At 42.7% G+C, this 243,793-nt stretch overlaps 1 protein-coding gene and 1 long non-coding RNA gene across 6 annotated transcripts; both read left to right on the top strand.

Annotated features, from left to right (window-relative positions):
* The first annotated feature begins 770 nt into the window (after positions 1–770).
* HACE1 (HECT domain and ankyrin repeat containing E3 ubiquitin protein ligase 1) lies at positions 771–52,067 on the top strand. Of its 2 annotated transcripts, XM_029047228.2 has the most exons (24): positions 771–936; positions 5,875–5,929; positions 7,095–7,184; positions 9,807–9,911; positions 12,034–12,109; positions 13,912–14,043; positions 18,866–18,948; positions 23,376–23,472; positions 24,041–24,142; positions 24,827–24,933; positions 27,996–28,146; positions 31,582–31,916; positions 32,319–32,387; positions 32,850–32,937; positions 34,474–34,585; positions 34,683–34,780; positions 34,954–35,041; positions 35,938–36,087; positions 37,381–37,577; positions 43,297–43,428; positions 44,940–45,038; positions 45,331–45,401; positions 50,458–50,571; positions 51,159–52,067. In XM_029047228.2, exons 1-24 carry the CDS (start codon positions 861–863, stop codon positions 51,259–51,261), a joined length of 2,730 nt encoding a protein of 909 aa, XP_028903061.1. In that variant the 5' UTR covers positions 771–860; the 3' UTR covers positions 51,262–52,067. The 2 variants fall into 2 exon arrangements, with proteins under 2 accessions (XP_028903061.1, XP_028903062.1); XM_029047229.2 differs by lacking the exon at positions 13,912–14,043.
* Positions 52,068–69,766: 17,699 nt separating this feature from the next.
* Positions 69,767–139,086, top strand: LOC120639016. 4 transcript variants are annotated; one of them, XR_005661118.1, is made up of 6 exons: positions 72,398–72,500; positions 73,486–73,535; positions 81,000–81,098; positions 111,969–112,035; positions 123,478–123,575; positions 138,150–139,086. It is a non-coding gene; the product is annotated as an uncharacterized LOC120639016 (long non-coding RNA). The 4 variants fall into 4 exon arrangements; XR_005661117.1 differs by lacking the exons at positions 72,398–72,500; positions 73,486–73,535 and adding an exon at positions 69,767–70,028; XR_005661120.1 differs by lacking the exons at positions 72,398–72,500; positions 73,486–73,535 and adding an exon at positions 70,076–70,153.
* The last annotated feature ends 104,707 nt before the right edge of the window (positions 139,087–243,793 follow it).

The raw sequence follows: 243,793 nt of genomic DNA, 5'->3' as shown, positions 1-243,793 counted from the left end.
TTCATTCTAAGCGCTTAGTACTGTGCTCTGCACATTGTAAGCGCTCAATAAATACTATTGAATGAATGAATGAACATAGTAAGCGCTTAACAAATACCAACATCATTATTATTATTATTATTAACAAATCCCAACATCATTATTATTATTATTATTATTAACAAATCCCAACATCATCATCATCATTATTATTATTATTATTATTAACAAATCCCAACATCATCATTATTATTAACAAATCCCAACATCACCATCATCATCATTATTATTATTATTAACAAATCCCAACATCATTATTATTATTATTATTAACAAATCCCAACATCATCATCATCATTATTATTATTATTATTAACAAATCCCATCATCATCATTATTATTATTATTAACAAATCCCAACATCACCATCATCATTATTATTATTATTATTATTATAAGCGCTCAATACTATTATTAAGGCAGGGACTGTCTCTATCTGTTACCGATTTGTCCATTCCCAGCGCTGAGTCCAGTGCCCTGCACGTAATAAGCGCTCAAGAAATACTAGGGAATGAATGAATGAATACGGTGGGATGAATGAATGGGACGGGGGCGCCTTAGGGCGCCTGCGCGGGGACGGCGGGCCCGGAGGGAGAACTACAATTCCCAGCAGGCAGTGCGGGGCGAGGCGGCGGGGAAGCGGAAGTGGAGGCGGGGGCCGCCCGGTTGTCAGGAACGACAGCGGCCCCCCCCCCCCTCCCCGCCCCTGTTGCCCGGGGGGCGAAGGAGAAGGGGGAAGGACCGGCCGCCGCCATCATCATCATCATGCTGCCGGGCTGAGGCTGCGGGGCCGGAGGGGGCGGGCCTTTGGGCCCCCGAGGATGGAGAGGGCGATGGAGCAGCTCAACCGCCTGACCCGCTCGCTGCGGCGCGCCCGCACCGTGGAGCTGCCCGACGGTAAGCTGCCCGGCCAACCCGGAGGGGAGGAGGGGGGGCCTCGGGTCTGCGTCCCCCACCTCCCCCCGGAGGCCCTCCGCGATTGACAGTCGGACAGGGTGTCCGTCCCCCGCTTCGAGGGTATCCGGGGAGCGCCTCCTGGGTGCAGAGCACCGGGCGAAGCGCGTGGAAGGGGGGGAAGGCGAGGCCCTGTCCGCCACCAGCCGCCCCCCGGGGGCGCGGAGGCAGGGGGACACCTGCCATTTGTCCCAGGGGGCTGGGATGGACCTCCTGTTCCCGGGAGGGGAGGACGATCTGTCCGAGGAGGCCGGGATGGACCTCCTATTCCCGGGATGGGAGGATGCTCTGGCCAAGGAGGCTGGGATGCACCCTCTATTCCCGGGAGGGGAGGATGCTCTGGCCGAGGAGGCCGGGATGGACCCCCTATTCCCGGGAGAGTAGGATGCTCTATCCAACGAGGCCGGGATGGACCCCCTATTCCCGGGAGGGGAGGATGCTCTGTCCGAGGAGGCCGGGTTGGACCCCCTATTCCCGGGAGAGTAGGATGCTCTATCCAACGAGGCCGGGATGGACCCCCTATTCCCGGGAGGGGAGGATGCTCTATCCAACGAGGCCGGGATGGACCCCCTATTCCCGGGAGGGGAGGATGCTCTGTCCGAGGAGGCCGGGTTGGACCCCCTATTCCCGGGAGGGGAGGATGCTCTGGCCAAGGAGGCCGGGATGCACCTCCTATTCCCGGGAGGGGAGGATGCTGTGCCCAAGGAGGTCGGGATGGACCCCCTATTCCCGGGATGAGAGGGTGATTTGTCCAAGGAGGCTTGGCTGGACCTCCCATTCCCGGGAGGGGGGATGCTCTGTCCGAGGAGGCTGGGATGGGCCCCCTATTCCCAGGAAGGGAGTATGCTCTGCCCAAGGAGGCCCGGATGGACCTCCTATTCGCAGGAGGGGATGATGCTCTGTCCAAGGAGGCTGGGATGGACCCCCCCCTATTCCCGGGAGGGGAGGATGTTCTGCCCAAGGAGGCCGGGATGGACCCCCTGTTCCCGGGAGGGGAGGATGTTCTATCCAAGGAGGCCGGGATGGACCCTCTATTCCCGGGATGGGAGGTTGCTGTGTCCAAGGAGGCCGGAATGGACCTCCTATTCCCGGGATGGGAGCATGCTGTGTCCAAGGAGGCCAGGATGGACCTCCTATTCCTGGGAGGGGAAGATGCTCTGCCCAAGGAGGCCAGGATGGACCCCCCCTATTCCCGGAAGAGGAGAATGCTCTATCCAAGGAGGTCGGGATGGACCTCCTATTCCCGGGATGGGAGGATGCTCTGACCAAGGAGGCCCGGATGGACCTCTTATTCCCGGGAGGGGATGATGCTCTGTCCGAGGAGGCTGGGATGGACCCCCTAATCCCGAGAGAGGAGGATGTTCTGCCCGAGGAGGCCCGGAGGGCCCAACCCTTGGGAGGGAAGGATGATCTGTCCAAGGAGGCCAGAATAGATCTCCCGTTCCCGGGAGGGGAGGATGCTCTGCCCAAGGAGCCCCGAGTTGGCCTCCTGTTCCCAGGAGGGGAGGATGCTCTTCCCGAGGAGGCCCGGAGGACCCGCCCCCACGGGGGAGGGTGGGGGAGGATGCTGTGACCTCAGAGGCCAGGATGGACCTCCCATTCCCGGGAGGGGAGGATGCTCTGCCCAAGGAGGCCAGGAGGTCCTGCCTCCCTGAGAGGGATTTCCCAGATCCCTCAAGAAGGAGCTGGGAAGTGAGGGGTTGGTTCAAAACCCAGTGTGTGGGCAGGGCTCCGCCACAACCCCCTCGACCCTCACAGGTTGCTCATGACTTGTACATTCCAAGCGCTTAGTACAGTGCTCTGCACATAGTAAGCGCTCAATAAATACTATTGAATGAAAAGTCCCAAGAACTCCTGCAGAAACTGGGTTTCCGCGGGCTTCAGTTTACACACGCACTGAACCTCCTTAAAAACGCCCAGCAATGACAAGTTCATCGTCTGCAGGCTACATTCAGACCCTCTCTCTGGGAACGCTGGACTGTGTAGATACAGCGCAGCCAGGTACTGGGAGAAACGCCTCCGTGCACGTATGGGGTGCATGCTACAACACGAGCTTTCCTTAATACGGGGTTCTGCAAGTATCACGTTAGGGGAGTGCTATTTTGCATTGCAGAGGGTTGGGAAGAACAGAAGGGATACCCGCAAATGGGAGAGGCTATTTCTGTACTTTGGATTCGAAGTGACATCCCAATCCTTTCATTGACCAACTCAGTAACACCTAAGATACAAAATAAGCATCGTGACAGAGTGGGCCCTCACAGGCTTGCTGGGGGAACTGGGAATAACTGCAGTTATTTTCTTGGTACAAGTCGTTTCTTCTTTACTTGATTTGAGGGGAAGAAAAATCACAAACCCTAAATTAAAATGCATAGGCTGGGATTGGGGAGGCTCCCTTCACCTCTGATGAGTTGTTGAAATTCCCTTGGCTCTCTCTGTTGGTACTGTAAGTGATTCATTCACTTATTTTGGGCAAAAGTCTGACTGCAGGTAGGTGCGAAAAGTAGAGACAGTCTGCAAGAGTAAAGCTCTGTAGCTAGAAATTTATTCTTAGAGAACTGTTCTATTTTAAAGCTTTCTCCTTTTAGTCACAGGCTATACCCTCTGCTTCGAGTCCTTAGATTTCCATTCTTCTCTGTGATTATGCTCTCCTGGCTTCTTCCTCCTCATTTCTTTTCCTTTCTTGGGTTTCAGTGACTTCCCTTGCAGCCAGAGAGGAAAGTTGTTCTTTGAGTTTCCACTGTAATAATTAATAATAATAATAATTGTATTCATTAAGCACTTACTGTGTTCCAGACACTATACTAAGCTCTGGGGGTAGATACAAGCAAATCGGGTAATACACAGTCCCTGTCCCAAGTGGAGCTCGCAGTCTCGATCCCTATTTTACAGATGAGGTAACTGAGGCCCAGAGAAATGAAGTGACTTGCCCAAGGTCACACAGCAGACAAATGGTGGAATGGGGATTAGTACCCAGGTCCTTCTGAAATCCCAGGCCTGTGCTCTGTCCACTAGGCCGGGCAGATTTTCATATTCAGTTTATCTCAGATTTGAAGTATCTTTGAAAAGATAAAGAATAGGAGTGTCTAATGAGGAACAGCAAACTCTTTACCACACCAGTATATTGGTCACATTAATATTAACTATGTTCCCAGTATTGTAATGGAATCATGGAACAAAATACAGTGGCCTCCTTAGAGAGAGCTGCCTCCTGTCTGACCCGCCTTGGACGTGGTAGAGAATTTCTCTCCCTGGTGTTGATTTTCTCAAACTTTATCTCGACCTGAAACTTCAGGGTTCAGTATCATAGTGGAAAGAGATCATAGTGGAAAGAGCACAGGATTGGGAGTCAGGAAATCTGTGTTTGAGTGCCAGTTCTGCCATTGATGTGCTTTGTGACTTTGGATAAGTCACTTAGCCTTCTGGGCCTCTGGTTCCACATCTGTATAATGGGGACAAAATATCTGCTCCTCCTCCTCCTCCTTATCCTGTGAGCCCTCTGTAAGGCAGGGCATAGAGTGCCCTTGTGGCACCCGGGGCCAAGTGGGGTCTGGCAGGTCTGCTTGCTGTATGGACCGGGTGGGACCAGATCCTCTGATCCTGGCCCTTCTATTCATCCCCGTTCCAAAGAGTCATGGACCAGGTGCCCAGTTCCATGGGCACAGTGGTCCCCATCACCTTCCCTCCCACTGCCACCCCGGAGCAGACCCCGGGTGATGCACCCGGAACCTCACTCCATGCTGCCCACGATTTAGACTCAATCAGATATGTATTGAGCGCTGTCCTGAGTGCTTGGGAGAGTACAACGTAGCAGAGTTGGTACCCGTGTTCCCTGGCCATAAGGAGCTCACAGTCTCAACTCAGTTATATAGCCATCCTGTCCTGGGGGATAGTGCCCTGGAGGGGCCCAGGGACTCCCCTGGTTCCCTAGATGTATGTCTTGGGACAGCGGCCTAGTTCCACCCCCGGGACACTCCCTGCTGACAATCCCGTAGAGCCAGGTGTTCACGTGGGTAGCGGTTGACCTCGGGTACAAGGTCAAGTTCTTCTAAGGTGTGTACAATCCAAAGGCTAAAGAATGAGGCTTTGTAAAAGCTTCCTTGAATGTGTTACACTGGATGAGCTTTAAAGTGGTAGTCAACCACAACTCTTCATTGCCCATTGGGTGTAGAGGATTGTGCACCTTGACAGAAAGTTTGGCCACTTTTCTTGTGGGCCAGTAAAATCACCTGCTTTTTGAGGGGCTTTTCCTTTAGCATTTCTGTACTCAAAAGTAGCAGAGAACCAAGTGGTGCCTTTTTTCCTTTAAACCCAAGAAGGGTTACCTTATACTACATATGTCATATATGCAATTCTTTTTGTGTTCTTTTTTAAAAAGAAAATCTTCCCCTTACAAAATTAAGAAAAATTACTTAGTAACTATTATTCTAACAGCATCAGTTAATAGAATAACTAACTTGCACTGAGAAAAACTCAACACCTCGGATACATATGGAAAACAGATAGGTACCCAAAATATAAAATATACGTTCCTCCCAAGATTGGAGGGGAATGAATGTAATGCAGCTTCTATCATGGTATCGATCACTTAGTGGTCTCAAATATGTCTGGCTCTTTAGCTCTTTGAGAGAAGGTACTTTTCCAGCTGTGGTGATGGCATTTTAATTAACAGATAGGTCAATTCATTTTGCCGTTGTGCAAAGAGCAAATGTCATGAATATAATGAACGCTGCTCTCCGCTCTGGAAGCACAGGGGCACCGACTCTTTTCTGTCCACTTCTTTCTGCCCGGTAGAGAAACTCATCCCGGCCCACTCTCCCCCCAGAGGAGACCAGATCCAAGCCAATGTGTCGTATTAAAATCCTTTTCTAATTTCCTAAACAGATAACGAAACTGCTGTCTACACACTAATGCCAATGGTAATGGCGGATCAGCACAGGTAAGTGCATAGCTCATGGGTGGGGGAACGGGGGATGGTTATCCGAAGGAGTGGAAATATAAATCAATTTCTGGACCTCACTGGAATACTCCAATATAGGTCTTATTATTAAATAATTAAAATTGTCTTGAGTCGCTGACCTTTCAGTCCTCAGTGTGGCTGTCGATATAGCTACCATATGTCTCCAAGTGCCCTTACTAGCATTATCTCCAAAAAGAAGCTCAGTGCCCTGGCTGTTTGGCACTGAGCCACTACATTGCCCTGGGAAGTGTAGACCAATGGTATTGGCAATCCCAAGAGTAAATCTTGGCTCCCGATATTTAATTCCCAAGGGGAAAATGACCCTCAGAATTGTTTTTAATATTTGCTCAAGCACCTGGCAGCTTCGTTCTTAGGAACCAGCCATTGCCCAGTTCTTCTGGGATGTCAAAAATAGCTCCCGAGTGACTGGCAGATGGCGTGGGCAGATAGCCACATGCAGGGCATCGGATGAGGCCAAGGTAGGTGGTGGTGGTGGGCCCTGCTTAGGGAGTTTCTTCAGAGTGCTGCTGAGTCTTGCCATCTGCCCATAGCCAGGCCTATGCAAAAGAACGCAGTACGTTTATGTGGTTTGTTTAAGCTTTGGGGACTCACAGTTCAGTAACAAATTGAGTTTGTTACGATGCTCTGCACGCAGTAAGCACTCAATAAATACCATCGATTGATCAATAGAAAGAGGAAGAAGAGGAGAAAAGGGGGAGAAAGTGAACATGCAGCACTTTATACAGTCCCTGTCATTAATGCTCAATAAATATTGTTGATTGAGAGCGAACAGGAGATGAGCCAGTCCACTGGGTTTGAGCTGGGGTGTAAGTACAATCTTAATATCTTCAACTGAATAATAGCCAAGAAATCTGTAAATCATTTTTGAGGACTCTACTGTATAAAGGGAATCGTGTCAGTTTTCCCATTACTTAGAACTGCTGGATGCCTAGCAGGATTGTGAATAGAAGACCATTTCAAAAGCTTTCAACTTAGCGATAAGAGTTTGGGTTAATCATATCAACCTTAAGAATTGAGTTCTTCTAAGACAGGTTATTTGATAGAAGAAGAAGAATGTAGAATTTTTACCTACTGTAACTCTGAGAACCTTCTCCCTAACCTTTTAATTTTATTTTTGTCCAAGGTCTGTTTCAGAACTACTGTCAAATTCAAAGTTTGATGTCAATTATGCTTTTGGACGTGTAAAGAGAAGCTTGCTTCATATTGCGGCAAAGTAAGGCTTGAAATTGTTCTTTTGGGTTTGCTTTGGGTTCTGGAATTCAGGACTCTAATAAGTGATTTGGCCTTCATTTAGTAGTAGTAATGATATTTATTAAGCATTCTATGTGGGAAGCTTCCTAAGCCTAGGGAAATCACTGAGTAAACAGATTAGACTCAGTCCTCCATATCTAAATGCAGGTAAACAGACACATGGAAAGATAACAGTAAATTCCAAATAACAATTACTTACAGAGTCAACAATAAAAGATGACAAAGTAGTTAAACCCAGTTCTCACCCTCCCAGCTTCAGGCCTGGTCTGTAACTCCAAACCACAGGTAAACAAATACTTAAAAAGATAATAGTAAAATGCAAAATAACAGTAAATTACAGAATCAACAATGAAAGGTAAAGTAGCCAAACCTAGTTCTCACACTCCCAGCCTCAAGCCCAGTCTGTGATTCCAAATATGGTGGTCATAGTGGCTTTGTGTTGAGAGTTTGCCCAGAGGGGCTCCGGCCAGAGGCTGTTTAGCCTTGTACAAAAACCGGGACTCTTGGGCACCTGGTCTGAGCCTTCTATTGCTTGTTGGTGTGGCCAGCTGCCTAGTGAGTGAGTGAAAGGGCTAGTCATCACCCTGCTGCTTGCCCGAGCCTGGTTCATGCCAGGCTCCTGCAACCATCAAGGTGTGGAAAACTGCAAGCCCTTGGCTGAGACCAGTGACATGCCAGGGTTGGGAATTAACAGTCCCTGCCACCATCTGACCGGACATGCCATCTCCAAGCTTGGTTTAGAGAATCCAGACTAGTCTCTCAGTTGGTGCTTTGGAGATGTGGAAAAGGCACTCATGCTCTAGAGTCATGTAGAGGTTGGTTTAGAAATGGACGTGTAGCTGTACTATGATTTTTCTCTCTTCCTCCCCCACCCCAAACAATGTAGGAATATTTTCAAACATTCAGTCCTCAGAGGTCCATGGGGAATGTGTCTTGGCTGATATTACAGATAGAGAATTCTCCCCACGCTTCAGTACCCCACAGTGGTTCATTAGGGACCTGGGGCTGTTGCATCTGTTTAGGGTATGTTTATTGCTGATGTGTGACCTTGGAGAAGTCACTTCTTTTTTTTTCAGTTTTCCCAACTGTAAAATGATGGTAAAATAGCTGATCTCCATTTTGGACTGTGAGCACCAGGTGGAACTGGGGCTCTGTCTTAGCTATTGATCTTGTATCTACCCCAGTGCTTAGAACACTGCTTGGCCCATATTTTAGAGCACTGCTTGACTCGTAATAAATATTTAATAAATACCATCCAAAAAAAAGTTGAATTGGAACTTGCATTAGAGGAGAGGAGTTGGTGGTCATTAAAAATGGCCATAAATATTTTTCTGTCTTTTAAAAAAAATTACATAATGCTTCCTATAGAACAGGTTGCTCATTTCAGAGTTCTCAAACTCTTTATTGGTTCCCTTGCGTCCACTTGCATATTGTTTTCATCAAAGAGAGGTTTGGTGTTGGGAACTGTTTGCCCGTGCTTGTGGCAGCACAGGATTTCTGGCAAGAACCTTTCCTTTAGGTTGTGTTACTTTGAAATCGGCGGAAAGCTCTTAGAAACCTAGAATCACAGTGATCCCTGTCGCTGCCACCAGGGCCTCACATGACTCTTAACAATCAGATGTCCCAAGGAGAAAGACAAAATGGTATCTTTAGCTCCTCCAAGAGGCCTTCCCCTTATAAGCCTTCAGTTCTCCTATTTCCTTTCTGTTCTGCATCACGCTTGCACTTGAATTTGTACCCTTTATTCATCCCACCCTCAGACCTACAGCACTTATGTACATATCCATAATTTACTTGAAGTCTGTCTCCCCTTCTTATCTGCAGGGAACATGTCTACCAACTCTTCCCTATAGTACTATCTCAAGTACTTAGTACAAGTACTTAGCTCTGCACCCAGTAAGTACTCAATAAATACAGCTGATTGATTAGACTAAACCACCAGTGTGCTTTTCAGTTTGTCCTTCTCTCCCCTGACCCCCACATCTGCCAACCATAGCTTTGAGGGTTCACCTCTTATGTTCCCTATCTTGGCTGCTGCTGAATGGAGTTGGGAGTAACTGTGGTTTTTGTGGTCATCCATCAACAGGCCACCTGCCCTTTCAAGCCATCCACTCTCATTGGTGTCGCATACCCTCCCCCTGTTCCCCATGTCACGAAGAGCCTTGTCCCATTAAGATATAGCTGCAGGGCCCTGCATTTTTCTCCCACTTCCCTTCTGTACATTTGATTGAGTGAGGAGTTTGTGGAGAGGGCACAAACTGGAAAACAAACGAGTTGTTGTGTCATCTGGCACATGGAAAGCACAACTTCTGGTAGGAGGCATCTTTGTGCTGCGTCCACCTTGGGAACCATCGACAAGCGTGAGACACCTTGGAAGGTCTGAAGCAGAGGGCAACCCTAAACCTCTGTTTTTCCCAGAGACATGGTTTACCAACTTCAGGGAGTTCTAGCAATCCTCATCCAAGCAGCTATCAGGGGAATAAGTGTCTATCTGGGTAGTGTTCTCCATAGGTACAGTTATTGTTTACAGCCACTGTGCTTGCCAGAAATGCCTAAACCCCATTGTCCTCTGATTCTGTTTCAGTTGTGGGTCAGTTGAATGCCTGGTCCTCCTGTTGAAAAAGGGAGCAAATCCTAATTACCAGGATATTTCTGGGTGCACACCACTTCATTTGGCAGCTAGAAATGGGTAAGAAAGGTGCCGTCTTAAGGGTCGGGCTAAAATGATTAACCAATGACCAACAAGGTTTGTTGAACTCTAGTCCTCTTTACTGGATAAAGTTTACATTTTTCCTTAGTGAAAATGTAATTACCATTTTTATTTGTGTCTTCCATGCAGTTGTTCTTGATTGTATTTACCTTTTACTTAGAGACTTCAAACCTGTTTTAGTTCAGTGATTCATGTTCTTTAGAATATAGAAATTCTTGACTGTTTCCTTCCTGGTGAGTTGTTTGGACCTACTGGTCTGGTTCATAGTGTAGTGCCAGTGTACCAATGACTTCCTTTTCCTTGGTTTTGATTTTTTCTTTTTTTCCTGAACCTTTGTCTTATTTGCATTGTGGCTTAATTCCACATAGGTATAGAACAATATTTTATACTGTACCATAAACAGCTAATGCCACACACTGTAAAGAAGTGTGTGTGTGTGTGTGTGTGTGTGTATGTGTGTGTGTGAGAGAGAGAGAGAGAGAGAGAGAGAGAAAGAAAGAGAAAAAGAGAGAAAGAGAATTGGAACCCACCTGCCTCCATCTATTCAGCCACAAACCCACCATTGGGTGAACTTAGCTGTCAGTGCTGGCTTCTCCATCTTATATTTTACTCTTCCAAGCACTTAGTACACTTCTCTGCATACAGTAAGTGTTAAATAAATACCACTGACTGATTACTAGTGCCCGAAGGGCAGAGCAAGTACCACTCTGACCCACATCCCTCCCCTAACCAACTACTTTGACCTGGCTAATGGTCCACAGTTGCAGTAGATAAAACATTAGCTTTATCGATGAGATTGTCATGCTTAAGCTTGTCAGATGTGTCCCACCTAAAGCCTACAGAGTAGACCACGCCCTAGCGAGTTCATCCAGAGGTCCTACCTATGCTGCCAGCGGAGAGGAAATAGCTGAGCTGTCCGGAAGTGGGCTCCGGTAACTGAACCTGTATCGATGTCAGTAGACCAGGACATTCACACAGATGACTGAGGGAAGGAGTGACAGTAGGCTTGTCCTGGAATGCAGGGTGTTTCCTGGGTTGGGCAAAAAGAACAAGCCTTTCTGGGCTACTGCTTAGAAATGGGAGCTCTAATAATAGCTTGGAGAGAAGGAATCCTTTTAGTCATTTGGTCTCGTCGGATAATTTCTCAGTGAGGACAACTACAAAGGACGCACTAACCTAGAAACACAGGGGCAGTTGAATCAGATCTATCTGTCCAGTCCTCTTAGTAAGTCCTGCTGTGGTGCTACTGCAAGCTTTGTGTGTATTGGGACCACATTCTCCTTGAATGTAGATACTGATGTGCTCTGACAGAGCACTTTAAGAGGATTTCAGACTCACCGTGAGCAGAAAGCTCTGTATTAGGCACCTGGGGAATAGCCAATAGGAGTGAAAGATATAGTCCCTGCCCCTGAGCCTCTCTGTTTTGGCCATGAAATATACATTTCTTCAATACCAAGTTGGAAGTTTACTCTGTTTCCCAAAATGCACCATTGAAGAAGCCAGGCAGATAACCACTTCAGTGCGCAGTGTCCAGTGTTCCCTCCTACTGCCAAATGACTAACTTGGTCTGGGTGGGTGAGCTGCTCTCCTCAGCTTTCAAGCCTCCCTCCACATCAAGGAGCCCATCTCCCAGGATTTCTTGGGTCAAGAAGACTTCCACTCTTATCTGAATCTGGCAAAATGTCTGCGCTGACCATGGGCTCTTCCCTTCCTGCTGCCTGTTCCCATTTCTTGCAGTTCCCTGAGTAATTTTTCCAGTGTTGGGTTATGAGCCGGGGGTCAGAAGGTCTAGAGACCAGGGCTGTCATTCACCGGAGGGCACCGACCTCTCAGTTCCCTGGGGCCTGGAGAACCCCTCTCTCCTGAAGCAGCCCATTTTTGTGGGGTAGATGTGGGAGAAGACCCTGACCTCTGCTCTTCACTCCTTGTTAATTTCCCGGCCCATGGCTGTGTCACCAGGACTAGGACAGCAGCCAGAAAAATCGGCCCCCCTCGGCTACGTGCTGTTGTGAAATGAAGTGTGATTTCACGAGGAGCTAGATAGGCAGTTAAAGATTTGCCCAACTTGCTTTTATAAGTCTCTTTTTTTTTTAAATTCTAGTCAGAAGAAATGCATGAGCAAATTATTGGAATACAGCGCAGATGTCAACATTTGTAATAACGAAGGCTTGACTGCAGTAAGTGCCCAAAACTCCATGTGAAGCACCACAGACCCAAATGCTTCACAGATGGTGCTGTAGCTTAGCTGAGAGTGTTTCTAGCAGGATCCTGCTAAATGCCTTACCTCTTTGCAGCAACCAAAATGGTAGTTGGACAGATGTAGATTTCAGTGCACTGAACTATCAAGTCATTCTGATCGTTTAATTTACGATCAGTAACGTTCTTTAGTCAAGTTTATTTTGTCTAAGTTTAGGACTGTTTTCTGGTAAATGCTTTTTAAGGTGGTGGTTTAAAGTGGGGATTTAAGAAAAAGGATGAAAACTGGATACAAATTCAGTACTTGACATATGAAACTTTTTTATTCTTTCACTTCCTTGGCTTTGGAATGTCTGACATGAGTAGCAGCATGGTCTAATAGATAGAGCATGGGCCTGGCAGACAGAAGAACCTGGGTACTAATCCCGGCTCTGCCACCTGTCTGCTGTATGACCTTGGGCAAATCACTTCAATTCTCTGGGTCTCAGTTACCTTATCTGTAAAATGGGGATTAAGACTGCAATCCCTATGTGAGACATGGACTCTGTCTAACCTGATTAACTTGTACTTACCTCAGCTCTTAGTATAGTGCCTGTCGCATAATCGCTTAAGAAATACCATAAAAAAAATTAAGGCATCAGAATACTTTTTTCTTGGTTGCTTATTTCTGTTTTGGATTTTTCTTTTGTAAAAAAAAAATTAATGAAAAGATCTTATTTATCGGTTTGCCAGAAACCTCTGGTCTACCTTTCTAGGTGCATGCAGTCAGGGTCATGCCTCTCCTATGGCAGAATTGTCTTCCTTCTGTCCCTTCCTCTTCCCCAGTCTATCGTGACAGGCTTCTGAAGTGGGCATTGTCCATGATGGGACAGATGCAGACCGGAGTAGGGATTTGTCCGCTTGCATCTCCCTCATCCTTTGCCATTGCCATTGTGTGGTGAGGGTGGGGGCCTGCCTTTCTCAGTAATGGGTTGGGGAACTGTGAAGGACCCCTCACTTTTGCCATGACTCTTTTTCCCACAGCCCATAACATTATTTTGATCACTAACGTGTGTTTACTATATGCTGAGTGCTGTTGTTGTTAATCAAATCGGGTCTAGTCTCTGACCCCCTTAGGGCTCTCAGTGTATTCCCATTTTACAGGAGGAAACAGGCACAGAGAGTAAGTGATTCACCCAGGGTGTTACAGCAGAGCAGTGGCTGAGCTGAAACTAGAACCAGGGCCTTCTGGCACTCAGTCCTGTGCCCTTCCCATTAGGCCACACTGCCGCCTTACAGCCTCATCCTAACTTCTCTGGACCTTACATGCGAGCCATGCTGAGAACCACACACTCTCTCATGTTGACTCCTAATCCTGTATCATCTCTTCTTCTTCCTGCTCCTCCAATTTTCGTCCACTCCCTCCCTACCATTTGAAGTCAGTGCAGTCTTTACTGCATGTAAAAGTTCTGGGTGACCAGAGATGACAATTTAAGAATCCTAATCCAAATTAGGTCAGCATTTTAAGGCACCCTGGTGGGGCTGCGTAAAGAACCAGTGATAAAATGAATCACACGCCTCCCAGCCACAGAGGTGCTTCCCCATAGCAGGAATTAAGGCCACCCCCGCCCACGTGGCAGCACGGATCGTGGGGGCGGAATTAGCCCGCGGGAGCACACGGGTTAGTGCGGCTGTGGTGAAACGGACAAATAGCTGAGTATCCCAACCTGTGTTTGCATTCAGATATCCCCGGTAAAGTCCTTGACACAAATCTGAACTGACCCAGATTGGTGGTTTGCCCTAGATCCACTGGCTGGCCGTGAACGGCCGCACGGAGCTGCTTCACGATCTCGTGCAGCACGTCAGCAACGTAGACGTGGAGGACGCGATGGGACAGACGGCACTGCACGTGGCATGTCAGAACGGCCATAAAACGGTAGGCCCCAGGCCCAGGCCCAGTAGCCACCATTCCTCTCGTGGCTCTCATGGTCGTTTGGGCTTTCCCTGGGTTAAGTGCTTTTGTCATCAAGATTGCTGAACAGATGAGCTCAAGGAGAGAAGTTAAACCTCCAGCTGACGGTCCATTTAAAATAATCCCAGGGGTTCATTCAGTCATATTTATTGAGCACTTAGTGTGTGCAATGCACTGCACTAAGTGTTTGGGAGAGTACAATATAACAGACACATTCCTGCCCACAGTGGTTGGTTTAAATATTCCACTGAGTGCCAGATCTAGCCCTTAGATTGAGTGCTACTTGAGGACAGTGATCACATCTTGTCTTCTTTTATTTTTCTCAGGTTCCCCAAGTGTCTAGTGCAGAGCTCCTCATACTGCAGGCACTTAATAAGTATTCTGAATGCTGGAACTGTACTTCGGCGGGGCTTAGCGGGAATCAATCAATCAGTGCTATTTATTGAGCACTTACTAAGTGCAAAGCTCAGTACTATGTGCTTGGGAGAGTACAATACGACCAAGTTGGCAGACATGTTCCTTTTCATCAATGAGTTTACGGTCTAGAGGGGGAGACAGACATTGATGTAAATAGATACTATATAATATATATTTAGCAAGTTATGTATTTATATGGAAAAGGATGACAGGCTTTTTCTTCCCTCGCCTCTACTCCCTTATTCCAAGTAAAAATAGTAATAATAGTTGGTATTTGATAAAGGTCTTCCTATGTGACAAGTACTATAGGACTAAGTCCCAAGCACTATACTAAATGCTGGGGTAGGTACAAGATAATCAGGTCGGACACAGTCCTTATCCCACGTGGGTCTAAGTAGGAAGGAGAATAGGTATTGAATCCCCAATTTACAGATGAGAAAATGGAGGCACAGAGCAGGTAAGTGACTTACCCAAGGTCACCCAGCAGGCAAGGGGCAGAGAACCCTCTGACTCTCAGGCCTGTGCTCTTTCCACCAGGCCACACAACTCCTCCCATTTCCAGTTAATTGGCTGGGGTGGGTGCAGCTCCCGGTAAGGGTGGCTGTCGTAGGCCCAAGAATCTCTGCAAGACGAGCCCTATCCCATATTGTATAATGCAGTAGGTGTTTCCCTCAAGTGTGCTCCCTTTTCCACTTCACTGCCCTCACCCTAGAGTGAGACTGGACACAGCTGGTTGCGGTCGTGGCATGAGCCCCACACGGATGGGGTTTGCCTGGGTCAGGCCCCAGGAAGCAGAATGACTGATCCCTTTCCCTTGGGGAAGTGGCACACCCACAACAATTGTTATCAGAATTGCAGGATGTTAGCAGCACTGTAAGGTGTAGTGACATAAACACAGTCCTGTTAATGCCACTAAAACCTAGGGATTCTTAATTTGTGTTCTGGCATCCAGACTATGGTTGGGCAAGAAGACTGTTTTTTGATTTAGAGTGAACTGTAATTTCCTGGAATATGAAAATCAATCCATCCGTAATATTTACTGAGCAACTACTGTGGGCAGAACACTGTATTCAGCGCTTGGGAAAGTAAAATGGAGGAAGAAGACCCAATCCCTAACCTCAAGAGGCATACACTCTGACAAATACGATAAACAGATTCACGGTCATCCATTACTTTGGAACTTTTCTGAAGCTTTCTACACGTTCAGTCAATCAGTGATGTTTATTGAGCGCTTACTATGTGCTGAGGACTCTAATCACTTGGGAGAGTATAATACAAGAGAATTAGCAGACAGATAGCAGACAGACAATTTGACCACCAAATCAGAGTTATTAGAACAAATCGGTCTGAAAGATCGTCAGGCATCCTAGTACCAAATTAGGTGACTAAATTGGATGTAGAATCGAAATGGTTTGGATGTAGCTTTTCCTGGAAGTGCCTGTGACCTTTGCCTAAAACTCTTGTCTGTTTGTTAATGGTATTTAAGTGCTTACTATGTGCCAGGCACTGTACTAAGTGCTGGGGTAGATACAAGTTAATCAAGTTGGACACAGTCCGTGCCCCACATGGAGCTCACAGTCTTAATCCCCATTTTACAGTTGAGGAAACTGAGGCACAGAAGTGAAGTATCTTGCCTTAGGTCACACAGCAGGCAAGTGGCAGAGCTGGGGCAATAACCCAGGTTCTTCTGATTTCAAGGCCCGTGCTCTATCCTAATCTCTTTTAAAGTAAACTACATGAATCCCCAGTGCATATATGCACACAGACATTTGCTAGGTTGCTTATGAGACAAGACTTTAATACTCTTAAAATTTGAAGCCCTTTGATAGTTAACCCTCCTCCAAGCCTCCCAGCAGTTGTGCTCATATATTCCTGTAATTTATTTTAATGTGTGTCTCCTGTAGTCTGTAAGCTCCTTAGAGGCAGGGATCATGTATATTTAGTCTTTTGTATTGCCTCCCAAGTGCTTAGTACACTGCTCTAAACACAGTATAAGTGCTCAATAAATACCACTGATTGTTGGATTGATTTATTAAAATAGGACCCGTAGTTTGAAACATTGAAGAAGAGTAACGTGGCCTAATGGAAAGATCCCAGGCTTGGGAGTCAGAGGGTCTGGGTTCTAATTCTGAAACCACCACCAGTCTGCTGTGTGACCTTGAGAAAATCACTGAACTTCTGAATGCCTCAGTTTCCTCATCTATAAAATGGGTATTTTCCTCCTTGAACTGTGAGCCCCATGTGAGACAGAGTCTGTGACCAACTTGATTATCTTGTATTTACCCCAGCAGAGAGTAAGACTTAAATATGTCATTATTATTTTTCTTATCATTCTTAGTGGTTTGCTGAAGAGACAAGGTCAGAAATCTGTCCTCATACTGATGCCATACTCTTTCCTCTTTCACCTTGCTAATGTTGGCAGTCACTTTGGGGACTGTTCCCTTCGATCAGCAGTTGCCCCACGTTGTTTACAGTTCACCACCAAGATTATGATGGGACTTTAGGTCATGACGTCATGCACCATGGACTTGTAAGAGCCCCAGAGAAAAGGGCTTTAGCCTTGACTGCCATTGATTAACTGGATAAACATGGGCAAGTTCCCTAATGTCTCTGGTGTGTTTTCTCCAGAAGAAAAGCAATAAAAAATCCTGTCCTAACCGACCCTGGCTCTCACTGGATAGCACGAGGAGAGTTGAGAAAGCAGGCGGGAGAGTATCATGATCTTTTCAGAAAAATAGCAGATACCACATGATATCTGATATTGATCAATCAGTAGTTTTGAGTGCCTTCTGTGTGCAGAGCCCTTGTATTGGGTGCCTGGGAGAGTCAGTAGAGTGAGTAAACAGGATTCCTGCCCCTGAGGAGCTTACAGTCCAGTGGGATTGGTGTGATTGTCTGGCATGCAGTGGGGAAGAGGAGGAAGGTTTGGACTTTTAAAGTTATTTAGCTCTATTCAGCTAGTTGGGCTTTTTTTGAGAAGTTTGCCAAGATTCAGCAACCAGTCCATGTTGGTATGGATGGGCCAACTAATGTTTCGTGTTAATAAGGTGCTATATGGATGAAAGTTTTTGAAGAGAGAAAATTATTTCTGGTGTCAAATCCTAAAAAGGTAATACAAATATGGGCTTTCCCCCAAAGGGTATATTCTTCTGCTCGTGGAAGCCAGAAACTACACTAGACAAAAACTACACAAAAATTACAACCCAAAACTGCACTTTAAAAGAAAAAAAGCCATTTGTTAAGCACTTACTATATGCCAGGCACTGTACTAAGTGTTGGGTGTATACAAGGTAGTCAGGTTGGACATAGTTCATGTTCCACATGGGGCTCAAATTCTTAATCCCCATTTTACAGATAGGGTACCTGAAGCACTGAGAAGTGAAGTGACTTGCCCAAAGTCACACAGCAGACAAGTGGTGGGGTCGGGATTAGAACCCAGGTCCTTCTGATAGCCAGGCCTATGCTCACCCCATGTCTCCGTCATGAAGGAGGGCTTTTGAGAAGGTGGGGTTCCTCCTTCTCCTCCAAATCTGGAGAAACCAATGTTGTTTCTGCAGAGCCCTGCTGCCCCTTTCCCATGGCCCCAGGTAAATTTATGAAAGGCATTTGGGAGCTCTGGAGGGGGTTGCCTGTTGTCGGCATCAGTGACACCGTACATCCTTTTGTGTTCTATGGTACTGCTTGCCCATCCCTGAAGAGATTTTTTTAGAAAATTGGGTTTACTTTGGTAAAACTGCTCTAGAACTTTTGGTTCTTATTCCAGTGGGGATAAGTGTTAATAAATCCTCCAAATAGGAAATTACTTGTCTGGAGTTGTTCTCGGAATATTGTGATGATGATGATTTTTTATAAGCTTGTTAGGGTGCTTCTTGGAGGAGGCTAATATTCCGCATTTGCTTCCCTTCACGCTTCCCTCCTTACTCCCCGGCCCTGGTTTCATTGCTTTTGAACTCTGAAATAAGTACTTTAGAGCCACAAGCCAAGGAATGTTCTAAGGAATATTTCTTTTGATGGTAAGAATCATGAGTAATGCTCTTAGTTTTAATATTATTTTAGGACTAATGTAAATGTATAACTTCAGGCTACGGAGTCCTTAAAAAATCAGACTCTGGAGCCCCACCTACTGGAACTTCTGTCTCCCAAAGAATATCGTCTCTTTGATGGTTGTATAATTTTAGGCTAACCCAAATGTATTCCTTTGGGTTAATTTTATTCTTGGATTTTAATTCGGTTCCTTTGTGGTGTTAATGAGCAGTTCATCTGGGTGTGTTCTTGTGATCATATGGAATTTTACTGTACTGTTTTGCTGTCTTTTACCTGTCTTGGACTTTATCATAACTGTTTTTTATTTTCTTAATCTCTTCTGCAGACAGTGCAGTGCTTACTAGATAGCGGTGCTGACATCAACAGGCCTAATGTGTCAGGAGCTACTCCGCTGTATTTTGCTTGCAGGTATGGTATCATTTCTATTGAAGTGCTTTTAAGAAAAACATAAAGCAACACCAAAAGTGTCTGACAATTTAGGAAAACACACTGCAGGTTCAAGGCTAGATAGCGTGTCTCGTTTTCTGTGGAATATTCCACTGCCCAGATCCACTTTCTAAAATGGCACTGGGCACATGCATCCACCCTTTCCTCAGAATCCCTCAATGGCTACACATTTCTTTAGGCTTTCTTACTCTAAGGCCAGAGCACATAACAGTGCTCACAGAGGCCCTTAGATAACCCCTTTCAGTTCCAACTGCATGTGGTCTTTCAGTCCTGTGCTGGATTGGAGTCCTCTACCCAGCAGGCAGTGCCAGGTCACTGGATTGGTTCTGAAGGCCCAGTGGAGGGGGTAGAGGTAGATTTTGAGAGCAGATGGGAGACCCCCTCTTGAGAGACAGCTGGGAAGAAGGAGGAAATTGAATGGGTGAAGGTGAGACTCGAGGAAGTTCATGCCTGAAGAGTTCTATTTTACATACAAAGTAGGTGGTGAAATGATCAGGGGGAGAAGATTGGGGCATTAAGGACTTTTAGGAAGCAGAGAAGAGCACTCATTTCAGTGCTCTGCACCCAGTAAGCCCTCAATAAATACGATTGAATGAATGAATCTGAAATGATCAATGGGAGCTATGGGTCTGGGAGCCTAAAAGGGAGGAATTTGCAGAAAGGGAGGAATTTGCAATGTGGCTGAGCAGAGGAAAGGGTTGAGTTCCAGCAGGTGAGAGTGGACTGGAAATGGCAGATGTTGGCCTGGATTTTTTGGGAAGAGGTCAACTTTGGAATATTCATCCATGTGGCCATTGAAGTCCCTGAGCATCAGTATTGGTGATGAGAATGAGAGTAGGAAGAAGAGACAGGCATCAGGGCCCTTGTGAGTGGCAGGGGTGGAACTGCAGAGCAGGAGGTGAAGGTACCTAGTAGTTGTAGCCACTGGTGAGGTGGATGATGTGGACTTCGAATGAAGGGAAGGTGAGAGCTGGAGAGGGTCTGATAGGGCAGAAGCGGCACTGGGGGTAAGGAGCAGACCAACTTCTCCACCTGGGATAGGAAGAAGCTGGCAGGAGATAGGGCAAGGTCCTTGTTCTGCCCTTCTCTTTTGTGTCCCTAACATTGAGTTCAACTCATATGAACAAAGGTAGCCAAATAAGTTGAACAGAAGCCAAAGACTGAATTTATCATTCTAAGAGGATGAGAGAAATGAGGCATCGATTTCATGCATACTCAATCTTCAACAGTGTCCAGGGCTCAGGAAAGCAGTATTAAGAAGATAAATTCCTCCCAATGCATTGTCTTTGAAAAATCAAAGGGAGTGGAGAGTAGTTAAATCTGAAGACAAATTATAGGATTCTTAAGAGGAAAGGTCTGAATGGATGGTAACTCATTGAGAGGTGAGATGCAATTCAAGACTACTAGATAAGTCATCCACTAGTTTGAGCAAGAGTCTTGCTGGTGAATGCTGGAACTTTTCTTCAAGTGCAGTTGCTCTTACACATTTTGTAACTTGTCTAAACAATTGCATATTATCCTTGACTTTGAACTTTCTGTCTCTGTATACAAAACTTCTTCGCCCACTCTTCCATCATGTAACTTTCTGCAGTACAACAACTTCTGTCCGGTGGATGATGTCACCTTCCTTCGCCTCCTCGAGGAAAGTTATGCTACACCAGTGGCAGGTTGCAGTAGTTAGGGGGCTCTCTATGCTAATCACTCCATTGTCCCCCTGCTTCCACCTTGCATTCAGTATTGTCCTCCCAAAATACTTGGCTTTTGGTTTTGGCCAACCTGATTGGCCTTTTCTCTCATTTTGCGTTGTCCGATCAATGGATGTTAACCACTGGATCATAATTAGTGTACTAATTCAATGTCACCCTGCTTTAGGGCACTTTTGCCTATGTTGGCCCACATTTTGACTGCTTCAGCCCTTATTTCCTGAAATTTGAAGCAGCATAACCCATTCAAAAGAGTATGGGCGTGGGAGTCAGAGGACCTGGGTTCTAATCCTGGCCCTGCCACTGGCCTGCTATGTAACCTTGGGCAAGTCACTTAACATCTCTGTGCCTCGGTTTCCTCATCTGTAAAATGGAGATTCAATTCCTGTCCTTCTTTCCCTTTAGACTACGACCTCCATGAGGAGCGGGCATGTGTCCAGACTGATTATTTTGCATCTACCCCAGTGCTTAGTATGGTTCTTGGCTCATAGAAAACACTTAAACAAACCTTACTTAAAAATCACCTCCTCCAAGAGGCCTTCCCAGACTGAGCTCCTCTTCCCCCTCTACTCCCTCTGCCATCCCCCCTTTACCTCTCCGCAGCTAAAGCCTCATTTTCCCCTTTTCCCTCTGCTCCTCCACCTCTCCCTTCCCATCCCCACAGCACTGTACCTGTCCGCTCAACTGTATATATTTTCGTTACCCTATTTATTTTGTTAATGAATTGTACATCGCCTTGATTCTATTTAGTTGCCATTGTTTTATGAGATGTTCTTCCCCTTGACGCTGTTTAGTGCCATTGTTCTTGTCTGTCCGTCTCCCCCGATTAGACTGTAAGCCCGTCAAACGGCAGGGACTGTCTCTATCTGTTGCTGACTTGTTCATCCCAAGCGCTTAGTACAGTGCTCTGCACATAGTAAGCGCTCAATAAATACTATTGAATGAATGAATGAATGAACTTAAACAAAATGTCATCATCATCATCATCATTTGAAGCATCTGAAAATATTTCCTGGCTTTTAGCTGAATTTAATGCATCTTGGGTAGATTGAGTGGTCACCAGCATAGTCACAGTTGTTTGAAAGTCTATTTTCCTTTATACCTTCATGTTTCAACGTTCTCTGGAGAGATTCCCCTTACTAATTCTATTTTCTGACTCCTTTGTTCCTTCAAAAGTTTTTCATTTGTGCTTTGCACTTAGTGCATTCATTTTCCATGCAGATGTATTGGAGTTATTCTTTGAAACCACTACAGGTTAGCAAGGCAAACCTTGTGGACTGCATAGGCCAGTCATATTGTGATTTTTAAAGATGAGAAAGATGATAGTTCAATTTCAGAGAATGCCTGGAGAATCTTAGTGGAGGGGATGGATTTAGAACTTCAACAATTTTGTATTGTATCTACTCCAGTACTTAGTACAGGGCTTGCCACATAGCAAGAGCTTAACAAATATTATTATTATTATCATTATTGTTGTTGTTGAAGCATTCTGATCAATAGTTGTCTAGGGTTATAGTCATAGTAGTATTTTTATTGAGTTGCCCACTTGGTACAGTATGGTGTAGCAAGTGCTTCACAAGTACAGAACACTTAAATGATGCATTCCCATCCCACAAGGGATTCCCTCTCTATTGTCTGTATTTTAGAGAAGACTTGAAGAAACCTTGAGGTTTTCTGGGCCGCACCCTGCTTTTAGCTGGCTAGAATGAAGAAGAGAAAACAACGGAAATGGGAAGAAGCAGCTCTTTAGAAATGGAACTTTCTCCTCCAAATGTTCTGAACACCAAATTACCCTCAAGTCGTCTGCCCTTTCCACACCCTAGCTGGCATTAAGGAGGAGTGTAGGGAGAGTCCTCAATGCATCAGCTATGTCCTAAGCAGTGTTGTTGATGGCAGGTGTACAGCCAGTACCAAAGGGCACTGAAATTCTCTAGGGTGAGGTAGGCTCTCCCCATGTCTACCCGCTTCAGTCCCCTCCGCCATTATTTTCAGCCTCTTTACAGAACATTACAGTCATTCAGTCAGTGGTATTTATTGAGCACTTATTGGGTGCCAAGCACTATAATAAGGGCTTCGGAGAGTATAGTGTAACAGAATTGTTAGGTGCATTCCCTGTCCACAAGGCGCTTGTAGTTTAGAGGAGGAGTTTCACATTCAGCCATCGTCACACCTGGCCAAGTTCTTGATCATCATTCCACTCTGCTTGGAACTTCGCTTTCTCTCCCGGGTGCCATTACTCCTCTGTTTTCCCCTCGACTTGTTCCAGTGACCCTTGCATTGGCTAGTTGGCTCAGCCTAAGCTGTCTTCTGTTTGGAATGTCCTGCCTGTGCCACCTCAGCAACCTCTCTCCCTCTGTTCCAACAGTCAGTACCTGGAATCCCACCTGTTCCATGGAAGAGTCATGGAGAATTTCCTATGGTTCCTCTGTGTCTACATGTAGAACTTCCATGCTTCCCCTTCAGCTCTTTCTTCCAGCCCTTGCCTGTACTAGTTCAGTTTCTGTCTCCTCATCTTCTTTACATGGCTGCCTATCACAGCCGTAGAGTGTAAGTTATGGAAGACGTTGTCTGGGTCAGTACAGTTCTTTGTAAGAAATGATTCCTGATTTAGTATAAGATTGCCCATAAAACATACTCCTCCCCCTTTAACTACTAATTTTAACATTAGTTCTCTATCTCATTAAGTCATGGTCAGAGAGACACAGCACAAATTCTTCTGTTACGAGGAGCAAAGTATCTTCCTGATAAAAATGGAGTTACCCCACTGGATCTTTGTGTACAGGTATAGTTTTTTGTGAAACCCTCACTCCCCTTTTCCACTTTGTAACTTAATGACAGAGTTCTGATCTTCTAAGTGTTGGGGGTTGGAAGGGGAAGAAGACTAAAGACCTGGTTGGGGAAGGAGGCTGGTCTAGTGGAAAATATCTAGAAATGGGAGCTGGGAGATCTGGATTCTAGTCCTGAGACTGCCCCTGGACTGCTTTATAACCACAAACAAGTCATTGAGCCTCTCTGGGCTTTAGTTTCGTCACCTGTAAAATGATGCTAATAATACCTGCCTCTTCCCACCTCACAGAGATGTTGAGTGGGTAAAATGAGGAAGCTGATTGGAAAGTGCTTTAACAAAATAAAAGTGCCTCTCCAGAAACAGAGGTGGCATTATCATTACTATCAATCAATTGCATTTATTGAGCACTTACTGAGTGCAGAGCGCTGTACTAAGTGCTTATGAGAGTACAACACAGCAATACTAGTATTGTTACTATAATCAGTATCTTTATGCATTAAAGGGTATGAGCTGTAAAAGGAAATTCATTTCTAAAGACTGTTTCTTGTTAACTGCTTTGTAGGGTGGGTATGGAGAAACTTGTGAAGTATTAATTCAGCATCACTCTAGGCTGTTCCAGACAATTATTCAAATGACGCAGAATGAAGACCTTCGCGAGAACATGGTAACATAACTTTCTCCCAGAAGTGTGCATGTGAGTGCGAGTGCACACATTTCTACATTCAAATTTAATTGTGTGGAAACTTTTATAGTTTAACCGGAGTGTGGTCAGGGAGTCCAGCAATCTCAGAGTCTAGTTGTTGTCCCCCAGGTCCCAAGACATGTATCGATCAGATCCTAATGAGTGAATTGCACTGTTCTAGCATGGCTCCTTCATTCAGCACAGGGACTGCAGGAAAAGAAATAGACTGGCAATACTGTAGGCCAATGCTCACTCAGCTTGATACCTACAATGTTAAAAGGCAGAGCTTCAAATTATTCTCTTTAACTAATCAAGAACATTGCTTGAGCACTTTTGTGAGTTGAGCATTGTACTAAGCCCTTGGCAGGAGCAGTTTCCTTAATATTGTCTCCTTAATAGCCTGCTAGGACTGCGTAACTTTGCATTGTATTCTTCTAGCTGTGTTGAAATATCTAGAAGTTCAAGATTTCAGTTGAGGCAGTGATTATCTGCCTGAGCTAGAGCCGGATTTAACTAGTTGGGTAAGAGTTGTGAAGGTGTTTGTTTTTCAATGACTGACTAAATCTTCTGATGTAACCGAGTCCTTCACCCTCAAACCCACAGTCTACAGTCCCCTAATGGAATGTAAAATTGATTTCCTTTTTTGAAATTTCTACAAACATTCAGTTGCGGCAAGTTCTGGAGCACTTATCTCAGCAGAGTGAAAGCCAGTACTTAAAGATTCTAACAAGCCTTGCTGATGTTGCCACCACAAATGGTCATAAATTGCTTAGGTAAGTGCTCAAAAACATACACAAATTGATGAATCAAGATTTGTTGGTTTAGTCTGCTTTTGCCTTATTTCTTTTAGGAACAGTTCCACTCATCTGTTATATTATCAGCACTTTCTGTCCAAATGCTAGTGGTTGGCATGATACCAGTTCATAGGATAATAAAACACCATTTAAAAGCAGCAGGCTTCATACCTGTACCTTGCTTTTGACTCTCTTGCCTCTGTCCCCTTGCCCTCATGTTTTCCCTGTAGCTTGGAGTACCTTCCTCCCCCTTGTCAGATGGGCCACTGCTTCTCTTACATTCAGAGCCTTCCAAGAATCCCACTTGCTCCAACAGGTCTTCCCTGATTCATTTTCTAACATCCTGAATCATATCTTCCCTTCACTCAACTCTAACACATAAGAATTACTACCACCTTCCTTACCATTTATTGATATATGTATTTAATTATTTTTCACTTTTATCACTTTTTTTCTCCCCCCCATAGAGTGTAAGATTCTTGTGGGCAGGGAACGTCACTGTTTTTCTATATTTCCAAGCACCTTAGTGAAGTGCACCTCACCTAGTGGGTTCAGAATAAATGCTGTTTCTACTACTGCTACTACTCCTGCTACAGTTCAGCATTTTGTAATTCCCATTGGAACGTTAAGAGATTGACAAGAGTAGAGAATGTTTTGTTCGTCCCAAGATTGAAACTGTTACTCAGTACACACAGGACAATTGCTAGCCTCTGGTTCATTGCATTGTGGTTCAGGGTGAGGAGAGTGATTTGCCAAGGTAGTGTGAGGTAGTCACCTGGATAAATGGGCAGCTTAAAAATGCTTATTCATGTCAGTTGTGTTTTTTTTTGAGAAAGGGCGTTGGGCTGCACATTTATTTTCAAAGAAGCTGGTAGTTTGTAAAGTAGTCAATTTTAAAAAATTGAGTTTGAACTGTGTTGGGTAAATCCACATTGCAAAATTGTAAGATTCTCTGAGACCTTCATGATTCTCCTCAGGTCACAGCCCAGTTGCATACAGGTCAGGATAAGTCTCTGAGATGTATTCATTTTCCTTTTTAATAAATTGCACGTTGATATTACATTTTTCCCTCTCTCAGGGCCCTCCATTTTCAGACCACTGTAATCAAAAGGAATGATGACAGTTTTGGTTGGGGGAGGACAGACAACCTCAGGATGGTTTGATGGTGTGGGGGAAACTGGAAGTTCCATTTTTCCGTTCCATTTCTAAAAGACTTGGTGAAGGACCCCATAGACTGATCACCATTTTTCCTACAGGAAAGATACACATTTAAATCACACCACCTTGAATTTCTAGAGTGCCTTTCATCTGAAGCACAGGAAACTCCCCTACCTTCTTAGCAGATCAAGTAATGATTAGCTTCCTGCTGTGCTGAAATGCTGAAAGGATGAATTCACCAAGAACATGTACTGCTGCCCTTTGACCTCTGTCTGTGCAAACTTGGCAACTCCCTCTGCTAAGCTCTTGGTGTGAGATGGGGTCAAAGTCTAAATGAAGGGCATGGCTACTTAATGATCAATTTCTGCAGCTTGGAGACATTTGGGGGCTGTATGTGCCGACGCAGCACTTAAATAGAAAATAACATTAGTAGAACTTTATATAGCTTGGAGCTAGCCGGCAGAGTGCCATTTGATGGGCTGGAAATTGTATAAACCCACAATTGGGAAATTTCTCTTTGACTTTTGAAGACACTTTCCCTCAATTTCCTCTGCTCCATTACGACCTGAGAGAGCTTTCATAATGCTTGGCGTGTTACAGCTGTGTCTTATTTTCCCTCCAAATGCTTTTAAGGGAATGTGTGGAGTTGTGACCTTTTTTGGGCCATTTACTAATGCTTTTTTCCTCTTGGAATTGTCAACTAGAAATTGCTATTAATGAGAAACTCTAAATTAATGTTTCCAACTTAAATATTGCGTTAGGTAGTCGATCTGTATTTGGGTGCTCCCAGATTGTTGCTAAAGGCAATAAAGACCAAGGAATGGATTATTATTATTTATGGCACTTGCTGAAGTCCAAGTACTGTACTGTATACTGGGGAAATTTCAAAGAAAGCAATTCAGATTAGATCCCTTCCCGACAAGGGGCTTCCACTCGAGGTGTGGGAGGCAGGCACACAGAAAAATTGGAGTGAGGTACAACAATACTGATATACCCTCCCCCTCTCCCTTCCCATCCCCTCAGCACTGTACTCGTCTGCTCAACTGTATATATTTTCATTACCCTATTTATTTTGTTAATGAAATGTACATCGCCTTGATTCTATTTAGTTGCCATTGTTTTTACGAGATGTTCTTCCCCTTGACTCTATTTATTGCCTTTGTTCTTGTCTGTCTGTCTCCCCTGATTAGTCTGTAAGCCCGTCAAACGGCAGGGCCTGCGGCAGGGACTGTCTCTTTCTGTTGCCGACTTGTTCATTCCAAGCGTTTAGTACAGTGCTCTGCACATAGTAAGCGCTCAATAAATACTATTGAATGAATGAATAAAACAGGTCAAGGAGGGGCCAGTCTTCTTAGGCCCTTCTCCTCTTCCAGGCAGAAGCCTCTGCTGGGAAACAGTTGCCGCCTCCTGGATATTCTAAAAGGTGGGAAGGCAGGGGTGGTGCCTTGGGCATGGGGCAGGAGGAGATCTGGCTTTTGAGCAAGTGCTTGGGAACCTGGAGCTACCAGTGCTACAGAGATCCTGTCCACAGGGATCCCGGTCCCTGCCCACCCCCTGCTTGGCCGGTTGGTCAATCGGAGGTATTTATTGAATGTCTCTTGACCACTAGGCACTGTAGTAGATGCCTGGGAGGATAGGGCAGCAGCAACACACACACTCCCTGCCCTCAAGAGGTGTGCAATCCTCATTTATCCTCTAGTTTGGATTCCTTATTTAGATACACCATATCTCCTCTGATGCTGGGGGTTTGTGTTCTTTTGTGTATTTGGATCCAATGACACAGGATTAGATTACCTCTAGACCATGCTTTGCTGGTGTTTTTTGAGTTTGCCCTCTTAGAATGTTGTATCTGAAACTAACATCTCACCCTTTTCTTCTTTCAGCCTGTCTAGCAATTACGATGCTCAAATGAAGAGTCTCTTAAGGATCGTGAGGATATTTTGCCATGTTTTTCGCATCGGCCCATCCTCTCCGAATAACGGCATTGATATGGGCTACAATGGGAATAAGACTCCAAGAAGTCAGGTGTTCAAGGTCAGAGAAGTGTATGACATTGTTAGGAGGGATAGTTGATAGAGAGATTCATTCAATAGTATTTACTGAGCGCTTACTATGTGCAGAGCACTGTACTAAGTGCTTGGAGTGTACAATTCGGTAACAGATGAGAGATGAGAGATGAGGTTCACATCATTCATTAATTAATTCATTTGACATTCATTAATCAGAAACCTCAGGCCCAGGACAGATGCGCGGCTCACATTTGTTTTTAAGTTAGGGATACTCTTTCTCTAATTTTCCTCTATCATCTGTCAAGCTTTGTTGGTGAGTACTCTTTCTGTCTGTCTCTGTGTCTCTCTCACTTGCTCCCTTCTCATTTTTTCCCTCACCCTTTCTCTCCTCTCACCAATTTTTTTAAGAATTGTTGTGTCTTTAGAATTAAGCTCGTTTATTGTTTATAAAGGGAATTTAAGCTCAAAATTGGGAAATAGATTTAGTTCACTTTGGTTTGTCTGTTGGGGTTTTTCTGTCTCTGAATTAAAAGAAAAGTATCTTCAGTCTACCTATTTGGCACTTAGGCGTCTTTTCATTATTTTTAAAGTTATTCTCTTATTTTGGAATTTGGTTTAATGGTTCAGTGGTTTTCCTGTTTAATGGTCATTTTGGGATATTTCATTTTTCTTAGCTGCTAGTTGCAAGGAATTGGAAACAATGATGTATTATCAGTATTTATTTTTAAAGGTTTTAAGAGTATGACAGTTAGAACTGTGCATTTCATTAATAAGAAATGCTCAAGGATTTTAAGCACTGAGTGGTTTGTGTATAAGTCCAGTTCACCTTAGGGACTTATACACAAGTCCCTAATTCATTCTCTAATGAAGAGAAAAGTGAAGTGTTCTCTTCATTATAACTATGATATGTGAGATTTAGACTTTTTTTTTGTTCACAAAGCTTTTAATGTATGTGGGTTAAGACATTGAGGCTTTCAGAATGAATGAATGAAGTTGCCTGTGATTACAGTTGTTGAAATCAGTAGGAATTTTATACTTTTGTAATGGGAATAAGTAAAATCAGAAACTTTAGAATCTAAGCCATTATAGGATTATTTTTTTTTTGCTATACTATGCCCTCTGCTGGAAATAGAGGGCAACCCAAGCAATTTTAGGTCATTTTTTAAAGTGTGCTTAATAACCTTTTAAGGTGATTTTTAAAATGATGTGTTCCTCCCTAGGAACCAAAAACTCTAAATGGTGCAGCCATTCTGTTCGTGAAGTTCGAGGTCAACTCTCGATCACAATTTATTTGCAGCAAATCTCCTCCAGCAGTCCATTTACAGTCTAAGCTGAAACTAAAGACACTTTTTATTTAGTTGATTTTGTCCATTAAAAAAACCGAACTAGTTGGGCAATTATTCTTAACTCCCTGTTTACTTAGACCATTCAGAGGTCCACAATTTTTTTCTACTGGAGGTGGGGGCTGTCCCACAGTGCACCTAGGCAGGGTCTTAGAAATGTTTCTGTTTAATATTGGTGTTAGATTTTTCATGTTCCTTTGGTTATGCAGTTTAAATGATCAAAATTGCTGGCAGAGCTATGTGAAGTGTACAGGCCTCTCCCTTTTTTGCCTGGTAGAGATGGCAGTATTTTCTCCCCTTATCTTTTCTTCTTATGTATTTTCTTCTTCTATTTGTATTGCTGGTCTTTATCTTGTTATGCAATAACTGTTTTTTGCTTGCACTCTGCAGCAACTGTAGCTTCTGTACTGACACCCAAGCTGTGGCTTGGGTCTCTGACTGCTCTCCCAACAGCTCTGGTTTCCTGCTGCTTGTTTTGGCCTTTTCTGTTGGTGAAATGATGTCTATCACTGCCAACTATTCCTCTGATGAGAGATGAACTAATCTTAGGTCATCAAATGTGTGTTTGTGTGTGTGTGTGTGTTTCTGTCTATCTCTCTCTCTGTCTTATATAAAAGAATCAACTGTTTTATAAACCATTTGCCCCAAGCAGAGTTTTGGGCAGAGTGAGTCAGTGCTTCTTTCCAAGGTGGGCAGGGATCTGGCTTGGAGAAGCTGTAGAGGAAAAGATGGGAGAGTCACAAGTAATGCTTGGTTGGGCTTGCAGAAGGGGAGCAAAGAGTGTGAGCTGGGCTGTAGAAGAGTAGTAAATTAAGAAGGATGTAGGTAACAGAAAGCCTTGGAGCCAATAGTTAGACGTTCTTGTTGTGCATAGGTAGGCTTTGGGGAGTTTTGGAGACAGTAGTCAAGCACACCAATTGTTTTAGAAAGAAGATAAAAGAGGGGAGATGCCAGAATTAGGGAATCCATAAGAAAGTTGTTACAGTAATCCAGCCGGTTGAACCAAGGTGTGGTGATTAAGAATCAAGAGGAAGGAGCGGGCATATGAAGTTATAGAGTAAGGGCAGGCAAGATTTTGAAAGTGGGTGTGGGACATTAAATGACAGCAGTCAAAGCTTGTGTATCAGGGAGGTTAATGATCTGGTTGACCACAAGAGGAGGCAGTTTGGAGGGACTATGAGGAGTTCAGTTTTGGACATAGGAAGTTTAAGAGGTTGATGGGTCATGCAGGTGGAGATACGCCTGAGGCTGGAGGATCCATAAGCTGCTCCTCAGTTAAAAGGCCATTGTGAAGTTGTAGAAACTGAGAGTCATACAAGCAGTAGTTGAAACCACATGAGTGGATGAGCTCCCCAAGAAAAGGAGTGTAGAGTGAGAAGAGTAGGGGACCCAGAATGGAGCCTCGTGGGTCACTATGGATCATGAGGAGAGGAAGAAGAGCCAGCAAAGGAAACTGAGAAGGAAGGACCAGAGAGGTAGTATGAGGGTCAGGAGAGTAACTCCTCCTTTCTCTGTGTTGTCCATGCACACAAACAGGATTTTAGCTTTGGAAATAGTTCACCTGGGCTGCTTTCTTGCTCCACACCTAGAAGGATGGTGACTCACCCATTCCCTTGAAATGCAAAAAGTGTTGAGGCCTCTTTAAAATGAGGAAGGTTGTGCATGTAAATAATAGATTAATGACCCATCTTTCATTTAATGTTCATATGAGACACTTGCTCAACCGATTTGTTTGTTGAGTACACGTCTTCTCTACCCTGGAAGTTAGGGATCTGTGAATTGGCAAAGTCTGTAGATGGAATGGTGTACTAACCAACTACTTTTTGGTTCATAGGACTTTTTTCCTTTCAGTATTACTTTAAAGTAAATAAAGCAAATTCAAGCTTTCCCATGAGTGAAGAACCAGTGTGAAAGGTACCCACATGCTTGCCCTTTGCTGCTTATCTAAGAATAGCTCTGCCACATCACTTGAAGAGTAGTATTAGTAATAGTGCCTACCAAGTGCTTATCATGTGCAGCAGAGCACTGTTCTAAGTGCTTTAGTTGCCCTTTTTTTTCTGCTTTGTGCATATACATTATCCCTAGGTGCAGATATCATTTCCTTCCTGTTTTGGCAGCCGCTGGAATTGCTGTGGCACTCCCTGGATGAATGGCTAGTTTTAATAGCCACAGAGCTGATGAAAAACAAAAGGGACTCTGCCGACATCACTTCCCTCTTCCTGAAACAAAAAGGATCAGACCACCCAGAGGCGGCTTCCATTCCTCCCTTCGACCCCAGAAGTGGGAGCAGAGAAAATCTATCCATCGACAGCAGAGACCTTAGCCCAGATAAAACTGCAGGGAAGCAGGAAGCTAGTGGAGACTGTCAGGATGTTATCTCAATGACCGCCAACCGGCTCAGCGCAGTTATCCAAGCCTTTTACATGTGCTGTTCAAGTCAGATGCCTCTGGGGTAAGAAGGATTGTACATATTACCTTCCTACAATTATTTCTTGCTAAACTGCTAAGATTTTGCTTTATTTTGGGCTAATTCATTCTGGTACTATCTGGAGAACATAGAATGCACATTTTATCACCCTTCCCCAGTAGTAGGTGCCAAAGCAGCATACTAAAGTATTGGGTTTGGTGCATGGTCATCAGCGCAGTTGTAGTTCCATCTAGAGACGAGGAAATAGAAACGGAGTAGATTAGTGACTGTGGCATCGAAAATTGATGAAAGAGCTGGGGTTAGAAATCCAATCTGGAGCCCCTCCCCGATGCTTTTGAATTGAGCAACGTAGATTGCTTTTCTCAAGATTTTACCATTTGTGCTTCCTGAGCATGCTGTGGCTTTACTTTTGTTTTTTCCACACAGGATGACATCACCTCGTTTTATAGAATTTGTGTGCAAACACGATGAAGTTCTTAAATGCTTTGTTAACCGGTGAGTCTTTTAAGTATTCCAGAATCCATCTTAGCTTTTGTTAGGTTCAACTGAGAACTTAGAGATCTATCAATCGATCAGTCTTATTTATTGAATGCCTACTGTGTGCAGAGCACTGTACCAAGGGCTTGGGAGAGTATAATATAGCAGAGTTGGTAGCCATGTTCCCTGCCCACAAGGGACTTAACAGTCTAGAGGAGGGGAGACTGTCCTTTCCTCCCTATGGTTTTCAGATATTTGGTCTAAGGTCAGATAAATTAGATTTTTCCCAAAAAAGAAAATTCGTGTTGCTTTTTCAAATGTACATTTTTAATTTCTTATTTGAAGAGGCCCAAGGTGAGAAAGCAAATGGAGTAATGTTTGAATATTTTTCCAATGGGCATCTTTGCTCCCTCACCTTGAATGTACAGCTCACTAGATTATATAACTTGCTGACTGCTTGCCAAAATGCTTTTCTTTCAGAAACCCCAAGATCATCTTTGACCACTTTCACTTCCTTCTTGAATGTCCTGAGCTGATGTCCAGATTTATGCATATCATCAAAGCCCAGGTAAGAGGCTTTGCCACCACTCACTGTTATATCTAGGCATGAACAAAAGGTTAAGAGGAAATGGTATGGATGTATGAATATCGAGTTTGGACTCAAATTTTTGGAAAAAATATCTGTGGCCGCCTCTTTCAGGCTTCGGCCCTTTAACGTGAAAGTAGAGTGAGTCTGTGGTGTTGGGTGCAGGTCCAGGAGTGTAAAAGAGGGGCACGAGTGAATCCCAGGGCTAATATGAGATCGTTTTTAGATGTCTTCTTCTTCTCTACCTCTCTTCCCCCTTTATCATAAGTAGGGGCACAGTGCAACCTCTGGATTAAGGGAAAAAACAAAGCAAATGAATCTCCTGAAAAGAGCTCTCTGTTGAGAGATTATTCAGGAGATTTGGGCTGCCTCAGTTTGCCACTGGCTAGCTGAGCAACCCTGGTAAACCACTGTGTTTTAGTTTTCCCTTTGGAAGCCAAGTGTGGCTGGCACTATGAAGCCCAGTAAACTTCTGGAAGACCGACCCACCTATGAACTATAGACGGATGTTTCAGAGGCTTTTGCATTTCCACCTTGGTGCTCATAGTGTGTTCCCAAGTCCATTTTACAATTGCTTCTTGCCCAGACTAGGGTTCAAGAGACATTACAATGCACAAATGACCTCAGTTTATTCATTCCCTCTGCCTGACTTTGACTGGCCCATGCTTTTTTTCCACTGTTTTGGTGAAGAGAGGCCTGGTGAAAAACTACATGGTATTATTATCATTATTATATCTGTTAAGCTCTTACTATGTGTCAAGTGCTATGATGAGTGCTGGGGTAGGTAAAATATAAGCAGGTCAGATGCAGTCCCTGTCCTACATAAGGTTTATAATCTGAGGGGGAGAACAGGTGTTTAATCCCCATTTCATAGATAAGGAAGCTGAAGCATGGAGAAGTTAAGTGACTTGGCCAGGGTCACACAGCAGGGAAGTGGTTGAGCCATAAATGGTACCCATGTCCCCTAACTTGTGAGCCTCTGCTTTTGTCACTAGGCCATCGTGCTTACTTTTCTAGGTAGTCTAGATAAAGTGTGTTTTTATTCATTTATCCAGGAGAGTTTATTGAGGGCCTAAAGTGTGTTGCTCAGAGTATTGGAAACTTGGGAAACTACAGTGAAGATAAGAGGCAGGCCCTATGCATTAGGGGCTTACAGTCTAATGTAGGAGTCAGGCCAGATTAATTGTATATATGCAGTGGGAACAGAAGTAAAATGAGAGTTACACCTGGCAATAAGGAAGAGAATGGAAAATCCTTGAATCAAGGAATGGGATATGTGAATAAATAACTGTTAAGGATGACTCTGGACAGTAATCTGCTTTAATGAATTGTTTGTGCATTATCTACTGGACTTAGGTATCCTTAAGGATCTTAGAATAGGATTTCTAGTCTAAGCGTATTTAGCTTAATGTCACGTAAGCTGAACTGATAAAGAACAGGTATATATTTTGCATTTAACAGGTATATATTTTGTATATTGCATTTTGCATTGGTGTGTCTGATTGTGTCTTTTGGTAGCCCTTTAAAGATCGCTGTGAATGGTTCTATGAACACTTACATTCAGGGCAGCCTGATTCGGACATGGTGCACAGGCCAGTGAGCGAAAATGACATCCTGTTGGTTCACAGAGGTATGTGTGACAGAGGTAGAATGCTTCGGGGAGGCACAAGACTCATTTAGGGATGACAAGTTTTCAGATGTACAGTTAATCACTGCCACATGTTTAGATTCTATTTTCAGAAGTAGCTGCGAAGTTGTGTCGAAAGCGAGTTGCGCCAAATTAAAGCAGGGGATTGCTGTACGTTTCCATGGTGAAGAAGGCATGGTGGGTGCCGAGATACAGGACGGGCAGATCACAGTGCATAAGTTTTAAATGTCTAAATATAACTCTTAGTATCAGTTTTCTAGACTCGTAATTTCATTAGAACCTTGGAGAATATTATCATTTTGTCCATTTTAGGTGGTTTTTTTTTGAGATTTTTTTTCCCTTCTACCCAGGGTCAAGGTGTGGTGCGGGAATGGTTTGATATTTTATCTAATGAGATTGTCAACCCTGACTATGCCCTGTTTACCCAGTCTGCTGATGGTAAGTGATGTGGTCTCTGATCAATCAATCAATCAGATGTATTTATTGAGCGCTTTTACTATATGTGGGACATTGTACTAAGCACTTGGGAAAGTACAACACAACAATGTAACAGAGACATTCCCTACCCACAGTGAGCTTACAGTCTAGAGGGGGAGACAGATAATATAAATAAATTACAGATATGTACATAATTGCTGTAGGGCTAGGGGCAGGGGTGGTGAATAAAGGGAGCAAGTCAGGATGATGCAGAAGAGAGTGGAAAAGAGGAAATGAGGGCTTAGTCAGGGACAGACTTTTGGATAAGTTGTGACTTCAATAAGGCTTTGAGGTGGGGAGAGTAATTGGATGTAAGATATGAAAAGGTAGGGCATTCCAGACCAAAGGTAAGAAGTAGTTGAGAGGTCGGCGAGTAGACTAATTTAAGGTACTGTTAGTAGGTTGGCATTAGGAGTGAACTGTGCATACTGGGTTGTAGCAGGAGAGTAACGAGATGAGTAGAAGTGGGCAGGTGATTGAGTGCTTTAAAGCCTATAGTAAGGAGTTTCTGTTTGGCCTCTTTGAGTATGAAGAACTTCTCTCTCTCTCTCTCTCTCTCTTTCTTTCTGCAATTATGTGTCCAACCCAATTTGCTTGTATCCATTCTAGTGCTTAGTGCCTGCCACACAGTAAGTGCTTAACAGATATTGTAATTGTTATTATTATGTAATTGAGGTCCTCAAATCTGGCTTGGTGCTTTTTTATTTTACACACATTCCCTTTGCTAGAAAAAGGGAAACATCAAAAATTAAATGCAAAAAGATTTCATTTTGAATCAAATTCAAAATGATGATATCGCTGTCATTACAGAGAGCGAAGTATAAAATATCTAAATGCACCCATTTTGTTTTCAAAAGGGACAACGTTTCAGCCAAACAGCAACTCCTATGTCAATCCTGATCATCTGAACTACTTCCGGTTTGCTGGGCAAATCCTGGGTTTAGCTCTGAACCACAGGCAGCTGGTCAACATCTACTTCACAAGGTCCTTCTACAAGCACATCCTAGGTATGCTTCTTTTGGGGCCGAGGCTCAAAGTTTGCTCAGGCAAGGCTTTCCTCACAGTAACAATTTATTTTTGTTCACACCCCTTATTTGGAATGCCCAAGTGGATAAACAGTTGGGTAGTTAGATTGTAAGCTCCTTGAGGACAGGGATCATGCATACTTAACTCTAATGTAGAACCCCAATTGTCTAGTAGAGTGCTTTGCATAGAGTAACTGGTCAAGAGATACTATCGATTGATAGTAGGAATGGTATTTATCAAGCATCCTACTGAGTGCAGTGCAGTGTATTAATCAATCATTAGTATTTATTGAGCTAATTACTATGTGTAGAGCACTGTATTAAGCTCTTAGGATAATACAGTTCATGAGAGTCAGCAGAGGCATTCCCTGCCCATAGTGAGTTTACAGTCTGGAGGGGGAGGTAGACATTAATTTAAACAAATTATTAAGTTCTTAGGAAGTACTCCCTCCAGAAGCACAAGACTTGTCACTAATATAGTAGCAGGATGGGAATAGGATTCTCCTTAAATGTCCAGACTGTTACTTAGCTCCCTTAATAATGATGTATGATAGTCAGTATTAAGGTGTCTGTCTGCCAGGCAGTCCAGGGAAGGATGTGGTTGCTGCCCAGGAATGAAAAACTTTGCCTTCATTTAAAGCTCAGTTTAAAAATTACAAAAATAGCAACCCCCGCCCCCCGGCGAGTTCAGTAGGTCCTGACTGGTTTTCTGTAAAACTATATTCATTCTACTTACTTGAAATTCACAAGCATTTTGAAGCTCAATCTAATCTTTTTAATTGTATATTTTGTAAGGGACATTTACCTAAAATCCTATAGCTGGAGATGACACAGCATTCTGGACAAGACTGAGAAGTTGAGAATTTACTTCTTTTGTATCGGTTTAATTTTTGACCCTTTTCATTGTATTTCCCAATCAATGATGAATTGTTCAGAATTTAAATATTGCTGTAAGCAATTTCTTAAGAGAAGCCAGACTAGAGAAAAAGATGCACCTGGGAGCATGAATATTCTTTTCAATAAAAAAGTAAATAAAAAATTTCCCAAATTGTTGAATGCATTGTCATATTTTTGGATTATCTGTAGTTTAGTTGGATTTGCATCTAAAAGTAGCAGATTGGTGTAGAAATTTAGGCTCATTTTTTTTTTAAATATTTGTTTAGTAATCTTCTGATATACCTGCAGAGGGCAATATTATACCAAAAAACTGGGCAGGAAAAGGCAGGAAAAAAATGGAAAGCCTGAATGTTGTATTTTTTTTTTAATTAATTTTAGGTATTCCTGTAAGTTATCAAGATGTGGCGTCTATTGATCCAGAGTATGCAAAAAACCTGCAGTGGATTTTGGATAATGATATTAGTGACTTGGGTCTGGAATTGACGTTTTCTGTGGAGACCGATGTCTTTGGAGCAATGGAAGAAGTGCCTTTGAAACCTGGAGGTGCCAGTATACTTGTAACACAAGATAACAAAGTGAGTATTTAATTTTTCACCATAACTTTGGGAGCCAAAACATTGGCCCCCGCATTCTTTCAGGCACCCACATCGTCACGGTTTAAGGTACAAGCAAGTGTCAGAGTGGGCAACATTAGTTTCATTAGTTTAAGTAATGAATTTCTTTAAGAACATTTCAGACTTTGTCCCACATTGGGTAGGTGTTGGTTTAGATTCTTAAGAAAAGTAAAAAGTCTGGAGTGCAATTTGACAGAATCCTGGGTGAACCCCAAAATGTAGGGGGAGTAATAGTTGTCTGATGTTACTTGAAAAGCTAAACAGTTCAATATTAATGGATCTGATGGTCCAGACGCTGAATGGATTTTTCTTTTTCAAATGTATGATGATCAGATATTCTAGTCCATTAGTTCTAGTGCCACATCGTAATCTTGTGTACTTGCAAAATATCCTGATTGTCAAAGTATTTTATTTTCAGAAGCATTAAATACCCTGAAGAGAAATGCCATTTGGATAAAATCATAATATCAGTAATAATAATAATAATAATACATAGTCTAATGTATGTTCATTGAAGCAGTGTGTTGTTTTAAAAAGTAAATAAATCCAAAGGCAGTCCACTGTCAACAGAAAGTTCTTAGCCGGAGGAATGAAAGGGGGAAAATCATTATTGGATAACCTGTTCACTTTCTTCAACTTCAAAAAGCCTAAATTCTTAACCGAATAATGAAGTGTACAATTTACTTATAGGAAAACCCCTATGATTTAAGCACTTTCCAAACCACTGGAAGTTTATTTCTTATAGACTCGATTTAGATTTGCGCATTAAGAAGGAATTGATCTAGCTTTAAATCATTATTTTGGCTGTCAGTATAGGGACCTGCTAAAATCAGCTCTTTTGGTGTGAGAATCTATATTTCCTTTTTAATCTACTGTTTTATTCATTATTTTATAATCAACTGCAAGTCTAGATGCCATGCCATTTCTTTTTAAGTAGTATAAGAGTGTAAAACAGCCATCCGTTTCAGATTTTTTTGGACATTTGGCCAGTCCAGGGAGATGTCTAAATGTCAGCTCACAGGTAAAAAGAGATAAACTCTCTGAAATGTAAATATATAGTAAGCATTTTGTCTCTGAGAGCTTTAGCGGGGCAGGAAAATCCTTTGAAAAGACTACTGTCTGCTGTAGGTAATGAGAAATAACAAAACGTGACCCAGGTGTGCTGGCAGGTAAGCCTAGCTCTAGGAACCACCAACTTGAAGAACATCAGGGAACCCACCAACTTGTTTCAAGAGGGCCCCTTTTCAAAGTTAACTTCTGACCCCCTACGCATAGGGGTTAGCTTCTGACCCTTCTGCCACAACCTGGCTTTTCACCACATATTGAGGGTGGAACCCCGTTCTGGAATCAGGGAGCGCCTGGTCTGCTGGCATCCCCTGTGGGCCCATGGGGCTCGGTGTGCCACGTTATTGGAAGAGACTGCTTGGACACACGCGCAGGGTGGAGGTCAGCATGAGCTGAGCATTATGGAGCAAGTTTTCCTTAACCTGGGGTTGCACCAGAATGCTAAGGGGACCGGAGATTGCTTGTCCACTGCAGTGAAGAAGATTGGCTGGTCGGCATCTGCTCTTCAGACCATCCTGCCTACAGCATCCCCTTCAGCGGGAGTGTTGTCGCCCGGGGCAGTCACTTTCCCACTGATCCTTCGCTGCCCAAGGCATCCGGCCCATCCTGCTTGGTCAGGCAAGAAAGTTGCCCAGGAGCCAGCTGGTGTTGGTGGGTGATGTGGCTGGAGGCTGGCTGTTTACAGGACCATTCACTAACTTCCCCTTTTGCCCCGTGCGTCCACTCAAACACGCACACGACCTTGTCTGAAGATCTGCTGGCGTCAAATCAGGGTTATTTATGCCACTCATCCATGTTGTCTTCCATTCCCTTTTGTGCAACACGGCGTTTACCTTGAGCCTTTTGCACAATGACCTGTTCGGGTCAGGATTGGGGTTGATGGGGGAGGCTGTTCTGTGAGTCATTGGCCGCTGGGTGGAGTCATCTGTCCCTGTATTTGCTCAGAGGCCATCCCTGATTGCTGCAACCAAGCGTGGCAAGTTGGGAAACACCTTCTGCATAAAAGCAACTCATTTATCACCGACAACAGGAAAGGGTGCTTCAGTTCTTTTTCGTGTTACATTTAAATACTGTCCTTCCCACGATTTTCTGGTTCTAGAAATGTTGGGTTTTGTCACTTTTTGGTTTTAAAAACGGAAAAACAAGGCCTTAGCATTTAGAAGTTTGAAATACCCCAATTACTGGAAGCTTGTCAATGATTTCCAAACCTTAGTATGATGTGGTCTCTCCTTTCAAATTACACAATCAGTTCTTGACTCTGACGTGAACCAGATCGATTTCAGAATTTTTAGGTCTTTATTCCCGAAGAGCAGGTTTTCACGTGTTTGGACCATTTCTTAATATTTTATAGATGCATTATTTGGTATGTTTTAAGCAAACTACGGGTATTGGGAATATTGAATATAGGCTCCCTATCTTCAAGGCCCAACTCAAATCACACCTGCCTTAAGGGGCCTTCACTTACTCCTATTTCCCCTCCCGTCTGTGTCACCGATACATTTGGGTCTGTGTAGCCTTCAAGCACTTTGGTTTTCACCTCACCTTCAAATCATTTCTGTATAATCTTCATCTGTGATTTAGTTTAATGTCTGTCTCTGCATCTAGTCTGTAAGCTCCTTGTGGCAGAGAGATCATGTCTACCAACTTTCAGCGCTTAGAACAGTGTTTAACACATAGTAAGCACTTAACAAATATAATAAAATGCAAAACAAACAAAAAACCTCCTCTATTATACTTTCCCAAGTACTTAGTATGGTGCTGTGCACACAATAAGTGCTCTGTAATACCATTGATAGACTGAATGTTTTTCTGACATTTGTTACAATTCTTAGAATGAGCATCCTTTTGGGGCAAGTTTATATGTTTACAAAGTGAGGGGGACCATCAATACAGCATGGTGCATTTTGGAGTGAACTAATTTATCACTGCTTTAAGTTGCTTTGCACAAAACTGAGGAAAATCCTAGACTGCGGGGGAGTACTATGTGTTTAATGCATCTGGGCAGAATAGCTGAGAGAAAAATGGTGCTGGAACTGGACATGCAACTGCCTCACAATGTTCCTAATGACATTTCACATTCTTCCTCTTCTTAGGTTTACTTTCCCTCACGTGTTCTTTTCAGTTTACTGTCCTGCATCAATTGTTGGTCCAGAAGTTTAAACCGACAAGAACTGCAGAAACTTGTCATTGTCCTCTTCTCTGCCCTCCCTTTCAAGTGTACCCGCCTCTGTGTTTTGACCTAATTATTCCATCAACCAATTGAGAAACTTCAAACAGATAAGCTGGGGGCCCCGATTGGAAGCTGTGTTATTTGATTTTCAAGGTTTACTGAAAGTTCTCTGGGTGCATTTCAGGTTGCCAGGGTAAATTGACTTTCTGTGCTCCCTGTCTCAGTGGAGAGTTCATTCCTACAGAAGAGAAGCACTGTGGCCTAGGGGATAAAAAATCCTGGGTTTTGGAGACAGGGGACCTGGGTCCTAATCCCAGCTGTGCTACTTGTCTGCTGTGTGACCTCGGGCAAGTCACTTAACTTCTGTGTGCCTCAGTTTACCTCATCTGTAAAGTGGGGACTAAGACTGAGAGCCCCATGTAGGACATGGACTGTTTCAATACCATGTATTTACCCCAGTGCCTGGCACATAGTAAGCACTTAAAAAATACCATTAAAATTTAAAAAAATAAGCCACATAAGACTTGTGTACATGGGACGTGTTTACTTGACTTTTTAAGTATTTGCATATCTCCTTCTCTATTTATGCTTTCTCTCTTCTCTGAAAATTATTTTCTGTCTGTCGTCCCCCTCTAGACTGTAAGTTCCTGAGGGCAGTGGGCCATGTCTGCTGACTATTGTACTCTCCCAAAGTCTTAGAGCTCAGTAAATAGTATTGATGGATTAATTGACTTACTAGGCCTCCTGGTTCTAAATTAGGTTGTTGTTTATATTTGTTTTAGTGATTCTCTAGGTAGGTTCTTGACGATGGTTGGAGTTGGGTATTCTCGACTAAATGAAAACTTTTAATGGTTTAAATACTTTTATACTTAAACCAAAAATAACACCTTTGGTATTTGAGTGATTAGTGTATGTCAGATAATTAGCATTGGTATTTATTGTGCACTGAGAGTACTGTACGACAGAGTTCCCTGCCCACAGGAGCTAAAGTCGGTTCTAAGTGCTGGCGTAAATATAATAAAATCAGAGCCGATTCAGACTCTATCCCATGTGGGGCCCACATTTGAAGGGGAAAAAAGTATCTAGCTTGAGCTATAGGTTTTAGAATGATCTCATCTTTCAGATGACCTTTTCCCACAGATGGACTTGCTCCAAGTGTCCAAGAAATGTCTTGTAGTTTAAAGTGTATCTTGAATAAGCCCTTGACAGGTGGTGACAACTTATATAGTTCTTTGAAGAGGATGGATTTGTGGCAGGATCATATCTGCTCGTGGATCTTGATTCAAACAGTCAGATCCCATGGGGGAAAAAGGAAGATGAAGGAGTTTAGGGTTGCCAAAACAGTGTTCTGTTCATTCAGGACAGGCCTCCCTCACTCCACTTTCTCCTGAGATTCCAGAGTTGGAACTTTAGTGCCACTGAAGCGGTCACTTGTCTCGTTGTTATATTCCTTTGAATCACCACGGGTACATGCTCAGTTGCACAGTGGAACACGATTCAAAGAAACTTGCGCTTAGAAAACATTTTTAGGGTTTCTTGCTGTATATCCAGTGTATTCTAGGTTTTAAAAGCTTATTGTTTGGGGATGCTGGTGTGAAACTTTTTATTTCTAGTATTTTCATATAATAATAATAATGATATTTGTTAAGCGCTTACTATGTGCAAAGCACTGTTCTAAGCGCTGGGGGGGGATACAAGGTGATCAGGTTGTCCCATGTGGGTCTCCCATCTTATGCCTTTCCAAGTTTAGGTGGAAGGGAAAGAAGGGAAAGCAGTAGAGCAGAAGAAGAGGGTTAGAAAAGGTTGATGAGTATAGCGTGGTTAGAAATGGCATTTTAATGCTGCGGAAAATAAATGTGTGCTGTGTTTATTCAAATGAGAAAATATTTTTTGGGCAGTTGTAGTAAGAATAGATCAATCAGGGAGAGGGATTCAGGAAAATGAGGGGAAATGGGAAAATTGTCTCTGCCATATTATTGGGGGTGGCTTGGAGGTAAAAGGGGAGAGAAGCCATGGGTATGTGGGTCTGTTTTGGAAATTTGGAAATGCCTACTTCTCCTTTAGATTAAACTCCTTGAAGATAGAGCCCTGTCTATCACATCCCAAGCTCTTAGTACAGCGTGACTCAGTGGAAAAGAGCCCAGGCTTGGGAATCAGAGGTCATGGGTTCTAATCCCATCTCCACTGCTTGTCAGCTGTGTGATCTAGGGCAAGTCACTTAACTTCTCTGTGCCTCAGTTACCTCATCTTTAAAATGGGGATTAAGACTGTGAGCCCCACGTGGGGCAACCTGATCACCTTGTATCCCCCTAGTGCTTAGAACAGTGCTTTGCACATAGCGCTTAACAAATGCCATCATTATTATTATTATTATTACACTGTTCTATGAGCTCAACAAATGCCTCTGATTTTTTTTTTAACCTTTATATACATCTTTTATTTCAGGCCGAATATGTACAACTTGTTACTGAACTTCGAATGACAAGAGCCATTCAACCTCAGATCAATGCGTTTTTACAGGGCTTTCATATGTTTATTCCACCTTCTCTTATACAACTTTTTGATGAGTATGAACTGGTAAGATGGAATACATGTCCCCTTATTGTTATTAGCATTCATCCCTTCAGGCTAATGTTATATGTAATTATTCAGAAAAGTTTTGCCTTTTGAGGGTAATGTTGGCAGAAATAGTTTCAGTCTTAGATTTTGATTCATCTTCTTCTCTTTACACTTACACCTTAGCAATTCTGTCCCAGCTGTGCCACTTGTCTGCTGTGGGACCCTGGGCAAGCCACTTTACTTCTCTGGGCCTCAGTTAACTGATCTGTAAAATAGGGATTAAAAGTGTGAGTCTGCAGTGGGACAGGGACTGTGCCCAACCCAATTTGCTGTATTCCCCTCCAGAGCTTTGTACGGTGCTTGGCACACAGTAAGCGCTTAACAAATGCCATAATAATAATAATAATAATTATTATTATTTTTAGCATGAGTAGAGCAAAGTGAAAGCAAAAACAGATCCAGAATTGCTATCCAGAAAAGCTTTTGGGACTAACCCACCTCCTATCAATTCTATTTTAAAGTTTTTGCAAATTAATTCTTCCAAATATTGTCATTGTAAATGGTAATGGTAACATTCCAAATTATTGTATTATTATCAATAATAATAGTAGCGTAGTCTGGTGAAAAGAGCATAGGACAGGGAGTCATGAATCCTGAGTTTTAATAATGGCTCTGCCAGTGGTCTACTAAGTGACCTTGGGTAAGTCACTTAACTTCTTCATGCCAGTTTTTTCTCTGTAAAATATGAAGCCCTGAGAGCACTGCGTTCTTGGGAAATTACAAAGCAAAGAAGTGACATATCCCCTTCCCATAGAGGAGTTACACTGAAAAGATTTTAAGCTTCTTGAGGGCAGGGATTGGGTCTGCTTACTCTGTTGTACTCTTCCAATCACTGATACAGGGCTCTGCACACAGAAAGTGCTCCATAAATGCCATTGATTGATTGCTTGATTGAGTGATGGTGCCTTCATCTTCATCACACACAAGGAGGAAATCCTTTGGAGATGGCATCACCACTTTGATTATCTCTTGAACCTACTATCTGGTATCACAGACAAAGTCCTACAAAGCATAGGGAATATATGTGAACATTACTTTCTGTCCATTATTGAAGAAGTCATCACCACAGTCAGAACCATGTAAAATGCCCAGGCCTTGGACTAGCATGGTGACTGTGATCTACAAGCGTGGAAGAGACACAGTGCTTGACCAATTAGACCAACTTTTCTTTCACATATGGGTCACTGAAGAGTGCTCTGGGTGTTCATAGGCCCCCAACATCATCCCCATCTTAGAGAAGAAAGGTGAAAGATGAGATTATGGTATGATATTTAAGATGAAAAATATTTGTTAGGCTTTGATTTACCCCAAATTTCATGACTGCTATGTTGATGATAAGTGGAAATTGTTCAAGAAAAACATTTGTTTTCCTGAGAATCTGTTTCTAAAGGCAGGTTTACTATTTAAATGTAGTATCTTTTATTTTCCAAAATGACTAACCCACTTCTCTCTTTTCTTTCTCCCCACAGGAGCTGCTGCTTTCTGGTCTGCCAGAAATTGATGTGAATGATTGGATAAAAAACACAGAGTACACAAGTGGCTATGAAAGAGAAGATCCAGTTATTCAGGTAAAAATCTCTCCTGAGCCCTGAATGAAGCTGAATTTTAAAGTTTAGTCCTCTGTGTTTCTCATGGCTACTGGGTAAAAACTTATGTCAGTTAACCAAAGGAAAATATTACTCTCAACTGTTCTTAAGGGAATGTTGCCTAAGGAAGGTGTGTGATGTCATTCTTGATGAATGAATTCCATAATATAAGATGTGATTTTCTTCAGGTTGCACATTTTCTGTTCTGGAAAAAAATTTACATCTCCTGTGATATGTGAACCATGTTTTCGTTGTTTGTTTCTTTTTTTCATAGTGGTTCTGGGAAGTTGTGGAAGATATAACTCAAGAAGAGAGAGTTCTGCTTCTGCAGTTTGTTACTGGCAGGTGAGAAATATTCTGCTGTGAAGTTGGTCTTTATCGAAAAAGATTTTATTTCTATTGGAATTCTAATAAAATACTTACTCACATAGTTAACTAGCACTGCTCAAATTCTGTATTTCTTCCCATTACTCTATGGTTTATTTAAAAAAAAATATTGAAAGACTGTTCTTTATGGACATACACATAACTATATGGTTCCGTGACCTGTCTTCAAAATCAAAACAAAAGATAACAAGTACTATATTAAAAAAAATCAAACCATCGAATCATCCAATATTCCTGAAAAATATTTAGGAAAGATCAAGTAAGACTTTGCCCCATGTGGCTCGACTGTGGCTGGCTTTTCAGTCAGGCCTGTTTCAATTCTGAGTTTTCAAGGCTTTCAGTTTTTTAAATACTTAATCTTTTTAGTGTTCTTATTTTGATGATTTTCAGAGGTGGATGTCACATTAGACCTGACTGTTCTTTACTTTTGCCATTCAGCATGTTTGGGTTCAGAGCCAGCAGTGTGTCTTCCAAACTGGCAGTTTACTGCTCAACACCTCCTCCGTTTCTCATTGCTAGTGTTAGCCACAGTTGGCTCCTAAACATAGTCCAGAAGACATTTTTGGTTGCTTTGGCTTTCAAATAGGGGTAAAGATAGTAGATATTCAGTAGGCATTTGTTCAAGATAAGGTGACCCTCAGCATTTTTAGGTAAAATATTTTGTCTCCATTTTCATATTGCATGTGTATGTGTGTTTCATTCAATAGTATGTATTGAGTGTCTTCTGTATGTGGAACATTATACTGAGCACTGAGAAAGAGTATAGTGAAGGATGAACAGGATTTGGTCCTTTGCCCAGAGATTTGGTGTGGGGTTGGGAGTTCGGTGATAGTCATATGAGGGAATCCAAAAAACCCAATGTGAACAACAACACACAAACACAACACCAAACATAGTAAAGCTCCAGAACTTTGTGGTCTATGTCTGTGCCTGTATATAAGAAGAGTTGCCCGGTCTCTCTCTAAGGTTAGGAAGAAACAGTCTGAGGAAGACCTAGAGCCATAAAGGGTGGAGAGACACAGATATACTGGTGCAAATTCAGGAACCGCTATTATAGTCTCCCCAGGGCTTAGTACAGTGCCCTGGACCCACAGTAGGCACTTATTTAAAATGATTGATTGAATGAGAGCAAAGACCTTTTAATTGTGCTCTCCCAAACACTTAGCAGAGTGCTCTATCCAGTGCAGGTGCTCAATAAATACTGTTGATTGCTGAGAAGCGGTCGTGAGCTAAGTGTGTGCACTCTCGTCCCCTGCCCATTCCCATGACTTGGCACATGTTCTTAGTGCACTGGGGCCGACCCAGAGAGATGACGACTCCTGAGTAAAAATCAGAGATGTACTTTGATGGCCCCTCTTTGCATTTTTCTTAATCTTAATCATCCCAAGATGCTGCATTTCTGGCATAGCCTCTCCAGTCAGATTTGGAATGTGACTCTCTCCCCTTGTTCTAGTCAGCGTATCTACCTTTAGTGCCACTTCATTGAAAAATCAAATAGTTTCCAACCACTGACCATAAAATTAATTCAATGGATCTAGTAAAACAAATACATTTATGATCGTGGCTCTAATGTTTTGCCAGAATCTTTAAGCATATCTTAAATGTCTCTCTCCCTTGCAGTTTCACCTTCTCTTAGGAGTAATGAAAATCTGGCGCTTGATGATTTCAATGTGTATAAAACAGTACGATCCTGTGTACACTAAATCACTTTTATTCGTGGTAGCTTTTCCCTCTGACCCGTGAGTCCCATAAACTGTACAGATGTATTCAACCAAGAGCCTTGGGTTGTGAATGTTCCATCCAGTGATTCATTGGCACAAGCCAGCCTCGGTTGACTGTTCAGCCCTAATGACCCAGGAGCTGGGTAGCTCTGGGCTGAGAGAGAGAGAGATGGGGCAGTTTCTCAGGAAGAAGTCACCTTTGGACACTTCAAGTCATTTGCCCGGCTAAAATTGTGGAGGCTTCTGAATTGGTAATAGTCAAGTAGGTCTTAGCTCATGAAGATTTGCAGAAGCTTTGTATACTGAGGTTTCTTTTTGCCTGTGATTCTTTTTTTCCCTGCACTAGAATGCTTTAAAAGAAGAGCAGATATAATGATCCTGGAAATTTAGATTCATTTTTACTTTACCAGTGTGCTACAAGCAGGAACAGTGCAGATTTCCCAGATCTACCCTCAGGGGTCAGGGAGATTTCAGTCTTTGGTTTTCAAATTTTAGTTTATAAGGAGCCTTGGTTTCAGTGACATCAAACTGAAATGCTTATATTGGAATCTTACATTCTTTGTCAATACACACCTGCATGTATTTTATTTTAGTAAGCTAACTGCCTACTGTGTCTGTTGTAATGTTTTATGTGGGAAAATTTTCCATGGGGCAAAAATAAGGAATTCTTGTTACAGGCTTCAATCACCTGACCAAGACAAAGTGGTCATTTTATAGGTAAAGCACACTACCTCTCCCATCCTTTTGTAGGAAACATGTGTGGCACTTATTGAGGATTTTTCCCTGGAAATTTTTGATAATCCCCTCTATGTTTCTGCATCCTGTGATTCTTTCAAGAAAGTGCTCTGTATTTTATTTTAAATCAAATTATTATTTTACAAGGTCATAGTTTTTTGTGTTTTTTTATGGGACAGTCCCTGTCCCATGTAAGCCTCACAGTCTCAATCCCCATTTTAGAAAAGGGGTAACTGAGGCACAGAGAAGGGAAGTGAGTTGCCCAAGGTGACACAGAAGACATGTGGAGGTGCCTGAATTAGAACCCATGACCTTCTGACTCTCAGGCCCATGCTCTATCCACTGTGCAAGCACTTACTATGTGCCAGGCACTGTACTAAGTGCTGGGATAGATGCAAGCTAATCAGGTTGGACACAGTCCATGTCCCACATGGGACTCACAGTTTTAATCCCATTTTACAGATAAGATAGATGAGGTACAGAGAAATTAAATGGTGTGCCCAAGTTCACTCAGAAGATAATTGGTGAAGCTGGGATTAGAACCAAGGTCCTTCTGACTCCCAGGCCCTTGCTCTATCCATTAGGCCTTACTGTTTCCTAGCTATGCTTATGAGTTAGAGTATGAATATATTGTGGAAAAAATAATTCAGCTAAGCACAACATTTCAATGAAAAATTTCTTGAGGTGTGCAACCTTTTCCCACTACCATCTTGGCTTAACTGAACATGACTAAAATGTCCCATCTTAAAAAGCAACAAAGAATTAAGAACATTTTTCTATAATTCCAAGTAACGCGGAGGTAAGTTTGAAGTTTTGGATGTCTTAAGCTAAATAATTGGATGCACTGAATGAAGCTCATTGCATTTGATTTCTCCTGTGTGAGAGATTCTGTTTGGCCCCACAGGTTTGAGCAAAACCTTAGCATTCAATGGCCACTGTTAAAATTGGATTAAGTGACTGCCCTTTCCCCCTTTTCTTTGTGCTCCATATTTGCCGTGCAAGATTTCCTCTCCCCATCAATCCCAATAACTCACCCCAGAGACAATCGAATGTTATATTTGAAATAGTTCTTCCGATCCCCTCCCTATTGAAGCTGTTTCCTGTGGCTTTTAAAATACGTCCCTCAGGGTACTTTGACTAGACTAAGTTTGGGCTGTCTTTGTGGTCTCCTGTTGCATGTGAAAGCCTGGAATGCTCTGGGGTCAGAGATAGGTTTGCTCTTCCTGAACCAGCCAGGGGTCATTGTTGACCACTGTCCTTTGGTGCTGGGCTGCTGGGTAGTCAGGATCCTCTGCAGTGACTCGCTGCTGAGCCACCTTATTCAGGTACCAAGTCGACTCCTGAATCCTAGGCCGTAGGACGGGTGGTCAGTCAGTCGTATTTATTGAGTACTTGCTTTGTGCAGAACATTGTACTAAGTGCTTAGGAGAGCACAATATAACAAAAAACAGACATTCCCTGCCTTTAACGAGCTTACAGTCTAGAGGGGGAGACAGATATTAATATAAATAAATAAATTTCAGCTATGTATATGTGATGTGGGATAGGAGGGGCCAGTACTCCCACAAACTTAAGAACCCCCTTCTGCTTTTGCTCGAAGTTTTCCAGCATCCAGCATAGCTCAGAAACAAGGGATGAACCACCTTCATATTGCTGGGTCTCAGTTGCTCTGGAATTGTGGATTTTAGTGCCTGTTAAAATAATAATAATAATGATGATAATAATAATAATATAATAATAGTAATAATTATAACAACAACAGTATTTGTTCAGTGCTTACTATGTGCCTTTTAGACTGTGAGCACCTTGTTGATCAGGGATTGTCTCTATCTATTGCTGAATTGTATATTCCAAGTGCTTAGTATAGTGCTCTGTACACAGTAAGCGTTCAATAAATACGATTGAATGAAATATTATTGAATGAATGCCAGCACTGTTTTGAATGCTGGGGTAAATACAGGATAATTAAGTCGGACACAGTCCCTATCCCACAGGGGACTCACAGTCTAAGCAGAAGGGAGAACAGGTATTGAATCCCCATTTTTCATATGAGGCAACAAGGAACTAGAGAAGAGAAGTGACTTGCTCAAGATCGTGCAGCAGGCAAGTGGCAGATGTGGGTTTAGAACCCAGGTCCTCAGACCCCCCAGGTCTATACTCTTTCCTCTAGGCCATGCTGCTTCTCACCTGAGGAGAGCATGTTCCTTTGCTCAGAACCGAAGGCCTTTGCATAATTGTCAAGACATATATTGAAAGTTCTCATTGCGGGCTAAGCACCCGGGTAAATGCAGTTTATTTGGTAGGGAACAGTTGCTGTCCCATACGAAGCTCACAGCCTATCTCATCCTCATTTTCCAGATAAAGAAATGGAGGTTCAGTGAGGTTAAGTGCCTGGCTCCAGGTTATCTTGCAGGCCAGGGGAGGAGCTGGATCTAGAAGCCCATGTCTCCCGACTCCCAGCCTTGGCGTCTTCCCTGGGCCAAACTGCCTCATAGACCGCACACAAACTGAAGCCTCTCTCTTCAAACCGTTCTGAAGTAACACAGCGACTCGTTTAGTTCTAGGGTGCCTCATGGCGGCTTTGCGAACATCATGGGTGGCAGCGGACTGCAGAACTTCACCATTGCAGCTGTGCCATACACTCCTAATTTGCTTCCTACGTCAAGTACTTGGTAAGTCCAGTGGATTGATTTAAACACTTTAAGAAACCTTCAAGGTGTCTTTATTGTCTTTTGCTCTTCGCACTTAAGATATGAGGTTGCATTATTCTCTCCCTGTCTTCCCACCCCTCCCCTTCTCCTCAGTTTGTCCTGGAAGCCTTCTGGTCACCTGGGACTATGTCTTCCACCACACACCAACTGGCTCGCTGAAACAGGAAGGATTTGATAGATGCCTAATAATTTTTCCACCGTCAGCCTGGTGGTCAGGGCAGCCCCGAGGATCTGTGCCGTGTCGCAGAAGGTGCCTTGCAATCGCCAACGAACACTTGAAGCAAAATAGCAAATTGGCTGTGCTGTTTTTTATTTTAAACCAAAGGGAACGTATTTTCTTGCAGAGCATTTGGATGCTGAAGGGCACTGCAATGCAGCAGTGGGCTCTCCCCTCCCCCGCATAAATCTGACATCTTCAGGGTTTTCCAATTTGAATGCAAATTTGAGAGGACAGTTTCACGTTAATTATCTCATACCGTTCTCAGCGCCAGACAAAACAATAAGAAATTTGGTAGATTTTCTATTTAATGGTGGTTTTTCTTTTTTAGCATCAACATGCTCAAGTTGCCTGAATACCCAAGTAAGGAAATCCTTAAGGATAGGCTTCTTGTGGCGCTACACTGTGGAAGCTATGGGTACACAATGGCATAATGAAGCCTCAAACTCATCTGACTACTGATGCGCAATTGAGAGTGGCAGAAGCAATTTAAGGAACTGTCAACGCAGAAGGAGCCCAAATGCAGCCTGTAGGCGGGGCTGACGTTTAAAACCCGTAAAGAATTGGTTTCCCCACCCCACCTCCCTCTCCCTTGACGTGTTGTCTGTCTGTGGTACTCTTCCACAAATGAAAAAATTGCAGCACACTTCATTTTTTAAAAAACGATAGTTTTGTATTGAAAGCAGCTACTCTTCCTCTCTTCATGTTGCCTTAAATCCTAACCAAATGTGTTTCTGTCAATCCCGTTCTACATTCCATTCAGGGAGCAATGTGTAACCAGTCTGGATGGAAGGGTGTTTGGTCTTATTTTCCCTGGAATTTGAAACGTACCTACACACCCAGCCTTGTGTGTTTTGTTGCATGTAAAGTACCATTTATTTTTTGGAAAGAACACTGTACAGAAAGGATGGATTTAGATTGTGTACAGAGCCACAAATCTGTATTTTTTCACATTGTAGCTATACTACAATGTTTTTTTTTAACTTTTTAATATTTTAATATATATATATATATATATGTAAAGTTTAGGACAGGGTCACTTAAAAAACAACAGCTGATGCAATGACATGTCTAATTTATATATTCAAGTTTACACTCTGTTGTATTTGTCTCAATGGCTATTTGCAGTTTAAAATTTGTACATACTCTGTTACGTCTGTGATCTCTGATCTTTTCCAAATGCCTTATATAGCTAAGACTATATTAAAGGTCAAATTAAAATTTTAATATTTTACCATAATTAGTTTCATCAGTTTTGTTTTATATCTGTAAGCTTGGAGTAATTCTGAACATGTATTTTCATTTTGTATGAACTATCTTTTAAGGTACTTTCTAAAAATGCTCAGTCCTCAGTTTAGCTTGACTTGTGAGACCAAGTTGAATTCCTGATTACTATGTACAAACTTAAGGGCTCTGAAATGCTGGTTACTTCTGGAGGGGAAAAAAATCAAGTCTCTCAAGTTGCTTCGCATGGAGGCAGGAGAAGTTAAGAGGAAAGTGATTGGGTGTGAGACTAGACTGAGACTGTGCTGAAAGGTGAACTGAAAAAAATTTGAAATTGTTGGGAACCCTCTGTGTGTGGGACTGAATAAAGAAAACATTCTAATGCTTGGTGACACTTTCCAGGAAGCCTCGCTTAAACCGAAAAGAGCCCTCTGCACGCACTCAGAGTCTTTTGTCACTTATAATGAGGAATGGAGACATAGGTTGGTAGCAGGACAAGCAGAGCAGATCTGTCTAGATTTTATTCTTGAAAATGATCTTGAAACCAGTATAGAAACAGAAAGCTGTCACAGATCACAAAGCCTCCTGGTGTCCAGCTATTCTTTCTCTTGTTTCCACAATGTTAAATGAAAACAAATCAGCAGAAACTGTTTTGCTAACACACTTCAAAGAATCCGAGAATTGTGAACTGCCACCATTTCCTCAGACTGAAATATAATAATTATAATGGACTTTGTTAAGCACTTATTATGTGTCAAGCACTGTTCTAAAGTCCTGGGGTAGATACATGTTAATCAGGTCAGACATAGTCTCTGTTTGTCCCACATCCTCTATACTGTAAGCTCGTTATGGGAACAGAACGTGTCTGTTAATTCTGTTATATAATACTTTCCCAAGTGCGCAGTACAGTGCTCTACACATAGTAAGCACTCAATAAATACCATTGATTGACTGGGGTAACAGTCTAAGTAAAATGTAAGATATTTTATTTAGAAGTATACTTAGAAGTGTCCATGTAGGACAGGGACTGGGTCCAACTTGATTAAATTTGATCTGCCTCAGCACTTAGTACAGCGCCTGGCACATAGTAAGCACTTAACAAATGCCATAACAAAGAAAGGGCTTACACTTTAACAGGGCAACACATATTCAAATAAAGTGTTCTGCACACAGTAAGTGCTCAATAAATACCATTGATTGGTTGTTTGGAAACAGTAATCAAAATAAATACCATACTTTTGAACAAATGTATGTTACTAAGTGCTGAATATCTAATTGTGCTTCTTATGATAGATCCTAACCTGATTTTTAAAACTGGTCACTTTTGCAAGTGCGAGAGGTATGGAAGTAATGCTGACAAGGGCCTTGAGCCAGAGGTCCTGTGAAACATGGAGGGTAGATTGAATTTTCATAAATTCAGAGTGGAGGTAGCAAATGATCTCTGTAGGTTCTGTTCCTTTCAACTAACAGGTTTGTGCTGTACTGTATTTTTTTAACCAAAAAATACCGGGCAATTGCAGTGAAAAAGTTTTATTTAATGGAGGAGCCACTTTGAAAATATAGCCTGCATGGGCCCTTTAAATAATTGATTTTATGAATATACTACTCTTTCTGTAGATTGCAGATGGGTGACTAAATTGTATGTGAGTTATTTATCAAAAATTAAAGAGTGTAATTTTTTTTAATGTTGGAGAGAATTATTTTTCTCCTTAGATGTAGAAGAATATTCACAAGTGCGCTTCTTAAGGGCAGGGGTCATATCTGGCTACTCTATTGTGCACTCCCAAGGGCCTAGTACAGTGCTCTGTACACAGTAAATGCTGCATAAATATTATTGATTGACAGACATTATAGTAGGAAAAAGAGAAATGAATTAAAGCCCTTTGCTGGAGAAATATGAAAGTAAAATGTTGAAGAACGCAGAGCTTGAAGGTAAGAGAGGTAGAAAATCATTTGATCCAAGAAACAGAAGCTGGGAGAATGGAGTCTCAACACCTCTTTCTACTCAAGGATCAGATAGTGAAGTCAGAGTTTAGAAGTGCAAATCCCAAGTATGAGGGAAATGCAGGTGGTTTGGATAGTTGCGGTTAGAGTATCAATTGATCAATGAATAGTATTTATTGAGCACTTACTATGAGCCCAACTCTGCCCTACGCACCACTTTGGAGAGTACAATAGAGTTTAACAGATATGATCTCTACACTCAAGGAGCATTCAATCTAGTTGGGGAAGATGGACACTAAAATAATTTACAGATAGGAGAGTGAAGGAAAAAGGAATATGGGTGAGGGTTAGTGTTTAATAGGGTGTGTCAGTTCGGTGTGTACAGAAGAGCTATGGGAAGTTGTGAGTATCCAAGAGTGTAATGAGCACAGAATGGCCAAAGTGATAGTAGGAGAGAAATTATGTCATCTAAAACTCATCTTCTCACTAAGGGATGCTCTTCAAATATTAAAAAAAATTACTTGCATTTGTTTCTAAAACTGAGATCCCTTTCTGTTGATTTGTTCCCATTCAAAAGACAAATGTGTTTATAAAATTTCAGATACTCTAGGTTCTCCATAGGAAGACTGCTTTGCACGGTCACTTGCCCTCCACAGAGATTAGGTCACTGTGGATATATACTGAGGTGGTGGGTTACTTTTCCAAATTGTAACTGATCCTCAGTTTAAAGTGCAGTAATTGCACAAAAATTTGATATCTGGAAATTTGCTTATAGATCAAATCTGGTCTGTTATGTCTGTGTCCTATTCAGTAATGGTGCTACTGTGTACAAAGCGTTGTATTATTCACAGTTTTCACTTAGCTGGAGCTGACTGTGTAGTTAAAGAGGGATGTCCTAATTACATGAAAAAGATCTTTTTTGAAAACACCTCAGCCTACTGACAGGCACGTAGGATAAGCCTGTTGAGAAACTCTGCCTTAGTATGGATTTTAGTTTAGAGTGATTAATTGGATTATATTTGCTCTCTCTCAATGGGCCTCAAACCATCAGGGTGGGTGTTTGATCATTTCAGAAAGATAAGAACAGATGTCTTGTCAGATCAGAGATACTCATTAACTTTTATCATCTTTATGGAAGTGTTCACTCCTAAGCAGAGTTGATACTTAGAAATACACTGAGGCTGTACAGCCAGAAAACAATTAAAACAAACTGTGAGAGCTTAATGTAGCTGTCGCAGTGACACTGTGGAAGGCTGAAATGATAGGAGTGAATGGCCCTCCCTCTTGGGTGGGCTGAAATGGGAGGTGGTAGAGTGAATGGGTGCTGGTGAGTCAAGCTCCGTTAAGAAGGTAGGTCAGGACAAGTTCAAACCAAACTTCTCTCTGGATCCAGTGAGCTAGAAGTTGAAATGGAAGATAGGTATTGATGGCAAAATTAACTGCTCTGGCTGCCCGGCTCATAGTGAATGTAGAAGGGATGTTTGTAAGAGCGGGTGGATAAACCATAGCTGACTTTTCCCCTGAATTGTTACAGTGAGGGTGCTCGGTGCCTGTCGAAGAGGGTTACCTGTCCCATTTTGAGATCTGAGACAGAAATCCATGATCCCATTTTCCCGGCATATTCTGAAATTTTTAAACTGTTCCTAATCTGACTTGAACCTATATCAGAATTGATTATTATCGATTGTTCAGAAAGTACTAGGGTTTGTCAGCGGCCCTGTTAGTTTACAGAGTAAATATTAGCCCCAAACAGGGAATAGGGCAGGACAATGAACCCTTTTAAGCAATCTGAACTTCACCCTGGAGGTGTTAACAGTAGTGTACCCTAGCAGAAAGGACCTGGGACTGGGAATCAGGAGACCTGGGTTCTGGTCCTGGCACTGCTAATGGCCTGGTGTGTGGTCATGGGAAGTCACTTAACCTCCCTAGGCCTCAGTATCCTCACCTGTAAAGTGAGGATGAGATGCTTGCTCTTTGTCCCTTTTAGAGTGTGAGCCCCATGTGGGACAGGGACTCTATAAGATCTAATTATCTGTACTTAGCACAATCCTCAACACCCAGCAAATGTTTAATATATACCATAGTAGGAGTCAGAGCTGGGCTTTTTTGGAACCCTTTGGAGAGCTTGACATTTAATTTTATTAATATTTATTAGCTAAGTAAAACCAAAAAAACCCAAGAACTTCACTAATAATTCTTGTGGTTTTTCTTAAGCATGTACTATTGTACCATGCACTGTACTAAGCACTGGGGTAGATACACTATAAGCAGATGGGACACAGGTCCTGCCCCACACGGGTCTTACAGTCTAAGAGTGTGGGAGAAAGTATTTTATCCCCATTTTATAGATGAGGGGACTGAGGCACAGAAGTGACTTACCCATGATCAAACTACCTTTGTATAAAAAGCAAAGATTTGATTGTTTCCTTCACGTGGCCAAGGCTCCCCTGCTTTTTCTCCCATCTTCCTTTTACCTGAAGTAGTTTAGATTTACAGCCAGAAGAGATGTACATCTGGTTTCTGTTTCCAGAGAGATCCCTGTTACTGCCTCTGTTTTTAATTCCCCATTTGGTCTGTGTGGGAAAAGCCGCATAACTTCCATATGACCTTTGGCCAACACACACACGTGGGCAGTTTACTCCACTTTCCATGCACACTGACACAATGAACTGTGGGACAGTTTGACTGAACTGATTATTTGACCAGAAGAAACACATAATCCAATTGGTTTCCTTTAGAATTGAGGCATGCTAGAAAGCAAATTTCCTAAATCAAATGAAGACCTCTCTGGCTGCATAGAAATAACCAGATGAATAACTGCAAGCAGCTGTGTTGGATTGGAACATAGAGTCCTTTAATAACCTGCCTTAAGCCTTTAGAGCTCCTTAGTTAGATGCAGGTTACATGCACATCTACTATCAATAATTTCTTTTTCACTTTGCTTGAGAGTCAATGAATAGCATTTATTGAGCATCAACTGTGTGCAGAGAACTACATTAAGCACTTTGGAAAATATAATAGAGGTAGATGATGAGTTCTTTTCCCTGAAGCAGTTTACAGCCCCAAATCCCCCATACTTATCCTTACATTCTCCCTCTCCCTCAGCCTGTGAGCCCAGGTGGGACAGGGACTAGGTCTGACCTGATTTATCTTGAACCTACCCCAGTGCTTAATAATAATGCTTGGCATATAATGAGCACTTAACAAATACCACATTTATTATTATTGCTATTAATAACAAACACTATAGTTTATTAGAAAAGGTGGCTGGGACCTAAAGAAGTGGGTCCTTGGGTTGGTGAGGGGAACCATCTGAGTATTACACTGTTGTGAGGAAGTGGGGATTTTTCGGACACCCCCCGCCCCCGCCCCCCCAACACCGAATTGCCGGCTGAGTTCTCTGCTCTTGTATGGAGGTAATGAGGTAGGAGGAAAGGAAGTGGGAGGGGGTAGTGGGGTCTAGTTCCACTCAGAGTCACGGTGCTCACCCACCTGTCCCGGTGTCTTGATGTTGGCTTGCCGTATTGACAGAAGGGTTGGGGTCAGACTCACCCAACCTCAGCCCTTGTCTCATTCTTTGCTGCCACCCAAGGGAGCTCTGAAAACACCATGGTCCCCTGAGAAAATCAATAGCTCGCCCCTGCTCATAGTTCCTAGAGGAGGAGGGCTACAGTTGGGACACAGCTGCAGGTGATAGCTCAACCTGGCAAGCAGCAATGAGAAAGAGGATGAGGGGCATGGAACAGAGAGCCAGGGAAAATCAGTACTCTACCTGACCCTACCTGCAACACACTGAGGAGCAGCATGGCCTATTGGGAAGGTCACAGGACTGGGAGTCAGAAGACCTGAGTTCTAATCCCCACTCTGCTGCTCATCTGTTGTGTCACCTTGGGTGAGTCATCTAACTTCTCCATGGTTCAGTTTTCCCACCGGCAAAATGGGGATTGAATTCCTATTCTCCCCCCACCTTAGATTGGGTCTGGTCTGTTTGTGTTGTATCTACCCTAGCTCTCAGCACAGTGTTTGATACGGAGTAAGTGCCTAACAAACCGTCAGACATGTCTTGGCCTTATGAGGCACACAGATACTAGAACACACAACATGCACACACTTGTTCAGGAAAGGACACATGGTATGCAGCTCAGGGCTGTGTCCTTGGGGGCTTGGCAGCAGAGTGGTGAAGTTAGGAGGCATGAGGATGTTAGCCAGGATTTTCTGGGGCTCAGCCCTACTGAGAACTCCTCTGGGTCCATAAAATTCGTCTGGGGTCCTTGTGCACCCAAGTGCTGTGGGTAGCTGGGGGCACAGCTCCCAAGAGAGTGGGTTCATCTTCCCCTTGTCCTGGCTGTGAGCCAAGGGGGACTGCCAGTCCAAGAGTCATACTCCCCACTGAAAAGGGGAGAATATCAATCTGATTGTCTCAGAGCCCAGCTGATTGCCTCACAGGATTTAGCATGGAAGCTCCTTGAGGGCAGGAAATGTAAGACTCGTGTTCCCATTCAATTTGCCTAACACCAGAGCTTAGGGGTCCTGTGCAGAAACACCACACAACTGTAGGTCCTCAGTCCATGAAGTGCTTGTGACATCCCACTCAGAGTCTAATTTCTGAGTTCTGAACTGAGCTACGTGATTCACTGGGATTACTGAGACTCTCAGGGATGAGTTCCCCACACTGATGGCCTTGGACAGATCAGTTTGCTTAGATTAAAAAGCAATTGCAACTGTCTGGTCAAATTCAGGCACTGTGGCAAGAGAGAACCAAACTCCAGGACTGTCCAGGGACAGAACACCCAGGCGGGAAGATACATTGTGTGTGGAGAGAAAGTGTGGAGGGTGGACTTGTGGGTGCTGTTGGAATGAGCGTGAAGGAGGCAAACGGGTTCCTGGTCAACGTGTGAGAGCCCACTATTTCCAGGTTTGGGCACCCCGAAGTGCAGCTCTTGTGCCCACTTCCAGGAAGGGCTAGCAGCCTCCAGCCATCTGATCAGAGGGAGCTGGAAAGGAATGTAGGTCGAAGGCCGGCATTGAACCTGGCCCCCTTTTTCCTCTTTCCTGGTTGGTCTCAGAAGGAAAAGAGCTGTTTCTCTGCCCCCTTGCCCGAGTAAGAATGCTCCAAATGATCAGGAGATCAGAGACTTCAGAGGGAAGGCTTGGGCAGCCTTCATACCCTACTGTCTTCCTCAGGACAGTATTTGGTGGTGAAAAGCAGATTCAGTTTATAGCTGGGAGGACAACGACACGAGAGCTCAGAATTACAGCTCTAATTCATTTAAGTCAGGCCGATTGATCGCTTCTCTTCTCCAGAGCATCGTTATGTAGGTAGTTACATGATTTAAAACTCCATATGTTTATTCCAGTGGATACTAGTCTGAAAAAGGAAGCATTGGCATTGGCCACTATTAGCAATGGATATGGGGTTTGGAAATTCATGAGTGATTCACGAAGGCACCCTATGTGAGCACTGAGCTTCAATTAGTGCCCGGCTGCTTCAGTGATTGGTGGTTGCTGTAGAAGGGGAGGTGGATTGGATCCGCTGAGGAAGAAGTTCTTTGTGAAAGTAATTTTCTAGGGGACACAGAGAGACCTGCTGCAGAAGGAAAAGACTAGGTTACCCAAGTCAGTAAATCTTTTGACCTCAGCCCAGAAAAGGCCTATGTTTTATAGACCCTGGGGTACTGCACGGCCTAGTACAGAGGATGTGGCCTGCAATCAAGAAGACCTGGGAAACCTAAGCAAGTCACTTATCCTCTTTAGGCCTCAGTTATCTGATCTGTAAAGTGGTAATTAGATGGATCAGTAATTCAGCTAAGATCATTGTACTGAGCTGGTGGGAGGGTACAATATTATAGAGTTGGCAGACATAATCCCTGCCCAGGAGGAGTTTACAATCTAGAGGGAAGATCCCTATTCTCCCTCCCTCTTACACTGTGAAGCCCACATGGGATAGGACTGTTTCCGAACTAATTACCTTGTACCAACCTCAGTGCTTAGCATAGTGCTTAACACAATGCAAAGGCTTAATAGATATTATGATAAAACAACAATTATTATTATTTTAAACTCTATTCCCACTCAAGGATGAAGTGGCTTTGTTGCAGGTGGCTGTCCTTTGTAATTCTTTCCTAACAAAATCAAGCCGTGGGCATTATTTTCCAGTAAGTTTCTCTCCACTCGGATTCCCTCCTGGAGGATCCGTTTTGGTGACCAGGGCTGACTGCAAGCTGGGACATCTGTAGAGTAAAAGCATGCATGCCGAGGATCAATAAATGTTTTATTAGCACCCACAGATTCATTGGATTGATTCTTCTTCACCCTCATGGGCAATTGCTAGAAAACGGTAAATTAAAAAGTTAGCCATCTGCTCTCTCACTTTTCCTGGAAAGCCCTTGATTTGATTCCTCTTTTCCAGGCAATCAATGCTTTCCATTCTCTCTTATCATCCTGGCTCTTGGACACAAGTGGCTTGAATTTACAGCTTTTATTTATGTAAAGTCTTCGTCAGAGTCCCGGGCTTTATGCATATCCATTAGCGGTTGGGAAAATATTTCTTACTACACTGAAACAGAACAAAATTCAATTTAGAAATATAATTTCCTGCCACTGAGGTACTTGATAATGTAGGGGAGATTAATGGAGTCCTGCGGCAGAAACTTGATTTAAAGCAGGAGATTAATATGGCTTTATCACTCCCTGCTGCGAGGGAAGGGCCCCCAAACCTGTTTGAAGTTGCTGACTTGACGGCTTGTCTAGTAGAAAAGGGTACCTGGACTTTTGTTGCATTCCTGCTGACATGTTGCTGCTTCCTGTTGCCACTACTGCGGGGGTCAATGGAGTTTTTGGCTGTGACACCATCAATCAATCAGTCATTCATTCAATCATATTTACTGAGCGCTTACTGTGTGCAGAGCACTGTACTAAGCCTTTGGGAGAGTACAATTCAACAATAAACATACACATTCCCTGCCCACAATGAAATCAATTGTATTTATTGAGCACTTACTGTGTGTTGAGCACTACAGTACTAAGCACTTGGAAGAATGCAGTACCACAGAGTTGATAGACACACTCCCTGCCCACAATGAGCATACAGTCTACAGGGGGGAAGCACTGGACAGCAATGACATGTGATTTAGAGATCCAACTTGATTGCTTCTGAAACCTGCTTCTTTAGGACAGAGATCTGATTGTGGCCAGTACCACAACACTGACCGGATGGCCTATCAGTGGTAGGTATTAGACTCCTACTATGTGCAGGGCACTGTACTAAGTGCTTGACTTGCTGTTCTGCAAGAATACAGAGTTCTGCTCTACTGCAGATGCTAACCATCACAACTCAACAATAGGATCTGAAGTGAGAAAAACCCAGTTTGTTCACTACTCTATATGTTAATTCCTTGCTTTGTGCCTTGTATTAAGTTAAATCCAAGTTAGATCAGACACAGAGATCTAAAAGAGTGGGAGAGGCAGGGTTTATTATCCCCATTTTAGAGGTAAGAGAATAGATCCCCAGAGATGTTCAAAGAACTGCCCAAAGTCACCTAGCTGGGTGGCAGAGCTGGGACCAGAATCCCCTTCTAACTCCTAGTCCCGTGCTCTCTCTCCACTAGGCTACACTACCACCTTTCCTGCCTCTCCACAGACGCAAAGTGTTAATTTTGTTCCAGTGTAATTTAACATCCTTTTCAAATGATCAAAATCCAGCAGGAAGCCAGACCAGCAGAACATATTTTAATTTAAGCTGCGCTCTTATTCTCTCCCTCCCACATGCCTTTGGACCACAAGTCACTTCAGAAAATTCATCCCTTTGACCTTTCCCAAATCCTGAAGTTGCCCTCCATTCTGCTTTTTCTCTTTTGCACTTCCTCTCCTAGATGGCCTCACTTTGGGCACTCATTCTAAATTGTGCAGATACTGCCTTAAAACATCACTGCTCGGGTCTGCCGGGCTAATCCTTCCCAGTCCGAAGAAACCCGGCGTGGTGGGAAGAGGTAATAAAGCTAAGTAGAAACAGCTGACGGGCCGTGTGTCTCGAGGAGGATGAATGGGAACCGGAGCGGCTGGTCCCCAGACTTAAGTGGTCCCTGAATTTCAGGGAGAGGGTTCAGAAAGGGCATTTCCCAGAGCTTCTGGTATTTTCAAAGGCTAAGGAAAAGAATGTTTCATTTTTCTTAATCTTGAAACACTGTTCGAAGGAGTTTCACTTTAGATTTTTTTTTCCATCCTCTCCCTTCTACCCCTTTCCAGTGCTTCAAACCACCAAACTTAGTCCTTTTCACCCCTGGCCATCTGAAAAGTTTAAAGTTTACTGCTATTTGCTATAAAAGTCACTTCCATCAGTGGTATTTATTGAGTGCTCACTGTATGCAGAGCACTATACTAATTGCTTGGGAAAATACAGTAGAGGTGAACTATCCATATTTTAGTTTTGTGCTTTTATTTTTCCAAAGTGCTTTCATTTTTCAGTGATATCATTTTGATTCTCACATCAAAGAGACAGGCATTCTCTCCCCATTTTATAGATGAGAAAATAGAGACAAGTTGTTGATAGCGCACTGCAGTGGCAGTGTGTAATTGGTGTTTGTCTTCAAGTTTTTTCACCGCTATCATGAAGTCCAGTGCCTTCTACAAGTCTTCAATTTATTTTCCATATTTGTGAGGAATCTTCAAGTGAGCAGTGTGATGAAAAACCTCATGTTCCTGTAAGGACTGCCTCAGAATCCCCAGCCTCTTACCCTTGAAATAACAATGTCCTCAAGCAAAATGTGACATCCTTTTATGCTTAGAGGCAGAGTATTTTTGCTTTATTGTGAAGACAAGACTTGCAGCTAAAGCAGTGAAAAAGTCGTGTAGCCAAAAATTAAAATTTGAGTAAAAGTACTTTTGGAAAGTGGAAATTTTTTAAAAACTGTTGGTGCCTTCTCCTTTCAACAGTAATATTTTGCTGCAGGAGAACTGACGTTAGGAACTTTTGTTCCATTTGGTGGTCCTTGGGAGTTTGTGTGTACTAGAAAGGTTTCTATGAAAGGTGTCTGATCTGCCCTAGGGAAGAAGTTGAGCTTCTCCCCACATCTCTCTGGCAAAGTGAGAGTCTAGGAGGCCCTGGGTGTATGAGGGAGTGTGTGTGTGTGTGTTTTCACATGTGTATGTGAGAGTGAGAGAGAGTGTGTCAGTGGGTTGTTGCATAAGTGTTGAGGCCAGAAACTGATAAAAATGTTTCATGGTTCTAGTGAGGACTGGTTTTTGGAGAGTTGCTTTGGTTGACTGACTTCTGATATGACAGAGAACCATCAGATGGGGCACTCTGAGACACAAACACACACACACACACACACACAAATACTACTTATCTCAACCCAGATAAAAGTGTTCTTTTAATTGCCCTCCTATATATATTTTGATCTGTTTTGAAAAGCTTTCTTCATTGAACTCAATTAACTGTCATCCTATTTCCCACTTGAAGAAGCTATTTTTATTACGTCATTTGAAAGAACAGGTTGAATAAATGACAACACTGCCCAGACCTTGAAATGTTGTAGCTGAGATGCCAATCTTTCCTCTGGACTGGGTCCTTTTAGATAACACAAAAGCAATTTATTTTCAGTGAATGGAATAAGAGTGTATATGTGTGTTGTGCTTCTTTTTTCTTTATGGATATTTTATGCTTTATGTGGGTTGGCATATTCTAAGAATGGGAAGGCTTTATACCCAAATGGAATTATAACAAAACAATCTTAGATTTATTTGTTCAACAACACTTATTTTTAATTGATGCTGTCAGTCCCTAGGTTGCTCATGGCAAAATGAATTTTGCAGGATTGTTGTTAAATGTTTGGAGGGTGTTTCATGGAGTCGAGAGAACGTTACAAATCCCACATCTGTGTTTGAGGAAGGGACTGGGGCTTTTGGAGCCACAGGCAGGGACAAATCCAGGTGGCTGCTTTTATTTCATTTGCTGAATGGGACTTCCTGGGAACTGGAAAAATAATGGGTTCTCACCATAGCTCTGAGAAGAATGGCAAAATTAACTATTTGCCATCCCACTAGATTCAGAGAAAAGGCCATCCAGTGCTCATGGTAGAAGACTTATCATGACTGACAAACACACTGCTGCTGTCCCCTCTGGGAGCCAACAGTGGGTTCCATGAAAACAGCAAAAGAACTCTAAAAGCCTACCTCTTCTCTAACCTCTAACTGTATTTTCATGTAAAGTACATTATTGCATTTCTAAGATCCTAAAAATTGACCAAAACAATATAAAGGCATTAAGAACATTGGCAAAAATTTATACAGTTATATGCTCAAATAACAACATACATATATAGCAAATGAAATACTTTGAATTTTATTTTGGTGTAATATATATATGCATGTAAATATGTATATGTATATATATAAGTGCATACATATGGAGAGAGAGACATATAAATGCACACTTCTGTAAATATTTAATTTCTAGTTTTCTTTCATAGGCTCTTTAGCAAAAAGGCTCCCCCTACTAACAGAGCGGCCTGCTGTTATCCTAATGCTAAATTGATATTGGTTTTAATCATGCTATTCAAATCAGTTAAAATTTTTCAGACAGGGGAAAGGAAATGCTGAAGCTAACATAAACTTTTCAGCATTATCTTGAAGTAACGGAAGTGCTGTATGAACTATTGGCATTAAAATTCAATAGTGCTATAGTGCTATCATGAAAGAGACTAATAATAAAAATTGTGGTATTCTTTAAGTGCTTACTATATCCCAAGCACTGAAGTAGATACAAGATAATCAGGTCGGACACAACCCTCTTGGAGCTCACACTCCGCCACGTGTCAGCTGTGTGACCTTGCATAAGTCACTGAACTTCTCTTTGCCTTTACCTCACCTGTAAATTGGGGATTTGGATTGTGAGCCCCACATGGGACAGAGACTATGTCCAACCTGACTAGCTCATATCTACCCCAGTGCTTAGAACAGTGCTTACTACTGGCACATAGTAAGCACTTGACAAATACCATAAAAAAAATTCTGTATCCCTCTGCACCTGCCATCTCATTCTTGTGGCTGTTATTTGTGGACCTGTATCTGTGCATGGGTTTATATCTATTTATTAAGCTGCAAACTCCTTGAGGGCAGGGACCCTGCCTATTCCCTAGCTTGGATTTCAAGTGCCTAGAGGAACACTAAGCTTCCTGAGGATGCTCATAAACATTCGTTTACAGTGACGGTATTCCAGTCAGAGAGATCAAGGAGGGCAGCCATCACATCAAAGATGATTAAAGAGAATCATTAAAATGCCCAATCATTACAGGCGATTTTTGCCAAATTCCTTATTTTATCCTCTTTTGGTTTTTCCACTTCCTGTCTACCCTTTCAGGCAAGACTTTGCTCTCACTTTATTCCTTCACACCTTCACTTCTCGCTGGAGTGTGTTGGAAAGGGTACACAGGGAATTCCTTGCAAATGCTAGCTTTTTAGATTCTCATGGAGTGGGGGTGGGAGGGGTTGGGGGGAGAAGACATTCTCTACAGAGATTTTCTACGATCATTGCTTAAGGGTTTCTACTTTCTACTTCGGGAGTCCCAGGAGATTCAGTGTTTTGAGAGTTAAAATGATTTCTCCTGGCTTTGTGTATCTGGTGGATAGCATACATATTTATCTGCAGCAAAGCACAAGGAGAATGAAACATAGACTCACTGAATTTCACTCACTGGCTTGAAATTCGGGCTTTTCTGCACTAAAGTGGGGGTTTAGGTTAGGAAGTTCTTTCAGGGAGCTTGTTTTTTCTTATTTGGTAAGATCACAGAGCTCATGAACAAGTCAACAAAGAATCGAGGCAGGGTGGCCTAATGGAAAGAGCATGGACCTGTTGGAGACCTAATCCCAGCTCTGCCACTGATCTGCTGTGTAACCTGAAGCAAGTCAATTAGCCTCTCTGGCCTTCATTTTTCAGTTTATTAGGGACAAGGAAAGTGACTGCTAGTTCTGTTGAATTGTATTCTCCCAAGCACTTAGTACAGTGCTCTACAAATAATAAGTGCTCAGTAAGTATGATCGACTGATTGTAAAATAAGAATGATAATATCTGCTTCTTTCTATATCACAGGTTTGTTGTGGGGACTGAGGAGAGGTAGATAGGACAAATAGCATATATCAGAGGTAGGGAGAGGCAGGAATCTAGGACTTCTACCCAGGAAAGACATGGCTCATCTGAGGTTCCCGATGGGCAAGTCCATCCTCAAAGATGGACGGGAGTGTTTCAGGCAGTGGTACCTAGAGCCTGTTGGAGTTGAGAATTGGGGAGGGAGTAGAAAAAAACTCTTTCCTTTCTGATATCCTGGGATAACTGCCTTTAACCACCTGAGGAATCTGGAGTCCAGTGAAGAAGAATCAGTTCTGTTTATGGTTCACTCCTAGTTAGTTTTAACCTGTGCCAGTTGATCAATCAATTGTATTGATTAAGTGTCTACTGATGATGATGGTATTTGTTAAGCACTTACTATGTGCCAAGCACTGATCTAAGCGCTGGGGTAGATACAAGGTAATCAGGTTGTCCCTTGTGGGGCTCACAGTCTTAATACCCATTTTACAGATGAGGTAATTGAGTCACAGAGAAGTTAAGTGGCTTGCCCAAAGTCACACAGCTGACAAATGGTAGAGGAACCAGAATTAGAACCCATGACTTATGACTCTCAAGCCTGTGCTCTTTCCACTGAGCCACGTACTATGATCAGTTAATAGTACTAATTCTATTACATTTTACCCTCCCAAGGGACTAGTACAGTGCTCTGTACATGATAAGTGTTTTCCAGTCGGAAAACACACTTGGTCCTGCATGATACAACTTCAAGAAATAATGACAATCTAAACCAGATTGACCAGTGACAGAGAATTCTGTGCTTTGTTCTTTCTGGGCATGCTCCCTTAAAACCTTCAGATTTCCTCCTTGGCTCTCAGCTAGCACATAGAAGATAATGCCCTCCAAAGGTGTGAACAGCTGCAAAATAAACTCTCCGGTTACTTGTGACTTCCTCCAGAAAGTTGGCAGTTATCCTCCTGCCACTGGTAGGAAGGAAACAATCTGTGACCTTTGCCCCCAAACTTCCAAATGTCCCCCATGCTGTCCACCGACAATCCCCAAGAGTTCTCAGAAAGCGTTATAACCACTGCTTAACCCACAGCCGCTGAAGTGAGTTGACATTTGTTGAAATTTCTTGGAATTGAGGCTGATGTTGTAAAAGCCATTTGGGTCTCCAGACTTGGCAGATAAATGGTGTTTGGGGAAAAAGTTCAGGTTTTCAGTCAATTCTTTCAGATCAGTAATGCAAGGAGACAGGAACTTCTTTTAAAACTCTCCCCAGGTTTGGACCACAAAGAATGTAGTACTGCCATCCTTATAAAGAGATGCCCCTAAAGCTTATAGTCCTATATTCAAGGTCATTGGCTTTCTAGTGTCAGCTGCTGCTCACCCACTCTCCGGATAGGGTGTTCTGAAGCCAAAAGAGCACATAAGAAGGGCTCTGTGGGTAATCTAACCTTAGGAAGGAGTCCTCTACATCATCCCCAGTGCATTAGAGAAGGAGGAAACAAAGATCAGGATCCCAGAATGTTATGGCCCCAATCACTCTTTTCTACTTTCTACTTTACAGTGATCAGGGAAAGATTACAACAGCAGGGTGGAGAAGGAAATTTCATGTGATCCCATTGATGCAGAGTGAGAAAGGGACAGGTACAGGGTAGCAGGAGACCTGGCAGGAGAAGGTGGGTAATGCCATTTTTATTTTAAACAGCTAAAATGATCAGGGTATGCTTTTCCAGGGGATCAACACTAGTGGTACTGTGGTAAATTCTAACTTAGAAATTGAGTTCTAGAGGAATCTGGGAAATTTTCTTACAAACTGCTCTTTCCATGGCTAATGTTTTTGTGTGGCAGTGTAATCTGTTAGCCTAAAGAACCATGTAGCTAAAGGAAGAAATGGAGATAAGCTACAATTTCAGAAAATGAAGTCATTCCTAATTAGCTATTTTTCATATTGTTCTCGTTATCCCTTCATAGGTTATCCTCAGTCTTTGGTGACGTTACCTAAGTAATGTGACACACCTGAGAGTCTCCTTTAATAAGGCTTTCCGTAAACAGTTTCAAAATGGAGGTGGGTTCCCTCAAATGGCCAAGCATACAAAATGGAGGTGAGCCTTCAAGAACAGCCAAGCATACAAAGTGGAAATGAGCTTTCTAGAATGGACAACAGACTAAAATGATGGTAAACTCTCTAGAATGGCCAGCTATCATCCAATCCATATCCCAAAGCCCTCTTCTACCTATGGAGCTCTTAGGATTCCCTTGTTTGATTCTTGTGATGCTTTGAGAAAACTGGTCAATTAGGACTGTTGGAGGAGGAACTGGGGGAAAGACTGTATGAAGGACTATGTGTCAAACATTGTTGTAAGTGCTGGGGTAGATACAAGTTGATCAGAAGGGACACAGGACCTGTCCCACATGGGGCTTGTAGTCAAACTAGCAGAGAGAAGAGGTACTGAATTCCTACTTACAGAGAAGTAAAGTTACTGGCCCAAGGTCACACAGCATGCAAATGATAGTCACCATTAGAACCCAAGTCGTCTGCTTCTCAGGCCTATGCTTTATCCACTAGGCCACACTTCTTTCCAGATAACTCTACATCCACAGCTTAACCCCACAGCCACTCTGATGTATTGTGTTTTCCCAAGTGCTTAGTACAGTGCTTTGTATGTAGTAAACACTCAAATACCTTTAACTGCCTGACTAGTGCTTCTCCAGGCCTTCTCAAAGAGTCTTAAATACAGGAATGTAATAATGCCAGTATGTCTTTCATTAGAATAGTATTTATCAAGCCCTTACTATATAATAATGTTGGTATTTGTTAAGCGCTTACTATGTGCAAAGCACTGTTCTAAGCCCTGAGGGTTACAAGGTGATCAGGTTGTCCCATGTGGGGCTCACAGTTTTCATCCCCCTTTTACAGATGAGGTAACTGAGGCACAGGGAAATTAAGTGACTTGCCCAAAGTCACACAGCTGACAAATGACAGAGACAGGATTCAAACTCATGACTTCTGACTCCCAAACCCGGGCTCTTTCCACTGAGACATGCTGCTTCCCTATGATAAGCACTGGAGAATATACTAAGTATTCATATCAGACACAGCGCTCATGATCTAAGAGGAAAGAGAGCAGGTAGTTTCTACCCATTTTACAGATAGAGACTATAAAAACCCTTTTCTACCCAAAGCCTTATTGAATATATATTTCCTCTAAGAGGCCGTCCCTGATTAAGCTCTTGTTTCCTTTTCTCCCACTCCCTTATGGTTGCCCTGATTTGCTGCCTTTATTTGCCTCCCCTGCCTCTGTCCCACAGCACTTATGTACATATCCATAATTGATTTATATTAATGTCTGTCTCCCCCTTTAGAGTCTAAGCTTGTTGTGGGCAGAAAATGTATCTGCTATATTATTACATTGTACATTCCCAAGCACTTACTACAATGCTCTGCACACAGTAAGCACTCAATAAGTATGATTAATTGTTTCACCTCAAAATTCTTCCCTTTCCTTATTTACACAAACTTCAGTGAATTTCCTGAGAGGCAGAACTTATTCCGTCTCCAAATCTACAGGCCCCACTGTGGAGGGGGCTGATGGCATCTCATGTTTGGGAAGAGGGAGAGAGAAAACAGGTGTGTAATCTCCTAATTTTAGAAGCTCTCCCTGTTTTACTGATTGAGCTCTTCCTCAACCCCCATTGGTTGTTTCATCTCATCACAAGGGTTTCTAATCTTCCAGAGACTGCTGGGAAATGTAGTTACCAGGGAGAAGTATGCTACAGTTTTACCTCCTGACTAGTTCAATAACTTCCTTTGCTCTCCACCCTCCTATCCAGGTGGTTGTTAGCACTAATTGGCTGCCCCTGTGTGTAGCCTATTCTGTAGTGGAAACACAGGAGGTGAAAAATGTGGTTTCTCTGGGAGAGCCTTTAATTATCTACTGCTTTCCTGCTCTCCTGGCAAGCATACAGGTCAGTGTTCCAATTGGATTCAGCAACTGTTCTGTGGTGTGATTTTTGTGGCAAACCTAGTGGGCCCATGTCAGTGGGGAAGCTATTGTGAGCTTTTTGGTGAGATCTCTGTGTGCCTGAGTGAGGTATGGATATGTGGACTTTGACTCGTTCATCTCAGGTTGTTGCTTGATGCCATTTCATTGGTTGTTCTGCTGAGGAATTTATTTGTGTAGCTTGTTTACTTGCTTTATACATGTAACAATCTCGATTACCTTGAGTGATTTGGGTTGCCTCTAAATGCTGTTTCCAGTCTGGCCTCTCTGGTCTGGCACAGCCTATGCTTGTTTTTTAGCGGCTGGTGAAACAGTCTGTGGTTTATTCAGCCTTCTGGCTTCTGATCTTGCTTCCTACCCATTCATTGTCTTAACCCCACTGACCTGAGCAGGGGACAATAGGGAGAGGAACCTGTTATCTGTTCACGTGGCTGACTTCAAATAATTTTACTACTTAAGTGCTTACTAAATACCAAACTCTAGAGTAGCCATAAAATAATCTGGAGGGATATAGTCCCTGTCCCACCTGGGGCTCATAGTCTAAAGTAAGGGCTAAACAGTAGTCTGGAGACTGAGGCTCTGCACTGAGGCTTTTGGAAGGTCTGGGGGCTTCCATTCCCCCTGGATTCCAATTACATAGGCATAAGGGATTTGGTGGGTACTCAGGGGTGAAGAAATGGAATGGGCATTCTGGCTGCTCCCCAGTTGAAGTAAGTTACCACGGGATATTCATCTAGACCCAAATGCAAAACCAAAACCCTCTATTGCCGCAGCCACCTTAAAATGAATCAGATAATGGCAATTCTCAAGTGCTTGTTATTTACTGAACGATGTGACTGAATATGAGATTATTAGCTCAAGCCTGCTCCCTGTCTCACCTGGGATGTTGAATATGTTGGGGAAGAGCTACAGAGAACAGTAAGAAAGAAGTTAACCAAATTGTTGGATTGAACAAACCAAGATCGGTTGTTACAGTTAGTATTTATTAAGCATCTACTCTGTGTGGAACACTGTACTAAATGGGAGAGCGTGTTTTCTGTGATTGATACATGTACTGTTCCTCTAGTGCCTTATTTCTCTTCTTGTAGGATAGAGGGGAAACTCTTGAGCAGGTAAGGTGGCCTGGTGAATGGTGAGCAAGCAGGCAGGCATGGGACAAAAAGTCAGCTCCAAAAAAGAGTGTTTCCAACCTGAAGACTCACTGCCAAAAACTTAACTTGGGTGAATTGCAGTGCTTATTGGAGGGCTTCCTGCACCTGCCCCGCCATTAGCATAATATTCTAATTAAGAAATCAAAACAGAACTTGCATTTTATACTTTTTCAAGATCCATCAGTTGGGCAGTGGTCCACCAGCTGGTGGCTCTTCAAATAAATTTGCAGACACTTACTGGTCCAATCAACCAGTCAATGGTATTTATTGAGCACTTACTGTGTGTAGTGTACTGCACTAAGCACTCAGAGGAGGATAATGCATTAGAGCATTCCATTCTTAAAAGTCTTATGGTCCATATAGCTTATAAATCCAGTTTATAATCATTTAATTTATCAATTATATTTGAGTGCTTCCTGTGTGCATGGTGTGCAACTCTACTGGGCAGCAATAAAGACACTTAATGCCTTGCAGTTTCTAAAGCCGATTTTGAGCAGTGTTTATGGGTAAGGGCTAAGAGAGCTGTACCCAACTGGGGACCCAGTAAGGCTATAAATACTATCCTTCTTGAGAAGTTGCTAAGACCATTTGTACATAGTGACAGCGCTGAAATGTTGAAAGTTTTAAACGTCTTTGAGATTAATTTGGGGAATTATGTACCGCGATAGTTTTCAATGCTTGTCTAAATAATGCATGGGGAAATGGTGTGATCTATTGGGTATCGTAAATCGTCCCACCCATTTGCCAAGTGACCAGATCCTTTAATTTAAGTGATCAGGAAAAAAAAAATGCCCCAGTGCTGCGGGAGAGCATGATGGGTCATGGAAGAGGTGGGGAAGAGGGGGAGCTGGGACCACTGCTCACTCCTCCCTTACTCTCCTACTTATGATGGTGTACATAGTGATGGTTGTGAAGTGTATGGGAGATCGTTGGTAGGTTATGATTGTGAATCTTCCCATCTTCTTCTGCACAACAGAGATGTCATTAAGTGTAAAGAGCTCACAGGCAAAATGGGCAGGATCAGAGTGGTGATTGAAGTTATACCCGAGTCTGAAATGCAGTTTGGATAAATTCCTATTAGTACTTTGCAGTGTAGTTTGAAACACATGCTGGGATGCAAACTTTAATGCCTCTGTGTTCTGAAATGTATTTGTGTCATGTATTTATAGTCCTACCTTGAACTTTACATTTATTCCTGAGGAAACACTTATTTGCATTGGGTATTTTATTGATCCTTAGATGAAGTTTACTGACCCTGAAAAACTGAAGTCAAAGTCAGTCTCAAGGTAAGAGTATAGGTTAGAAGATGCAAATCCAAAAATAAAATCAAGATAATTACCAATGGAGAACCACTGCTTGTATTTGATTGGAGAGGATCTTCTAGGGGCTCTTCCAGTATATTTGAACATGTTCCTTCATCCTGCAGGAACTCTGAGGGTGAGTGTTTAACACCCTCAGATAAAGAACAGACTTTGAGGGGATTTTGCTTCTTCCAGGAAACCTAAGGATGGGGAAGAAAGCACACCCATCCAATCAAAATCATTTTATCAATGATTTTCTGGTTCCTGGAACCTATTTCCATTTTGGGACTGATTTGTTCTGGGTTGCCATTTGTGGATAATGTTTGGCTCCAGATTGTGGACTAAGAAGCCACTGGTCCCAGAATGGAAATATCCCTGTTTGCATAGAGAAGTGTTAAGTCACATATAGGGTATTTGCAATATGAAAACACCATGACTGCTCAAATCCACCCCCACCTTGGAGGCCCAACCAGAAGACTTCATTTAAGCAACAGAGTGGATTCTCGGTTTTCTTGGAAAATTGTAAACTCTTCTGAGTTAAGGCACCATCTTAAAAAATAGCCTTAAAGAACAGCTATTTTGGGCATTAAATAATTAAATCCTTAACCTGTGGTGGTCAGCATTCACTGAAAGATTTGTTACAGTATGGTGAGGTGGAAAGAGCCCCTGGAAACTGAAGGTGGTGTGTTTGGATCCCTGGTCTGCCTCTGGAATCTTGGGCAAGTCACTTGATGATAATAATGATAATTATGGTATTAATCTTTTTAGGCTTCAGTTTTGTCATCTGCAAAATGGGCGTGTTTGTTTTTCCCTACCACAGCAAAGATGTTGTGAGGACAAAAATGAGATAAGGGGTGTGAGATCACTGTGAGCATAAAAGTGCCACATAAAATCAGAGTAAAAGATCAAAGATAGGGAATGGATTATACACACTCCAAAATTTTCACAATCTATTTCTGAAAAATTCCAGACTGGTGGCAGGAATTGCAACTCAGAGAAGGGGAGAGAAAGTGTCTAGTGGTAAGTGATGCATTTGTTTATGAGATAATAATGATAATAGTGATTCTCCAAATTCAGTTAAAATAGAGAGCACTCGAATTATTATAGACCAGAAAAATGGGAACCTTTCTCCCTATCCCTTTGATTTTCAGTGGCACCCCTGGACTGCAATGCAGTTTCCTAATAATGTGCCAGAATTCCTTCATAGAGTTACAGGCTCATTTACAGCACAGTCAGAGTGTAGAATGTGAGGTCATCTTGGCTCTGTGTCCAAGTTTTTCAGAGCTGCTTTTGATAAGGGGAATCCAGACACATTTATGTTTGCTACTGTGACTATAAGAAAAAAATGAAGACTTTAGGGCTGTATTTTCAGCCCCAGAATGTGGGTACAATGAAAAGGCTCATCTTTCTCCAGTCCTATTATCTGGATAGTCAATCTTACTAAGTGCTTGGGAGAGTACAGTACAACAGAGTTGGTAGATCCGTTCCCTGTGTAATGTAGTGAAAACTGTCCACCCCCTTAGATAACTAATGAGCTCACCATCTTTCCCTTTTGTCCTTTAATCAGTCATATTTATTGAGCACATACGGTGTGCAGAGCATTGTACTAAGCACTTGGGAGAGTGCTCTATAACAGATAAATCCGCTGCCCACACTTTACAATCTGGAATTGATGTTTGGAATTCAAGAAAACAGAAGTCTAATCAATAGTGACCTCTCTGCTGCCTTTGACACTGTCGACCATCTCCTCCTCCTCCATACCTTATCTCACCTTGGCTTCACGGACTCTGTCCTCTCCTGGTTCTCCTCTTACCTCTCTGGCCGATCATTCTCGGTCTCCTACGCTGGAGCCTCCTCCCCCTCCCATCCTTTAACTGTTGGAGTTCCTCAAGGGTCAGTTCTTGGCCCTCTTCTGTTCTCCATTTACACTCACTCCCTCGGTGAACTCATCCGCTCTCACGGCTTTGACTACCATCTCTACGCAGATGACACGCAGATCTACATCTCCGCCCCGTCCTCTCCCCCTCCCTTCAGGCTCGCATCTCCTCCTGCCTCCGGGACGTCTCCACCTGGATGTCGGCCCGCCACCTAAAACTCAACATGAGCAAGACTGAGCTCCTCATCTTCCCTCCCAAACCCGGTCCGCTCCCAGACTTCTCTATCACCGTGGATGGCACGACCATCCTTCCCGTCTCTCAGGTCCGCAATCTCGGTGTCATCCTTGACTCGCCCCTCTCGTTCACCCCACACATCCTATCCATTACCAAGACCTGCCGGTTTCACCTCTACAGTATCGCCAAGATCCGCCCTTTCCTCTCCACCCAAACGGCTACCTTACTATTACGGGCTCTCGTTATATCCCGGCTAGACTACTGTGTCAGCCTTCTCTCTGACCTCCCTTCCTCCTCTCTCGCCCCGCTCCGGTCTATTCTTCACTCCGCTGCCCGGCTCATCTTCCTGCAGAAACGATCTGGGCATGTCACTCCCCTTCTTAAACAACTCCAGTGGTTGCCTATCGACCTCCGCTCCAAACAAAAACTCCTCACTCTAGGCTTCAAGGCTCTCCATCACCTTGCCCCTTCCTACCTCTCCTCCCTTCTCTCTTTCTACCGCCCACCCCGCACGCTCCGCTCCTCTGCCGCCCACCTCCTCGCCGTCCCTCGGTCTCGCCTATCCCGCCGTCGACCCCTGGGTCACGTCCTCCCGCGGTCCCGGAACGCCCTCCCTCCTCACCTCCGCCAAACTGATTCTCTTTCCCTCTTCAAAACCTTACTTAAAAATCACCTCCTCCAAGAGGCGTTCCCAGACTGAGCTCCTCTTCCCCCTCTACTCCCTCTGCCATCCCCCCTTTACCTCTCCGCAGCTAAAGCCTCATTTTCCCCTTTTCCCTCTGCTCCTCCACCTCTCCCTTCCCATCCCCACAGCACTGTACTCGTCCGCTCAACTGTATATATTTTCGTTACCCTATTTATTTTGTTAATGAATTGTACATCGCCTTGATTCTATTTAGTTGCCATTGTTTTTACAAGATGTTCTTCCCCTTGACGCTGTTTAGTGCCATTGTTCTTGTCTGTCCGTCTCCCCCGATTAGACTGTAAGCCCGTCAAACGGCAGGGACTGTCTCTATCTGTTGCCGACTTGTTCATCCCAAGCGCTTAGTACAGTGCTCTGCACATAGTAAGCACTCAATAAATACTATTGAATGAATGAATGAATAGTGCTTCCTCAATGCCTACTGTGTGCAGAGCTAAGCATCTGGGAGAGAAGCAAAGTGGCCTAGTGGAAAGATCACGAGTCTTGGAGTCAGAGGACCTGTATTCTAATCCTGACTCTCACTTGTCTGCTGTGTCACTTAATTTTTTTTGTACCTCAGTTTCTTCAACTGTAAAATGGGGATTCAATACCTGTTCTTCCTCCTACTTAGACTATGAACCCCACATGAGACAGGGATTGCATCTGACCTGATTACCCCAACTCTTAGAACAGTACTTGACACATGGTGAGCACTTTACAAATACAGTAATAGTAATAAGTTATTGAAGGCTGATTGGGAAAGCCTTCCTTGGGGAGCAGCGATTTTAGGAGGTCTTTAGAGATGGAGAGGGCTGTGGTCTGGCAGACTTGAAGAAAGGGCAAGTGTGACTTTGTAGGAATCTGCCAGACCTAAGTTCTCCCCTTCTTTGAAGTGCTCCTAAATCCTACCTTTTCCAGGAGAATTTCCTTGATTTAAGCTCCATGTCACACACATTGAACAGCCACCCTTTGTATTTGGGAACTCCTTGACTTAGGAGTCCATGTCTTATTAAATAAATACTATTGAATTATTCCATTGTACTCTTCCAAGCACTTAATATAGTGCTGTGCACACAGCTCTTCCATTTAGGATTGGTTAGGAAGTGATGTCCCTCTCAGGGTCACACCTGGAGAGTTTCCAGTGCTCCACCAGTCTCCACTATGGGAGGGAGAGTCAAGCAGAGCATACCCATTCCCTTCCTAGTTTGGGCAGTGGCTAGCAAGTGGAAGTCAATCTGCTACAAGCCAAAACTCATCTGTGCTGGGCAGCAGTGGCATGGGAGAGAATCAAGAGTGGAGACTCAAGTTAACTGCATGTAAGGAAACAATGGTAAACCACTTCTGTATTTTTACCAAGAAAACTCTATGGGTACACTACTAGAATGATTTCAGATGGAGGTGGGGTGTTCTGGGAGAGATGTGTCCATGGCGTCTCTGTGGGTTGGAGATGACTGAACAGCATAAGACAAGACAGGGAAGTGAGAACTGGGAAGAAGGGGTCTGGCTTTTCTCTGCAATCCACTTCTTGAGACTTGGGGTCTGTACCTAGTTCCAAAATTATCTGAATGAGATGATGGTAGTAAGGCTTTTTGATCAATCCGTAGTATTTATTGAGCATTTCCTTTCTGTGCAGAACACTGTACTAGAGCCTTCAAGTGCTTACTATGTGCTAGGCACACGTACGAAGTAGTGGGGTAAATAGCAAGGTAATCAAGTTGGTCACAGTCCCTTCCCACACAAGGCTCACAGTCTAAGCTGGAGGGAGGAGGATTTAATCCCTATTTTACAGATGAGGAAGTGAGGCCAAGGACACACAGCAGACAAGTGGTGGAGCCAGGATAGAAATGTGGCACTTTGACTCTGAGGCTTGTGCTCTTTCCAGTGAGCCATAGCTGCTTCCCCACACTGCTTGGGAGAGTGCAGTAGAGTTAGTAGACACGATGCCTCTTCTCAAGGAGCTTATAGTGCTAAGTGTTTGAAAACACTGTGCTCAGCGCTTGGGAGGGTACAATAGACAGAAGATTTGATCCTTGCTCTCAAGGAGTTTAAATCTGGCTAGCTCTGAGGGCAGATGTTTTCCCAAATTCTGGAAAGCACAATTTGGGGGTCACCCAGGGATTCAACAGGGTGTTTCTTTTGAAGGGGAGTAGGAATACAAATAGGGCATTGTAGAACAAGGAGCCTTGGCCCTGGACTGATGGTGAATCCAGTATCTCAGTTCCGCTCTTCCTGCAAACTAGTTTGCCCACCGATCCGGATGCCTGTTTTCAGAAGACGGGTAAATGACAGCTTGAGTGTTGCAGATGAGAAGAAAATGACACTAATGGTCATTTGGCTTGAAAATGTGCTCAAGCATTTCAGCTGTCTTGTCTAATGGCGTGGAAAGAATGGATTATTCTTTCAATAAGCCTGTTTCCCCTAACATTAAAAAATGTAATATATGTTGATGTTAATAAAATAGGTGTAAATTTTAGGAAGCAGAGAATGTGATGGAATGTATAGTTCCCCACTTGGCAAAGGTGAGGGAATGGAAGGTTTAACCCTTTTGTATTTGTTTCTCCATGTGTAAAATTGGAATAATAATTCTGGACCTCTGTGGAAACTTGGGATAATAATTCTGGACCTCTGTGGGAACTGAGGGCTCAGTAAAGTAAAAGATGTTCTTCCCCTTGACTCTATTTATTGCCATTGTTCTTGTCTGTCCGTCTCCCCCGATTAGATTGTAAGCCCGTCAAACGGCAGGGCCTGTCTCTATCTGTTGCCGACTTGTTCATTCCAAGCGCTTAGTACAGTGCTCTGCACATAGTAAGCGCTCAATAAATACTATTGAATGAATGAATACAGTAGATAAAGTACTTGGAGAGGGTAGATGAAAGGGGACTTGGGGAGAAGCAGCGTGGCCTAGTGGGAGTCTTTCATTCAGTTTTATGTATCGAGCACTACTGAGCACTGTACTAAGTGCTTGGGAGAGTGTAATATAACAATAAACAGACACATTCCCTGCCCATAGCGAGTTTACAGTCTAGAGGAGTCAGAAGACCTGGGTTCTAATTCCACTTCTGCCACTTGTATGCTGTCACCTTGGGTAAATTACTTCACTTCTCTCTCTGTGTCAGTTTCTTTTTCCATTAAATGGGAAATAAATACTCATTTGTTTTCTTCCTCCTTGGACTTAAGTCCCATGTGAGACAGGGAGTATGTCTGATCTGCTTATTTTGTATCTACCCCAGGACTTCATATGGACCTTGATACTTAGTAGGTGCTTAACAAACACCACACTTATTCTGATTAGTAGTAGTTTGGAGTGAATGGCATTCCCTGAGGAGAACAGGTATTTCCTCTCCATTTTACAGAAGAGGAAACTGAGGCACAGAGAAATTAAGTGACTTAACCAAGGTCACATGCCAGGTATGTGTCAGAGCCAGGATTAGAGCCTAGGTCTTCTGCTTGCCAGCTTTTTAATTTCTTTTTTATTCCCCCCTCCCCCCCACCCTTAGGCCATGCTGATTCTAAAGAAAGGTTGATATGTGAATTAATTTTCATCCTGGATGGATATGCTTTGGAATTAAAACATTTTGTTTAATCAGCCAGTCCCCTTTTGTGACTATTCAGACTAATGACAGAGAATGCAGGGAAAGGCAGCAAAGTCTTCCAGTGCTGAAATTCCTGTCTCCTCTATTGGGAACTTGTCCACAGAGCAAAGATGCCTCTTCAGACTCACCAAGGGTTATATCCCTATGGTTGCTGTGGTCAAGAAGACCTTCTTTGCAGAGTTTAGCTGCTGACATCGAGCGACAGACACTGTTTAGGAGCTGTCTCTTTTGATCAGAATTATGTTTACCTAGAGATTATGATAGCCTTTTGCAGTGTTCTAGTGAAGTGTCTAAGCATGCCAAGAATCAGGGTTGGGGAAATGGCAAAACTGATTTAGGTCTGACAGTCTTTACTCTGAGGATCATTTTTCTATAACATCATTTTGCACACGTCTCCCCCAGTCCTCAGAAATCTCCATAGAGTGCCCATTCCTCCCCAGATCAGCAGAAACTTCATATCATCAGCTTCAAGGCAAGGTTTCTTCCACACTTCTTTTTCCTGTCCCTCTCCCTCTACATCCCAGTTTACACAACTCACTCCTCTGAAGCCAACCTATTCACTGTGCTTTATTCTCATCTCTCATCACCAACCTATTGCTATTCCTTTTTTGCCTGGAACTCTCTTTTCAAGACCTTTCTAAAATCACATCTCCTCCAAGAGGTTTCCCTGATGCATTTCTCACCTTCTACACCCTATCCTTTCCTGACTGCCACTTAGGCATTTCTTCATCACCCAGCACCTAAGCACCCATTTCACTTAGATATATATCTTTATATTCTATTCCATCCCCCTTATTTTAGTGTCCATTTTCCCAGCTAGATTGTAAGCTCCTTGAGGGCACATTTCATATAGAACTAACTCTGTTATACTTATAACTCTATTATACTTCTATACAGAGCAAGTACTTTTTAAATATAATTTACTGATCAACCAGAGTACCACTATGGTGGTACTATTTCTTGAGCACCCGCTTGAACATTTCATTATATTAGGTGCTTGAGAAATACAGAATAAGGAAGTGACATGTTTCCTGCTCACAAGGAGTTTTCCCCCTAAAAGAGGAGACAAATACAGATTTTTTACTGTAAGCTTTTGGTGTAAGACTGACACTCTAGTGAGCCCTGGTAGTATAATTTAAGAAGGATATATTTCCAAAGAACAATTTGAAGTACAACTACAGCATCTCTTTCCTCAAGCCTTGGCTGCCCTGGACAATTCCCACGTGATGCCAGCAGGGAGTAGTAGGGAGAGCCACAGGGGTGCAAAGGCAACGTTGATGAGGGCTTCTGGGAGCCAGGAGGAGCAGCTGCAATAAATCAGTAGTGTTTATTGAGTGCCTTGCAGATGCTGGGTGCAGTTTTGGGGCAGCCTCAAGGGTGCTGTTGAGGCCATGAAAGTGGCCACAGTCATCATAGTCCTGAAATCTTGAAAAACCTAACTGTGCACCAGATGAAACATTGTGATATTTGTTGAGCACCTACTTTGTGCAGAGTACTGCACTAAGCTCATGAGTACAATACAATAGAGTTGGTAGGCTCATTTCCTGCTCCCAAGGACCATACAGTCTAGAGGGACAAACAAATATTGAATCTTTATGTGCCTATGATTAATAGTAATAATTATGGTATTTAAGCAGTTACTATGTACCAGGCACTGTACTAAGTGCTGGTCTTAATCCCCATTTTAGAGATTTGGTAACTGAGACACAAAAAAGTGAAGTGACTTACCTAAGGTCACTCAGCTAAGGGGAACATGGCAGCAGGAGGGCTGTAGCTAAATTCTCTGCCCATATGTACAGAAACCCCTGGTTAGAAGCTTCAAAACATCTTTTGGAAAAGGAGGATCTTATGAATGATTTCCCCTTTCCTGCGGAGTGACTTGCTGCAATAATGATGACAGTATTTAAGTGCTGATTTATGTGTCAAAGCACTCTACTAAGTGCTGGAGAAGACAAGGATAATCAGATCATCATCATGATCATTCCTGTCCCCATAGGTCTCGTGGTCTGAGAGGGAGAGAGGTTAAGTGACTTGTCCAAGGTTACACAGCAGGCTAGTGGCTGAGCTCCTGACTCCTGCTCCTATGCTCTCCCATCAGGTCACACTACTTCTCATGGTAACGGTCCATCCCGTGGAAATTCAGAAGGCGTGAGTCCTTCTCCTGACCTGTCGACTGAGTTTGCTGATTGAGATACAGGTAAGGAGTTCCAGGAAAAACCCTTCAAGTATGCCTGAGGGAATCATTTCGTTTTTGTAAGGCAGTTGGCCAGTTTTCCTGAGTGCCCGCTGTGTGCAGAGCACACTGGGCTGGGGGGCGGGGAGCTGGTCTCCGAAGGAGGTTGAAGAAAAAGTGTCTCGTAGGCTCTCATAATGGATGGCCCCTGCAGGGAGGAGTGATTGCAGTGTCTTGTGGAAATTCTTCTGTAACAATCTAGGCAGCTTGAAAGTGATAAAAGGGGGAAAGGAATCCTAAGCATTCTGCTAACTCCAGGGAAACCAAGAAGCTCTAGTTCAGGTCCAAATCAGTGAGGAGGGCTTGACTGGGGTCCCCGCTGTGACATTTTAGACAGTTTGTAATTTTTCTCTAGATGTCTCTTTGACTCTCTCTGGCAAGGTGCCCTTCGGTCCAAACTGGAGCAAGATCTGGTCAGTGCCTGTGGGAGGTCCCTCTGGCCTATCACCCTGTTTCCTCTCCACAGCTGCAGAGCAGACTGAAGGTTTTCGGGATTTCTTCCAAATAATTCCCCAGAGCTCTTTCTAAGTTAGTATAGTGTAACTCATTTCCACTAAGCAGATAGTCCTCCCTTTTATTCTTTGCTCCCCGACTCATAATTCTGTGCTTATCTGAATTGAACTTCATTTGCATTTATTAGCTGTGTGGGTACTTGAAACACCTAAAACCCTTTTTATCTGCCTGCATTGTTTCTCATTATTTGCTGTCTCTCCCGATTTAGTATTAACAGCAGAATTGAAATGTTTCTTCCCGAGGCCATTGTTCCATCTCTTTGCAGGACAAAATGGGATCCAGTATTGATCTCTGCAGAACCCCAGCTGGTAATAGTTTTCCAACTTCAAGTTCCACTCAAATGTCACTTCTCCAGTTGGTCTGTTTTGAGTTCTGGGTACCAACCTTGCACATCTCTTATTAAATCAGTGCCTCCAGTCTGTGGAAGGTGGCTGAGGTGATTGGATTAATTTGCCCAGTGCTGCCAAGTGCCGATTTTGCTTCTGACCTTTGGACTGGACCAGAGTTAGGAAAGCAGTCGTGAAAATACTTTTCTTCATGCCTTCTTTTCATTCTGAATTCCTGGGTCTGTGACAAATACATGAAGAGGGTGAGGGTGTGGGAGTGTGCTTGTGTGCCTTGGCCTTGTGGGATGAGGATGATGAAGTTATGATGCTTTAACGCTGCTGTTGAAGGCCAAATAGGGAGCATAACAGCCCAGAACCATGTGGAGTCCCAATAATAATAATAATTGATATAATAATAATTGTGGTATTTAAGTGACAGGCACTATTCTAAGAGCTGGGGTAGATACAAGGTAATGAGGTTGGACATAGTCCCTGTCTCACATGGGGCTAACAGTCTTAATCCCCATTTTACAGATGAGGTAACAGGCACAGAGAAGAGAAGCGACTTGCCCAAGTTCACACAGCAGACATGTGATGGAGCCGGGGTTAGAACCCACGTCCTCTGACTCCCAATTCCATGCACTTTCCACTAGGCCATGCTGTTTCCCAGTATAGAGAGCTCTCATTCCAAGGCTAAGAAACTCTCCCTCAATAGAATTGTCCCCTGTGAAGAACCCATTATAAAGTGCTCTCTCTTTTTTCCCTTTGATAAAGTATCAGTAAATGTGATTTCTGTAATCAGTTAATCAGTGGTATTTGGTGCTTACTGTGTATAGAGCATTATACAGATTAATAATAATAATAATGTTGGTATAGGTTAAGCGCTTACTATGTGCCGAGCACTGTTCTAAGCGCTGGAGTAGACACAGGGGAATCAGGTTGTCCCACGTGGGGCTCACAGTCTTCATCCCCATTTTACAGATGAGGGAACTGAGGCACAGAGAAGTTAAGTGACTTGTCCACAGTCACACAGCTGACAAGTGGCAGAGCTGAGATTCGAACTCATGACCTCTGACTCCAAAGCCCGTGCTCTTTCCACTGAGCCATGCTGCTTCTCTATCTATTATCTATCCCATCCTTTAGTACAGTACTTGGCACATAGTGAACTCTTAAATATTAGTATTCTTTTTTTGTGGAGGGAATAAAGGAGCTACATATTTTTGTAATGGAATTTCAATTCTTACTGTTTGCCATGCACTGCGCTAGGCACTGCAGTAGGTGCAAAACAGATTGGACACAGTCCATGTCCCACGTGAGTCTCACGGTCTTATTCCCCATTTTACAGATTAGACACAGAGAAGTTAAAGGATTTGCCCAAGGTCACACAGCAGACAAGCAGCGGAGCCAGGTTTAGAACCCAGGTTCTCTGACTACCAGACTCGTGGTCTTTCCACTAGGCATTGTTGCATCTGGTTATAACAAGTACATAAAGATGGATGTGTATTAATGAGTGCTTAAACAGTAAGGTTAAAAGCTGTGTATGCCAAAGAGTGGCAGGTCACCGTGACTGCATAAGGAGTGGATTGAGAGAGTTCATTAATCCAATCATATTTATTGAGCACTTACTGTGTACAGACCATTATACTAAGGGCTTGGAAAGTACATTTCAGCAATAAAGAGAGTCAATCCCTGCCCAAAATGGGCTAAGAGGGAGACAGACATCAATACAAGTAAACAGGCATCAACACAAAGTGGCAAGAGCACAGGCTTGGAAGTCAGAGGTTGTGGGTTCTAGTCCCTGCTCTACCACTTGTCAGCTGTGTGACTCTGGGCAAGGCTCTTCTTCTCTGTGCCTCTGTTACCTCATCTGTAAAATGGGGATTAAGACTGTGAGCCCCACGTGGGACAACCTGATTACCTTGTATCTACCCCAAAGCGTAGAACAGTGCTTGGCACATAGTAAGTGCTTAACAATTACCACCATCATCATATATACATAAGTACTGTGGGCGGGGAGGGGGGTGAAGAGCAAAGGGAGCGAGTCATGGTGATGCGGAAGGGAGTGGGAACTGAGGAAAAGTTCCTGGGGAGAAGAAAATCAATCAGGGAGGACCTCACAGAGGAGAAGATCATGTTATCAGCAGATCATGTTGGGTGTCTAAGTCCAACCCTATACTTGTAAATTATTGGTACACTTGAGGCCAAGTGCAATTCTTCCAGAGTCCAGACAACAGGAGTTTGGGCTGGGAAGCCACTGGTTCTAGCTTCTGCATTATTTTGGTGGGTAGCTCAGGCCAGGCCGGACTACAGGTGTAGAGGCTCGTATTCTGGCCTTCAGAAAAGCAGTGGGAGAAATGTCCCCTTGGCCATTTTCTAATGCTGTCCAATGGGAGAGGGCAAGGTAGGATTATTTCTTTAAGAAAAAATTATAAAGGAAGAGAGCCATCAGGAAAAGGAAGAAGACAGGCTGAAATTTGAATGTAAAAGGTAGGGGTGGTGGTTATACAGCCAACTGGGAATAGCAGAAATGTGGCAGTGGGAATTAAAAATCCAGAAAAATAGATACCACAGTTATTTCTGCAAAGACATGGATGAGATGACTTTATGTGGCTATAACCATGGGCAGGTTTTTTGAGGGGACACAGTGAATGAATTCCAATTTTGAAAGAATAGGTGCAGAGCACAACTATCTCATTGGAATAGTTATGTGTCTGGTATTAATTCCACATGGCAAAGAACAGGGACTCAAGGTCTCAGCTCCTTCCATATCAATCACAATAGGTAGAGTGAATTGCAAGCCACAGTGAAGCTGAAATGAAATAGTCACCTACTAGTCCTCTTGTACTGGAATATCTTTAATGAGGTCTTGGGGTGAATATTCCACATTTTGACCAAAGAGCCATGCGGGAGGCTTTTAGAGAATGACAGAGGCTGCAGTCCAATTGTGCTACCTTCCCCTGACAGAGTATCTTCACTCTGGAGTTTTCAAAGCATTTCATCATCATCCTTCTTTTCATCAATTGCAGGGGAGGCAGTGTGGTTCAAAGGCTGAGCAAGCAGCCAGAAACTCTTCTTCCTGGTCTGCATTCCCCTCTATTTTTCTCTTTGACCTTGGCAATTCTCTTCACCTCTCCATGCCTGAGTTCCTTCACTGTGGAAACAGGTGTAGATAGCCCACTTCACTACGCTTTGGAGGATAAAAATGATGGAAAAGTGTTTCCCAAAAAACCAGGGCCTTAGAAATGCTTAATCGTAGAACAGTAACACTTTGTGAGGAGAACACTAATGCACTTCTCTCTGCTCATGCCCCACCTCCTGTCCCAATCTTGTGGTGAAATGATTTACTGCTGGTGAAACTCCAGGATATTAGGAGAGAAGAAGAAAGTGGCCCTCTTCATTAGCAAGGGCTCAGGTAAGGCTAATGGGGGGAAAAAAAGGCCCATTGTTCTGTTTCAAATTTATACATAAGCTTCCAGATATGAAGATGTGGGCTGTGGGTGTGGTGAGGCATGCTGGGAGGTACTTAGGGCAATTGACTCTCCAAACTCATTTCATCAGGGAAGGAAATCTTCCACTGGAGGAAATGAGCTGAAAACTGTGCTCTTCATAGACCAAGGATCTCACCAGGCATTTCTAGTTCGTTCGCCCCAGTGGATCTGACTACTCAGTTCGTATGCAAACTGTTCCTCTGAGTGGGAAAGGAGAAAGAGGGAATCTGGCCTTAGTTATTTGTGTCCTGTTTACACCTGAACATGTGGTCAAATGGGGTAGTGGGCTGGGTGCCCAGGGAGTGAGATTCTAATAGAGGAGCATCAGGATTAGGCCTAGTTGCCCATGCCCATAGAGTTTCTTTAAAAAAGAAAATAAACACAGGGTTGCCAGTTCAATTGTAATTTCATTCCAATGCATGTTGTTTATGGGGTTTTTTTTTATTGTATTTAAGTGCTTACTATGTTCCAGGCACTGTTCTAACCTCTTGGGTAGATACAAGATAATCAGGTTGGACACAGTTCCTGTCCCACATGGGGCACACAATCTCAATTCCCATTTTACAGATGGGAGAACCAAGGCACAGAGAAGTGAAATGACTTGCTCAAGGTCACACAGCAGAGAAGTGGTGGATCCAGCATTAGAACCAGGTCCTTCTAACTCCCAGGCCTATGCTCTATCCACTAGGCCACGTTGCTCCTCTTGTGTTGAATTGAAGAATACGGTAAAACTATACATGCTGAGATGAACAGTGTGGCCTAGTGGGTAAAGGATGGGCCTGGGCACCAGAGGACCTGGATTTTAGTTCTACTCTGCCACTAGCTTATTTTGTGACTTTGGGCAAGTCACATAACCTCTCTGTACCTCAGTTTCCTCAACTGTTAAATGGGAATTCCATATCTGTTCTTCCTCCTATCTGACTTTGAGCCCCATGTGGGACAAAGACTGCATCTGACCTGATTAACTTGGAGCTACCCCAGTGCTTGGAGCTGTGCTTGACATGCTAAAAAAATAATGTTGGTATTTGTTAAGCGCTTCTTATGTGCAGAGCACTGTTCTAAGTGCTGGGGTAGATACAGGGTAATCAGGTTGTCCCATCTGAGGCTCTCAGTTAATCCCCATTTTACAGATGAGGTAACTGAGGCACAGAGAAGTTAAGTGACTTGTCCACAGTCACAAAGCTGACAAGTGGCAGAGCAGGGACTAGAACCATGACCTCTGACTCCCAAGCCCAACAAAAGAAACACCACCATCACCAAAAAAAACAAAACTAGGACTAATCACAAATCATTGCTATAGTACTAACTTCCTTTAGCGTTTCATATTTCAACAGAAATGTCCTATTGAGCACTTCCATATCCATTTCAGCATTATATTTCCATTCAATTTACTATTAATGTTTCTCAAAAAGCTATTGTATACCAATAGCCATAGTGCAGTATAAATTTTTCATCCCAACTCTAAAGCAATCCATTTCTCATTTGTTGGCCCAAACTGATGAAGCACATATTAAAAATTAATAAATAACCTACCAGATGATATGTATTACTGTTCCCTTGAAAATTGGTTTATAGACAACCTTTGAAGTTAATGATATTCTTTACCTGCACCATCTACACAAGTTACTTCTAGAGTTTCATAATCCAATTTAAACCACTTAAAGATGAACAGGACTTTCTACTCTCTAGAAATGCAGAATTCCCAGGAACAGGGTTCTAGTAACTTTGATAATACTACCACACAAAATAATACAATTAATACTTATTATTCTCTTATTTGTTAAGGGCTTACTATTTGCTGTGCGTGCAGTATAACCTTGGGCAAGTAACGTCATTTCTCTGTGCCTCAGTTTCCTCATCTGAAAAATAGAGATTCAATGCTGTTCTCCCTCCTACTTAGATTTTGTGCCCCATGAGAGACAGCGACTGTGTCTGACCTGATTAACTTGTGTCTACCTCAGTACCTAGAACAGTGTTTGGCATATAGTAAGTGCTTAACAAATATAATAAAAATTATTATTATTTCAAGCATAAGTGACTGGCACACAGTAAGCATTTAACAACTACAATAGAAAAGTGCATTTGTAAGCAACGGGGTAGATCCAAGTTTATCAGGTTGTATATAGTCCCTAAAGCTCACATGAGGCTCACTGTCTAAGTAGGAGGGAGAAGAGTTGTTCCATGAGGAAGATCATAAGGGCAAATGGATGCTGGGTAAAAATCAGGGAAGGATGGGACAGGAAATTTAAATCTGGGTTAAGGAACGGTAAGTGAAGGGAAGAGGGATTTAAAGATTTTCGAGCCTCTCAGCAGCGCTCTTCTGGATGTAATTTGAGAGTCTTCTCCTCCTCCCTTCAGTTACTCAGACCCAGAAACCTCAAGGTTTGGAACCTCTTTTGAGAAGCTCTGGGAAAATACCTTAAGGGGATTTGACAGGTGACCTTTGGACAGATTTTTTACACATGAATCTGAGAACTATTCAGTGTTCTTGAATTGCACTTGGTTTGCACCCTTTTTTCACCTCTGTCCCACAACACTTATGTACATATCTGTAATTAATTTATATTATTTACATATGAATGTCTATCTCACCCTCTTGACTGTGAGCTTCCTGTAGGCAGGGAACATGTCTACCAGCTCTGTTATGTAACTCTGTTGAGTAAGCACTCAATATATACCCCTGATTGATTGTTGGTTTTGACAGGTTTCTCTTGTGACTGTGAAGGTTATTTAGGAAGAGCCTGATTTAATTTGCTAAGAAGGGTTTTACAAGCTTTAACCCCATTTTAACCCTCCATCTTTTAAACCTTTTCTTTATCTAGATTTTAACCAGAAACCACCATATCCATAATTCTAGAGAGTTGGTTTTTGTTTTTTTTAAATCTTCCAGTCAGGTAAATGACAGAGATTTGATCAATAGTAGACTATAGAGATGCTATGATTTTTATCTCATACTCAATTGTTTTCCCCTACTGTGATTAATTTTAGGAACAGTCTTCCCTTAAGACTAATAATTATTTGTTTGTACATGCTCAAGCACTCATTAAAGTGCGGTACATTGAGTGTGCACTCGATGAATACTATCAATAGACTTACCTTAAGGCCTCTGCAAAGGATAAATATATTATCTCTTCACCTTTGAAATTATTCCCTGTTGTCTGACTAAATTTTGGGATTCTGTTGTTTTATTCCTTTCCCGTTTTATCCCACTTATGACTTTAATGGTTGTTAATTTTAGGAAAATATGCATATTTGATTTAGAAATGTATGTATCTCTGTTTAAAAAACCCATCAACTTATAACACAAATGTGAGTAGCAATTATATACTACCAACCTAACATATGAATTTGAAATTGGAATAATTTTAATACTGATACTTGTAAATGGTGCCCAATAGGTAATGCGGCACCATTTACAAGTATCAGTATTAAAATTATTCCAATTTCAAATTCATATGTTAGGTTGGTAGTACACGTAGTGTTAGCTATTCTTCTCAAAAAGTAGGTAGTAGTGATTTTTCTTGTGTTATTTGTATGATTGAACATCATAGACAAATTTAATTTTCAGAGGGCATAAAGGGATTAAAAGAAAAGGTAAATAGACTATTGCCCCAGCATGAGCCAATTTTCTGAGTACACAAAACTAGTTATGTTTTGCTTCAATGCAAAAAGGAGAGATTAATCTACTGATCCGCCCCAAAGCATGCTCTTTTGGAAACATTACCCTAGATTTAAGAGGAAGGGGTTTAGAGTTCCTCATGCCAATAATTTTATATTTATGATTTTTTCAGTGCATATTATGTGACATGTACTGTTTAAGCACTGGGTTAGTTTTCAAGTTCATCAGTTCGTCAGAGTCCCTGCCCCAGCTGGGGTTAACAGTCTAAGAAGGAGGGAGTATTGATTCCCCATTTTACAACTGAGGGAATTTGGGGCACAGAGAAGTGAAGTGACTTGCCCGGGGTCACACATCAAGCAAATGGCAGAGCCACAATTAGAACCTGACTCTCAGGCTCATGTTTTTTCCACTAGGCCATGCTGCTTTCCAATGATAAAAGAATATCCAATCAATAATATTAAATAGGTAAATATCTCAGTTCTGCCAGAAGGTGTATTTTCACTATACTTTTTCGCCAGAATTTGGGATTGTTCATCCGGGAGAGTGAACCTGTGTGCATATAGCATGCTGCTGCATTGTTGGAAGAAATAATTTGAGTTCATGGCATTGATCAATGTTCTACCACCAGAATTTTCCTCCAAGTGAGGTTTTGTGAGAGTGTGCGATTTCAAATGAATGGAATGGCAAATATGACTCCTCTTAAAAGCCATGGTCACTCTCCTCCTGGGAACCTTCAGTGAATTAGCTTTTCCCGAACTGAGAGGAGTTTTCTCTATACCATCTGCAACATATTGCCCAAGAATAAGTTCACTGCAGGTCTGTGACTACTAAAGCCTATCAAATCTCATTTGCATTTAGTTTAACATATCTATAAAAGCAGATGATTGTTTTGTAAAGACTATTAGCAAATATAAGGACATGGGGAAAACTTAAAAATGAACTTTATAACTCATTATTGTCTGATATTTTCATTATGGATGCCTTGATGATGCATATTTCCTTCTTATCTCCTTCAGCTCTGTGATTAAATATTCAGCAAATATGCAAGCGAGTTACTGGCTTGTCAGTTAGCACAAAGTGCAAGCAATTAACTTCCCCAGGCATCTCTACCCTTGTGCGAAAAATAGGTTCTATAAATTTATACCATGTCACATTGGATGACAGAAACCCTCTATCCGAGGATTTTAAATAAGCTGTTAGGAACAGGTTGAGTTTCTTGACAAATGAAACCTAGATTTGACACTTCCATAAGACCAGTTCTTTATGTAACAGTGATGACTCATTTTGAATTCAATGAAAAACAGTGGAAGTCTCAAGAGAACTGACTTAGGTCCTGTTTTGTAGCTTTGGCATTGCCATGAAGGAATCTGGGAAACTCTGTTTTTCAGTGATCTGGAATGGACTCCTGGAAATTTCAGGATGAGAGGATGTCTATTTCTCTGTTTTTGTAAGAACTACATAGGAAAGAGAAAAATCGTGTCACTCAAATGAAATATTTGATGCCTCCATACCCTTAGGAAAAGAAAGATAATTGTCCCATGACTTCCTACTCCTTAGACTAAATGTGTGTGGGGCAGAGGCTGTCAAATTTGATTATCTTGGATCTTCTCCAGTGCTTAGCACAGTATTTGGCAGCTAATAAGCACTTAATAAATACTACTATTATTATTATCTCTTTTTTGTGCTCCATTTACAGAAGTGATATCTCTGCCAAAGAATGAAATTAGGGCTCTTTGCCTTTGTAGTGCCATTCTGTCTCCTCAAGGCAAATGGCAACATTATTATTATTATTATTTTAAGAGCTTACTAAGTGTCAAGCACTACTCTAAGCTCTGGGGTAGCTACAAGGTAATAAGGTTGGACACAGTCCCTGTCCTACATGGGGCTCACAGTACATGAGGGAGTAGGATTAAATCTCCATTTTACAGGAGGTAACTGTGGCACAGTGAAGTGACTTGCCCAAGGTCACGTAGACAAGTGGAAGAACTAGGATCACAATCTGGGCCCTTTCACTCCCAGAATTGAGCTCTTCTGACTAGGCCATACATCTCCATAAAACTCATTTAAATTCATAATTGATATGGTTCTGGCGTGATGACTGATAAACAGATGACCTTTTTGAGAAGCAGAGGAAGTTGGGGAATTTCTCTGAAAGATTCCCCTGTTCCAGTGCAAGGTCTTTTTTTAAAGGTTCAGTCTGAGGTTATTTGAGTGACTTGTACGAAAACTTGAGTGTTTTCCAAAAAAGCCCTGCAGCTGATCCAAACAGCTGCCAGAACCTTCAACTCTGTCTGGATGGTGAAGTTCATTCCTTCCTCAATCAATTCAATCAATCCCATCAATTCAATCAATTGATTGTTGTAGTAGTAGTAATAGTGTTAATTAAATGCTTACTATGCACAAAGAACTGAGCTAAGCTCTGGAAAAATTTACTGGTGGGAATTAGACATAGGCCTTGTACCTCTAAGGGCTCATAATCTATAAATGTGGGTGAGAGGAGTAGGGAGAAGACTGGAGACAGTCTGTAAGCTTGTTGTGGGCAGGGAATATGTCTATTGTTGTACTCACCCAACTGCTTAGTACAGTGTTCTGCACACAGTAAGTGCTCAGTAAATATGCTTGAATGAAACACTGGGAGCACTGAAACACTAAAACAGTGTAAGAGACAAGGACAAATATTTAATACACAAAGTAGAGAGTTGTGGCTAGAGGAGCAGAGATTCTACTCCTGATTCAAAGTCCACAGCAATGGTTACTGGAACCACTAACTTTCCCCAAGTTGTGTGAGGTCTCACGTTGCAGGTGCTGCTCTTAGTCCCAGAGGAATGGGGAAAAGTGTGAAGAGATGGAGGTAAGGTCCAAGAAACCCAGCAGCCCCTTTTATTCCCAGCCCGGGTAGCCTGGAGGATGCTGGGCACAGATGGAGAGTTCCTCAGCCATTGAGGGAGGGCCAAGGGCACGCAGGGTATGCATTTCATTCATCTGTGATTGAGTGCCTTGGGAGAGTAGAACAGAGTTCATAGACATGATCCCTGCCTTAAAGGAGCTTGCAGTCTACTGTGGGCAAAGGGATGTACTAGGGCTTTGGAGAAACCAATCGTGTTAGTACCCTCGGTTTCTCCCCTCAAGAAGCTTACAATCTAGTGGAAGAATAATGGTTTCTGGGCATATTTCCCATGAGTTTCAAGGCTGCCTTAAATGCTAATATGTCTGCATGACGAACCAGATGATTATTATTCTGGGTCACTATTCTATAGAATTAAACTTCCTGAAACGGCACTGAACATATTCAGCTAGACGCAAAAGTAAGCTGAATTTCCATTTGGTTTGCTCCTTGCTGAGCCTTCAAATTATAAAGTGAAGCAAAGCTAAAAGATTAATACAATGAAAACAAAGATTGGGAAATTAAATGACACGATGCAATTTTCTACCTCATTGGGCTGGCACCAATAATATGCAAAGGGAAGCCTGCTTAGTCCTGGTGAGCTGCTGTAGAAATACAGGACAATCAGTCTTCTCCTCAAGGGAGGCTATTTGCTGGAATCATATAGCCATTGACTCTTCCAATTACGAGAGCCCCCATGCACAGTTTGAAGCCTCTATTTTTTTCCTACTGCTCAACTCTGCCACATCATCATCATCGTTATTGTTATTATTATTATTATCATTAGATCTTACCCAGGTCCATGTCTCCCCATCTCAAATATTTCTCCAATTGCCCAGGGCAGATATAAAAATATGGAGATCATTGCCATCTTCATAGTTAATAATAATATTTTAGAAAATGGTGCTTTATAGGTAGTGAAAGACTACAACAGGCTAACCTTAAATCATTGTCCTTGGTGGCAATGTGCTAATGTATGTGCCTCTGATCCTGGCTGCTGTTCACATCTCTCTGGTAATGTATCATGGATGATCACTGTCAAGGCTTTTTCAGAAGGAAAGAGGAGATCAGGAGTTTTGTAATATTACCTTCCACAGTATGTGAAATCATGTATGCTCCCAAGAGATTATTTCAGGCCTATAACTATGTGAGTGAATTTATCCAGATTGTTGATTGGCTTCCCTGAGAATTTTGCCCATCTTTCATTAATCAGTTGGAGAATTCATTTAGGGGATATTATGGACACAGGAGGCAGAGGTACCCCTCTGAGTTTTCAGCAGACAGCTGACACCAGGAAGGAGGGAGAGGAGGCAGCTTGGACTAAGTGCTTGGGAGAGTACAAGTGAAAGAGATCCTTTATACCTACCCTCAAGGAGTTTACAATCTGCTGCAGGGAGACAGACCCATAAAAATGATTTGCAAACATGGGAGCACAGAGAAGAGTTGTGTCTGCCAAGAGCAAGACTTTGGCACCTTGTAGTGCCCTGGGTAGGTTTTTGTCTAGTCTTTCTTAATAGAGTTTTACTCTATTTTTGTGGGGCAAGGGAGCTTCATGAGCTGCATGAAGCCACAAGGGTTTTCTTAACTTTTACCATGGCTTGCTTATTTTTATCAGGGTATGACATGGAGTGCTAGAATATTGATTGAGATCAATTAAGAAAACTCAATTCAGAAAATAAAAGGTTAATAGTATGAAGTCATTGACTAATTCTTATCGATCAGCAGTGTTCTGAGACTGCTAATGGCATATTCTATTATCTTGGAACCTTCATCTTCAAAGTGGAAGAGAAAAGAGTGATCAGAATTCACCAACACACAATACCAACATTATTATTATTAATAGAGTAGGTAGTCAGGATCCATAATAATTTTGTTAAGCACTTACTGTGTGCCAAGTACTATTCTAAGTGATGTTAGGTACAAGGTAATCAGCTTGGACACAGTCTCTGTCCCACATGAGCTTCACTCTCTTAATCCCCATTTTACAGATGAGGTAACTGAGGCACAGAGAAGTTAAGTGACTTGCCCAAGGTGACACAGCAGACAAGTGGCAGAGCAGGGATTAGAACACACGACTTATGACTTCCAAGCCCATGCCCTTGCCACTAGGTCACGCTGCTTCCCATGGGCTATGCTGCTTCCCAGCATGGACTATACAGAGGAGTGATTCGGAGGTTCTGATTGACAATGTAGCTAGGGCACGCACACACACACACACACACACACGGTTTTGATTGACGATGATGTTGAACTATTCACACATACCCACACAAAGGACCAGGGTTATGATTGATGATATACTTAAGATATATAAACACACAGGATCAGAGTTCTGATTAATGATGTAGTAATGATGTAGCTGAGGCACACACACACACACATACAAAGCCACTCATTCAATTGCATTTATTGAGCACTTACTGTGTGCAAAGCACTGTACTAAGTGCTTGGACAACCAGTCTTCTTATTGATGACATAGACATTGTGTTGCGTTCAACCCTCTCCTCTGCTTGAGACAGTATTCTTCAAGGTCCTTATAAGACTGCAGTTTTACCCTCATGTGCAGTTTATAGCTTGGGCCCATATCAGCCAATAGCCACCTCTAGTACATCAGTGTTTATTTACATCTACCTCCAGCATTTGTGTATATATGCGTAATTGATTATGCACTCAATTATTCTGCTCACTCTATTTGTAAACAATTGTAGCTCTCCCCCATTAGAGTGTAAACTCCCTAAAGGCAGGAACATCTGCTTTTTCGGTACTTCCTAAGAGCTCAGTACCATGCAGAGCACCCAGTGGGCCCTCAATAAGTGCCTTCACTACTACTTAATAATAATCAAGGTATTTAAGCGCTTACTATTTGCCAAGCACTGTTCTAAGCACTGGGGCAGATACAAGGTAAGCAGATTGTTCCATGTGGGGCTCACAGTCTTAATCCCCATTTTACAGATGAGGTAACGGAGGCACAAAGAAGTTAAGTGTCATTGTCATATAGTCCAAAGTCACATAGACAAGTGGCAGAGCCGGGATTAAAACCCACAACCTCTGACTCTCTAGCCCAGGCTCTTTCAATGAAGCCATGCTGCTTCTCGCTGCACTTCTGTGCAGATAGCATGCCTCCCCTCCCCTGCAGACATGCACTTACACACATCCCTAGATTAATACCCATATCCATACAAACAAGCATGTATAGAAGTTCTAGCTGTACCGTTTGCTTTGCCCAAAGCTGACAAAGACTATAGCATTTAATGAACAGGAGCATGTGTCTTGAATCCTAATGTCTTTCTGATGAGGTAAACAATGACTCTTAATTAGAAGCTAAAATTTTTAATTAAGATGATTCTGCAGTAATTATCTCAGTTGTCTGCTTCACTGGATTTAAATGAAAAAGATTGATTTGGTATAAAACTGGTAGCATAATTAAACATTCAGGGTCTACATTGGTTATTGAGGTGAAAGTAACTTCCAAAAGTTCGATTTCCCCAGCACAGTGTTAGGATAGTGAAAGCTGGTGTCAGGAATTAGAGCCATGAGCTGATTGAGGCCTACTTCAGTTCTAGAGCAAACTGAGAGAGGTGCGACAGGTGCTTCAAACCCTATATCAGTCCTTAACTGCTCAGTTTAAGTGGGAGGGCAGGGGAAGTAGATGGGACCCAGATGAAATGGCCTTAAAAGTTTTTTTCTGTGCATGACCCATTGTTAATCCATGACCACGACCCAGTGCCAATGCTGTACTGCAGTGCTATGACCCAGTGGGTGGTTTCCTTGGCAACCACTATAGTTTGGGCTGTCCACAATAGCCAACTTTTTTCCAGGATTCCTGATGGGCTTATCTATATTGTAGAGTGTCATGTGATGGCACATGCCCAGTGGGTATTCTCCTTTTGGCAGAACTGGGACTAAAACCTGGGTCTCCTGATGCCCAGAGCCTACCCTTTATCTATTTGACCATTGCACTGGACTGAGAGGTATACACTCAGGGAAGCAGCGTGGCTCAGTGGAATGAGCCTGGGCTTCGGAGTCAGAGGTTATGGGTTCGACTCCCGGCTCTGCCACTTGTCAGCTGTGTGACCTTGGGCAAGTCACTTAACTTCTCTGTGCCTAAGTTACCTCATCTGTAAAATGGGGATTAACTGTGAGCCTCACGTGGGACAACCTGATTACCCTGTATCACCCCCAGCGCTTAGAACAGTGCTCTGCACATAGTAAGCGCTTAACAAATACCAACATTATTATTATTATTATTTTTACCCAAGTATGATGGAAATGGGTTATTAGGCAGGCAAAATTTGCCTATCAAGCCTAGACTACAAGGGAAGGGACTCCCAACCCAGGGACCAGTGCTTAGTTTAGCGCCTGGCACATGGTAAGTGCTTAACATTTACCACAATTATTATTATTGTTCCTTCTGGGAGATTCTCACTAAAACATCATGGCCTAGTGGATAGAGCACAGGCCTAGGAGTTGGAAGGACTTGGGATCTAAACCTGATTCCTCCACTTGTCTGAGGTGTGACCTTGGGCAAGTCACTTAACTTCTCTGCGCCTCAGTTACCTCATCTGTAAAATGGGGATTAAGATTGTGAACCCCATGAGGGACAGGGACTGTGTCCAACCTGATTACCTTGAATCTACCCCAGTGTTTAGAATAGTGCTTGACACATAGTAAGCACTTAACAAATACCATCATTGTTGTTATCACTTTTATTATTTTCCTGACAGGTGGCCCATGACACCTGATGCCCTGGGGAACTGCCCACTTCTTTCCACCTAAAGTCAATTTTGGGGGTGGGAGAAGAGACAAGGGTTGAAGTCTAGAGTTCATTTCCACTCTATGCCCGAAAATTGAGGCCGCTGGGTACTCTGGAACAAGCGCTGGTGGTCTGCTCTCAGGGATGGCATTTCAGTCCTGAACATAATGTTTCTTGTAACCTTTCTTAATAATCTACTCTGTCGGGACTCTTAGAGGTGTTTTATACAGTGAAGTTTCATGATCCATTCTTTGTCCGCAGACTCTGGTCTCCTCCCTCTGTGGGAATCCCCAGCCAGAGTGGGGAATAAGACAAGACTTAGGTCGTGATCATCTAGATCACCAATGTCACAAAATCGATATGTGGTCAAGTGCATTAAATGAGAGATGGTAGAGGCGTGTGCTCTCTCTATTCTCTGCAGCCCACTTTTCTAGAGCTGGAAATTTGTTCTTTAAGGTTTTCCTTACCCTGTCAGGTCCACACTGCTTGTGAAATGCAGACTGACTGAACCACAAGAGGACAAAAATAACCATTTGGAAAGAATGGGATTCCTATAATGATGGGATTTATCAAGTGTTTACCCTGTGCCAAGCACTGGGGGAGAGGCAGTATAACCAGATTAGACTCCCAGAATTTCTCACCCAGAATTTGTAGTCTAAGAAGGAGGGAAAGCAGGTGTTTCAACCCCATTTTACAGATGAGGAAACTGAAATTCAGAGAGTCACTTAGCACAGGGCAATTCCTGCCATGGTGAGCTGAGCACTCAAAATGTAGCTTGGCCTATGCCGATATCAATCAATAGTTTGTACTAAGTGTTTACTGTGTGCAAAGCACTGTACTAAACACCTAGTGGAATCCAGTAGAGTTAGTAGAAATGATCCCTGCCCTTACACCAAGAATATGCCTAGGGCTAACCCAGCCCTGCCAGAGGCATGGCCAGAGAGGTTTTACAAGGCAAATCTGGACGATTTCTTTTTTTTTTCCGGAGAAAGGGTCACTAAACAATGGGAGTTTTCTGGTCAGTTAATAAATTGGTGCTTTTTTTTTTTTTGAGGTCCCATTATTCGGTTGGGTTTCTTTTTGTATTTGCCTCAATCACTGAACTAAAAAGTGAGTTACAGAATATTAAGGAATCCCAGATGATCCTACTGTGCTCCCACAAAAATCTCTGGTGTAAGAAGGAAATTTGTGTAGACTTGATTGGTTTTCAAAGAATTCTACAAACTCGTAAACATAATTAGAATGATCTAGCAATAAGACTTGGAATAAAAATAAGGCTATCCCAGGATTTAGTTTACCTGTTTTCCTTCCTACTTAGACTGCGAGCTTCTTGTGGGACATGAACTGTCTGACCTAACTTGTATCTGCCCCTGCATTTAAAACAGTGTTTGACATAGAAAGTGCTTAAATACCGTAATTAGTATTATTATTAGCTGCTAGAAGTTTGTTACAACCATAAGGGTTGATTTAATTCTTAATTTCAGCATCATCAATTCCTAAAAGGGCTCACAAGTTGATTGTTCTATTGCATAGTTTGTCAGAACTCCCTGCTGGTTTTGAAAAGACTTAAATTTCTCCTCAGCATCAAAATAGGTGGTGATGATGATGGAGTCTATAGTCAGGAAAGATAGACGAACATCAATCCAGTCACGAAGATGTCAGGACTGAGAAACTGTGCGAAGGAGTTGCTAATAGGTAGCTTGCATAGAACCACTCACGGATCCAGTTATACTCCTACTATGGAATGGAGTGTGATTAAATGAGTAGGTGGCCAAGGTGCAGTGCCCTTTACAGCTCATGCGAGTTATATGCACAAAGCCCTCTAATGGCCCAGTGGAAAGAGCATGGGTCTGGAAGTCAGAGGACCTGGTTCCAACCCCAGCTCTGCAAATTGCTTGCTGGATGACCTTGATCAAGTCACTTAAACTTCTCTGTACCTCAGTTACCTAATCTGTAAAATGGGGATTAAATCCTCCTCCCTCCAATTTAGACTGTGATCCCCTTGTGGGACAGGGACTGGGTTCAACCTGATAAACTTGTATCTATCCCAGTGCTTAGAACTGTGCTTAACACATAGAAAGTGCTTAACAGGTACCATGAAACCACCCCCTTGCCCCCAAACCCAGCAAGCATTTGGAAGTAGAAAGTAGAAACTTCACCAAAGCAGTCAATACTATTTGAGTGCTTACTGTGTGCATAGCGCTGTACTAAGCTACTGGGAGAGTACCATATGGTAGAGATAGATCCCTGACTTGAGGAACTTTCAGCTCTCACTAACCGAGGGACAAAGCCAATGAGGGTTTGGTCTTCTCTTCCCTTCTCTACCCCTCTGGACTTGGCTGAAAAGCCCCAGTTTCTCACCTTGATGTCCCAGTGCCATTCGGAACCCTATCCTTCCTGCCTCTTCCACATCCTTGGTGGTCTGGAAAATGGATATCCCAGTCCTGGAGGCAAAATCTTACACAGACCTGGGCAGGGATGTTTTTATTGTTTCCTGGGGCTACTCATCCAACAGTATCTCTGACAGCCTCATTGTAGCAATGGGAAAAAATCTTGGTGGTTTAGAACTCTCCTCCTGCTAATAATAAAAATAATGATTGGGGTATTTAAGTGCTTACTATGTGCCAGGCACTGTACTAATTGCTGGGATAGATACAAGATAATTAGGTTGGACAAAGTCCCTGTCTCACATAGGACTCACAGTCTTAATCCCCACTTTACAGATAAGGTAACTGAGGCACCAATAAGTTAAGTGATTTGCCCAAGGTGTCACAGCAGGCAAGTGGCAGAGCCTGGATTAGAATCCAAGTCCTTCTGACAACCAGGCCTAGGCTGTATCCATTAGGCCATGCTGCTTCTCTAATAATGATATTGGTATTTAAGCACTTACTATATGCCAGGTACTGTACTAAGTACTGGTGTGGATGCAAGCAAATCGGGTTGGACACTGTCCTTGTTCCATGTGGGGCTCACAATCTTAATTCCCATTTTACAGATGAGATAACTGAGGTACAGAGAAGTCAAGTGATTTGCCCAAGGTCACACAGCTGACAAGTGGCAGAGCCGGTATTAGAACCCAGGTCCTTCAGAGTCCTAGGCTCGTGCTGTACCATTAGGCCATGCTGTTTCTCTGCCAATCCATCCGTCTTGCAGGAAAGAGTAGAAATGATCTGGGATGGTGGTTTTTATTATCTTCCTTTAACTGCATAAGAGAGTCTGAACTTCTTTAATACATGCTCCTCTGCACTGTGTGTTTACTGTTGCAAAAGAATAGCTGTGAAAATGTCCTAGAGTCTTATTGAAAATAAGAACACCCTTAAGAGTTTGCCATCTTGCTGCGAGAACACATATTGTAAATCTCTAAGGCATGAACTGTGTTATTATGTCTTGCACAGAATGGAAGAAGGTTCCCATTCTCTGAAAGAGATTGAAAAAAATCATTTTGATACTCATGAATCACAATTAAAATTGATTTTGCCAGAAGAATGAATATTTTTATGGCATGTTGGTCTTTAAGAATTGCATTTCCTCCTGAAGTCCCAGTAAGACAGTAAGGAGAAATATGTTTCTACTGAAAGATGAAAATTATGAAGAAGTTTAAAACACTTTTTGCCTCTAATTTTCATTGATGATAGATAATTCGAATAGAAACCAAATCACTTGTAATGCATGTAATTTTTCTTTTTGCATATCTGAAGACAGTTTTCTCTTAAAATTGCAAAATCACTTGTACATTATGACATTGCTAAAACTCATCTAAATAGTTTTTCTCTTCCTTGGATTTTGGAAAAAAAAGACGAATGAAAATGAGAAATGAAACTGAGGCAGAGTTAGCACTTTGTTCTTAGTTATCAAGCACTTTTGTTTCCTTTGCCAGTTCTCAGTTCTCTGGAAATGTGGGGGGTGGGGGTGGGGGCGATTGGCGAGGAGAGGAGGTGTTATTCTATGAGTCCCCACCCACGATAAAACTCACTATATCACTCCCCTCTGACCGATGCTAAATGCATTGACAAAACTGTTTCTTCCAACAATGCACTTCTTTGAAGAGAAAATTTGATGTATTGTTGGAAACAAATGCTGTAGTTCCCCAACAGGGCTCTAGCCAAAACCATAGTGAAAAATGCATTATGGGAAAACTGGCTGTGTTACACATGAAAGATTTGTCTATGTTTGACTGGACCATTTTTTCTACAAGACTCTGCCCTAGCACAGCCTTCACTCTTACCATCAATAAACAAGGAGAACTTCACCAAGACAGAAACAGCCTCACTGTGTTGATCTTGAGTATGCCTTTTCCCATCAAAAGGGAAGCCCAAGAAGCAATGCATGCCAGACAAAAAGGGAAGGTTTGGGTAATAATTCCAGCGATGGAGGAAGTCACTTCTGGCCAAGTTGTAAAACATGGTCAAACCCTTGGATGGGACTGACATTCTTGTAGAAATCAATCAGTGGTATTTATTGAATGCCTCCTGGATGCAGAACACTGTATTAAGGACTTGAAAGGAAAGCACTAGAGGTAGAAGGCAAAGTCCCTGTCCCTAGCGAGTTTATAGTCAGAAGGAGACAGACCCAAAATAATCTCCAAGTAGGAGGAACAAGTTTCTGGAAAAACAGATGTGTAAGAAAACAAGCACATGGTGTCATGCTTAGATGTTATACAGAAGCAGCATGGTGTAGTAGATAGAGCACAGGCCTGAGAGTGAGAAGGTCATGCGTTCTAATTCTAACTCCCCCACTTGTCTTATGTATGACCTTAGGCAAGTCACTTCACTTTTCTTTGCCTCAGTTACCTCATGTGTAAAATGGGGACTGAGATTGTGAGCCTCATGTGGAACAGGGATTGGATTGTGTCCAACCTGATTTGCTTGGCTCCACCCCAGTGCTTAGTACAGTGCCTGGCACACAGTAAGTGCTTAATAAAAATAATCATTATTATACTTGTAATCTTGTGATCTGGCAGTTTCCTCTGCCAGGATTCCAGGATCTGTTGCAGAATATACAAGGGCTAAGGAAGATCTCTCTCTCTCTGTTAATCTGAAGGGGCTCAAAGATATCCTCCAATCACACGGTAGGAGAAGCTGTCATCCAGTGCAAGCAGGGTACCCTGGAGTATGGTATAATTATGATTATTATTATGTCCCACGTGGGGCTCACAGTCGATGTAGGAGGAAGAACGGGTATTGAATCCCCATTTTACTGATAAGTGAACTGCGGCACAGAGAAGTTAGGTGACTTGGCCAAGATCACACAGCAAGCACTTGGCACAGGTGGGATTAGAATCCAGGTCCTCTAACTCTTAGGCCCGTGCTCTTTCCACTAATAATAATGTGGCCAAGTTGCTTCTCAGGGTTACACCTGGTTGCATTCTCCTTCTAAGGCATTCTTGGTTTAATCCGTTCCCTGCACTGACCATCATCCAAATGGCTTGGAAAGGTAATAAAAATGAACATGGCAGACCAGCTATGTGGTAGTTGCAGCATCTGAACTATTTGGACCCCAAATTCAAGGTGACTTTCCAGGTTAAAATGAGACCCCTTATGGGAAAGCTGTCAAGGGAACAATGAGGAAAAATCCATTTTTGTCATTAGTCAGATTCATACCATTCTCTGGTGGCTTTTGAAAGAGTGACTGGATTAGATGATTGGAAGATTGTCTATTCGTCTGAAGAATTTGAAGGAGATTATTTTTCAGATTGGAGTTGTATTGATTCAGGTGTGTGTAACATCTTGGAAAAAAGTGAGAAGATGGGATTGAGATGGGCAGGTTGTAGATGATTTGAGGCCAGGGAAAAATGACAGTTGAAAGAAGATCGTATTGCTTGGTGGAAAGGGCTGACGGCTAGGGTAAGAACCAAATTTCATTTCCAAGAATGTGGAAAGCAAAAGGAACTTGAAGAATTTAGCATTGGTGTCACAATATTGGATGGGAAGAATTCATTTGACATTTGGCATGTGATATTGGAAAGGTGAGGCAAAAGGTAGTTAGCAGAGTGGATAGGTTTCATTATTTCCAAAAGCACAATTACCCTTTTTCTTTGCAAAGTTAGATCAATGCTTCAAATTCAGAAGTCCAAGAAAATCTGAACCAATAAGTTGTAAGGTAATGGAGAAATGACTGTGTTTTGAGTTTCTCCAAAATATCAACACCAGATAATGAAATTAGCCTTGTGTTACATAGTCGTTCTAGAGTTTTTATGGAAACCACTATTAAATTTCAATTTTTTTCAATTGAATATCTCTTATCCTTAATTTTAAAATACATTTTGAATCTGGTGTCCTCTTGTAGTATTTGATCCATGTCCAATTTTTGCTACTTCATAGGTGTGTGAATTAGCCCACTAGTCAGTTTGAAAAGGACAAATCACCTCCTAGGCTTTCACTATAGCTGTTGTTAAGTTTTGTTTCTTTATTCCCTGAGGAATGCTGGACCTTTCTAACAGTCTACAGGATCAAGTGAACCATCCCAGGATTGGGGGGACATTGTTTTAAACCAAGCAAAAAGTGCAGGAGACTATGTGGGCTTCTTGTTGACAGAAAATTACAGTGAGGGCTCAGAGAAATGTGCTTATGGTTCATGGCTTGTAAGGTTCCTGGAAGTCCAGCTAAGAGCTAGTGGCTATAAAGCACAGATAATTAGATGTGGCTCTTCCTCGGTGCACCTTCTAAAGTCCATGAGAGACACAAGAATCTGAGGGTGGTTTGAAATATACAGCCTTCCTCCTGAGTGGAAGACAGATGATTGACTCTATTGTCTCTAATTGGCTGATCATGAAAGACCCCAACACTAGGTTTGCTGTGAAACTTTATGGGCATGCCCAGTCAATGGGACTACATTGTGTTCAATGTCACTTCCTGAAAGCAGTTATCAGTGGCTTCATGGCTCAGTGGCATGTTACATGTCTGTGGACCACCCATAGATCAGCCCTGGGGACAATGCTATACGATATTGTTATTGATCATCAGGGCAAAAGAAGCCAAATCATGCTTGCCAAAATGGCAGATGATACATTCAGTTGATATGATATCAATATATGAATGGCAGACGATACATTCTTGAGCCCCTTTTGAGCTCAGGGCACTGTCCAAAGAATTTCAGTGATGCTGAATAGAGTTTATAAAAATTGATGTTTTGGAGAAAGACTAGGATTCAGGCTCGTTGTGAACAGAAAATGTGTCTGTTACAGTGTTTATTGTACTCTCCCAAGTGCTTAGTATAGTGATCTGCAAGCAGTAAGTGCTTAATAAATACAACTGACTAATACACAGGGCAACTCAGGGTCAGTGCTGTCCTATAACTTCATCAACTAGCAGGTGGTTGTTATGCCAGGGTGTAGCCAGTGGGTAATCAGGATGACACAATGGATAACCCTATTTTTGATTTCTGAATTTCTTAAGCAATTTGAAGACTTTCTTTCACCTTTGAACCTTGTGACTCTTGTAAGTGTACATCTAAGAAATTCAAGTTCAAGGTAGTTGGATGAGGATTGAAAATGGAGCAATGACAAACTGTAACTGAATTTTAAACGAATATAAGACTATTATAAAACAATATTGATGTCTTGAATTCTAAGTTCTATATTAAGGTCATGGTAATGGCTTAGTGTTTTATGAGCCAGTGCAATGTTAGCAGCACCATCTCTTTAATCTTAACTTTGCCTCAAGCCAAAATAAATCTTAATGTTGTAAACTATATGGTAACATAACTGCCTGTTCAGAAGGGATCATTCTTCCTAAATGTCACTAATGTCTGACTGGGGCCAAAAAGAAACTTTCTCCTTTCTGTGGCAGGGATACACTTGGATGATTGTAAGATACCACCATGGAAGAAATCTTGTGGGTTTTTTGTATTAAAAATGCAAATTTTTGATTGTCAAATGGATTTTGTGTCCTCCTTTCTTTCCCTCCTTCCCCTCCCCTTCTCTTCTCTTCTCTCCCTCCCCTTCTCTTCTCTCCCTCCTCTTCTCTTCCCTTCCTTAGTACCCCTTCTCTCCTCCCTCCTTTTGTCTTTCTCCTTCCCTCCACTTCTTCCCTATCACTCCTCTTCCCTTCCTTTCCACCCCTTCTCTCCTCTCCTTTTCTCTTCTCCCTTCCCCTCCTCCCCTCTTCCTCCTCTTCTCGTCCCATCTTCCCTTCCTTTCCCCTCTACTCCCTACCTTTTCCATCACCTACCGTCCTCTCTTCCTCTTCCCTCCCCTGAGTTTGATTAAAAACCCCAACAATCATACCTTTGATTCACCAGCCTCAGAAAACACGACTTGAGGTCCCTCATCTGGACAGCTAGGAATCGGACTTCAAAGCCAAATATCCCGGTAATGTGAACCATTTTAGCTGGACCAGTCTTCTGTTCCTTCCACGCCTAGTTAACAGTCTGTCATTTTGTGATCAAATAATACAGTCTGTATTTTTTTTTATTTAGAGCAGAACAAATCTGTTCTTTGAAAAGTTGTTTTCAACAATTTAATTATTTCACATTTTACCTTTACATCAGAAAATAAGATTGATTTTTATGCCTCTTGCTGCATTGAACAGGCATGTAAATTTGATAGCAAATGCAGAGAAAAGTCATGTTTAAAGCTGTATCCTCCCTAACAATTATGGATCTGAGTGACAAGGCTGTTTGCATTTCAGTGAGCAGCACTTCTAAGGAGGAGAAGAGTTAAGTAGCTGCTGCAAAGTGTTCTTAATGTATTTGACACCTGATGGCTCCAGTGTTAGCATGAAGGGATTTTTGTCATCAGGGAAGTATTTTATTACTCCACTTGTATTGCCAAATAGAGGCACCAAAGAAAAAAATAGGTGTAAGGCATTTTATTGTTACAATTCTCTTTATATAGAAGTAGCATTCTCTACTATTTAAGTCCTTATTTCTTCACCTTTTCATCTCTCCATTCTTTTTTTCCTCCTAAATCTTGATTGTTTTGTGTCTATCTCCCAGTTAGAGTGTAAGATGCCAGAGGGCAGGTATTGTTCCTTTAGCCTCTACTGTATTCTCCCAAGTGCTCAGTACAGTGCTGTGTCCACAGTACCTATGAATGAGTGGGGCCATTTCAGTCCTCATAGTCTTTTGGTATTGCTATTTGGATCTGCCACCAGCACCATATTGAATTTTGGAGCAATAATACTAGCACCAATCCACAGTGTGCAGTGACCTAGCTTTAAGAAACAAGGCAGGATCATGAACAGTGAAACAGCATGACCTAGTGGAAAGGGTATGGGCCTGGGAGCCAGAAACCCGTGGGTTCTAATCCTGGCTCTGCAACCTGACTGCTGTGTAACTTTAGGCAAGTTGCTTAACTTCTCTGTGCCTTAGTTACCTCATCTGTAAAATGGGGATTAAGACTGGGAGTCCCATTTGAGACATGGACTCTGTCCAAACTGAGTAATTTGTATCTACCCCAGTGGTCAGTACAGAATTTAGCACATAGTAAGTGCTTAATGAATAATCTAAAAAAAAAAATCCTGGCACAAAGTGGTACAGCCAACCTCACAGTGGGACTCATCAAATCAGCCTTGAATTGGCTGGGACATGGTGGGAAAGTAACTGCTCACCAGAATGACCTACCACTAAATATTCAAATGGCTGTTCCAAGATGAGCTCAGTTGGTGAATCTATAAACAGGGTAACAGAAGAAATATTCAAAAGACACAATAAAGCAAAACTTTAAACCAAGTGGCAGAACAGTAGTTAGTTGGGGTTTAGTAGCAGAGAGCCGGTCATTTTGGTGCACAGCAGTCAGAAATGGTGAGACTGGCATTAATCAATTGCATTTCTTGAGCGCTTACTCTCTCCCTGCTTTTGTCAGGCTAATCCCAAGAAAGGAAACAGCATGGCCTAGTGGAAAGGTCATGGATGTGGGATTCAGAGGACCTGGGTTCTAATCCCAGCTCTGCCACTTGTCTGGTGTGTGACCTTGGAAAAGTTACTTAACTTCTTGGTTCCTCAGTTCCCTCAAATGCAAAATGAGGATACCTGTTATCCCTCCTTCTTGTGTTGTAAGCCCCTTGTGGGACCCAATTATCTTGTATCTAACATAGCACTTAGTACAATGCTTGACACATAAGTGCTTAACAAATAACATTATTATTATTATTATTGATTGACTGAGAACATGAGCACTTCTTAATTTTCAGGGAATAAGATACGCATTTGCAGAATACAGGAGTAACCCGCTGACATGTCAGTGAACTTATAATTCCTTATTTCCCCAGAAATTGTCCTTCTGACACGTAATGTCCCATTTTTATATTAATTCCCAACCCCTCAAAAAATCAACTAAGTTATGTAAAATGAGATTTATTCAAGCCAACTGCACATGAGCTTTGTTTGTGAGTAGTTTAATTTACTGACAAGAAAATAGTTTTGGCTTATTTAAAAAGCTATTTGCAAGTCTTAATTCAATAGAAAAAATTAGATCTTAAATAATGCCACTAATATTTAATATGTTTGAACAGTAGCACATTATTTTAACCAATGAAAGTTGATGCAAAAACAGCCGGTAACTGTTAATTATTATTTCTAATAGAACTGTATTTCATTTCAATATTGCTGGAAGCAAGCTACACATAAAAATATTAAAGAAAATGTAGGCATTCAATAGATATAGATATTTTTAACCTTCGATGAGTGCACTTACTCAGAGGAGACAAATGTGTGTCTACCTTAAATCAGGATCTCACTAATTAGTTTTTCTTTGCAACTGCTTCAGAAAGCTCCTTGCTCTCTCCTCATATTATATTATAATTGTGAAGATGAGCTCTCCAAACTCTAACTTACTGAAGTCCACAACTCTATGAGAACCCAACTCTCTATCAGGATATAGTCTCTCTCCCACAAGTACTAAAGGCTGGGTGTTCGGACCCAATTTGGTAAAGACGTAAGGCGGCAGAGCGATAACAGTGATCAAAATTGTTCCTCTCAAGTTAATCCTGTCTCCCCCTCCCGATTCCATTCCCTTTCCATATTCCATTGCCCTCCTTAAAACTTGTCTCCTCCAACATATCTTTTCTGATCAGTTCCAAGCACTCCAAGTCATACAAACCCACTAGCAAACTCTGGCCCCTCTGCACTTATTTATACCCATTCTGAGAGTGCTTGAATATAGGGTGTTCAATTACTTTCTTAGTACTCTTTAAAAATATTTTTATGTCATCTTCCCCCATTTGTATGTAAGCTACTGGGGGGCAGAGGACCCGCCATTTCTCTGTTATGTATTTCCCAGGAGTGCTCAGTACCCACTCCGACACCAGTGGGTGCTCAATGAACACTCTTACTATTTCTACTTGCCTCTAAAGTCAAGGTGAAGTGCAGTGGAGATAGTGCACTCCCCTGGAGGTAGAGCTGAAACCACCTGATTTCCCTTGAAATTTTTAACATTTCTGAAATTTTAGATGCTATGATGGCCATTTTTTTAGTAGAAAATGTCATAATCAGCAGACTGTAAGCCACAAGACTGAACCTTCCATTGTACTTGTAGCTCCCAGATGCAATATTGTATTGAACTTTAATACACATAATTCAGTGTTCTGCACCCAGTAATCACTTAATAGATACTATCAAATGAGTGATTGAAAAGAGGGCGGGGACTATTTCTACTAATTCTTTTGTGAAGCAGCGTGGCTTAGTGGAAAGAGCATGGGTTCTGGAGTCAGAGATCATGGGTTCTAATCCCAGCTCTGCTTCTTGTCTGCTGAGTGATCTTGGACAAGCCATTTAACTTCTCTGTGCCTCAGTGACCTCATCTGTAAAATGGGGATAGACTGTGAGCCCCATGTGGGACAACCTGATTACCTTCTCTCTACCTCAGCGCTTAGAACAGTGCATGGCACATAGTAAATGCTTAATAAATACCATTATTATTATCATTATTTAATAGTGTTGTGCTCCCAGGTGCTCCATAAATGTTCATGATTGATTGATTCCAGGATCTTTGTCACATTCTAAAGACACTCTGACCAGAATCCCCTAGAAACCTGCTCAGCCAGATTCATTTAGTTTGACAGATGAGGGGCAAATTTACAGAAACTGCTGAACATTGCTCTGGGGCGGGCTCTATCCAGTAGTCCATCTGCTAAGGCACCATAGTAATGCAGAAATAGGCTCAACTTTTAGTTCATCAAAAGATGGACTTGGTTTCAATTTCTCTGGTGACTTTGCCAGGTGACCGTTAACCCCATACCTCCCTACTCCCCAAGTTCTCCTGCTCCATTCTCCCTCCCCACCCCTCTCTCTGTGATGCATTTAATACAGTGCTTAGTGAGTAGTACTGTGCTCTGCACCCAGTAAGTGCTCAATAAATACAATAGAATTATTGAATGAATGGTGCCTTAGGAAGTGGTTAAAATTGGGTCGCTGAACTCTAAAGTAGCCCTGCTGGAGTTGGTGATGGGCAGTGACTGGTTGATCCAGGACAGGTAAAGAACTAGACAACAGAGATCCTCCTTTCCCACCCTCTATGGACTCAGTGCACCTCTCTCCCTTGGGCAGTCCAATGAGCCTACTGTGGAGAATCAATCAGTAATATTTATTGAGCACCTACTGTTTGCAGAGCAGAGTACTAATCTTCCTGACATTAACTGACTGCCTAAGGGGGAAATCTCCAAAAACATGTATGAATCTTCACTCCTACCGATAAATTCTTCAGTTTGCTTCCTGATAGAGTGCTGAGAGTCTAGTGCTGTAGTCAATGCAAGGTGCCCAGAAGGAATTTTTAATAAGCTTGTTATTTAAATTGGGTATTAATGGGTTTGGCCCCCAGAGCTCCAAGACCTAATGCTGATGATAAAGCCAGGTAAGCAATCTGATTAATGAGAGGAGGTGGGGAGAATTTGCTGAAGGGACCAAGGCACTTTGTCTGCTTGCTCTAATCATTGTAATTTATTAAGGCCAATGTCTCCCAGTGCTCTGAGTCAGAGCTGTTGCCAAGCAGACTCCGTTCCTTTAGAGTAGAATTGATTTTCCCACTCGCTTAAAGTTTTCTTGGAAGAAACTGGGGCTTTTATTCATTTATTTATTTATTTGCAAGTATCTATTTTTAGTGGTCTACATGGATCCTTTTTTCCCTATTTGTCACTTTAGTGCTGTTTCCCTCTCTTTCTTAATGCCCTCTGTGACATCAAATTTCTGCCAAGGTGGAGGCTCCCAGAGAGACTGAATGGAAGATAAATCTAGATGTAAATTGATTTCAGGAGCTTGTAAGAAATCTGGACGGCATGTTATCCTGTAGAACAGCCCTTGGGCCTGCTCAGTCACATCAATTCAACAATCAGTGGCATTTATTGAGCACATACTGTGGTGCACAGGACTATATTAAGCACCTGAGAGCGTACAGCAGAGTTGGTAGACAAGATCCTTGCCCACAGGAGCTTACTGTAACCTTGTGGGCAGGGAATGTGCCTGTTATATTGTTCTATTGTATTCATTCATTCAATCATATTTATTGAATGCTTAATGTGTGCAAAGCACTGTACTAAGTGGGAGAGTACAATATAACAACAGACACATTCCCTGGCCACAACAGGCTCACAGCCTAGACATTAATATAAATAAATAAAATTGTATTCTCCCAAGCACTTAGTACAATGCTCTGCACATAGTAAGTGCTCAATAAATACAATTGACTGACTACAAATTAGATAGTGAAGCAAACATTAAAACAGATAAGGAAAACAACAACATGAATGCTTTGGGGATGAAGTGAGGATTGAAATGCTTAGGGGATACAGGCCCAAATGCTTGGGCAGCACAGGAGGTAAGTAGAATAGGGTGGGAAGATGAGAGGTTAATCACAGAAGGCTTCTTGGAGGAAATATATTTTAGTAGGGTTTTGAAGATGAGAAGAGTGGTGGTCTGTCCGAGATAAAGGGGGAAGGAGTGCCAGACAGAAAGGAGGATGCGAGAAAGGGGTCAACGGCAAGAGACACCAGATTGAGGTTTAGCCTGTGTGGCCGTTCCCCAAACAGAAGATGACAAATGATTTGAAAATAGCAAAGCTACTTGCCTTATTCTTTCTTTTCATTAAAAATATTTGGCTCAGGGGTAGTCAAACCTCATGAACTGAAGAGGTACAAAATTTAGTGCTTACTGTGTGAGAGCACTGAACTAAGGGCTTAGAAAAGTATAATGCAGTGGAGTTGGTAGATACAATCTCTGCACACAAACATGCCATAGTACCTGTAATGTGTAGCTGCTCTTCGGTGAGCAGCTGGAGGGCTTTAATGCCTCCACAAATCCCTTTCTGATTGTTAATCTCCCCTCACTTTAAGCCCAATTCCAGTACTTCCACACTATCTAGACAAGACACTTAAATACACTCAACCCCCATAGCACTTATGTCCATATTATGCTCTAGTCCTTCCTCCAGCCTGTTTAGTTTCTTTCTCCCCAGATAGACTATATCCTCTTTGAGGGCAGAGAGATTATGTCTACTAACTCCACTGCACTCTCCCAAGCACTTAAATTACAGAGCTCTGCTCCCAGTAGATTATGAACTCCTCAAGGGCAGGGACCTTATCTACTAACTTCACTGCACTCTCTCAAGTGCCCAATCCAGTGCTCAGTATACATTAAGCGCTCCATCAGTATTATTGATCGATAGTGAGGGGCAGAGAACAGGTGTTCCTGGTGGGGATGAATGGTGATGGAGACCCAAGAGGCATCTGGGCCTGGGTGTAGACACTGACCCCATCCATAGTCCATATGGGAAGCCGGGGGGGCGGGGGGGTCACTACTGCTGAAAGGACTGGAGCAGAGGCCCTCTTTAGGCTACACTAGTGAAAAAATATCACTGTTGATGTCCATCCTAAATCCCATCCTGGTGACTGGAAGAAAGACATCCAAATTTAGGGGACTCCCATCTGGGAAGTGTTATGGAGAGACCAGAGGAAGTGGAGGATGAGGAACGGGATGGCCCAACTCTTAAAAATGGTGGGATCAGGGGAGGAAAGCACTACAAAAATCACCTTGCCTGCACCGGCAGGAACAGGGTTCATTCATGAACCTTTTCTTAAGTCAGTTGTCTATGCCTAATGTAACCTTCTCACTTAGGTTGTAAGAACTATTTAGACAGTTGACTAGGAGGTAGAGTCATGGTGGTGTTGAGATTGTTAGAAAAAAAAAAGCCCAAAGAGTTTGACATTATTGATAGAACATTTGTTTCCAGAACCACGTCTCTTATTCTCTATTGATTTAATGATGTGGAAGAAGATATTTCCTGACACAGATTTTCATAATTTCTTTGGTGTTTCACTCTTCAGAACATGGACAAAATGGTGCAGGTGGATGGCTGAAAGCAACACAAGTTATTTTCACAGTCTGGAACAGGTAATATTACAGCAGCAGGGCCATTGCTTTATCTGGGACATTTTCAGCTGTCTCAGATTTGGGAGCCAATCACAATTACTGAGAAGAGTTTTGTAAATCTGGGAAAAATGAAAAAAGCAACTGAAAATAAGCATGGATAGGAAATGAAGTGATTTGTCTAGCAGACCAAAAAAAAATCTTCCCCCTAAAAATCAAATGGTCTGCGTTCAAATTGGATGTTCCGAGCGAATGGAAAGAATAGGCCAGCAGAGTCCTGTCTGGATTTCCTCAGTGCTATGCTATTACTCAAGAGTTTAGGCTGTTGAATATAGCCTATTTTCATTTCATTGTTTTCAATGATAATTGAGACATTTCTCCTCATTTATTTCCCATCTTTAGGTACCAGAGTAGTTTCTGATGGGCTCCTTCAATTTCAGCTGGCTCTATTCAGCTGCATGTTTTCCAGAGGAGAATTTCTAAATACGCTCTCTGTATTATCCATATGGTTGCAGACCAAAGGGAAAGTACAGTAGATGTAGCTCTAGCTCATGTGGATGTTCCCAGAACTAAATGGATGTTTGAGAAATATCTACTTCAAACATTTTTAAAGGTAGAATTTATTCACAGAAGGGATAATTCCTTTCTAATGAAATGAGGGAAACAAGAGACAGGCTTTGACCCTGGGAAAAAAATGGAATGGAGTGCTAAAAAAATGGCAGGAGGGATCACAGGTGATAATAATTGATGATAATAACATAGGATCATAGAGTTGGAAGGGATGTCGCGGTCAAAGGGCCCATTCCCCTGCCTCTAGCTAGGGGACACAGGGCTGTGCTCAGTAGGTCTTTCTGTGTGTTATTTTCGTGTTCCAGTGTCAGTGCAGTCCTTTAATGTGGGCCCAGTTGAATTTTATTCTCCCAGGCTGTCAGTCCAATTTGGGAGACATTCCTTATCAATTGAACAATAGTATTTATTGCAGGCCTATTGTATGGAGAGGCTAGTACTGCACAGGTCCACCCAGTCCCTGCTCCAAAGACCTTACAATCCTATGGATAGGATTGTGTGATTGGAGAGAGGGCATCTTGGAAAAGGCTTTCCTAAGTCCTCAATTTCCCTATTTGCCCTCCTTGCTGTGTCACCTATGCATTCGGATCTGTACTCCTTAAACACTTGATATTCATTCCACATCCAGATCTACTATACTTATGTATATAGCCTTCTATTCTCCCATTTTCCCTACCTGTAATTAATTATAATGTCTCTTGCCCTATACACTCTATGCATCTTGTGGGCAGGCAGTGGGTCCATCAACTCTATTATATCATACTCTCCAAATCATGGGGTTCAGTGCCCTGCATATAGTTAAGTGCTCAATGAATAATGTAACCTTGAAAATAGTTTCACAGTTCTTACTGGTCCTCAAAAATATTATCCTCTCCTGTCCACCTGGAGCCAGAGGACTTCCAATGCTTCCCTTTTTCCAAAACTGGTCATTCAGGGAGGATGAAAATAACATGCAATAAAACATTCCTTCTTTTACTACTATCATTGGATAATACTGGAAAAAATGCAAACTCCCATAGAATCACATAGGGATAAATTAAAGCTAGAAATTTTTACCAGCCTGCTGCTACTGTTGCTTATTTATGAGCCTGGCTTTATTTACTGTGGGACTCAGGGGTACAATGTATTTAAATGTGTGATTAGGAATGGTCATAGCTATTTGGAGTGCATTACGGTAATTTTCGCAGAGAGCACTGAACTCAGAAGGCTTATGAAGCTTTGCTTTCCTTGGGACCAATTTTCTCTCTTTCTTTTCTTTCTTGATCTTTGATTTTTGGCTGTCAATGCTCATCTGTTCCTACTGTTGCTGAGAAACTGGAGATTTGGCCCCATGCTAACACTGGATGAAAAAAGTGAACTAAAAACCACCCAATCAATCGTTTGAGTGCTTACTGTTTGCAAAGCACTGTTCTAAGCACTTGGGAGAGTACAGTGTAACAGAGTTAGTAGACACATTCCCTGCCCACAAGGAGCCTAGAAGTCAAGCAGTCTAGAAGCCCCAAATACTCCAAGCAAGTCCCTTAGACTAGACTGGAACCTAAACAATATTTCCAGTTGCTCGGAACATTAGTGGCAAACCAGGAGAGTGACTGTTGGCTCATGGTTTTGTTTCCAGCATATTTCCTCTGGAAGAGAATCAACATCTATTATCATCTTAGAAGGCCTCTGCTGTCTCAGCTACCTCAGGTGATCTTAAGAGAAGCAGCGTGGCTCAGTGGAAAGAGCATGGACTTTGGAGTCAGAGGTCATGAGTTTGAATCCCAGCTCTGCCACTTGTCAGCTGTGTGACTGTGGGCAAGTCACTTAACTTCTCTGGGCCTCAGTTACCTCATCTGTAAAATGAGGATTAAGACTGTGAGCCCCATGTGGGACAACCTGATTCCCCCGTGTCTCCCCCAGCGCTTAGAACAGTGCTCTGCACATAGTAAGCGCTTAACAAATACCAACATTATTATTATTATTATTATTTCTTGGGTGAATACATCTTCAAAGCAACACTGAGCTACATTGGGCAGGTGTCTCATATAGGGTGACAGTATGGTATAGACACATAACAAACACAGAAAACTTAGAGCCAGACAACACGAGATACCTCTGCAATCAATCACTGATATTTACTGAGTGTTAAATATGTGCAGATCACTCTATAGAGAACCTCGGAGAGTACCATACCATGGAGTTGGTAGACATAATCTTTGTCATCAGGTAGTTCACAGGCCATGGAATTCATCACTTAGGAATTTATTATTGGCCTCTTTCCTCCACACTTAGGAAGTCCAGACATAATTAGATTCTCCACTTCCTAAAGCAGAGCCCTTTGTATTCATCGATAAAACAAGCTATTGTCATTCCACTGGATGGACTCCATGGCTTCAGGAGGTCTGATTCCAGTCAGGGTGACCTAGTGAAAAGAGCACAGACCTGGGAGTCGGAGGACTGGATTTCTAATCCCAGCTCTGTCGTATCTCTGCTGTGTGACCTTTGAAAGTCACTTAACTTCTCCGTGGCTCAGTTCCCTCATCCACAAAATGGGGATTGACTACCCATTCTCCCTCCTACTTAGACTTTGAGCCCCATATGGGACCTGATTAACATGTCTCTACTCCAGTGTTTAGTACAGTGCTTTGCACAAACTGAACAAATACCACAATTTATTAATATTATTATTATGCACTCTATATGGCCAAGCTTCATGTGAAGTGCTGGGGTGGATATAAAATACTCAGATGAGACATAGTCTCTATGTGGGGCTCGAAATCTGAGGGGAGAACACATTTTATCTTCATTTGACAGATGAGGAAACTGAGGCACAAAGAATTTCAGTGACTGCTTGTTGTCAAACAGCAGGCCAGTGGCAGAGCTAAGACTAGAACCTGTGTACTCCTGAATCCCAGTCCTGTGCGCTTTCCACTAGGCCATGCTATCACCTTTGGTTTATGAAGTCTTTCCAGTATGGGAGTCCTGCTAGAGGAAAGAAAATGGGCCTGGGAGGCAGAGGACCTGGATTCTAATCCTGGCTCTGTCCCTGTTTTCTGGGTGGCCTTGGGCAAGTCAATTCTCTGGGTCTCAGTTTCCTCATCTGTAAAATGGGGATTCAATACCTGTTATTCTTCCCCTTTATACTGTGAGCACCTTGAGGGACAGGGACTATCTGACTACCTCATTGCTTAATACAGTGCTTGGCATATAGTGAGTGCTTAACACATACTATCATCGGTATCATCATGAACATTTTAGAACATTTTAGTTGTGGTTGTGTAACCTCCAAATGTGTGGTCCTGACTAGGTGGTAGAGTCATGGTGGTGTTGAGATTGTTAGAAAAGAATTTTAAATTTCTGCTTAACCCTTGCCTGAGAGAATGACTCCTTAGAGTTAGTGATTGTTATGTAAAGAAACAGAGGTTTGTGGGCTAATATTGAGTATCTTAGAACTTTTAAGCTCATCCACTTTGACATGAGTAGCCTAGTCCTGGCATTTGTGACCTGACCTGTAGCTTCTCTACTCATAACTCCATTTGGTCAACTCCTCTTCCATAATTGGCTGGGCCTTCTACTGTCTAATACCACTACATTTGTACAAATGTTAGACTTGCAGGAGAAAAAAATAGCATATCAAATTGTTTTTATAGTCTTATTTTTAAACCAGGCTTCTATTAGGATTCTGATAAGAATCCAAACCTGTCAAAATTCTGCAATATCTGGAGAAATAAGAGCAATTCTTTTACTTTTAATTATATTGCTTGGCAGGGGGCAAGGAGGGAGGAGAGATGAGGCTTTAGGAGATAAAATATTTTGAGTTTAAGAGAACTCACAGAGGCTTGAATCAGTATTGTTAAATGAATGCCCGAGTGAATAACAATAAAAACCATATAATGAAAAGTTTTTCCCCTCATTTAATTCTAATATGCTATAATGCAAGCCTGTGTAGTGCTGGGAATCTTTTCACATATAATTAAACTGTTGAAAGAAAAAAAAAAGCAAAGAGTAAACTCTGAAGGCCAAAGAAGGACAGATAAATGAATGGCAAATTCCACTGAGTATTTTATCAGCTTCCTTCTTTTTTCTGAATGGTGTTTGATAAAAAGCTGGAAAAAAGGATCTAGTGCTTAAAAAGCCTGCAAAAGGCTGTCTGAAGGCTAATAAACAGATTAGTCATTTTAGGAGTCATCTGAGGAGTCCCATGTTTTCCCATGCGTGCAAATACCCAAATGCTTTGCTGACAGAGATCTCCAATCCCTCTGGCTGCTTTGGACCAGGGCAAATTTGTTTTGAGAAATGCCCTTGGATGATTCATTCATTCAATTGTATTTATTGAGCGCTTACTGTGAGAAGAGCTCTGTACTAAGCATTTGGGAGAGTAGAATATAACAATAAGTAGACACATGCCCCACCTGAAGCAGTATGGTCTAGTGGGAGTTAGAAGGACCTTGATTCTAATCCTGGCTCCTCTACTTGTCTGCTGTGTGATCTTGATAAATCATTTCAACTTTTCTGTGCCTATTAACTCATCTCTAGAATGGGGATTATGACTGTGAGCTACATATAGGAACAGGGAATGTTTCTGTCCTGATTAGCTTGTATCTAACCCTGCTTTTAGAGGAGTGTCTGGCATGTAGTAAATGCTTAACAAATACCATTAAAAAATAGAAGATGGACTGGACCGAAGGCACACGAATGACAATTCTTTGTTTCACCATTACTTTCTCTAATAGGGGGCTTTTTGCTATGGGGACTCAACACTTTTGCAAGAAAATGAAAAAGACTCTTCCACTGAGGGGTTCCACTGAGGGCTTTTTTTTATGGAATGTGTCAAACACTCTTTTAAGCACTGGGGTAGATAAAAGTCAATCGGGTTGGACACAGCCCCTGTCCCACATGGGGTTTACAATCTAAGGAAGGAGTAGGATTTAATCCCTATTTTACAGTTGAGGGAACTGAGGCCCAGACAAATTAAGTGATTTACCCAAGGTCACGCAGCAAGCAGTTGGCACAATTAGGATTAGAATTTGTCTTCTGACTCCCAAGCCCATATTTTTTCCACTAGGCAACATTGCTTCTCTTATCTAGTGGGAAAGGGCATGCCACTGTCTGCTTCTGTTGTGGTCATAGAGAGAACTTCTCTGTCCCTGCTACCTCATCTTTAAAATGGGGATTAAGTCCGTGAGCCCCACATAAGACAAACTGATTACCTTGTATCTACCCCAGCACCTAGAACAGTGCTTGGCATATAGTAAGCGCTTAACAAATACTATTATTATTATTATTCTGTTCTGTGACCACAGGCTGGCTGATAATGATGGTAGTTGCAATATCTATGAAGTGGTATGTGCCAACTGCATAGATACAGGATAATCATATTGGACATGGTCCCTGGCCAAATCTAAGAGGTAGGGAGAGGCAGGTATCATCCTCATTTTACAGGTGAGGAGACAGAGGCTCAGAGGGAATGTGATGCCCAATGTCATGAAGTAGACCAGTAACAGAACTGGGACTAGAAGGAAGAGGAAGGGAGGGAAGGGAGGCAACCGGAAGGAAGATTAAATGACTTTTTTTGAATTTAAAGGCACTGCCCTGGGTACACAGTTTTGGGCTAAGAAGAATTTTGCCTGATGGGTGGTAATCCAAGTTTCTCAACCCTACAGCATATTAGACAAATAGCATCCATTCTCCAACTGTCAGATATTTCCCTGAAAACCTTGGGTAAAATGAACACTTAAAAATTGGAAAGAGCAATTTTGGAAAAGGACATGGTTTTTGGACAGAAATTGTTTTAACCTCTGTGAGTTCATAAAGAGGATCCCTCCCACCCCCAAGAACTGTAGGGGTCATTCATCATTCTTTCACCACAAAATCCGAATGAATCAATAAGAATTTTTTTTCAAGTTGGTGCTTTGAAAGTCCCCATTGCTAGGAATTAGAAATCAGCAGTGTTAAGGGAGCTTATCTGAATTGCTGAAATGTTCTAATAACAGGCTCTGGGAATGTAGTACTTGCCTATTACAGGAAGTTCTGTGATAGACCAAGTCATATTTTAAATTAATTATTGCTACTTGGTTGAACAAACCAGTTAAGAATCAGCCAACAATTGCCTCACCAATAAAGATAGAGGAAACTTGTATTCAGGATATGTATGGTGCTGGGCTTTTTCATTATCAAGCTACAGGCTTTGCCTTAAAGCATCATTTTTCTTTTCATTTTTCCCTGCTGTGCTTTGATAAGGATTTTCTTGCTCCTGGTTTTGTGAAGTCATGAGGAGAAAAACCCACTTTAGTCACAAGGCTGGTGGAAAGGGCAAGGAAAGGAGTCCCACTCAGGAATCTCTGTTTCTTTTCTTTGCAAACTAAAGATGACAAAAACCCACCCAAAGCTGTGGTTCTTCCACGTTCTGATTTCTGCCTCCAGTTTTGCTTCTTCCCAAATCAGGGACTGAAGTGTAGCTGATAGTTTTGGATTTAATTCATATGCCCTGAATTTTGATGGATACCTTGTTGTTCATACCAGCCCTGATGGAATTCAAGGAGTGCACATTTCTGTGTCTCTTTTTCTTCAGCTGTTAATTGGGGACTCAATGCTTGTTTTCTAATCTGAATAAACCCCACGTTAGAGACTGTGTCTGACCTGATTATCTTGTATCTACCCCAGTGCTGAGCCTAGTACTTGTAACGTAGTCGGTGCTTAATGAATACCAGTAATTGTTGGTTATTAGGGTCCACTTCTTCTTGAAAAAACAGAATTGTTTCTAAGCTATGACCTATATATGTGCATTCCACCTACAGTAAATTATCTCTCTACTTCCCCAGCTGCTCCTGACTGAGTTTCTCAGTCCATATTACCTATTGGTATTGAACAAAGCTCACGACTAAACTAAGCATTACAAATCTATTGGGTAAGCTCCCCCAACCTCCTTTAAGCTTTAGTGTCTGTGCTGTATAGATTTGGCATTTAATAAATCACTCTGGGGCCAGCCGGCACATTATATTCCTATAGTATAGACTGTCTAGACTAAGGGACATGGAGAGATGTCTCCACTTTAAGTGGGGGATAGCATTTGTTTGCAACAAATTGGTTCTGAATCAATTGCTCAGTCGCTTGGCATATACAGTCTGACTTGGTCTATGTGTGTGTGTGTGTGTGTGGTAAGGGTGGGAGAAAATCTATAAAAGGCACTGCTTCACTTCCCTATCATTAATTTAACAACCAAGGAAGTTAGAACTATACCAATCCAGTGAAAAAATACCCTGAAAGTGTCCTTTTTCCCATCCTGCCATTACTGCATTAGCTCTTTCTGAGCTCATATAGCTTTTGGGGTTTGTGAAAAGCTCTTGTTTTAAGAGGACATAGGAGGGTGAAATTTTTGGGTGGCTGTTTCTGTGTGGGTGGGTGTGGGTTCTCTGAGACAGCAAAAGAGAGAGAGAGAAGAGGAGGGGATGATAGCGGAAGACTCTTGGATGTGTGATTAATTCCACAGTGCTTTGATCCTCTTCTACTGTCTTATTTCCTTGTTCCTACAGTGTGATGATTTTTCCACAGTACAACACTGCTCTATTTCTCAAAAGAGCTCAGGTTGATGTTAGGGCTCGTTGGAGGGGTGGGGGTAGGTTGATTGGGCGGGGTGGCAGTTGAGGTCTGCTACTGTTCACCCCTCCTGCTTGACTTCACTGCTATCAACCCACTGCTGCCGAGTTCCCAGAGTGGGGACCAAGAGTTTCATCCATCAATCAATAGCATTTATTGAGTACCTAATGTGTGCACAGCACTGGAGCTAAGCACTTGGCAGAGTACAGAAGTACAAAGGAAAAAAAAAGTTCCTTTTAAGTGCAGGAAGATTGCTTTCCAAATGGGGGCTCCTAAAGTTAAAGAAAGCTATGTCTTCCAGGATTTTACATCAACAATAGTGGACATCACTGTAAATTTAATTAGCAAGACCTTTCCTATCCAAATGACAATGCAGAAAGGATCAGTCTTGCACACTGTGATTTTATAATGCCTATCGTCATGGGAAACCAGCAGGAAACATACCACAATTAACAAAAGCTATTTTGGGTTCTTAACTCAAAGGCTCTTTTTCATCTTGAAGCCAATTAAAAATAAGTTTGAGAGACAATTTGTAAGGTCAATTTTAAGAATCCCCGAAAATGGAATCTAAAATAAATCCACTGTCTAAATGACTGAAATGGGCAGTTTTGAAGAAGGTTTTGCTAAATGTCAAGTACAGCCTAATAAGTCCTCGCAACAGTGTGTGCTGATGAACAGAACACATTCTTCTGGGTGTCAGAGATCCTGAACCACTGCCTCCCTTTGGGGTCTGGAGTGCCTCAGCTATTTGCTTTTGAAGCTGGTATGATCATCTATGTTTCTGTAATTGAGCTTGGCCCCTCACGTGATCAGCCCAACAAGGTGAGCAGTTCATCAAAGTGGAGGAAACCTGTGGGGCAGATGGGCTGCTTCGAACCTGGCTCCCACTCAATTGTGGGTATCACTGAGCAGAGTTGGGGTTCCACTATGTCATCATCAATCAATCAATGATATTTATTGAATACTTTGTGCAAAGCACTCCACTAAGCACTTGGGTGAGTACTACAAAGTTGATATTTTCCATGCCCACAGTGGGCTTACAGTCTAGTGATCAATCATTGCTAATAGCATTTATTGGGCACATACTGTGTGAAAAGCTGTGTATCGAGTGTCTACTGGGTGCAGAGCACTGCCCTGGGCACCCACCATGTGCTGGGTGTTGTATCAGACTCCTACTGGGTACAGAGCACTGTATTAGGTGATCGATCAGTTATAATGCAGAAGAGTAGAATGGAATAAATAACAGTTCAGCTACAAAGCAAGAGGGATTGAGTTGTCATTGTTGGCATTTCATCATCATTACTAATAGAGGTGACATCATTCTCAGTGTTGCTTGCGCACTGGACTCCTCCCCACTGACTATACCCTACCTCCTGGAAGCTTCTGAACTTTCCTGGATTAGTGATATCAAGCGGCCAAGAAAGACCCTCCATTCTGCTCCTTGTTCTGTCCTGATAAAGATGATGAATTTCAGATATTTCCTACAGCATTTTGGGAGGGAGGAAGGGATAGTTCACCAGGACTTTCCATAGTGTAAGGGCAGTTGGGATAGCAGCTCAAGGCCCACCTTGTCCTGGGTCCCCCCTACACATGTTGGTCAAATGGACTCTAGAGAGGATCCCCCATGCTGGGCAGTAGGGGGAGGGCAGGGTATTGACTGACGCTCTTGTCAATGTCTTGCTCTTCCGCTTTCCTCCACCTAACTCTGCAACTCTACCCTCCAGAATCTTATTCCTAGGGCTTGAGACTTTTTCCAAGGTTGATCCTTGGGTGGAGGGATCAGGGGAAAAGTTTAAGGGCAGAATTTCCCCCCTCACTCAGTAGTTTTTATCGTGTGCTTACTCTCTGCAGACCATAGTTCCAGGTGCGTGGGAGAGTACAGTAGTGCTGGTTATAAGGAGCTTACACTCTAACAGGAGAGATAGACATAAAACTATTTACAGATAATCAGAATAAATGATGAACTATACAACTGATTATATATGTACACAAGTGCTGAGGATGGGTATAAAAAGATATGTGTTTCAAATGACTTTTTTTGCAATAGAACTATTATAAAGAATGCTAAGGAAAAGCATTATGATGAGTCTGGTTGTGTGCTATGATGGTTAACTTTTGATTATCTGTGATAATGGAGGAGAGAAGTGATCTGGATAATAGAAAGTGATACAAAGTTCTAAACCAGGGGAGTGGTTTGAGCTCTATCAGTGGAATTTCTCTGCAGCTGCAAAAATGGGTATTGGTAGAACCAAACACAGCAGAGGAAGTGGGTTGGGATGAACAGGCTGGAGGGAACTTTAAAAACCTGCGGGGGATGATCCAGAAATTGAATAATCTATCCTTGGGTGATGGAAAATGGGTCAGTCTGCTTAATTCAGACATTCAGTTGTTCCCCAGGGGAAACCATTTCGGGATCTAGATGGGAACGACATTACAATGTTTTCTAGACTTTCTAATCAACAGTCAGTATCATATGATCCCACATTTTGGTAGGAGACTCCATGCCTTAGGAGTTGCCCTTCATTTTTGGCACTTCCACTGGCCTTTAAATTCTAGCTGAGAGAGAGCTTTGATCCTAATCTATCGTTCCCCCTTCTCCCCTTCAGCCATCACTCATGTAAAAAACCAGCTCATCAATATAAATGTTTGTGTCTATGTCTGATTTGTTTCCCATGTTCAAAAGAAAAAAAAATGAGATTGATTGTAGGGGTCATAAAAGTAATGATGCGTTTAATGAAAACATATATTTTATGGACAAAATAAATTTTTTTAAATTACTTGAAGCCGCTATGCTCGAGATAATGAAATGAAGCGTCCTTCAACAATTTACTAGTTTAACCTTGGAATTTCACTTTTAAGCTTTTAGCCCATTTTGTGTTTGTTTAATTTTTACGACCACATTGCTTTTCCTGATCAGTTTCCCCTGTTAAACAGCCCAGCTAAGCATGGCCAACATTACAAAGGGCCCTGTGGAGGCAGTGATGGAGAGGGAGAAGTTGGAAAGAGTACATCCCAGCCCTAAGGAGACACAATTACATCCTTCCTCTTCATCTCTAATTATATGGGACCTCAAGTTTGAATTTTGGGATAGCTCACTGGAATTTATATAATCTGAATGAACTTCTTCCAACTGAAATAAAAAATATCCTGAAAAGTTTTCATTTTAACAAAGCACTTTAATTTTTCTGATCCCATTTTGTCCTCACAACATCCCTGGGAAGGTAGAAGAGGCAAGTAATATCAATCTTATTTTATAGATGAGGAAACTGTGTTCTAGACTGCTTAAGTGACTTTAATGATGGCAACATTATTTTGTTGTTGCAGAGGCAGAATACAGGGCCAATGGAAGGACAATGAGACTGAAAGACCGAAGTCTTGGGTTCTAGTCTCAGCTCTGCCACCGGCCTGCTCTGTGTCCCTGAGTAAGTCACTTTACCTCTTTGGACCTCAATTTTCTCATCTTCAAAATGAGAATAAGATACTTGCTCTCCATCCCTCGAAGAAGTCCCAGGTGGGACATGGACTGTATCTGATTTGACTTTCCTACATCTTTCCAGCGTTGATAAATGCCACTGCAAGACAGGCTCCCTAATCCAGCCCAATAATGGCCTGTGTGTGTTCTTATTTTCACATGGCTTGATTGGTTGCTATTCAAAATTTGAGTAAACAGCACCCCCCTGACTTCCAAGAGCTTGCACGTTAGTAACTGACAACATGGACAAGACAAACAGAGATGACAGAGAGAAGCAAAGTGATGGAGCAAGTGGTGGAGCAGGAATTAGAACCCAGGTCCTCTGATTCCCAAGACATGACTTTGGAAGATCATGTAATTTCAGTCTTCCAACTATAGCAGATGTTAGCTTTCGAAATGAAGTAAAGGCAATTAGAAGCTACACTAGGCAAACTGTCCAGTTCTACTTCAGATGCTGGGGATTTGATTTTGTTCAGGTGTGAAGAAGCTATACAACTCATTTCTTTCCCTTAGTGTTCTGCCTCCTCTCCCTGAACACATTTCAGTCTTATGTCCCAGGGTTCTGCGAGGAATCTTAAATTTCCCCACGGTGAACATGGGGGGTTTGGATATTCAGGATTGATAAATTTCCCTCTGTAGAGAGAGCTATAAATTCCAGGATGATGGCAACAGTGGTGGGTTTCAGGGTGGAGAGCTGTTGGGTGCCTGGGCCTGTTGGCCTCCACCATTTTGACCGACTGCACCCCTTTCCCTCTGGCCATGCCCATCTTCTGGAAGGGGATTTTGATATCTGTGGTAGTTTATTCTTCTTAATTTTCAGTGGTCCTTTCCCAACCAGGCCCACTGTTGAAAACCAGGAAATAAGAGCAGTGTGGTCTATTGATAAAAGCACAGGCTGGGAGTCAGAGGACCTGGCTTTTAATCCCAGCTCTGCCAATTGCCTGCTGTGTGACTTGGGTAAGTCATTCAACTTTTCTGTGCTTCAGTTTTCTCACCTGTAAAATAGGGGCTTAATGCCTGTTTTTATTCCTGCATAACCTGAGCCACAAGTAGGTATAGGGACTGTGCCTGACCTGATTAACCCCAGCTCTTAGAACGGTGCCTGATATATAGTAAACACTTTACAAATATATTAGTGATAATGATGATAATGATAAATCCCCAAGATAGTTCATGCATCTTTTTTTAAAAAATGGTATTTAAAGCACTTATTTTATGCCAGACACTGTGTTAAGCAATGGGATAGATACAAGACTCTTGAAAACTAGCTTCTCCTGCTTCTATCCAAAAACAGTGAGTGAGAGGAACGCCTTTAAGAGACAGTAAATAGACTGCATCTTTATACTTTGAGGAAACTTATTTTCACGAGCCTCACACACTGTTCAATGGCCAGAAGATTGATTAAAAAAAAAAAAGGAACCACCCTCCCCGTGGTTTGCAATTTACAAGGGAAAAAGCAATCAGTAAGAGTTTCAAAAAAGTTTAATCTCTGTTCAAACTAGCCTTTGGGAGAAGCAGGATAACTCACTTGCCTTCATTTTATTGGGTGCAAGCAACCATGTGAAAACCTATATAATCCCTGAGTAAATATTGACCATGCAATTACCCAGTAAATACACTACTGCTTTGGGAGGGAATAAATAGTCGCTGCTCATTCCGGTCTTCCAAGCTACTATTTGAGGGCAACATGTGAGCACTGCAAATTAGATGGTAATTATGTTGGCAAAATCTTGGTCACTTTCAATATTGTCCCTGAGTCCTCTAATCTGCAGGCATTTAAATGTAGTGTTTTCATCATTGCTGTTGTGCAGATTATAGTCATTTCAGACATCACCTTCAATTGGGGTGTTTGAGAACAGCAATAGGTCTTGGGATAGAGAGGAGCCAAAGAAGCCAGTGAGATATTTAACTCTAAAACGATTCCTAGTCATCGTGCATAATTGAAAGATACTCCCTGCTCTCCAGGAAGAAGGGTGAGTGGGCAACCAGCTGATGTTTATGTGTTGCAGTATGTCCTTGGGCAAGTCACTTAACCTCCCTGGGCATTACTTTCCTCATCTGGAAAATGGGGGAATATGATACCTTTTCCCCCTTCTTCTTGAATGGTGAGTTCCATTTGGCATAGAGACTGTGTCTGATCTTATTTTCTGTATCTAGCCCTGTGCTTTTCTCAGGGTTTTGGTCCAAAGTAAGTGTTTAGTAAAAAAAAAAACAAAAAAAAAACAACATAACAAACCCATAATGTTATGTGAGTAAAATAAAATAGAAGGGGGACCGGGGAGAGCTTTGGAATTCCAGACCCAGAAACTGGTGTAGACAGCCCCTCTAGAGGAGCCAGGGTAGACAAGAAGCCCCCCTAAAGTAGCTAGAAACTAAGGGCCTTGAGCTGTACAAAGAGGGTGTGGGCACTTTAAATCCTTTGGCTCTCGGGGAGCTTGTAATATATCAAGACCTCAGGTGAGTACACCCATATTTTGTTTGAATATAATAAAATCCTTCATATCTGCATCACCAAAGGAAAGGATGGGTGAACTAGAATCAATCAATCCATGTTATTTGAGTGCTTAATGCATGCAGAACACTGTACTAAGCACTTGGTAGAGTACATTACAAGTGTTGGTAGGCACATTCCTTGCCTAAAAAAGCTTACAATCTAGAAGGGGAGACAGACATTAAAATATAATGCGGATATGTACCTAAGTGCCATGGGACTGAGGGTGGAGTGAATATCAAGTCCTCTAGACTGAGCCTGTCTTCTAGACTGTGAGCCCGTTGTTGGGTAGGGATTGTCTCTGTTGCCAAATTGTACTTTCCACATGCTTAGTACAGTGCTTTGCACACAGTAAGCGCTCAATAAATACAATTGAATGAAACAAGTGCTTAAAGGTTATGGATCCAAATGCATGGGTGATGCAGAAGGGAGGTGAAGTAGGGAAAATGATGGCTTAGTCGGGGAAAACCTTGGAGGAGTTGTGACTAAAAAGGAAAGATTTGAAGGTGGGAGAGTGATGGTCTGTCATATATGAAAGAGGAGGGAATTACAGGATTTCAGGCCAGAGGGAGGACTGGGCAAAGTGTTGGTGATGAGTTAGGTGAGATTGAGGTACACTGAGCAGGTTGGTAAGGGAGAAGTAAATTGTGTGGATTGGTTTATAATAGGAAATCAGTGAGGTAAGAGAGATGGAGGCAAGATGATTGAATGCTTTAAAGCTGATGTTAAGGAGTTTTTTGATGTGGAAATAGATGGGCAACTATTGGAGATCCTTGAGGAGTGGGGAGACATGAACTGAATTTTTCTTTTTAGAAAAATGATCTGGGCAGCAGAGTGAAGTAAGGACTGGAGTGGGGAGAGGCAGGAGGTCAGGGAGGAGGCTGATACAGTGGGGAAGGAGCTTCGATTAGTGGAAAGAGCCAGGTCTTGGGAGTTGGAGGATGTGGGTTCTAATTCCGCTCCGCCACCTGTCTGTGTGACCTTGGGCAAGCCACTTAACTTCTCTGCGGCTCAGTTCCCTCATCTGTAAAATGGGGATTAAGACTGTGAGCCCCACGTGGGACAACCTGATTACCCTGTATCTACCCCAGTGCTTAGAACAGTGCTTGGCACATAATGCTTAACAAATACCATAATAATAATAATAGTAATTATTGTTATAGTTTAGGTGGGATGTCAGAAGAACTTTATTAAAGAATGAACAAAATATAGAAATACATATTTAGATTGGGGGGGAAGAATCCCTTTTTCTAAATCCTATTAGATTTTTAAGCCCATGATAAAACCTGGTCATCTAATCATATCTCTTTCTGAATAGGATGTTATCTCTAAATAAATATTAGTAATAATGATACTAATGGAAGAAGAATATTTTGCACTCTAGCAAAATTCCATTAAAGCAGGAACAAGGGACTCTTCCCACTCCCATCATTTCTTTAACTAGTGGCTCGGTATTAGTATTAATAACCTCCCTACACTCCCACCTCTTTCCTTATTGAGAGTTTCTCCCTTGTCTGCACTATCCTCTTTGATCCCAACAATTCATTATTCTCTCTCTTGGATCATGTCCGTTTTTCACAGATAAGATTTTGGACACAAAGTGCTGTTAGATAAAGACCAAATCCAAAGGAAGGGGCTGCCTAAAGAAAAGATCTAGAAAGTGTTTTGCCCTCATCCTCAATTAAAAACATGGGTGAAGGTGATAACCTAGCACTATTAAACCATAAACCCCTTGAAGGTGCATCTTTTATGTGTGGCCTGGTGAATAGAGGACAGGGTTGGGAACAAGGAGATACCATGCTCTAGTTTCAATTCTGCCTTGGCCTGCTGAATGACCTTGGGCAGATCACTTTAGCTAGTCTCAATTTCATCATCTGTAAAATGGGGATAATAATACCTGCCTTTCTTTTCCTCTCCTCACAGAGATATTGTAAAGATATAATGGAATAATTGACATGAAAATGTTTTTTTGGGAAAAAAATACTGACTCGGTATTAGTATGTAAACATGAACAGAGCCATCTTTATTAGAAGATTACAGTATCAAGAATCAGTCAATCAGTAGTATTTATTGAGCATTTACTTGTGCAAAGCAGTCACACTCAGTGCTTGAGAGAGTACAACAGTGGTAGATGTGATCCCAAGCCTCGATGATTTTACAATCTGAGGGAGAGAGAGACTAAAATAAATTAACGGTAAGGGGGGACATGGGCATCAAGATATCATAAATGCTCTCAGGAATGTGTAGGTACCCAAGTGTTTAGGTGGCACAGAAATGGCTGAAATAGCAGTAATTGGGAAATAGGGTGGAGAGATGAGAGATTGATCAGGGAAGGCCTCTTGGAGGAGATGTAATTTCAGAAAAGCCATGAAGATGGGGGGAGTGGTGATCTGCAGTAAAGTGGAAAGCATCACCCAACGTAAGCAGGCCAGTCTTGACATTAGTTAGAGTTAAGAATGTGGAAGATGGTAAAGTTCCATTTGAGTAATGGGGGTGGATTTTAAAGGACACAGACTTGATTTGGGAGCAGCTCTGAACTTAGCCTTTCAAAACTTTTTTTTTAGAATTAGCAAATCGGAATGCTTTCATTCATGCATTTTAAGAAATGGGTGTGGAAGATAAAAGGGGATGAAATGGATGAAAGGAACTTGTCCTTTCAGAACCTGTCACTAGGAACCCCCCTGGAAAACAGACTGATAGACAAAATATAAACAGCCCTCGATAAAAGTGCTAGGATTGGTATTTAGATTTCATTTCCCCAGCAAGCACCGTGAGCACTATTTTTTCACTGGTCTCTGACATGCAATTTTTGAAGGAAGAGAAAATGTTTTTGCTACCATGGCAACAATGTCCTTTCTCTTGCTTTCCATCACAAACCATAGTTTCTGAGCATAACTAGGAAAATTGAAAGTGGGCCGCTCTGGATGATAAGGCCAAGCATAGTAAGCATTCATCTAAATGAATATTTGTATCACTGTTCTTGCGTTCACCCTGAAGCTGAAACTTTCAAGGTCAGCATATCTGGTACTGGTTTTCCCAGCGCTGATGGCATATGATCACTGCCTCTACTGGATGGATAGGTACAGTCTAATCTAACTTGGATGCCACAAGTTAAGATAAGGGTAAGACTTAAAAAACAAAAAAAGACAAAAACACAAATCTGTCTCAACCAGTCCATTTTTTGATGTCACTTATTGCTAAGAGGATATTCATTCATTCATTCAATAGTATTTATTGAGCACTTACTATGTGCAGAGCACTGTACTAAGCGCTTGGGATGAACAGGTCGGCAACAGATAGAGACAGTTCCTGCCGTTTGACGGGCTTACAGTCTAATCGGGGGGAGACGGACAGACAAGAACAATGGCAATAAATAGAGTAAGGGAAGAACATCTCGTAAAAACAATGGCAACTAAATAGAATCAAGGCGATGTACAATTCATTAACAAAATAAATAGGGTAATGTGTGGCTTAGTGGAAAAATTGCAGGCCTGGGAGTCAGAGAACCTGGGTTCTAATCGTGCTCCACCACAGATGTGCTGTGTGACCTTGGGCAAGTCACTTAACCTCTCTGTGTTTGTTACCCTTTCTGTAAAATGAGGATTAAGACTGTGAGTCCCATGTGGGACGTGGACTTTGTCCAACATGATTAACTTGTATCCATCCCAGTGCTTAGTAGTCATAATAAGCTCATAATAAGTGTTTGAGAAATACCATTTTTTTTAAAAAAAAGCCAGAGAGGGGCTGGGAGTTAGACCATTTGTGTTCTAGTTCTGCTTGGCCACTGGCCTCTTGTATGACGGGGCATAGGTCACTTAACCTCCCTGGGATTCAGTTTCCTTATCTGTAAAATGAGGTAATAGTGGCTGCCTCGCCCTACCTGTTTTGATATTGTGTTGACAAAAATGAGGTAATGGGAGAACGCTTTGGAAAACAAAAGCTCTCTGTAACATTCACAACATTATTTACTACTTCTCCCCATAAACATATATTTATCTTGTAGAGTTCCCGCAGGGATCATTCTGCTTCTGGCTGCCTCACATTCCCTTTTCCCCTCCCCACCTCCCTCCCCCAAACTATGATAACTGAAAAATCCCTGGGCCTGTTCCCTGCGTCTAAGGGCCTGGCAGGAGTCCTGAAGAACAGCTGGCCAGTGTAGACAGCAAAGAGTGCAGTCACTATTGAGGCAGCTTTCCTAGATGAATCACTTAGTAGGTGGTATTTATTGAGTGCTAAGTATGTGCAGAGCACGGTACTAAATGCTTGAAAAGATACAAGAGAGAAAATAGACAGATCCACGCCCTCAATAAGTTTACAATCTAATGGATTATTTTTTTAAAGCTAGACTTTTGGAATATCAATCAGGATCAATATCCATTTGTGCCTCAATAATATGCAAGTGCTGCTCAGCGTGCACACATATCTACCATCATAATTTTGACACGGGAAGCTTTAGCATTTTACAAGTAGAAGCTGTAGCAGATTTATAAGGCCTGATAAACATGGGAAAAGTTTCCAAAAAGTTCTTCCTTTCTAACTTCTAGAAAATGACTCATATTCCTTGGTCCTAGTTATTAACTCTGTCCCTTCTGTCCTTTTTCTTAATTGCTCATTGCTTTTTGCTTTTTTTGGTTGGGTAGAGTTGAAAAATGCCATTTTTTTAAAAGAACAATTTGAACCTCTGCACTATTTTGATGCGTTATCATGCCAAGATAGATTTAAAGCACTTTGGAGGATAAGTGCTATAATTTAATAACATAGGGCCTGTGCCAAGGGAGAAAGAGCAAATGCTTGAATCTGTGTAGGAATCAAATAGCACCTCCAGGCAGGGAGTGCCAATTGAAGGTACTCAAGAGTTACAGGAAGGGCATCTGGGATTGGAATAGTTTGGCCAAAAAACCCCAATTAGAATGATATAGAACGAAGTCAGTTTCTGAGTGGCTACATGGATGTAGAGTTCCAGTGGAGATCAGAGGTCCAGAGATGATGTACCGGAGAGGCATCAATGCATTGAGATCCAATATAGGCTCTTCTCCTATTTCATGCATTTCAATCAGGATAATGGCATCAATAATTCATACCTGTCTAAATTTTTCCATTTTTCTACATAGGTCTATTAGAGAGGGTTTGCAAAAGCGTAATAATCCAGTGGATAACAAAGTGAAATCACTACCAGAGATATGAGCATCCCAAAGAATGAATGTGTTCTTGAAGAAATGCATTTTGAACATAATGATGATGGTATGTAGCATGGCTTAGTGGCCAGAGCATGGACTTTCATTCATTCATTCAATAGTATTTATTGAGCGCTTACTATGTGCAGAGCACTGTACTAAGCGCTTGGGATGAACAAGTCGGCAACAGATAGAGACAGTCCCTGCCGTTTGACGGGCTTACAGTCTAATCGGGGGAGACGGACAGACAAGAACAATGGCACTAAACAGCGTCAAGGGGAAGAACATCTCGTAAAAACAATGGCAAATAAATAGAATCAAGGCGATGTACAATTCATTAACAAAATAAATAGGGTAACGAAAATATATACAGTTGAGCGGACGAGTACAGTGCTGTGGGGATGGGAAGGGAGAGGTGGAGGAGCAGAGGGAAAAGGGGAAAATGAGGCTTTAGCTGCGGAGAGGTAAAGGGGGGATGGCAGAGGGAGTAGAGGGGGAAGAGGAGCTCAGTCTGGGAACGCCTCTAGGAGGAGGTGATTTTTAAGTAAGGTTTTGAAGAGGGAAAGAGAATCAGTTTGGCGGAGGTGAGGAGGGAGGGCGTTCCAGGACCGCGGGAGGACGTGACCCAGGGGTCGACGGCGGGATAGGCGAGACCGAGGGACGGCGAGGAGGTGGGCGGCAGAGGAGCGGAGCGTGCGGGGTGGGCGGTAGAAAGAGAGAAGGGAGCAGAGGTAGGAAGGAGCAAGGTGATGGAGAGCCTTGAAGCCTAGAGTGAGGAGTTTTTGTTTGGAGCGGAGGTCGATAGGCAACCACTGGAGTTGTTTAAGAAGGGGAGTGACATGCCCAGATCGTTTCTGCAGGAAGATGAGCCGGGCAGCGGAGTGAAGAATAGACCGGAGCGGGGCGAGAGAGGAGGAAGGGAGGTCAGAGAGAAGGCTGACACAGTAGTCTAGCCGGGATATAACGAGAGCCCGTAATAGTAAGGTAGCCGTTTGGGTGGAGAGGAAAGGGCGGATCTTGGCGATATTGTAGAGGTGAAACCGGCAGGTCTTGGTAACGGATAGGATGTGTGGGGTGAACGAGAGGGACGAGTCAAGGATGACACCGAGATTGCGGGCCTGCGGGACGGGAAGGATGGTCGTGCCATCCACGGTGATGGAGAAGTCTGGGAGCGGACCGGGCTTGGGAGGGAAGATGAGGAGCTCAGTCTTGCTCATGTTGAGTTTTAGGTGGCGGGCCGACATCCAGGTGGAGACGTCCCGGAGGCAGGAGGAGATGCGAGCCTGAAGGGAGGGGGAGAGGACAGGGGCGGAGATGTAGATCTGCGTGTCATCTGCGTAGAGATGGTAGTCAAGGCCGTGAGAGCGGATGAGTTTACCGAGGGAGTGAGTGTAAATGGAGAACAGAAGAGGGCCAAGAACTGACCCTTGAGGAACTCCAACAGTTAAAGGATGGGAGGGGGAGGAGGCTCCAGCGTAGGAGACCGAGAATGATCGGCCAGAGAGGTAAGAGGAGAACCAGGAGAGGACAGAGTCCGTGAAGCCAAGGTGAGATAAGGTATGGAGGAGGAGGGGATGATCGACAGTGTCAAAGGCAGCAGAGAGGTCAAGGAGGATCAGAATGGAGTAGGACTTGGGAGTCAGAGGTTGTGGGTTCTAATCCCATCTCTGCCACTGGTCTGCTGTGTGACGTGGGGCAAGTCACTTAACTTCTCTGTGCCTCAGTTCCCTCATCTGTAAAGTGGGGATTGAGACTGTGAGCCCCACGTGGGACAACCTGATGATCTTATATCTCCCCCAGTGCTTAGAACAATGCTTGGCACATAGTAAGCACTTGACAAATACCATTATTATTATTACTATTAATAATAAACACTTACTATGTCCCATATGCTAGCCCAGATACAAATTAATCAGATTAGACATAATCTTTTTCCCATGTGGGGCTCACATCTAAGAGGAAGGGAGAACCACAATAAGAATGAAAAAATACTATTTATTAAGCACTGACTATCTGTTAAGCAGTAAACTAAGTCTGGAATAGATACAGTATTAACAGATCTTCCTACAGGGGGCTAAATCTAAGGAGAGAGAGAGAGCAAGCATTTAATCCCATTTTAAAGATGAGGAAACTGAGGCAAAGAAGTCATTTGCCCAAGGTCACATAGCAGGTGCCAGAGCCAAGATTAGAATCCAGGTCATCAGATTCCCAGGACCTTTTCCGTTTCATTAGGCCATGCTGCCTCCTACATTTTACTTTCATAGACAGAATTCCAACTCTAAGATCTGTTTAAATAAACATGACAAAGTCTTGTTTATCCTTGTAGTTAAGGATATCTACTAATTGGTTTGCTGAAGACGCCATGCCATTAATTACACCTTTGTTCTTTCTTCTGCTCCCACTGTTTGTAAATTATTGGTATCTGATGCTCATTGTGGGCAGGGAATCGTGTCTACCCATTCTGTTATAATGTTATATAAAGCTTAAAACAGAGCTCTGCACACAGTAAGGATTTAATAAATACCACTGATTGATTTGCTTGTCTCCCCCATTCTGTAGTATGAACCTTGAGGGCAGGGACCAGGTCTTTTGCTTCTGGTATACTCTTTTGAGTATTGAGGACAGTGCTCTGTTCCCAGTAGGTGGTCATTAGATAATATTGATGGATTGAAGAGTGCAATGATGAAATCAGTTCTGGACATCAAATATTAGAAAAAGAAGGTGGAAGTGATGAAATGCTTTATGGGAAAAGTGGTAATATTTCTAATTCCTGCCCTTCCATTCCTTGAAGTATCAAGAGTAGTATTCAGGAAACATGACTACTAAAGTTTCAAGAAACATCATTCTCTCCAGAGGATATGATTTTCTGATTCACCTTTTTGACTTGCTGGGTTCTGGTGATTTTCAGGGACAAACATCTATGGTATGCAAAGTCTCATCATACTGCACAGTCTTTGGATGGGCATGGAATGTCACCCAGGAATTAGCTTCCTACCAAAAATTAAGGGCTTTTTACAGTAGCTCTTGCTTTCCTTGACTTCTGACAGTGGTAGTAGTAGCTATACTATTCACTAAGTGCATAATGTGTGCAAAGCACTGTACTAAGCCCTGGGAAAGAATAAATGGGTGAGAATTAAACATGGCCCCTTGTCCCCTGGACAGGGGCTCACAATCTAAGTGTAAGGAGTGGGGGAGAGGGGACTGGTGGCAAACACATAATAATAATAATGTTGGCATTTGTTAAGGGCTTACTATGTGCACAACACTGTTTTAAGCACTGTATCTAAGTTCTAGATACAGGGTGATCAGCTTGTCCCATGTGGGGCTCACAGTTTTATTCCCCATTTTACAGATGAGGTAACTGAGGCACAGAGAAGTTATGTGACTTGCCCACAGTCACACAGCTGACAAGTGGCAGAGCCGGGATATAAGGAAATATGAAGGACATAAGGAAAGATGAAGCAGTGAAAGTGCAAAACAACGTAAAAGACAAGGTGACAATAAATGCAGATGAGCTGTAGGGTACTGTGGCTAGAGGAACAGAGTTCCTCCATGTGGTTCAGAGCCAGTGGTCACCTCAGTCACAGTCTGTCTTTTTGGAAAAGAGAGAAAACAAGGATTAAAAAGTGCCTGGGTTTTTTGGTCATCAAGTAATTAATCATAATAATGGTATTTGTTAAGAGCTTATTATGAGCCAGGCACCATACTAAGTGCTGGGTGGATACAAGCAAATCAGGTTGGACATAGTCCCTGTGCCAGGCAGGGCTCACAGCCTCAATCTCCTTTTGACAGATGAGGAAACTGAGGCACAGAGAAGTGAAGTGACTTGCCCAAGGTCACTCAGCAGACACATGGCAGAGCTGGGATTAGAACCCATGACCTTCTGACTCCCAGACCAGTGCTCAGTCCACTATACCATGCTGCTTGAGAATTGAGTTTTAGCTAGGTTCATGGAAATGCAGTTTTTATCCAAGTTCCCCTCTTTCAGATCTAATTATGGAAATTTTTGTGTGCTTGCCAGCCTGTTGGAAGATATTCTGCTGTATATCACAACCGGGACGGTTTTCGTTATCGTGGAAATATCCTGCTGCCTCCAGCCGGGGGCCCAGGAGACCATGTGGTATTTTGCCTGGGGCCAATTGTTCCTTAAACTACTTACAGAGTCTATTCAATATGACAAGCAAATCAATCTTTCCCATTTGGGACCTGATGGAATTCTACATTTTATAAAACACTGACCTGAGAATATCAATTGTAGAGCTGGTTCTCTGTCCCCTTCAGCATTAAAGTACTTGGATCTGCTAAAATTTATATAAAAGGAAGACACCTGACCCAGTGAGGGAGTTAAGCATACATCTGCTAGATTGAAAACCCCTTGATGGCAGGGATCATATATTCTACTTCTACTGTACTTTCCCGAGTCCAAAGTACAATGTCCTGCACATAGTAGGTACTCAATAAATACTTCCGACTGGTAGGTAGATCCATCTAGATAAGTGAGGAACCATCTTAGAACACTATATTGTAGGACTAGCGTGTAGTGGTACGCTCTCTGAGTGTAGCACATTTCTATAGCATGAACATAAAACCTGGAAATCACTGAGCAGTTTCTCCTGTACTTTATGATGTGCTCAAGTACTTAGGACAGTTTGAAGCACTTACTGTACTTTGCACCAATGAATGCTCAGTAAATACCATTACTACTATTATCTATAATGGCGTAAAGGGTTAAGCATTTACTATGAGTATTCTTTCAATAATGGGCACCTCTAGGCTAGCCATTTTCTATCACATTTTAGCTATTATTCATAACAAACAATACCTCCTCAGAACAATTGCTAACTACTGAACTGCACTGTCTTTTTAATGGTTTTGTTTTGCTTCCCCCCCCATTTGCATAATTTACTGGTTATGTACTTTTCCATCTCTCCAACTTTGCTGTCTGTTTTTGCCGCTATTGGTAAATTACTCTGTGACTGACTGCTCCATTAGCTTGTACTAACCTGGAGATGAATGAAATGATTGTTAGAGCAATGACAAATGGTCAACCGTCAACTGGTGGGATCTGTGGGGAGATAAGTTCTCTCTGAGAGAATGTCTGAACTCCATGTGGTTAAATCATTGCTTTCTGGTTCCAGGATGTCCTTGTTGCATAGTCAAAGTGGGAGAAGACTCATGGTTTGGCTAGTGGGAGGTTAGAAAATGACTTTAATTAGAAGATCTGAAGATTTTCGAAGGGTGAGATGGTTAAATGATTATTCAGGTGTAATTAGGATTCTTTTTTTTAATGGCATTTGTTAAGTGCTTACTATGTGCTAGGTTCTGTACTAAGCACTGGGGTAGATATGAGAGATTCAGGTTAGACTAATTCATTTTATTATCTGAAATCTTTCTGAGAATTACATCAGAAGTTAAGCACCATGCAGTTCCCTTAACTGCTAGTACTCAGTGCTATAGTAATAATGATGAATAATAATTGCATTTGTTTAGCACTTATTATGGCCCAAGCACTATGCTAAATTCAGGGCCAGATGCAATGCAATCAGCTCAGACTCAGTCCTTGTTCCACTTTGGTGCTCAAGTCTAAGGGGGAGAGAGAACATGCATTTAATCCCCATTTTACAGATGAGGAAACTGAAGCAAAGAGAAATTGTGACTTGCTCAGTGTGACCTAGAAGGCAGATGGTGGAAGTAGGATTAGAATCCACTTTTCCTGACTCCCAGTCTTATGCTCTTTCTACTAAGCCACATTGCTTCTAGGGGAAGTATTAGCAGCAACAATAATAATAGCATTTACTGAACTCTCACTGGATGCAGTGTACCGTACTAAGTGCTTGGGAAATTCAAACCAAAGGAGAGGTCCATTCCCTGCCCCTGGGAAGTTTGCACTCTAAAGGGAGAAACAGGTATACAAATATTGACTAAAAGACCAGTTAAATTATTTGTACAGTTACATATATGTATCTGCTAAAGTGCTAAGGCTGGGCATAAATTAAGGTTAAAGATGACTGATGGTTTATGACTTGGGTTGCTGGAAATTAATTGGGGAAAGCTTGATGGAGGGAGTGGGATTTCAGGAGGTTTTCAAATATGGGTAAAGCTGTTAGATTTGGGAAAACGGGGATAAGGTGGCAGAGTTGAGAGTGAGGTATTGATAGGAAGTGGATGGAAGACAGCCAATTGGAGAGTAGCAGGTGAAGAGAGATATATAAGGTGAATTGGTGGAGAATCTTGAAAATGATTAATAGAGAAGTAGCATGGCCTAATGGATAGAGCATGGTCTTGGAAGTCAGAAGGTAATGCTTTCTAATGCCACTCTGCCACTTGTCTGTTGATATTTGTTAAGCGCTTACTATGTGCAGAGCACTGTTCTAAGCGCTGGGGTAGATACAGGGTCATCAGGTGGTCCCACGTGGGGCTCCCAGTCTTAATCCCCATTTTCCAGATGAGGTCACTGAGGCCCAGAGAAGTGAAGTGACTGGCCCACAGTCCCCCAGCTGACAAGTGGCAGAGTCGGGATTCGAACCCATGACCTCTGACTCCCAAGCCCGGGCTCTTGCCACTGAGCCACGCTGCTTCCTTGTCTGCTGTAGTGACCCTGGGCAAGTCCCTTCACTTCAAGTCCCTTCACTTGTCTGGGCCTCAGTTACCTCATCTCTAAAATGGGAATTAAGACTGTGAGGTCCATGTGGGACATGGACTGTGTCCAACCCGATTAGTTTATATCTACCCCAGTGTTTAGTATAGTGCCTGGCTCATAGTAAGTGCTTAACAAATACCACTGAAAAATATTGACTGTGGGAAGATTTTGCTTTCCTCTTTCCTGTTTTGATTGGCTAACTCTTCTGCTTCTTTCTAGGCTGATGAAAGTGCAAAGGAAGAATTGAGGACTAACTGGCTCCTGGGTATTAAACTATCAGGAAGGCCAGGGGAGAGTAAATCACTTTCTTCGACTGAGCACGCAAAACTTCCAACTATTTATTCCCTCTACTGCTGACAGGGATTGCGACCAGAACATAAAGTCTCACAAATCCATGTCAGTGACAATGATCATGACACAAGCAGGAAGGAATACACACATCAACCTCTCCAGAGTCAGTTTGAAGATTGTGATCAGATGGCCCTCCCCAGACATTGCTTGGAGTAAGTGATTAAAGTCCAATTTCTCATTTATAGGTGTCTTCTTGGTAGAGGTGAAAGAATTGCAATGTAACACCTGACAAAAAAGACTTGTAAGCTCACTGCAAATTCCATAGTAGGCATAGATTTTTCCAATGTTGCCAGGCTAATCCGGGCTTCCCATATTCCCCATGGTATAAATCAAACCCAGGGCAAAGGGTAAATTTAAACTTTCAGGGAGCCCAGCATGGGCTTGTAGGTATGGACAGTAGTGATTTTGGAACGAGGTTTTGCTTGTAATTTTAATACCCTGCGCTGCTGTGGCCTGGTTAGCACTGCGAATCAGGTCCATTTCTTAACCGAGGGTTAAGAAAGGGACACAGTGCTAAGCAAAGTATAACTCTCCAGAGAAAATCATGCAGAATGCATTATTGTGTTGTCCAAATCCAAGACATTGACCAAAGCAATATAAATATATTGAAGATGGTTTTAAATTCAGTTTAACACCAATAATGAAAGATTGAATTTGCTTTTTAATGTACGTTTCTAAATGCTTACTTTCGAAGTGTTACCTTTCACATCCCATTCAGCAAAAAGGTACTTTGTGGTAACAGAGAAGTCTATCTATGAGAAATCAATGTTGTCATTACCTAATATTAAAGTGAAATGGACTTTAATCACTCTATTCAAATTAGTCAAAATACTTCAGAAGAGAAGTACTTAAGTCAAAGTAAACATTACAGCTTCATCTAACAGTGAGAGAATGCTTTAAACAGTACTGGCAGTAACATTCAATAGCACAGTTTTTTTTGTTGTTGTTGTTGTTAAGGGCTTATCTCTATTTTATAAGGAAGAATCTGAGGCACAGAGAAGTGAAATGACTAGCCAAAGGTCACAGAACAGTCTAGTGGCAGAGCTGACATTAATACCCAGGTCTTCTGACTCCCAGGCCCATTTAATTTCCACGAGGCCATACTGGTTCTCACATCTGAAAAAGGGCTCTTAAAGAAGAGTGTCTCTTATGACAGAAGTGGTTGTAATAGATTATAACGATAGAGATAGCATCAATTATGGGTTTATGAATCATCATCTATAAATCAGTTAATCTGGGGTATTTATTAAACGTCTACTGCATGCAGAACACTGATCTCAGCACTTGGGAGAGCATAATAGAGTTTGTAGTCACAGTGCCTGCCCTCGAGGAGCTTACAGTCTAACAGGGATGACAGAAGCTAAATTGCAAATAATAAATTACAAATCTCTCCTAATAATCAGTTGCTACTGATGCCTTGGAAAAATGTCCCTGTTCTGTCATTCTTAGATATGTTATGAAAGACGAGAACATTTTCTTAGATAAAGTCAAAACTCTGATCACAGTAACGAGGACTTGGCCAGTGTCCCTAAATCCAAAGAGGGCATTAAGGAGGTGGAGTCGGTTTTCAGACACACATGAGAAAGGATCTCTCGACTCTCTGATAAGTAAACACCGCTCAATTTTGAGATGCTTTAACTAGGAAACTGACAAACGACGAAGGTACCACTAGATGGCGCTCTAACACAGCTGCACGCCATTCGGGGAAAAAACACAGAAAACCGCATTCCCTTCTCAGGTTTCTGTCACTGCCTATAGTTCTCGTAAAAAATGCAGAGATGAAATCCAAAGCTCAGAAAATAAGCCCTAAATAGTACCATGATCTGCTATTAAAACATGTAGTGCATTCATGGCTGACTGCAATATTAGTAAGGGGAAAGGCAAATTAGAGCAACTACGCACCTCTGTTTTAGCAAACGATTTCTTGGTGTAAATGCTTTTTCTCAGAGTTCCAGGATCTTGATAATTAAGCAAAATCTCTTAATGTTTAAAACTCTATCTTGGTGGGTTTTTTTTTAATATGTTTTTCACACCTCATGAGCCCCATGTGGGACAAGACTGTTTTATCTGATTCCATTGTATTCTCATCAATCCATCGTATTTGAGTGCTTACTATGTGCAGAGCTCTGAACTAAGCACTTATGTGGTTACATTGTATCATCGGCATCAATCAGTCATATTGAGCATTTAAGTGCAGAGCATTGTATTAAAAGCTTGGGAGAGTTCAACTACAGATTGTAACTTTCTCAGTGTTAGCACCATGTTTGCAACATAGTCAACATTTAACAATTATTATGGAAATTTGCTACTGTTCTGAGGCAGCTAATAGTGCTCAAATAAGTATCAGGTCACAGAAAGAAAGAGTTTTCTGCTCCTGTTAGAAGTCAGTGATGCTTCTCAATTTGGAAAAATATGAGCTCACTGTAAGTGAACAAATTCAGACTGATTGCTGCCTAAACAAATGCCAGGACAGGACTCTTAGGGATGTTTCAGTGTGAAAAACGAGATAAATCGGTCAGTTGCTCTTGAAGCTTGGAAGAATGCTTGGTCTCTGAGGACTATCTGTCACCTGCTGCCTTAATAAGAAGAAAACATCACTGTATCTTGCACGTGAGCTCAGTGTGAATGTGGCATTCAAAAGAGCTTGGGAAACATCAATTTAGGTATAACATTCAGATTTTTTCTCTTAATTTTCTCCAGGGGGTAAAATATATATTGCCTTGATAGGGAGCTTGTGTAGTACAGAGATTGTGTCTGACCTGTTATGTTTAATAACTGCTAATAGTAATTATGGTATTTGTTAAGCACTTACTATGTGTCAAGAACTGTTCTTAGCACTGGGGTAGATAAAAGGTAATCAGGTTGGACACAGTCCCTGCCCCACATGGGACTCACACTTTTAATCCCCATTTTACAGATGAGGTAACTGAGGCCCAGAGAAGTGAAGTGACTTGCCCAGGATCACAGAGCAGACGTGGTGCAGTCAGGATTAGAATTCAGGTCCTTCTGACTCCCAGGCTCGTGTTCTATCCATTCGATCAATCAATGCACTAAAATACACTGTCTCAGTGCTTGGCACATCATCCTAATAGTAAGGATGACAGTTACTGTAGTGCTTTCTTAGGTACTAAGCTCTAGGGTGTAGATTCAAAGTTTAAAATTGGACACACTTCTTTATTCCACAGGGGGTTCACAATTTCTCATATCTCCATTTAATAGATAAAGCTAAGGCTCAGAGAGCCTAAGTGACTCATCCAAAATCTCATGGCAGGCCAGTGGCAGAGCTGGGTCTTGAATCCCTGTATCCTGACTCCAAGCACACTGGGTTCTTTCTACTAGGTTATATACTACCCTCACATAGAAAGCGCTTAATAAGTCAGATTGATATAGTGAAAAGAGCGTGGGCTTGGGAGTCAGAAGCCTTGTGTTCTAGTCCTAGCTTCACCACTTACCTGCTATGTGACTTTGGGGAAAGTCACTTGACCTCTCTGGACCTCAGTTTTCATACCTGCACAATAGGGATGATAATGCTAGCCGTTCCCTGCATCATGGGAATTTTGAGGACAAAAATGACAAATTCAGAATTGAATTTCTCATCTTCCCTCCCAAATTCTCTCTTCCCCACGCCTTTACCATCACTGAGGACAATGCCATCATGCTTCCTGTCTAAGCAGTGGGGCCTAATGGATAGAGCATGGGCCTGGGAGTCGGAAGGACCTGGCTTCTAATCCCGGCTGCACCACATGTCTGCTGTGTGATCTTGGGCAAGTCACTTAACTTCTCTGAACCTCAGTTACCTCATCTGTAAAATGGGGATTAAGACTGTGAGCCCCATGTGGGACAGGGACTGTGTCTGACTTGATTACTTTGTATCTACCCCAGTGCTTAGAACAGTGGCACATATTAAATGCTTAATAAATACCACTGTTATTATTTGTTATTACAAGTCTACTACCTTGGCAGTATCTTTTTTCTTTTTTCTTCTTTTCTTCAAAGTTCATATTCAGTCACTAAATCTTGTTGATTTCCCCTGTCTGCAACATCTCCAGAAGCTGCTGGTGCTTCTTTATCCAAATTGCCCCCACACTGGTTCAAGCATTTGTCATATCCCACCTTGGCTATTACATCAACCTCCTCACTGATCTCCTTGCCTCCACTCTCTGGTCCATACTTCATTCTTCCAACTGGATCACTTTTCTAAACCATTGTTCTGTTCACCTCTCCCCACTGCTCAAATGCTCCATTGGTTGCTCATCCATCTTCACATTGAGCAGAAACTCTTCACTGTCAGATTCAAAGCACTCATATCCCCTACCTAATCTTGTCCTCTCCCCTGATACACCAATCTGCACACTTCACTCCTCTAATACCAACCTACTCACTGTCCCTCACTTTTGTCTCACCCTCTGCTGACCCCTTGCTGACATCCTCTGGACTGTGAGCTCATTATGGGCAGGGAACATGTCTGCTAATTGTTATACTCTCCCAAGTGTTTAGTACAGTGCTCTGCAAACAGTAAGTGCTCCCCCTGCATATTCAACAGACCAGCACACTCCCCATTTTCAAAATCCTACTGAAATCATCCCTCCTTCAGGAAGCCTTCTCCGACTAAACTCTCATTCCCCCCCCTCACTTATGCTCTTGTTACTACCCCCAAGTTCTTAGGTACTCTCCCCTTCACCATATTCCCACCCCCAGGACAATGTATTCTATACTCAGTTGCTTTTCTTACCCATAATTTATTTTGTCTGTCTCCCCCATTAAAATATAAACTCCTTGAGTTCAAGGATTGGGTCTATCAACTGAGTCATTCTCTTCCAAATGCTCGATATAGTGCTCTGCACACAGCGCTTTCACATTACCTAATCCATCAAAGGTATTTATTGAGCACTGACTGTGTGCAGAGCACTATAGACACGTTATGTGAAATTAAGATATTAATAAATCCCACAATTCAATATTAAGGTACATTGTCATAATTTTCTGCCCATTTTATTCTCTGCACAAGACAGAATAGGTGATTTTACAAAAGAGATAGCTAGGGTTCGCTGAGTCTGCTTTGCAATGATCAAGGATAGGATCAGCAAAATATTGGCTGTCATTTCTCCCCTCCTTCCCCCCAGCTTGGGACTTTATTCTGCACTGCCAAAGGAATCGACTCAATCAGCCAAATAGGGCTCTTATATCTCTTAGGGCTGTGAGTTCTCCTCTATTAATAAATAAAATTGAACATCTTTACTGCTTTTATGCTGAAGACTGCTCAAAAGTACTTTGCATTTTTTAAAAAAATGTATCAACCATATGGAAGTGGCTTTGTGCCCCACGGGAAAATCATCCATCATTCAATTAATCCATGGTGTTTATTCTGTGCCTACTGAGTGCTTTGTCCTGTACTAAACTCTGGGGAAATGGGGAAATGACAACTGAAGTTAAGACACTTTCCCTGCCCTCCAAGGGCTTACAATCTGACAGTAGTACTTACTGAGTCTCTGCTGAAGGCTGAGCACTGGTCTAAGTGCTTGGGGGAGGATGCGAGGAGAGACACTTTGGGTGAGGTGTAATTTAGGATGGAGAAGGAACTGTGCACCCCTCTTTTCCCACTGAACCCAGACACGCTTGTTTTGTAGGAAGAACACTCCCCAGTTCTCTGATAATGCTCTACCAAAATAGAGTGCAAGGACAATCTCCGCCAGAAACTGAGTGCATATACTAGGCAACTTGATAGGTGTGGAGAGGACTGAGTAAGAAGAAAAGGTCTTATTCCAAGAGAGTTGACTTCCCCCTTCCTCCACTCCCACCACCACAGGGGTCTTTACCTCACCCTGGGACTTCACTCTTCTCCTTACTATTTAACCTCTAGTTGATCCTTCTCTTCACTTGCCCTTCTTCCTCCTGTCCAAAAGCAGCGTGGCTAGAGAAGCAGCGTGGCTCAGTGGAAAGAGCCCGGGCTTGGGAGTCAGAGGTCATGAGTTCGAATCCTGGCTCTGCCACTTGTCAGCTGTGTGACTGTGGGCAAGTCACTTCACTTCTCTGGGCCTCAGTTACCTCATCTGTAAAATGGGGACTAACTGTGAGCCTCACGTGGGACAACCTGATTCCCCTGTATCTACCCCAGCGCTTAGAACAGTGCTCGGCACATAGTAAGCGCTTAACAAATACCAACATTATTATTATTACCCTGCTAGATGATGGCTCGAGGGCAGGGATTGCATCTTCTTATTCTACTGACCACTTAGAAAAGTGCTCTGCAACCTGTAGGTGCACAGTAAGTGTTATTGATGGAGTGATTATAATAAGGATTACAATATTTGTATTTAAGCACTTACCATGAGCTAAGCACTAGGGTAGATTAAATACAATCAGTTCAGACTCAGTCCCTGTTCCATTTGGGGCTCCCAATTTAGGGGTGAGGGAGAACAGGTATTTAACCCCTATTTTACAGATGAGGAAAATGAGGCCCAGAGAAGCTGAATGAGTTGCCCAAAGATGTCCTGCAGGAAAGTGACAGAACAGGCGTTAGAGCCCAGGTCTCCTCACTCCCAGTCCTGTCCTTTTTTTACAAGGCCATGCTGCTTCTCAGGGGTTGATTACCTAAGTAAGTACTGACAGCCCAAGATTTTACATGTCACTAGAGGGTGTGCCTTTGGGAAAATGTTTTAAGCAGCAGCTAAATCATGGCAGGGAAATAAAGGGGTTACTTTATTTTGAGCAGGACAGTTTAATTTTTAAGCTTCTGAGAAGACAGTTATGGAAAATGCTGTCTATTCTTATATCTTTCTTGGAATGCTCTTGGAGCATCTCATCATTTATTTCATCCTTATGAACAAATTGTAATAGCAAGGCATTTTAGTTAAGAATCCCAGAATGCCTGGTTGATGCTTAGGGCTGTCAACTCTGAGGCAGCTTGTCCATCTCACTTTTTCAAATAGATATTCCAAAGCACAGAACCGGTGAACGACTTTGCTGTGACTGAGCAGATAGTCTGCTGCAATTCCAAGAGTAGAATCCAAGTGTCTCTGTCCTCCTCAGTGCTTCGGAACAAGCCTCCTTATTCTGGAATGAACTGCATGTACATGCTCGCACACACGCGTACACCCCACTCCCATTTCAAGGAAGTGGGCTGAGACTGTCAAATGATTTTTATGACAATCACTGGTGATGTGTCATAGACTAATGAAGTGAGTCTTAATTAGCTTCTAGTGGATCAGGTAAATAACTGCATCAAGACTGAGACACACACATCTTTGCCATTGACCGGCTAATAATAATGTCAACCATGCTATCATTATTGGTCTACTCTTACTGCTTTTTATCCCCCATTAGCTTATGGAGGAACAAAACCAGATGATGGAGACACACTAAAATCAGTGAATTGAGCCACACTTTTCGGCAAGCATGGAAACGGGAACCATGGATACATTTGAGGGCAGAGTATTATGTGTAGTGCTTGCTCTTCCCCCAAGAGTGTAATCAGGCCAGTCAGCATTGTGCTTTGCTCAACAACGAGTGAGTGGCTGTATTGTTAAACTGATAGCTGGGCTCCCGTGTCAGGGTTTTGTCTGCTTAATTTAACTGTTACCAGTGGCAACGACATACATTGTGTAGGTTACAGATGTCACTGGGGCTGCTGCAACAAAGCCAGAGCTGGCAATTCTGTTACAAATCTAGGCATCCAGAGGCTTGCTTTATCATTTGCTTAAGAATGCACATAGAGCTGTAAGCACTTTGGAAGATATACCTCTGGTCTACCCAAGGCAAGTGTATTCAATCACACCGAGTTTTCCCCTGATGCTTTACTGTTGGCCGCAAAACTCCAGGGGAAATATTGCTTGCTCAGCGAAGATAGCTGGAGGGTTGAGGCTCTATCAATCAATTAATCGATAGTATTTATTGAGCACTTACTGTGTGCAGAGCACTGTACTGACTCATTTCCTTTCCACAATAAGCTTACACTCTAGAGGGGGAGACAGACATTAATATAAAAAAATTACCTGTAAGTGCTGAGAGTTGGTGGGGAGGTGAACAAAGGGTAAATCTGGGCAACACAGAAGGGAGTGGGAGAAAAGATAATGAGGACTTAGGGAAGGGCTCTTAGAGGGCATGTGCTTTCAATAAAGTGTTGAAGGCTGGCAAAGATGGTGCTCTGTGTCCCTGCCATAGTCCCCAGGGGTGGTGTGTGGGGGTGTGGTGTGTATGTGTGTGTGCATGTGCCCGTGCATATGCATGAGCTTGCTCCTGCTCCAGGCAGGCTCTCTTCTGCCTTCTCCAGGAAGCTTGGTTGCGCTGGGCCTCTCTCCCTTTATTCATCCCTCTCCCAGCCCCATAGCACTTATATACATATATATATATATATATATATACACACACACATATCTGTAATTTATTTATATTAATGTTTGACTCCCCCTCTAGACTCTAAGCCCCCTCTAGGCTGTGGGCAGGAAATCTGTCTGTTTATTGTTATATTGTACTCTCCCAAAAGCTTAGTATACTGCTCCACACACAGTAAGTGCTCAGTAAATAAAATTGACTGACTGACTCTGGATTGTGGGGCCCAGGATTCGTTGGAGAGGCATGCACTTGAGCATAAAGAAAGTACTTAGCTTGGGTGCCCCGAGCCCAGTGGGCCCTCAAAAACTGTTCATATTTGTGCCAAGACATTACTCTGTCCAGTGCCACCACGACAGATGGAGAGGAGTGGTAGAGGTCCTGCGGCAGACTGGCAGGTAGAGCAGTGTCAGTATGCCACTAACTTAACCTTCAGACCTAGCTGAAGGACCATAGACCAATTGCAGTATCTTACCTTAGATATGGCTGGGAGAGCAGGTTTTTTCCAGACATCACATTATATTCCAATGGGGGAGACAGCCAAAATAAATTTCGGGGTAATTATGGAAACAGATTTTTAGGCTGCTGGCTTAGAACTCAGAGCTTGATGCTTCATTTGCTGGTCTTTTCACTTAGTTGCATGAATCTCCTGGTTTGTTTGAAGCAGTGTAATTCAGAGATAGGGAAATAATAATTTAGTCTTCTTTACCAGAAATAGAAGGTGACTTTTAATCAGATAATGCATTCCTCCCTCATTCCAGAGCTTAGTGAAGAAGGCAGCTTTATCAGTTGCACACTGGGTAATGATTCTGAACTAGGTATCAAAGGGAAAGAAACTGTTCTGAGCACCATAAAATTGAGGAAAGGTGGGATCCATAAGCATGTAGCTGTTTATCTCTTACAAAATAAATTATAGAAGGGCCTAAGGAGATCCACTGTATTTTTCCCCTTGGGATGTTACCAAAGTTGACTGAATATAAATCAATCATATTTATTGAGCACTTACTGTGTAAAGATCACTGTACTAAGCCCTTGGGAGAGTAGACAAATTCCTTACCCACAATGAGTTCAGAGGGAGAGACAGATATTAATATAAAGTGCAGATATGTTCATTAGTGCTGTGGGGATGAGGAAAATATGAATAAAGGAAGCAAATGAAGGCAACTCAAGGGAGTGGGAATAGAGGAAATGAGGGCTTAATCAGAGAAGGCCTCTTGGAGATGTGCCTTCAAAAAAGGTTGAAGGTGGGGAGAATAATTGTCTGTTGGATATGAAGAGGGCAGATATTCCAGGCCAGAAGCAGGACATGGGTAAGAGGTCAGATTGGTTGTTGCCTAGTTGTTGTTGATGTGGTGTTTGTGGCACAGCACCTTATTGTTATTCACAGCCACTCTCTCACTTTAGTGTAATGGTTGTCTTCTTTCACTGTGTTTTCAGAAAATTCAGCACACTTGTGAGAGTGGATAACGGCTTATGTCTACATGGCTTCCACGTGGCACTGAGTCAAACAGCACACACTCAGGCGAGTTCTAGCACCGTTAGTGAGGGGACAATCAATAATAGCTTCAGAAAGAACAGTACCAATCATTAATAATGACTCGCACTAGATTGTGAGCTTGTTGTGGGCAGGGAATGTCACTGTTTATTGTTGTATTGTACTTTCCCAAGCAATTAGTACAGTGCTCTGCACATAGTAAGCGCTCAATAAATACGATTCAATGAATATGGAAGTTCCAATACTTCACTTTCCCCTCTTTAAAACAACTTTATGGTTGTCAATGACTGATCGTTGGGGGAGTCTGATGAAGCCAAGATATCCAAACCCTCACTTTCCTAAAAATGATGACTTGCTTATAATAATAATTATAGTATTTTTTAAGTGTGTACTATGTGCTAGGCACTGTTCTAAGCGCTGGGGTGGATACAAGCAAATCGGTTTTGACACAGTCCCTGTCCCACATGGGGCTCATAATCTCATTCTTCAGTTTACAGGTGAGGTAACTGAGGCACAGAGAAGTTAAGTGACTTGTCCGAGGTCACACAGCAGACAAGTGATGGAGCCAGGGTTAGAGCCCATGACCTTTTGACTTTCAGACCCGTGCCTTATCCACTATAGAATGTTGCTTATCTAAATGTGGAACTAACAACAGCAAAGTCCAAATTAGCCCTGTTTTGGAGCTGGGGGGAAGAACACTGCTCTGGTAGTCAGGAGACCAGGGTTGAAGATCTGGCTGTAGCTGGCTAATGAGGGCAAAGATTGCCCATGCACTTCCCAAGGTGCTATACTGCTGCCTGCCTACTTGCCCATTGCACCCAGTGTCCCAGCGGGAACCCAAAGGGCAGGGATAAGAGGAGGTGAGTTACTCTGAGTTAGCCACCAATACTAGAATCAACTCCTCCTAGCAGGTCCTTTGTCCTGAAGCATCAGACTGAGACTTCTCCATTGTTCACCATGGTAGAAGACATTGTGATCTTGAGTCAATCAATCAATCATATTCACTGAGTATTTACTGTTTGCAGGATACTGTACTAAACATTTGAGACTGTATAATACAACTGAATTGTTTAGACACATTCCCTGGGGGGACAGACATGAATATAAAATAATTTATGCATATGTTCAATTATGCTGTGGGGCTAAGGAATCCAAGCTTTTTTTTTTTACCTCTACACTGAGAAGAAAAGAAAGCCTGGAGAGAATTATGCAGGTGGCTGGCTGCTGTGAGGTAGAGTGTTGTGGATGTAGCCTGAAACCCAATGTGTTAGATTTCAGAACAAGAACCCTAGGGCATCAGAGAAGAAGGTGGAAGGGTTACAATTGTTGAGTGGTTTTCATGCACAATTTGGTAGATAAAGGTTATCAGAAAAGTCAATACACATGTGCTGAGAAAACATAATGATATAAGCAACTCCCCTGGTAGACACCTCACAAGAAGGCTGAGTTCTCAAAATGTTAACCTGAGAGATTCTATTTTTGGCTGTGTGACTAGAAGGAAAAGGATTCCTTTATAGGAAAGTTCACTCTTATGACACATTACTGACACCTTCAATTCTGGACATATCCTAAAGGGCAAAGACCAAAGCCAGATTTATGATCACTCCACCACTAATCTGAAGGGAAGCTGGGTAGAATTCCCCGGGTCCACCACTTTGGGAGTGAGGAAACCTAAAGATTGGTGCTTTGAAGCTTGAGGGGTTAAATCCTGAGTTCATTAAAAACAGTGAAAACATTTTTCCCAAATTCTGACACTCCACCCCCCTGCGCACACACACACACACACAATTCCTCAGGTCCCAACTGCTTCTGTACCTTTTGGTTAATTGATGCAGATGATTGACTCACGGTCCCTTGTCCAAGAACTCTCCAAAGAAACCAAGTCAGCGGGTCATGTTGGAATTATTAAATGTCCTCTGGGGAGAGGTAATGAGAAGGAAACCAGTGGAAAAGATTTTTGAAAGGAAGGTAGCATAATTGCCATGGCTGAAGGGCATTAAAGACAGAGGAGACTCTGATGAGAGATGAGTGACATCCACTTAGTCCCTCATAAGAAAGACGTTAGCTTGGCCACTGCCATCTCACAGGGAATCATTTTCCTAGAGATGGGTGCCAGCTACAAGTCACAAAGCCCTGTTAGCTGGAAATCACCAGCACTTAATTGCTGCTAGAAAAAAAACCATGGGAAATAACGAAATTCTCTCTTGTTTGATATCTTTGGATTCATGGAAGTGAAATTCTTGGTTTGAATTTACAGTATCACTAGTTTTTAGATTATGAAGCTGAAGGATCACTTTTTTAAGAAGAGAAAGAGTATGGGCACCTTATCTGGGATGCTTTCAGGTAGGCAGATTTTCAAGGGGTTCCAGGACTCTGGACAATGGGAACATAAGAGAAAGAAGGTAATAGAGAAGGGGAAAGGGTGGAAGTGGACACAGGCAACCCCTGCCCTTACCACTATCCACATGGACCCCACACCATCAATTGCCAGACTCTCAGCTGCTGCTGGCAGTGCCTGGTGGTGTGTTCAGTGGCTCTTCCGGCAAGTAGGGTCTGGGGGTGGCCTCGGAGTCAGGGGAAGGGCTTGCTCCCGCAACAAGTGCCATGAACTGGCTAGTTTTTCATGGGCGCTCTTGGGGGAGGATTCCAAATGCCAAACTCCTACAGCAGGCAGAGCATTGTCCTGAGTATTTACTGTGTGCATAGCACTGTACTAAGCGCGTGGGTGAGTACAGTAAAGTAAGTAGCTTACAGTCCAGTGGGGAACATGGTCAAATATCTTCTCACTCCTCCAGTCCCCCTGTGACCTTCTGGTGGTAGGGCAGAACCCCAAAAGCTTGATAGACTCACCCAGAGTGGCACACCTGGTCCCACTAAATCTGTGATGACCTAGTGCCAACTGGGACAAAGTAATTCAGTCATTTTGCCCTGACAATTGATACTAGTTTTTTTTAATGGTATTTGTTAAGCATTTATGTGCCAGGCACCGTACGAAGCGCTGGGGTAAATACAAGCTAATCACATTGGACCCAGTCGACATCCCCTCATGAGGCTCACAGTCTTAATCCCCCTTTTACAGATGAGGTTTATGAGGCACAGATGAGTTAAGTAACTTGCCCAATATCACACAACAGACAAGTGGCAGTCCTTCTGACTCCCAGGTCCTCAGTCTATCCAGTTGGCAACACTGCTTCTCTGGGGAAGTTTTGTTTGTTTAGATTCCATTTAATTTCCGCAGAAAACAAGCACGATCTTTTGCTCCCTGAAGTGTGTCTTTCAACACGCCCCTCATGTTCATTTCCTGCAGTGGATTTGAGCTCCTGGAAATCAGCAAAAACAAAAATGAGAAAGAAACTTACTGCAGGCAGGAGAATGAAAAGCATTTTCAGAAATAGAAGCTTTGGACTTGTAGAGAACTGCATGCAATTTTATTTCAATTTGTCATTTTCAATGAAGGCAGCTGGAAAAGTGCAGATTATTTCAGCAGGAGATAATACACTTTAATTCAGATTTCCTTGATTCCCTGAAGGATTTTGCAGACGCTGCCATTCCTTATTGCTGGAAATTATATTTTTTTCAGCTGTTCCTAGTATAAGAATGTTGCAAAGGCTGACCATATGTCCCAGTTTAGCAGGACAGTCCTGAGTTTTTAAGCCATCCCCCAGATAGTTAAAACAGCATACCAATGGAGCTGTGCTCCCACACAGATGTTCCCTAATTCCCTGACAAACAGGAGTGCCACCTGGGAGAACTGGGTGTGTTTTAGTGCCCAACCCCTTGTGGACAAGCAGTATGGTCTAGTGGAAAGAGCTTGGGCCTGGGAGCCTGGGGACCTAGATTCTAATCCTCACTCTGCCACTTGTCTGCTGTGGCACCTCAGGCAAGTCACTTAACTTCTCTGGGCTCAGTTTCCTCCTCTGTAAAATGGAGATTCAATGCCTGTTCTCAACCTCCGCTCCAAACAAAAACTCCTCACTCTAGGCTTCAAGGCTCTACGTCACCTTGCCCCTTCCTACCTCTCCTCCCTTCTCTCATTCTACTGTCCACCCCGCACGCTCCACTCCTCCGCCGCCCACCTCCTCACCGTCCCTCGGTCTCGCCTATCCCGCCGTCGACCCCTGGGCCACGTCCTCCCACCGTCCTGGAACACCCTCCCTCCTCACCTCCACCAAACTGATTCTCTTCCCCTCTTCAAAACCCTACTTAAAACTCACCTCCTCCAAGAGGCCTTCCCAGACTGAGCTCCTCTTCTCCCTCTACTCCCTCTACCACCCCCCCTTCACCTCTCTGCAGCTTAACCCTCTTTTCCCCCCATTTCCCTCTGCTGCTCCCCCTCTCCCTTCCCATTCCCTCAGCACTGTACTCGTCCGCTCAACTGTATATATTTTCATTACCCTATTTATTTTGTTAATGAAATGTACATAGCCTTGATTCTATTTAGTTGCCATTGTTTTTACGAGATGTTCTTCCCCTTGACTCTATTTATTGCCATTGTTCTTGTCTGTCCGTCTCCCCCGATTAGACTGTAAGCCCATCAAACGGCAGGGACTGTCTCTATCTGTTGCCGACTTGTTCATTCCAAGCGCTTAGTACAGTGCTCTGCACATAGTAAGTGCTCAATAAATACTATTGAATGAATGATTACGTTGTATCAACCGCAAAGCTTAGTACAGTGCCTGACAGATAGAAAGCTCTTAAATAGCATAATTATTAATAGTATTATAATAATAATTATGGTATTTGTTAAGCGCTTACTATGTACCAAGCACTGTTCGAAGCACTGGGGTAGATACAAGGTAATCAGATTGTCCCACATGGGGCTCACAATCTTAATCTCCATTTTACAGATGAGGTAACTGAGGCACAGAGAAGTTAAGTGACTTGCCCAAAGTCACACCGCTGATAAGTGGTGGAGCCAGGATTAGAACCCACCTGATAAGTGTTAAGCTAACACCACCAATAGTAGTGACTCCTAGTAAGGTACTGCCGTAGGAGAGAATGGTTTTGGGGCCTATCCAGAGCAGAGAAGCCAGGAGCCTGGACCCTGCTGCCTTGCTTTCAGCCTCTCTGGGAGGGTGGGTGTAGGTGGGAGCCACGAATTGGCCCAGTGGCTTTGGAGCCTTTCACTCCGGCTCCAGGCTAGCTGCGGGCACTAGTCTCTCCGAAGAGAGGGAAGTTGGCTTTTCAGCAAATCGTTGGCCGGAATCCCTTTGTAGGGATTGACGGGGGAGTATTTGCCTCGTTAACGCTCTCTTTTCTTGGATCCAATTGAATAGAGGCTCCTCACATAGACATTCACAGAGAGAACTATTTCCAACTCTTCTGGCAACAGGAGATTCATTCGGTCCTTTTAAGAACAAAGTGAGATTCCTACCAGAAAATGCCTGGTGATGATTCTCTAGCTCTGACCTTGTCTCTCTAGCCCTACCTTGTCTCTCTAGCCCCAAATTTATCTCTTTAGTCACGACTGTATCCCTCCCACCCTATCTCTCTAGCTCTGACCTCTCATCTGATCTGCAATCCTATAATTCCTCTTCCCTCCAGTACATCTCTGTGGAAAGAGCACAGGTCTGGCAGTCAGAAGTTCTGTGTTCTAATCCCAGCTCTGCCACATGTCAGCTGTGTGAACTTGGGCAAGGCACTTCACTTCTCTGTGCCTCAGTTACCTCATCTGTAAAATGGGGATTAAGACTGTGAGCTCTACGTGGGACAATCTGATTACCCTGAATCTACCTCAGCACTTAGAACAGTGCTTGGCACATAATAACTGCTTAATAAATACCCAAGTAATTATTAAAACAGAGAGCTCTCACCTTTCCCTCTAAACCCACTCATCTCCCAAAATTCCAAGTCAGATAGCTCTACATGATGACACTTTAGGTTTGGAAGAGATATGCCAGGAGGGTCACATGATATCTGAGCCCCATCAGAGAGAATGGGCCTGGGGGTGGTGGAGAGGTAGATCTTGTTACCACCCTGCCTCCTCCCCTGCTTCCTTTCATGGGGCCCTAACAGTGCTCTTTTGGTGAGGCTGTTGTCTCCTCAACCCCACAGCACTTATGTACATATCTTTGAATTATATCTTTAAATTCTCAATCAACCGTTATTGAGCACTTGTGTGTAGAGCACTGTATTGAGCACTTGGGAGAGTACAGTATGACAGAGTTGATAGACATGTTTCCTGTCCACAATGAAATTACATATTATAAATTATTTATATTAATGTATGCTCACCGTAGGCAGGGAACATGTATTCTCCCCAACAGTACAGTGCTCTGCACATAGTAAGCATGCAGTAAATACCTTTGATTGATTGCCCTTGGGGATTCTCCAGGCCAGGCACTAAACATCACTGCATTTCAGAGTAGTGATCACATGACAGGGGCTGTAATTGCCCAATTTAGTGGTGATCATCATTTAGAGCTTCCTTATAAAAAACATAGCCTGCTGCTTCCTAGATCTTTGAAGAGCAATAGGTTACCCAACCCAACCCCTGCAGAGGAGACATAAAGCTGGTTCTTTCTGTATCAATTTTAGCATCTTCTGTATCGGTTGAGCTGTGGAGTCTGTCGGTGGAGCCCGGCGGAGTTAAGTGTGCAAAGCCGGGCTGAGCACGTACTGTAATAGATTTGACCTCCAAGAGCACTACAAAGAGAAATTGCAGATAACCGTCTGGGCTGACTTCTGAAGCTTGTAGCTCTGACTCCCAGGATACGGAGTGAAAAGGGAGACGAGACAGATTGGAATGAACGACTCAGAGACACCAGATTTTTAAAAGCAAATAAAATAAAATAACAGATGACTAGGGCAATCATTCTTTTCTGGTTTCTTCCCATGTTTTTAAAATGCTCCTGAAATTTGGTTTTGCATTCCCGGGGAACAAGCATTAAGGTAATCCTGATCCTATTAGCGGTCGGTAAAATGGGCATAAAAATGAAATAAATATGTAGTTGGGTGCACATCTATCTGGATGCTAACATCATTTGCAATGCTACAAAGACAAATTAGGTAGAAATACTGTAAAATGCTTTTGAAATAATGGAATCAGAGCAATATATCAAAAGGTCCAGAGCTTGCTCTCTTGTAAAGGGACATTTACTTGTTTATAAGCCCTCATCCAGATAGATGCACAGAGTATATGCACACTGACTAATCAATGCAAATGGAGAGAAATGAGAGGGTTATTACAATAAACTCTGTGCTCTTCCAAACTTGATAAATGTACTGCTCTCTCACCCAGTCCTGCACAATCAACACACTCTGTTAAAAGAAAATACATGGACAGTTCATTTGATTGCCTGCTTGATTGATTGATTAAACATGTTGAAACCATGCTCATATTTTTTCTATGAGTACCCAATACCCTAGCAGTAGAAAGACTGGTTTCTTAGCACTCTCCAGAGTACTGATAACTGAGAGAAACGGGATACTACTATTACTGGTATTTGTTAAGCACTTACTAAGTGTACTGGACGATTTACCATCCTGTCTCTGATCTGTCTCCTTCCCATATTGTGCTAGATATCCTATCTCCATGTAATCTCCTTCCTGTGGAAGATCAATCAGCTGAATTTGGGTAACGATGTGTCAATTACATTACCACAACTGAGAACTGGTTCTGAATGGAGGGTGGAGTTCCGGCCAATGCAAGGGGGTTGGGTGGGATTTGGGTGCCCTCTGGAAGAGTTGCGGTCGAGTGGAATGCGGAAATGCTTGCAAATAAAGGTACCAAGGTACCGGGTTGGGGAAGGCTCGTGGTTGTTCGTCACTCGTGCCCCACTGGGGTGAACGGGCGGCAGCCACTTTCCTCCCTTTCCTGCTCTCTCGGCTCTCTCTCTTGAGTCTGTTCATTTCTACACCAAGGTCACGAAACCCTCTCATGCGATTGCGAGATCAGAGTCGTTTCTCTGATAAAAATCCGTAACAGTTTTGGCGACCACGAAGGGACCTCGTGCTCAGGATTGGACAGATCAGGTCGAGAATCTCCGGGAACCAGGTGCCCAAGCGCGCTCAAAGGAAAACTGTAAGTAAACCCGCTTTTAGGGTCCGGACACCCCTTCCTTGAGATCTCTCGAGCCTAATTTTGGAGCGCCCGTGGGTTGAGCGGGTAAGCGGCTAGGATTCTCTCTGTTTCGCAGAGAGGGGACTTCTCCGGGTTTGGAGACGGGGATCACCCCAGGAGACGTCCTAGGGGGCTCTGGGAGACGTCCCAGAGGGTCTTTCCTGGTTGAAGGAAAGGGGCTTCCCAGTATAGGGAAGGGTGGGGCCTCGTCTGCATAAACGGCTCCTCTATTCAAAAGTTCTCCAATCCTGGGATCAAGGTCATCTTCCGTTAAAAAAAAAAAAAAGGAAAGAAAAAAGTAATGACAAGAAAGAAATTGAGGTGGTGCCATGACTCTTGGACAAATTTAACTGATCGGCAGGGTCTCAATTTTTGGCCAGAAGGGGTTACTTTTGATCCTGCGGCCCTGCAGACTTTACGTGAAATTCTTATCTACTTAGACCCGATGAGATGTGTTAATTGCTATTGTTAAGCAAAATCGCCTGAGGGATTGCCGGCTCCCATGAAAACCCAAGATAAAACCCCCCTTACTAAAATTAATGCGAACGCGCCAGAGTAGGCAGATACTGAGCGTCCCTTGATAGACCTAAATTGTGGTCAGGCCTCGGCAGTCCCGATAAAATCCCGGGACTGCCCAGCCCTCGGACCTTCTGTATATCCACTTCTGCCGATCTCCCCTCCCTCGCTACCACCAGTTTAAGGTACCCTTTCACCCACCCGGCAGATACCGCCCTTCCAGCCCCATTGTAAACTCTAGGCCACACCTATCTGTGAGGAGAAGGGAATCAGGCTAACTATTGGGAGTCTCCTTGGTAGGCCAGACCTGCTGAGCCCAAGGAGCCAAGACTCCCTGATAGTAGTTGGTAAAGTCCCCGTGGAAACTGATGACCCCCTTTTGCTTACTTTGCCACCAAGCCTTTGGAGCACTCAAACGTGGGTTTTCTCTGGGGAACTGAACCGGTTAAGATCAATACCCTGCTCCATAAATTTCCTCCCTTTATCCGGCAATATCCTATGTCACCTGAGGGCCATGCAGGGTTGGACCCAGTTATCTCTGAGTTCTTGGAAAACAAAATCCTTGAGTGCAGCTCTTCCTGCAATACTCCAGTGTTGCCTATATGAAAGCCAGGGAACCCCCTGACTTACCATTTTGTACGGGACCTGCGGGTCATTAATGCTTATGTCACCCCTATTCATGCGGTGGGCATTCACGATTCTGTTTTATGGGCCGGATCTCTCCCTTCCTTCGTGTAGTGCTCAGGACGCTGAGCTTGAGGCTTTGATTCAGGCCTTTCACCTGACTAAGGGATTGTGCTCCATTATTTACACGGATTCCAAGTACGGCTTTGGCATTTGCCATGCAACTGGTGCCTTGTGGCAGAGTTGAGGTTTCTTGACCTCCGGAGGAAAGCCGGTACCAAATTGTGAGCAAGTAGCCTGCCTTTTAGCTGCCATCAGACTTCCCGCTGCTCTCGCTGTATCCATATAAGAGCGCACACCTGGGGAAAGGATTGGGTTAGTCTGGAAAACCATAAAGCTGACCAAGCCTCTCGCTGGGCAGCGCGACACGTTTCTGACCTTCCTCTGGAGGCTCTCAACTCCGTGGTCACTGCGCCTCAGCCTGGTTTTCTGATTATAGAGAAGGAGTGATCTGAATGGCCTACTAAATAATGAGGCTGTTGAGCGTAATGGGTTTTTCTGGGTTCCGGATGGCCACCCAATACTTCCTGCAAGTGCATTTAGAGTCATTTGTCTACAGACTCGCTAGAATACCCACTGTGGAGCTGGTGCCCTGCTGCCACAGTTTTATGTCACTGGTTTGCCCCTGGTATCCATCCTGTGGCCAAGCCAGTGACGATGGCCTGTCCCATCTGCCAGAGGTTTAATGCCAACTGACCTAGGGCCTTTCCCTGGGTGGCCAAGCCTGGGTTTACCACCCCTTTGAGGGGCTCGAGATCGATTACATTACCCTTCCTAGGGCTGAAGAGTACCGTTATGTTCTGACTATCATCGACCACCTTACAGGTTGATTAGACGCCTACCCTGGCCCGGAATGCAACTGCTGCATATATTGCTAAGATGTTATTACGGGAGGTTATTCCACGATTTGGACCCCCTTCCATCATTGATTCAGATCACGGTTCTGAGTCCATTTTGGCTGAGGTCTATTGCTGTCTAGGTATTGAGAGGAGCCTGCACACTCCCTACCATCCCCAGAGCTCAGGAAAAGTTGAGAGGACTAATCGGGAATTGAAAATTGTTAGGAAAATTGTATATGGAGACACTTTTAAAGTGGCCTCAGGTCCTCCCCGTTGCACTGTAACGATTGTGTTCCCGTTCTTGAGGGGACTTGAAGGTCTCCCCATATGACTGTTTGGTTACCCCGCTTTAGCTGGGGAGGTCCCAAGACCTGATCAGTATATCACTCTCATGGGAGGTGATAAAACCCTGGTGAAGTACTTAGTCTCCCTGCAGTTGGAATTGGACACCCTCCAGTGACACGCCATCAGTTGCCAAGCAGTACCCTTAGACAGTCAAGCCAGCGGTCGTGGACGGTTCTCCTGAGCGAGTGACCTGTGAACGGTGGAACTGACCCCATGGAGTCAGAGGATGTAGGTTCTAATCCTGACTCTGCCACTTGTCTGCTGTGACCTTGGGCAAGCCGCTTAATTTCTCTCTGCCTCAGTTACCTCATCTATAAAATAGGGATTAAGAGTGTGAGCCCCAAGTGGGGCAACCTGATTACCTTGTATTTATCCCAGTTCTTAGAAGAGTGCTTGGCACATAATAAGTGCTTAAATACCATAATAATAATTAAGAAGTCCCTCCACACCCTAGCTCTTTGTTTTGGGTGTGGGAAGTTCTTCATAATCATCATTTATCAAAGGTATTTATTGAGTAGTTTCTATGTGCAGAGTTGGCAGACGTTTTCCCTGCCCACAATGAGCAAATTATCCAAATTTTCAGTAAACCTCTTAATCAGCCAGGTTGAGTTGCCACTTGTCAGCTGTGTGACTGTGGGCAAGTCACTTAACTTCTCGGTGCCTCAGTTCCCTCATCTGTAAAATGGGGATTAAGACTGTGAGCCCCACGTGGGACAACCTGATTCCCCTGTGTCTACCCCAGCGCTTAGAACAGTGCTCGGCACATAGTAAGCGCTTAACAAATACCAACATTATTAGCAGAGGGTGAAGAAACTGCTTACCCAAACTGCAATGGAGGTTCTTCTCATTGACTCCCAGTTACCTTTTAACCCAGACTGATTAGCAAAGCTACCAGCCATGTCCTTCTCTGTGTCACCCTCTTGCTTTGACTCTGGCCAACAATGGGAATCATGTTCCACAAATGGCTGCAGCTGCCATATTGTCCAGGTGGTCAGCTCTTTCCTCATCTATTAATTCTGTGTAAAATGATTAATAATCTTCCTCTCAGGAATAGAGGACAGTGTGGAATCAGGAGGGAATAATGACAAACTATGGGTCACTGCAGTGACCCTGTAAGCCTTTCAACCACAGATACTTTCAATTCATGTTTATTAACAACAGCATGTAGTTAGTCTGTCCATTTTTCATGACAGTAGGGAAACAGCCAAAGTAGAAACAAACAAAAAAAATTGCTGAAACTTTAAATTTCATGGATGCCAGGGTAGAAGGTACACTAGAGCTCTGTTCCATTTTGTTGAATATGAAGAACTATCCATGCTATAAGTGCTCCATGTTATGCTAGGGTGCATTTCCTCTTGTATATCCTGTTCACCTGTACACCTCTTTCAGGCCTGGAGTGTCCTTGTTTATTTCCTGTCTCTCCACTTTGAGCTTTCTCTATTTTTGAATGAAAGAATGAAAAAAAGACTTTGGTCCCAGGTAAGACTAGGGATATTAAAAAATCAATCAATCATACTTACTGAGTGCTTACTGTGTGCAGAACACAGTACTAAAAGCACTTGGGAGAGTGCAATATAACAGAGTTCATAGACATGGTCCCTGTCTACAAGGAGTTTACAGTCTAGAGGGGAAACAATGGAATTTGCCCAGAAGAATCTTTCATTGTCATTACTTTTGAATGTTATGGAGTCTGCCAGCAAGAAAAAGGCTGAAATAAAAGTCCAATCCTTCCCTGCATACCACTTTTCTTCGAAGCTTCTTTCACAGTAGAGGTATTCAATTTTAATGTCATTATGGTAAGTAACGGTAGCAAAGTTTACTCTGCCTTAAATACCTCCCTTCCTCTCTTCATTCTTTGAAGTATTTTAACTGACTTGAATGGAGTCATTAGGGTCCTTCTCAAGCTAGCATTAAATAAAACCGATTAGATTTAGTAGAGATTATAACATATCTTTTTAGCACAAGGGGTCTTGTTAATGAATAGGATGCGAATAATGACACTTTGAAAATTAAATATTAAAATAGGCTCACATAAAAGTTCTAATTCAAAATTTTTATTATTGGCATGGATTTTTTATGTTATTTGATTATGATAAAGCAGCACTATTTATTATGGGTTCATCATTGTAATGCTTCCATGTATATGTATACATAGGGAATAATATCTTGGATCTGAGGAATGCACTATTACTCTAGACATTATTTCCTAGGACAAACTAGCACACTTTTGCTGAATGCTATATTATCACAGAACCACTCAAGAGCACTCCCCTCTAGATAATAAGTTCATTATGGGCAAGGGATATGTCTGCTAATTTCCCTTGTATTGTACTCTCCCAAGCGCTTAGGACAGTGCCCTTCACATAGAAAGCTCTCAATAAATATCACTGATTGACTGATTGAAAGAGTAGATGGCAAAACAGAGTTGAGATCCAGCAAAGCTATTGCTAATTAGATGAGAATACTGGATTCCCTGGATCAAGGAAGTGAAAGAAGAGAGATGGGGGTACTCTTTTCATCTTTCAACCAATCAATCAATCAATCAATGATTTATTGAGTGCTTACTATGTGCAGAAAACTGTTCTAAGTGCAGGAGAGAGTATAAAACAGGAGAATTAGCAGATACATTTCCTGCCCACAGTGAGCTTCCAGAAGAGATTGTGAGTTCAAGTGTTCGGTGTCTAAAATACACTCAGTTCAATCAGTCAATCTAATCTCTTGAGTGCTTACTGTATGCAGAACACTGTACGAAACACTTGGGAGAGTACAATAGAACAGAGTTGGTAAATATGTTCCCTGCCCAGTGAACTGGCTAATGTGAGTGACATCTGAAAATGCACTGCAATGTATCTCTCCCTGGCCCTTCTACTCACGCACTGCATTCTGTATCCCAGTAGGCACATAATCACCAGGGATGAGAGAATGCAAGTGACATTGCATAAGCCACTAGTACTAGATTCAACTCCTTCACATAGCTCTAGGTACCGCACTCTCGGGGTCAAGACCATCCTCCATTCTTGACAAGAGATGCCATGAGCTTTGGAGAAAGGTTGGGGAAGGTGAGTTCTGAGTGCTTGATGTGGGCTTCTAAAGAGGAGGGCATCCCAAAGAGGGAACGGGGTGTAGAAGGAAAAAAGCTTTTTTCTAGAATTCCCTCCTGGAAAAGAAGCCGTCCCTGACTTCCTGCCCCTTCATTCTTCACAAGAAAAGATGGAGAAGAGTCAGTGCTCAAATGAGTGTTGGGGAAGGGGTGGGAGTGTTGCAGTAATTTTGGCCTTTGTGCCATTGATACTGGAGTAATAAGAATAGTGGTATTTAAGTGTTTACTATTTGCCAAGCTCTGCATTAAGCGCTGGGGGTAGACATAAAATAATCAGGTCCAAATGGGAGGGAGAACCGGGATTGAATCCTCATTTTGCAAAGGAGGGAACTGAAGCAGAGAGGAAGTGAAATGACTTGACCAAGGTAACACAGCAGATGAGTGGTGGAGCTGGGATTAGAACCCAAATCCTCTGAATCCCAGGCCTGTGCTGTTTTCATGAAGCTACACCGCTTCCATAATGGGGAGCAGGAGTAAGGGGGGTGAGCGCTCAGTGAAAAGGCTGACCTTTAGAAAGAATGGATGCTTACTGGATTGAAAAATTGGGGTTATGCTAACTGGTATTTGGAGACTAAAGTTAAGGCTATTAGTTGCAATGAAAGGTTTACTCTACACTCGGAAAAGGATGTTGTGTACTCCTCCGAAAAGTTCAAGGAATCCTGTGCCACAGTGAAAGCTCACAGTGCACCTAAATTAAAGTTACTACTTAAACTGCAGTTTCAGCTTTCCTCTTCAATTCCATTTCAGTGGAGGTGGGACCCAAAAGTTGACTAATCCAGTGTGGAGACCTTCTAAATAAAAACTAGTAGTCATGAGATGCTGATATTCTTGGACACTGTAAATCAATCAATCAATTAGAGTACTTAATTAGGAATTGGGGAGAGTACAATACAATAGAATTTAGCAGACACATTCTCTGTTCATAAAGAGCTTACAATCTAGAGGGGGAGACAGCTGTGAACACACTTCACGGAAGTGGAACATATATCTTGTTGCTCACAGGATCCTACCTCAGTGACCCCTGCATGAACAAGAATATCTAAAATAGACTTTCTCATCTTCCCTCATAAATCCTCTCCTCCTTGTTACCTTATTAGAAGTGCTTCCTGTACGCTAAAGCACTGTGCTAAATGCTAGGGTAGATACAGGGTAATAATCACGTCAGACAGAGTCCTTGTCTCATGTGCTCATAATCTAAGAAAGGTGAGAACAGATATCTAATTCCCATTTTATGTATGAGAAATATGAGGATCAGAGAGGTTAAGTGTCTTACTCAAGGTGTCCCAGCAGATCAGTGGCAGAGCGGGGATTAGAACCTGGTCTCCAGTCTCCCGGACCCATGCCTATTCAACCGGCCCCTGCTGTCTCGCTGTTAATTTTCCCATCACCATTGACACTACTACCACAACCACCTTCTCATTTATCTCTGTATTTCCTCCCTCTCTTTCAATGCCCCCATCCAGTTTGTCACCAAATCCTGTGTTTCCCCTTCAGAACATTCCATTCCTTCCACTTCACTCAAAATGCCACCATGCTGGTCCAGAAACTTGTCATGTCCCAGCTTGACTACTGCATCAACTTCCTCCCTGCCTCCAGCCTCTCCCTTTTTCAGTCCATACTTCACTCTCCTGCCCAGATCTTTTTTTTTAATTGTCCTACACCTATATCTTCTCTCTGCAAAAATCTCCAGTGGTTGTCCATTCCTCTCCATATCAATTGGAAACTCTTTACCTTCAGCTTTAAGACACTCAATTAGCTTTCTCCTCACTGCTTATCCACTCTGTTTTCCCATTACAGTCCAGCTCACACTCTTCACTCATTTGAAGTTAACTTTTAGGTACGTGGGAGCTGAGATGGGGACAGACTTCAAAAAGCAAACAGACCAGAGAGCTGCCTTTTCTGATCTTTTCAACACTGATGAGAAGGAAATCCTCAGGGCTGGTAAAAGGCCTGGGTTGAGTGAGGCTGCATGTGCATTTCAGAAAGTAGTGGGGCCAATGAATCAATGTATTTATTGAACACTTACTGTGTGTAGAGCACTATACTAAGTGCTTGGAAGAGTTCAATAGAGTTGATAGACTTGATCCCTGCTCTCAAGGAGATTACAGTCTAGTGGGCTTACAATTCCCCCTCACCCCCGAGGAGTGGGGATTTATGTGACCAAAGTTGTCTTTTTAATTGAATGTCCCACAGTAGTTGGATTGAAGACTCAGATTTGTACTGCCTCATGCTTTCTGGATTGCCAATTTCCTGTTTCGGCCATTCTATTTGGCTTGCCCACTTGGCAAATAATAGCAGATATGACTTTTTTTCCTTGAAATGCCTCATTCAGCGCCCCACCCCAAATGGGTACTCAATAAATGCTACTCCTCCAACTATTACTTTACTTTCTGCACTCCAGGGAATCTTCCTCCCCAGGTAGCAAACTGACAGGGTTTAAGCAACCAATCTCTCCTTCTTCCTTCCTCTTGGCTCAAACCCATCCCGATTGCTGTAAAACCAGAACCTGTTTACTCTCAGCATGGTGGAATTGATTTTAGCTTGTGAGGCTTTCAATTAATTTACCTAATTTAACCTTTAAAAATGTCATCCTCTCTTCAAACCCAAGTAATAAATATGCTTTTTTCTGATTTAATTTTAGAAGCCTCTGCCTTTGCTTTCAGCAGTGGCTGCCCTTTGGGAGAATGAGGGGAAAGGAAAGAATGCCTTTAAAATCTGTTCTTTCTTTTATTTAACTTTTATTAGCACGGGCTTTTTACATTATGCTGCTCTACTGACTATGGACGAATGTAGTCTCTGGAGGCGTGAAGGGTAAATCAATGACAAGTTATTAAATCCTGTTTAATTTTTAAAATCTAAACAAAATCTAGCTGTTCATTTTCTTGCCTGGAAAAAGGAATTCAGGAAACGGGACTGGGGGTTGCCTGTTTGTGGATTTCTTTTGTGGCCAAAGCCACTGCATGGGAATGACTGGAGAATTTATAGTGATCACCCCTCTCACAATCACTTCTCATGGTCTGGTCTGTCCACCCCAATGCCTGAGCACAGCACTTGGTACCTAGTAAGCCTTGACAAATACCAACTAAATGGGAAGGCACAGTGATCCAGTAGAAGGAGTGTGGGCCTGGATTCAGAGAACTGGAGTTACAGTCCCACTCTGCCACTGACCCACTGCATGACTCTGGGCAAATCACAACCTCTCTAGGCCATTGTTTTCAGATCTGTAAAAAGGGCATGTGATTCCTGCTCTCCCTTCCTCTTTGACAAAGCCCACTGTGGGACAGGGATTGTGTTTGATCTGCTCATATTGCCTCCACCCCAGAACGTGGCACAATGCCTGACAGCGAGCAAACCCTAAATTGATCCTATCGTAATTATTCTTTGGTCCCTAGGCTACATTAAAGCAGTCAGTTGTCAATCTTTCCATGACAGGACTGTGGATTTCATCCTTGGGTATTCCATTTGAGGTTGAGAAGTTATTTCCAGGGTACATTCCTTTCTGCATTTGTTTCGAAAAGAGCATCGTCCACCAAGAAACTGACTTGTCACATTCACATTTCCATGATCCCTTCTCTGCGTCTGTGCCATAAGGATTTTTAAATGAGGTTATATAAATTCACTTGGATATGGAAGTAGCCACATTAGGCCTTATTTCACAAGGGTTTCCCCAGACCAACACCAACAAGAAATTCTATTTGGTCGAGGCAGGGAGTTTATTACCTCTTTAGCATTACATGCATATTCTTGGAGCAGCAAAAAGCCTCAGCCTTTCCTCCCGCCTCTGTGCCGTAATTAGACTGGGGGAAGAGTTACTGTTTTGTGCTCAGCCAGTTTCGCTAATCTCCATCAGCTGTGGGCTGCCAGTCCTCCCTCTAATGTGGTTTTGACAGCTAGCACTACACAGTGTGAAACGCGGAGTAGATTTGTTATTACATTAGGAGCTCGCCTTTCTAATAATCCTCTAAGGAAGCACGTGGACGTGAGGCATAATTTATGAGCTGGCTGTGCTGATGCCAGCCTGCTGGGGGATAGCTGAACTCTGCTAGAGAGTGACTCGAAGTGAATAGTGGCTTGTGTCCCACAGAGGCAGCTCCAATAAATTGTCTCATTTTAGCAATAAACCGTCACTCACAGGCTGTTACCTCATGGTTGGATGTGTTGGCCCTTTTCCTGGAGCAATCTCATGGGGGTCTGGAATCACAGTGGTCAGTTTTGCCTGTGTCCTGGTGGGTTCCCATGGTAGCTGCTGATCTCTTGGCGGTCATGTCATCAGCTTACCCCATGTGGTCCTGCCCAAAGGCAGGGGAGAGGACAAATGGCCTGTAATAATAACTGTAGTATTCGTTAAACTTTTACTGTGTGTCAGACACTGTACTAGTGCTAGGGTAGATACAAGGAAATTGGATTGGGCACAGCCCCTGACCCTTATCGGGCTCATAGTATCAATTCCCATTTTACAGATGAGGTAACTGAGGCACGGAGAAGTGAAATGACTTTCCCAAGGTCACACAGCAGACAAGAGGCAGAGCAGGGGTTAGAACCCACGACCTTCTGACTCCCAGGCCCTTGCTCTATTCTCTATACCATGTAATGACCTTAGACTCCCATAAGAGCACAAATCCTTTGTGGGCAGGGAGTACCTCTCTTATTGGTTTTGAACTTTCCAGGTGCTTAGCACAGTGCATAGACTTCGGTGGCCTCAATAAGTGTTATTACTGATAATACATTCCCAATAGAGATCACAATAGTTGTGGTACTTGCTAAGCCCTTACAATCTGCCAAGCTCTGTAGTAAGCACTGGGGTAGATGCAATCCCATCCAACCAGACTTAGTCTCTGCCCCACAGGAGGTTCACCATTTAGGAGGAAGGGAGAATGGGTATTTTACCCATGAGGGAACAGGCCCAGAGAGGTTAAGTGACTTCTTCAAGCTCACACAGCAGGCTAGTGTAGTGTTCTACACTGGAACTACAGCTGTTCATTACCCCAGGTCCTGCTGCCTCCCCTATGAATTTGTACCCCAAGTTTTTGAGTATCTCCAAAGAGAAAAAACAAGAAGCCCCAAGTCCTATGTCTTCTATCTTGTCCCTTTATGATGTATGGATGAACGGATTGATTGGCTGCCACTCTCTGACTCTTTGCATGGGGCCCACTTCACAGGTCAGCAGGTATGAAGCCCATCTGACCTAATTCCATACTTTCTGTGGAGTGCTTTTCAAAATCCAGATGTCACTTGGTGACCCAGTGTCACCAGACCACCTCCTAAGGCACATCCTCACTCATAGCTTTCCATCAGCTCTTACTGCTCCTTGTTACCCTCCTCAACATCCCCATTCATGATGCCAGGAACCCTTTGTCACTTGCTGATGAATTCTAGCTCCGTTGGAAAAAGCCTTCAAAAAACCCAATTCTGTGCATTGATCCGATTGTGGGAACAGTGGGTGAAAGACTTCCTTCAAAGAGGCTGCAGCTATTATCCCATACACCTGGACAGAAAGCCCTTTGGTGCTCCAGGAAGTCAATCATATCTATTAAGCATTTTTTGTGTGCAGAGAACTGCACTAAGCACTTGGGAGAGTACAATATAATAAAATGAGACAGATTCCCTGATCACAAAGAGCATACAGCCTAGAGGAGAGGAGAACAGGGGAAGAGGGCCCACTTTGAACTGGCAAGTGATAATTGTTCACTCAAGATTGGCAACTGCCATCGAGTTCCATTCCCTGGCTGATTTGCTGGAAATAAAGTCCCTTGTAGGGCCATTTGGGATGGTTTGGAGAGTCAGGCAAGCCAATGCCTAGTTAGAAGACCTACCATTGAGAGATTTTCATGCCTGGAAACAGTGCCCTAGCAACAACTGATTACATTTTCTTTCTACTGGACCCACTCTAAACCTTATAATTGGCAATTAAGAAGTGAGTCATGCTCTGACTCTACTCTCCAGGGTGAAACCAAAGGTGAATATGGTGTCTCTTGCTTCCTTTAGTGTTCCTTTTCTCTTTGGTGGTTTATTTCCATCCCCAAACGCACACAAAGTTTACAGCAAGAGATCCAGGTTCAAGTTCTCATTCCAGTGAGGAACTGTGGTGTCCACAATGGATACTGAAGGGAAACTTAGAGGAAGAGGAAAACATGAAGTCATTTTCTTGCCCCACTTAGGCAAAGCTGTAATATTCCCAGAAATATAAAGAGAAGCAGTTGGATGCCAGAACCGTAGATCCAATTGACTTTTGGGAATCAGATTTATGTCAGAGAAGCACTTTCAAAGTGGATCTGTTTTTTCTTAGAATAAATATAGTTTGCTCCAGCAGTTGATTGCCAAAGTCCAATCTCACTCTATATTTGTTTTTGCTGAATGACTTCCAAAGTGTCTCCTTCATGAGGAGATGAGGGTTTTCAGCCTAAATGATCTTTCTGGAACTGGTTTGTTTCCAGAACACCACAAACCAAGTAGACTAAAATTGATCTTTTATTCTCAAAAGAATAGAATTATCATGATACTTCCTATATTTATTAGGCACCTGTAAAGGAGAAGTTACAGTCCCAAAGTCATCCTGCAAATTTCTCTTCTAAGGATGTTTTCAAAGGAGACCAAACCCATCTATTTCATACAATTAGATGCTGTGTTATAACACATTGTTAGCAAAGTCTTTTGTGGAAATGTTCAAATTCTACCAAAGGCTTATTCTTATATCCCTTCTCTCTATCCAGGGAACCATATTTCCCAGAATTGGAGTCTTCTAGAAGGAGGTGGAACTAGCCAATGAGAATATCTGAAAGGCTCAGCCAATCAGCAACCCTAGCAGAGCTTTAAAATTCAGGAGAGATGGGGGTGCCTCAGATCACCTAAGCATCTTCAGCTGGCCTTTTTCATCAACTTAACTGTGAGTTCAGGCCTTTGTGCTTCAGAAAGTTTTCAGGTTTTGTGGAAGTTTGTATGTTATAGAAGCTCATTTAAATTGACAAGTATAATCATTTGAACTTTGTTGTCTCATTCTTAGGAGTTTTTGTGCTTAGGATGTCCATGGTATTTTGAGAATAACCTGAGCAATCATTAATTTTTCCCAATTCCTCCCCCATTAGCCCTGAATTTTCCACTTTAATCTGGTTGGGGAATCTTAATGTGAGAGATTTTGGAATAATCCCCAATTTAATAGCCTTTCTAAGTATTTTTCAGTAGGTATCTTTAAACTGGAAGTTTGAGAAATCATTGCTTTCTCCAGCAATTTGAACTTGGATTTGCTGACAGGAATTACATCATCACCTGGGTTGAGCATTTCTGCCTTTTAGTTTTCAGGCTAGAAATTTGTGGGTAATTATTAGCTTTCTCCAGACTTTGTGAGACCTGGGTCCTCAAGAGACCCCTGTATCCTCAGTTCAGCCAGCCCAATAGATGTGGACAGTTTCTTTAGGTAGAAGTGAAAAGTTTGGCCTTTAATGACACTGTTTGTGTTAATATGAACACATCTCTCAGATGTAGATGAATGATTGATAATAGTTCAGTGTATAGGTGAGAGTAGTTGAAAAAACAATGATGTGAAGGGTGAAAATCAACTCTGTACCTTCATGCAGTTTCAGAAATAGGCACCCATGATATCACTGCACTCCCTGCCTCCTCCGCCGCCACCCCCCCGCCCAAGTTCTAACCCAGCGCTCCACATCATTATAATGTAACACATGAGACTGACTTTTCCACTTGTCTGCTGTGTGACCTTCTAAGTCACTTCTCTGTGCCTTAGCTTACTCATTTGTAAAATGGCAATTCAGTAACCATTCTCCCTCCTACTTGGAATGTGAACCCTGTGAGGAACAGGGACTGTGCCTGACTTGATAAACTTTTATCTACCTTTCTATGGTATTTGTTAAACTCTTACTATGTGTTAAGCACTGTTTTAAGTGCTGAGGGAGATAAAAATCGGGCCAAATACAGGCCCTAGCTCATGTGGGCTTCACAGTCTAAGTAGGAGGGAGAAAAGGTAATGAATCCTCATTTTGTGGTTCAGGAAACTGAGAAGTTAGGTGACTTGGCCAACATCACACAACAAGAAACTGGAAAAGGCAGAATTAGAACCCAGTCCTCTGGTTCCCAAGCCTATGCTTTATCCATTAGGCTACACTTCTTCCCTCAGTGCTTAGTACAGTGCTTGGCACGAAGTAAGTCCTTAACAAATGCTATTATTAAAGTCACCTGTCCTGCTACATTGAAGGGGCCAGTGGTCCTCTGCTTGGCCATATAAAATTAAACCGGCTTTTGTTTCCTCTTTCTGGGATGTTTCATGGTAGTGTCTGGTTTAGAAATGGAAGACAGCTGCTTGTTATCTCGTCAAACCCCGGAGACCCAGAAGCACCTTAACTCCTAGTAGATCATTGAGACTTGTTTTGAGATTTAGGGTTAGCATAGGACCAATTCTCCATTTCATAATGCAGTTGCCTATCTGGATGGAGCTATTAGGAGAGTTGGAAGCCCAGTTGTGGGGTAAGAAGAATTGGGGGTAGAGTGAGTAAATAAGAAGAAAAGGTAAAAGCAAAGTCTTCAGGTGATTTTTGAGCAGAGAAATAATTCAAGGGTTGTGATTTCAGATTGGCCTGGCAAGCAGTACAAAGAGCAGCCGAAAATAATTGGGGCCCAGCACATGCTTCATTACTTTAATAACAGCCCACTTCTTGTGCATTGATCTTAACTCTCTTGCTGTCAATCTCTTGCTCACAGATTCTCTCCTTTGTGGAACTACCTCCCTCTTCATATAATAATAATAATAATAATGGTATTAGGCACTTACAGTGTGTCAAACATTGTTTTAAGCACTAGGGTATATTCAAACTAATCTAGTTGGACACAATCCCTGTCCCACATGGGGCTCACAGTCTTCATCCCCATTTTACAGATGAGGTAATTAAGACACAGAGAAGTTAAGTGACTTGCCTTAGGTCACATAGCAGATAAATAGGAGAGGTGAAATTAGAACCCAGGTTCTTCTGACTCCCAGGCCCATGCTCTATTCACTAGTTCCTGCTACTATTTGATGGACCCCCACTCATAGGTTTACAGTTTAGAGGGGGAAACACTCCTTCAATCAATCAGTGGTATTTATTGAGTGCTTACAGGTTGCTTAACTCAGTACTAAGCCCTTAGAAGCCCTTAAAATCACATCTCCCCACTCTATTTCCCTTCCTTCTGCATCATCAATGCACTTGAGATTCTGCTCACTAAGAACTTAGATATATATTCCCCTTCCCCCTTGGGTACACTTCCTTATATTCAGTTGCTTCCCCTACCTGTCATTTTAATGTTTTTCTCCCCAGCTAGATTGAAAGCTCTCTGAGGACGAGAATCATGTCTTGCTTACTTTATTGTATTGAGTGCTTACTGCATGCAGAGCATTGTTCTAAGTGCTTGGGAAAATACAATATAACAGAGTTGGTAGACCTGTTCCCTGTCCACAATGAGCATACAGTCTAGAGGGTGTTGATTGATGACTGATTGACTGACCACCAGGAGTAACTTGGTGGGTGTAGAATGTGTCTTTTCTTATTTGAACCTGGTTTGTTTTTCAAGGGCAGGCACCAAATGTGGCTTTACCTAGCAAATGATCTGGATAGTGAAGATGTCCAAAGTGCGCACTAGCTTTAAATATCATGGTATCTCAGGTGAAGGGACCCAGTAATTCATCCATCCACAAAAAATTGGTCTTGAGCAAGGGAGAAAAAACTCAGTAGGAAAATATGTTGTGAGTTCCTTGAAGGCAGGGATTGAGTTTCCCAACTCCATTGTACTCTCCCAAGTGCTTTAGTGCAGGGCTCAGAGTAAGCACTCTGTCAATGGTATTTATTGATTTCTTACTTTGTGCACAGTGTTGTACTAAGCACTTAGGAGACAACAGTAGAGATAGTCCTGCCATCAAGGAGCTTACAGGCTAACATTAAATTCCAGTGATTGAGCACCCATTAATGAAACCTCTGATAAAACCTAGTAGCCCTTTCTGGACCACCACAATATCCTGAACAGGGAGACTAAGAAAGATGGTGCAACTGGGTCATTTTCTGGTACCTTTGTGGATCCATGTTTCTAAAGAAAAACTCATTTGTCTCTCCCTCTTTCTTTCTTTCTGCCCTGGTCTCTTCTGGAAGATAATTTCACCAGACTAAGGGGCCCTTCAGACTCAAACCCACACACTATGCTCTGTTAAATCTGGGAGTTCTGCTTTGCTGAGGCATTAGGGTTTTTGGTTTAAATCTGAATTTCAGGTTCATCTTCAAGTCCAACCTTTTAAACCTTCCATGATTAGCTTAGACTATGTTCTTGCTTAGCAGCAGGGGATTAATTGAAGAGATTGCTCCAGTGAAGATGCTATTTTGTGCCTCCCCACCCCCCCCCCTTCCAGAAGCTTTTTTGCATGGTGTGGGGGAAGGGAGAGCTGGAACATTGGTAAAGACCATACTCTCTTAGATTACAAACAAATGACAATGCCCTTTGTTAAGGGGGAAGTGATTAATGCTTTTGCCATTAGCTTGCCCAGCTGGAAAAATTTGCCACTCAGTAAAATAATTGTGGTATCATATACTAAGAGCAAGGGTGACACAAGATAATCAGATAAAACACAGACCCCAGTCCCTGTCCCACAATGGGCTTTCAGCTTGTAAAGCAGTGTGGCTTAGTGGAAAGAGTGCAGGCTTGGGAATCAGAGGTTGTGGGTTCTAATCCTGGCTCTGCCATTTATCAACTGTGTGACTTTGGGCAAGTCACTTAACTTCTCTGTGCCTCAGTTACCTCATCTGTAAAATGGGGATTAAGACTGAGCGCTCCACATGAGACAACCTGATAACCTTGTATTCAGTGCTTAGAACAGTGCTTGCTCCATAGTAAGTGCTTAACAAAAACCATCATCATCATCATTATTAATAAAGCTTCTAACCCACATTTTGTTGCTGAGAGAACTGAGACACAGAAAAGTTACATGACTTGCCCAAGGTCACTCAGCAGGCAAGTGGAAGAGATAAGATTAAAACCCAGATCACCTGACTCCCAGTCCTGTACTCTTTCCACACTGCTTCTCTCTTACTATTTTATGATTTAGGGTCTACTTGTGCCTGTATTTGTGCAAATATGCACAAATCACCTTCTCATCATATCATACATGTTATGGTCATTAAAATTGCTGATGGCAAACATCATTTGATTTATTAGCTCATGTGGAAAAATTATTTTTCAGCATTATAATTTTACAGATGTTTCACAGATGTCTTTGAAGATGTTTATGTGGCTTACTATCAAGATTGCCTCTGCAGAGCAAAGCGGATTTCCATGGAATATTAATGGAAGTCTCTTGGAATTGTAAATAAACATGTTTGGAGCAATCCAGATGAAGAGCAGAACTATAAAAATGGTTATAAAAATCTAATTAACATTTTAACAGTAAAAAAGCTTGCTACTTTGATGCCACAAGAGAATAGTCTCAGTCAGTAGATAAAATTAAGTATTCCCACTTTGGCTAAGAGCGGATGAAACACTGCTATCAATATTTAATGGAATGTCAGAATTTACCACCATTTGAAAGAATGCAAATAGGGGTTACCATAGAAATCACCTTGACAGAATATTGTACAAAACGCAACACAAACTATCCCTCAAAGCTCTTCAGAGTTATTATGATGTCTGCTCTACTGTTTCTGTGCTCTGTTCTCTGCTTTCATATAACCGTTGGTGGAGGGGAGGAAAATAGGAAGTGGTGTTTATCTCCAAAGAAAATGGAGACCTAAGACTTTTGTATGTCTGTTCTATTTATTTTTATAACAGTTTAAGGGCTCAAGGCATGACTCATATTTCATTTACAAAGAGAAAATAACCCCTATCCAGTCAACAACAGGAGTTAGAGATGAGTCAATCATTTAGAAACCCAAACTCTCATAATGTTCCATTTCCAATTTTTGGTGAAAAACTCTCCTGAAATATTAATGCATCAGTGACAGTATTTAGAATGCATCTACCTTAGACAAAATCTTGTTTTCAAAAAAACTTCCCTACCATTAATTGGCTCTCAATCCCCAGAGTAATTATTATTTTTAGAAGCGAATAGACCTTTAGTGATTTTATTCTCCCCCACCTCAGCTAAGGTTAACTAAAAAGTTCTGTGGTAAGCTCTTGACTTTGGGGTTCCAAGTCTTCCATAAATAGGCATCCGTGTACCTGCTGAGCCTCTCTGCCTGCTCCATCCTAGCTCATTCCATCTCTCTGGTCAATCCAGCTTCACTGACTTTCTGGGACCTGAACCACTGCTTACAATCAATCACATTTGAGAGATTATTGTGCAGACCATTGTACTAAGTGCTTGGGAGAGTACAATATAACTGAGTTGGGTAGATAGATTCCTTGCCCAGAAGCAGCTGACACCATCTCTTTTTCACCCTCTTTAACCCTCTGGAGTGCTCTCTCTTACTCTGCTTTACCAACCACTTGGTATTACTTTCTGCTGAGAATATTTCTTCTTTCTCCTGCTTCAACTATTTGTAAATACTTTAGTCTGTTTCACCAATTGGTTTTAAGATTCCTAGAAGCAGGGAGCACTGTTTTGTTTTTATTGTACTCCCCCAAGCACTTAGCACAATTCTTAGGACTTGGCCACTCAATAAATATCCTTACCTGATTGGATTTATCTCAACATCATGACAGGATCTCAATAAGAGTTTTATTTTTTTAACATCTCCCCATTACTATTTGCAATTTGTGTGGCTTTCTTTTATTGAAGCAGAATATTTTTACAGTGTCTGGGGCAAAGTTGAACATTAAGCCCAAGGTATTGAAATTGATAAACTTTGATGTTCCTGTTGACTTTGTTTTAAACACTTGCTCTGTGGTAGCAGTTGATAGCCCTTGGTTTGTTCCAGAGAAAAGAGGTTGTCTTCTGGCCTTCCTGAAAGATCCATGGTCCAGGCAACTCAAAGGTAACCTCTGGTTCCTTGTCTAACCATTTCTGAAAAACAGTTCACCTGCTTCAGCTTCTTATTTCTTCCAGATCCTAGGTTTATGGCAAATGGTTTGAGGTTCCCTGATGAAAGATAGGGTCATGGAGTGAATATTAATAATACTCCATTTTCTTTGCTCAACATGGCTATTCTTCTGCAGAAATTGAAGTTTTCCTAATAAATGCTCATTTCAGCCAACTGGCTGTAATGTAGCATAGTCCTTTCTTCTCTTCTGCTTCTCCATAAATCAGTTATTCTGTCTAACCCTCCTCCTGCTCACTTCCTCTCCCTCTCCAAAACTCCTATCCATGCAATACTTCATTCCAATGAAAATCCCAGCTGGGGCCCTTCCAGTCTCTTCACCATCTTCATCTGCCCAAGATCTTCTGCTCTCTGAGCTCTTGTATCCAATATGGTGGCTGTAAAGTCACTTTTATAGCATGGGTGGAGTTTTCAGTTCAACAGACACAAAGCTAAGGATTGAGATGAGTCCTGGAGGGAGAAGTAACTTTCCAGACTAAAGTGAAGATTTCCAGCAAGTAGTACTAGTTTTCTCCAGAAGTATAGTTTGTGCTGTGTGTGTTCATTCATTCAGTTGTATTCATTGAATGCTTACTGTGTGTAGAGCACTATACTAAGTGCTTGGAAGAGTACAATATGACAGTAAACAGATACATTCCCTGCCCACAACGAGTGAGTGTGTGTACCCTCTCTTTTCTTCACATTAGTTACTCTACCATGATCACCAAAATGGAGCTATACCCACATTTAGTTGTGGTGGCATGATGTGCGTTCCTCAGAGTGCAGCACATTTAGGTTGTGATTGAATGTCACGAACCCAATTCCTTTTGTCTTCCTTTTTACATTGGAATTTAGTTGCTTTTGTACTTTTCCCTAGCCATAATAGCCCTCATGGCTGAGGGTTTGGAATGGGACCTTCAAGCCACAGTCACCTGTGGTAGCAGTGTCCATTGTCATCCACAAGGCTAGGAATAAAAAGTCAAAGCTTTTCTCCTGTATTTCTAGCTATGCATGGTGGTGGTTTTAATGGATTCAGTGAAGAGGTCCTAAGGGGATACAGTTGATGGTGGAATTCTTGCATTATTCAGTGGTAGAGCCAAACTATCAATTGAATTTTAGGGGACAATAAAGAGAAATTACTTATGACTGAACAGGTAGTTCTTTTCCAGGTTGAATTGAAGTGCAACACACTGTACTAAGAGCTTGGGAGAGTATTAGACTGAGAGAATTAGACTGGATCCCCGGTCTCAAGATTGTGAGCCCCACCAAGGGACAGTGACTGTGGTTAATTTCCACCTTCCTATTATTTCCCAGAGCATAGTGTAGTGCTATGCACACAGTAATCTCTTAAATACTATTACTACTATTATGCAAGGTATTTACAGTATGATAGGGTTGATGGGACTTAAAATAATTTATGAGGTGAAGTGTACATATATGAATTACTGCTTTAATAATAGGGTGTATAAAAAAAATTCCAAGACTTGATGCTCCAGCTAAAACAAAGAACCTAAAGTAACTCACGTGTGTGTGTATATATGTATGGGGCAGGGGGGTGGTGGTTTAAGCTTTTAATACCCTTTGCGGCAGTAGAACGAGAAAAAAATCTTGCTTTTAGGGAAGGAGTTCCCCTTGTGGGGTGCTAAACACTGTGAAATATGGGAAGCACTTGACTGAGTGTAAAAACAACAGGCTTTGGAGTCAGAGGCTCTGGGTTCTAATCCCTGCTCTGCCAGTTGACTGCTGTGTGACCTTGGGCCAGTCACTTCATGTCTCTGTGCCTGTTACCTATTCTGCAAAATGGGGATTAAGACTGAGTTCTTTGTGGGACAGGAACTGTGTCCATCCAATTAATTTTTATCTATCCCAGAACTTAGTACAGTGCCTGGCACATAGTAAGTACTCAAATACCACTGATTGATTGAAGATTTCTTTATTAGAACCTTTGGCAAGATACTCATCAATTCATTTTGGACCCATCTGATTTCCTGCTTGACCTTTCTTGGAAGAGCTCTGGTGGCCTCACTTTTCCAGTTAACCTACAAGACTATGGTTTGGTTGCTTGTTGCTGCTGCTGTTGCTTTTCTCTGATGCACATTTATTTGGGTCTCTATAGGATATTTAAAAATATCTTCCAGGCCATTTTAGGTGATCCACATTTTAAAATTATTCCTTTCACCTTTTCCTTAAAGTTTTCAGTTTACGAAAGCACACTTGTGTTAGGGTGTGTTTTTTTGCCATTCCCCTCCCCAGTAAGCATGCCAAATTGAACTGAATTGTGCTCTCTATTGTACAGTGGCTGTCCCATGCATATTTTCCAACCTAGGTATTGTTCACTGCTTGGAGATAAATCCAGGATATTATTTTTCCTTGTGGATTCCAGGAGGCTTCTAGAAAAGTCACTTATTCAGCCATGATACCGGCCACTGCTTCTTTTCTAGATGCATCATTCGGCAATTGTATTTGATATTTTGATCCCCCTCAGTGAATGCTGACCACAGTTTTGCAGCTTTCCCTATCTCCTCTAACATTTTCTGTTCACCTGGTCTGTAGTGAAATCCTCCTACAGTGTTGTTAAGATTACAGTTTCCATCCAGAGAGCTTTTGTGTTGCACCACTTATGAGGTCAGATTTCTGGTATTTCTCTCTCTGCTGTGCTTTGTTTCAGCCAGTCAGCCCTCCTCCCCTCCCACCCCTGCCCCTCACATCTTTCTTAGAGACCTTGTGACTTGGCAGCTCTGACTCCCCCGGGTTTCCACCAAGTCTCAGAGAGGCCAATTATATTAAGTCTTTAGCTGCCAACCATTCCAATCCCCCTATTTTTTTAAATGGGACTTTCAAGCATCCTTGTAGAAGTGTTTGTATCTTTGGTTCTGCTTCGATGCAGATTCCACATTTGTCAGTTTCCTTCTTTGATGGGCAGGCCAATTTATCTATGGGATTTCCTTCAGACTCCATTCCGCCCCTTACTGCCATCCAAGTCGTCTCCTGCCCTAGAGCCACCTCTCTCAGAGTTATTGATCCTGATCTGTATGTTCCTGTATTTACTGGATACTCCTAGCTGCATTTATAATTCTTGGAGCCAGCTAAAGCAACCACCAGTGACCCTCGCAGGACCAGAGCCAAAAGTGTCGTGATGCTAAATGTGACACTTTGGGGGAAGCCCACTGAACCCTGCAGCACTTCTCTGAGGCGATACTAGTTTGCCAAACACACTGAACAAACAGGTGAGGTCCCATCTTGAACTGGGGCTGTCATCTCCATTTTTTTGAGGTGGGTGTGGGGCAGGGGGAGGTTATTTGTTAAGCTCTTACTCTATGCCAGGCACTGTCATAGTGCTGGAGTAGATACAAGCTAGTCACGATAGACAGATCCATGTCCCAGATGGGGCTCAGAGTCTTAATCCCCAATTTAGAAATGAGGTAACTGAGTCACAGTGACATGACTTGTCCAAGGTTCATTCATTGTATTTACTGAGAAGTAATGCCTGGTGAAAGGAGCTTGGCACCTCCTGCCCAAGTTCTAGTCCGAGCTCTACCACTGGCCTGCTGAGTGACTTTAGGCACAGACCACTACAGCTAACATTTGAAGCCATCTCAACAAAGAAGGATGACTTGGCGATGCGTCTAATCTTTAGACTTGATTCATCGGGTACTCTGGAGGAAGTTTAGCTAGTGAGAGAACAGCTGAGTTCTCTAAACCTTTAAAGTTTCCTTTGCTGTGGATGAGGTTAAAGGATTGTTTTGCATGGCTGGGTAGTCTTCCTTCTCTTTTCTACTTAGCTGATGGTTGCCATGGAGGACCCAGTTTCTGGCCAGAAGGAAGGAAGAAAGGCATGGGGCTGCTTCTACAATCAATGCTAATGTTGCCCTCTCTTAGCTGGAAATAAAACCAGAATGTTTCTCTGGAGTCAAAGATCCTCCAGCACAAAGCTAACATCTCTCAGATCACAGCGCAGTCTTACTGAGCCAGACTCCAGGGCATTTACATTTTAAATGCTTCACCAAACAAGTCTCCAACAGGCTTATTTTCTACCTGTATTGTTTTCCTTATGAAAGGAATTGCTGTTCTCCAAGAAACAGCCACAACTCCCATTTGCTTGGGAGGAATTCTACCCATACACTGAGACCAAGTGAGTATTAGGAGAGCTAAATAGGGGCAAGGGGAAGGCCATACTCTTATTTTGTAGTGCATAAGCAGTTGGGTTCAAGTTAATGTTCTGGGCTGAATTTTGAGTGAGTTTCAGGTTATCTGAAATGTAAAAGCATATTGAAATTCATGGTTTGGGAAAAAAGGCAAACTCAGGCTGTGACAGACACTGAGCAAATAAGGGGGTAGGTCATGTTTTTGCTTGGGGTAAGCTGAAGTTTTCTACCCCAGACAGCACTCCTGAAGAACCCTTTGGAGGAGAGCTCATACTGTCACCTTGCTGTTTTTGATGCCTGTCCTAGACCATGATCTTTTCTCCTAACATTGCGCCAAACTCAGGTGGACTGGCATTATGGGACGAGAATTTCTTAATGCCCTGATGAAATTTCAGTCAAATGGCATGGAGAAAACACCCATCAAGGCTGAATGTAGTGGACTGTCATGCATACAATGAATGATAAAATAATGTTAATAAGGGGACATATGCTTTAAACTGAGCACTCTTTGGCAGTGTATCCTACTGGGAAAATATTGGGACTGGGAGACAGAGGACCCAGGTCCTAGCTCCAGATCAGCTCCTGGCAAGCTGGATGATCTTGGACAAGTCACTGAATGTCTTTGGGCCTCAGTTTCATCATCTCTACAGTGGGGATGATAGAGTGTGAACCCTGTGTGGGAGAAAGACTATGTCCAATCTGATAACCTTGTATCACCCCCATGCTGAGCACATAGAAAATGCTTAATAAATACCATTATTATTGAACTGGTAGGCTTGGTCACCTAGAATACCACTAAATGGTTTGGCTGCATAATCACCCAATATGTGGGTGGCCTAAATGTAACTTCAAGAGTGTTAACTTCCTCTAAATTATGCTTCTGGAGCTAAGTGTTCATCCCTATGCACATCCGTGCAATTATTTTGCCTTGGAAATGCACAAATGGCATCACCAAGACCTTTGAACTGGTTTCCCAGTCTCTGTCAGATGGTCTAGGGGTGAGCATGGCAGGAAAAGAAGGAAGCTAGGTAAACTTGGTGCAGGAAATAAGGAGCTTCTATCACTTGTGCTGTGATAGCCTCTGTAGAGTGTGGTGAGGTGGAAGGGGGTGTGATATCTGTATCTGAGAGAGATGGGAGACAAGAGAAGACCTCCAAGGGGGTTGCTCTCCTCTCTTAGATTTCAGATGTCACTTAGTTGTATTTATTGAGCACTTACTGTGTGTAGACCACTGTACTGAGCACCTCGGAGAGTGTAATACAGTAGAGTTGTTAGATACGTTCCCTACTCACAACAAACTTACCATCAAGTGGGGAAGACAGACATTAATATATAGCAGTAGATGATGAATAGGGATGTAAGTGCTGTGGGGCTGAGGAAAGGGTTGAATAAAGGGTGTAAATGCAAGTGCAAGAGTGACATGGGAGAGGGAGAAGAGGAAATGAAGGCTTAGTTGGGGAAGGCCTCTTGGAGGAGATGTGCTTTCAGGGGAGAGTGATGGTCTGTCATATACTAAGAGGAAGGGTGTTCCAGTCACTCCCTGGGGGAAAAAAATTCAGTTTGATTAAAATGATTACTAAACTATCATTATAGAAGTAGACATTCAATCACACAGAAATCAAACATTTACTGGTACATACATTGTGTTTATCCTGTAAGTGAAGCCCCATTTCCTTTGCTCAGATTCCTCCTGCCCTATCTGTCAGTGATAAATACTCTCCAACTCCCCTTGGTCCTAGCAATAGCTTGTTTCTAAAGGTAACTTTAAAATGACTCCAAAGTAACCATTCTCCAAGCGATGAAAGTTTTATAGAAAAAGGGCACACGTTTTTCTTGAAGACAGCCCACCATATAAACAGAATGAACCCTGACACTGAGAGCTAATCTGTCAACAAATCTTTCTGGGCTCATTCCGTTTGATGGTTTTCTGTGTAAAATTGAAGGTTAATGTGAGAACTTCAAGGGCAGCTGCTTTAAGCCTCTTGCAAAAGCCCCTTGAGCGAACACCTTTTCCTTTAAGCAGATCGGAGGAGTCTCATGAGTTCTGACTTCAAATGTGACTGTTTCATCAACCTTTTCAGTAACAGCATTTTCTTAGATCACTTTAGTAGTTTGTGCTAAGTGCCAGGGTAGATAGAATCCAATCAGGTTGTACACTATCCCTGTCCCACATGAAATACAGTCTAAAGGGGAGATAAAGCAGGTATTATCCATTTTTCTGATGATGAAACTGTGACACAGAGAGGTTAAATGACTTGCCCGAGCTCATGCAGCAGGCAAGCATCAGAGCCGAAATTTGAACTCAGGTCTCTTGACTCCCAGTTATGTGCTCTTCCCACCAGCCGCAGTGTGGTCCTTCAGATTCTACTGATGAAGCTTACTCTGGGGATGAGTCTTTGGTCCTAAAGAACGGCTGGGATGGATGTCAGTTGACAAATAACCATCGTGAATGGTGCATAAGAGAGAGTTGGAAGTATCCGTTACAAAAACTGACTGGTCTGATGGATCTCAGTGAAATCTTGCCTAGCTGTGGGTCCGAGCGAAAGAGCCCAGATCTGAGTTCTGGCCCCAGCTCTGCAGTAGAGAAGTGTCTCTGAACTGAATTATTGCTGGGAAAAGTTGCTGTTTGGAAGGAGAGTGTTGCTTGAGATGGAAGGGCTCAGTAGAATTCCTGAAAAATAGCTTGTCTGCATTACCAAGGCAACTGGTTGCTGGGCATTCATTTGATAGTATTTATTGAGCGCTTACTATGTGCAGAGCACTGTACTAAGCACTTGGAATGTACAATTTGGCAACAGAGAGAGACAATCCCTGCCCAATGATGGGCTCACAGTCTAATGGGGGGAGACAGACAGCAAAGCAAAACAGAACAAAACAAAAACACGACAACATTATCACAATAAATAGAAGCAAGAGAATGTACATCTCATTAACAGAATAAATAGGGTAATAAATAATATATACAAATGAGGACAGTGCTGAGGGGAGGGGAGGGAGGAGGTTGAGGAGCAGAGGGTGGGGTGGGGAGAGGAGGGGGAGCGGAGGGGAAGGGGGAGGAGCAGAGGGTGGAGGGGGAGCAGAGGGAAAAGGGGGAGCTCAGTCTGGGAAGGCCTCTTGGAGGAGGAGAGCATTAGTGTTGTTATTGTTTTATTAATAACAGTAATAATATAATTAATATATTATTTATAATGATATAAATAATAATGAAACTCTCCTTCTCTAGCCAGAGGGACCTATGTTTATCATTGTCCTTGTCTTTGATGTTGTTCACAATTGTCTCAGTTTTACTTATGTGTCTTTCACCAACCCCTTCTCCCTACTTACTTCAACACTGGCCAGTTTACACCGCTGTATTTTTTCCCAACACTTAGTACAGTGCTTTACACACAGATACTTATTATTCTTTTTATTATTACTGGAATAGCTCAATGTCATCCACAAGCTTGAATATTTCCTAGTGCACTCTCCCTTCCAGATTTTAACATTTACGAAAGTGTTAAATAAAGCCAGTCCTGGGAACCTTGCTAGGAAGATTACAGAAGGAGTTATTTCAGTATTTTGTTTTGATATTTTAGCTGTTTTTCTATCCATGGCAGAATGTCCCATTCAGTACCGTGAAAGTTTATTGAGATTTTTGTTTTTTAACCTTTGGCGTGAAGTAGTTTCCTGTCATATGTGATGGCAATCCTCGAGCCCCTCATAAGACCTCAGAATCAAGAACCGGAAAGAAGGAACTAATTATACTAGTGGTTTGTGGACTATCACTTGCACTCTGACGCTACTAACGGTTCTGCTCCCACTAGGACACAGAGTGCCACAAGGGAGTAGACAGGCAGGGGTGCAGCATATGCTTAAATGCCCACAATAATTTATATAATAATAGTGTAGGAAAGCAGCATGGTGTAGTGGCTAGAGCACAGTCCTGGGAGTCAGAAGGTCATGGGTTCTAATCCTGGCTCCACCCCTTGCCCGCCGTGCGACCCTGGACAAGTCACTTCACCTCTCTGTGCCGCAGCTACCTCATCCGCAAAATGGGGATTAAGACTGTGAGCCCCACGTGGGACAGGGACTGTGTCCCTCCCAATTTGCTCATATCCATCCCAGTCCTTAGTACGGTGCCTGGCACAAAGTGCTTACCAAATACTGTTGTTATTATAATACATATTATATAATAAGAATTGTACTCATTAAGTGCTTGGTACATAGAGTTGTGCTAGTAGCCAGGGAAGATACAATATAATCAGGTCAGACACAGTCCCTGTCTCATATGGGGTTCACAGTCTAAGTGGGAGGGAGAAGGGATATTTTATTCCCAGTTTACAGAGGAGGAATCTAAGGCCCAGAGAAATTAAGTAACTTGCCCAAGGTCACACAACAAGCTGGGGGGGAAGGGGACACGGATCGGGATTACAACTCAAGTCTTCCGACTCCCAGTCTTGTGCTTTTTCCACTAGTCGATGCTACTTCTTACATATAGTTTTGCATACAAAAATATATGGCTAAAGGGACCACAGCAGTCTTGAAGCTGTGCCAGAGCCTCATAGGCCTCCAGGTGGCAGCCAGGGTAGTCCCTAGTCCCCACAGTAGCCACCGATGTCTTTGCCTTACCAAAGCTCTTTTGAAAATCTAAATATATGATGTCGACAGGATCCTCTCTATCAATAAGCTTACTAGCATCATCATCATTAGAGAAGCAGTGTGGCTCAGTGGAAAGAGCCCTGGGCTTGGGGGTCAGAGGTCATAGGTTCGAATCCCAGCTCTGCCACATGACAGCTGTATGACAGTGGGCAAGTCACTTAACTTCTCTATGCCTCAGTTACCTCATCTGAAAAATGGGGATTAAGACTGTGAGCCCCACAAGGGACAACCTGATGACCCTGTATCTACCCCAGTGCTTACAGCAGTGCTCTGCTTAACAAATACCAACATTATTATTATCATCAAACAACACCAGAAACCCTAGTGAAGTGTGATTTCCCACTACATTATAAGCTCCTTGAGGGCAGGGATCCTGTCTGTGAACTCCACTGTTCTCTCTCGAGTGCTCTGCACACAGTAAGCACTCAATAAATACCACTGATTGATCTTTTTTCCCAGGATTTCCTCTTAACAACCTATGAAGACTGGCCTCCAGTGTTCCTGAAAGTCTTGTCAATGATTTTCTGTCTCCTTCAGCTCCTCCAGTTCAGCTTTCCTTGCTTGCAGAGAATGTACTGTTTTCTGAAGAACTCCTTGTACCAAGAGCAGCTTTACATCCATGGTGAGTGCACTGTGGGCAGGAATGTGTCTGTTTGCTGTTAGATTATCCTCTCCCAGGTGCTCAGTACACTGCTTTGCACACAGTAAGTGTGGGCATGACGCCATGGTCCAGCATTGGCACCATACTGTGGTCACTTTGGCCGGAAACAGGGTCTAGGTGACTAAGGTCTCTGGTCTTTCTATGGCTAAAGACAGAGGGTGCTAGGGTGCTGATGCATGTCTCCTCTTCCAATTTCTTCAGTAATTTGTAAGTAGGGACTTGTGCAGCTTTTTTTTTTCTTGGACACTTGCTTCAAGACTGCTGATTCACTCTGAAAATGTCCACCTAGCTCTCGTTTTTGGCTTTGATAACAGATGCTTTATGGATTCTATTCAATCCTGTAATGTTTCCAGACATCCTTAGTGAGGGTAATAAATCCCCATGGGATTGAATAATGTGGTAGTTATACTTATGGATCGAAGATGCCGTGTTTTCAACTCGACGGCTTTGGAATATTGTGCGAGGGAAGACCGAACAGAATGGCAGTTGTTTTCCCCAAGTGTGAGCTTGTTGCCAGATCTCACTGGCACGCGGTTGCCTTTATGCCCTCGGCGGGGGCAGAAATGGACCACCTACCAGCTTCTCATCTGTGCAATTGACTTGTCAGCTGTGGACACCAGTTGTGGTTTCCACGTGTCTCATCCAATCTTCTGTGCACAGAAACAAGATTGTTTTCCAAATGGATTCTCCATCTCAAGCCCCAGGCTTCTGCCTGTGGAAGTGGTTTCTGTGAATTACTTTGCAGCAGAAACAATTGAGACACAGAGCCCTATTGTGTTCTCTTCCTGTAGAGCCAATTGAAGCCAACCCATTCCATGCTCATGCTGGAAATCAGTCCATCACTGGTATTTAATGAGTACCTATTTGGTGCCGAGGACTGTTGTAAGCGCTTGGGAGAGTACAGTCAATAGAGTGGGTAGACACAATCCCTCCCCACAAGGAGCGTTTGGCCTAGAATCTACAGAACTGAGAAATGGAATGAGAATAGTTAACAATTGTGGTATTTAAGGCTACCACTGTACTAAGTGTTGGGGAAGATACAAGAGAGACACAAGATAACCAGGTTGGACATAGTCCCTGCCCATGTGGGGCTCACAGGCTAAGAAGTTATCATTTAAGAAGTTAAATGATAGCCAGATTCTTGACATTGGAAGGTAGCAGCCATTTTAGCAGGCTCTTATGGGCTCTGCTACAGTTTTACTCAATTACTCAAAGGTAGTATTTTTTGAGCACTTACTGTGTGTAGAGCACTATACTAAGCTCTTGGGAGAATACAAGTTGGTTGGCATGTTCCCTGCCCACGGTGAGCTTATATTGAGAGGATAGACTGTAAGGGTTCTTTCTGACTGAGGGATCTGGCACACATGGGGCCCAGAGGTTGAATTGAACCCAGTCTTTAGGTCAACACCAGTTCTGCCTCTGACCCAGTCACCCAAGGACTCTGTAGAGTAGAACTCCCTCCCCCTACATTTCTGACAGATCACCATTCTCCCCATTCTCAAAGCCTTACTAAAATAGTGTCTCTTCCAACCTGACTGAGGTCTCATCCCCACACCTTATTTTTCCTTCCTACTGCCTCTCCCATGTGCTTAGTCCTTTTTTGGTAGACATCCCACACATAGAACACTTACGTACATAATAATGATAATAATTATGGTACATGTGTGTGTTAACTGTCAAGCATTGTTCTAATCACTGGGGTAGATATGTTGCTCAGGTTGGGTACAGACCCCGTTCCACATGTTGCTCCCAGTCTGGGTAGGATGGAAAATGGATATTAAATCCTCATTTTACAGCTAGGGAAACTGAGGCATAGAGAAGTCAAGTGACTTGCCCAAGGTCACCCAGCAGCCAAGATAGAGAAGCAGCGTGGCACAGTGGAAAGAGCACGGGCTTTGGAGTCGGGGCTCATGAGTTCGAATCCCAGCTCTGCCACTTGTCAGCTGTGTGACTGTGGGCAAGTCACTTAACTTCTCTGTGCCTCAGTTCCCTCATCTGTAAAATGGGGATTAAGACTGTGAGCCCCACGTGGGACAACCTGATTCCCCTGTGTCTACCCCAGCGCTTAGAACAGTGCTCTGCACATAGTAAGCGCTTAACAAATACCAACATTATTATTAGGTAGAATCAGATTTAGAACCCAAGTCCTCTGACTCCCAAGCCAATACTCTTTCCACCAGGCTGTACTGAATCTTTCCTTATGCTCTGTTGCTCTCCCTATTTATAATTTATTTTAATGCTTATTTCTGCCAAATTATTGGCTCCTTGAGGCCAGAGATCATGTCTACCACCTGTATTGTACTCTCCCAAGTGTTTAGTATAGCGTTGTGCACATCAGTAAATACCTATGATTGATTAATGGACTTATCCTGGATGCCTAGACCTGCTCTGTTTTGATCTCAGTGGAAATAGCGTGGGCTTGGGAGTCAGAGGTCATGGGTTCGAATCCCAGCTCTGCCATTTGTCAGCTGTGTGACGGTGGGCAAGTCACTTAACTTCTCTGTGCCTGTTACCTCATCTGTAAAATGGGGATTAAGAGTGTGAGCCTCATGTGGGACAACCTGATTACCCTATATCTCCCCCAACGTTTAGAACAGTGCTCTGCACATAGTAAGTGCTTAACAAATACCAACATCATTATTATTACTATTATTATTATCAGGATCAGTTATAGCATTGACCTATGGTCACCTTCCCTTGGAAGTCACCCTGAGACTCCCCCAAAATAGTGAGAGAAGACTGGAGCAGCTGAGGAAATCGGAGGTGTGTGCTGGCCTCGAGGGGGCGGTGCCTGGCCCAAAGCAGGTTCCCTTGGTTCCGCAAAAGTTAGTTGTATTTATTGAGCTCTACTGGGTGCAGAACACTGTACTAAATGCTTGGTAGAATACAATATAACAGACATATTCCCTGCCGACAACAAGTTTACAGTATAGAGGGAGAGACAGACAATATAAATAAATCACAAATATTTATGTAAGTGCTGTGGGTCTGGTAGGGGAGATGAATAAAGCCTACGTGGTGGCCTCAGTTATGGAGTGGACACCACTATGGAGATGTGGAGATGCCAACCCCCCTCTTCTTCTCTATGGGATAAGGACAAGCCTCTGCAGGCAATGGAGCACTCCTTTCTCCACCTACCCCCCCAACCTTCTCTTTGGGATGAGGACAAGTCTTGGCAGACAAGGGAGATGTTCCTCCCAGCTGGACCTTCCTGTTCATATACCAACAGGCCAAAGGCATGATCATTTTCCACAGCTTTGATCATCTTGGTGAATATGGTCGGAGAAAAGTTCATGTTGCTGTGTCTGGATAGGCTCCTTTCACTTCCTAGAGCCCCGACTCCAGACTTGAGAGAGAGATGACGGCTGCTCAGAGCCTCTCATTAAGCACTGTTGTCAGTTTGATATCTCATGAGCATGAAATTCATTTCAAGCTCTTATAATTTTCATGCTACATAGTGTGCGTGCAGATGCTCTGGCTATTATTCAGACAAATGTCTAATCCTTTTTGAAAAACTTGCTAAGCTACTTGCCTCAGGCATCTTTCCTTTGGCACCAGATTGAACAGTTTTCTGAGTCCTCCACCAAGTGGTGCAGTCCTGGGAAAAGCTGTGAAATTCAAGCCAGGAGGCTGATCCTAGTGCTGATGATCTTTGCCCCTTATCACTTCTTGTCCTGGGATGCCTATCTCCCAAACCTCTTTTCCCCTCACCAGTCTCCCCCATTAGAGTGTAAGGTGCTCAAGGGCAGAGAAGTTGTTTCCTTTTGTACTTAGTGCTGTGCACCTGTGCTTGATAAATACGATTGCTGCTGCTGCTACTACTACTTTTTGAGGATCTCCAGTGGAAGTAGGTAGTGCAGCATCTGGGCAAAGAAAAGGTTTATTTTATTTTGTTTTTTAAAGGTAAGCAATATTCCTGGTCCCTAATAGTTAAGGTGAAAAATCGTCAAAATAAATGAGGGTCATTTACTTTAAGGGAAAAAGCAGTTGTTGTATTGCCTTAAACGCTGAGCCCCATGTGAGACAGGAACTATGACCAACATGATTATACTGAATCTATCCCAGCTCTTAGTACGGTGTTTGGTATAAAGTAAGTGCTTACATAATGTTAATGTTATCACTTATCCACTCTCTTCTCCCATTCCACCCCAGCTTGCACCGTCCTTTCCTCCCAAGCTCACCCTACTGTGCCTTGCTCTTGACTCTTCCTCCTCTGGCCCTTGCTCATACCCTCCCTCCAGTTGGGTGCTCCCCTTCACTTGACATCCACCAGACCACAGCTCTCCCTGTTCAAAGCCCTCTGGAAATCTCACCTTCTCGAGGAGGCATTCCCTGATTTCTTTTCCCCAGTACATCTCCTCCCAACCATCACCTCAATACTTCTGCACTACATTAACCATAATACTTTTGTAAATGTTGATTTTATGCACTCTACACCTCACACACCTATCCATCTTTGCATTCTACTTTTCTCCTATGTACCTCTCGAGTCTGTAAGCTCATAGCTATTGTTCTTGTCTGTCTGTCTCCCCCGATTAGACTGTAAGCCTGTCAAAGGGCAGGGACTGTCTCTGTTGCCGACTTGTTCATTCCAAGCGCTTAGTACAGTGCTCTGCACATAGTAAGCGCTCAATAAATACTATTGAATGAATGAATGAATGAATTGTGGCAGGGAATGTATCTACCAACTCTGTTATGTTGTACTCTCCCAAGGATTTAGTACAGTGCTCTGCATGGAGTGAGCTCACAATAAATGTGATTGATTGCCTGTCTCCCCCATTAGATAATAGGTTCTTTGAGGGCTGGGACTGTGCCTCTTACTTGTCTCTTCCCAGGTTCCTGGGGCCATCCTGCCCCCACTGATTTATATTTCTCTCAAGCCCTGGTGTTCTGAAATCGTGACTGTAATTCTCCTTCCCATCATTTCACAAAGGTTGGCTGGTACAGTTGGCTTGGTAGCTCTAAGTGACTGTATCTCTAAACTGTAAGCTCACCATGGACAGGGAACGTATCTCACCCAAGCAATTAGAGCAGTGCTCTGTGCACAGTAAGTGCTTAATAAATACTCCTCATTGATTTAATGACTTGCTGTCTCTGAAACTGAGAATCTTGCAGCTTGTTTCGTGATCCACTTGGGATCACCCGGGGTGGGATTTGTTGTTCCATCATTCAAGTCTATGGCAGGATGGACCTTGGTTGTGGAGCAGGATTCATTCAATAGTATTTTTTGAGCAGTTACTATGTGCAGAGCACTGTACTAAGCACTTGAAATGTACAAATCGGCAACAGTCCCTGCCCTTTGACAGGCTTACAGTCTAATCGAGGGAGACAGGCAGACAAGAACAATGGCAATAAATAGAGTCAAGGGGAAGAATATCTCATTAAAACGATGGCAAATAAATAGAATCAGGGTGATATACATCTCATTAAACAAAATAAATAGGGTGATGAAGATATATACAGTTGAGCGGATGAGTGCAGTGCTGAGGGGATGGGACCGGAGAGGGGGAGGAGCAGAGGGAAACGGGGGAGAAGAAGGCTTAGCTGCAGAGAGGTGAAGGGGGCGTAGAGGGAGCAGAGGGAAGAGGGAGGAGCTCAATCTGGGAAGGCCTCTTGGAGGAGGTGAGCTTTAAGTAAGGATTTGAAGAGGGCAAGAGAATTAGATTGTCGGAGGTGAAGAGGGAGGGTGAGGAGGATCTGGGGTGCACTTCCTTTGGGGAGTCGGGGGGACCCTTCTTGTTGGCAAAGAGGACTTGGTAGTGTTGAGATTCATCCCCATAGATCACTGGCACAGAGACAAGGAGTTTATAGATCATAGTAAAATCATCTTCACCCAAGATACCTTATTATACCAAATTAACATAGCACCTCTCCTGACTAGCTGAACTTTCATTTATCTTAATCAAGTCACTGTCCTCTTTTTCTCTTTGAATAATCTAAGCTTTCATATAAATCTCAGATTTTAAATTCCTCGCCTGTGTTATGAGCCATTAAAGAGTGCAGAGCCCTGCTCAAATCTCTCCTAGATGGTAATTATTAGAACACCTTGAACTATCTTCCAAAGTTACAAAAGGTTAAGACTGTGTGAGGGGACATAGTAGGATTAAGCTCCCTTAGTTATCTCCCGATTTATCTTTGAAATCACCCCAAAACATGTCCCAGCCCCCTATCTTGACACAGGAAGAAAATAGGGAGGCAAGAGATTTGTTTTTGCAGGTCCTGTGGTGCACATCAGTCAAGAGCCAAGCTGATCTCTGAGTTGGCAAATGGCCTTGCTTAAAGGTTTTCGGAAAGAACATGGTGTATCTGACAGTCACTGGGAGTGAGTGCTGCACAGCTCCAATGCAGCATGTCCAAACAGTGGAAAGAGGGCTGGACTGGGAATCAGGAGACCTGGGTTCTAGTCCTGCCTCAGCTAATGGCCTGCTCTGTGACCTGGAGCAGGTCACTTAATCTCTCTGGGCCCCAGTTTCCCCATCTGTAAAGTGGGGATTAAATGATTGGCTCTCTCTCCCTATTATTATTACTGTTACTATCATTATCCTATGATCGTCACAAATTCCCACCCCAATGCTAGACACCTGTTTGTCTCATTGTGAGCGACTAGGAAGCTGGAGTTTTCTGGATTTAAACCTTTCTGCATCTAAGGATATGTCTCCCGGCTGCACTAAAACCCAGTTTGGGGGGCAAAAATTCCATTTTTCAGCCTGCTCGATGGGGGATAAATCTGCCTGTGTCCATGGCAGGTATATTCTGGGCAATAGAGGTACATGACAGGACTCTGCTCCAGTAAGTAATACAATTCCAGAAATAACCTATGTGGAACATATTGCTTCTGTTGCACATGTCAGGAAAGGGACTTTGATCGATGCTGTTGCCACACAAAATCACATACTAAAACTTTTTAATTACGGTGATGGCAGAAAGTGTGTCAGGGGCTCTGGGTATGTTCGCAGCCCATGGAATTAACAAATGGACAAGCCAGTTCCTTCTGGATGTGGTTCGGGGTCTGTTCTTCCTTGTCATTGCTGCCATCAGCATAAACGTAAGCAGTAAGGCCTGCCAAGGGATCTGGGCACCCGACCCCCAGGCCCCAGAGGCGTTCTCTAGGGAGGTGATTATCCCACTACCTGCAGGGAACAGAGTGCTGCTATAAATGCTCATCGTTGGGAGGGAAAAATGTGCTATTCATAGGAGAATATAGGTAGTGCCTATTTGTGACCTTCCCTTTCCATCTCTTGTATGTTACTGTGAGCCCCATGTGGGATGGACTGTGTTCAACTGGGTTTAACACAGTGTTTGGCACATAGAAAACACATAACACACACACACCACCCTGATGATTACAGAATTAGCGTGACCTAGTAGAAAGAGCACGGGCCTGGGAGTCAGAGGAACCGATTTCCTGGTTAAGTGGATCTGAAATGATGATTTGCAGAAATCTCTTTCCCTTCTTTTCTTCTCCCATTGATATCTCTCCCTGGCTGAAGTGTAAAGCTTCTTGTGGGCAGGAAATGTGTTCCTTCTTTATTCTGACCTTAATATAGTGCTTAATATAGTGCACCACACCAAGTGGGTGCCCAATAAATGCTGCTATTACCACTACTGTCAATCAATCAATCTTTGGTGTTTATTGGGTGCTTACTGTGTGCAGAGCACTGTACAAGGACTTGGAAAAGTATGATATAATAAGAGTTGGTGGATGCATTCCCTGCCCACAAGGAGCTCACAGTCTACAAGGACTTGACCGTCTACAGTCTAAGTTAATGATCTGTGCCCGTGAAGTTTTTGTTTCAGAAGGTGGGGGAAGGGAGGACTATTTGAGAAGTAAAAATGTGTGATTCTACTTGATTTATTAGTGTGGCATAGTGGAAAGAACATGGGCCTAGGAGTCCGAAGGACCTGGATTCAAATACCAGCTTTACCACTTGTCTGCTGCATGACCTTCGGGAAGTCACTTAACTTCTCTGGGCCTCAGTTTCTTCAGCTGTAAAATGGAATTAAAACAATGAGCCACATGTGGGACAGGGACTTGGCCCAACCCAATTATCTTCTATCTACCCCATTGCTAGTACAGTGTCTTGCACATAGTAAGCACTTAACAAATATTCCAAGTATTAGCCTTGACCTTTAACTCAAGATGCACTTTGATCAGTGAAAGGAGGTCCTTAAAGATCCCACCTCTATTTTCAGAGTGTCATTCCTGGGGTGATATAGAATGGAGTCAAACACAAAACACTGTGGTTTGCACACAGTAGACTCAGAGTCAGTGCCCTCCATCAGTCAGTATTAACTGAGTGCATAACATGGCCTGAACACTGTTTTATGCACTTGGAAAGTACAATAGTTAGTAGACATGATCCCTTCCCTCAAGGATTTTACTGTCAGTTGCTCGAATGATACCAGGAAGCTATGCGTGTATTTATCGATCTATCTGGGATGTTCATTTAGTAGTATTTATTGAACGCTTACTATGTGCAGAACATTGTGTGTGCGTGAGAGCGCACATATATGTGGTATACATTTGTAATATATATTACAAATAATGTACATACATTACATACACACACCATACATGTTTGCATCATATAATACTCATAGTGGGTTACTCAGAAATGCAAATACAGAATGAAGGTAGTTGAATCAAGTCATTTTTTATTCTCTGTATGCAATGATATTCATTTTTTCCCTGCTGAAAATGCCTTCAAATCTGTATTCTGCATGTGTTGCTGGGAATGTTCTGTGAAATTGTCCATCTTTCCAAGCTGGCTCCTCTGTTCTTCCTGACAAGCAACTGGAAGACAATGGAGAATAGAGGCCTTATTATTGAACCCCAGAAAATATTTATCCAGGAGAAATACAAAATCACCTCTATTATCTGAACCTAATACAACTTAAGGAGGATTTCAGTTTATTCTCTGCTATAGCATAATAACATATTATAAAAGGACATTTCTGCAGATAATCAAATTTGCCAAGCTGTGCTTTGTCCTTTCCAAATTCAAGTTCTGCATAAAACTTTTGATTTATGGATTTTTCCCTCAGCAAGGGCACCAGCTAGAATATAGTGTTTGAAATGTCATAGGGTACAAAACTTGGTCTCTCTGGCTTCATCTATGTCGGATTCTATGGTTCATGAGTTCTGCCTGGCAAGTTTTTCTTCATTGAGTGCCTCAGCTCACCGCCAGCTTCACAGATGTCGAACTGCTCTACCTTTGATGGATGTTACTACATTTCCTTAGTGACTGATTTTTATTAGTTTCAAAAGATAACAGTATATGCATGCGTACACGCTGATATTTTTGAAGGGTATCATGATGAAAGATTAGAATGCTTTTTCCTCCTTTCTGATCAAATAGGGGACAGCAGAAAGCATGGGTGCATTTAGTTTCATGTTCTGAAAAGTAATAAACTCTGTTGACACTCTTACTTATCACTTAGTTACATTCATTCTTAATACCAAATTTGGATCATTCTGGGCTCATGGCAACCCCAGGAGATAAGAGTTCAGACCGCAGGGGCTGAATTCCACATCCAAGTTCAGATTAGAGCAACTGTTTCTGCTGAGACAGAAGTTATTTTGAGAAAAAAAAAGTGAGTAGAAGTTGCTCAAGTCTGGTAAGAGGGCCATATAACAAACTTCTGAGCCATGAAAAATAGCACACCTCAATAAATGGTGCTGGAAGTACACTCTATACCAGGGCAGTGTGTAGTGCCAGTAATAATAATAATTAGGGTATTTAAGACCTTAATATGTGTCAAGTGCTGTTCTAGGTACTTGGGGAAGATACAAGTTAATCAGGCCAGATACAGTTCCTGTCCCACTTCAGTTCACAGTCCAAGTAGGAGAAAGAGCAGGTATCCCATTTTTCAGTTGAGGGAACTAATGTGCAGAGAAATAACTTGTCCAAAGTCACACAAGCAGGTATGTGGCAGAGGCAGAATTAGAACCAGGTCCTCTGACTTCCAGGCCTGTCCCCTTTCTCCTAGGCACACTGCTTCTCAATAATGATGAACTCTTTTGGGGGAGGTGAATAAATGTTTTCCAGCTTTTCTTCCAAATAATAGTGTTGTTTGTGAAATGCCATGTGTCAAGCACTGTATTAAATGCTGAGGTGGATACAAGCAAATCAGGCTGGACACAATACCTGCCCCACTTGGGTCTCATAGTCTTAACCATTATTTTGCAGATGAGGTAACTGAAGCACAAAAAAGTGAAATTCATTCATTCATTTGTATTCATTGAATGCTTACTATGTGCAGAGCACTGTGAAATGATTTGCCCAAGGTGACACGATGGACAAATGGTGAAGCCGGGATTAGAACCCAGGTCCTTCTGACTCCCAGGGCCATGCTTAATTCTCTAGGCCATGCTGCTTCTTTAGTAAGCTGGTCATCACATGATACTTGATTACGGCTGTGGGAAGCAAAGACTTTGTGTGTGAGTATTGTGAGGAGAAGTCATTGCCTTAGAAAACACATATGCCATGGTCTACTGGATAAGTATTACCAACAAAGGAAAAATGGGCTGTTTCTTAGTCAATAAGTGGCATTTATTGAGCACCTTGTGAGTGCAGAGTCCTATACCAAGTGCTTGGGAGAGTACACTGGAAGCCAAACACATTTTCCTATCCTCAAAGAACTACTGATCTAATAGAGTATGGAAAATATTATTAACAACAAATCCACCCATCATGGTAGTTCTTAAGCTCCAAACTCTTAATAGTGATCCAACAGATGGACTCTTGTGATATGGGACACTCAGATTATGATGGATGTTTATCTCCCTCCTCAAACCTCCTGTCCCCTCACCTCCCCGCATGTCTTACTCCTGACCTGGCCGCGTACTTTATTGAGAGAATTCAATTCATCACACATGATCTCCATAAGATCTCTCCTACTCCTCTCCAATCCTTCCCTCCTCTTGCCCCTTCTTCAACTTTCCCACCTTTCCCAGCAGTATATGAAGAGTAGATCTCCTTCCTCCTCTCAAAATCCACTCATTCCACCCATGCTTCCAACTCTCCCCCTTCGCACTTAATCAAAACCCTTGCCCTCTTCTTCCCTCTCTGACCCCCATCTTCAACTGTTCACTCTCCAATTCCCTTTTTCCCTCACTGCTTTTAAACATACCCATGTCTCTATCTTTTTTTTTAAAAAAATCCTCCCAGGATCCCATGGCTCCCTCCAGTTATTGCCCCATCTTCTTCCTACCATTCCTCTCCACATTCCTTGAGTGAGTTGCCTACATCCTCTATCTCCAGTTCCTCTCCTCCAATTCTCTCCTTACTCCCTCCAATCTGGCTTCTGCCCCCTTCACTCCACCAAAAACCCCCTCTCAAAAGTCACCAGTGATCTCCTTCTTGTCAAATCCAACAAGGTCCCAAGGCCCTATGATAGGCTAGTGGCAGGGCTGTATTTGAAACTCAGATCTCCTTACTCTTAGCCCTGTGCACTTTCCTCTAGGCCAGCCTGCCTGGGCCCTAGCAGAAATCTGACATACTTTATTGTGGTAGTGTGGCTTTGTGTAGGGAGAGAAATTTGGCACACACAACTACTGCATCTTTTCTTTAACTAAAAAGCTTAAATAAAAAGTAAACCCTTCTTTCCTCTCACTCATTTTCCCCCTTCCATCCCAAGCATTAGGGAATCAAAAACTCTGAAAAAATTAGCAGTAACAGGATTTACTTTGAAGCACCCAGGGCATGGTGCTTATAAACATTTCCAGATTGGACTTCAGCCTTTAGGTTTCTTGAACTTCTACATAGAAATGCAAACTTTTGAGATTACGATCTCCATTTTAATATGGTACAGGAGAGGACAATGAATGGCTGCATAGTGTTTAAATCCCCAGAAAACCTTCCACTTGAATTCAGTCCTTCTTATAGCCCTGATTACTACAGCATTTGATTTTTTTTCTCTCTTCATTTTTATTATTGAGCCAACTTTTCTTCCAGACTGCTTGATGTATGTGTTTCCTATTTCCATCCAATTCGGAGAAGAGGAAAAAAAAAGCCTTCTTTTCTGGTAATGTTTGTGTCCATGCTGTGGTTTATAATGATTCTAGCCAGACTTCAGCTTGTTCGTCATTTTTATCACTTCTAAGTAAGGACTCCTAAGCTGTGATGTCTTTAGCAGTGAGATAAACCCACCAGTGCAAAACTTTGTAGCATGTAGCCCAGGGACACTTAAGGGGAGAAGTTAATGTAGCTTAATCAAAAGAAAAGTTAACAGTAATAATAATAATAATAATTGTGCTATTAAGTGCTTAGTATGCATCCAACACTGTACTAAGCATTGGGGTAGATACAACATAATCAGGTTCCACATGGGGCTCACAGTTTAAGTAGGAGGGAGAACAGGTGTTGAATCCCCATTTTACAGATGAGGTAACTGAGGCACAGAGAAGTGAAATTACTTGCCTAAGGTCACACAGCAGGCAAGTATCAGAGTCAGGATTAGAATATGGATCCTGACTCCCAGACCCATGCTCTATCCACTAGGCCAACCTGCTTCTCAGTACTAGGCATATAGTAAGTGCTTAAGAGATGCTATCATGAATTATTATCATTCTCATAATTCTTTAGTATAGCTTTGGGACAACTTAAGCACTGAATGGAAATATTGATTGATTGCAGTATGCTGTCCCCATGTCTCCAAAACCACAAGAGTGGAATGGATTTCATTTTGCCCTCAAAAACATTTTACTCTCTTTGGGGGTGAAAATGGATTGAGTCCTTTGAACCTGGAAGGTTAAGTGAAGAATGAGTGATCAGGACATCACTAGGTATAATACATATTTGGAGATGAGACAAAATAGGCATTATACCTGTCAAAAAGCATGATGAATTAATTGCTTTAACAAATTGGGCAGGACTGAGAGTGGAGACAACCAATCAGTTAAAGACTGGAACAATTAGGTGCCTTGGCTGTGAGCAATATGCTGTTTTCTTTCAGTTAACCTCAGGTGGCAAAATTTTCTTTCCTTGTCCTCACCTCTGAAGCACTTATGTATATCATCATTAAACTCATTTGCCTCCCCTGCCTGTAATTTATTTTAATGTCTGTTTTCCCTGCTAGACTGTAACAACTATAATGCATGCATTATCCATTGATAATTCATGTGTTATAGTTGCTGAAATTTCTCTGTCTTTTCCACCAGAGTGTAAACTTATGGGCAAGGCAAGTGTTGTGCTGTTTCTTTTTTTTTTAATTAAGTGCTTACTATGTGCCAGGCACTGTACTAAGCACTGGGGTAGATACAAGCTAATCAGAGTCTGTGTCCCACATGGGGCTAAAAGTCTTCATCCACATTTTACAGATGAGGTAACTAAAACACAGAAAAGTTAAGTGGCTTGCCCAGAGTCACACAGCAGACAAAGTGGAGATGGGATTAGAACCCAGGTCCTCTGACTTCAAGGTCCATGCGAGCTCTTTATACTGGGCCATGCTGCTTCTCGCTTGTTATACTTTCAATCAGTCACTCATATCAATCATCTAGGAGGTGCTCAATTACCATAGTAATTATGGCTTTACTAATACATTTGCTGTATGTTAAGTTTGGGTTAGAGAGCAGATAAACAGTCACAAAGTAAATAACTACCACCATCAGTGCTGTTACTGGTGACTAAACAGACCAAGGGCAAATGTCTCCGGACAATCTCTCCAATTCGTGTTCCTTTGTACCTTTGGCCTCAGCAAGAGTTTGAGGCAAGCAACAAACCAACCCATGAGCTGTGGCCGGATGTGGGAGTTCCCAGGGAGGAGCATTTGGATGAGAACGCCTTTCCAACTGGAATGGAATTGCTGCCACAGTTGGGGGATTTGGATCAGCTGGGACCTGTGGGAGATGCCTTGTGAGGCTATTTATCTTGGGGAACTGGGCATATGAGGCTCTATTGGAAAATGTAATATGGTTGAATTGCTAAGGTTAAAAAAAACAACAACCTGAAAAGAAATTCCATCTCTGTGGTGGGGATCCCGAAGGAAACTTGAATTCTGCTCAAGCTGCAGTTGCTTGTTAGTGTTCTGCTTTTAGATAAATGACAGCGGTTGGCTCTTTGGAAGCTGAGAGTGGAAGCAGATGATGGAAATAGTTGGAATCATTAAAGCGAGCTATAAAAACAGCAGAATAGGCAAGTGGTCTGCTGTGTCGTGAGCAGGTAAAGCTAATAAATCTGTGCCTGATGGATCTGGTGAATTGTGCAAATTGTGTTTTTTTTTTTTATTTAGAGAGAGCTGTCGAGCAAGATTTTCGTTTCAATATGAATTTCTTCTGGTGACAATTATCAGTTTAAATGGAATTATAGGGAAGGGGGTGCTGATTTTTGGTCGTGGAATGTTGAGCCTTCAGACGGCACCCAGTTTGCTTTATGAAGCAGGATGCATGCCCGATCCAGACAAGAAAATTAAATCAAGGTTTCCCAAAAGTGGAGGTGAGCTAAAGCTAGGATTTAGTTCTTTCTCTAATGCTGGGTGAAAACGTAAGTGGCCAGCCATCAGGAACAAAGGAGAGCAGCCCATTCTCTTTCCATTTGTTTGAGTATTTAAAAAGACAATTACCTTCCTGGAAGCAGGAGTATTTTTCAATTGTAGGGGGAAAAGCAAGTATTAAAAACCAGCATCCCCTTTTTCCACCCTCTCACCCCCACCCCCCATTTCAATGAGTAAGTACTCTGAGCTCTCTGATGTTTTAAATTCCATTTCCTTTGTTGTGATTGTAGGGTGCCTTTGAAGGTTATTTTGCAACATTTTCACATTTTCTCCCCTAATAGTTTTATCAGGACTTGGTTCTATTACAAGTAGAGCACTTAAATGAAAGACATTATTTGAATGGGAAATGGAAAAGAAGAAAAGATTTAAAAAAAAAAAAAAAGCTCAGCCCCTCCTCACTTGAGAGTACAATAAGGATGACTTGAATGAAATAGCTAGAGAATAAATGCAGGCGGGCTTGGAATATGCACTGGGCAGAGGAGAAGACTTTCCCCTCCCCGTGCTCTTTTATTTGTCTCTTGACTAAATCCAGCCATGTTTTCTAAATGCTTTTTTCTCTCTGAGTAGCTCGAAGCTACTGTCTGCTCCCTTTCAGAGCACGCTCTGCCCACTTTGTGCTGATTGCCGTTGTTGTCTCCCAGTGCTGCCTCAGCACTGCAGTGGTCCTCTCAACACACTTTGCCTATTGTGTGATTTTATAGTGCCTACCACCACCCGCGATAGAGAAGTCGGGTGCATGGTCCATTTCCAGAGATAGAGAAGAGTAAAGGAAACCCACCATCTTTACTGCGTATCAATATCTCAGGCCAATTTAATCACATAGGAAACTGAAAGCTTTGGACTTAGGAGGGTAAAATGCAGGAGTACTTATAGAGGCTGATTGGTCCATATTTTGAATCGTGGACTAAATTCAGATGTGCAAACTTGGGAAGGGCAAGAAAATGAGAAGGTAGCACCGATTAGACTGTAAGCCCGTCATTGGGGCAGGGATTGCCTCCATCTGTTGCCGAATTGAACATTCCAAGCACTTTGTACAGTGCTCTGCACATAATAAGCGATCAATGAATGGATGAATAATTTGAAGCCATCCAAAGCATCACTGCCTGTAAAGTCCCCTAGAGCAGAATCAATAACTATGTAAAAGGAGAAAACCAAACTTCATATTTTTCATTTTTAGAATGGAAATAGTACTTGAGTTCATGCTCTGTGCCACTTAGGCCAAAAGGCAGTCTTCTGGTTACTGATTGGGATTGTCTTCAATCAGTCAATCAATCATAATTATTGAGCACTTTGTACAGATCATTGTAGTAAGCTCTTGTGAGAGTACATTATAGCTGAGTTGACAGACATGTTCCCTGCCCACAACGAGCTTTGTGAAGGAGATCACTGGACTCAAGAAGAACTGAGGCAGGAAACAGGCTAGGTAGTGTAAAATGATGGACCATGAACTCAACAGTAATTTGAAAATGGTTTCCCCACCCAAACCTCCTCAAAGAGAGGGAGAGGAGTTTTTGGTCTGAGGGTTAGTGCTAAGGGATTGCATTTTCACCTAGACTGTTTGGAAAACCCCAAGGGTCTTTGCTTTTCATTTCTACATTATGAGTAACTTGCTTCTGGTTTGGAGCCGGGCTCACTTTACTCAGATTTTACTCCACATTGTCTTGCGTTGCATTTTTTCTGTGCAGTAAGAACCATTTTATAGTGGGGTCTATTTATTCTTTGTCTTCTGAAATTTTTTTTTCTTGATGAGTAGGCCTGCAAAAATAATTTATTTTAACATCTATCTCCCCCAACTAGATTGTAAGCTCCTTGAGGGCCAGAATCATGTCTACCAACAGTATGGTATCCAGCTTCCCCAAGTGCTTAATGCAGGTCTTGGCACACAATAAGCACTCAATAAACACCATTAATTGTTCTATCTGCTCTTTGATTAAAGAACAAACAGTGACAGCTCCTAGGTGAATGACCAGTGTTCACAAACAATGAACTGTGTGACTTAGGTCATCTTAATGTCAGGGGTAATGGACAGAATGATGGGAAATCTTCCTCTGATGCTTATAAGTATTTAAATGAGCAGATAAAACTGTGCATCTCCCTCTCTTAGATGCCTCTTTCCCTTTGCCCCCATTTTCATCCCTCCTTTATTCAGAAGACAAAAACAGAAATGTTTCAAAGATGGCTTCCCAATTTAACAAAGGATGGAGAGAACTATAGAACTTTCCCCAAATATGATTTTTAAATAAGCATGTCCCAATTCCTTCCTTGTGAAACTGTGTATAGACAAAGCCATGTCCTTCTTCCTTCTCTGCCTCCTCTCCTCCACTGGCCTGCTTTTTTCCACCCTCTGAAGCAACCCTTCTTTCTCTCCTCTGTTCTGTAGAAATGGTGTGTGCTGGGTACTGTGTTCTGGAAGGTGGCAATCAATCAATTATATTTATTGAGTGCTTACCGTGTGCAGAGCACCGTACTAACTGCTTGGGAGAGTATGATATAACAGAGTGAGTAGACAAGTTCCCTGCCCACAAAACACATAAGAATCCAGTAGGAAAAATAAAAACACTTGAAAAAAAGACTGTCAATTAAAAGGCAGCATCAGATGCAAATATCACATCACTACCAATTTTGTCACTTAAGATCTTTAAGATTAAAAGCAATTACCTTCACTAGTACCTTGTTTTTATGTGTCTAGCCTTCATAGCCTGGGCTACTAACTTAGCCTACCCCATAATTTACACTGACATCTAATTTCAGCAGATCTGCGAGCAATCTAGTTGAAGATGGAGATATCGAGAAGAGAGGAGTCCAGCTTTATCACTGCAGACATAAAGATTCATTATTTTTGCCAATTCAGAAAGTGAACCTTATGAGAAATCTTGGCTTTTTCTTCTGTTTTGCATATCTCATTACTTGAATTATTTCTCATTTTAGGCAAATTATTTGAGCCAGCAAGTAGATTATTCAGCACTCCACTTCTTTACAGAAAGGAGCTGAGTAGTGTAAGTGCTCACTCTGTAGATTTTCCAATTTGAAGGATTTCTGCAAAATGAGGTGACAGAAAGAGGGGGTGGAAAAGCATAAGAGAGAAAGAAAGAGGAGAAAACACAGACATTGGTTGTGAATCATTTTCTTTGAAGTATAGCAGTTACTGAGTTAATCTGTATTATATCGAGATAGTATTAGACTAAGCATATTTTAAGAAACACTTTTAATAGTTTAAAGCTGTCAGAAGGGGCAGGTGTTTGCTGGGAGGACAGTTTTGTTTTCTCAAAATCAGTAAAAATACCCACCACCAGAGTGTGATTAATGTATTGTCTCTATTTTGATCTAATTGCAAAAACTGGAACATGAAAAAAAATCATATCTTCCCACAACTATCTGTTGGGCTGTTTAATCCTTATATTGACAAAAACATTTTTTTAAAATCTAAGATATGGTAGTGACATTGAGCCTAACAAAAGTTTGGGGATGCGGGAAGGGAAAAAGGCATTTTTAACTCTTATAACTGAAAGAACCCAGGTGCCAAATTGTGAAATGCTCTTGTCCTGGTCCAGTTGTCCTTCCTTCTGTTTCAACCTAAAGGCTGTTGAGGTTGAAACACCCAACACCCATCCTTTGATCACAGGAACAACTGTCCTTTCATCTGGCTGTGTCTGTTTCACCGGGTCCCAAAGCTCAGCACAGTGCTTGGTACTTAGTATATATTGAATAAATGCTAGAATTACAATAAGAGTGATGATGTTGGTTGGGATAATAGTTGATGGGAGTGAATGAAGCATTACTTTCTTGAATATTTTAGAATACTTTAACGTCTTTAGAGAAGCAGAGTTGCCTAGTGGATTGAGCATGGACCTCAGGAGGACCTGGAGTCTAATCCCAGCTCTGCCATTTGTCTGCTGTGTGACCTTGGGCACGTCACTTTAGTTCTCTGTGCCTTGGTTACCCCATCTGTAAAATGGGGATTAAGATTGTGAACTCCATGTGGCACAGGAACTGTCCAACCCCAGCACTTACTACATTGCCTGGCACAGAGTAAATGGTTAACAAATACCATTAAAAGAAATGGTCTCAAATGCTAGTTTCTCAATCAAAGGGCTACTCGAAAGGGGGATTGCCTTTGATGTTTTTATACAGGACTAATCAGATTAATTCTCCGACTACATTAGAAGGTGTTGGCTACCAAAGATTAAATGAACGTTATTTTGCTTTAAATAATGATGGTATTTGTTAAGCACTTTCCATGGGCCAGGTACTTCAGCCAACATGGTCATTCCCCAGGCAATTTCTCTGAGGAAGTTGTATTGATACCCCGTTGACAACACCTATGTCCCAAGCTCTTTTTGAACAGCTCCATTCCGTTTGAAAGCTGCTGAAAGTCACCTTCATACACCTCTAAACTTCATGGTATATGCCATTTGTCAAAACATTAAGGTTCTGCTGCTTTGAAGAGGGTGTTTAACTCTTTCAGGATGGCATCCTATTTCTGTTATGATGAGGTAAGGAAGTTGGTACTGTCAAGCTCGGTTTTTCTGAGTTTTTACACAAGATAATTAAAGTGAGATCCAATGAAATCTGGCATGGAGCCCAGCTCTTTCAATATATATATATAGCAATCGGTCATTTGAGACTGCTTTCAGTATTTGAGTGTTTACTATGTGCTGAGCACTGTATTAAGCACTTCAGTCATAATTTTTGAGCACTTACTGTGTGCAGAGCAATGTACTAAGCATTTGGAAAATATAATATAGCAATAAAGAGATAGTGTACAACAAGATTTGATAGGTGCATTCCCTACCTAGAAGGAGCTTAGTGATCAGCAGGAAACAGATATTAAAGTAGATTAGTATAGGGGAAATAGAGTATAAGTATATTTACATAATTACTGTGGGACTGGGGTGAATATCAGTCCTAATATCTTGAGACAGGTTCTGGTGGAAAGCTGATCCTTTCAACAAAGGGGGTTCTCATCACCTGAGGAGCTAACGGGAGGATTGAAAGCTGGAAAAGGAACCGGGGAGAGACCAAATTTGATGAGATAATTTGGACAGAGTTAATGGTGTGGGAGAACCTCTGGGGACTAGGATCCCCTTTTCGGATTCCTATCCAGAAGAGAGGATAGAGGATGGATTTTTGGATGTGTGCAGGCACCACTTAGAAGTCTGACAATGGAAATGAAATTGTGCCCCAAAGACTGATTAGAAAGTGAATCCAATTCTAGAATTGCGGGGCTATTTAGGACTCTCTTTAAGGAAAACTCAGGCGGTAGCAGTCATCCTGTGTTGGACACCATGTCCATGGCCCTTTATCCTGACACTGTGCTGTAGCCAGACAACCCTGTGTTGTGGGATGAACATTCTCCAGTTCTCCAAAAGCTCTAGCTAAGGAGCCAAGGGGAAACATGTTTATGACAGAGCTGAGCACACGTGCATGTAATAGAAAAAGAACATGTGCCTGATGAAATATAATTTTGTGGAGAGGAATCCAGATATACGAAGCTTCTCTATACAGACTGTAAACTTCTCAGGCTCAGGGCCCAGTCCACAACCCTCTCCCTGGCAATAACTTTGCAGAATGAAAGTGGGTCTCCCAACCACAAGATCTGAGGAAAATGAATAAAAAGATTAAGTATGAAAATGTGAAGATGGGGAAAGTCAGCTCCCTAAAAGTAGCAGTCAGCCACCTCAATCTGGCTAATATTTCAATTTTTGAAGTGAATTTCCTTCGTTCCTGCCCTTGGTTCTGGCTACTGTGCAGGAATGGTTTGGGAACATGAAGGGAATTCTTTCGAAAAGTTGAAATAGCTGATTTGGGGGCGCGTGTGCAGCTATCAGTTAAATCTACATGAACCATCTTGGCATCCATGTATACAGTAGTAGGAACAACTCAAAATGCATTTGTAAGTAGCTCATGCACTGAGGATTTGTCAATCAAGGATGTAGCTGATTGGCCCTTGGCTGTTTGGTGGAAATGAAATGCCTCCCTGCCGATGTTTGGTGAAAATTTGGTGAATGCTGGTCAAAGTTGCTCAACTGGAGAAACTCACATGTGGCAAGAAGTAGAAGTGGGGTGTGTGTGTGTGTGTGCGCGCGCGCGCATATACATCTTACTTTGGGAGGAGATATTGAGAGAGAGAGAGTCTGGGAGACATAGGTGCCAGAGAGAACATTATCGTTGTTTAAGCTGCTCTCAGTAAAATGATTTAAATCTCTATGGCTTTCAGTCAGCCAGTGATTCATTCAGAAGGGATTGCAAGGTAGAAGCAGCTACATTAGGCCCAGGAGCCGAGATTAAGATGGTGTCACCGCTCAGTGATACTTATGTGCAGAGCCAGGCTTCCCTGCGGACTCAGCCATAAACTACAGCTTGAAGCACAGTGACCACCCACTGGACACAAACAGTGAATGGCCCCTCCTCCTATGTGGCTGAAATGTCACACTTGGGTAGACTCATGTTGACCCTAGGAGTAACTCGTATGAAGGTTTAGCTAGGGACTGTTGATTGATTGGTTGAACACTGCTAGTGAGAGAGATCATGGGAGTATGTTAGGGTTGAAGAATATCAGCTGAAGAAAACACCCTGGACACCAAGATGCCTTTGGTGTTAGTTCTCACCCTGGCGTTTCCCCAGAGCTCTTGGGACATTCAGTTGGATGTGAAAGCAGCAGCAGTGAAAGAATGTGTTCACTCCATCCCCACTTGTATTTCTTATTCTGGAACAAAGCAATTCCATTTCAGAAGAAAACATTTAGGGGCCATCCGAATTCACTGCAAGCGTCCTGGAGTCCCACAGATTAACATGGTGCTGCTTGAAATGACATCTCTAAATTGGTGTCACTGCTGCACTGTGCCTCCTAACGTTTCCTGTGATTTTTATGGCAGAAGAAGCCATATTATGTACTGCCTACTGTGTGCAATGCTGTTGCCATAATGGACATATTGCTGTGCGCCAAAGCATTATACAAGCGTCATTGTAAGTGCATCTCCAGAGGACAAACAATCACTGAACAACAGATGTATCCACAAGTGGCAGAGCTGATTGCTCGGTGGTCATTAGCCAGCATGTTTCTTTTAAAATCAATCAATTGTATTTATTGAGCACTTGCTATGTGCAGAACATTTGTTCCCTCATCATATTTATTGAGTGCTTACTGTGTGCAAAGCACTATACTAAGCACTTGGAAGAGTACAGTACAACAGAAATAGCAGACATATCCCTGCCCAGTGCAAATTTACAGTCAAAAACTATAGAGTCACTATTCTTGGCAAAATAAAGATTTTTTTTTTTTTTAGTTTTAATAAGGAAGTTTTTATTTTCTGCAAAGTTGAGGTCACCAAATGTTATAATAACAATCCCCCTCCTTTCAGGCTCGCATCTCCTCCTGCCTCCAGGACGTCTCCACCTGGATGTCGGTCCACCACCTAAAACTCAACATGAGCAAGACTGAGCTCCTCATCTTCCCTCCCAAACCCGGTCCTCTCCCAGACTTCTCTATCACCGTGGATGGCACGACCATCCTTCCCGTCTCTCAGGCCTGCAATCTCGGTGTCATCCTTGACTCGTCTCTCTCGTTCACCCCACACATCCTATCCGTTACCAAGACCTGCCGGTTTCACCTCTACAATATCGCCAAGATCCGCCCTTTCCTCTCCACCCAAACGGCTACCTTACTATTACGGGCTTTCATTATATCCCGGCTAGACTATTCATTCATTCATTCATTCAATAGTATTTATTGAGCGCTTACTATGTGCAGAGCACTGTACTAAGCGCTTGGGATGAACAAGTCGGCAACAGATAGAGACAGTCCCTGCCGTTTGACGGGCTTACAGTCTAATCGACTACTACTAGACTACAGTCTAGACTACTGTGTCAGCCTTCTCTCTGACCTCCCTTCCTCCTCTCTCGCCCCGCTCCGGTCTGTTCTTCACTCCGCTGCCCGGCTCATCTTCCTGCAGAAACGATCTGGGCATGTCACTCCCCTTCTTAAACAACTCCAGTGGTTGCCTATCGACCTCCACTCCAAACAAAAACTCTTCACTCTAGGCTTCAAGGCTCTACATCACCTTGCCCCTTCCTACCTCTCCTCCCTTCTCTCTTTCTACCGCCCACCCCGCACGCTCTGCTCCTCTGCCGCCCACCTCCTCACCGTCCCTCGGTCTCACCTATCCCGCCGTCGACCCCTGGGCCATGTCCTCCCGCGGTCCTGGAACGCCCTCCCTCCTCACCTCCGCCAAACTGATTCTCTTCCCCTCTTCAAAACCCTACTTAAAACTCACCTCCTCCAAGAGGCCTTCCCAGACTGAGCTCCTCTACTCCCTCTACCACCCCCCCTTCACCTCTCTGCAGCTAAACCCTCTTTTCCCCCCTTTCCCTCTGCTCCTCCCCCTCTCCCTTCCCATCCCCTCAGCACTGTACTCGTCCGCTCAACACTATATATTTTCATTACCCTATTTATTTTGTTAATGAAATGTACATCGCCTTGATTCTATTTAGTTGCCATTGTTTTTACGAGATGTTCTTCCCCTTGACTCTATTGCCATTGTTCTTGTCTGTCCGTCTCCCCCGATTAGACTGTAAGCCCGTCAAACGGCAGGACTGTCTCTATCTGTTGCCGACTTTTTCATTCCAAGCGCTTAGTACAGTGCTCTGCACATAATAAGCGCTCAATAAATACTATTGAATGAATGAATAATACTTTTGTTTTTTGCTAAGCACTTACTATGTGCCAAGCACTGTATAAGTGCTGGGGTAGATGCAGAATAGTTCTCTAGACTTTCCTTGTGAGCAGGAAATGTATCTGCCAACTCTGTTATTGTACTGTTTCCCAAGCTCTCAGTACAGTGTTCCACACAAAGTAAGCATAAATGCCATCGATAGATTAATCGTCAGACATAGTACCTGTCCGACATGGGGCTCATAATCTAAAAGGGAAGGAGGAGTATTTAACCCCCATTTTACAGGCATGCGAAGTATGGAGAAAATAAGTGACTCAACAAAGGTCACACAGCTGGAAGTGGCAGAGCCAGGATTAGAAGCTAGGTCTCCTGACTCCCATCTTTGTGCTCTTTCCATTAGGCCACACCGCTCCTTAACTCTACTGTGTCAGAAGCCCCAAAGTGAAGTCAGGTAACTTCTTTGAAACCAATCCAAGAGGTTGATTTTTTTTGTAGAAAGACTTCACTTACAAGGAACAAGAGGACCGTGTCTCTTAGGAAGTTGCACATGTGACCTTTGGGGCTCATGGAAGAATGAGGAGAGCCCACTGATGAACTGTCCTGTCAAGAATGATGGGTGAGCCTTGGTCCTGAGACTTCAGGACAGAGAAGGCACCCAGAGGAATTCATCCTAGGGCAAGTGGCTTATTCAGCACTACCTGCACAATGTAATCACTGCCTGTTGTGTTCCTGCTGAGGCACAGAGTGCAATGAGTGAGCAGCTGAACAGGGAGTGCAGCACAGTGTTGAATAGGCTTGTGTAGCCTTCACCCCGTAAGCCAGTTACCTGCAGAACTGGGACTAGAATCCAAGTGTTCTGATTCCCAGAACCATGCTTTCTTCCCCTGGACCCTCAAAAGGGCTCACAGCCCCATTAAAGAAAGTTGTTAGGGGTGGAATTTGGGCCACGTTGCATTTTAAAATATGTGTAAGAATAAGACCCTTTTGAAAAACACTTAAAATGGAAATATAACCTTCTTTGAAAAGCCTGTGCCAAAATGTACATTTTAGGACAATCAGTGAATGCAGAGGCAAGCAGATCACTTAAAGTGATTCAGGCTCATTTTAATTTTTGACTCATCCACCATGCAGTTTGGCTTTCCCTGCTGAGGCTTCACAACACACACACACACACACACAATTTAGGACTGTAAGGGCACTTGTTTTCTGTGTGACCTTGGGCAAGTCATTTTTCTGTTTCCTCATTTGTACATTGGGAGTGATAATACTTGCCTTTTCCTACCCCACGGTGATGTTGAGAGGATGAAATGAGATGGGCATTTGAAAAGAGTTTGGGAAAAATAAGTTCTCTTTATTTAAACTGTGTTTGTCAGGACCTAGATTCACATGCAAAATAGCCTTAGAGCTATCACTTTTATGGATAAACATAGACCTTTGGATGGAGGATTGAAAATTGTGCTGATGTCATCAATAACTGTGTGAGTCTGGGAAATTCACTTAACCCCTCTGCTCCTTTTCTCCAATCATACTAATCTATCTCATGGAATTGCTATGATAAATCACTAAAAATGTTTGGAAAGCGGTTTTCAAAATCTGAAAGATTAGGCATGGATTTAATAGTAAAATCATAGGGCCAAAGATTGCAGCAATTTGAAATATGTCAAATTTGGTCCAATTTAGTCAAATAGCTAGGAATCAACAGTCATGCTGGTTTCAGCAAATAGCACCGTAGTTAGCTGTGGGCATCTCCCCGAGACACAAGATCACCCTTCAGGATCTTTCATTCTTAGATAAAACTTTTAGGCACCACCTCAGGTCTTTGTGGCTTCATGCCATCTGCAGTTCAATTAGCAGATGTGACTTAGATACATAGCACAGGAGATGAGCAAGAGAGGTGAGATGATGTGAAAGGGTATTTATAGGTCTAACTCACTTAAACTCTTTCTACCTGTATTCTTTCCTAGCCCTGAATTCTGTGCCCTGCTCACAGTAAGCACTAAAAAAATGCTATTATTACTAATAGTCTGTGGCTTAGGGTTCTTTTTCTGTCAGTCCATCATTAACTTTGATGGAGCACCTTCTGTGTGCTGAGCACTGAACTGAACACTTGAGAGAGGACAGTTGTGTGAGTAAACCTGATCCCTGCCCTCAAAGAGGTTTACAACCTGCTGTATGCAGAGGACTATGTTAAGTGTGTGGGAAAGAGTACAGTGAGATTGGTAGATATGATCCATGTCCTCAAGAGCACTGTATTACATGGTTGGGAGAATCTAATCAAGTTAGTAGCTATGATCCATGTCCTTAGGGAGTTTACAGACTACTATGTGCAGAGCACTGTACTGTGTGCTTGGGGAAGTACACTAGAGTGAGTAGACAAGGTCCCTGCCCCCAAAGGAGCTGTTTCCAATCAAATTTTCCAGTTTTTTTTCCTTCAGCATATTGGCTAACAAAAGTAAATAGTAAATTGGCAGTTCTACAGATGTGAGCAGCAGCAATAGTAGAATCATATTTTCAGTCTTGAGTTGATGCTGACTGGTCTGAAGTGTGTGGACTCTGACATCACAGATGAAACTCAGTTGCTTAGATTGTGGGTATTTAAAATGGCATATACTCTTATTTTTCCGCATAAAAGACTACTGTGAAAATAAACTCAGGTTCCACCCATTTTATGTTAGCATCAACAGTATTCATTGATCACTTAGCTCAGTTCTTGTAATAAGGTGCTCAGTAAATACCCTTACTCTTGGGGCAGTGATTGCTCTCACCACCTTCAAAGACTTATTAAAAGCACACTTCCTCTAAGAGGTCTTACCCTACTAAGCCCTCATTTCCTTTTATCCCAGTCCCATTTGTTTCACCCTTGCACTTGAATTTGCACTCTTTAGTCACTCACTGCTCAGTCCCGCAGTAGTTTTGAACATATCCATAATTTATATTAATGCTTGTATCCCACTCTAGACTATAAACTTGCTTTGGGCAGGGAACATGTCTACCCACTCTGCTATATTGTACTCTCCCAAGTGTTTAGTACAGTGGTCTGCATATAGTAAGTGCTCAATAAATGCCATTGATTGATTGACTAGCATTTAACCCTTGCCCCGTTGCACCACCCAGACAAGATGCAATTACATATGTGGTTCCAAAATATAATTGTGGCCTAGCGGATAGAGCACCGACCTGGGAGTCAGAAGGACTTGGGTTCTAATCCCAGTTGAATGAACCAGTGGAAATTATTTAAACCTACCGGGCCATGTGTAGTTTTAAGAAAGTTAAGTGAAGAGAGAATGGAAAGAAAAAGAATGGAGCCACAGATCAAGTATTAGATGAGCATATTTAATGGCCTAAGAAACAGAGATAATTGAATGACAATGGGTAATCAAGGAGAAGAGGCTACTTCCCTGAAGGAAAGGATTTGCTAATTTCAGAATCACTTCAATGACTTTTTATCTTACATGAAATGAATAACAATTAGGTGTCTAGTTTTATGGGTTCGTACATTTTCTTTTGGTGGGGCTAAAATAGTGTATAACAGTACATATGTGAGTGCTTGTTTCTTTCCAAAGGGATTTTTGAGTTCCTCCTCATTAATGAACACTTGTTCATTACCACCTGTTAGCTTATCCCAAATAGATGTGCATAAGATGATATTTAAAATCTACTGAAGTGTTTGCTTAGCAAGGTAACTTTGACCCCTTGAAATCAAATCTGAAAAATCCTTTTCTCAGCTCTTTCACTCTTTCTCTTTCTGTTTTCTTGGCAGCTCAAACTCTGAGCTTCTTGGGAAATCCTTTTCTGTCAGTTGAGCTGCTTGTCAGTCAGCCTATTTCCCCATCACCTATCAGGTATCTGGGTGGAGGGAAGACATTCAGAAGGGAAGGAAGGGGAAGAGTCAGATAACTACTGCTACATCTGCTACTATTTCTCTGATTTGATCTCTCCTAGGCCATTTCCTTTCTCCTTGCTAGGATTGTCAGCTCAAGCCCTGTTAGCTCTGATGGATCAATCAATCCTATTAACAGTGTGCAGAGTCTTGTACTGAGCACTTGGGAGAGTACAATAAATTCAGAAGGCACAATTCCTGCCCTCAAGGAACTTAGTCAAATGGGGGAGAGAGAAAGAGTCTATGTGCAGAGTGAGAATAGGAGAAAGAACAGTGACACAATTGTTCGTGGCTGAGATTTGGCTAAGTAAATTAATATGTAAATAAGTGCAAGGTAACAAAATGAGATACACATTAGTACCAAGGATAGATTTGCAAATATGATGTGTCCCCTCTGTTGGATTGTAAAATCGTCTACAGTAAACATCAGTTTTGTCTATGTATTGTACTTTCTCAACCAGTAACTATAGAGCTCTGCACTCAGTCATAAATATCATCAGTTGATATGTGTTGTGTGGATCATTTTCCTCAATTGTCATTCTGCAGGACAGTCCATCTCTCTGGTCTTCAAAAGCCTCTCTATATCAAGCAGAAGTTCTTAACTGTTGGCTTTAAGGACTCAAACAATTTTCTCCTACTTATCCATTCTCTTCTCCTACTACATCCCAGCCCACTCACTTTTTTCTTCCAAGCTAACCCACTTTCTGTGCCATGTTCTCAATTTGCCTATCTCTAACCTGTTACTCAGGTCCTTTCTCCTTCATGGAACTGCACTGCATTTAATTGAGACAGCCTTCCCCATCTTCAGTACTCTTCTGAAATCCCACCTCCTCCAGAAAGACTTCCGTGATTAATTCTCTTTTCCCCAGGCTATATCCAGTTAGCAGTCATCCCTTACACATTTACAGTCAGCTGGAGCAGGTGGTCCATACCAACTTATATATTTTTACTATTTAAGCACTATATATTCATCTGTCCATCTTTCTATTCTTTTACCTTATATATTTTTTTGGATTGTCTCTTCCATTGGATTAGACATTATTTGAGGGATTGGTCCTTGTCTTTTCTTTAATCCTCCCATGAATTTAGCACAGTGCTCTGCACAGAGAGCGTGCTCAAGTATCAATGATATATTGAGTATGGGCAGTAGTTGATGGTTGATGCCACTTGGGATGTTGGAAATTAATTAGGGAAGGTTTCCTGGAGGAGGTAGGAATTCAGGACAGCTTTGATGGGTAGAGGTGTGGTCAGGGGAATTTGAAGAGAGAGGGAGTTCCAGAAAGAGTGAGGGTGTAAAAGAGGGATCAATAAGTTGATCCTTTAGGTAAACTCCACTTCTTCTTGGAAGGAAATCTTGAGTCCTGCAAAAGTAAACAGTGTGCCTCTGCTCATACATGTTGCCTTGTAGATGGCTAAATCACTGCCACAACCTGCTGTTTCCCTGGCCTGTCTCTGGACACAGCTCAAAAGCCCCACCCAACTGTCATGGTGACTTTGAGCACAGGTGTGATATTGGGTCTGTTTGCTCAGGGCTGCGAGGTGCTACCAGTTCCTCCCTAGCCTGAGGGAGAAGCCAGTGAATCTGGTATTGTGTTGCTGATTCATTCACTTTTGTGGATTTCCCTGGGAACATGATTGCATTCATTGTAACGTTAAAAAATTGCATTTTGAAAGGTGATTGAGCGGAAGATGAATTTGCATGGCAGCCCATGCTGCAATGTCTATAAAATGGTTAGTTTGGCTCTGAGGAGTGTAAAGAAACATTTTGATCAACTCCCTGTGCCCTCAGACTTCCCTCTGAGACTTAACTTTCTGTCTAAAGCCATTTGACGCACTAGGACTTAGTCTACACCTCTATCTCATCCAGCAAATCCACAATCCACTGAGGAGCATTTCAGAGGTATGGCTGGTAATATTGCTTCCTCTGTGGGTTGTCCCAACCCTGCTGTGGGTCCAATAGAAAGAGTGCAGCTCTGGGAATTGAGAGATCTGGGTTCAGTTCCCAGTTCTGCCTGGGGCTGGCTAACATGGACAAAAGACTGTGTGTGCACTTCACCTGTCTACTGACTTAGTTGCACTGGGGGAAAGTGATGGGCAGGGATGAGGGAGCATGAGTGGAGTTGTGCAGGCTACTGGTGCTGGAATCAATTCTTTCACACAGATCCTCAGTCCTGTAGTCTCAAATCCAGGCTCATCTGTCATTCTCTACAGGAGACTCCATCTAAGCCTCTTTTGGTCGGGTCAGTCATTCGCGATAATTTAGATTATTCTGTTCTCTTTGTCCAAAGTGGAATGCTAATTACTGTAGGCATCCTGGTCCCCTCCCCCTCAAAATGTCGGTTAATTAAATGAGAAGACATGATCCGAATAGTCAAAGCAAGATCACTTATGTTTCCCATCACGCTTCTCCTAAGGATTTTCTGAGTGCTTCTAATTAGAGGAAAAGAGATGAGACATTAGATACGCCCCTATCTGATTGTCAAAGTGTCCTTTCATCCTGTCCAAGTTTTCATGTAACAATGAATGAAGGTATCAAGAAGATCAAATATTCTAGGGCAATGGGGCATTTTGTTTCACTGTGCTCATTAAGCAGGGAAATATATTAATGCCTGGAAATTATTTTAGGTGGGTGAAGTTTTAATAGACATATGGAAATAGATTGTTCATGCTGTGCTCATGAAAAACGTAATTGTTTCTATCGTTGATGAATCCATCTAAAGGTAGAATGTTCACACTCATAAGAACACTGGGTATTTCTAGCATTAAACAAGGAGAAGCACTCTTTGTGTACTAGGAGCTCTACTAATGCTTTAGATGAATTGATCAATGAGAGATATTTGTTGAGCACATATCCAGTGCAGAGCACTGAACTAACCATTGGGAAACTACAACAGGAGTCAAACATCCCATGGTGCCTGACTTCAAGGAACTTACAGTCTATTAAGAGAGGCATAGAGCCAAAAAAAAAAAAAAGTAAAAATAAGGGGAGTAGAGGAAGAACTAGGAGGCAACAGGTAGGGGCAGAAGTGGAGAAAGATGAAATAGATGAAGGAGGGGCCGGTGGGTGCAGGGGGACAGGTAGGAAGGAAAGGGAAAGTGATGAATGAGAATCGGCACCTCAGTTTTACTTTTTCAGTGCAGTGATCTTGTCTTTTACTACTAGAACATCCTAACTCAATTTTTTCTGAGTTTTTTAGCCCCTTCAAGATTAAAGACTGATATAAATATAATCAAGACATACCTCTTCCCATTCCTTTTGAAGAGAATCATTTGAATGCAATTATTTGATTTTTCAATGTCCCAAAGCCAATCGCCAAGGTGCTGAGTAAGTTTCTTTATCTTCCTTAACGCAGTATTCTAACACTGAATGCATATCAAGTGCAAAGTTGCTATCTCTTGTTCTTCTAGATTGGCAATGATCAAAACTCAGATTTTTTTTTTTTAAAACACACCCTTTTTGACTGTAGATGAGCCAAGTATTACCATTACATTCAGCATATGTTTAAGAAAAAATATTCTGTCTTGTGCACATAACAATATGTATTTTATGAGTAAGATGACCTTAGAGTCTACTGTATGCAGTTAATGTTTGGAAATCAATACCCAACTGCGCCCTAAGATGATCTTCAGGGCTTTTCCTTAAGATAATACTAAGAAAAAAAATTAGGGGTCTAAAAGTTCTAGTCATCGAAAATGATAAAGTCAGATTCCCAGAAAGTCCTTTAGGTTGGCAATTAAAAAAAACTTTCTGCATTTTTTTTCTCAAAATTCCACTTCAAAACCCTTAACATTTTAAGGGCTGGTGTTCCTGACATGAGGGGTTTTTTTTTTGGTGTGTAGAAAAACCCTAAGACTTATACTCTATATTCCCCAGCCTTTATCTGTTGGAACTAATGAGCCATATCAAGGGACAGAGCAGAATTCTGATATGACTTTCCTCATTTAATAGAAACCTCATTAGACAGGGAAACTATCTTGGCATTGTAATGTGTTTTGACACTGAGCATGAGTGCAGTAAATCAGGCAAGTTTAGATCTCCTTTTCCCCCCTGGGCCCCTTGTGGGAGCAGCTTAGTATTTTGAGTTTCTGGTCTTAATATCTAAAGAAATACTCTTTGCACCAACAACCCTTTCTGATTTTTTCTTAATTTTGCACCATTTGTTTTCTTGATTTAAATTTGTCTTTCAATCCATTACTGTCAAAGTTTCTATGGAATATAATGTATTCTTGCTCTGTTTCTGAGGCTGCATAGAGTCCCTCTGGACTCTTGGATTGACCTCATATGTATAAATGGAAGTTATTTGGGGTTAGTGGTCCTGGAGCCTCAAGAACCTTGCTTACCTTATTGCTGTCTTTTGGAGAAGCATCAGAACCATCCGATGGTAAGAACTGGGACTAGTACTATGTTCTCCTGACTTCAGGTCCCATATTTTTCCCCCATTCTGTACTGCCGCCCTATCTTAATTGTGAAAAATGAATATATGAACCATCAGAAATAGTAATGATCTTTCAAATGCAATCAGTGCTCCTTCAGTGGAGTTCATAGAGCTGTTGCCCAGCTAATAAAAGGAAACCTGATGAGGACACTGCATTCGATGGACCATTGGTCTGAACCAGCCATAGCACTTACTTTCTTGCTTTGACTGATTCCAAATTCCTAAGAGAAAATGACCGATAATGTCAGGCAACAATTTTTTGGGAATTTGCCTGAAATGCTTTTAAGGGAATAAATGATGATGCCCATTCTTAGCTGTTGGTCACCTTGCCCTACCCCAAAGGTCTGTAAAATCACTGTATGGCTTTGACTTTGATTAGCACACAATTGTCTTTTTTATGGTATTTGCTATGCGCTTACTATGTGTCAAGAACTGTCCTAAGTGCTGGAGTAGATAGAGATCAATCTGGTCAGACAGAGTCCCTGTTCCACATGGAACTCACAGTCTAAGTAGGAGAGAGTATGGGTATTGAATCATACTGAACTGTATTTTACAGTTGAGGAAACCAAGGCACAGAGAGTGACTTGCCCAAGATTACACAGGAGACAGGTGGCAGAGCTGGGATTAGAACTAAAGTCCTCTGACTCCCTGGCCAGTGCTCTTTCCACTAGGGCCATGCTGCTTCCATGCTGCTTTCTTACTGTGGGGAGAAGGCTGCTGTGGTGGTCTTCTAGACTTTGAGCCTATTATGGGCAGGGATTGTTTCTGTTGTTGAAGTGTACTTTCCAAGTGCTTAGTACAGTGCTGTGCATACAGTAAGAGCTCAATAAATGCAATTGTTTTTTAAAATCAAACCTTAGTGAACATCTGGTCTCTAGATCTGTGACTCAGGAGAAGCTTGAAGTGGTAGCTGAGGAAAGCATAATGAACAAAACATGTGCAGGGAGTTCTCTTCTATGAGGGTTGTGTTCATGAAGAACCTCGTGTTATGGTACAATCTTATTACAGTAACTATAGATTAAGTGGGAATTCATAGGTCAGGAGATAGATGGTTAGAAGGTCCCACCATGACTGACTTTATTGATAGTGGTTTTTAATAGTATTTGTTAAGCACTTACCATGTGCCAAGTACTGTACTAAGTGCTGAGATAAATACAAGATAATCTGGTTGGATGCAGTTCCTGTCCCGCCTCAGGTTCACAGTCTTGAACCCCATTTTCCAGATGAGGTAACTGAGGCACAGGTAAGTATAGTGACATGCCCAAGGTCACACAGGAGGCAAATGGCAGAGCTGGGATTAGAAGCCAGGACCTCAGTCTTCCCGGCATGTGCTCTTTCTCCTAGGCCCTGATGCGTCTCAGTAACAAGGAAGGAACACCATTTGGAGAGATGGATCAATGTTTTACAGCTGCTCTTTTTCCATTAGTCTACTCTGCTTCTCCTATGTTCCTAAATTTCCATATTGGTAGGTCTATCATTAACAGAATGCTTCACACCCTTGTCACTCATTGCTATTTTACAATAATAAATGCAGTAAAGTTGAACGAACACACAGAGACATATAGTCTTGTGCAGTGCAGTCAAGCAGAGTCAAAGACAGATTGGTGTGACAGGACAATGGGAATTAGATATACATACTTTGGGAACACATTCAATCAATCAGCAATATGTATTGAGCTCTTACTGTAAGGGAAGAATATTCTAAGCACTTGGGAGAGTACAATACAATAGAGTTGGTGGACACAATCCCTGCTCACAAGGAGTTTACAATCCTTCTTGTTAGACCACTCAGGAGTCTGACCCTACAACTTCAGATATCTGAAGGCAACAGCCAATAGACAGCTCAGCAGAACTGTGATTATTTCAGATTTCCACCCAAAATGATTAATCTAGATTTCATACCTGTAATGGAGAGGACTTATCCCCTACATCTGTGGGATACCCTCAGTAAATGACAACAACAATAATAATAACAATGATGGTATTTGTGAAGTGCTTATTATGTGCCAGGCACGGTACTAAGTGCTTGAGTGGATACAAGCAAATTGAGTTGACACAGCCCCTGTTCCATGTGGGGCTCACAGTCTTGATCCCCATTTTACAGATGAGGTAAACTGAGGCCTAGAGAAGTGAAGTGACTTGCCCAAGGTCACAAAGCAGGCAAGTGGTGGAGCCAGATTTAGAACCCATGACCTTCTGACTCCCAGGCCTATTCTCTATCCACTATACCAGTTTTGCCTGGGGCTCCTGCCGTTCCCCAGTTTGATGCTCCAGTGGGCCACCATGGCGTAGTGAGGAGCAGCATGGTCTAGTGGCAAGAGTACGTGCCTGGGAGTCAGAGGTTGTGGGTTCTAATCCGGGCTCTGCCAATTGTTTGCTAAGTGACCTTGGGCAAGTCACTTAACTTCTCTGTGCCTCAGTTACCACATCTGTAAAATGGGGATTGAGACTGTGAGCCCCACATGGGACAACCTGGTTACCTTGTATTTACCTCAGTGCTTATAACAGTGTTTGGCACGTAGTAAGTGCTTAATAAATACCGTAATTGTTATTACTATTATGTTTTATACAAACATTCAGTCTGTACCAAGAGAAAACTGTGGAGTGGCACCCTACATTGGAGAGGGCCCTCTCCGATCCTGGTCTGGTTACCTGGGAGTTTAAATGATAGAAAATTATGTTGTCATCCTAGTCTTTGTGGTTGAATGCTTGTAAGCCGGAGCCTGCTATTCATTGAGCTCTCACACAAGAGATTACATTGATTGCGATTGCTCTTATTTCTCCCTTTTGGATTTGGAGCCACAGTCGGTGGGAAAAGACAACTCTCCAGGTGATGAATTTGTGTTTATTTTGATAAAAATAGATAGTGGAAATACCTTTATGTGAGATTTTGTTTAGGAGGCCCCTAGAAATGCATCCCAAACACTAGATAATTTTATGGGTTGCTGAAAGAGATCTTTTAAGCTAGAAAAGCAGCATGGCCTAGAGGACAGAGCATAGGTCTGGAAGTCAGAAGGACATGGGTTCTAATCCAGGCTCTGTCACTTGTCTGCTGCATGACCTTGAGCAACTCACTTCACTTCTCTATGCCTCAGCTACATCTGTAAAATGGAGATTAAGTCTGTGAGCCCAATATGGGACACTACTTTGTCCAAATTGATTAACTTGTGTTCCCCCCACAGTGCTTAGTACAGTATCTGGCACATAGCACTTAACAAATACCATTATTATTTTTATGAGAATTATGCCTACATAGTCTTCTGACCATTTCTATAACAAACTGACAAATTAGGTTTTGGTTCCCAAATCAGGGCTGTTGGGCCCCACAGTCCAAGAGGAGGGAAACTCCAGGAGGAAGAACATGTACATATGTCCAGTTCATTCTTTTTAACACAGGGTCCTACCACGAGTTGCAGGGGGGAGGAAGAGGAAGGTTCAGGCAGAGCTATTGATAGTGACGCATGGAAAGAAAAATGGTTATCTTCTGAAGTCCCAAATTAATGTAACCCAGTGAAGAACACTTTCAATTCATCAAAATTCCAGCATAGAATGAAAAAGTCCATTATGCAGTAAAAGCAGCATGGCCTAGTGGAATGAGCATGGGCTTGAGAGTCAGAGGAACTGGGTTTTAATCCTGGTTCTGACACTTGCCTCTTATATGATCTTGCCCAAATCTCTTAACTTCTCTGGCCTCCTTTTCCTCATATGTAAAATGAGGATTCGTTGCCTATTCTTCCTCCAACTTAGACTGTGAAATCCTTGTGAGACAGGGACTGTATCTGACCTGATGGTACCTCCCCCAATACCTACTATAGTGTTTGGCACGTAGTAACTGCTTAACAAATACTTTTATTATTAGTAGCAGTAATATGTGATCCATAAAGCATATGCTATTGGTGGATAAATGATCGATCAACTGAGGAGATGTAATGGTGGATACAAAGGCTCTTTTTTTCCAACATATGTGTGTGTCCTTAACTGAAGATGAAGTTAATAGTAATTGTATTTGTTAAGCACTTAATATGTGTTGAACACTGTACTAAGTGCTGAGGTAGTCGCAGTATGATGAAATCAGACAAAGCCCTTGTCCCACATGGGGCTTCCAGTCTAAGAGGGAGGGAGGACAGGTATTTTAGCCAGAATTATTATTATTATTATGCTGTTGTCATTTCTGATCCATCGTGATTTTATGGATATATTTTTCTCCAGAATTTCCTATCTCCTGCCATAATTTGTAACCTTGTTAACGGTTCTGGTTTCTATCGATGTAACTACTGGTCTGTCTCGCCTACATTTTCCTTGGACTTTTCCTAGCATTAATGTCTTCTCCAGAGAATTAATCCTCTTGATGATGCATCCAAAATACACTACTCTATAAGTTGAGTTATTTGGCCTTCTAAAGACCACAATGGCTTAATATGCTCCAAAACCTATTTGCTTTTCAGACAGTCCATGGTATTTGCAAAAGCCAGAGTTAGAACCTAGGTTTTCCTGTCTCTCAGTCCTGTGCTCTTTCTACTAGGCGACACTGCTTCTCAGTGCCGTAGTCATGGCATTTATTGATCTCCTACTGAGTTTAGCCCCAGGACTATCTGAAATTAACTAGGAAAAAAAGAAGAGACGTGCTTGGATGTCTAAGCATTTCAGTACCACAGGTGCAGTGTTGAGGAATTGTTTCTTTATTTGCAGTTTCACCCCTTTCAAAAAGTGTTGAAGAGGGCCAATGGTGACCCTGTTGTGACTTTCTGGCATTCCTTATTTCCAAGAAGGTCCTGGACTGACCCCCTCCTCACACCTTGGACTACTCTTGCCAGTGTCATCAGACATCAGGTGCAGGAATAGCAACTGTCAATGGAGAATGAGAAGCAGTGTGGCTTAGTGGATAGAGCAGGGGTCTGGGTTCCAATCCTGGCTCCGTATCTTATTTGCTGTGTGACCTTGGGCAAGTCACTTCACTTTTTGACTCAGTTACCTCATTTGTAAAATGGGGATTAAGACTATGAGCCCCACATGGGACATGGTTTATGTTCAACCTGATTAAGTTGTATCTATCCCAGCACTTACTACAGTACCAGGGGCATAGCAAATGCTTAACATATACCACAAAAAAATGACATTCAGTTACTTGGTGTTGCCCTGAGGTAGACTATGAAGAAACCATTCATTCACTTGTATTTATTGAGCACTTACTATGTGCAGAGCACTGTACTAAGCACTTGGGAGAGTGCAATACAAGAATAAACAGGCACATTCCCTGCCCACAATGAGCTTACAGTCCAGGGATGCATGAAATGGTGTGCTGCCCTGAAGTACACATGTGTCTGTTAATTCTTTTCTATTGTACTCTCCAAGCACTTAATGTGGTGCTTTGCATATTGTAAGTGCTCAGTGAATACCTTGGATTGATTGACCAATTGAACATAGTTCCCAGTAGTGCACAGTGATCTGGGTGATGGTGGAAGGGCTGGTAGAATTCCTCTGATCTCATTCCTCCCTCCCCAGGCACAAAATATAGTGGCACAGTAGGTATCCTCAGTCAGTCAGTCAATGGTATTTACTGAGCACCTACCATGTGCAAAGTTTTGCACTGAGCACTTGCCCTCAAGGAGCTTACTATCTAGCAAAAATATTGGAAAAGTGGATACATGGATAAGGAATTGCTTAAATAGATTATGTAAATGGACAAGTACAGAAAGGGTTGTGAGTGTTTAAGTGTGGAGGTGTTATTTGCTGCTCAGGGCAGTGTCTGGATCCAGTTTTAATCCATCTATTTAGGCAACTAAACTTGGGAATGCAAGTGAAGGGGCAGGTGACTTGAGCCAGGCTTCTACCCCTCTGGCAAGCTTGGTTAAATCATCAGCCTCTGATCATCACATCTCTAGGATAAAGAAAGGAAACCACAACAAGCTCATTTGGTTATTTTAAATCCACATTTCCTCTTTGGACCATTAGGTTGTTTACGTACGAACTCATGCTTCTCTGAAGATGATTTCAAGCCATTTGAAAGTTTTCCAATTTTATCCTTCATCAACTGTGAGCTCAGTCTTTTTTTTTTTTTTTTTTGGTCGTCTTTTGCTGATTTAACATGAAATTATTTACTGAGTAACTCTCAATCTTACTCCTGGAGTTCTGTCTGAAAGAAGAACCAAAAGCTGATTCTTGCCTCTGGGAAACTGGTCTTCCAGTAGGCTCAACATAAAGTTAAGACTGTAAACTCCTGAGGGCAGGGGCCCAAGCAGACTCTCTAAAGGGTGAGACAGACATAAACATATTTACAAGTAGTAAAAATAAATAATTGGACATTTGAATAACTATATGTGTATTTGCTGAGGGTGGGTATAAATAAGTATGACTTTGCTAGGGATGGATGGTAGGTTTGCACAATTTGGGGTGCTGGAAATTAATCTGGGAAGACTTGCTGGAGAAGGCAGGATTGCTTGAAAAATGCTGGCTAATGCTGGAACCCAAGGAAGTGATGATGATGATGGTATTTAAGCGCTTACCATCTGCCAAGCACTGTTCTAAGCGCTGCGGGAGATACAAGGTCATCAGGTTGTCCCAGGTGGGGCTCACAGTTTTAATCCCCATTTTACAGATGAGGTAACTGAGGCACAGAGAAGTTAAGTAACCTACCCAAAGTCACATAGCTGACTAGTGGCAGAGCTGGGATTAGAACCCATCACCTCTGACTCCCAAGCCCATGCTCTCTCCACCAAGCCACCCAGCTTGCTCTTGGTGAATGACAGGCCAAGATGGTTGAGTAGAGGAAGCTGAGGTGTACTGGTTTGGAGACGCTCCCAAGGCCGGAGGTGGTCCAAGGTGTAGGGACTCTTTTGTTCAAAGCTGAGCTCATAAAGGTGATTACACAAGGCCCAGATGAAATGGAGGTATTCAAAGTCCCACAGGGTTTCATTAATGGAATTTGCAGTAGTAGAGAATGAGGCGGCATTATTGGCTCTCTTCTGGAGGGATTGATGAGACCTCTGCCCCTCCCTCTCGCTTCAGGTTTCCCTCCCAGTTCTTTGTTAACCTAAGTACAACGTTGTACTTGAATGGAGGGAGGCTGGACACTTTCCAGTTTCAACTGCGGTGGTCCACTCCCACGAGCATCAAGTGCGAGCAGCCTCTAGAGCTTGCTGTCTGAAGCTGGTTCTGGGTCTCGGCATGTATCCCCACTGTGGCTTCCTGGGGCCTGAGAACAATTATGGATTTCTTGGTCCTCCCCAGCATTATGTGTATGACTAGAGCTGACCTATGTAGTTTGAGGTGATTTGACCTCTGGCTTTGGTGAGATTTTTGTCAGTGGGGCTAAAATTTTCATTTATTCCACATTCTTGATGGTGTTTAGAGTCAAGTCTTTTCCTTTAGCTTTTTTTTGTGGTGAGTAGAATTTTGCGTACTAACTCTTCTCAGAGGTGTATGGGTCAAATACGGATTCTCATGACCAAACTGGGAGTTAGGGTACCAGTAGAATACTGAACGATGGCAAGTTTTCCAAATGGAAAACAGAGCATGCCCGGAAATCTTCTAATCAAATGCTCTGAGTAAGGAATTTGGCCAGAACACTCAATAAAATATATGTAGACCAGTGTGAGAAAAAACTCATTATGAGACGATCACTTTAAATGGAAGTGCACATGGGTTATTAAGTATCAAACTGTGTGTGTTTATTGCTCATTACTATATTTAGAGGTTTAAATAGCTTCACTGCTTCAGGAGGGTGTTTCACACTTTCAAACATTTAAAACTGAAATGTCTAAAATGTTAATTCCAAGTTCACAATTTCGTTTGGAGCGGAGTATTTCTCTTCTGGATCTTTCAGCAGGGAAGGAAATGGTGAGGTGGCCCTTATTGGGGAGTCTGTCTACAAAGGGAAAGGGAGAGCTGAGTCCACAGTCCAGAGACCAGACGGTTCAGTTAGTTATGGTATTTATTAAGAATTTGATATGTGCCAAGCACTGTGATAGGTGTTGAGGTAGATATCAGTTTAGCAGCTTGGACACAGCTCCTGTCCAATATGGGGCTCACAGTTTAGGTGGAAATAGAGGAACACATCTGTTAAGTCAGACTAGACTGGGCTCCTAAAAGGCAGGGATTGTGTCTCATAACTCCAGTGTACTTACCCAAGTGCTTAGTACAGTGCTCTGCACACTGGCTTCCAATAAATACTCTGGATTGATTGATACTCTCAGGGAAAAAGAAAGATTTTCTTTGGCCTGAGTGATCATGTTGGCTAAAGACATTGACTTCCTTTCCTGGACAGCTGCTCACTACCTACTTAGACACAGCTTTAGTACAAGCTAATAGTCATACAATTGAAGGGACATTTTTCAAGTGGTCAATCTATCTTGTCATTAAGGCCCAGGGAACCTATCAAAACCTTTTGAAAACCCAGTTTCATCAAAGAAGGCTACTGTTGGCTACCCTTCCTCGACTGAAGAAGGGATTCCCTCTGCCACCTCTGATTTCCCTGTTAAATGTTTCATTGGCATGCGAGTGGTTAGTTTGTTGGCTATGAAAGAGCAGAAATAATTACAGAGCAGATGGAGGGAGGAAAGAGTCCAAGGACTGATTGATAAAGCATCCCAAGTCAGGTTCCTTTGACAGGAGTCTCCTAATTGTAATCGACAACATTTTCTTTTCAGGAGACCCAGATGACCACAATTGGTTAAAGGCGTTATCTGTCTCCCCTAATTGCAGTTGCAAAATTAGTCTCTCTCAAAAAGAAGATTACCTTTGAAAATGGAGTCACTAATGTGAAGTTCTTTAGTTAATATGATATTGCCTTCAGTTAGCTTTGTCCCCTTCTCTCTTCTTCAGGCTTTTTGGCTCAGGTATCCATAGCAACACCTAGTTGTGCTTTAAGGAAAGAGCTCAGCTACACATCCCCCAGTAACTATTGTGTTGACTTAAGCTGCAAACCTACATAATAAAGGACTGATTTCCTGAAAGCAATCCTTTCGCTTCTGCAGCACAGTGATGTAGGGTTTGGGCCCTGTTACGACTAGCGATTCAGTAGATTTTAGGGCTGCTCTTCCAGAACAGAAGATGTTCTAGGCAGGTCAGATAGCAGTCCCTACCCAAGGTCCACCATGCTTTGAATAATAATCATACCCTGAGTTTGTAAAGTGCTTGCCATTCTGCATCAATTATTCACATTTGTATCCAAATGGGAGAGTTGGGTGTTGATATCCGTATTCACCAACAGTGAAACTGAGACAGGGTGGTGAAGTGACTTATCCAGAGTCACATAGTCTGGGCTAGTGGCAGAGCTGGTAGAACTCCTGTTTTTACGACTCCCAGAACAATGCTTTTCCATAGTGGGTCACAGCTTTTGATCCAATTTCCTTCAATACTGGTAATACTTTTTCTCTCTTCTCTTTATACTGAAATAGCATAGAGTTTACTGTTTTTGATGCTTATGAGTAATTCGTGACTGTAACAACAGTGTAACACATTTGTACACAGTAGGACTGGAGGCTGTGGATCTGTGCAGAGTGAGACCGGGGGAGACCAGCATTACTGTAACTAGTTGGCTCGGTGATCATTTGGATTTTCTGAGTGGTCAGAGAGGGATTCTGGAAGGGGTCACTGAGGCTGGAGCTGCAGAATTTTGATCAGATCTTTAGTGGCAGCAGGGATAAACCAAAGGAAGCTTTTGTGAAGGATGTGTACCAGCCACCTCTCCCTCTCTGATTTCCCTACGTCCTGCTTCCCTTGCTTTGATGCTGGTGGGGTGCAAATTGTTCTTTCTTTTTTCCTTTGTTTTTCCTTTAATGTTTATATATCCTACTACAATCAAGCGCTCATATTTATTGAACACTTACTGTGTGCAGGGCACTGTACTAAGTGCTCGGAGAGTACAGTGTAACAGAGCTGGCAGACATGTTCCCTATACACAGTGAGCTTACAGTTTAGAAGGGGAGGCAGGCATTAATATAAATAAATTATGGCTATGTACATAAGTGCTGTGGGGTTGATGGAAGGGTGAATAAAGGGAGCAAATCCAAGTGCAAGGGTGACACAGAAAGGAGTGGGAGTGGAAGAGGAGGAAATGAGAGCTTAGGGAAAGCTTCTTGGAGGAGATGTGGTAGTCTCCTCACGGTCCACCTTATCCACCTATAGGATAGAGGTAGATAGCTCTAACTGCTAGCATGGAGCTGAGGATTCAGGTATTAATATCTATGAGCATTCTAAAATGTTGAAAGAGGAACATTAAAGTGTGTATATCAAGGAGAAAGATATGTGGGGGAGCAGGGAACCAGATAGAAAAAAATAATCTCCAACTAGAGTCATTTTCCAAGATTCAAAGTGAAAACTGTGCCAGTGGATCCAAAACATGAAGAACCCCTTAGAAAACTGTGCAGTCTAAACAACAGTATGAACCTTTTGAGGTTTTCTTACCACTAATATTTCATTTTGGGGGACACAGAATACAAGAGGGCTGCAAGCTAAACAAAGCTGTTTTTAAAAAAAAAAAAACACACAAAAGCAGGACAACTTTCCTCACATAGAGGGAATGGTTCTTACTCCCAGCTGGAAGCAGAGAGAGGGAACTAAGTCATAAACAATAACAATAACAATAATAATAATGTTGGTATTTGTTAAGCGCTTACTATGTGCCGAGCACTGTTCTAAGCGCTGGGGTAGACACAGGGGAATCAGGATGTCCCACGTGGGGCTCACGGTCTTAATCCCCATTTTACAGATGAGATAACTGAAGCACCGAGAAGTTAAGTGACTTGCCCAAGGTCACACAGCTGACAAGTGGCCGAGCCGGGATTTGAACTCATGACCTCTGACTCCAAAGCCCGTGCTCTTTCCACTGAGCCACGTTGCTTCTGGTATTAACTGCTTATCATGTGACAGAGCACTATGCTAAACTCTGGAGTATATAAACAGAACTGGTACAGTCCAAGAGGTGGTGAGAGCAGGCATCTTTATCCCCGTTTTACAGATGTGGAAGCCAAGATCCAGAGAGGTGATATGACATGACCAGGTTCCCACAAAATAGTGTGGGAGTAGTTCGGCTCATGAGTTCGAATCCCAGCTCTGCCACTTGTCAGCTGTGTGACTGTGGGCAAGTCACTTAACTTCTCTGTGCCTCAGTTCCCTCATCTGTAAAATGGGGATTAAGACTGTGAGCCCCACGTGGGACAACCTGATTCCCCTGTGTTTACCCCAGCGCTTAGAACAGTGCTCTGCACATAGTAAGCGCTTAACAAATACCAACATTATTAGTGGCAGAGCTAGGATAAGAATCTGGGTCTCTATCTCCCAAATCCCATGTACTTTCCTCTAGGAATTGTTGGAGAGTCTGGAGGGTGAAGAGGCAAGATCCACTCCTTGTTATATAGGAAGGATTAATTTATTCCACCAGTGATATTTATTGAGTGCAGACTATATGTAGTGCACTGTACCGTGTTTGTTTGTGGAGCAGGCAGAATTCAGCTCATCATTTTACAGCTACTTGGACGGGAATGAAAAGGCTGTGCTGATAGGTATTGGCAAAAGGAGTTGGAAGCAGATTTTCCTGTAGTAGAGCTCAGTGACTATTGCTACATAGCTGGCAGTGTTAAGGCATCCTCCTTTTTAAAGAGAGAAAGATCAGTGAATGACTCTCCCTCTCCTCTTCCATTTTTTTAAATTTCTATGATATTTAAGCACTTTACTGTATGCCAGTTACTATACTAAGTGATGGGATATTTGCAAGCTAATCAGATTGGAGACAGTCCATGTCCTACATGAGGCTCACAGTCTTAATCTCCATTTTACAGATGAGGTAACTGAGGCAGAGAGAAGTGAAGAGACTTACCCAAGATCACACAGCAGACAAATGGTGGAACTGTATTTAGAATACAGGTCCATCTGACTGCCAGGCCCATGCTCTATCCACTCAGTGATGCTGTTTCTCTCCAATCTGCTCTGGGCTTCCCATATTCATTTGGGAATGGTCAGGAAAATGTTAAACTTTTACAGGTTGGAACTAGGCATTATAATGTTAGTATTTGTTAAACACAAACTATGTACCCATACTAAGTACATTGGGAGATGCAAAATAATTAGGCCAGTCACAGTTCCTTTTCCATATGGGGCTTACAGTCCAGGAGGGAGAACAGGTGTTGAATCCCCGTTTCGCTGCTGGGAGAACTGAGGCACAGAAAAGTTAAGTGACTTGCCCAAGGTCATAAAACTGATTGGTGATTAGAGCCAATGTCCTCTACCAGGCTAATAATTTTTCTACTAGGTCATGCTGATCCATAGTGAGCCCTCTGAGGAACAGGGATCATATTTAATTCCCGTGCATATATTTTCTCCCCATGCTTAGTGCAATGCTCTGCACACAGTAGGAGTTTAATGAATACTATCACTAATCCACTGTACCCAGTCCTTATTTCTTTAACAAGGTGTCTTGTCAGAGAAAACTTTTCCCAATCCTGCATTTTGGCTCTAACCAAAATGTGTAATGAATGCCTGCAATATGGTGGACCATATTGTACTGGACTGAATGGACCATTGATCTAATCCAGTAGTGACTTATCTTATTCTTTTTTGTTCCTGTGTTTATTTTCATGCTTCATTGGTACAGTACAATGTGGAAATGCAAAAATAAAAGCAGTAATTAAACTCATACAAAGCACAACCTTACATGGCTTTTAGAAAAAAATAGATTTTATATTTATTAACAACATCCAAATGATGCTTTTAAAAAGCTATCCCTTTTAAAATTTAGAAACCTGATTGTATTTTGTTCAGAAAAAAGTTCAAAACTCCCAGAATATACTCTGTGGTCTGATTGTATTTTAAATTTAGAAAACTGTCGTCATCTCCTGCTCTGTTACCAGAGTTTTGAAATTGTAAATAAAACATTTGCAGTAGATAATGATATTTGGAGTCAAAGATTATGAATTACAGTACTTTCTGGTCATAAATAGTATATCCATGATCAGTAATAAAGCTAGATTTCTTAATTACTTTGTTTTTAACCATCTGCCAGGAAATGATTTTGAGAATATTAGACAACAGAAATGAGCTATAAATCTTGCCTGAAGCTTTCTGTGCTGGATTTGAAGATGAACAGTAGATGGCTTCATTGAACCTTGTATTCTGTGTAGTTTCATGGCAGGAAATGGGAAGCATGCTGAAAAGTGGGTTGAAAAGAAGATCTGGGCTGAGGTTGTCCTTAGACTTCTTAGTAGGTGTTTTGAGGTGACTCAGTCCTTCCCGGAAGAGCCCTTGTCCTTATTTTTAATGCTGTCTGTTAAGTGCTTGCCATGTGTCAAGTACTATTCTAAGTGCTGAGGAAGATACAAGTCAATCAGGTGGGAAACAGTCCCTTTCTCACATGGGGTTCACAGTACTAGTAGGAGGGAGGACACTGAGTGCTGACTATGTGCTGAGCACTGAACTAAGTGCTTGGGAGAGTACAGTGCAACAGAATTAGCAGTCACGTTCCTTGCCCATAAAGAGCTTGCAATCTAAAGGAGAGGCGTTGAATCCCTGTTTTCCAGATAAGACAACTGGGGCATAGAAAGTTAAGTGACTTGCCCAGTCACAAACAGGCATTTGGCAGAGCTGGGATGAGAATCCAGGTCCTCTGACTCCCAGGCCTGTTTTCTTTCCACACGGCCACACTGCTTCTCTCCACAGGTTATATCCCCACCCCCATCCCCACCCCAATTGCGTTTCAGTGTGTCGCACCCATAACGCACTTGTGTAGCCACAACTTCCTGTGTCATTTCTGTACATATTGGAAACATCCCCGTACTTAAACATTAACTCATGCACAGATCTCGTTTTCCTTGTCCCTCCTCTGAAGTATTTTAGATATGTAGCCCCTCTTACAGTTTAAGCTTCTGAGGATAGGGATCATGTCTTTACTGTGAGCCCCATGCAAGATGGTATTTTGTCCAACACAGTTATCTGATATCTCCCCCAGTGCGTAATACAGTGCTTGACACATAAGATTTAACAAATATTACAATTATTTTTGCTAATTCTGTTGTACTTTTCAAAACACTTAACACAATAGGGGCTCAGCAAATGCTATTGATTGATCGTAATTTTTCATGACCTGTTTGGAATAAAACAAATCCAAACATTTCTTACCAAGAAGTATCCAGCATGTAGCCAGACCACTAGGAATTAGATTATCTTCCTTTGCATCACTTTCCTGATACTATGGTAGGTTTTCGTGGAGGCAAATTCAGTCTTTAAAGCCTTGGGGATATCATACATTGCACCGTGATATTGTCCTTTTAAAGTAGGCTTGTTTACTCCTCGACTGTTCTACATTGGAAGAAGCAGAAATCAGACAAAACCTCTTGATAAACGAGCTGTGTAACCCCTTGGTCTAGAGATGGAGATGTGTAGGGAAAAAAAATGGGGAGTAAAGAGTTGAGTTACTTCTGCATGTGAAAGGTCATGAATCAACAGAACCTTAGCTCAGAAGGAAATCCTCATCACTTAGGAGGTTTAACTGAGAGCTTGAAAGTCTGACAGGTCGCGTGTCTGGAGACAGCAGAAGCCAGGGTTAGGGTGGATAAAAAGCTGAGAGAGAAGAGGTTAGATAAAACCGCTTTGGGCGAAATGTTGAATTTTTTGTCTACTTCTGTTGTGCCCTCTTCATCCAATCCCTGTTGTACTTTTGATTGATTTCCATTACTGTGAAGGGACTGAAAACGTCCTTTCCCTTGTGGACATACAGATATCGAGCAAACCTTTCTCTTGTAGGATGTGGTGGATCCAAGGTAATTGGGAGACCTCTTCATCACATTTGTCTGGGGACTCTGGGGGGTCTGGATGGCAAGGTAGGGTGGGAACACATTGGTGACCACCTCCTTATTGAGTTACCCTGAAGGGATGGCCTTGCAGTCCCTTGGTGAGCACAACGAATGAGCCTTGAGTCAGTCACAGAGTTTTTGGGTCCAACAGCCTGTGTGGAGCAGTTGACTCTATTACTAGTGGCTTGCTCAGTTCCCCTTGAACTCTCTCGTCCCTGTCTGTCACGTACCCACTGGAGTATGAAGTGCAACGAGCGAGAGTGGGCAGGGGTACAGAAGCATTCCCCCCAAATTTTTTTGTGCACAATCATTTAAATTTGTGAGAACCTAGTAGAGTGTTCTGCACTCAGTAAATACCATGTTGTGTTTGTTTGATTTACAGGCAATGTGACTGCAACACAGTTCTGACACTGTGGTGTAGACTCTAGTGCCTTAGATAGCACTTTGCAACTGAAAGACATTAATAATGCTATGATGATGATCAAGTGGAGTTGTAAGGGTTAGAAGCCAATGCCTGGATGATAAGGAGTTAAGTCCAGTCATAAAAGAGACTCTGAACCCATGGCAGAAGCTGGGCAGATCTGACTCCTGAAAACACAACTACTATCTCCTTCAGAGATCTGTTTTTTGAAATCAGAGCTCCTTCTCCTCTCTCCTCCCTGATTAGTACACATCCCTCCATTCTTATCTTAATAAGCACCCTGCCCTTGCTTACTTTTTGATCCTTCCTTGTCAGAGAACATCTCCATATTCTCTATTTTACTCTTAGCTCCTTCGCAAGGTCAACTTCTCTTATCTTGGTTGCCTTGGTTACACCTTCTTGCAATCTGCTGGGTCATGGCCCTTTTCTTCACAGACCATGTTTCTGCATCCCCAGCCCTCTCCCCCAATTGCATCAATGGGGTGGTCTCAACCCCCTGCTAAGTGTCCTCAAGTAACCACATATGATTGGCCTAAGGGTTTGCCATGGTCACTGCAGGGAGGTCAGATGGCATGGGAATGGTGGGGCAGGGTGGGGTGATGATACAAATTGGCAGTCCCAGAAATGTATGTAGAAAGGAGTTTACAGTTTTGTGGAGTCAGACGAATCTAGAGATCCACACATGACAGAAACTGTTACACAGCTGATGCTATGAAGGTATAGAAAGGAACCCAGTAGGGTTAGGTGGTTGTCAGAAAGATCAGGGGATGCTGGAGATTGAATACCTGAAGTTGAATCAGTGAATTTGCTCCATCATGAGCTGAGATCAGAAGCAGCTTGGCTTGGGAGAAGACAGTGGTGAGGTGGGGCAGAAATTAGTTGTCCTGATGGTCTACTGATCTGAACACCTAGCCCTAGAGGTCACCATGTCTACTTCTTGAATGGCACACTTCAACACCAAACTTGGCTAAGTAATTACAGAGCTGTATTGCAAAGTTATAGTTAATGATAAGTGCTCACTGTGTGATGTTGGACAAGTCACAACTTCCTTGTGCCGCAGTTTCTCCACCTCTAAATTGGGGCTCCAATACCTATTCTTCCAACCCTTTAAACTGTGAGCCTAATATAGAGCGGGGCTGCATCTGATTTGATCGTGTTGTAACTGCTGCAGTTTTTTCCACAAAGTTTGGCACGTGGTGGAATCTTAACAAAGACTACAATTGTTATTATTATTATTATTTTCTCAGCTTGAGTTGGAGCATGGAAGAGATATAGAGCAGCTATGTTTCAGGACAACAAGAAAATCTCCCCTCGAGCACCAAGATTTGATGAATAATAATAGTAATTGTGGTATTAATCGAGCACTTACTATGTATCAAGCACTGCATTAAGCACTGGAGTACATACAAGATAATCAGGTCCCACATGGGGCTCACAGTTTTATTCATTCAATAGTATTTATTGAGTGCTTACTATGTGCAGAGCACTGCACCAAGTGCTTGGAATGTACAATTCAGCAACAGATAGAGACAATCCCTGCCCAATGATGGGCTCACAGCCTAAACGGGGGAGACAGCAAAGCAAAACAGAACAAAAGAAAACAAAACAACATCATCAAGATAAATAGAATCAAGGAGATATACACCTCATTAACCAAATAAATAGGGTAATAAATAATATATACAAATGAGCACAGTGCTGAGCGAAGGGGAAGGGGAAAGATCGGGGGGCGTGGGGTGAGAGGAGGGGAGTAGAGCAAAAGGGGGGCTGAGTCTGGGAAGGCCTCCTGGAGGAGGTGAGGTCTCAGTAAGGCTTTGAAGAGGGAAGAGAGTTAGTTTGGCGGATGTGAGGAGGGAGGACATTCCAGGACAGCAGTAGGACATGGGCCAGGGGTCGACAGCGGGATAGGCGTGAATGGGGGACCATGAGGAGGTGAGCGGAAGAGGAGCGGAGTGTACAGGGTGGGCAGTAGAAGAAGGGAGGTGAGGTAGGAGGGGGCAAGGTGATGGAGACCTCTGAAGCCAAGAGTGAGGAGTTTTTGTTTCGTACAAAGGTTAATAGGCAACCACTGGAGGTTTTTGAGGAGGGGAGTGACATGCCCAGAGTGTTTCTGTAGGAAGATGATCCAGGCAGTGGAATGAAGACTAGACTGGAGTGGGGAGAGACAGGAGGAAGGGAGATCCGAAAGGAGGCTGACATAATAATCCAGTCGGGATTTTATGAGAGCTTGTACCAGTACGATAGCCGTTTGGATGGAGAGGAAAGGGCGGATCTTGGCGATATTGTGAAGGTGAGACCGGCAGGTATTGGTGATGGATTGGATGTGTGGGGTGAATGTGTGGGGTGGTTTTAGTAGGAGGGAAAGCAGGAATTGACTCCCCATTTTGCAGATGAGGTAACTGAAGTGCAGAAAAGTTAAGTGACTTGTCCAAGGTCACACAGCAGGTAGGTGGTGGAGCCAGAATTAGAACCCAGCTCCTCTGACTCCCAAGCCTATGCTCTTTCCACTAGGTTACATGGCTCATATTGCCTAAATCACTTGAGTGGAAAAAAATCGGGTTTGCTTGAAGGGAGAAGTGAGTTGGATGTGTACACAGAAATTGGGGTGGGGCTCATTAGATTAGTACCTAACATAGTGTTTTCTTTTCTTTATACCTGTAATTGTTATTGCTCCTGTGAGATAGAGTGGCAAATGACAACACACACCTGTCTCAGAAGCAGGTAGTTTCTATGGAAACAGTGCCTGGTAATGCTTCCATCCAGGCTTCTTTATTTTGAAATATTCTCCAAATTCAGAAATGATCACACAGGTTCTAGAAGTGGACAGGACATTTATTCTAAGTGTGCCATTAGGCAGAAGCATCTTGAATATTCCTTTTCTCCTACATTGCAGGGACTGCTATGTTCTAAATACTGGCTGAAGCTACTTTTTTTTTTTAATAAAAGGTATTTGTTAATTGCTTACTCTGTGCCAGGCACTGTATTAAACACTGGGATAGGTACAAGATAATTGGGTTAGACCCAGTCTGTGTCACACTTAGGGTTCACAGTCTTAATCCCCATTTTACAGATGAGGTAACCTGTTGCTCTGCCTAAGTCAGGGATGGGGAAGATTTGAGGAACACTAAATTGTGACAATTAGTTGGGCTCACTTCCACTGACTGGGTGGGCGGGGAGGTGGTGAAGGAGAAAGAATGGATTCTTTGGAGGAGAACCTGAAAAGATCTATGGGCTTTATTAAAAAGCTCAGCCCATGGTGGTGTCCATTTTTCTCTCTGAGTTCAGCGATGATGAAAGTTAGATACTTAAGCCAGGTAGCTCAGGAGGGGCACATTCATAATCTCCTGATATGAATGGTGCGAGTGATGAGTGTCATCAATGAACCTGCAGGCCTGCTGAGTCTGAGGTAATTGTTGCTTGCCTCACAGTTTCCTGTTCTCCAGTGATGGATATTGGCAGGAGGGGAAGAGCCTGTACTAATCCTTTTCTGATTTATAGTGTTTCTGGGCATGATGGTGTGTATGGGTCTCTGTTCCTGTTCCTTGGGTGCAGCTCACATGATGTTCACCATTGTGCCCTTTGGTGCCAAAGGGTCAATGGATTTAGGGTGATGAGAGAGGGAAGCGATGTAGCCTGGGAAGCAGTTTGACCTAATGGATAAAGCAAGAACCTGCGAGTCAGAAGGACCTGGGTTCTAATCTGCTGTGTGACCTTGGGCAAGTCACTTCACTTCTCCATGCCTCAGTTCCCTCATCTGTAAAATGGGGATTAAGATTGGGAGTCCCATGTGGGGCAGGGACTGTGTCCAACCTGGTTAGCTAGTATTTACCCCAGTGCCTAGAACAGTGCTCAACACACAGTAAGTGTTTAACAAATACCATTATTTTTATCATTAGTATTAGAGGAAGCATTGACAGCCAGTGAACAATCCCTGGCAGGCCTCTTCAAGAGGAGAACGATAGCTGAGCGATGGTGTTTCCATTAATGTCTGCTGATGTTACCCAGGGTGTGCCATCTTACTACTGGTCACAACTTTGGGCAATTAATGACTTTGTTTTCTTGGACTCTGGGGAACCATATCCTTATTCAAAGTTTCACTGAGGATTGGGGGGAACATATACATCATTTGTATTTATTGAGCACTTACTGTGTGCAGAGTATGGTAGTAAGCACTTGGGAGAGTACAATTTAATAGAGTTGGTAGAGATTACCAACGAGCTTATGGTCTAGAAGGGGAGACAAACATTAAAATAAATTGAGGGTATAGGCATAACTGCTGGGGCCTGTAAACGAGGATCATATTAATACAATCAATCAGGGATTCTTGTTGAACACTTACTGTGTGCAAAACACTGTGCTAAATTCTGGGGAGAGTGCAATAGAAATGGAAGACGAGGTCCCTGCCCTCTAGACTGTAATCTTCTTACGGGGAGAGAACGTCTACTATCCTGTTATAGTTTACTCTCCTATGTTCTCAGTACAGTGCTCTGCACACATTAAATGTTTAATAAATACCACTGACTGGATTGATTCAAGGAGTTCAAGACCTTCAGGGGAGAAAGAATCAGATTTAAATTAAAATGATAAATCAGGAGGTAGTGCATGACTCTGACTTGAACCCCTTGTGCTATGTTTTTGGTGCAAAACAAGTGGAAGAAGGAGAAATTGGCATAGACTCCAGAGGCCCCACAGCAGATGAAGTTTGAGATGTCAAAATGGAATGGGAAAAGGCTGACAAACTAGTCAGCGGCAAGTCAGTTGATTCTCATGGGTGTATGAGAACAGAGCATTGTTCGAATCGTGTCTCTTAATTTATCTGAAGCGAATTTCAAGCTCTCATTCCAATTTCTTTCGGGAAAGTTTGGAGTAACTCATAGAGTCAGGAGATATAGAATCAACACTGTAAAAACCTAACCTATAATGAGGCCCAATCCACTTTGAGAGGCCATTTAATGCCACTGGTCACTAAAGATATATAGTCTAACTTAACCAACTCATTTCCTTTCTTTTCTGTGGACCTCACCTATTACCCAAAGTAACTTCTCTCCTTGATGAAACGGCTGTCGGTGTTAGAGCTGATAGGGTTCTGTCAGATACAATTTCAGTCATCGGTGGAGTGAAACAGCAATGCACAACGGGTCCAATCTAGTCCTTTAGGCGTTCTGCAAGATACAATCACAAATTTAGTTTCTAGGGTCTGGTGGGATAAGCGGTTGATCATCAAGGAAACCGTCAGCAATTTCCAGAGTTTACGATCACTAATGAAGAATGTCAAAGCCACCTCACTGGAATGGGTTGGGACAGGGGCCTCAGCGTTCCTTCTGGGGCTGCCTTCTCTGTTGCAATCCCCCCTCGAGGCTTTGGGGGCCCTGGGAACCTCAGGCTGCAAAGGTTGTGTGGGGTGTGGTAAAGCTAAAATTTCCCAAACTGGTGGGTTGGATTGGTGTGGGTGCTGGAGGGCTGTAAGCTCTTTATAAGCAGGGAATATGTCAACACATTCTGTTGTATTGTACTCTCCCAAGTGCTTAGTACAGTGCTCTGAACATAAGCGGTTGATAAATAACACTGGTTGGTGGCGGGGAGCAGGGAAGGACTATGGGAAGTCCGGTGGGGAACTGGTTGGGAGGGTGGTAGATGGGCTAGGGTTCACGGGGATAAAGAGAGAATTGGAGTCTCTGGCTGGGGCAGGGAGTGAGTGATCCCAGGATGTGAAGAAAACCCTCACCCTTGCATAGTCACAAAGTGGAACACACCACACTGCCATGCCCTGTTATGACTCCCATTCATTCATTCATTTGACTGTATTTATTGAGTGCTTACTGTGTGCAAATCAGTAAGCACCATTAATAAGTGCCAGTAATCAGTAAGTACCATTTATTGATTTCTTTCATGCCCCTCTCTTGACTTAAGCTCAGGTCTGAATAGTTACATCCTACTTCATTAGTTGGAAGCCTTGTTGGAAAGCAAACCAGTGTGGCCTAGTCAGAAGCAGTGTGGTCTGGTGGAAAGAGCACAGGCCTGGAAGTCAGAGCACTTGGTTTCTACTTCTGTCTCCGTGACTTGTCTACTCTGTGACCTTGGGCAAGTAACTTATCTCTGCCTCAGTTATCTCTTCTGTAAAATGGGAATTAAGATTGTGAGCCCCATGTGGGCCATGGACTGTGTCCAACCTGCTGAGCGTTTATCTATTTCAACACCTGGAAGATAGTAAGTGCTAAACAAATGTGTATACACACACACACACACACACACACACACACACGAAACAACAAAATACTCTTTTGTTGAAAGTGTGTTAAGTTGCAGCTTCCCCTTCCTTCCAGAGGCCCAAGTGGAGGAACAGGTACTCAGCAGTGATATGCATTGACCTTTGCTGAAGGGACATTTCAGGCAATAAAATCACTATTCATGTGGTATTTGGTTGTCATTTTGGATAAAACTGGTGCACGTAGGATATGATGGCATTTGCACTTGGTATTATATCTTTCTCCAGGTCCTTTGGTGTGAGAGCTCTGTTCTAATAATAATCATGATTGAGGTTTTCATTAGGCATTTACTATGTGCTGAGCACTGGGGTAGATCCAGGATAATCAGGTTGGACACTGTCCCTGTTCCACATGGGGCTCACAGTCTATGGACCTTGCTAATACATTGATGTTAAGTTCCTCAGGTTGAAATGAGAGAGTTAAATTGAATCAAACTGAAAAATTCAATTTTCTCTGCCTCCTCTTCCTTAGAAATAACCGAATGAAATAGATTTCTACAACTGAAGGGCAACAATAGTTGTTTACAGAAGTTTCCTATCCTGATGGGTTTTTTTTCAGTGGACACCCTGTTTAACACATGTTCTCCAGCAAGGTAAAAGTAGTAAACACTTTATGTTTTAAAACTGGTCTCTTCCTTTAAAATGAAGGAAAACCTCAGGCAGGCTTACTGAACTATTGACACAGCATGGCAGGGAACTGCTGCTGATGGTTGACTGAGCCGAAAGGGCAGAAAAACTCATGGCGATTGACATTCCCAATCAGATCAAAAACTCTCATCCTCTTAGAATGACCAGGGGGCATTAGAGAAAGCGAGGCGATACCAGCCTCACCTCTCCTTGGAAAAGTCATTGGATGCACTGAGTTGGACTGTTGTACAATCTTTAATGAGAAAATATTCTTCTTACAAGAGTTCCTCTTTATAACATTACATGCTGATGTGTGAAACAGGTGGGTGAGGCCACAGCAAGTTTTCATTCTGTTTCAAGTTTTGGTGAGTGGTTTTAAAAATCCCATTTGTGCCTTTTCACCTACCATACAAAGTTGAAAAACAATTCCAAACTGTTTTGTTATAGACTGTTAATTATTTCCAAGCAGCCCTCCACCTCCTCTACAACCCTTCACTCCCCTTCTTTCTCGTCCCTTCCCTCATTACGAAGCTATTGAACCTACCCAATGAGGACCAATTGGAAAAAAAAAATCTATCCCCAAGGCATTCACAAACTAGTCTCATTGGCACATTGGACACTGGCACATAGTTTACAGAAAGAGAGGCCTCTCAGATCAGCTTAGTCAATCATAGGTATTTATCAAGCACTTAACTGTGTGCAGAGCACTGTACTTAAGCACTTGGGAAAGTACAACAGGGTTGGTAGGCGTGATTCCTGCCCACAAGGAGTTTACAGCTTACAGGGATCCTCTCCCATCGAGGACCATCTTATAACCAATGAAATGAGGATTTTTAATCTGATGGTTCCCATAATTGCAGTGTGAGGAGAGAGAGAACAAAATCCTTTCATGTCAGTGATTTTCGGTTGAATTTGTGCATTTCTGAAGATCATAGAACTGGCTTAATAGAATTATAAGGCGAAAAGTAAGCCAGTGAGTATTTCTTCCCTCTCCTTCACTCCTTGGCTTGGTTGCTTGTCTAAAGTGCAGCTGCTCAGTGAAGGATATCAAGTGGGATAAAGGTGTTGGCCAGCCTACTCTTTGGAGTTATTCTTTGGAAAATTGAAAAATGTATAATAATAAAGCAGAGAGAAGCAGTGTGACCTAGAGGAAAGAACACAGGCCTGGGAGTCAGAGAGCCTGGGTTCTAATTCCAGCTTTGTCACTTGTCTGCTGTGTGACCTTGGCATGGCATGGCCTTTCTCTGTGCCTCAGTTTCTTCATATGCAAAATGGAGATTAAAAGTGTGAGCCCCATGTGGGACAACCTGATTATCCTGTATCTACTGCAGTGCTTAGAACGGTGCTTGGCACATAGTAAGCACATAACAAATACAATAATGATAATAGCATAGTACAGTGCCAAGCACATAATAAACAATGGAATGACAAAGAATTTTAACTTTCCACAGTCCTTTTTTGCAAAACAATGCCATTTGTTCTCTCTGTTGAAAGAAAGGGAGGATCGGGCACTATTAACCCCATTTTACAGAATGGGAGACTGAGACTGATTTTAAGTGATTTGCAACCCCTCATCCAGGTTAAGGCCCAACACTCCTACTCCCAGGTCTGCACTGTCCATGAGATCAGTAGCAGAAGTCAACTGGGGTCATAGGTAATTCTAGACTACAAAGTATCAAGAGACAAAAGTATCTCGTTCAGCTTTTAGTTGTTTTGTTCTCTAGAGACCTAGTAGAGAATGAATAACACTTCAATGAAACATGCTGATAATACCATTTCAAGTGAGTTGCCAAGCCACAGAAGGTCTGAGGAATTTATGGAAACATATTTAGGAATATCAGTAATAAATTACAGACTGAGATTTGGCTTAGAAGCATGCAAATGAACCCATCTGGAAGAAATAATGAAAGTCACAGGGAAGCCACTGGCAGAAACCATTAGGAAAGTAGCGATGGTTGAGGATTATCTAGGTGAGTAATGGACAGGAGTGGACACAAATTAAATACTAGTTTGCAATCTGGTCAGGGCACTCGGAATGGCATCTTTGGAAATGCCTATGCCTGCACCACACATGACATTGGAGGAAATTGTTCTCAGGATGTCTTGGATGGGGTGAAGGGTGGGGGCACGGTATCCATTTGGGCTGGGGAAGATGTAGGCCAGGTGGAAGGAGATAGCAGTGTGGACAGCGATGGGCCTCAGTGAGGACTGGCTTAGGAAGAGATGTTCAAATCATTCAATATTCCCAACCCACTGAAGCGAGAATTAGTGGAGAGACACAGTGAAGGTATCCAGAGAGGGCAGGCCCTGGCAAAAGGGGATCATTCATCCTGATTTAAGGAGTCACTGGTTGAAATTAAGGAAAAGAAATGTGGGCTAATGTTGGGGAACTATGGATGGATGATAATTAAGTTTCCTGTCAGGACATTTTTTGAGATACAAAAAAGTAAAGGGAAGACCCTCTCCCCGCACTCCGCAGTTACCTTAAACGGGTCCAAGGCAGGCATGTAATCAACTAATCAACTTTTGGGGGCGGAAGCAAGGAGACTGGGGTTTGGAACTTCAGTTTCGTTGGCCCCCTTAGCAATTCTGTTGGCTGAACAAGTGCATTGGCTTGATTCTTACTAAGAGTTATAGATTTTGTTTTAACTTTCAGAGGGGCACAAAGTTAGAAGTGGAAGGTAAGTGGGCTGATGGCCTGCAAAAGGGATTTTAGCAACAGAATGGTGATAACGGGTCAGTGTGAGAGATTGTTCGTTATTGTCACAAAAGTCCTCTGTGGAGTCTGTATCCCTTTTGATTCAGGACCATGGATGGCAGAAGTAGAGGAGTAAGAGTGACTCTGTTTTCCCTGAGACACTCTGGTGGCCAGCTGTTGTATCCTCTGTCCCTGCTAGACTCGAAGGTCCTTGAGGGCAGGGATTTGCTTACTAGATCTATTGAACTATTCCAAGTGCTTAGTGCAGTGCTACGCACCCAGAAGGCTTTTAGCACATCCTATTGATGACGATGCTGTCTGGGTCACACCCAACAGCTGGTGCCCATATGTCCAATATTTTTGTTTGAAGCTCCTGGCTTTCCTCTTCCTCGGCTCTTACTGCAGAGCCCTGCTGCTTGGAAGTGGTGCCCACGTTCACCCGCACCTGCAAGGGGGCACAATAAATCGGGAGCAAGCGAGATGATCATGGATCACCTCCTGGAGAGCCCTTCTAGGTAGAGGCAGACTTTCGCACAACGTTAGCATTTTAGCATACTACAAATGTCATATGGCCTATTAGGGCATATTGTAAAGCAGCATGGCCTAGTGGAAAGAGCATGGGCCTGGAAGTCAGGGAACATGAATCTAATCCTGGCTCTTCTGCTTACTTGCTGTGTGAACGGGCAAGTTTCTTAACTTCTCTGTGCCTCAGTTTCCTAATCTGTAAAAATGAGGGATTGTACCCCATTTATTCAATCGTATTTATTGAGCACCTACTGTATGCAGTGCACTATACTAAGTGCTTGGAAGAGTACAATACAATAGACACATTCCCTGCCCACAGTGAGCTTACAGTCTAGATGGGGAGACAGACATTAATATAAATAAATTACAGATATGTACATATGTGCTGTAGGGCTGGGAAGGGGGGGTGAATAAAGGGAGTGCTTGGGAGAGTACAGTATAGTACAATATATGGTAGACCCGATCTCTGCCCTCAAGGAGCTTCTTGTCTAGGTAGGGGAGACAGTAAAATAAATTACTTGGGAAAGTATGATATCAGTCATATTTATTGAATGCTTACTCTGTGCAGACTACTGTACTAAGTGTTTGGGAGAGTACAATATAACAGAGGTGGTAGACATATTCCCCACCCACAGGAAGCTAAAGTTAGAAGATGGGATCTGTGCCCACTAGGAATTTATTATTATTATCATCATTATTTCTTCAGGAAAGATTTCTTGTCAGAGGGTCGTGGATTCTAATCCCTGTTCCTCCACTTGTCTACTGTTTGACTTGGGCAAGTCACTTTAATTCTCTGTGCCTCAGATGCCTCATCTGTAAAAAGGGGGATTGAGACTATGAGCCCTATGGCTCAGTGGAAAGACCCCAGTCTTGGGAGTCAGAGGTCATGGGTTCTAATCCTGGCTTTGCCACTTGCCAGCTGTGTGACTTTGGGCAAGTTACTTCACTTCTCTGGGCCTCAGTTCATTCATCTGTAAAATCGGGATTAAAACTGTGAGCCCCATGTGGGATAACCTGATCACCTTGTATCCCCCCAGCACTTAGAACAGTGCTTTGCACATAGTATGCACTTAACAAATACTACCATTATTATTATTATGTGGGGCAGAAACTGTGTCCAACCCAATTTGCTTGTATCCACCCCAGTGCTTAGTACAGTGCCAGGCATATAGTATGTGCTTAAATTCTATTATTATTTTTATTATATGTTACTGGGAATTTTAAAAGCTCCTATTTCAGTCTCTGTCCTTGGTCACCGTACCCTATCTTTATCCCAGGTGGCATTTATTACCTCAGACTGAGCTGCTGCCTATAGGTGCTAATTCTGAAATCAAATATATTACATCATAATGAAAATATTGGAAAGTCTCTTTTAATTAGCTCCCCTTTCATTTATCTTTTCAATGGACAGAAAATAATAATTTCAATGAAAAGCTTTAGTTGCCTGACATGATGAGGATTTAAGCAGAGTCATTTTCATGATTTAGTTTGATTCTGTATTCCCAAAGGGAAAATATGGCCATGAGGAAGTGGTCTCACTGTTGGCTTGGCTTCTATTGCAGGCTTGAGGTTATTTCAGAGGCGGCCGTGAGAACCTCTGGCACCTTCAGCACTATGGAGTTGAAGTTTAGCCTGAATATTCTTACCATTGGCCGTTTTGGACATTCCAGGTGAAAGGTAAGCCCCCCCGTATGTGGCTTTGGATTTCCTGGCTTGGATTTGAAGCAGCTTGGCCTAATGGAAAGAGCACAGGCCTGGGAGTCAGAAGGACCTGGGTTCTAATCCTTACTCTACCACTTCTCTGCCGAGTGATCTCGGACAAGTCACTTCACTTTTCTGTACCTCATTTACCTTATCTGTAAAATGGAGATTATGAATGGGAGTCTTATGTGGGACAGGGACTATGTGCAACCTGATGCTCTTGTGTCTACTTCAGTGGTTAGTACACTGCCAGATACATAGTAAGTGCTTAACAAATACTACTGAGAGAAAAGCCCATTTGAAAGTTGTGTCTTAGACATGACTAGCAGTGCAAAGAGAGAGATGCTTTCTGACTACTCGTCCAGCCCCTGACTGTAGTCACCCTTATGCACATATCAGATACATATGCTCTACCAGCTTACCTTATCATCCACTGTCCACATTTTCCCTCTTAACTGTAATAATATGCTCTTCCATTTGATTGTAAGCTACTTGAGAGCAGGGGCCAGGTCTACCGATTCTATTGGCAGAGCGCTTAAAGCAGTGCTCTGTACTCAGTAAATGTTCAGTGCTCTTGGTTGATCACTAGGATACTGCTGGATCAATATTAGCATGTCAAATGGAAAAACAGGTGGTGCAGGTTCTCCTCATTCACTGATTCTTTTCTCTCCTCTTTCACCTGTAGCAGTTGTGGGGAATTATTCCCCACACATTTGTTTTTGGGAAAACAAACTGGGAAAATTTGAAGAATGTGTGGGAGATAAGTTCTCCTTTTTGCTAGCCTCTGAGTACTGGTTTAGACTGTGAGCCCGTAGTTGGTCAGGGATTGTCTCTGTTGACGAATCGTACATTCCAAGCACTTAGTACAGTGCTCTGCACACAATAAGCGCTCAATAAATATGATTGAATGAATGAGTGGTGCAGGTAAAGGGGAGAGGTTTCAATGGGGACAGAAACAGGGCACAGGAAGTCGGGTCCTTGCTTGAGTCAGCTGGTGGAGTCTGTGCCGTGTATGCAATTAAGCTGGAGTTGTCACAAGAATCATTTTCCCTTGTTTCCCCACTTGGAAATTGAACCTGGCTTCTCACTGCTCCCTTAAACCAAATGACTTCTTCAGGCACTTGTGTTCTAACTTGGCAATTCTGTCTGTTGAGATTATGCTGATCTTTGCAACAAATCCATTTTGGGAGAAATGCATTGCATCTTGCAAAAGAAAAA

Source organism: Ornithorhynchus anatinus, chromosome 19, assembly GCF_004115215.2.
Source record: "Ornithorhynchus anatinus isolate Pmale09 chromosome 19, mOrnAna1.pri.v4, whole genome shotgun sequence".
Classification (NCBI taxonomy): Eukaryota; Metazoa; Chordata; class Mammalia; order Monotremata; family Ornithorhynchidae; genus Ornithorhynchus; species Ornithorhynchus anatinus.
The sequence above is the reverse complement of the archived record's forward strand: the minus strand, read 5'-3'. Positions and strand labels throughout refer to the sequence as shown.

Coding starts and splice junctions, on each gene's coding strand:
- HACE1 (XM_029047228.2), top strand. CDS start 861: ATGGAGAGGGCGATGGAGCAGCTCAACCGCCTGACCCGCTCGCTGCGG. Junction 18,949..23,375: donor CCGCTGTATTTTGCTTGCAG/GTATGGTATCAT, acceptor TATCTCATTAAG/TCATGGTCAGAGAGACACAG. Junction 23,473..24,040: donor CACTGGATCTTTGTGTACAG/GTATAGTTTTTT, acceptor ACTGCTTTGTAG/GGTGGGTATGGAGAAACTTG.